This window comes from Drosophila kikkawai, chromosome X (genome assembly GCF_030179895.1).
Source record: "Drosophila kikkawai strain 14028-0561.14 chromosome X, DkikHiC1v2, whole genome shotgun sequence".
In the NCBI taxonomy this organism is placed as follows: Eukaryota; Metazoa; Arthropoda; class Insecta; order Diptera; family Drosophilidae; genus Drosophila; species Drosophila kikkawai.
In genome coordinates, this window is record NC_091733.1 from 31,011,977 (window position 1) to 31,291,084 (window position 279,108).

Genomic DNA, 279,108 nt, shown 5'->3' on the forward strand with positions numbered 1-279,108 from the left:
TATTCCATATTATGTCCTATTTTTATGTATATTTCATTACTATTATTATTCTTAATAACTATCAGCCTCCTCGACCTTCGATTTAATGTCCTTTTTGGTTCGAAAAATTACATAACCAAAATTGTGTCACTCAGATGACGCGATGAGACTCCCAAAGTAAATATCAACAAAAGTCGCAGGATGCGGCCATCTCTCCTCTTGTCCTGGTTACTCCTATATGCATACATATATTCTTGCTTGTGATGAAAAGAAATAGTGCTAAAAACTTCAAGCCCTGAACTAGTTTTAACCCAAAAAGGATAACAGTATGTGAAGGCTAGAAAACTAGGTTACTGTTTAAAATAGAAAAAAATGGGAAATACTTATTTTAATTTAATTTTAACTATAAAATTTACACATTGAAAGATGTATTCTTGTTAAATTTTTAATATATATTTTTTTTTAATTATAATTTATAAATCCTTTGACTTTTTTAAGGATCCATGAGACCTAGATATTAAGATTTTTACTTTGTTCATACACAAAAGACAATATTTCCGTTTCCTGTTCTCTTCCTGCCTGTATTCCCCTTGATTTTATGGGTACGAAAAAAAGGATATAAAACTGAAGAATCCTTGACAAACAAACACACGTACGCACTGGCACACACACACACACGCACGCAAACGAACGCAAAACATGATTATTGCAGCTGAAAAAAACTTTTTTCTTCTCTTTTTTTTTTTTTTTTTTGGTTTGGGAATATAAACTTTTATTCTGCAGTTTGTTCCTTGTTGTTGGAGGAGAGGGGGAAACGAGTCCTGCCGGGATGCATATTGATTGCTCCGCCATTCACTCGACCTGGGAGTTTGCTGCGAATCGAAATTCGGTGCATTATTCATCGGGCTTCGCACACACACCTACATATGTATGTGTATATGTATATATATTCTATATTCAGGGAACATCGGTGGGAATTGTTTGATGTTTGTCTAAGCGAATGTTTGCTCTCGACCCTGAATTGTTTGAATGGCTTTAACCAGCAGAGGGTCCTCCTCTGCACACATCCAAAAATCCTTTAATTATTCACTTCAACATTCAGTCACTGACTAAGTAATCACAGCGACTCACAACCATGATTTTGAGACAGTGAATGAGTGTGAAATCCTAGCAGAAATGAATGCAAATATTCAAGGTTTATATAGGTGATGTTTAATAGATAAATAAATAAAAGAAAAGAAATTAATGAATAAATAAATGAACAAATAAATGAATAAATAAATGAAGAAATGAATAAAGAAAATCTAGCAGAAATGACTGCTAAAATTCAAGGTTTTTTTAAGTAATGTTTAATAAGTGAATAAAATAAATAAAGAAAAAAATTAAGAAAGAATGAACGGAATGAATAAATAAATGAATAAAATGTGAAAAAGAAATGAATAATCAAATGAGTAAATAAAGCCATAAATTGAATAAGTAAAATGTATTCCTAATTATTTTTTAAAGTTCATTTTATAAAGAACAAGATCGATATATATATATATATCTCTTTTAAAATCATAACAAAAACAAATATTTATATATTATTCAGAGAAAAGGGGCTCAGATATAAGTATTCAAATTCGTTAGAGGCATTTATAAATAGTGTTTGTCATTGGATTGACAATGTGCGATTAAAGGCTGTCTATAAAAACCCCTCCTGATGTTGTTGTTGTTTTTATAATATCCTCGCTTTCCTTCCGTTAACCTTGAACCCCAGAGAGTGGCCCTACACCCACAATATACTATATACTATATATATCCCCCTCCCGACCTGTGGCAAGTGTCTACCGGTAAATATTTGACCTTCTGCGGCTTAGAGTCTAAATTTAAAACGTTTTGCAGCAATTTTTTGTATAATACGCAGACGATGAATGCCAATGAGTGCACTCATCAGTGTCAAGTTGCGAGGCAAGGCCAGGGTCCTGTGGCTTCTGAATAAACAAATGAGTTATGTGAAAGGATTTTTTTTGTTTACGGCCAAAAACTAATTTGCAATGCATTTTTTTTTTTTTTTTGTTGCGACTAAATTGGATGTGTATATAATCAGATTTATAGCCATAAGTGCTGCCATTAGCCACTAATTGATATTAATTCAATAGATTTCAGCACATGTAATCCTGCATAAATTAGGTTTATATTTTTTTTTATGCGGAAAATAAACTTTAAATATGGTTTTTAGTGTTGAGGAAAATTTACTTTATTATGTTAATTATAATAAACTGAATATTTCCTTTTTGAATAAATCAAAATTACTCTTACTTTAACCCCTAAATTAGCTCCTTAATTAGGATCAAAAATGTACATTTTCTATATTTTATTTTTGATTAAAACCTTGTTAAAACTTGCCAAAACTTTTGCCACTCCCGCTAACCCATCTTTTTAAACTACTTTATGGCCCAGCCACCAGCTCCCCTTATTTTCCCAGATGCTAGCATTGAAAATCGATATAGAGAGCGCCAGAAAATCGCGGGGGAGGGGGGGAGTACCACTAAGGGTAGTGGGCCAGGAGACGTTAAGGCGACAAGGATGTCAGTATAAGTGCCCAACTTTGCCAACAGCTTAAAGAAGCATTCCTTGGCCTCCCTTTCAGACTCCCCTTCAACTTTTATATAGTTTTATATATATAGAGAGAGCCTTATCCCTCAAAGTAAGGGAAACTATGGAGAAAGCTTTGGGAAATGCCGACTAAAAATAAATACCCAACTTTGTGCTGGTCGAAACATTAAATAAACATTTGCAAATCTATACAGGCATTGCCCGAAAATTTCGATTTCTTAGTTGTAGTTTTGTCCTCGAACTTCGTTTGGCACCTCCCCAGCAATAATACACTCATCAAAATGATTACATAAAATTCTTTAAAAAAAAAATTGGTTTTCATGTTAAGTAATAAAAAAAAAAAAATAAAAAATAAGTAATATAAAAAAAAATAAAAAATAAGTAATATAAAAAAAATAAATAAATAATAAAATAAAATAATTTAACAAATAATAAATTAATAATTAATAAAAAAACATTTTAAAAACTTGTCTTTTGTAATTAAAAAGTAAAAAGACTAAACATACTAAAAAATACTTTAAATAAATACTAAAAAATAAATTCCATCGCTTGACACTATAATTCCCAACTGGTTCTAGCATCTTCTTAGTGGTAACCCAGCTGAATGTTAAGGTCGAGTGGTAGAGTGGGTGTGTGGGGTGGTGTATGGTAGTGTTTACTCTTTCCTAAAGAGCTGCTACTTGATGAGTTTCAGTGTTCCCTCTCTCTATTGTAGCTTAGTGCTACGGGTTTACTTGCTATTTGTTTTTTCTAATTTATTGCTTTATTTCTATCGCAGGACCAGAGAAAGTAAAAAAAACGAGCAGATATCACAGGAGAGAGCTTAAGATCAGAGAGGAACCAAAGGATATTAATCAATCACAGAGGAGGGACCTAGAAAAATGTGAGTACACAAAATATATATACATTTAAGCTTTAAAATCTCTATAAACTTAACATGATGTTTTAGTTTTAAGTTCATTTTCAAGAAACTTTTATTGGGAACCAAATAACACTAATTTAAGCAATGACAATAAGTTTATTTTAAAAAACAATGCGAACAGTTTCAAGTAAAAAAGTTGTCCGTTTTAAAAGTTGACATTACATCATTGTTTAAATAAATAATTCATTTTTTTATAAATATTTCAACCTGAAATATAGCTATAATATTCGATTTTAAAATAATATTCTTAAGATTTGATCCAAAACGATTTGGCAAACTTGGAGCAAAAATAGCTCAAAGGCAGTAGGCCCACAGCCTTTAGGAGGTATTGCCCCCAATGACATTGGGCGTCTGTGGGTGGTGTGGGCACCAGAGGTGTGGGTTGGGGAAATAGGTTTTCGGAGACGTCGCCGCTGTCGGCGGCGGCAGAGTTTCGCCGCCACTGCGAAAAATGGGGGAGGAGGGGCGCAGCAGGCGGCAAAGGCATTTCATTGACCTCATAAATTGTCCAAGAAGAGGAAAAAAAAAAGAAAAATAAAATACAGTGCTGGGGGCATGAACCGCAAACCCCAAAAATGGCATCCACGAGACGCGGCCATTTAGTGCCGAAATACAGAGCAAACAATTTCGGGGGATAAAAGTAATAAAAATTCTAATAACTATTTTTTATATAAGATTTGTTTTTTTTTTCTTAAATAATACAATTTCTTTGATTATAAATATAAATAATATATCTTTTCTTTATAATAAATAAAGTATTGTTGATTTTTTTAAATTTTATTTATTATTAAAAGATTTTCTGGCTTCTTTTATTTAAACAAAATTTAAAATTTTTTTTCTTATAAATAAATATAAACAAAGAAATAAAAAATGAAATAAACAAAACAAAATTAAAAAAACAAATAAAATAAATGAATAAACAAACTAATTATTAAAATAAATAAATAAAAATATAGCAGACGAAATTATTATTCAAGAAATTGTAGTTCCCACTCGTTATTGCTAAATTAAATTTTTCTCAGTCACAAAAAAAAATAGTTTCCGTGTGGAAAAGCAAGGAAAACCTGAAAAAAGCAAGAAAAACAACAAGAAAGTTATTAATGCCTGCTCGTTGCTCATCGTTTCAAGCTAAACTGTTTGTCATTGTACTTTGGGGAAAAGGACGAAGGCAGAATAATAGGGGGCAAGAAAAATAGGGGGGAAAGCCACGGAGATTAACAGAGAAAAACTGGAGAAAAACCAGACGCCAATGGAGAATAAATTCAATGAGGTTCGTTCAATGGACGTGCATCTATGCAAAGCATACTGTGGACACTGAGGCAAAAGGACCCCAGTCAAGGCAGGGGAAAAAGAAACTTGGAAAGAAATTGTAGGAAGAAAGAGAGGGAGAGACGGAGAGAGAGAGAGAGAGAGAGAGAGAGGTCTGAAAAGCAGACAGGTCCTGACAGAAGTCACCTGGCGACAGTGGGGCAAATCAAGCAATTTCTAATTCCAATATTTATAATTATTAATTAATTTTAAAGCCAGGAAAAGATTGGTCATAGAAAAAATAATTTAAAATTAATTAATATTCATTATTTTTCTAAAATTATCACTTTGTGCCCACTGTGCCGCTTATCACCGAGGTGAGGCAGGGCAGAGAAGTGGAAATAGCAAAATGGAAACAAAACGCTGCCTTTGATCGCTGGCTTTTGATAAGCGTCAATGACACAGGCAAAAAGGACGAGCTAAAAGGACCCTTGTTGCTGCAGTGCTGCCTGGGCTGTGAATCACTGATTTTGCCACTCTCTCTTTCTCATTATGCATTACACATAGTACAAGCATATGTATAGTATATATAGGATAGTATGCTAACTACACCCTCATACATGGTAACCGAAAGCTGACTCATTCTGGTCGCTGGGAATTTGGGACAAACTGCAGCCAAGTGGTTGCAGAGGTTTATGCCTAAATAACTTTGTAATGATAACTCTTTTCTGGAAATCAGGTTAAAAAAAAGATCTGTTTAAAAATGAAATATACTAGCTAATTGAAAAATAAATATCAAATGTATGTAAAGTTTGAGTCTACAAAAATAACATTAAAAAAAAATATAAACTTATCGCTCTATGATAATATATGATATACCAAAGTATATCGGATAAATAAGATATTTATCGATGTTATCGAAAAAAACCCCGAGAATTTAATATAGTTGTCCCTTTTCACCATTTTATTGCTTCGATATATCAAACTGATTATCGATTAATAGCACATATATCGCATAGATTATTTATCGACTTTATACCTAATAATCGCAAAGGCTTCTTACTACTAGTTGAAGCCCTAGTTTTTTTTTTCGCCCAGTGTAACAAATGCGATTAGACCTCGGCCACACTGCATACTTTCAGGCAGTCGCAGGAAAATGACTTTTCGAATGGCAAAAGCCAAAGGCAATAATGTGAAAAGAAACGAGAATCGAGGAGAATCCAGGGGCGTGGAGTGTGGGGGAGGGAATTAGCATGCAATAACAACTAGAGGGGGGGCGCATGACTAATATGTGCCCCCCCCCTAGCGTTGCCTTCATCTACTTACTTGCTTACCTGACCCCCTAATTTTTCTCTCTTTCATACTTTTTTCTTGTTATTTTTCCCCCCCGTTTACTTTTCGTATTTCCTCGTTGTTGCTGTAATAGTGTTATAGCGTGCTGACTTTAGCTACTCGTAGTAGGTGTTAAGTAATGACACACATACATTTAGGGCGCCCAAGGGTTATGAGGGGGAGGGTGTGTGTGTGTGGGGGGGAGCGGCTTTCGGGGTTATTCGCTGAGGTCGCCAATTATCAGGGACTGCCACAACATCACCTGAGGCATAAGGCCACCGAAAAATCGTAATGCTAATCAGGGATTAATTGGAAATCATAGCCCAAAGACAGGGTAAACATTGCAATTATTGATAATTATTTTAGGTTTAATTTGAAATTAATTTTGATTTAATTTAAGTCGTAAAGTATTTAAAAGCTCAAATTGACATTGTTTTTGGACATCGAAATATTTACTTTTTCTACCAGGGAAATATATCTTTTATATCAATATTTAGAAAAAAAAAATCGATAAATAAATCGATTTTTTATTTTTTAAGTTATGATATGTGTGCTATAATACGATATTTTGTTTAATATATCGGACCAGCATAATCGGAAAAAACAAACATAAAATTAAACATTTGTGACATTTTTCCATAAATCGATATTTTACTATGAAAGGCGATATTTTTCATAAAGATCGATATTTTATAATGAAAAACGAAATTTTTCAATATTTAAAATTTTGATTTATTAAATTTTTATATACTTTTTATATAATATTGCCAGCTTTATTTGTGTGTATATGGTATATATCGAATATATCGAAGTTATCAATTCGATATATATTTTTTTATTGCATAGTTTGGGCCACATTTTCAATTGATTTAAATTCCAAAGTAATTTCTGTGGCAAATCCGTTAAAAAGGACATAATCAAACTGTTTACGTAAACGAAATAAATATTGTAAATATATAAACACATTGCTGTTGACTGCTAATAAAATAATAATTTATGTTTTGTTATAACTTAAAGCTTAAATGCATATTTTACTTTATTAATTAAATAAAGAGTTACCTAATATTGAGTTACATTGTTTATTTATATTTTTAAACTCTTTAGTTTAAAGTTTTAATATAAATAAACAATTTGATCTATAAGTAATCTCTAAAGACCTCAAGGATATGGCCATCAAATAACCTTAAGGTAACCATTGTTTGAATTTTCATTTACATTTAGTGGCCGCAGGACTCTCGCCTGGTCGCTTGGTAACAGTGCGGGGGGGGGGGCCTCTGCCAGCCATGAATTCCAACCTTACATAATTGAACTGGCTTTATGCCGGAACAACAAGGATAACTAGGATAACAAAACCCACGGGCACACACTACACAGACACAGACACAGGCACACACACACACAAGCAACAGCCACCGACTGCAGTGCGAAGAATTCCTTGCATACTTTCCAGGGCAGAGTCGAGTCGCGTCGAGTCGAGTCGAGATGAGAATTCCGAGCTGCGCTCACATACACACTCGAAAAAAAAAGAACATATACGAGGCAGAGGAAGCGCCATTTAGGGCAACATCTTTTCACGAATATTTCCCGCTTTTCCCACCGCCTTTCCCCCTTACGTAAGCCAATTCGATTAGACGCGTTAACCGTTCTCGGCGCCAAGCGAACGCCAACTGAACTTATCAGTCACTCAACTGAGCAGCGACTCAGGCCGACAACTACAACTACCACTACACACACACACACACACACACACACACACATGCATAAACTATTTGTGTGTGGGTGTGCTTGCCCCGGCCATAGTGAAGTAAGTGTAAGGTGGTGGCGTCGGCAAAAAGTAGTTCGTTAACTACGCCGACTTCCGGCAGGGCAGGAAAAGTGTGAGCGAAACAGGGTAGTTAGCCCTTAAAATGACTTTATCATTTTCAAATAATATATTTTATTATAGCAGGAGTACATATTTGTATTATAATAAGAGTTCAAGTGTAATTTATAATATAATTTGTAATCCAGATAATATTTATAGACTCGAAATTATATTAGAAATTAAAAGTTAATTCTTAATATGATAATACAAATATTAAATAATAAATATAAAAATAATAAATATTATTCCAAAATATATTATTTATATTTAAATATATTTATTATAATATTAAGAGCTAAAGTTTAATTTATAATATAATTTTAATTAAAAATAATTTGAAATCTAATGCTTTTATTTTTCTACTTAAGGATTTGTTTAAGAATTTAATTTATATTTATTTAATTAGTGGTTTAGCACACAAGGGTTAAAGGTTATATTAAAAAAATATTTTTTATATACAATTTTTTATATTTATTTAAAAAATATTGTACGAAACCCTAAAATCCCAAACACATTGTAAGAATTAATTAACACACTCCATTTTCGTTTCATTTACTTTTCTACCTTTAACCCTTTTGCTTACACTAATTATTTATTATTTTCAAGGGAAGAGACCACCTTAAACTTATTTTACCATGGCCACTGTGGTCCAGAAAACCATTTTTATTGATTAAAATAAATAACTTGCTCAATTTATGAGATATCAACTTAAATCTTTACCAATTTGGATTTTGTAGTCAAAGAAAGATTCTGAAAAACACCAATAAACATATAAATAATTCTTATAAATTATTATTTTTTGTTTTTTTTTCAATGAATGCTTTTCAATAAAATCTCTGTTAAAGTAAAATTATCCTTTAAAGTACACCAATAAAAGTATCCCCACAAATAGTCCCTTCAACTTTCACCAATCAATGAATATTAATAATATTTTGTATCAAGGAGATTCCTAAACTTACCCATTACTTTTAAATAAGATTTACAATTTTATTACTGTTTTATTTCAAGGACTACTGTACCACAACACACCAACAAGGCGGACTATTGTTTACTGCACAGTTGTTTCTTGTGCTTGTGCTTCTGCTCCTGCCTCCTCGGCCTGTAGCTCCACCTCCTTCACTTCCGGTAGAAACAGAAGTCCAAAGACTGAGGGCAAAAGGGAGAGACAAGGACTAAGGCGAAGCAAAAGAAGAAAGAGCAACGAAAACAGCAGAGAAATGCTAAGGAAATCCTTGGCCGAAGTGCATCGTAAGCTTTTTGGGGCTTGGGCATGTTAATGGGGTCACCACCACCACCACCACCACGCCCCCTTGCCTGGCTGCGATTGTTGTGCTAGAATGCAAAATTGATCAATTTGGACGTCAACGTCTGGCAGGACCCTCCTTTGCCCGCTGATGCTCCACCTTTTTTGAGACCACATCAGGCGCAAATATATATAATTTATGCCCACAACAATGGACATAAAAGGACATGCTAAAACACAGGCGACCGAGCAGAACCAAGGACCAGGACGAAAACCGGGATGAGGTTTCGGCCATCGGTTCTTCTCGAACGCCCTAATTGTGTTGGCAGTCATAATGCAATTCCAGGATTGACTGCTGGACATTGGAGCTACATTGACAGTGAGTGCTGCAGGTTGTTCTCAATATCTAAAGGATTCCCTAGGAATGTCAATAGCACGGCAACAGGTATGTACGATAAATATTCTTTATTGCGGGTAAAACCTAACTATAAGTTTTGGGGAACGATTGAAAATTTAGTTCTCTGAATTTTACATAAATTTTCTATAAAAAACGATTCAAATAATGAAATATTTCTGGTGTTCTTAGTCTTAGGAGCGATTGGAATATGAATAGAACTAAATTTTAACTGTAGAAAATATAAAAAAAAAAACGATTTAAAGATTATTTCATTTATATGATTTTATTTATATGATTTTCAAAAATTGTCCGGTGTTTTTTGGAACACTCGTGAAATGAAAATATCTGAACAGTTGGAAACTTGATTGCACATACTGCATACTCCCACTCACACACCCGAAAAAGGAGGGGCTACACCCCACGACCCCGTTTCCACTGTGGCCGTGCATGTTGTGTGCCCCCATCCTTGTCCCCATGACCATCGTCCCAGCACTGGCTTTCTCTTTAAAATAGCAAAGTGCCACATAATTCGATTACCATGCATGCAATCGCATGCAGCGCACTTGGGGCTTGGGTTTGGGGTTTAAAGTGTGGTGTCCTGGTCCCTCAGCACCCAGACGGGCCACTCCCACGTCCAGTGGGTGTCACCAGTGGCTGGCTGTGGGGAGTGGCACACGCACCACGCCTGATGGATGAGTCGCAGCGTTAAGTGGCGTTAAATCAGGCGGATATGAAGGGTGTTTGTGGGTGTCGTAAGACTGGCAGAAAAAAAAATGTTAAAGAGATTTATTTTTACATATTTGAAACGGAATTTTTAAATGGTTTTAGTTATTAATTTTTTTATTTATATTTTTCAATATTTATAAGGGATACACCTAGCATATCATTCACTTTTAGGATAATTATTATCCCTAAGACCTAAAAAAACGATATATTCTAAGGACTGCTTTTGAATATATTTTTTATATTATAAATTTTTAAATAATGAATGTATAAAAAATGCATAACTTGACATATAAATTAATTAATTTTATTAATAATTTTTGGCCATTAAAATCTCCAAAAGAAGAGAATTTCTTATATTATATATCTATAAAATTTTTGTGGGAAAATCAAAGTTTCAAAAATATCATAACTTTGCCAAAACAGCATCAATTTCAAATCGGAAAGCTGTTCTGTGTTAGTTTTTATGAGGTTAACAAATTTGCATACTTAGTTGGAAAAAAAAATTTAGGTCAAAAATTGAGAATTTTAATGATGTAACCCCTTATCACATTTCGCAAAAATTGCTCAACATTTGATTTCCTCCAAACATGGCTTAAACGATTCGAATTTTAATGCTGATCAAGAATATATATGGTTTATGGGGTCGGAAATGACTCCTTCACTTAAAAAAATATTATTTTGTATTATAAAATCTGATTTTTTATATTAAAAAATATCATAACTCGGCCAAAAATGCATTAATTTTAAATCGGAAAACTGTTCTGTGTTAGTTTTTATGAGGTTAACAAATCTGCATACTTAGTTGGAAAAATAAATTTTGGTCAATTTTTGCGAATTTTTAGCATGTAAAATATCCCTTAAAAGCTGTAGCAACCATTTCAAGTTGTAAAAACAGAGTAAAATGAAGTGAATTCCACAGTTCTACACGTTGAAATGGTGTAAAATCCTGTAGAGCTAGTGTAAGGTAAAACAATCAATTTTTCTACATGAATTAACCAGCTAAAAATAATAAATAATAATATTTAAATGAATATTCTTAATCTGAATAGGCTGCCAGATTCAAATTAAAAAAAATAATAATAATAATAAGAAAAGTAAACACTAGAACATTTGGATAAGGAGACGCCTAAAACAGAGATCTTATTTAAGATTAAGAAAATTGAAATATAAACCGTAATATTTACAATTTATAATTAATTAAGCCCGATCCGCAATTGAAAACTCACTGCCACTGTTTTATTAATGTTAAAAATGTTTTTTTATTCTGGTTTTGGGTTTTGGGTGTGTATATCAATAAGTAAAATCATTGTAGTATATCAACATATTGTGTGTCCCCCTGTTTGCTTAACAGCTAAAACATAAATAATTTAAAACTTAATTAACTAAGGCCAGTCTGGCGATTTACAAAAAACATCTTCTCATCAAACATCTTCTCTTATTCTTTTTGCACAACAAATATTACACAAAAAAAAGGGACATTTTGAATTTAAAAAAAAAAAAACAAACAAAATACTTTTGGATAATTTCAATCAATCGATAAAAAGGACTCGAGAACCAATCGATAATGCAACGATACACATTGCATTTATATTAATATATATATATATAGTATAATTAATGTAGTTCAGTTTAGTAAGGGGAATAATCGGGGAGGGGGGAGGGGGAGTTCGATGAACATACCATTAAATTTTTGCACCCCTTAAGTGTACGATTTTGGAGTGGTTTCAACCCACCTCCCCACTCTTCTTAGTTATTACGATTTAGAAAGCACTTGAATTTCGCTGTTCACGACAAAGGCAACATGGTGTTTGATCTCCTCCAGCAGCGTCTTTAGCTCCTCCTCCTCCTCCTCTGGCGAGAGGCTGTGTGTGTGACAAGTTGTATATCAAGTTGGTGACGCTGACAAGTTTGGCTGTTTTTTTTTTGTTTTTTAACCGCTGAAATATACAAAATGGAATGGTTTGTTGATGAGTTTGAGACTGAGAGTATGGTTTAGGCTTTAGGCGAACTACTTAGGGGGATGCTCAAGCATTTAGGGCGGGGGAGAGAGAGGGGAAACCATGGACCCACTTATCAAAAGAATCACAACAGTCAGGCGAAAGGGAAAGAGACAGAGAGAGAGAGAGAGCTAGCTAGCTAAGCGAGCGAGACAACAGAGAAATGGAATGAATAGTTGCTAGGTCATCGGTTCATCTTACTTCGTAGCAGCTTCTTTTAGTAGTTTCTTCCTTCTTTTATTTCTGCTTGTCTTCACATTAGCTTTACTTGTTGTTGTGTTGTTGTTGGTGATGTCGTAGTTGTTGTTGTTGTTGTTGGTGAATTGTTGAATTAAGTGTTTTCTTTTTATAAACATTTTCTACTTAAATGCAAATTGCAGCAGCCATGCACAGCACTTACTTTAGAAAGTCATTCATATTGATGTAATTTTTATAACTAAATAAAGAGAAATCACAAAAATTCATTCGGTTAAAAAAAACAGAGGAAAACGAAAATAACAACAAGACACGAAAAAACGAGCAGAAAAAGGCCAAACAAGTATTTATGTTAAGAAAAAAGACACACAAATGATGAGGTTTGAAGGCGAATATTTTATATTAACAAGAAGGAAACGTTTTAATAAGCATTCAAAACATAAATTTCAAGGCTTAAACTCGTTACTCATCTTGTTAATTATAAAATCTTTCGCTTGGGAGTTGTGTTTGACAGACACTGAAATTGTAGCCGGGATTGTTGGTTCCTTATTTAAAGCAGATATATATTATAGGATAATAATAATTTTGATTGAATCGACAGAATTTTGATGGATAAGGTTAATCATTTTTGGCTAACGGCTTTCAACAATCCTACCGGCGGTCAGGGTCTTGCATGCAGTTGGTTTCTTTTTGCTTTGTGGTTAGTGGGTGAGCGTGGCCCTTGGTAGCGACCAAAACGATTTGGGGCCGTACCTCTTGGCGGATGTGGTGCGCGAGTAGGGATTCTGTAGAATCTTTGGATGCGTTTCCATAACGCGCAGCAGCAAATTGTCCAGATAATCCTCCAGTTCCTTGACACGCTGCCGCTGCAGCAAAGCCTCATTCTCCATGCCATTGGCTATAAGCATTAGTTCCTGTGAAAACAACGAGGAGATTATAAATCATTGAAGAATATTATAAATGTTATGTAAACCCACCTCCCGGGACTTGCCCTCGTATTTCTTGGCCAGCTGGGCGGATATCTCCGAGCGTCGCTCGGCATGCGATCCAGACTTTTCGTGGCCAATAATAATCCGCTCCGTGGACTTGGGACTGGGCGAGTTGCTCTCGTTGTCATTGTTGTATTTATCTGAAAATTGAAACAAAATATATAGCTAATCATTATTTAAGGTCCCTGGAAAAAAAGGCTTTTGCGGATGAGTAAGGAATGCTTATACACTGGCGGATGCAAAAAACACAATGGAAACATTAGAAACAAAATCTGTTTAGGAAAAAGGAAAGCAGACGGAGACGAAGAGGAAATTTTAGGTAGATGTCTGGGCAGGTTTAATATGAGACGCAACAGATGATGGACAGCATTGATTGGAAGTTAGCTTGGTTCGGTTTCTTGTGTGCGCTTCGCGATCCGCCAGCCAGCACTCCCTGCCCGCCGCCAGGATCAGGATTATCAGTAATTTAATTTTTTTGATAGAGGTTCAAGTGGTGCCTGGAGTTGGATCGGTTTTGGATCGGGTTCATCAGCTCACCTCGCTTGTTGCCGTATTTGAACTTGCCCAGCCGCTTCTCCCCGCCGTTGCCATTCGTCTGGAACTCCTTGGGCGACTGCTCGGGCGTAAGGAAGTTGTGCTCTGGCTCAGCCAGTTCAACCTCCTCCGGCTCCTCTACCATTTCCCGTTGAGTGGCCGCCGGCGCAGCTACTGCTGCTGGTGGCTCCTCGAGGGATGCGGAGCGCGTGGCAAAGCTTAGCAGACGCTGGTCCTCCTCCCATCGCTTGGTCTCACGCCGCCGCTGCTCCTCCAGTTGTTGCCGCTCTTTGGCCTCCTCCTCTAGCTCTCGCTGCAGGGCAGCCTCCTCCTCATGCAGTCGCTGCTCATTTAGACGCAGTTCCTCCTCCAGGCGAGCATCTTCCTCGGCCCGCTGCTGCCGGGCAGCCTCTTCTCTGGCCTTCTCCTCCTCAGCCCTCAGATCGGGCATTACCCTGGGCTGGGGCTTGGGACGTGCTGTGGGTGTAGGCAACGCCATCGGTTTCTCCGGCTCAAGATCCAGCTCCTCCAGCACAGGCTCATCTGCAAAGATGGCAGTGCTGTTGCGTTGCTCGTACTTGGCGAAGCTGGCATTGAAGGTATCGAAATTGCGATGCTCCACGTCGGGTGAGAAGAGTGACGAGGAGGTTACAGCAGTTGGAGCAGGAACAGGAGCAGCAGCCGGAGCTGCAGCGGGAGTAGAAGCTTTAACAGTAGCAATAATGGAAGCTGCTACGGGTACTGGTGGAGGAGCTGCCCGCGGTGGCTGCTCCAAGTCCTCATCCTCCTCATCACTGTCCGAGCTGGAACTGGACGAAGAGCTGGAGGTGGGTGGCACTGGTGGCGGCTCTTCCACACTGGCGGGCAATGGCACTCTGGCCTCCCAGCTGCGACGTTTCAGGGAATCACTGCTACCAATTTCCAGATACTTGCCGCCGCCATACAATTTCGATGCCCACTCATCCTTGCTGCTATCCGGCTCTACTGGCGGCTTCTCCTTTGGCTTTTCTCGCTCCGCCTCCTGCTGCTCCACCTGCGACGACAAAGACGACGGCGAGGAGGGAATGCGTGGCGGCTTCGAGGGAGGCGGCAGGGTGCTGCTGCTGCTGGCGCGGGCACGTACACTGAAATCGATCTCAAGCTGTTCCATCTCTGCATCGATGGGCGCATCCTCATCGAGGGTTGCTGGTAAAACCGTTGGCTTACCTTTCCCGCTGCCGCCGCCACCGATGACCACGCCGTTGCCGTTGCTCAGCAAGGGCGATGGATGGCGCGGCGCAAAATTTGGCGTCCCGGCTACTGTTGCTGGCGGTGGCTGAAGACCAGATCGTTGGATGTTTAGCGAACTGCCGGAGCTCTTGTGCGATAGATTATCAAAGACAAACTCATCCTCGTCCTCGCTAATCACACCGGGATCGGCCTCGCCTGCCCGCTGGCCACCTCGTCGCCGGCCACTGCCTCCGCCGTTTTGGCCCCTGCCCGCTGAGCTATTGGGTGTCCCGAGGCTGGCAAAAGAGCCGCCAAAGGAGCTGCTATCATCGCCGCCAGCCTCCTGTTTCTTCTTGCTGCGAATGTGCAATTTGGAGCTGAGCGAACCGGCCAGCTTCTTGATGCTGCGTCGCTTCTCGCCATTGCCAATGGACAGGAGGCTGCCGCCCACAGAGCTGGCCAGCTGGCCAATGGAAGACTTGTGCTTGTCCTTCTTACTGAGGTCGGTCAGTGAGCCGGATTTGACCACAAAGGCAATGCGGACCTCCAGTTCACCGCGCTCCTTGTTCTTCTTCTCCTTGCCGGGCTTGCTCTCCAGCTTGAACCACTTGGCGCGCGGCCTGTCATACACGTCCATCTCGTTGAGGGGCAGCGTGGCCTGGCCAAGGAACTCATCGATGCCCAGGTTGTTTCTGTGCAGGCAGGTGAGCGTTAGCTCAGCCCTATTGCCCTGATCGGGAATTTTGCTATAAAATTTAAATAATTTTAATAGTGGCATTGGAAAATGTCTGAAATGTCCAGCTTACAGCTCACACTCCTCGTTCCAGTTGACATTGGTCTCGGCCTTGTCCTTGACGGATGTCTGATACTTCTCCTTGCCCAAAGCAATGGTGACGAAGCAGTTGTTGGTGCCATTCTTGCCCTTGGTCAGCAGACCACGCGCCCGTTGCACTGTAAAGGGAGAAGATAGGGTTTAAAAATAGCAGTTACTATCAACATAAAGTTGTGTGGAAGCAGAAATAATTTCAGAAGAGCTTAGTAATGCGTCTGGAGAGGAAAAAGTGCTCTTCATCGTGTTAAAAATATCTTCAACTTGATAAATCAATATTTATATGGGAAAATATTAAGTTTAACGTTAATTTTAAACTTTGATACATTAATATTTTTATGGGAAAATATTTAATTTGACATTAAACAAGCAAGGAAGATAACTTTGGGTTGTATATCCTTAAAAGGCCGAGTTTATGATCAATCATGAATATAAAATATTTAATAATTAATTTTAAATATTTATTTAATATTTTTTTATTTTAAATATTTTATAATTAATAAAAAAATATTAAATAAATATTTAATAATTAATTAAAAATATTTAATAATATTAAAATAAAAAAATATTTAATAAATATTTAATAATTAACTTAAAATATTTATAAAATAGTTTAAATTAATTATTAAATATTTGTTAAATATTTACAATAAATTATTAAATATTTTTAATAAATTGTAAATATTTTTATATGATAATTTTTTTGATAAAACAAAGTTTAAAAATTCCATAACTAAGTCAAAAAAGCTTTAATTTTAAATTGGAAAACAGTTTTGTGTTAGTTTTTATAAGGTTAATAAATCTGCATAATGAATTTTACATTTAAAAAAATTACATTTTTTTTCGATTTTTGAGAATTTTGACGATGTAACCCCTTATCATATTTTCAAAAAAAAAAAAAAAAAAATTCAAAATTTTATTTTCTTTCCAACATGGCTAGAAAGACTCGCCTGTTGATGCTGATCAAGAATATATATGACTTATGGGGTCGGAAATGGCTCCTTCATTGATTTATAAGCTTTTGACTAAAATTATAATACCCTGTATTAAATATGTTTTGGGAGATATATTCATAAATATTATTAAAAAATAACCAAAAATTAAATGTTATTGATCGATTTATTGCTCATTTTTACATCACAACATTATATTATCGATTTATATACCGATTGTCATGACAAATTTGTGTAAAAGTATCGATCTATCCATATTTTCTGCTATACCTAGTACTAAGATTTTAAGATAATGAGTTCATTTTATCAAAGACATAGAGACATCAAAGATATATACGAGTAGTACACATGCATAAATGTATCTGGAGGAGTCGGCCGGCTGGAAACAATGCTGGGACTGGCTTTGGAAATGGGATTTATGCTAAAGTTTGGGTTTAAACTTGACTCTTGGGAGAGAGAGAGAGCCCGGCCCGAATTGCGGCTTGTGTGTGCGGTTGCGTGGTGGCAGTTGGCGTGGCGGCTTTCATATCTGCGCCGGATGCTTTTGTCGGGCTCGAGGTCACGAGGCGCTCGAGTGAAACTACTCGAAATTTGCTTTTGGGTCCCCGCGAATTTGGCAAGTGATTCACTCGACCGAGTGGCGACAATCGCTGGCTTAGATTTGTGCTTTTTTTTCTGTGCTGCTTTTCGTTTTCTGTTTTCGGTTATTTATTTTTATTTATATTTTTTTTAGATTTAATTTTCGCAGCGACCTCGGTGCCGGGCTCTGATTCCAGCACAGCTGCCGGAAATGGATATGGAAATGGGAATGGAAGTGACACCCGAAGACGGGGCACAGAAATTAAGTCATTGCAAACGAAAACGATCTATTTTTGGGCTCACTCCCGGGGCCGGTCTCGGTCTCATTCCCTGGGCATGGAGGTAGGAGTTCATTCCACCCACCCACCACCAGATGCGGGAAAGAAGGCTTCCCTTCCCGGTTCGATTTGATTATTCAAGTGTGAGATGGTGCATGCCAGGCAGCACTTGCTCAATCCGGGGTTTCGTAATGCCAAAAAAAAAAATAAAGTGAAAAAAGCTGGCAAGGCAGAAGCAATTACCGGGCATAAACAATACCGGGCACAAAAAGTGAAAAGCGGTGTCAACGAAAGGCGGTGAAAATCGACCAAGGGGAAGGGGAGATAAGAGAAAGAAAAGCGGGAAAACACACACAGAGGCAGCTAGCTGCAGATTTCTGCATATTTTTCGGTCTCAGTTTCATTTTCCTTTGGTTTTCCTCGCGCGGGGTGGGCGTCTCATAATTATTATCGCATTAACAGTTTTTTTTTTTCGTTTTTTTTTGTATTTTTCCCGCCTGCCTTTAAGCCAATTTGGGAAGTTTGCTGCCGCTTTTTTCCCGCTGCTGCTTCTCCACGTTTCTTTCCCGTTTTTCTACCATTTTACTGTCCCCATAATTGAGGCTAAAGACGGGTTTAAAGCCCAAAGCTAATATCGATGATCCAGCTCTAGCCTGACCTCTTCCACCTGCTCATCCCAACCCATCCCCCTCCCATCTCATCTCCACTCGTCGCTTTGCCTGGGCTTTTCTTTGGCTAATGAATGCGATCGATGGGAAGATGGATGGCTCCAAGTGCCTGGCTGTCAATGACCCGCCCGGCAATTTCGTGCAGCGGTTCAGCGGACGACGACGAGAGACATGCAGATCGATGGATGGATGGACTCCTCCGTATGCCCTGCAAATTCCCTTACCTTTCCAAAAAAAAATATATATATCTATATTTGTGTGTGTGTGTGTCTGTGCCTGCATGGAGGGGCGCCCCAAAAATAGAAATGCCAAATGCTAAATGGCAAAAGGCAAGAAGAAACATGGCAAGCAGCGCCAAAAACATAACCAAAAAACTACAAAAAAATAAAAAACTAAACAATACTGGCCAAAAAGAGAGGCATACGGGAGAGGGGTGGTTGTAAAGGTAGAGGGGGCGGTGATCCACCAACGGCGAAACCGTTAAGTTGGTCCGCTTTTATGGCCGCCTCTCAAAACTAATGGCACGCACAGTGGAGCAAAATCCTGTACTCACTGAAAACTTATTGCCAAGTCTGCAGTTAAACTTAACAGGCACTTTAGCTGACTGTTAAGTTTAATTTAATTAAGTGTTTGAATGTTCAAAAGAGATTATAAAGCTCAAATCAAAATCTTGTGCCTGATAGAATTTGCGTTAAACTTAACCACCGGTTAGCAGGTACCTATAAATCCAAGGTAAAATGATAAATGAACTCTGAATAACTCGGACAAATATTTGTTTTAATCTACATAAGCTTTTCTTTCCAATTAAATTATAGTTAAGTTCCTCACGTTAAAAGTTTATCTATCCAAAATCTCTTAACTGAAGTAATTTTTCTCAAAATTGTATGTCAGATCCCACTGTACTGAATAGTTGCGCATTCGTCATTTCGTTTTTTTGGGGTAAAAGGGAAGCGATCTGAGCAGAGAGAGGCGATAAAATCACTGCCAAAACAGAAGCCCAACACACTCTCAAACACTTTTTGCACTTTTCCCATTTCAATTTCGATTCAATCACGTGCTGAATGGCCCAGGGGAGGTGGGGGATCTAATTGAGGGTTTGTCGAGAGCAAACAGAAGCTGTCAGGAGGGCGTCGCACAGACAAGGTGATTCAATGGCATAAAGGCCCTACCTACCATACCATAACAAACTTGAGCAATTATCTATAACAACATTTAGCGACGACAGTAAAAAGCCCATCCATATCTTGGGCCAGTTAAGGATCGGCGGGATTGATTACTCAGCAATGTTTTGAGCTCCAGAGCCGCCAGGTGAGTCACCTGTTATAAACGACAAGCTCTCGTGGCCCAAATAAGAAGCCGAAAATAACGGTTATTGTTTGCGATACCCAAAAAGAGAAATTTCTTTGTTAGTAGTGAGCGTACACATTCAGTGGCAATCGAACTGTTTATTGAGGCTGATCAGATTCTAAAGGGACTTGTATTATTATTTTAAGCAATTAATAGTTCTCTAAAAGCTACAAGAGACTTGCTTTAACTTTCTAGATTCACTTTTTTGACCCTTTATGCAGGTTAAGTTTAGAACCAAGACAACTCTTCTTTAGTCTTAGCCTTTTACCAGAGTTGTGTGTCATGTAGGCAGTACTTGGACGTTGAATGATTCAATCTCCACCCAGTTAACACTGCTAGTTTACTGTCAATTATAGCTAAAAGCTTCCACAAATAATAGAGAAAACGAGTGGAGACAAACGACCGGCTGACTGCACCTTTATTTTCCGTTTTATGTGACCCCAGACGGTAACAATAGAATGAGCAGCAAGCAGCAGCAGCAGCAACAACAGCCACATCAATCGACGACTGTTGTCGCATTTTGTTGACCTTTTTGGCTTGTGTGTGTGTTTTTAATATAAACTATAGCTGTGTGTGAGGTCAACTCTGGGGTTAATTAATTTCAATGAAATCATTTCCCAGTTGCCTGCCTGCCTGCCTTTCCGGCGATGCAACGCATCAAATTCAACCGCAGGTGAACCACAAAAAATCCTCATTTTCCAGGGAGTAAAAGAAGATCACCAGTCACGGGGGAAAGAGGTAAGAGCTAGGAGATATTCGTAACCCTTAACAAAAGACCCCATTGCAGCAGTATCATAAAAGAGCTAGCTAGCTTCTTATAATGCCAGAGTGGAATTCCCAGCACGCACTTTTCGAGACTCGATTTCTTCGTGTTCCACTTTTTGTTCTGCTTTTCGGGGGCGTGGCAGAGAGTGCGCCCCGAGGCCATTGCTCCTTGGGGCATCCAACCACGCATGCTAATGAGCCACTTGCTGCCCCATTTTCGACTCATTTCCCAATGGATACAAACGAGAAACTGAAGCTACTAAGAGATGTCTTAATCGAGAGAGTAAATGCTTCAAGGGGGGGGCCAGGGATCAGAGATCAGAAATCACAAATCAAAGATCAGAGTTCATAGATCAGCTATCAAAGGCAGACACAGCACGTGCTTTAAAGAGAGTTCAAACTGGGCCAGCTTTATAGCCGCAAATCCCGTTTGATGAAAAGCATTAGCCACAATTAAAGCGGCAACTGCAACATCTAGCCATGTTATGTGCGCAGAGATCGTGCGAAAATGCAATATATATATGTACGTATATAGTAAACGGTCTATCAATGCATCCCCAACAGCCACAATCCACCACCACCAACTATCCCACAGCGGATCATTTTATTGTTATGCATAAACAATTTCTTTCTTGCGCTCATTGAACCCACAACGAAGCCGTGCGATTTTGAAATGGAAAACAGCAGAAGAAGCAGCCAAAGCAGAGTTTTTCCCAAATGAAAGGCAATTAGCATTGGGAGGGGAAGGGGAAGGGTAAGGCCTTCCCTGCTGCTGCTACTGCTTCTTCTGTATATCAAGGCATGTTTTGAATATAAATGCCAAAAAGAATCCCAGGCCTCCACACACCATGAATATTCAGCAGGGTTGGCCAGTTGGAGGAGGAACACAGGCAGCACCAGCATGTGGCAAGAATGTGGCCAGCGCACAACTGGAACTGGAAAATAATCAATTGCAGAGGGGATAGAGAGAAAGAGCCACAATCCGAGTTCCAGACGAAAGATCAAATCCAATGCCAGACCTGTTTTCTCCGTTTCGTTTCGGTTCGCTTCTATTCCATTCTGATGCCCAGCTGCTTCTCTCTCGTCTCCCCATCACCCAAGTCCCAAGTCCGCACTCATCGGCTAAATGGGTCGGGCAATGGAACGTAACTGTTTCGCATAAGTGCATCGACAGCGCCGCATTAAAACGGTCCCAAACAGTCGGACGCAGCAGCGAGTTGTTGTTGGTGCTAGTAGCTGGTAGTTGGAGCAAGAGACACCTGCCTGGTAATCTCAAGACACATGACCAAAGTGCATACGGTTTTAAGGTCTTATCGCACTGATTTCCCTAGTTTTTGATACTCAAAACAATGTGCAAAATGTAGTAGGTGTACATCTGTTTAGCTTTATTTACTTTCTTTTATTTTCGTTACAAAACTTTCTTAAGAAATAAGTTGTATTAGCTATCCGATTAATGTGAAATTTGTTATATGGTTAGATTTTACATTATCTTTTCATACAATTGAGTAATATAACTCTTTAAATTCCTGCTCTCCCTATTAGTAATACTTCTCCTTTAGTCAATAAGAGTAATACGATCTTGTTATTGCTAAAGAATTCAATGAATCAACCTAGAATTTAGATTGTTTATAAATATTTCCAGGATTTCACATAACTCAAATTTCCTAAGCTTGACTTGAATAGAATATTCTAGGCATGATAGAATTATACAAGGTAGTCCACTCGGCAAAATCATAGTCCCCTGATGTAAGTGCGAGTGAAATAGCATTCAATAGTTAGTGTGAGTGAAATGGCAACATAGTGCTTCGATTAACCCGTACACGGTGCATGGGGCTAAAAGTTTCCTTAGTTATGACAAGAGTTGTATTGTTTATAATTTTATATTTATAAGTTTTGAATTTGACATAATTCTTTGTTTTTGTTGTTTAACAGCCATTCTCTTGTTTAAGCTCTTAATTCCAAAGTATATGCGTATCTTAAAATAAATAATAAATAATAATACATATAATAAAATAATAAATATAAATTCGAGTTGATTTATTTTGTTTTTAAATGTCGATGATGGTTTCATCAGACCTCCATGCGAAACCTCATCTACGTATGTAAATGTAATTTTTTTCTTGGCCACTTAAGGGTTAAAGCTCTGAAAAAAAAAAACCGTCCACACACAACCTTTCAGTTCGACAAGCAGGCCATGCACTGACATTAATGGACCAAAACCCGAACGACTTCGGCAGTCGAGTGGACTACCTTGTATAATTCTATCATGATTCTAGGTATTATATACATTGTTTATAACAATTTCTTGAGCTTCAAATTCTCAAGGAAATTTCATTCAATTACGTACTTACAGGGTGCTTATGTACAGGGTGTTTACAGTATCAATAATTCCTTTTTATGTGTGTGTGTGTGTGTGTGTGTGTGCAATGCAACCGCATTAAAATGTGTTGCAAAACCAAACAAAAACTAAAACCCCAAAGCTAAAAACCAAAAACCAAAACCGAAATGTAAATGAAAAGGAAAATTCATTTGTTTGTTTGTTTGGTTTGCTTGAATGGCCGCATTTGCAGCGCATTTTCATTGCACAATTTCCCGCCGTGGAATTTTCAGGTGTGTCTGCCTGCGTGTGAGTTAGTGAGTGGCCGCCAAGAATTTACGGCTAAAAATAAGGCACGCAATTGGAAAAACTTCGAAGCGTGGTGTTTGTGGTGGGCTGCCTGCGGAAAAGTTTTCCGAACAACAATACAAAAAGAAGGTGAAATCCAGGTGTTGGCCAGGTAGAGGGAAGGATAGGTGGGGGTGGTGGATGTGATGATCTAACTGCTGCCAATTGCGGCGAAAACAGCTGTTTCCGAAGAGCTTGCGTTCATCTCTCATCAAGTGCAAATATTGACAGCGGCGCGTGCATGAGTGTGTGAGTGTGCGTGTGCGTGTGCTGTCAAAAAGGCAAACAAGGCGAGACGAAAACACGGCGAATTTGGGAGAGTGACAGCGATTTATTTGCTCTTCGCCGTGACGTCAGCGGCTGGCTTTTTTAATCGCTGGAATAAAACAATGTTTTTATTCTGTGTGCTGTGCTGTGCAAATATGCAAAATAAAGCAAGAACAGGGCAATAACGAGCTGAGAATAGCCCAGGGGGAGAGGCACGAGCCGATAACCGGGCAAGTTCAAGGTGGAAAGGCAGAATTTAGCCTATCTATCAAGCCCGTGTTTATCTTCTCTTGGCTTATGTATACTTAAGCAACAATTTGTGACTCATTTGCACTAATACACCTAGAAATGTGCACTTGTAGTTAATTGCTCGATATTTGTTTTCATAATTGCCAACTGGGAAAGAGAGGGAGGGAGGGAGAGAGAGCAAGCTAGAATGGGCTCTTTGTGTTTTGTCACGAATTGCGAATTGTGATTTTGTGTTTTGTGTTCTTTTGATTTCTCATTGACATTCCTGAGCACCGGAGAACGACAATGGAAAACGTAGAAACGTAAACAAGAATGCTATGGGCACTTGGTGGACCTTAAATGGATAATGGAACGCATAGCAAACGCAATTTTCTACCGGTGAGTAATAACAGCCAGCAAACCAAGCTGGCTGTGCGCGAAATAATCTTATCAGACGGAGCATACCAGGCTGATAGGAAAGGCGCAATCACGGAGTACAAGTAAAAAAGAGAGACAGGGGATCTGTGATGATTGCGCGGAGGCGGGGGAGAAAGTGAAATTTCAAAAAAGACCCACGAAAACAACAACAATAGGCAGCAACAAAACAAACGACTTAACTGTTGCCTCTGTCATGACAATATTTTAAGCACACACACACACACGGAGCGCAACCTCAAATGCAACACAAACACACACCTCCACACATACGGACACGGAAAACAAGTTTAATTTTTAATGCGATTTATTTGCCATACTAATACCAATGCCCCAGCCGGAGAGGCCGCCACAAAAAGATCTCGCTAACGGGTGTCCCGTGTCGCCCCCACTCACCCGTTACACTGCAGTGCGTTGGACTCCACATGTCACCCTGTATCCCTCGGATCCTCTGTCTTGCTCTCTCGCAGGTCCTCGCTTCCTGGCTTGGCTTTGGCTGTCTCGCACTTTCCCTTTTTGGACGATGATTTTGTTAGAATATCCTCAATTCGGCTGCTGTTCAGTGAGTTTTTTAACGCCGCGCACTCTGTGTATATTCCGTTTAGATCACGCGCGCCGTGTAATGTAGTCGCTCGAAGATTGTATTAAAAAAAAAAAAAGAGAAAGGCGGAGCGACGCGAGCCGTCTTCTTGTGAATATTTCGCCAGAGTGACCGTTTGGCGGAGCTGCAGAATAGTCGACGGAATAAATGGAATCCACACAATCGATGGTGCACAAAACAATCGATGGTATCGATAGTACAATCATCAGTCTTTGTTTACTTTTTTTTAACAAAAAAAAAAAGAGTCATTTCGTGTTTTTGTTTCAAACAAATTGTATGTTTTTGACTTGCCCATCATGAGCTGCTTTGGCTGCAGCCGCAAATATGGCCTATTCTGCAAAGAAGCAAGTATCCCCCGTAGTTATTGAGTTCTTAATTAATCTCAAAACCACCCCGTAGTATGGGTGCCCAAACTGCGGCTACTCCTTCTGCGCCAAGTGCCTGAAGCGACCCATGCCCGTGCCCCGGCACGCCGGCAAGGTCCTCAATGTCTGCCTCATCTGCTACGACAAGTTGTCCAAGCTGCAGGCCAGCGCCGATGCCGAGAAGGTGGTGGACTGCGACGCCCTGCCCGGCGAGTTGGTCACCAAGTTCCATCTAGCCCCGCCGCCCAAGTCCACCTCACCCACAGATGGACTCAATGCGGCGGCCGATGCACTCCTCGAGTAAGTAAAGACCCTTAAGCTCTAGTTCTCCTGGCACTGTAAGTCCAAACTGTGTGCAGCAAGTGTCTACCGGCTGAGGATCTGGCTGAGGTGCTGGTCCCCATGAATGGAGCTAGTCCTTCTACATCCGCAGCGAAAGCCAAGAACCATGAGGAGGACATAGACGAGAATCTGGATAGTGAAATATCCAAGAGGATTCAGAATCTGAAGCGTGTGGATGCCACGGACGATGAGATACGCGCTCGCCTGGCCAATCTGAGTGGCATGCCCCACCAAAGGCAGTATGACAAGAAGGACCTGCTGCTCTCCACAGACCAAAGAAACGACCAGGAGAAGATCAGGGATCTCCTTGAGCAGTTTATGGGCGAATCGGAGCTGGATCAGCGTGTGGGCGAGCAAAGGGACGAGGCCATTTCGGATATTGAGCGGCGTCTGAGGGCACTTCGCGATGCTCCAATCGATGCTGTGGGAGGGGGCAACACCAACATAAGCACGCCCAGCGACAATGAAGAGGATGAGAACGATGAGACAATTCTGCAAAATACAGTTAAGAAGGTAGAGTTACCTTCTGTATTTATCTTTATAAATTTCTAATTATTTCCTCTTTAAAAAAAAAACCAGTACTTGGAGGAAGCTAAGTTGCCCAGCGTGGCAGAGGCGGAACTCAATAGCCAGCTTCCCAGCAACAGCGAAGGAGGAGAGGAGCTCCCCTGGTGCAATATCTGCAACGAGGATGCCATCTTCCGTTGCCAGGGCTGTGATGGCGAACTGTTTTGCGGTCAATGCTTCAGGGAGTGCCACGACGACGACGAGGAGTATCGTTCGCATGTCAAGGTAAAATACAGTGCCCCGCCCAAGTTCAAGGAGAATCACTTTTAAATTCCGTCTCCGAGCTTTGCTCAGCTTGTTAATGTTTTTATTTAAGGCAATTCTCAAGTAAAAGAAAACCTATTATAAGCCATAAAGGTAGTTGTTTATTTAAACCCAGAACTAAGGGTTGTTTTAGGCTAAAAGTTCTTGTAGAACTTGTGCCTTCTCTGTTGTATTTGTGCAGTGAGCATACAGCCTTCTCTTTTTACAACTTTTGCTTAAGGAAATGTGGGTTTATATCACCTTTTATATATCTAAAATAAGGAGAATACATCTGCCTTTACTCTCTGCACTCTCCCTTTATTTTATCCACATAAATGGGTAACAGATGCTCCGCCGAGTATGGTGCAAAGGAGAACATCTCAAAAAACTTATCACGACGCTTGCAAAATACACTTGGATTTCGGCACAAGTTGGCCAGCATTTTGATCAGGGATTTGCCTGTGTTGTATAGGTTTTCTTTGGGATAGATCTCCGGGTAAACCAGCTTGTTTGGGGCAATGGGATAGCAGCCACAGTAGGTGGCCTCCAGCATGGCCACGCCAAAGAACTCATGGTCAGCGGTAGAGATGACAATGTCGCCGGTGAGCATAGTCTTTACATAATCCTCGCGGGACAAAGCCCCAAAGCTGATGAGCTTGGCGCCCAGCTTTTCCTTGAGATGCTCAAAGGCCTGGGGTACCGTTTGGTAGCTCTCACCGCAAATGGTGACCTTAAAGTCCACTTGGCGATCGTTTAGCTCGTTGAGTACTTGGGCCAGCAGCTCGGGATTCTTGTCGTGCTCCCAGCGATGGGGCCAAACCAGATGCAGGCATTCCGACTGAAGGGGGTTCTCCAGCCTCCTGGGGAAGTCCTTGAACTTGATGGGAAAGTATAGAACCTCGCATTTAGGCTCCACTTTCTCGCGAATATTCTTTATACGAAAATCAGGCTGGATGTTCAGGAAAGTCTGAAGATTGTCCAGGAATGAGGTGCGATTGAAGTGAGAATTGAAGAGCACAGTGTCGGCCACAAGACTGAAAAGGTGAAGGTAAATTTGGGAACTCCATGAAAGCAAAACAGCAGCCCTTACCAGGTGAGTATCTCATTGAGTCCATATTGACAATCCCGGGTCTTCACCTCACGCACGGGATAAATGAGCTGATTCTCGTGAAAGTACACAATCTTCCGGCATTTGCCCAGATCAGGACGCAGGCCAACCAGCTCGGCCAGGCTGAGCACGGAGCTGGTGAAGAGCACCGTGTACTGGTGATCCAAAGGGATCAACTGGGAGAAGTAGAGGGCGGAGGTGCGGGCCCGCCAGTGCCATTTCTTGGCGGGTAGGCTGTAGAAATCATAATGGGCTGGTTGAAGACCTGTAGAGGCGAGGAATTCAAACATTAAGCCGGCTGCCGGGCAGGAGAAACCACATTCAGGCCACTTACAATCGATAATGGCGCTAATCAGCTGCTTGTGGCTGCCGCCGTAGAAAGGCTCAATGACCAGAACATGCGGCTGGGCAGACATATGTCTATAAATCTATAATTTAATTAATTAAATGTAATTTTTAATAATAATTTATCGATAAATCGATAAGAACACTCTGTTTTTAACAGCTGTTCCAGCAGCGTGTTTGGGTATTTTCCGATAAGCAAGCTGGTCACACTAAGCTTTGATTACATTATATAAAATAAGTAGAAATAGCATGATTCGTACTGCTATTTCTCAATTAATGGGCCTCAGGTTAGATTTAATAACACCCGCTTATAGTACACACAAGAATCTACAATAATTTACTATTTGTTACAGGCCCAGCGGTGGCCTGCTCACCCAGGTCCGCGACAAGGGCCACCTGAGCCGGCCCCGGCTTCGGAATCCCCAATGGTTTCTCCGCAAGGAAGTCACCGTAAGTAGCTCCATCGCCAAAAAGGTGACTTAAAATACCCACTAGTTGACATTCCCAACCTTTGCCTCAGAATCGCGGCGACCTGGTCACAGCAGAGAATAAGCATTTCATCAACGATCTGGTCCACGAGGGCTTTGGAGCTCCAGCGCTCATCAAAGGTGTCCAGACATACGAGCAGAACCTGATCAAGACGCGGGATCTGGCGACGCCTCCGCAAACATGGACCCCACAGATCAGGCGCTGCGGCGTGATAGCCCGCAAGATTGGCCAGTATCCGTTGTGGTTGAAGAACGGCGAGCGGATACGGACCACGCTGCTGCAGATTGTGGACAACCATGTGATCAAGTACATACCGCCGGAGGAGTATGTACCCAAACCGTTGCCCGGACAACGAGATTCTGCGGCAAACCACAAGCGTGGCGTCCTTATCGTTGGCTCTGAGAGCACCAATCCCGTGCAGCTGACCAAGGAGTACTCGGGAATCTTTAAGGACTCGGGTGTAGTGCCCAAGAAGAACCTGGCCCGGTTCTTTGTTTCCCCCGAGGCAGCTTTGGTGCCCGGCACGCCCCTCAATGCGAGTCACTTCCGTGTGGGCGACTTTGTGGATGTTCGCGGTAAAACGTGAGTATCGCTGCATAGATTCTATCCCGGATAGATCCTAATCTTGCCTTATTCCATCCCCCCTAAAAGCGTTGACCATGGCTTCCAGGGCGTGGTGAAGCGACACGGCTTCAAGGGCATGCCCGCCTCCCACGGCGTCACCAAGACCCATCGTCGTGCCGGTAATATTGGCGGCGGTGGTGAAAAGGGTCGCGTCTGGCCAGGCACAAAGATGCCGGGACACATGGGCAACCGGTGGCGTGTGATCAGGGGCCTGCGTATCTGGCGCATCAACTCGAAATACAATGTCATGTGGGTGCAGGGCAGCGCAGTGGCCGGTCCCACCAATGGCCTGGTCTACATCTACGACACAATCCTGCCGCTGCGCAAGAACCAGGAGGCGCCGCCCTTTCCCACGTCCTACGAGGACTCCAGCGAGGATGTGTGGTACGAGAAGGTGCACAATTTCAAGGACGAGTCCATAATATATGAAAAGGAGTAGTTGCAACACCTAAAGTATCGCTAAAACGTATGGTTTTTTTTTTTACCGAAACAAATAAATGTGGAAATGTTAATGATGGAACTGAAAATGGTTTTAAAAGTGGCAAAACTAATTAACTAAATTTTTTGAAACCACGCGCCCAGGACTTAACAGTGACGGCGATAACAGTGATATCGAAATGGAGAAATAGGTGAGTATTTATAAAATTAAAGAATAAATGCACTCGAATTTTCTTGTTTATTCCTTTTTTATTAAAGTTATTTTGATTTTTCTTTAAAATTATTAATTTTAGACCTCGTAAAAAGTTTAACAGAAGAGTGTTGTCTAATTGGGCAGTTAACATAGTGTTAACAGCGATATATCGCATATCGATAGTATCTATGAAAATCAATCAGCTTTTGAAAACATCGATAGGCCGATAGTGACGTCTCATCGGGGTTGTGGCTATCGGTAGAGCTGGGAAACTATCGATAGTGACACCATTCGATATTTTCGATGTTTTGAAAACGAAAATTCGATACTATCGATAGTATCGTTTTTTTACGATTCTTTTTGCAAATTAAAGTTATAGCAATTTCAAATAGAATTATAATACTATTCAATATGTTTTGACTAAGTAATTAACATAAATATTCTATCCAAGCAACTTTGCACAAATAAAATTGTATTACCATTGCTAAACATACGCTTAGACTCTGAAGACGTGGCGTAGACGCACCCTTTCTTTTGAGATTCAGTTAATATTTTTCACCACCAACTCCAATTTAAGTTAATTTAGAATACATTTTTATTATAAAAAAAAAAATATATATATACATATATATATATATTTGTTTGCATTTTTCTTACTAAATTTCAGCAACAAAGCAGAGATATAAAAATAGTCCCGTACTATCGATAGTGATAAAAAACTATCGATGGTGGCTCAAAAAAAGGAAAAAGTCGATACCTCGATAGTACCATCGATAGTTTCCCAGCTCTAGCTATCGGTACGGAAGAAAATTGTGTCCTTAAAATTTACAAAATTTGTTATGTTCATGGCTTTTTTGTCTTATTAATGTAAACGTAAACGAAATGTAAAGGTGTGGTTTTTTGTTTGGTGACCTGTGATCTATAGATGCAGTCCAGCATTGCCCAATCCATCATCGTTTGTGGAAAATGTATGATTCAGTTTTTATTTGTTGCCTTCTGCCGACAGAGCAGAGAGTGAGACGAAGAAGGAGACAAAGTCGGTGGGGCTGAAGACGGAGAACGGAGAACGGAGAACCAAGAAGTAGGAGGTGTGCCGTGCCTGCGCTCCAGAGGAATATACATATGTGCGGCTCTGTGTGGGTGATTCATGGCCTAAGCCCACGACGGCGACGAGCAGAGTTTTAATTTTTCGCCTGTTTATCGTATCGTCTATGTGTATGCCTTCGGCTTTGTGTGTCTGTGTGAATAGCCGAAGCGGCCCCCGGTGGCAGAGGGCTGAGAGCTGGGCTCCCAGCATCTTGTGCGTGTGCGTGTGTGACTGTGTGTGAGGGTGTGCGTATGTAACCCCCGTTTTGTGATGTACGACCAGGGTGGGTGGTGGTCTCTTCGTGGTCCGCTTACCGAAACCGGTGCATACCGCAAATAAATATAAACAAATGTTTATCAATTAGCACCCCGGCTCCCTACACGAATCGAAAGGGAGTGACTGCGAAGTGCGCTCTATTAAATTACAAATCCTCCTGCTCTTCCCACTCCCCCCTCTCTCTCTGGTTGGTGCTACTCTTTTGTTATATTTAGCGGTGCCACTTCAGAGCTGTCAACATTCAACCGACACTCCTTCACTTCATGCGGGTCTCTTCTTTGTCTAACCCGTGTGACAGCTGGAGGGGACGGAGTCGGGAGCCAAGAGTCCAGTCCCAAAAATGTTGCATTTGCACTTTTCCTTTAGCCTGAATTTTGAGGTGTGGTCCCGGGGAGATTGTAAGTTGTTCGATTTATAAACAACCTTTGAATTGGAATTAAGAAACATTTGTTTGCTTAAAGTTATAAACTAAAGCTCTAAATGTTTATATTTGTTCTTTGTTTTTCTCTTTCTGCCTTACTGACTCGCTTATCTTGAAAAGACAACAAAGTGGGTTCCCACATCAAGTTTAATGCTCCCTTGAAAGCCCTAAGATTAGGTTTGTCAATAGAATTTACACAAGAAGATATTTATTTACAACTATTAAACAATTTGTACTTTCTTCTTCATCTTAAATGTTTTGTTATTCAAATTCTGTAAACAATATTTATATTAATTTTATTTTTATATATTATTTCTCAACCCAAAACAGTCCTCCTCCGTAACCCCAAATGTAATCAAAAGAGAGCCTGCCATCATTCCCTCAAATAAACGCAAGCCCATCCTTGCTTTAAGCGAAGCTTAGACGATCCAGAGATCCCCTAGGATTCAGCATTTCAGCATTTAGCCGGCGCTTGGGAGCATATGGCGGATCTAATGCATTTGGGCAATGTAGACGTTGTCATTCAGGATCAACCAGGATCGCCAACGGATGATGCTAACCTGGCAGCCTTGGGCGGCATGAGTGGCTTGGGCGTTATGATGGCCGGCGGTGGCATTGATTTGGCTGATTTGGCACAGGAATTGGATCAGGATGAGTTTGATGGACCCCACATGCTGAATGGTAAGCAAGAAGGCTGGCTACTCCTGAGAATCCTTGAGATTATGGGTGAAACTCTTGCAGGGGAACGTCCAGCCATTATTGCGCCGCCGGAGAGCGAGTGGTACCATGGACGACTTGATCGTTACTCTGCTGAATCCCGTCTCCGGGGAAGCAGTAAATTGGGCAGCTATTTGGGTGAGTTATCCTGTTGTTGAATATTATATTTTTTACACCTATACTAAAATGGTGGCCACAGTTAGGGAGAGTGACCGCAAGCCTGGCTCCTATGTCCTAAGCTATTATGGACGCACTGGGATTAATCATTTCCGGTGAGTACTTACTCCTTATTTTATATAAACTATATACTTCTCTTCCTTAGGATCACTGCCGTTTGTGGTGACTTCTATATTGGCGGGCGACAGTTCATCTCGCTGAGCGATCTCGTCGGCTATTATACCTCATGCAGCGATTTGCTGAAGCGCGAACGTCTAGTCATACCCGTTGCACCGCCGGAGCCAGTTAATGACAAGAAGCGTGTGGTTGCCATCCTGCCTTACACCAAAATGCCCGAAACGGATGAGTTGAGCTTCCAGAAGGGCGATATATTCTTTGTGCACAATGACATGGGCGATGGCTGGCTCTGGGTAACAGCCCATCGTACTGGCGAGCAGGGAATGATATTTCGTGAGCTGGTGGATGATCTGGATGTGTCCATCGATCCGAATACCGTGTTTCCCTGGTTTCATCCGAATTGTACAAAGAATGAGGCCGTCGATATGCTGGTTAAAGGTAAGAGAAGTCGTTTTCTTCAATAAGTTTATTTATTTATTAATAATATGCGATAAAACATTTACATTTTTTAGAATCGATCTTTATTTTATACCTATATTTTCTACTTTCTTTTTCCCCCTCCTTGCAGCTGGCCCTGGCAGCTTCCTGGTTCGTCCCAGCGACAACTCACCGGGTGACTACTCGCTCTTCTTCCATATCAACAACCAGATCCAGCGCTTTCGCATCGAGAAGAAGGGCGTTCGGTACTTGATGGGCGGACGCACTTTTGAGTGTCTGGATGCCGTGATAAATCGCTATCGAAAGGAGCAAATCGTAGAGGGACACTCCCTGAATCATCCCGTTGTCAATGGCATCCAGCCGGAGTTCAACCAGCAGTATGTGGTGGAGAAGGCTGCCGAGAAGATCTATGCCACGCTGCGCGAGTGCCGCGATCAGATTGGCCTCAAGAAGATCAAGGGCATCAAGCATCATGGCCATTTGAATAAGAAGTCGGACAAGACGGCCAAGTGGAAGCAATTGTACTTTGCTCTGATCAACGATGGCTCCGAGACGCAGCTCTGCTTCTACGACAATCCCAAGAAGACCAAGCCCAAGGGACTGATTGATCTCTCCTGTGCGTATCTGTATCAGTGCCATGACTCGCTGTGGGAGCGACCCTATTGCTTCCAGATCGTTGAGCGGGCCCTGCCCTGCCTGGCCACGGTCACGTATCTGTGTGCTCCCAGCCAGGAGAGCTATGTGGAGTGGATCAATGCGTTGAAGGCCCAGTGTGACTCGCAGCTGAGCAAGGCCCAGAAGAAGGTATCCCGGCTGAGGGAATTGCGATGCCTGAACCTGCATGTTCTCGAGGCGCATCGCTTGCCATTCAAACTAGTGCCACATCCCTATTGCAGTATTTCGCTCAACCAGGTCAAGGTGGGCAAGACGCGAGTCAAAATTGCCCCAGAGCCGGTTTGGGAGGAGGAGTTTGTGTTGGAGTAAGTACTTGAGGCAATGCCCTCTCTCTCTGTCTCATTATAATCCTTAATTTCTCTCTGCTTGCAGCGACGTTCCTCCAGATGTTGTCTCCCTGACCATCACCCTTATCTCGCGTGGAAAGCGCGGCAAGGACTCGGAGGTGGCCGACTTCTCCATAGACTTAAATACCCTTAAGAATGGCCAGGAGACCGAGGGCTGGTATCAGCTCACCGGTATGACGCCCATGGGCGAGTGGGGCTCGTTGCGGCTGCGGATGCGCTATCTGGACGATCTGATTATGCCCTGCGAGGAGTACAGCCCGCTGCAGCAGCTGCTCCTCGAGTCCGAGCTGTATGCGGTGAAGGCTTTGGCCGAGCTCTGTCACAACGATCGGGTGCCCTTGGCCACGGCTCTGCTGCGTGTGTTCCGGCACGAGAAGCGTGAAACCGAACTGATACGGACACTGTGCCAGGCGGAGGTGATGCGCGAGAATGAGACAACGACGCTCTTTCGCGGCGCCTCGCTGGCGACCACGCTAATGGATTTGTATATGCGCACGGAATGCAATGGCTTCCTGCAGTCGGCTGTCAGCGAGACGGTGCAACGGATACTGGAGAGCAAGCAGTCGGCGGAGCTGAATCCCACGAAAATGGATGTCAACGATGATGCCTGCACAAATGCCGAGTTTCTTTTGCAGATTCTCGATCTGGTCACCCAGTCGATATTCACGTCGCCCGACGCCTGTCCCCGCAATGTGCGGTACATTTGCAACTGCCTGCAGAAGGCGGTGATGGCCAAGTGGCCAACGGAGCGACTGGTGCGCACCCGTGTCGTCTCTGGGTTTATATTTCTGCGTCTGCTGTGCCCGGCACTGCTCAATCCCCGCCAGTTTGGCCTGGTGAGCGAGACGCCACCCATGGCGGCCACGCGTTCCCTGGTCATGGTGGCCAAGTGTCTGCAAAATCTGGCCAATTTGATCGAGTTCGGCGGCAAGGTAGGTTTCGGCTATCAAAAATAATTAATCTATTTTGTTATAAAATATATATTTTCACTTGCAGGAACAATACATGGAGGTTGTGAATCCGTTTATTCTCAAAAACAAGGAACGCATGATTGTCTTTTTGGACCAACTGTCCCTGGTTACTGATCCGAATCCGCCGCTGGGCATGTTTGTCGACCAAAGCATTAATCATAATTCGCAAGATACTGGTAAATATTCACATATATATTTCATTATTTATACATTTATTTAATTTATTTTTTCCAATTTTTAGGACGCGAGCTGGCCACCTTGCATCACATCTGCGTGTCGCATTTACAGGAACTGCACGAACTATCCAACATAATCTCAATTAAGAAGCTCGTCACCGTCACCGACATGCTGACCAAGCACAAGCTCAAGTACCGCGAGATGATCAGCTAAAACTGTCTGCGCCCCGCGAGCCCCTCTTCATACATCTATGGATTTATACATACACATACCTTTTATAACAATATATATATATATATATATGCGACAATATATATATATATATATGTATACTATTAGAGTACATAAAGCGTAAGAGCCAAAACTCATAAACAATTGGTTAAATCGTTTTGGAATAGCGAAAACAAAGTCATTTATATAAAAAAGAACATAATTCATTTCCATCTGTGTGAAATGGAATAATATTTAACTCAGCAGCAGCATCGACATGCTATATTTATTTATTTTTTACTATTATTATTATAAAAGAAAATACAAAAAAAAAAAAAAAACGAGCTGAAGCAAACGGAAGAGAGAGAAAAAGTCAATATGTGTGTGAAGCTACAGAAATAAACTAATGTGAAGATTCTAATCAAAAAATTTCAAAATGTGTTTCATTTAACGGGGGGAAATTAAAAGGGGGTGGAGAGGGGAATAGCTAGATGAGCATCTCTGGCAGTTAGCCCGATGCCATTTTGTCCCAATAATGGAAATAGCTAGATGAGCATCACTGGCAGTTTGTGTAATGCCATTTTCTCCCAATAATGCAAAAATAGCCAGATGAGCATCACTGATGCACATGAGCATCACTGACATTAAACCCAATTTTATTGCCCGCCCAATATTGAAATATAGCCAGATGAGCATCACTGATGCAGATGAGCATCACTTATGCAAGTAAGCAACATTTTTCATTCAATTTGGCCGTTTCCCAAACTGGGGTAACAGGCGAACAGAAACCAGCAGCAAGCAACTGAAAACTGGTATAAACTGTTATAAAAACTTTTGGGCAAAAGTGATAATTGGTATAAACTGTTATATTTGATTTTATGCATTTATACCTTTTTCCCGTCGACAACAACCACTTGATTCCAACAACAACCCATTTACAACAACATCTCTACAACGGCCAATCCAAATTTCTGAAATTTTCCATACAAATTGCCCGTTTCCCAAATTGGGGTAACAGGCGAACAGAAATCAGCAGCAAGCAACTGAAAACTGGTATAAACTGTTATAAAAAGTCCAAGTTTCAAACCATTTAGGGGCCGGCGTAAATTAGCGGAGACTTAAACCTTTTGAATCCAAATTTCGATGTTATTTTACAACTGCACCTGGGCACACTGAAACTGATCGTCGTTAAATTCAAATTCAAATTTGGCAGTTAAATTTAAATTCAAATTTGGCAGTTAAAACATTTTAAAAAATTTTAAAAATTCTAAAAAAAATGCGAAAAGTCTAAAAAAAAAAGGGAAAAAATTAGAAAAAAATTTAAAAGTTCAGGAAAAATTTTAAAAATTTAGAAAAAAAATTTAAAAATTTAGAAAATTATGTTAAAAATTAAAAAAAAATTACATTTGGCTTTCAACAGATTTTTCCCCAAACAATCCCAAGGCCCCCAAATAAATGCCGCTTAAACCACACAATTCCACATTGATTTTCCTTTTTTTATTGATTCAAATTTGTTTGTTCCATCAATTACATTTACACATTTAAATACTTTACGCCTGGTGGGCTTCAGCTAGCCCGGAGCCAAGATCCGAACACTGCCATTCGCTTGAGCTCCGCCATCCCAGCTGCTTGCTCCTCCAGCTTCACCTCTGCCGATTCGATGATCATCAATCAACAATTACAATGATGACTAGGATGAACTTGTGCTTCGCGGATCGCTGTGTCGTTGGTCCTTTTCCTTGCTTCTTGTCCGGGGTGGGTGGTACTAATGAGCGATGGCGATGACGATGGAATTTGAAATGAGAAAAATAGCAAATTAAAAACTAGAATAGGTATAACTCTGTCAAAAATGCCTTAATTTGCATTCGGAAAGAGGTGTTATGTTAGTTTTTATAAGGTTAACAAATCTGCATACTTAGTTGGAAAAAAAAATTTAGGTCAAAAATTGAGAATTTTAATGATGTAACCCCTTATCACATTTCGCAAAAATGGCTCAAAATTTGATTTCCTCCAAACATGGCTTAAATGATTCGTATTTTAATGCTGATCAAGAATATATATGGTTTATGGGGTCGGAAATGACTCCTTCACCTAAAAAAATATTATTTTGTATCCGCTCTGTGTTCGAAAGTTGTTCGAAAGTTGTTCGAAACGGAGAGACGGACCACTTATGAGAGCGGGAGAGCAGCGGTTACTATAACTCTTTGACTCAATGGATTTTCAGAGCTGCACGTCAGCTACGGTCTCCGCTCTCCTGCTCTTTTCTCGCTAGTTACGGCCTTCGGGGATTTAGAGAGCCGACATGAGTGCACAGCATTGTTTTCACTCAAATTCAACATTTCTCACTCATTGCACAGATCAGGTCGCTGATTCTTTGAGAGCAACGATTAAAATAACTCAAAGACCCAATGAAAAAGAACAACTGTTGTTGTTGTTAAATGCATTTATTGTAAACATATTGTTTTTATTGTTGTAGCAACAACAAGGTTTCAATTTGGACATTTTCAGTACAAATTCATACATTTCTGGGAGTCAAGTACCAGGCGAACAGAATCAGCAGGAGGTGGATTTAGATTGGTGCAAATCAATACTTTCACTCAATGTTAATACTTCCACTCGTTGTTTTCACTCTTCTCCACAGATCAGCTCATCTCAGCTCTACCGCTCTGTGTTCGAAAGTTGTTCGAAAGTTGTTCGAAACGGAGAGACGGACCAATAATGAAAGCGGGAGAGCAGGGGTTACTATAACTCTTTGACTCAATGGATTTTCAGAGCTGCACGTCATCTACGGTCTCCGCTCTCCTGCTCTTTGCTCGCCAGTTACGGCCTTCGGGGATTTAGAGAGCCGAAATGAGTGCACAGCATTGTTTTCACTCAAATTCAACATTTCTCACTCATTGCACAGATCAGGTCGCTGATTCTTTGAGAGCAACGATTAAAATAACTCAAAGACCCAATGAAAAAGAACAACTGTTGTTGTTGTTAAATGCATTTATTGTAAAAATATTGTTTTTATTGTTGTAGCAACAACAAGGTTTCAATTTGGACATTTTCAATACAAATTCATACATTTCTGGGAGTCAAGTAACAGGCGAACAGAATCAGCAGGAGGTGGATTTACATTGGTGCAAATCAATATTTTCACTCAATGTTAATACTTCCACTCACTGTTTTCACTCTCCGCCACAGATCAGCTCATCTAAGCTCTACCGCTCTGTGTTCGAAAGTTGTTCGAAAGTTGTTCGAAACGGAGAGACGGACCACTTATGAGAGCGGGAGAGCAGGGGTTACTATAACTCTTTGACTCAATGGATTTTCAGAGCTGCACGTCATCTACGGTCTCCGCTCTCCTGCTCTTTGCTCGCCAGTTACGGCCTTCGGGGATTTAGAGAGCCGAAATGAGTGCACAGCATTGTTTTCACTCAAATTCAACATTTCTCACTCATTGCACAGATGAGCTTGCTGATTCTTTGAGACCAACGATTAAAATAACTCAAAGACCCTATGAAAAAGAACAACTGCTGTTGTTGTTAAATGCATTTATTGTAAAAATATTGTTTTTATTGTTGTAGCAACAACAAGGTTTCAATTTGGACATTTCCAATACAAATTCATACATTTCTGGGAGTCAAGTAACAGGCGAACAGAATCAGCAGGAGGTGGATTTAGATTGGTGCAAATCAATATTTTCACTCAATGTTAATACTTCCACTCACTGTTTTCACTCTCCGCCACAGATCAGCTCATCTAAGCTCTACCGCTCTGTGTTCGAAAGTTGTTCGAAAGTTGTTCGAAACGGAGAGACGGACCAATAATGAAAGCGGGAGAGCAGGGGTTACTATAACTCTTTGACTCAATGGATTTTCAGAGCTGCACGTCATCTACGGTCTCCGCTCTCCTGCTCTTTGCTCGCCAGTTACGGCCTTCGGGGATTTAGAGAGCCGAAATGAGTGCACAGCATTGTTTTCACTCAAATTCAACATTTCTCACTCATTGCACAGATCAGGTCGCTGATTCTTTGAGAGCAACGATTAAAATAACTCAAAGACCCAATGAAAAAGAACAACTGTTGTTGTTGTTAAATGCATTTATTGTAAACATATTGTTTTTATTGTTGTAGCAACAACAAGGTTTCAATTTGGACATTTTCAGTACAAATTCATACATTTCTGGGAGTCAAGTACCAGGCGAACAGAATCAGCAGGAGGTGGATTTAGATTGGTGCAAATCAATACTTTCACTCAATGTTAATACTTCCACTCGTTGTTTTCACTCTTCTCCACAGATCAGCTCATCTCAGCTCTACCGCTCTGTGTTCGAAAGTTGTTCGAAAGTTGTTCGAAAGTTGTTCGAAACGGAGAGACGGACCACTTATGAGAGCGGGAGAGCAGCGGTTACTATAACTCTTTGACTCAATGGATTTTCAGAGCTGCACGTCAGCTACGGTCTCCGCTCTCCTGCTCTTTGCTCGCCAGTTACGGCCTTCGGGGATTTAGAGAGCCGAAATGAGTGCACAGCATTGTTTTCACTCAAATTCAACATTTCTCACTCATTGCACAGATCAGGTCGCTGATTCTTTGAGAGCAACGATTAAAATAACTCAAAGACCCAATGAAAAAGAACAACTGTTGTTGTTGTTAAATGCATTTATTGTAAACATATTGTTTTTATTGTTGTAGCAACAACAAGGTTCCAATTTGGACATTTTCAGTACAAATTCATACATTTCTGGGAGTCAAGTACCAGGCGAACAGAATCAGCAGGAGGTGGATTTAGATTGGTGCAAATCAATACTTTCACTCAATGTTAATACTTCCACTCGTTGTTTTCACTCTTCGCCACAGATCAGCTCATCTCAGCTCTACCGCTCTGTGTTCGAAAGATGTTCGAAAGTTGTTCGAAAGTTGTTCGAAACGGAGAGACGGACCAATAATGAAAGCGGGAGAGCAGGGGTTACTATAACTCTTTGACTCAATGGATTTTCAGAGCTGCACGTCATCTACGGTCTCCGCTCTCCTGCTCTTTGCTCGCCAGTTACGGCCTTCGGGGATTTAGAGAGCCGAAATGAGTGCACAGCATTGTTTTCACTCAAATTCAACATTTCTCACTCATTGCACAGATCAGGTCGCTGATTCTTTGAGAGCAACGATTAAAATAACTCAAAGACCCAATGAAAAAGAACAACTGTTGTTGTTGTTAAATGCATTTATTGTAAACATATTGTTCTTATTGTTGTAGCAACAACAAGGTTTCAATTTGGACATTTTCAGTACAAATTCATACATTTCTGGGAGTCAAGTAACAGGCGAACAGAATCAGCAGGAGGTGGATTTACATTGGTGCAAATCAATATTTTCACTCAATGTTAATACTTCCACTCGTTGTTTTCACTCTTCGCCACAGATCAGCTCATCTCAGCTCTACCGCTCTGTGTTCGAAAGATGTTCGAAAGTTGTTCGAAAGTTGTTCGAAACGGAGAGACGGACCACTTATGAGAGCGGGAGAGCAGCGGTTACTATAACTCTTTGACTCAATGGATTTTCAGAGCTGCACGTCAGCTACGGTCTCCGCTCTCCTGCTCTTTTCTCGCTAGTTACGGCCTTCGGGGATTTAGAGAGCCGACATGAGTGCACAGCATTGTTTTCACTCAAATTCAACATTTCTCACTCATTGCACAGATCAGGTCGCTGATTCTTTGAGAGCAACGATTTTTATATTAAAAAATATCATAACTCGGCCAAAAATGCATTAATTTTAAATCGGAAAACTGTTCTGTGTTAGTTTTTATGAGGTTAACAAATCTGCATACTTAGTTAGAAAAAAAAATTTTGGTCAAAAATTGAGAATTTTAATGATGTAACCCCTTATCACATTTCGCAAAAATGGCTCAAAATTTGATTTCCTCCATACATGGCTTAAACGATTCGTATTTTAATGCTGATCAAGAATATATATGGTTTATGGGGTCGGAAATTACTCCTTCACCTAAAAAAATATTATTTTGTATTATAAAATCTGATTTTTTATATTAAAAAATATCATAACTCGGCCAAAAATGCATTAATTTTAAATCGGAAAACTGTTCTGTGTTAGTTTTTATGAGGTTAACAAATCTGAATACTTAGTTGGAAAAAAAAATTTAGGTCAAAAATTGAGAATTTTAATGATTAACCCCTTATCACATTTCGCAAAAATGGCTCAAAATTTGATTTCCTCCAAACATGGCTTAAACGATTCGTATTTCAATGCTGATCAAGAATATATATGGTTTATGGGGTCGGAAATGACTCCTTCTATGCGTAATGAGCTTCGGACTGGAAATAAAATACCCTGTAGGGGTATAAGGATACTAGGACTTGTGTGGTTCACATTTTTATAGGTAAGTATTAGTGCGATGCCATTTTATTGCAAAATTTGGCAGTTAAATTCAAATTTGGCAGTTAAAACATTGATTTCACGTTCTTTTATTTATTCATATTCGTATGTTCCATCAATTACATTTACACATTTAAATTGTATTTATAAATATTCTAATACTTTGCGCCTTGTTCACGATTTTAACTAGCCCCGAGCCAAGTTTCGACCTCCGTCCGCCGTTGCCATCGGCTTGAGCTCCGCCATCCCAGCTGCTCTCGCTCCTCCAGCTTCATCTCTGCCGATCCGATCCAATCATCAAGCTAGAAGGGGTTACATCATGAAAAATGCAGATCTTAAACTGGTTTAAGTCTGCGCTTACTCCAAGATCGTGTTCTAAACGGTTTAGAACTTGTTAGTTCTTAAAACATTTCATAGATGGCGTAAGTCTGGAAATTTAAAAAAATCAAATTTTAATTGTTAATTTTTTTGATCATTAAAATTTTAATTTGGCAGTTATATTTAAATTAAAATTTCTATTTTGATTATGATGTTGGTTATTTTTTATAATTTGACATATAGAAAAATACAAAAAAATAAATTATATAATATTTAAAAGTTTTAAATATTGTTCATTTAAAAGAGTTGTTTGCGGAAAAATCCCACCCACATTTCTGAAAATCCCCAATCATTTCATTAGCTTGAGGCTTCTTTTTATCATGTAAAGCATAAAAATTGTGGGGTCTTTATTGTTGTCTTTATTTTAAAAATTTGTTAAATACTTTTTATTTAAATTTAGTGGTCTTTCCTGGCTAATAATAATATTATTAAACAAAAGAAATTAACAAAAATAAAAGAAAAATCCAGGTATAACCTTGAAAATGTATTTGAGAAAATCTAAAAATATCTCCTGCCTCGGCGTCTCTTTTGTTTGCCAAAAATTAACATAAATCGCTTGCCAAAAACCGCAGGCGAGTGTGTAAACAAAAGGATATCTCGCAAGGAACACATAGTATAAGACATATGGAATATGGTATGTGTGTGAGTGTTGCGAAAACAATAAGCCAAACAATAAATCAAAATATGAAATAATAATAAGGCGGCGGCCTCAGGATGATACACGAGTCCTGCAAGGACTCGTCGTTCCTTGAGAGAACAGCTGTAAGTCACAGAGTCGCCCATTGTGCGCGATCTTGGATGTGAAACCCGATCGGCGAGGAGCGGAGGGAGCAGGCTCATATTTTTTTGGCAAATCCTACAGACTCTCTCTATCGCCATCCCGCTCTGGCATAAATCTTAATATGTCATAATTCAAAATAATTTCCCAAAAACCGCAAGGGCAAGTAGTTCACACCGCAGGGGCCTCCGCGCAGAATCGGCCCGCTGGGCCAACGGAAATATGCGCAGGAAGTAAGTGAGGGTCAAAGTCCCACCCATTTCTCATCTTTAAGGATATTTATATATGTATTATTTAAGTTTTGGCAAGGCTTTACATTGCTTGGCATTTAATTTTAGGCTTTCATATTCAAAGGATCACACCCCACACAGCCGGATCTGTATTCTTTAATTATAATTATTATTTATTTGTTGCTGTAATTATTTAGTTTAAATTGATTTTCCTAGATATATCCTCCCCAAGGATATATATATTCTTTTCTAGTGGAAAGCTGGAAAACTGCCGCAAGTTGGGGTGGCTTCACAGCTCCAGCTTGAGGTCCTTTTTTAATCCCTCAAATTATTACCCTAATAGCCTGATATTGTCGCAGCTTAGCAACATCGTTTGTCATCTTTTTTCTGTCTTCTGTTTACTCTTTTTTTTTATTTATTATTTATTCCCGGGAAGCGTGTGTGCGTGTGCAAGGCGAAATTATCGAAAAGCAAACAAAACACAAAATATGAAAAGCGCGAGCGAGCGCGTTTTCCGCTATTTGTTTAATTTATACAAAAAACGGAAAGCTGGTCAGGAGTTTTCCTAACTGGAAAGTCAGCTGCGCCTGCCTGTGTGTGTGTCCTTTGACCCCGGCACACGCGGATGCGCGCGGTCATCCTGCGGCCAGCAGGTTCTCATTTATAGCATCCACATCCTCAGCAGCAGCAGCAGCCGCATCCTGGTGGTGGCTCTCGCTGTTTGTTTAGGTGTGGCCTCGATTTTAGGACAAACAAAAGCAAACTTTCGGGGAAAAACGGACTTTAACGGTCAGCCCATCAAATCAAGGATAATAATCTCCATTTAAATATGGAATCAAACAGAGGGAAGACTATTATTTGATGGCTTTTTAAGGCGGTTTTATATCGGAAATGTACGAATTCAATATTTCATGAGGAAACTTTAATGGGAAGCCAAACTTTCTATATTTATAGATATTTTCCCCCATGATAGTTTCTACGGAAAAATAAAATATTAAAACAAAAACAAATACGAAAAATATGTTCTTGAGTTATAAAATCTAAATTTTTTTATATTAATATTAATATAATTTTATTATATAATTAACTTGGGGAAACGTATTATAGGAAGCCAAAAATTCTATATAAATACTTATATATTTATGGATATTTTTAAATGATAATTTTTACGGAAAAATAAATATTAAAAAAACAAATACGAAAAATATTTTCTTAAATTATATAATCAAAATTTTTTATATTAATTTTAGTTCTTAGAATTAGCTTAGGAAACTTATTATAGGATGCCAAAGTTTCTACTTAAAATGTGTATTTACCTATATTTTTCCATAATAGTTTTTTCGGGGAAAAAATTAAAAAAAAAAAAAAAACAAATACGTAAACTATTTTCTTAAATTATATAATCTGATTTTTTTTTATATTAATATTAATTCCTATAATTAGCTTAAATTTGTTTATAAAAAAAAGGCATAATTTTTCATTCTTCGGTTCCATTTTAAATTTAAAAAATTAAACCATTTAATGATGAAATCCTTTTTAAAATTTACAAAAATGTAGTGAAAAAATGTTTCTAAATTTTGGTAATATGTTAAGAATAATTAATTAGTTTTTTAATGGCGACTTTGAATATTTGCCAATAATTTGTCACCAAAAAGATCTTAATAAATCTTTTATATATATATCGATATTTACAAAATAATTTACATTATTAATCTATTTTCTTTATTAGATTATTTATTTAGTAAGCTTGGGTTTTAGTTTATTTTCACCTGTTTAAAAAAATGTATTTAAAGTTATTTAAAATCTTCAATAAAATCAATAATTAGCTATCCATTAGGCCCGATCTATCAAATCCCATCAGACAAGTTCGATTTGAATGATAAAAGCTGAAAGCTAATTCGCAATTCATATTCATATTCCATAATTGTAAATCCAACCCCCTCAAAGGACTGAGTTTAGGGATTATAATTTGATATTTTGTTGGGAAAATGTATTAGCATATAAATTGCCTCATTACACTTGGGAGGGGAAAATACAGAGAGTTTTCCTTCGTTTCATTGAGGAAACTTAATATTTAATCTTGTATTAAATGAAATTGGAGTAAGGGAAGAGGGCAAAAGATGAAGCCAAGTTTATAATTTCTTGGCTTGTGTATTTTTTTTAATGTATTTTTATTTTATTTTTAATTTTTAATTTAAATAAAATATTTAAAACCCTTTAGTTAATATTTATTTCTATGATTTTTTGTATCTAAAAAAAGAGCCCTATGACTTCTTTTAGTCTATTTTTGTGGGCTACTTTTTCTTAGGAATTTCCCTGCCTAATTTTTCCATTTCCCTGCACTGTTCTTTTTGCTGAAAAGCTGCTTTCCCCGTATCCTGCTGCCTCCTCCTGCCAAGCTCTCTATAATTTTATTAATCACAACAAAAACAGCAACACGCACAGGGCGGGAAACTATACATCCTGATTCCAGCTCCTGATTCCAGCTCCTGATTCCTGCTCCTGATCCCGCTCCCTTGTTACGCCCATCGCCGCGGCGTGTCGATAATTTAGAAATTAAATGTAGTTCGCCGAACAGTGAGTTTAAGTCCAAAGAAAATGGAAAGGAAAGCCGAAACGGGGATCGCCAAATGCCGCAAACACACAAATCAAATCTAATCAAGCAAAGAAAGCGGACTTTCCCAAGGACGACGACGGGCAAGGGCAAGGGGTAGGTAGGAGCAACACAACAACAACAACAAAAAAAAAAAAGGATCACCCCTCAAGGAGAAAAAAGAAAACACCAAGGTCTTGGTCTAGTTTTTTTTTTTTTTTGCTCCTTCCTTGTTGTAACTGCAATTACATTTCATTTTCGGCTTTCGTTTTTTCGAAGGACTCACGCCACACATAGCCTGGTCTGGGGTGTCCTTTTGCCATGGGTGTCAGGATCTGTCCATTATTATTATTTTTTCTTTCTTTTTTTTTTTTTGGGCTGTTGTTGCTACCGGTTCCTTGTAATTATTTAGTTTAGGTTGATTTTCCATTTTCCCACTTTGCTGCTCCTTGATTGGCATTCGGGGAAAATCCAGGACTCACTGGTTTGGAAACTTTCAATTTCATGCTTAGGAGGAGCAGTATTTGGGATACAATTTTTTTGAATTTTTTAGAGAAATTTATAAAAAATCCTGATAGATTTTTTTATAAATAACAGGCTTAGATTAAATTTTTAAAAATATTTTTAAGGCAATAATGGTGAATTTTACTGCAAACTTAATTATTTAAAATAAAAATCCAACTTTTGGCCTGGTTTTGAAAGAGTTTATATACCTAAATCCAAATTAAATTAAATTTTTTAATAATTTCTTAACTAAATACCATAAAAAACAACCACCAAAAACTAATTTCTTCTTAATTAAATAAACTTTCCCTATAAAAACCACTTTAATTATACATTTTCCCTTGAAAAAAATCCTTAATATTCATACAATTTCCATAGGAATTTTTCTGGCCAGCTGCCTGATGTTATAACCCATTTTCCCAGCTCGTAGTCCTGGCCAGGATCTCGGGCAATTAGCTAATTAAGCGCAACTTGAAGTGGGACACTTGGAACTATATATATATCACCCAAAAATCGCTGTGTCCTTGTTGACATTTCTGCAGCATCACCAGGACAATTTGCATATTTAATTGAAGAATTTCGTTGCGAGTTTCTTGAACCTTTTTCCCTTGATTTTGCTGTTCGCTTTCTTAAAATTATAAATAAAAATCTACGAAAAAATCAAATTAAGTCCTGGCAAAGGAAGAGCTGGTGACGAGCGAGTGGAAACCCCGCGGCGGCCATCAAGGAGAAAAGGGTTCGGCTAAATGCAAATGAACGCGCAGCAGTTCCTTTTCGAAAATTTAAAATAAAACAAGAAAAAAACAAAATAGAAGAAAACTGGGCGATCCGGGAACAGGACACACACACACACATGGACCAAGGAGTCTCTGGCGACAACCCCTGATTTAAGGATTCCCAATTCGAGTTGTCAACTTGCCTTTGACAGATCTTCCTGGCCAGAAACTGGATTCGCCGCTACTGGGACATATGGGGCGCCTCCTCAACTGGAACCGAGCGAAGCAAGAGGAACAGGGTTCAACAAATTAATTTCCCTTCAACTTGATTCAAGGCTACTACCTAGAGATATGCACATCCCGAGGACCTCAAGGATACAGGACATCAAGGGGAAAAGCTGTTGCCCGTTCAGTACAAGTCTTGCATTTTGTTTGTAAATATTTTCTTTGCCTTCTAGTACTCTTCAAGGTGTTTTCTTTAAAAAAGAATTGTAATTTTAAATATTTAAATATTTATAAACATGTTAAGAGAGGAGAAAGTCCAAGGAAAAGGCTCTTGTCTGGCAATTCAAGCGCTTAATGTAGCTTACAAATATTTTCCTTTCTTTCTGCAGATTTCTAATGACTTTAAGAAAGTAATTCCTCTTAAAAATCACTGGGATTTATAAATATTTAAATATTTTTATTATATTTTAAGAAGGATAAAGCTCAAGGAAAATGTTTCTTTAAGAAACATATATAAAATATTCAATATTTATAAATATTTTAGAAAAGGAAAAAGCCTTAAATGTAGTTAATATATGTATATATTATTTCATTCTAGATTTTTCTTATTATTTTAAAAAGTAATTCTTCTTAAGAATCACTGGGATTTATTAATATTTAAATATTTTTTATTATATTTTAAGAAGGATAAAGCTCAATTTTCATTCAAGAAATTTATATATTGAAGGTTTAGTCAAAAGATAAAAGTATTTAAAATATACAGGAAAATTATAATCCTTTAAAAAAATATATATATATTATAAATTATTTAAATAAAATAATATATTTTAGGTAAAACTAAAGTACAACAAAATATATTTACATTCAAGAAATTTATATATTAAATGCAAGGTTTAAGTATTTTAAATATATAAGAAAATTATCCTTTAAAAAACAAATTCTAATTTTATTAAATAAAATAATATATTTTAAGTTAAACTTTGATTTTTTAAAAGTAATTAAGTTCAAAAAAAAACCTAAAATTTTTAAAAACCATTTTAAGAGTTTTCTTAAATCTTATTTATTTTTAAATAACAAAAAATATACGTAAAATATATTTCCTATAAATTTATTCATAAATTTATATCAAATTCAAATAAAATAAAATTATTTATTGCATTTTTTATTCTTTAATATTAATTTATATATTTTCTTTTAATATTTCCCTTGTTTATATAATTTTTAAATTTATTTTCTTTAAGAAATTGATTTATTTTAAAATATAACTTTGTTTATTTGTATATATTTTATATAATTTGTTTGATAAATATATTTTTAATATATTTCCTTTATCTATTTCATTTTCTAATATCTAAAAACCCCCCCAACTTTTCCTTTTCTCCCAAACAAAAAAAAAACAAAACCCGACCGTCCGCGGCCTGTCATATCGCGGTTAGAGGCCCCTGATTGATGCTTCAATTGTTTAGGAAACTAAATCTGAATCCGAATCACATTTCCACTGACCGCTGGCCCAGTCAGCCATTGTGCTCCTGGCTGTTCTATGCCTTAGCCCTGATCCTTTATCCATTGTCCATTCGCCGCTGTCACAACACAAAAAGCAATCAAAGGGTGGAAGACAAGCCCAAGCCAACTGACCAACTGACCAGAAAAGCGCGTGCCGCCCCGGAAAATGGCTTGAGAAATAGAGGAAGGGGAAAAGGAAAACACAACCCTTGCCTTGGAAAATTGGTAAATGGAAAATGAAAAGCGAAACAGTTGTCCGCTGGTCAGCAGCGTGAAAAATTGAAAATGCCGTAAAAAGGGAAGCGCATCAAAATCGACGGACGCCCTTGATGAGGGTCGATGAGATGACGACGCGTAGGGGGGAACCTCCGCCTCCTTCATCTCCGCCACTTAGCATTGTCATGGCCAGGATCTTGGGATCCCCGATCCCCGATCCCCGATCTTTAACAGCAGGTTGCTCCTCTCCGCCAAGTAATATGTAAATGTCAGGAGGCACCTGCTGCTTCCGCGAGGAAAACGTTAAGGAAAAACAGGTGCTTAGACTTTCAAAAAAGGCACAAAAAAATATAATAAAACTGATCAATATTCTGGCAGGATGTAGGATATCCTCGGACTCCTTGGAGGGTTGGCAGAGCCCTGGGGGGGAAATGAAAAATCACCGTGCCTCATTGCCAAGTCAAACAATTTGCATAGAGCAGCAGCTTCTTGCCAGGACAGAGGCAAGGTCCTGTTTTACACAGAAAAAAAAATACAAAGAAAGCTAATTTAAATAGAGAAAACTAGAGCTTACAAATCAAGCTACTTTAAATAATTTTTAATTTATAATTAATATTATTAAAATTCCTTTAAAGTTCCTTCTAAATTTAATTTCCTTTCTTAATCAAATTCTTCTTTAGTTTTTGTTTAATTTTTTTTTTTAAATCTCCTCAGATTTTCCCCTAGTGTATCCTCGACTTGATGGAGTCCTCCTGGTTCCCGTTTTCCTGCTTTTGGGACTGGGAAAAGTGCCGCAATTTATGCGTCAGTTGCAGCGAAGCGGAAAACTGGTTCGCATTCGACACAGGACCAGCGAAGGAATCCTGCGCCAGGATTAACAGTCAAGTCAGGTAGGCGGAGAAGCCGAAAATGCCAAGTGAGAAATGAGAATCGAGAAGCAGCAGCTAGAGAATCCCAACAGAGAGATAGACGAGAGACAACCAGAGAAGGAAAAAGGGAGAGGGAAGATGGTGGTGAGTCAGAGAGATCCTTGTTAGAAGTTTATACCAAGGATAGTTTCTTAAATGTTTTTTTTTTAATTAAATACGATCAAGCCTATAATTATATACATTTTAATTTTCATCAATAGTTTATTTCATAAATAATTTAATTTTAATTATTAAAAAATTAATTATAGAAAAATTAATTTCTATTAATTTTCCCAGGGAAACTAAGCACTCTAAAAATTTTTGTAAAATTAACAAGAAATCATTTTTTTACCACAAAAAAAATGTATTGAAATTGTGCACCTGTGACTTATAGGAAAAACATTTCTGTGGCATTTTCCTCTCATTTCCCTGGCATTTCCCGGCTACTGTTCAAACCTTTCCCCATTCGATCTGCCTGGCATGTGGGCCTGCATCTCCCTCTCTCTCTCCTTCTGCTCCATCCTCCTCCTTCCTCCTCCTTCCTCCTCCTTCCTCCTCCTCCTCCTTTAAGCCTTTCATGACGACAGGTGAGATCTGACTGGCTAAGAGCAACCGTAAATTCTGTGCCTCATCAATATGCAAACGTTTGAATTGGAGATCAACTTGAATCGAGCTACAAATTGGGGCAAGCCAGCATTTGCACCTGTAAATGGGTCGCCTCTTGCCCTATCTCTTTCTCTATCTCTTTCTCTGAGTCTTTTTCTGTCTCCCTCCTCTCTCAATTGATTGCTTATCGAGAGGACTCGAGAGGAGCAACTAATGAAGACAGGTGCCACGGGCCACGATACATTGGCTGCAGGATAACATGCCCGAAAAACAGGAAAACGCACTAATTTGGCTTTGCACTGAAAGAAAATTCTAAAGGAGTCATTTCCGACCCCATAAACCATATAAATTCTTGATCAGCATCAACAGGAGAATCGATTAGGCCAAAATCCGGTAAAAAAAAATTTTTAAGCTAATTTTTCAAAAATTGCTAAGGGGTTACATCATTAAAATTATCAAAAGATTGACCAAAAATTTAGATTTTTAAAAATTTCAAATAAAGTTAGCCGATTTATTAATATTATAAAAACTAACACAGAACAGTTTTCCGAATTGAAATTAAGGCCTTTTTGGCTGACATATGAGATTTTGAAATGGGTTTTTCTTATAAAAAATTAAGCTAATTATGAGAAGTTTTGTAATGTAAAAATTTGATTTAAAAATATAAATTAATATTTTTTCTGGGTGAAGGTGCCATTTCCGACCCCATAAATCATATATATTCGTGATCAGCAACAACAGGAGAATCGATTAAGCTAAAATCCGGTAAAAAAAATTTTTTAAGCTAATTTTTTAAAAATTGGTAAGGGGTTACATCATTAAAATTATCAAAAAATTGACCAAAAATTAAATTTAAAAAACCCAAAAATGTAGTACGTAGTTTTTTTAAGTTTATAAAATTTAAGACAAAACCGCTTTCCCATTTGAATTTAATAAATTTTTGGCTTAGTTATCAATATTTTAAATTTTAATTTCTTCCCAAAAATGAAACATTTTTTTCAACTTTTTTAAATAATATTAATTGTTAAAAATATCAAACATTTATAAAAACTGTTTTTAATATTTTATTTAATTTATTAACTTTATAAAAACTAAAACAGAACTAAAATTTAAACCTTTTTGGCCGATTTAAGATTTTTTTTTAATTTTTTCAAAAAAAAAATTTTAAAAAAATGGCAAAATAAAAGAAATTTGTTTAAAAACAACCTCAAAATATATTCCAAGATTTACATAATTTTTGAGCAGTGTCCTTGGTGGGTATAGTTTGTGCACCGCCATAACTTGGACGCAGAGCAACCTGCTGCCTCGCAGGCCCTAGTCCTAGTCCCAGGACTCTGACGACCAGCATAATCAGCGAATGCCGCCAGGATCGGCTAATTTCGCCAACGAATACGCTAATTTTTGCGATTTGCGATTTACGATTCAGCCAGAGTGTGGCAAGAGTGAGCAAGGACAATGACAGGGGAAATTACAGGGGAAGGATACCAAAAACCAATAGCATGTAACATGTATGTACATATGAGAGGCCCGCATCATCAGCTGCCGAGAAGGTGCAATTTTATGATCCTGTATACCCGATCGCACAAGCTAATCACAATTGTTTGCCTTCGATTCCCGGCCACACGCCCCGAAGGAAGCCAGCCAGGATCCTTTCCATTCTAATGGCAATTTGATAGAGTCTCTCTGTGGAGAGTCCTGGGTCCGATCATAAAAGTTTCCGAAAGAGATCGTAAAATGGTGAGTAAATCCATGAAGTTGGATTTATATTCCTTTTGCTTTCTGTGGGTCTTTTTTCTTTTTCTTTTTTTTTTTTTGCTGTTTTTAGTGCACTTTTAGGTATTATTACGAATATTTTACGACCTGGGGAAACAATTCATTAGGCCCACATGTCCTGTACTTATCTTATTTTGAAACTTTACCTTTATATTTTATTTTATGTGTATTTTTTACACCTTTTGTGGACACAATATTGCGTGTTTTCACTCGAGTGAGAGGGTTCCCTAAGTGTCCTGGCCAAGGATAACACCCATTACATTAAATTGCATATTAATTTGCCTAATTTAAAAGTCGTTAAATGAGTTTAAAGGTTTTTTAAGATATAAAACAAAATTATTAAAAATTTTATTTGTGAAAAATCAAAGTTTAAGGAAAATTTAAAAATAGTCAAGGTCCTTTAAACAATTATTAATATTATTTTTATCAATTTCAAATACATTTAATGAGAATAAATACTTTTTAAGACCCAAAATAAAATATTTAAAAAATTCTCTTAGTGAAAAATTTACTTAAAATTTTCTTTGCAAAAAATCAAAGTTCAAATGCAATTTAAAAATAGTTAAGATCCTTTAAAATCTCAAAATCTAAGAGGGTAATTTAAAGGATTCCAAAATAAATCCCCTGGGCAGGACATCACATTGTCCAAGGTGAACTCTAAGCCACAAGATAAACAAAACAAAAAAAACCAAATAAAAGTTCACTTGAAATTGGCTTAAGTGCTTAAAAACCGAGAAGATCCTTGAGGCAACAGGAGCAGCAGCAGCATCTTCATCCTGAACCTGATCTCAATCTGGATTTCTAATTACCCCCGAAATGTATCTATTAGTTTGCATTTGGCATTGTGCCGGGAGAGCTAAAGTTTGTCGGGCAAACAACATTTACATAGGCAATCGGTGGTATCTGGGCATCAGGATCAAGGATCGAGGACGACAACCCCTTGAAGGCTATGCAAATCAATGAAATCCTGCGGTTGCCAAGCCTCTGACCTCGAGGGAGGATGTCCCCAAAAATATATATAAAATAAATAAACTCTAAGTAGAGCAAGGACATTTCATTTGGCGCGAAAAACCCAGTCAAGATGTCCCAGGAAAATCAGGACAAAATAAGAAGAGGAAGGAGAACGAGCAGGGGAAAATGAAAAGTAGCCGGGGGAAGTAAAAGAAAATCATAAGAGAAAAATGAGAGTGCGCCGGCGCGTCACTTTGATTAATCGTCGAGGATCAGGATCAGGACCGGGACATTCCTTGCTACTGCCGTGAAATCAGAGAGCCTTTGACAAATACAAATAGTTGTCCGTTCCGTCCCGTTCCTATGGCTTAGGTTTTTGGGTTTTGATCTGGTTTTTTGGGCCACTGCCACTACTTGCACTTATTACTTATTGCACACGTCATTCGGGATTAGAGAGCCTTGTCCTGGGCAGGACATTCTGCTCCATTTATTGACAGTTGCGATTTCCTTTACCTCTCAGAATATATCTTTTATAAAGCATTATCAATTCCCCTGACATTGATTGAGGCGTCTGCAACATTGTCGCTAATGATTATTATCAGTTTTTAGGCAAAGGATCTTTACAGGATCTTCACAGAATCTGCTGTACATCCTGCGATTTCACTTCATTTAAGATTGTGCGATTTAAGGAGGGTTTAAAGCGATAATTTCTTTGCATTATCCTATTATTATTATCGAAAATATAATATTAAATAATATTATCTAATATAAAATATTATAAAATATTTTCTAAAATATAATATTATCTTATATAAAATACTTAAAAAATCATATTCCTTGGTATTATTAAAGATAAAATTATTAATCGTATTAATTTGTTTGAAAACAAACAAAATAATATTGCTTAAACCTAAATTTACCAGCATTTAATAATTTAAGATCTTAAAACTGGACTTGTAATTATATAAAAATAATATTTAATAATATTTGAAGCCTATTTCTATAAAAATGTAAATAAAAATATATAATAAATTATATAAAATATATAAAAATATCTGAAATATATAATAAATTATATATAATATATAAAAATACCTAAAATATATAAAAATAATTAAATAATTAAATAATCTTTTTAACTAAACATACATGACCTTTTCTAATAACATTTCGCCAACTATTTATAGTGAAAATGTTTGCGCAATTTTCACATTCAGCAATTTCCGGCACTTAACCCCATTAGGCCGTCAATTGTTGCCCAATTTACCAAAGGCAACATGTGGCGGCACTTGAGCAACTCCTTCAACTTATTTTTATACATATATATATATATTTTTTGCTCCTATTTATCCTGAGCTGCTTGGCTCCTAAGAGATCCTTGAGCAAGCGCTGAACTCCCCCGCAAAACGATGTCTACACAGCAAGAAAATTATTTGAAATTTCAAATTTAATATATTTATATAAATAAATTTATATAAATATATAAAAATATATTTTAAATATATAAAAATATATTTTAAATATAAAAAAATATATTTTAAATATATAAAAATATATTTTAAATATATACAAATATATTTTAAATATATACAAATATATTTTAAATATATACAAATTCATAAAATGCTCTTTCTTTCAGTGTAGAATTGCGTGTTGGTGTTTTTGCGGAATGAGATCGACGACAGCTGTCCCGAGGGCTCTACAGCTCCTTCTCCTGCTCCTTCTCCTGCTCCTGATCCTGCTCCTTCCCCACTCCTACTTCTTCCCCCACTCCTGCTCCTGCTCCCTTATCCGCCGACGCATGCCACGATGCGATTTTGTTTCCTTTTTTTCCTCGGTCCGCTTCTTATTCTTATTCTTGGTCCTTTCGGGCTGCGAGTCTCCTTTTGTGTTTGCCAATGACTCGTGCCTAGTGCCTCGTGTGCCCGAGTCCAGAGTCCCGGAGTCCCTTTTGGCGCACTTTTCGGTAAAGAAAAAAAGGTGTTCCGAACGGCTCTTATGTGACATTTGGCAAGAGGAATGTATACACTTATTGCTGGAACGACAAAATCAGAGCGAAGGACTGGGTACTCCCACTCCTCCTGCTGCTCCTCGGGGCAGCTGGCCTGGACTCAATTGAGCAGAGAATGTGGAAAAACTGAGGCAGCAGCAACAATGGCTCAATGCCGTTTGGTATCCGATCTGCGACAGAAACAGAGAAATCGAGCTGCCAGGATCAGGATCAGAAATGGGAACAATGGGAGCAGTTGCCCAAGAGGCTTTAATGGACATGTAATATCAAACGCATATGGAGAGGGAAATCAAGAAAAGATAGTTATTTGGGGATTTGAAAGGTATTCAAATATTTTTTTTGGGTTTTGGTAATATTTTCAAGCCTCAAACTATTTTAATTTTAAAAATATATTTTTAAGGCCTTAAAGCAAGCTTAAATTAATATTTTTTCATCATGTTTTAAATATATTTTTAAGTTTTTTCAAATATATATTTTTAAGACCTTAAAAAAACCTTAAATTAATATTAATATATTTAAATATATTTTTAAGATATTTAAATTATTATTATTTCCACTTAAATCATTTAAATATATTCTTAGATTTAAAATAAGTATTTTCAAGACCTTAAAGCAACCTTAACTTATTATTTCCCCCCCCCTGAACTTGGATAGTTTCGTTTTTCAACTCGTAAACCTGGCCAGCTGGCAGCCGTATCAAACCGTACAATTTTCCATTTTCCGCCGCCCCCTCAGGATCTTGGTCCTATATAATTTTGTATATATATAACTGGCATAACTTAGTTATGGATCGCTGGCTGAAACAGTCACAGTCACAGTCTTTAAGTGCACTGCCAAAAAAAACGGGGGAATAACTGGTAAAGTTAATATGGAAAAGGCAATCCAAGGAAGGCAGGAAAATTGTTTTACTTAATGCTAATTTATTTTTTTTTTAACATATTTTAAATATATTTTATATTTTATAAATATAGTTAATTCATTTAAAATATGAAATTATTTTGAAATTATTTTCGGCACTTTAAATAACAAGACTAATTATATTTTGATATTATGAGAGAGCATTCCTACTCTCTGCGGAGAAAACATCCAGGAAAACTACTGCTAAATATTTTTTTTTAGTATTTTATAAATATTTAAAATAATTTGTTATATTTAAAATATTTCTTTTATATTTATTGACACTTAAGAAACCAAGACTAAATATATTTGAAGCTAGAAATACTCTGTGAGTGTACTATATCCAGGGAAACTAGTGCTAAATATATTTTAAAATATATTACATATATTTTTAAATATTTATAATAAATTAAAAATATTTTGTATAATTTTTTTGACACTTTAAAAAACAAGAAAGAATATTATTTAAAGCAAGAAATACTCTCTGAGGGAAAAACAACTTGTAAAAATAGAATACTTACTACTAAATATGCTTTTTAATGTAATTAATATTTAACATAAATCTATATTTAATATATATATAATATTATAAACATTTTTAAACACTCAAAATAAAAAGATTAAAAAAATTGCAAGCTAGGGAAAGGAAATACCCCATCAAAAATGTTTTCTACGAATTATCTCTGATACCCTTCACTATTTTCTGGCAGTGTGCCGTTCTGGTTGGCTGCCCCACAGTCACAGATCTGCAGTCCATGTACAGCAAGGACCTCGTCGAATCCTGGCCATATGAGAAACAACTTGAGTTTCTGTTCGATTCTATGCAAATTTATGCAAATGCCCAACGTTTTGTTCGCCTGTCCGCCTGTCCGCCTGTCCGTGGCCATTTGGCGGTGCACAGGTGCGTGATAAGTGCCGTGTCAAGGACTAGCAGGATATGCCGCAACATTTTTACTAGGGTAACACCCCCGCCAAGGATACAAGTATCCTGCTGATGATGAATTCAGGGGGGCGGAACCTCCACGATCCGTGAGAATCGCATTTTAACTGATCTATAACATATGAAATGCTGAGTAATCCTCAAGAAATGGGCCAGTTTGCCACCGAAACGACGTTTATCCTTAATTAATAGTTTTGTCCTTACAAGGATAACAAGAAGGGAAAGCAAAAACCAAGAAATTTATGCTGAAAATGTATTTCTTTTCGGTTTTTAACGGAAAGTTAAGAAAATAATACATCAAGTGAGTAAGTAATTTTTAAGGTTTTGTTATTAATTATTTTATTTAAATAAACAAACACATTTTCATTTTTTAAGTCAATATTTTATTTGTCTCTCAAAAAAAAAAAAGTAATACACTTAGTTTATAGGATTTGTTTCAACATTTGGATGCCAAGGCAAGGCTGCGCTTTTAGCCATTCGAAAAAAAATACGTTTAGTTTATAGTTTTAAATAAACATAAAAAAAAATATAAATATATATTTTTGTATTACAAAAAAACAAAACTCTACTTTTCCACAAACAAATCCTCTGGGAAGGAGAAGCTCAGCCTCCGCTTGGTGGCCGCCTCGGTAAGGCAGCTTCCCATGGCGACCACCTCCTCCTCAAAGTCGCTGGTGGAGTTGTGCCCGCTGTCCGGACTGATGTGGCGCCTCTTCTGTGCGCTCCTGTGACTGGGCAGGCCAGTTCCAGTCCCAGTCCCAGCCCTGGCCGCAGCCAGCAGCTTCTGTGCTGACTGCCTCACGCTGGAGGAGATCTTGGTGGCAATCTTCCGCTTGCGTCTTACCACTCGCTGCCTGCGCAGCTGCAGCTGCAGCGACTTGGACTTGGTCTGGGAGGTGGCACAGTTAGCGGTGGCCAGGGGGGAGCGTACCTCCCGCTCCTCGAAGCCGTCGGCGGGCAGAGAGTCCCTCCGCGAGGGAGACTTCCAGTATTCGCACAGGTCGCTGGCCGGGTCGAAGGCGGGGCGGTAGGTGGGCGAGTGGGTTCCAGAGGGGATTCTAGATCTTGAGGTGACTCTCAGGAGCTGCTGCCTGTGCCGCATCTGCTGCTGGCGGAGATGCTGCCTCTGCTGGCGCTGGCGTGGTGGCGGTGCCTTGCGGTTGCTCTCCAGAATGGCGTCGATCATGCGCTCCAGGGTCACATCGCCCATCTGGCTGGAGCTGAGCGTGGTGCTGCCTGGCTGCTGCTGCTGCTGCTGCTGCTGCTCCTTCTGGGCAGAAGGCTGCGGAGCAGGCAGTGGCTTCTGCTCCAGGTATCGCGGCTTCTCGAAGTAACTGTCTGGGACTCCCATGCCTCGCAGGGCGATCAGGGGACCAGGGATGATGGCCGCCGTGGGGGAGTACTCCGCCTCGAAGGTGGGCAGGGTGCAGGCGTACTTGGCAGGAGCTAGTGCCCCCGCTTGTGCTCCTACTCCTGCTTCTGTTCCTCTTCCCTTTCCTGAGGGTGGAGTGGCCAGGATGTTGCTCAGATCCTTGAGCAGCGGCGTGCGTGGTGCCAGAGAGGCGGCGCTGGTTGGCAGCGGTGTGGAGGTCAGCTGGTTCTCCTTGCCCTGGCCCACGCATAGCGACTTACGCTTCAGCTTGCCCCGCAAGGCATGGAACTCGCTGTAGCTGGTGGTGGTCACAGCCTTGGACTCCAGCGAGGAGCCTGTTTCCAGGGCGGAGACCGTTCCCATTCCCAGGCCTAGCTCCTGGGCCAAATACGAGTTTCGCGGCTGGTTGACAGCCCACTTGAGCATCTTGCCAGCTGCTGTCTGTCGCTGATCCTTCAAGTAGTGATCCTGATTCTAAAAAGTAGCAAAGGGATAGGGCCAGTTAGTAATTGTTGTCTCCTGGAGGGAATCTCGAAGGAACCGCACCAAACAGGGAAAAAAAAATGATGCAAAAAACCCGACCAACTTGTAGGGGCTGGGAAACGAGTTTCGCAGGGATTTTGGCAAGGATTCGGCAAGGATTTTTGCAAGCAGCTTTTGGTTCTGCTGGCTGGCTGCCTGGCTACTGGTTCCTGGCTCCCGGCTTCGTCCTTGCGAACAATTGAGCAGGCACAAAGGAGCAGCGAACAAAGGAAAAGCGCGCTAAAGCTCGGCCAGTTTTCTGGATCTCCGCCTGCCCTCCAGCTGCGACTCTCTCCTTCTCGGCATCGCAAGGCTTTGCTACGCGGCTTCTCAGCTTTTTTTTTTTTTTGAGTGCACTGTGCCAAAATACTAGTGAATTTAGTTTAAGAATTTGATATTTACAAGGGAAAAGGTAGCCATTTATGAGTTTTACTTTTACTAAAAAAAAAAAATAATTCCTAAATAATAATTTTAATAAAATAAAAATCATAGCTTTATGATTTCTTTATTTTAAAATATTAAGATTTTAAATTTTACTATTCAAAATAAGTTGATCTCTAATGAGTTTTACTTTAAAAAAATATTTAACAACTAAAGAAGTTACCTAAATAATAATTTTAATAAAATAATAATAATAAATTAATGATTTCTTTAAATATTTCATAGATTTTCAGATTTTAATGTTTCTAATTTTATCATTCAAAGCAAATTTTTATCATTGATTCATAATTTTAATGTTTATTTAATTTCAATCAGTTTGTAACTTGTATTTCTTAAATTTGTCTTAATTAATTTGTCTTCTCTAATCAATTATGAATTTTTAATATGGTTATTTGGTTTAACTAAAACCCTTTTCTTAGAGTGGATCTCCATTAAAATGGTGGTGGTGCTGGCACACTCTCCTTCTGCCGCGCTTCCGCATCCGCATCCTCATACTCCTCCGGTGTCGATCTCCGGCCACTTGAGTGGAGGAGGAAGAGGAGGAGGCGATGGAGGAGGAGGAGGAGGACTTGGGCAAAAGCAGGCAGAGGAGTAGAAGAAGGAGGGCAAAGGGAGCAAAGAGGCCACCTTTTGGGATGCGTGCTAGCATTTTTGCGCATTTTGCAGCCGCCGCTCTCGTTTTGGTCTGAAGAGCACTCGAGCACTTGGCCTCCGAGGAGTCCAAACTCAAACTCAAAGCCGAAGCCCTAACCCAAAGCCAAAACCCCTTCATTGCCCAAAAATCGCACGCGCACAATTTATGCATTTTTTCAGGCGATTTTTTATGGGGTGTTTTTTTTTTTTCGTTTTTTGTTGTTTTTTTTTCCTCCTCTTTTAATTTAATTTAAGGTCCAGACACTTCTGTTTTAATGCATTTTTAATGTACATTTTTGCACACATGCCTTTTTTTATGTTCCATTTGCTGCACTTCACTTTACCTTTTTTTAAATTGTATTTTTGTTGAATTTTCCACTTTTCACAGGCAAAAAATAGCACACGATATACTTTGTTGAATTGCACGGTAAAAAAAATGGTTGGTTAAGTACTAAATCAAGACTTTGAACTTGTCCAAAGATTTTCGGTTGCTCGCGATCGCAGGAACTAAGCAAGTCCTGTCGTGTCCACAGACGAAAAGTGACTGATTCTTCCGTCGCACGCCAAGTTGCGTGCTCGCCTTTCCAGGCTACGGTTTCTCCTCTCACTGTTTTCTCTGCTCTCTTTCCGGGTTTACACTCAGAGAAAACATTTTTGATTTGATCAAAGGGGAATTGAAAAAATTACCATAGTACTTAGAACATTATTAAGTAGGAGTTTCTTGCTCCTAAAACTTTTTTACAGTCTAAAGATTACTTAAAATATAATTTTAAATTTATATAAACATATAAAAACAAATATTTAATACAAATTATTAAAACTAATAAATAATAACCTACTTATCCTTATCCTGAGAATTTTAAATTCAAAATCGTTATAATTTCTTTATCTGTACTGCCATTGAACCCACCACCTTTCAATATTGAAGGTGAGATGGCGCCTCTCCCATGATCTCTCTCTCTCTCTCTCAGTATCCTTCTCTCTTTGACGCTCTGCTCACTTCCTCAATATCTTTCCCTCTCTCTCCACCTACCTCAAAGGAAGGAAGTGCTTTGGAATTTCGTGTGGGAATTTCAGGAGAGGAAAGATTAACATTCCCTCGGAGAGAGCGAAACCCATACACCCGCCCCCCGAAGCGATGGGTTGATATTGAAATTGAAATTGAATGCCTTGCGTGTCAGTTCACTTGGCATTTGTCAAGTTCGAATTTCCCTTGGATCATAATGCTTGACAAATGCACCATTTACGATCAGCATACATTATATTAATGAGACGAATTTTGTTACTTTAGGGATAGGATATCATTTTGGGCAAAAGGGATATGTGCATAAATAAATATTCAAGAATTGAATGATTTTAAAGTTATAATAAATAGATTTGGATTCGAGGGTTAACTGAGTTTAGGGAAGGAAGGAATTAAATAAGAGATCATTTTAGCTTATTATAATATTTTCTCGTAACATTAAGTTTAATAATACGAAAAGCTATACAATTAAAATTAATATTTTTAAAAATTATTATAATTATTTATATATATTTATTTTGGGTTAATAAAATAGTATTCTTCATATATAGATATTTTAAATATATTTTAAATATTCTTGAAAACTCTGGAGGGTTTTTTTTACCACGACCTAAAAAACAAAATTTAATTAAATTGTATATGTTTAAAAACTAACTTTTTGATTAATAAAATATTATATTTTCTATATAAAATATATATTTGCTTATTTAGTAAATTAATATATATATAATATATATATTTTTAAAAACTCTAGAAAAAAGTATTTCCCACTTTTTACCTCTAAAAAAAACCACAGAATAGACAATCTTAAAGAGATTACAATATGGTTTATGGCAGAGGTTTTTCTTCGGGTTATTTTTAGGCTTTTTTCCCAGCCAGTACAATACAAAATCTCCCTCTGTCGTTCCCCCCCTTTCAATTAATTTTCCCCGAGCCAGATCCAATTATTCGCTGTGTTCGCTGGCATCACCTATTGATCGTCCTTGGGAATCCTGGGCAAATAACTCGGGTGCCCGGTGAAGTGCCTGCCTGTCAGAGATCCCAAATCAATCAAGGTAGCCCATGCATCTGGGCTCAGGCAGCCTTAACCAAATATAAGGACTCGCAGGACTCGCAGAGGGAAGCCCTGAGCAAATACAAATATGCAAGGAAAGGGAGCTCCTTCTCGCTCTCTCTCTCTCTCTCTTGAAATTCTAAATTATGGCCCATAATTTAGGGCCAGGTTTTAATAATAATTTTGAGAAGGAGAAAGGTGAAGGAAGAAAGAAAGTAAGAAAGCAAGAGGGAGCCTTCGAGATTCCCGGCCCTGCGCTAATCCCCGAACAGCTGTCCAGGGCCAAGGATTGTGGGTCCTGGCCGGGCTTCCTGGCGCTATCAGTGCGTGCGGCGTGTGATTCAAGATTACCTTAACCCCGGCTCCTGGCTCTCCTCTGCCTCTCTCTTTACCTAGTTGCCACTTTATCTAGATGTCCTTGCCGCCGCACGTTTTTCCCTTTTTTGCCAGGCGGGGGAAAATAACACAGAGAAAAAATGGGTGTACTACTACTGGAAAATCTTTTTAGTAGCAGAAAAGTTATGAATATATATAGAAGATCAATCTAAGAAATAAAAATGGGGGGTTTTTCGGAAGAAAACTATATACAAAATTAAAAATTTTGACAATTTTTGATACTTTTCATAATAAAACCCCCAAATAAAATTTTTAGAAATTATGGAAACATTTATTAGGAATTGTGTAAAAAAAGTTTAGTAATTGTGTAAAAAATTTGTTAAATTTTGTATAAAAGAAATTTTTATAAAATTATCATAACTTGGCCAAAAAGAAATTAATTTCCATTCGGACAACTGTTTTGTGTTAGTTTTTTTAAGATTAATAAATCTGCATGTTTAAGTTAATATTTAAAAAATACAATTTTTTTGCTAATTTTCAAGAATTTTAAAAATTTGAAAAAATCTAAAATTTTATTTTTCTTGCAAATATGGCCAAATCGATTCTGCTGTTGATGCTGATCAAGAATATACATGATTTATTGGGTCGGAAATGACTCCTTCACTGCGTTACTAGCTTTTAAATGAAAATATCCTGCAAGGTTGTAAAAATAGTTCCCTTAACATTGTAATATTTTATAAAATAAATTTAATTATTAAGGAAATGTATTCCCTCTTTCTTTCTGTGTAGACCAAGAAAACATTGATTGGAAAAATCAAAGAAACGATGAACGACAAAAAAGAAAAAGAAAAACGGTAGCAAATCCGAGCGTGAAGTCTTTGCCTCAAGGTCGCCTTGCAATTCTCCGTCTATGAAAAATTGCACAATTGTTGGGCAATTTATTAGCGGCAGGGCTGGAGGACGAGAAGGAGGAGGAGGAGGAGGAGGAACTGAGAAAAATAAAAGGAGATCCTAGCCGAGAAGGAGCCCTTGCCCTAATTTATCTTGCCGTGTCTCTCCCTCTTCCTCTCCCTCTGACTAAGGCGGAAAATTGCCATTGACTGGCACGGATTATTGGAAGGATCTCCCAAGGATCTCGCATCTCGGGCAGCTGCTACCGACTGGCCGTCTCTCCTCCAGCCAGCTTTGCTGCCCAATTTTATTGATTTATTTCAATTTTCTTCGTTTTTCCCGTTTTTTTTCTTTTTCAACCGAGATTTATCGTTGGTCAGCAGCTGATCGGTGTCGGGAATTTCCACAGTTTTCCTTTATCTTTTCAGTTTTTCTGAATGGAATAGCAAATTAGGAAAAGCCTCTCGAATGTCAATTTTGCGTAACGAAGGTTTGAGATTTATTTGCATAGAAAAGGTTGTGGGAATTAGGCTTCGAGAGGTAGTGTGTCCTTTCTCAAATTGGTTCTGGATATTTGTATTTTAAGATCTTTTTTGGAGTTTATCCTTACTTTTTTATTAGATTTACTTGCTTATTATATTTATTTAATTATTCTATTTATTTTATAATATTTAATATGCTCAAAAATAAAGATTTTTGTATTTTAAATTAATTTATGGAGATTTTCCTTGACTTTTTCTTAATTTTTTAAAGTTTTTTTTTTAAGGCAAACTAAGGTCTTGGTTTAATAAAAGAAGTTTTTAGTACTTAATATTAAATTTAAAATTTAAGTCAAAATTTTTTTAAATTATGTTATGTAAATAAACATATTTACAATAATTACTTTAATAACTTACTATTTAATTTAATAAAATATTTTAGTTTGACATAATTCTAATAATATTTTTATAACAAAAATTACACTGCGAATCGATGAAAGAAAATATATAAAATTAAGTCCTAATTAAAAGGAATTTAAAAAATAAATTAATTAATTAATTTTTTTGATTTTTAATATAAAAAATAAACAAATACATAACAAAGGTAAAATAAAAAAAAATATATATATGAAATTTAGAAAATATATAAAATTTAGAAAATATATAAAATAAAGAAAATATATAAAAAATATAAAATATAGTCCTAATTAATGGGAATTTTTACAAAAAATAAATACATAAATTCTTATTTCTCTAAAATAAAATCTAAATAATTAAATACAAATACAAACAGGTAAATTCTTTCACTATTCTCTTCCCATGATAACATCTCCTCTTTAAAGGAACTCCCCTGAAAGAACTTCCTCTTCTCTAATGAACTCATCGCACTTGAGCTTCCTCAAGGATCCATACAATCCATCTGTTTTGATAGCTCCATCAGGTGTAGCTTCATAAATTAAATCCTATTCGGTGGTCCGGAAGGAACACATCACCACAGGACCTGCTGCAATCCACTTCCCAGCCATAAATTTTAATTTTATAAATAAAAACAAATAGAGTAGCCAGAAAAAGGACACATAAATTAGGCCAGCAAATGGCCAATGGCAAAACAAATAGTAACAATAAAAATAATAATAAATATAAAGAATGCCCAGGACTGGCAAAAATTGGCAGATGTCCTGGATTTTAATCTCCTTTCCCCCCCTCCAAATGGACACTTTCGACGGCTGCGAAAATATCGTAAATTTTTTGCGCTGATCGGTGAAAGCAAGAAGGAGACAGGAGAGGGAGAAAGGAAGAGAAAGAAAGCAGGAAGAAGGACTCCTTCTTTAACCAATAAATTGCAAAACAATTGCACAATTTTCCACAACATTTTTCTCTGCCGGCTCCTCTGCTTGTCCCATAAACAATGGGCCGAAATTCCTACAATGGGCACTTCCTACCCGTTGTCCTTTTCTTGGCGAAAATGGTACAAGGAAAAAGGACGACGAAGGAAGGTGGGTCACGACTATGGGAATACCTTATATTTATACCCTTTGCAGGGTATTATAAATTCAGTTGAAAGATAAATTAGATATATTTTTGATCAGCATCAACAGCCGAATCGATTTAGCCATGAACGAAGGAAAAAAAAGTTTAGTTTGTTTTTTGAAAATTTTATAAGGGGTTAAAATGATAAACAAATTTACAAAATTATCAAAAAAAAAAATATAATTTAAAAAATTATTAAAGTTTTATTTACCTTGTAAAAATTTACAATATCTAAAATAAATTACTTGATGGCCTTGTTATGATAGTTTAAAAATGTGTTCTTATAAAAAAAGCTCATTTTAAAAAGACTTTTTATATAAAAAATCGGCTTATATAATTTTAAATATTTATAATAATTTAAATAAAAAAAATATATAATATGCAATATTTTCTTACTCCCTTTCAAAAAGTCTAGCATACCCCCTAATGCCACTGATTGCAGGATATCGTAGAAGAGAGAGAGAGAGAGAGGAAACCAAGGTGAAAGGAGCCACACGCTGCGAGAAAGGTAATTGAAAATTATGTTTTGTGGCGTAAGCGGCGTTGGGAACAGCTGTCCAGCTACGCTCTGTCCTGCTCACTACTCCTGCCGTCTCTCTTTCTCACTTCTCCTGCTCGTTCTCCTGGCCAAGTTAAAAAAAAATCTCACGATCGAAGGAAGATTCGCACAGCTGTTGCCAGATCGTAAATCGATAGCCTAAGGATAACCGATCATATAAAGATCACATATAAAGATAAGTTAATGTAGATCAAAGAAGCCTACATGTAGACCACTTTTTTCTCAAAGTATTTTGCAATAATTTAAAAGGAATTTATAGCTTCTCGGGGGATTTGATTTGGTTTTTTTATATTATATTGGATTATTTTCTTTGTATTTATATTTTATATTTATATTAAATATTTATATTGAATATAAATATGGAATTTAAGACATTTTAAGAGGACTCTTTCATATAAAAAATCCCAAAATTTAGTTGGGTCATGTAGATCAAAGAAACCTCCCTCTAAGTATTTTGCAATCATTTTAAAGAATTTTTTAGAGATTCTAGGACGATTTGATTTGGGTTATAAAATCAGGAACATTTTGTTTCCTATATTATATTTTATATTTAATATTTCTTTCATAGGATTTGAGGCATTTTATTTAATTTATGGCAGCTTATTTAGGTTTTAAGATGCATTTAAATGATCGGAAAATTGTCTAGTTTCTTTTATTTTTTTTTTTTTTTTATATGAAAAGGTGTTTTTTGTCTAGTTTCTATGAAAGTTTATGCAGGAAATATTTAATTATATTTAAATTATGTATAAATAATATTTTCCATCTAAATTATGGGTTCTATTAATTTATAATTTTATAATAGTAAATATGACATGATATATGATAAATGGTTTAAACAGATTTTCAAATAAATTTGTATTAAGATTATATGCTTGTAGGTTTCTTAACCCTCTAATGCCAGTTTATATCAGTGATAAATAAAAATATTTAAAATAATATAAATATATAAAATAATATAAATATATAAAATAATATAAATATATAAAATATTATATATTATAAATTAATAATATTATTATTTTAAATAGGTATTCAATTTAAAAAAATACATATAAATATAAAATCAAAATATATTAAATAATTATTTTAATCATGTAAATATTCAAGTCAAGTATTCCCTTAATATTTTCCCTGATCTTGTCACATTACTCAAATAATTAGCATAACAAGGATCGTGTCCTGTCCCCTGTGCCCTGCCCCTGTCCTGTTGCCACCCACTTTCAATGCCTAAAATTGCCTCAAAATGGTTGAAGTGGTTGAAACTGTTGCCGGTCCTCTCAACCTTTCTGCGCATGCGCAACATGTCAGCTCTCTCACCCAGCCAGTTTTATCTCTCTCAGTCAGTCTCTCTCTCCCTCTCTCTGTTTCCCTAGGTGTCCTAGCTCTCAGTTGTCACATTTTCTCACCTTGGGCAGCTAAGGGTTCTCCGCAAGGCAGGGACAGTCATTCAACCATTGAACGTCGACGGAAACGCACACGAAACTAAACGCGACGCCAAAATTATTTATATTTTGTTAAAAATATAATATTAACAAAAAATATAATATAAAAAAAAGTATTATTTAAAAAAAACTATACATTTTTTTTGCTGTTTAATATTAAAGTTGTGCTGCAAACAAAAAACCTACAGAAATAAAGGTAAAAATCAAGTGAAGGAAATAATTTTAAAAGAAATTCACAAAAAAGTGGAAAAACTCTTTGAAGGATCAGAAAACCCTAAAAAAATATAACCAAAATCTATCTAAAAATATATAAAAAAGATATATATGCCCAATTTAATAATCATAATGATCCTTCAATAATCGCACCCAATTATGTGAGCCCAAAGTCCAGTTTTAAGGACTGCCCGCGGTCCAGTTTAATTGCTTGAAAGAGAAGTGGTTGCTGATTTCATTTTTGCCGCTTGGCTGATTCGCCAAATCAATACCCACATTCACACACATTCCATACATATATATATATATAAATATATATATATATTTGTATAGGTACCTTTAGGTTTGGCGGAAAAAGCGCGCCAAAATTGCCGAAAACTCACCCGGCAACTTTGCTGCCGCTGCCCTTTTCTTGGCCTTTTTTTTGTATTTCAAAAATTCCGACTCAGAACCAGAAATAACCACCTCCTCCTCCTTCTCCTCTTGCAGCACCCACTACAAGAACCAGAATCAGAGCTCTAGACTCCAGCCAAGATGCTCAAGTGGGCCGTCAACCAGCCGCGACCCTCGTACTTGGCCCGGGAGGAGACCCCCAGTGTTGTCCCAGTGACCACCACCACCAGCTACAGCGAGTTCCATGCCTTGCGGGGCAAGCTGAAGCGTAAGTCGCTATGCGTGGGCCAGGGCAAGGAGAACCAACTGACCTCCACACCGCTGCCAGCCAGCGCCGCCTCTCTGGCACCACGCACGCCGCTGCTCAAGGATCTGAGCAACATCCTGGCCACGCCACCCTCAGGAAAGGGTAGAGGAACAGAAGCAGGAAAAGGAGCTGAAGGAGGAGCAGTGGCTCCTGCCAAGTACGCCTGCACCCTGCCCACCTTCGAGGCGGAGTACTCTCCCACGGCGGCCATCATCCCTGGTCCCCTGATCGCCCTGCGAGGCATGGGAGTCCCGGACAGCTACTTCGAGAAGCCGCGCTACCTGGAGCAGAAGCCACTGCCTGCTCCGCAGCCTTCTGCCCAGAAGGAGCAGCAGCAGCAGCAGCAGCCAGGCAGCACCACGCTCAGCTCCAGCCAGATGGGCGATGTGACTCTGGAGCGCATGATCGACGCCATTCTGGAGAGCAACCGCAAGGCACCGCCACCACGCCAGCGCCAGCCGAGGCAGCATCTCCGCCAGCAGCAGATGCGGCACAGGCAGCAGCTCCTGAGAGTCACCTCAAGCTCTAGAATCCCCTCGGGGACCCACTCGCCCACCTACCGCCCCGCCTTCGACCCGGCCAGCGACCTGTGCGAGTACTGGAAGTCGCCCTCGCGGAGGGACTCCCTGCCCGCCGACGGCTTCGAGGAGCGGGAGGTACGCTCCCCCCTGGCCACCGCTAACTGTGCCACCTCCCAGACCAAGTCCAAGTCGCTGCAGCTGCAGCTGCGCAGGCAGCGAGTGGTAAGGCGCAAGCGGAAGATTGCCACCAAGATCTCCTCCAGCGTGAGGCAGTCGGCACAGAAGCTGCTGGCCGCGGCCAGAACTGGGGCACCGCCGGCTAAGATGCAGCGCCACATCAGCCCGGACAGCGGACACAACTCCACCAGCGACTGTGAGCTGGAGGAGGATCGGCCGCTGGGTGGCCTGGATGTGGGTAATGAGGACTTGGAGGCTTCCTGCCAAATGGATGCCAAGTGGCTGCAGTCGCAGGTGCGAGAGGCCACCAAGCGACGCCTCAGCTTCTCCCTGGCGGACCGCAGTTGAGACGAGGAGGTGTTACCCTAATCCTACATTTTTTTTTTTGCAAATTTTTTTTATATAGATTTAAGAACTGTTTTTTTTTAAACTAGAAAATAAATCATGTTTTTTGAATGCAAAAAAGAAAAAATGAATTTTAAGTGGAGAGAAGAAAGAGTTGGCTTGGTGAGAAACCACAAGACCAGGAGAGAATGGAAGCCTGAAAGCCAGCGGTTTATGCAAAACACCTCGTGAAGATCAACGGTGCGTGGAGAGCACACCCTGCTCACTGGCAGAGGTAGTCACGAATGGAGGAACCACTTTCCCCAGAGAATGCCCGGGTTAACGAGCGTTTTAATGCTCCGATAGCGAGGAAGGTATGAGTCCAGCCAGAGACATGGCCATGGCCCCTAATGAGGGAAGGGTTTGTGTCGCCAAAAAAAAAGAAAACCATTATCTTTACATGTAACCAGTGGGTAAGCACAGCATTATGTGGGTTCTAACACCGGCAAGGTTGTTTACCTGAAAGTACTCGCTACTTGTGACAGGTTGGAGGTGTTCTTAAGGCGAAAAGATGACTCTAAATGGGGATCTAAACGTGGATTTGCTTCCTGGTTATTCCAAAGAAAGTGCTTCATATCATTTGGGAATTATGTTCATAAAATATATCTTTTGGGGAAGGAATAACACCTCTTAAATGGGGAATATTGTGTATAAACCAAGACTGATGGACAAGAAACAGCTCCTTAAAATTGTAAAACCTAATTAAAGACATTTTCCCTAAGCCAAAAACTAGTTTAAAGATATTTTCCAAAGCCTTGACCGCCTGCAGAGCCTTAAGATGAGTTACAAACTTGTAATTTCTAGAGAGAAAAAAGGATAACGAGCAATCAGCTATGCAAAACTAAGGGATACCGATTCCCACACAGCTCCCCCGAGGAGCACAGGCCTCATTAGCCAAGATATGTAAGTATATATATCGGACCGATGCACAGTGGTTGATTCCATAGGCCAAAAATAAAAAAACGAAATTCTGAATATGGTTACTTTTTCTGTTAAATTTAGTACTTAACAGAGCAATAAAACGAACTGTTAAATTATTATTGCTCTATCTCTTTCGTACGCGCTACGAATAGAGAGAGAAGACAGACAAAGAAAGCAAGTGGTCGTAGCAGTGAACGAAGCTTAAAAATTAGCCTGTACAAACAAATTAATTGAATATATAAAATCGCGTCCAATCTTAATCAAATAAAATGCATTTTGAAAGTGAAGGTATTTAGCATAAAACTGAGTAATTTTTATGTCATAATATGTTGTGTTTTTGTTTTAAATTAAGTGTTTCATCAGTGCACTCCCGAGTGGTGTACTTTTTTGTATACATAGATTTAACATAGAGAAATAGTTGTATTGCCCGTCTCACCCCTTAATGAAACCTTTTTATTAATAATTGTGTATGTTTTCTTAGTATATGTTTTAAATTTCAGCTGCAACTTTTTGCAACTTTCCGACTTATGCGCGTTTATGTACTAACGCATACTTTGCGTTTTGTTGTGTTCGTCATATTCGTTGATGCTTTGAAGTCTCAATTGCTCAATTGTGAATTTTTAAATTTCATTTTTTAATTTTAAAACTTATTTCTTAATATATAGGTAATTCATATCGGTGCAAGTTGCAACGTCTATATATTTTTGAGATGTGGTGCTCAGTTACAGGTTCAAATCCTGATAAGGCTAAAAAAACCTATGATGACCTACAACATAGAGTTGAATCTCATGGTTATAAAATCATTGAAAACGATTCTAAGAAACTATTGGATTATTTATTCAAAAAGTTTGCTGCACTATGGAATAAATGCTATCGAATTAAGAAAAAAGTTATTGAACAAAATTTCGACTGGTTGTCACAATTTGAATATGTGTCTGTTAGTCAATTCGGTGCTTCATCTGATCGAGGACGTCCAAAAATAAGTCTAGCAGAGTGCTCTGAAAGAACCAAGCGGCGACGGATTGCAGAGCTAGCAGAGCTCGATAAGTCAGCTTTGGATGACATTCGTTGGGCTTACAAGCAACCGAATCCTTCAAGTTTTCCAGCAAAGGAATGTGAAGTTGTAGCTCTTATGACTGAGGCAAACTTAACGAAGAATCAATATGAACTCATCAGAAACTTCGTTAACGGAAAAATTGATGCTAACTTTTTTCCCTGCTATAATAACATTTTAAAGGAAAAGCAGAATAGCTATCCAGAGCTACTAACCGTTACAGAAGGTGATATTGAGGTTTCGCTACAAAGCTTGTTGGACCACACCGCATCGAGCATTTTAAAATTACAAGGCGATGAAACAGACAAGCTCGATAAGTCCTATAATAACCTAACACTAATAGGGAAATGGGGCTTCGATGGCAGTTCCGGACACATCCAATATAAACAGAAATTTGAAAACAATAACTTGGAAGACAGTTGCTTGTTTGTCACATCGTATGTTCCTCTTCAACTTATTACAAAAACTGATAGTGATAAAAAACAGAAAATTATTTGGAAAAATCCTCGTCCATCCGCAATTTACCAAATAAATGTAAGACGATTCTTTCGAAAGCTGTTTTTGAGTTGTTAGGATAATTTGTAATAATTTGTAATAATTTATAAAAATATGTAATAATATGTAATAATTTGAAATAATGTTATGTTAAATCTACTATGTATAATAGATCATATAATTGAAATAACTTATATTTTATTAATATTGGATATCGTTACCCTAAAAGTATGCAATTGAATTTTTGTTAAAAATTATTATTTTTTGATGTTTTTGGGCTTTTACGAATGGTTTTTGCCTTAGATTTTTAATATTCTACATGTTATTGGGTCTATTTAGCAGTACAGAAAATTTTAGCTTTCTACTCCTACTGGAAGTATTTTTGGCCGCCTTTCCCATACTAGATCAACCACTGTGCGATGTCAGCCCATCATCGATGGGTCATCAGGTCAGCTCACTCTCTCTCTTGAGACGCGGCGTTAAATGAGCTGTCATAACATTCCATCTCCAGTGTCCAACCACCACCACTGTCTGGGAAACACAGGCAGGCAGGAGGAGTGGGTTAAGCCCAAAGGCGTTAACACTTTTTCCTGTCAAAAGAACTTGCCAAGAGGGAATTCTAGAAGGAACTTCCCAGGGGCAATGCTCACTAGAGCGGAAATTCATATGCAAAACTCAAAAAAACCGAACCGGGTTCAGTCCTAGTCCTAGTCCGAGTCCTGGATCCTGGTCATTGTCCGCCTGTGACAGGCAAAACAATGTAAAATACTTTATTACGTGATGAACTCCTTCTCTGTTTGGAAGGAAGCTTCTTTGGCAAAGGTCGAGCGGTCGAGCGGTCAAGCAGCCGGGGACATAACCCGCCGAAATCGGGGCGCTGAGAGAGACACAGGTTCCCCTGTCAAACCCTTGTCCGCTTCCTCAAACTTTCCGGCTTTCCCCGAAAACAAGGTTAACACCGCTGTCGTGTTCGCTGCCCTCTTTTCTTTATTTTTTTACGACTCTCGCTTTTCTTGAGTTTTCCCCGACGCGCTATTATTATTTTTATTATTATTATTACCATTATCTGGTTCTTGTCTGTTCGCCGGCTAATGATTCAAAGTTCTGGTTCCTGACCATCTCTGGCCTTGCCGTCTCATTTAACATGCATTCCTTTAATTTCGTTTTGATTGAAAGTGAAACGGATACGCACTTACCTTGGAAAGAGCTGCCATCCGGATGTACTTTGCTTGTACTTTCAAACGCCTGGGAATGTTCTCTGTACTGTTGGTCTTCGTCTCCTGGTCATGGCCGAGCGCCGCGTAATGAGTCCCAGAGTTAGTGGAGGCAAGGTTCCATAACGATCAAGTAGAAGATATCATGGAAAATCTGACAGGAGTGGCGAGAAAATAATATATAGGTAAAGGTTTTGGGTTTAATCAAGTTTTGGGTTTTAAATTAAATTTAGTTACTATTTTTTAAACTAATATTTTATAGATTATATATATCTATAGATTTTTTACTTGTATAAATTTAGTTATAAGGCTTAAGTTTGGTTTTTTTTTTTAGCATTAAACTAATATATTTGTATTAATTTGCTAGATTTTCAATAATTTAGTTATAATAGTTATTTATTTAAACTACATAAATCGTAATCAAAAATTTATTTACAATTTTTGTTTAAATATTAAAATTTTACTTTAATTTTCTTGGGATTAAATTAATATATAAGTTATTAAATCCTCATAAATATTGATCAGAAATTTTTTTTTAAACAAATTGTTAAATATTAATTTTTTTAAATTAAAAAAGGTAAGAACTTTAGTATAAACTTTTGACTTTCCAGAATTCAGATGAAATTTTTAATTAAAAAAATTTTTTTAATTAAACTAATGACTCCAGGCCACTTTTTTCATGTTTTCTAGCTCAGTAATCTCAAATATATTTTCCCAGTTTACTATAAAATCTTAAAAAATAATAACCTTAAATACCTCCTTCTCCTGCCAAAAAGAAAATCTTTCAATAAATTTAATTGAAATGTTATTTTTAAACTAAAATGTTTTTCAGCCTTTGTGTGAAAATATGGGTGTGAGAAGACAATTAAATCGTGGTGATCTGCACTCAATCTAAAACCCATTTCGAGGGCACACTTTTGTTCGAAAGAAAATTGGGAAAATTGTGAAAAATCGTTCCATTAAAAGCGGGCGAAACTCTAATTGCGATTTAAACGTTTCTCGAGTGGCGAAAATTGAAACCAGAGACACAGGAGACACAGCGCCTGCACCCGCTTAATTTTGGACAGTGACAAAAGTCGTCCTTCGGGACAGACAGAGAGAGAGAGAGGGATAACATTTGACGCACCTTTCGACCCGCACATATCCTTGTACACACTCTCCTGGGGTTTTTCCCGCTGCCCGCTTGCTGCACGCGTGCCTCGTCCTCCATTATCGGACCTGATCGATCGCAGAAACAGTTGCAAAAACACGGCGTAGGGGTTGTCCTGCATGTCCTGCCAGGAAGTCAACGTCACTGGCCGACGACGTGTGCGAATGTGTCAACATGTGCAAAAACACACCAACACACACACACTTACGGTAGACAAAAGGACATTTAACGTTTAACAGTTAGGTTTTGGCCGCCACTCCTGCTTTCTGCGGGCGACCCTTTCACCGCGATTCTAGGGAGAGAGAGAGTTTGAATATATATAAATAAATATATAAATAAATTTATAAATAAATATATAAATAAATATATAAATAAATATATAAATAAATATAGAAATAAATATATAAATAAATATATGCTTTAAAATGCAGTTTTAATTATATTAATTTCAAAGAAATCCTAAAATGTGGTTTATTTCACTATTTTTTGGCTAATTTATTGAACTTGTAATGCTAAATAATTTTTTCCTGATAGAAAAAATTGTAAAAATAATGCAAAATATTTAAAAATGAATTAAAGGAAATATATAAAGTAAAATATAAATTCGACAAATCAAAAAAAACCCTCTGAAAAACAATTATAAGCCAATTTTTAGTTTTCTAGAGACTTTTACAAATATTTACTAAAATATTTAGCTTAAAAAATACAAAAAATTGAATATCTTCTTATTTTAAACCATTTTTAAAACTTCAAACTGCTTTACAAAATTGTACTTTTCAAAAATATAGAAAATGAACCAATTAGCAAGATGCATTTCTTACCTGGCATTACCTGGGAAGGTGCTAAATGTTCTTTCCAGCAAAAACGAGAACTTCTAGCGCGTTTCTAACAAGCCGTATCCCTCGGAATGTCGAATTTCACCTGTTTTGCCCAGGGGCAATGTCCCTCAGAGTTTCGACTTGACTTTTTCCTTTTGTTGGTCCAATTATATTTGAACACAACATATTATTTGGGCTGCCAAACCGCTCATCAAGGCGGGCAAAGCAGGTGTAAAGGTCATCACGAAGGAGCCGCTGCAGGTCCTTGGCCCTGTGGTCACAGCTGAAAAATCTAGAAAAAGGAAAGTAAAATATTAATAAAATTTATAAAAATAAATAAAAAATATATTATAATAAATAAAAAATTAATAAAAAATATATTATAATAAATAAAAAATAAATAAAAAAAATATTATAATAAATAAAAAATTAATAAAAAATATATTATAATAAATAAAAAACAAATATAAAAATAAATAAATAAATCAAATATAAAAATAAATAAAAAAATCAAATATAAAAATAAATAAAAAAAAAAAACAAATATAAAAATAAATTAAAAAAAAAAACAAAATAATAAATATTTTCTTATATAAAAATAAATACAAATATTTTGTTTATATAAAACTATATAAAAATAAATACAAAATACAAGAGAACAACGTAAATTATTTTAAATAAGCTAAAACAATTAAATTAAAATATTATCTATTTTCAGCCTTGCAAAATTATAAGAAAACTATTAACATTAATGGAAAATAGCAACATTTTTAATATTATGCCATGCCAAGCCCCCAACAAAATCAAAGATAATAATTAATCTTAATTTCTTCCTTCAGAAACCCCGAAGCCTTCACAAAAAAAAGAAGAACATATGTATGCTTGAAGAAACTCTAAAGGAAATCTCGAAAATAATCAATCAGTTTTCTTTTTTCTTCCAGGAAACCCAAAGAGATAGGAGGGCATCCTCTGATATATCCTTCATCCTCCACAGATATTTCCATAAATATTCAACGCGGAAGCACCTAAAACCAAAGATCTTATAACCCAAAACCTAAAATCTAGACCCTAACCTAGTCCTGCGACATAATCAATCTTATGGGCTGCGGCTGTCCTAGATCTGGATTAAGACTCCCCCCGGTCACAGGATCACAGAGTGATCTGCATATGCTCTGCATAATATCGCCATGCATCATCATAATTGCCAATATACCAGGACTACCCAAGGACTCTGCCATCTTGGTCGTCAAAGGGTAAGGACACCCAGCCCAGGATTCAGTCAGGAACAAGAAGGCACTAGAGCAACCGATCATCAACCCTTTTCCGAAAGCGAACAAATGTTGCACATCATCATCGGTGCCGCATATCATTAATGCAAATCTATGGGACTGTCATGTCATTGAAAATATTATTATAACAATTCCCCCGAGTCCCTTTGGGTTCGTGCGAAAAACCCAGCGAGAGTTCAAAACGTTGCAATCCTTGTTGCGATCTTTGTTCCTTTTGCTACTTCATTAAGTGCGGCTCACTTGACAGCAGCCGGGATGTGTGACAAAATCATCTCAGGATCTAAGGAACCGAGGATAACCCTTGCCTTGGAATACAAGAAGCAAAAAGGAAACTCACTTGAAGTGTGCAAAAAAAAAAAATATAAGGAAATTTAAATGCGGATTAGAATTGAATCATTTGCAATTTTCCGCATTTGCAACTAATGAAAGGTAGGGAAATGCCGAAAGGAAAACTTCGTACGAAAAGGGTGACAAATGCCAACTGATGTGTGATCGTTTCCTTTCCCCCTTTCTTCCTGCCGCACTCTCCAGCTTGAATTGATTTTTTGGCAAACAATATATGCACTCCACACTCCAAAAGTCGGGGTGAGTCCCCGTTCCCCTCCCCGTTTATGTCCTGGCCTGTCCTGTCCTGGCCTGGTACAGGTAGGTAGGCAGGCAGGCAGGCTTAGGCTTGGTAGCGTGTGTTCCGCTCCAGCGCTCTCACCTAGCGCTGCACTGCACCAGGCCCAGTGACCATATGGACACTGACCGGCCAAGGCAACTACTACACCTATTTTGCATAGAATTCTGGAGAGCCAGAAGCCCTAGGCAGCTGTGACTTGGCGAAAAATAAGGAATATATTTAAATAAATATGTAAAAAACTATAGAGAAGTTGGGAATACTCTGGGTTTTCCGATTTGAGATTAATGCCTTTTTGACTTTGCATACTTTTAAGACTGTTTTACAAGAAAAATAGTAATTACATAGCATTTAAATAATAAATAAATAATATAATAAGAATTTAAATAATAAATTTAAAAAAAACAACCATTGCTTGACACTATAATTCCCAACTAGTTCTAGCATCTTCAGAGGTAGGAGGTAGTGTGGTAGATGTTTTTTTATATTTTTATTTTTTATAAATTTTATAGAATTCTCAATTCTCAGATTCAATTCTCAATATTAAATTCAGTATCTAGATTTGTTAACTTAATAAAAATTAGCATATAACTATTTTCCAATTTAAGTTTAATGCCTTTTTTACATAGTTATGATCAATTTCAAGGGTAAACAAATTTCGGCTACCTAAAATTAAGTTTTTTTTTGCATATTAAAAAACGTCTTAATAATAAGCTTAATTTTTTAATAAGAGGAGACCATTTAAAAATATCATAGCTCCTCCAAAAATACACTAATTTCAATTTGGGCAACTGATCTGTGTTAGTTTTTATAAAATGAAAAAAAACTGCAAACGTCATATAAAATTTAAAAAGATTACAATTTTTAATAATTTTTTGATAATTTTAACCCCTTATAAAATTTTGAAAAAAATATCACCATTTTTCTTTCTTTCCAACATGTCTGTAAAGACTCTCCTGTAGATGCTGATCAAGAATATATATGATTTATAGGGTCGGAAATGCCTGCTTCACTGCATTTTAAGCTTTCGACTAAAAATTGATTTCTGAAAATACAAGAAACCCAAAAATGGTAATGGCAAACCCCAAACCATAATAAAAAGCAGATGGAGAGACGAGGGAAACCCATAACTACGCCTTAACTAGCTCTGTGCTTGCCATTTGCCATAATTGAAGTTGAGACCCCGGCGACACCCAAAAGTCTCGACTCCCGACTCCCGCCTCTTCTCTCCTCTCGTCTCTCTACCAAAAAAAAAAAAAAAAAAAAATCAAATATCATATATCAACTTACATATCAAAACAACGGAGAACAAACAACAACAGTAGGGCCAAGGAATACGAATTTGAATCCGAAATCCAGAGTCCCAGGTAGAGTCACAACAGCCACTTTCATTACATGGGCTCACACCTTTTGCCTCCTTCGGGTGGATGATGGAGTCGGAAGAAGGCAGCTAGGCAGCTGCCTTATGCAAATTTCCCAGGACACACGATAGCTTCTTGCATTTATGAATTATTGAACTATTGGCAGTCTAAGCAAATATAAATTGAGCAATAAATTGCTCAAGGATTCGAGCTTCTTCGACATCGATACGCGTGAGTCCTTTTCCCAAAAACATGTGACATGACGCAGTCAAAAAAATACAAAAAACAAAAAACACCAAGAGAGAGCCCAGATCCAATTACGATAGGGAGATATGTTATGTATGTAGTATGTGCCTCGCTGGGCCAATTAGAAGAGTTAGTGGCCCGTTTGATGGGCCCAAAATTGAGGTGACCACGTGGCCAAGTGCAGCAGCTGACAGGCAGCCAATGAAGATATTATAGAGAGAGAGAGAGAGTAGAGCACATTTTTAAAGATATATATATATACATATATATATAATATATAGATCAGGGACCGTAAATGCTTAAAGGAAAAATGTTTGCATAAAAAAATCAACTACTTAGAATAAAAAGTATAATATCCTGGGAATCCTAGTTGAATAATCTATCCATGATCATCATGCCGGATTTTTAGATTTCGAAATTGAATAATATTTTAAAAATCTATTAATACTATTATTTTTGATCAAAATCTAAATAAATATATAATTATTTTTAAACAAAAAAAAATATATATATAAAAAATTAAATAATAAATTAAAAAATAAAAGTGAAAAATTAAATAATATATTAAAACGAAAATAAATTAAAAAATAAAAATGAAAAATAATCATTATTTTTTATTAAAAACAAATAAAAATAAAAAATAATGATAATTTTAATAACAAATTTATTTAAAATATTCTTTATTTTTGATTAAAAATTTTATTTTATTAATCAACATTTTTGATTAAAAAAAATATATATTTAAAAATCAAAAATAATGATTATTTTTTAGTTTTATTTTATTTGTTTAATCAAAAATGCTTAAATATTATGATTATGTGCTGATTTTAAATTATTTTAATCAGAAATAATAATTTTCAATAATTTTTATAAAATTAATCAATTTTAATCAATGTGAAATCATCAAGTAATTTTCTAAATAAAATATTTTATAATAATTACAGTCCCTGGTATATACACCTCCTATATGTCCCCCAACTGGGTGACATTTTCCTCTTTGTCAAATGTCAATCACTGACAGCTGCTTGGACAACAACAAAAAACGGGAAGAACAAAAAAGAATCAGCAAACAATGAGCCCAGAGAGAGAGAGTCTTAAGGTTCCTCATCTTAAGCCAGATGCAAATGTTGGCACCCACGCCACCCGGCAGCTGCACAGGATTCCCATTCCAAACCCAAAACTATTGTGCAACCTAGGAAAGGATTTCTGGAGACATTGCAGGATTCGCCTGCAATACGAAAGCAATTTCTGTCAGGGATAAGCCAGGTCCAGGGGAGAGGAGAATGCAGCAGATTTGGAAATTAGAATGGCAAGAGATCAGTGGAGATCAGCAGAGTTTGAAAGAGATCGGCACAGATCGAAAGAGATCGCAGGAGATATATATAAACTCACATGTCTGAATGGGTTTAGAAGATGAATGACGGCGGTCCAGGACTCTCAATGAATGGCACACGCGCTCAGCCGGACTCAGGCGGATTAGATGCCACCTTTCTCCCTCCTCCGGTGACCGGTGGTTGTCGTCGGCTCATGCTAATGAGGATCAGCCAACAGGTAGCTGTACACCCTCTGCCGAGATCGTAAATCATCCCACCAGCACACCATGGGTAGGCGTTGGTAATCCTTTCGACACTTAATTAGTCCAAACTCTTGAAGCGAAACCGGAGAGCATAGAAATCGCCATTCGATTTGCATCAAGTCCAGCAGAGGATCAGATCGGATCTGGAAGAGATGAGCCAGAAAACGGAATGAGATCATAAAACAGTTGACAGAATGTCCCATAATCTGAGTTGTGGAAATTCACAGGTTCTTTTGGAAAGTTCTAATCTCAAACAGGGAACAGCAGGAAATGCTTAAAAACACGGAGATGTTGGAAAGGATTAGGGAAGTGAGTTTCTGTTTAAGATTTATATTATATATAATTTTAAATGGAAAGAAATCATATTTAATAATAAATCGGAGTACTATTCATTTGTTAATTTTCTGGCAAGCAGGTGGATTAATCAAATGCATTTCCCAGCACAAAAAAACATTCTAGAAAGGAGAAGCTTCTAGGATATTTATTAAAAAAATTAATAAAAAAATAGAATAAATACAAATAAAATAAAATTCATAAAAATAAAATAAATAAAAAATAAAATCAAATAAATTTAATTAAAATATATAAAAAATAAAATCAAATAAATTTAATTAAAATATATAAAAAATAAAATCAAATAAATTTAATTAAAATATATAAAAAATAAAATCAAATAAATTTAATTAAAATATATAAAAAATAAAATCAAATAAATTTAATTAAAATATATAAAAAATAAAATCAAATAAATTTAATTAAAATATATAAAAAATAAAATCAAATAAATTTAATTCAAATAAGTAAAATTACAAATAAAATTACAAAATAAAAGAAAACCCGCTCAAATGATGCCCAACAAACGCCTTACAAAACAATCGTTTAGCGCTCGCCTGCATATTTGCATATTTAATTGTTAAGAAAATTACCCAAATAAAATCCAGGATTCCCGCAATTAATTTCACGAAGAAAGCCACCCAAAAGGAGCCTATGCCTCGCCCAGGGCGAGCGGTATACAAAGGGATATAACACTGTGTATATGTACAAACGACAACAAGGATCGCGACGGTGTGACCGCAAGGCGGCGAAGAAGCGCCGCGACTTGGGTGTGCGTGTGTGTGTGTGTGCATCATTAGATAAAGAAAAGGGTTAAAATGCAAATTATTCTCAAATGGGAACGAAATCCATGGGATCCGTCGAACCTCCTCATCACACACATGTCAACCCCGGGGAAGTGAGTTTGTCAAGCGTTTGACAGCGCGGCGATCAGGTTCCTCTTCCTTTCTGGCCGAAAATTAATGCATGGCTGCAATTAAATTTGAATAAAATGTTAAAGTTATCGGGGCCCGTCGCGTCTTCCCTTAAAATTGCGTTTTGGGTAATTGATTAGCCCGCGGCGACCTTGGTCTGGATTTTCTTCCTCCACCTTTTCCATTTTCCCTTAAATGTTTTCTTTCCTTTTTTATTTTGGGTGTCTTCTCTATATATTTTTGTCCTGGCAAAGCTAATGTCCAGTTGCAGGCATTGCTAATGGTGGCCAGAAGGAGGCCTAATTACGGTTTAAGGACCACACCGCCTTCCCTGTGACATGTGCCTGTTTGCTTAGCTAAAAACTGCATCATTTACCAGGAAGGAGGAGGGGAGTCTTATGTATAGATAATATTTTTAAACAATAATTGTTTTGGGTAAACTAGAAATAGGAAATTAAATTTAAATTAAATTTGATATATTTGAAGAAAGAATTTTATGTTATACATCCTTTTTATAGAATTTAAAATGGCTATAATTAAAAATTTAAATTGACTTTGAAATATTTAAGTAAAGAATTTTATGTAATACATTATTTTTACAGGCTTTAAAGCGGAGCCTGGACTTCTCTGACATTTGGAATAATTATTTTCTGAATTTTGTGCAAAAATTAAATATTAAAATTAACTTTGAAATATTTAAAAAAACAGATTTTTACATAAATTGCTAAATTTTGTGAAATAGTTAAAAAATGTTAATTAACTTTAAGATATTTTAAGAACGAATTTTATGTAATAATTAATAATTTCTTAATTGTGTGCAGTAATCAAAATTGTAATTTAAATAAAAACATTTAAAGAAATAATTTCATGTAATAATTATTAATAGCTAAATTTTGCGCAAATATTTAAAATTAAAATGAACTTAAAAATATTTAAAGAAAACATTTTTCACAGCCTTTAAAATGGCGCCTATCTTGGAACTCAAAAAATGCTCTTTTTTATTAATTGCTGCATTTTGTGCAATAATTTGCAGGCAGGCAGGGGTACAGAGAGTCGAAAAGAGATCACTGGATTCTTTTATTTTACTTTTTTCGCACGTTTAAAATATATAGCGCCAGCAGAGGCAACCCTTAACCCCTTGCGCTTAACCCTTTCGGTGGTGGTGGTGGTGACCCCGGTTGTCTGATGATGCTAAACGTATTAACCCATGACCGCTTTAGCCATTGTTTATTGCCTAATTTGCGGTTAAATTTTGATTTTGGCACAATGATTTCGTTTTCGTTTTCATTTTCGAATTCACATTTCGCTTTACTTTTTTGTTACCCCTCGACATATTGAGATTTATGTGTGTGTGTTTGCCAAATAATAAATCTCAGCGGCGCAGAGAGTGTGCGAATTATTTCGCAAATTTTAAGATTTCTTTTTGGCGCGCCGTGTGCAGCGATAAGGAAACACAAAGGACCTCCACCAAAGGAGGACGTGAGAATGAGCCCAGGGTAAAGGAGAGCAAACCTTCTTTTATGCGAGATTATAAATGGTGAGTCTAAGCTAATATTGAGAATATAACAAGGGATACATAGGGGAATTAGGAATAATAATAGAAATTCTTAAATATTTGTTTTAATTTGTTTGTGTAGGTTTTTTAAGATTTTATGAGCTTATATTTAGGATTTTTAATATTTTAAAATAAACAAAAATCTTTTTTTGAATATTTAAAAGTTTATACAAATATTTGAAGATTTTTTTTTTTAATATTTAAAAGTTTTAAAAATATTTGAAAAATTATATTTATGATTCTAAATATTTAAAAATTTATACAAATATTTGAAGATTTTTTTTTTTAATATTTAAAAAATTATACAAATATTTAAAAATATTACAATATTTAGAAAAATATTTTTTAATTATATTTATTATTTTAGATATTTAAAAATTAATGCAAATATTTGGAGATATTTTGTCAAGTACTTAAAAATTTATATAAATACTAAAAAATCTTTTATTGAATTATATTAAAGATTTTAAATATTTAAAAATTCATAAAAATATTTGGAGACCTTTTTTTTTAATATTTAAAAATTTATACAAATATTTAGAAATCTTTTCTTAAATTATCCAAAAGCAAAAGTTAGGCCCAAGCTCCAACAAGAAACTCTAAAAAATAATACATATTATATAAATTACCATTAACTCTTTTTCTCTCTCGAAATATCCCTCAACTTAAACTTAACTCTTAAGTTAAGTATTTAATATTTTCTACTAATAATTAAAAAAATATATATATATAATTTCTTAAATATTCTCTATAAGAAATCATTAATCATTGGCTTTGCTATCGCAAGAACATTATCAAGGACTTTTGACTCTCCAAAACTAATGACTAAAAAGTGCAGAAAATCAATTAAAAACACGAACAAAAAAAATAAGGCAAAATGCTTACTATGTAATGACCCACCACCACAAGAGGCAGGACCCAGGGTCAAGGATCGCGCCACCATAATGATAAACTGTCAAAATTACAACGCTAGATTCATATCGGCAAATTGCAAGCCACTGGCCAAGCCACCCCATAACCCACGCGCCTAACACATTAACACGGCCCAAAGACTCGGCTTTGACCTCGTCCTCGTCCTGGAAGGACCTGCCAGCCTGCCCACTGTCGATCAGTGACTTTATGACTTTGTGGCTTGGGGTTTGTTTAGTTTTTTTGGTTAATTTAGGGTTAGCCGCGCGCGTATTTTTACGACGGGAAATTTGTCAGACGTTGACAGTTTTCAATTATATGTTTGCATATCGAGCGGGTTCTAATGCCTCGGTGGCATGTTTCCGCTTACAGGAAGCCAGGAAGCCGCCCAGGTCAGGTCCTTGCATAATTATAAAAGTCCATAAAGTCGATGGGTGGGTTGTCAAGGTTACCAGATTGGTTAATAGTTTGAAAGTGTTTTAGTTTTTAGAGAGGGTTTATTGGGTTTTTCAAATTGAAATATTTGATATTTGGATGAAAATATAAACTTAATATTATAGAAACTAATTAAGAGAGTTTAGTTATTATAAAATATATATATTTGATAGTTTTTAGACGATTTTTGGGGTTTTTAAATTGGTTTTCTTTAACTGAAATATTTTATATTTCGTTGATATTATGAAAATATGAACTTATTATTATAGAAACTAATTTAAAACAGAGTGTAGTTAATATATATATAATATATATAATAATAATATTTGTAAAAGATTGAAATTGAATAGTTTTTTAAAGGTTTTTACGCTTTTAATTTGGTATCCTTAATTGAAATGCTTAATATATCATAAATGTTAGGATTTATTTCTATAAAAACTATTTAAATTATAAAAAAAAGCATAGAAATTGTAAAATTAATTAAACTTTCCTTTAAATTATTTATCTCAAAATAGTTTAATTTTCAAGGGTTTCTTTATCAACCATCTTTAATATTTTCTAACTTTTAAGTTCAAAGAGAGTCTAGTTTTTATAAAAATATTTTTTATTTATTTTATAAGCCCTTAAAAACCCGTTTTTAAATAGAGAAAATATTTTAAATTATACAATTAACGTTGAAACTTCTAAAAGAAATAAAAACAAAAGAAGGTTTCCTATTAAAATACATGTAAATAAATATATATTACATTTATCTTAGAATATTATTATTTTGTAGGGTTTTTTATCCTAAAATATATTTCATATTAAATATATATATTTTATATTAAATATGAATATAAAATTATAAATAATTCCTAAATTTAAATTTCGAAAAAATATGTCGACTTTCAGAAACCATTTTGTATTAAAAAATTCTTTAAATATTGAAAATATTTTCAAATACCAATTTACATTTTAATTTTAAAATTTAAATCTCTGAAAAATTAAATACAAAGGAATATATAATATATAACTTATCCATGTCAAGAATAAACCATTCATTTAATTACTAAGACTCACTCCCATTTTTCGTCTGTGTAGTTACACTTTAAATCCAAACAAGAGACTTTAGATTTCAAATCAAAAATAAAAATGGAAATCCTAATGCCTTAAGCTTTTGTTTGCAAAACGCTCTTCTGCTTCTTCTGTAAACACAAGGCTGATGGATGTAATTGCTATAGATATAGCCTACCATTATCTATGGACCATATATCACTGAGACTGACCTGATTTATGTGCCGCTCTCGGCAATTGACAACTCCATCTCTAAACGCGTCGCGGGGTTGGAAACCGAATCCCCGAAGCTGTTTACACCGAAATTTATGTCACAAAATCAATTGTCCGACACAAAGCAATAAAAACAAGAGTCCAGGGTCAGTTGTGCAGAAGTCGAAGGAGTCCACGAGTAGTTTCTTTCACTGCGCTTAATCCAATGTCGCTGTTGCATAATTTTCCAAGCCGCTGAACCGGGGTGACGACCCGCCAAGATTGTCGCCGCCGCTGTGTAAATGAAGAGGTCACTCTCGGTCGTGGCGGCTCGGTCACTCGGTGCCGGTGTTTGTTTTGGTTTTTGTGACAGTTAAAGGATTACAGCGGCCGCGACATGGGCGCGAACTTTGCGGTGTTACACCGCAGTGTCATCCTGTCCGTGTGACTTCCCGCCGGACAGCTGCGCATCCTGTTCTATTCTATCCTTTAGATTCGATAAGGTTTTTTTTTGTGGCAATGTGTCAGGATGTGTAACAGTTTATGCCATGTCATATCCTGCAGCATAGGCACATCCTGCCGCTGAATGGTGTGATAAATGGACCAAACTAAAGCAGGGAGTGACTCCAAATGTCAAGACTCCCACGAAGACTGAAGGTGAGGAAATGATGTCCTTTTGATGTCATTTTATGCCAGCAAATTAAAATCGTTTTGAAATAATCCTTGATCTTTTCAAGAATTTATATATATATACCATATCTAGGGAAAAGGTTAAAGCATTTCTTGCTTTCTCAAATTTTCCTGCAAGTTTGCTGTCACGCAGAGTATGTCCTGCCAGAGGATGTGCTCACTGATGTGTGCATAAATAACTTACATGTAATAAAAATCCGTTATGGGATACGGTCCCACAGAGCGAAAGAGTTTTCTGTTTTCTTAATTAATTTCCCCGTGTTTTTCTTTGCAGCATCAGCAGGCAGGCAAAGCAGCCAAAGGGCCATTCCTTGATTGGCCACTGGTTTCCACAAAAAGGTCGTTGAGGGTCACAGAAGGGTCAACAGTTGTTGGCTGGGATGCTGGGATGGGGACCAGGAAAAGGGTTGCACGAGGAGTAGCCTAATCCAATTACAGATTGACCGCGCCTAGTCGCGCGTAATGAAAAAAGGTTACTTTCAGCTTACAGAGGGAAACCCCGTTATTTTCCAAAATTTTAAATGTTTACAATTAGGAAAATGGAAAATAGAAAGGGGAGAGGATAAAGATAGAAAAAATAGAAACAAAATTTTAGATATAATTGGTTTTAAGGGGAGGATTAGGTTTTTTTTATTAGTTTTTACAATTAATATTTAAGGAAATGAGTCAGAAAAGTCATATCTAAAATAGTATCTTCAATAGTATCTTCAATAGTATCTTCAATAGTATCTTCAATAGTATCTTCAAAAGTATCTTTTCCTCTAATAGAATTTAAAGAATTAAATTTGTACTCCTTAAATAAATAAATATATTTAATAATTCCATCATTTCAATCATCTTTTTCCTCAAAAAAAAATGTAAATAAGCTAATTGAGTTCTTCAGTAAATAAATACAATTATCAATTCCATCATTTCACTCATCAGACATTCTATTCCCATTCAATATAATCAAGTGTTTGTGTCAAGATCAACTCATATTTTGTTGGTTATATTGTTAAGTATGCAAAAGATCGTTTCTTGAGGGAATCGAGTGGAGGGTTTGCAGGGAAAAACAGATGGAGACACGCCGACAGCTGTCCTTGGGGTGTTGCTGGAGATTTTTCACTTCTCCATTGTCTTGGCAACGCTTCCTTTTTGTCAATGTGCAGTTATGTCCTTCGGAGTCCTATTTTTTTCTGTCTTCCTCCTCCTGTTCTTTATTTTCTATTTTTTTTTTTTTTTTTTGGCAGTGTGGCATGTGCCGCCGCTTTATTGTGTGCCAATTGGCATTGCAGCTGCCCGTCGCAAGGAGACGAGGTCCTTTTGTCACAGCATCTCAAACTCAAGTCATTGTCAAAAAAAAAAATCCAGCAAAAATGCGCCAATTACGTTGCTCATTATCTTTGAGAGGGGGGAATTTTGAATTTTGAATTGGAACTGGATCAAGGATCAGCTGCCGGAGCTTGGCGCTGACTTTTTTTTTAAGATCCTTTGTGGCAAAAAAAAAAAAGTCAAAATAATCCTAATTTAATAGTTGTTTAAAGGGGAATTCTTTGCTTATTTAATATAATCTATTTTATTAATATAGTAACAGTAAGCTAATAAAAATTAATGAAATTAATATTTGAAAAATATTTAAAATATTTATAAAATATTGAAAATATTTAAAAAAATATTTGAAATATTTATAAAATATTGAAAGTATTTATAAAAATATTTTTAAAATATAAATAACATTTATAAAATATTAAAAATATTTATAAAATATAAAAAATATTTATAAAATATTAAAAATATTTTTAAAATATTAAAAACGTTAATAAAATATTTATAATATATTAAAAACATTTCTAAAATATTAAAAACATTTATAAAATATTAAAAACATTTCTAAAATATTAAAAAAAAATTATAAAATATAAAAAATATTTATAATATATTAAAAATATTTATAAAATAAAAATATGAATATAAATATTATTGACTTCTTAAAAAGACGTAGAAAACTGGAATTATTATTTATAATAAATATTAAATATTTTAGCTTTAAGCCACTTAACTATAGGGTTTAAGGTTTCCTGTTGAAAAAAATCAAATTTTCTGTTGACAAAGGCCCCGGAAAAAGGGATGTATGCAAATGGCTAAATAATAAAGCCTCATTTTCCAGCTTTTCCCTGCTCGGCATTGAGGAAATAAATCAAATGAAAAGCCTAGGCATTGCTCATTATTGCCCGGCTTTCCAGCTGGCTTCCAGCCCAACCACCCACCAGCTTTAATAAAAAAAAAAACGGGGAAAAATTGACATTAATTTATTTAAATTTTCCTTCCATTGTGTGCTGGGCACACATAAACAGTTCATTAGAAGAAAGAACCCGTTTGTGAGGGACGGGACACTTGAAATTACGCTTAATTGGCGAAGAAACAATGCCAAGGCGAGGAGGGTTCCTCCTCGGGGGAAGAGAAAAATGAAAATGATAAGGAAAACTCCCTAATTACAAACAAGATTTTCCTAGGGGAGGTTCAAGTTGTCCCGCCTGGGAACCTGGGAAACTCTTTGCTTTTTTCCGGGGCTTTCCAAGGTTTTTGGATATTTAAAACACGGTTGTCCCCCCAATATTATTATTATTATTAGTTTTTTTTTTAATAAATATTTGAGGAGGCATTTTCACTTAAGCCAGCAGGGAAATCGTAATCGAAATCCATTGTGTGCAAACAGAAGGTCGATCTGCAACCCTAAGCGGAAAATTTGTTTAAACAACTGAGCAAATATATATAGAAACAGAGACAGCAGAAAATTTCCCTCCGGTAGGGGTAAGTTTTTTCATTTTTTTACACATATTTTGGAAACTTTTTTCTCCCTCAAAAAATTGGTGGAAATGAATTAAGTACACACACGACGAGCATGTTAAGCTGGCAATCAAAATACAAACAGAACGGGGACGGGAGGGATCAATGGGAGCTATTGTTGTCCGAGAAACTGAAGCACCTGAGTGAGGCATGCTGACTCCTCTACATATATCTATATATATATATGTATTTGCAACTATGTATGTCCACATAATCCCTTGATAATCCCTTCACTCAGCGCTGTAAACTCCCAACTACTGCCTCCAAATGGCATTTTCCAAATCAACGCACACAGCGGCAGCACAAAGGATTTTCGCCCTCAATTGCACAGCAATTTTTATTTGAAAAAAAAAAAATTATAGCAAAATGAAAATAAATAAAATAAAGAGCCAAATGGGCATAGCCAAAAATATTATCAAGTGCTGCTTAATTGTTGAAAAAGAAAGAAAATGGAAAAGGGGTCGAAATTGACCCACATAAATAATATAATGTTTTTTCTTAACTGAAACATTCCCATAACTGTCGGAATTAATATTAAATTTAAAATAAAATTTAAGGAAATATATTTTAAAATATAAATAAAAATGTTCAACAATAAATAATAAATAATAAAATAACAAATAATAAAAAAAACAGAACAGAAGTCATTTTTAAGGATTTAAATAAATGTTTAGAAATAAATATAAATAATAGTTTTAAGGTTGTAAGAAGCTTAATTTAAAAATAACATAGCTCGGCCAAAAAGGCATTAATTTCCATTTGGACAACTGTACTGTGTTAGTTTTTATAAATTTAATAAGCCTGCATACTTTTTTTTTTTAATTAAAAAAAATAAAATTTTTGTAAATTTGTTGATAATTTTAACGATGTAACCCCTTATCAAATTTTGAAAAAAATTGCTAAAAAAATATTTGGCCCCGGATATGGCTAAATCGATTCGGCTGTTGATGCTGATCAAGAATATATACGATTTATAGGGTCGGAAATGACTCTTTCACTATTTTGCAAGCTTCTCACTGAAATTCTAATACCCTGAAAGGGTATAAAAATCAAGTGTTTTTCGAGTTTATTTTAAAAATTAAAAATATACTTAAGCATATCTTAGGGAGGACTTAGGAAGGACTTTCGATGGGATCACAAAAGTATGCTATCAAATTTTAAGGAATAACGAAAAGTGTTCATGAAAAGGATAACATACTCCAGCATACCCAAGACACCCTAAAATAATGCTATAAAATATTAATAACAAAGGTTTCCGTGCTATTTCAGCTTCGAACTTAGTTTTGAGATTATTTTTAGGCAGAAATTCAACATATCAGCAGGCTTACCCTCAAGTGTTGCGGAACGTTTCGGTTTTTTTTGAAACAAAAATCATTTAGTATCAATCTTGGGAACGAACAAGTACAAAAGAAAAAAAATTCTGCAGAAAAAGCAATTCTCATAGAATATATGTATATATTTTGCAGTATAAAAACGACAAAACTTCGGCAAAATCGTTAACGGTAAGTTATATTTAAGCATATGTAATTTAAAAAAAATGAATATACATATATATTTTTTAATATATATTAAAAGATTTTTTAAAATTTAATTTTAATTATTTATATATATAATATATTATTAATGTGCTGTATACCGTATACTTAACTAAACTTTACTTAAATGCATATTTATTGTTATTGAACAATATTAAATATAATGGCTAGATCAAATCGGCTGATTACTATTTTTATTAACAGCATTCCATAGGTGATTCTTTGTATAATATATATATTAACTATATTTTAAGAAAATGTACTTTAATTAAAATATTTTTCCTTTCCAATAAATTCTTTTTATGGAAAATTATTTTTATGAAATTCTTTTTATGAAATTCTTTTTATGAAATTCTTTTTATAAAATTCTTTTTATGAAATACATTTTAATACATTATATACATTTGCAATCTAAAATCTAGTAGTCCTTGCCCCCCATTGTCAGACTCAAACCCACCGACAAACATTTAATTTAGTCGATTTTTGGTCACCCCTGTTCCCTTCACTAGGAACTCTCTCTCTCTCTCTCTCTTAGTTTTAAATTCGATATCGAAAGATATATATCCCCAATCTTCAACCATTAGGGATGACGGACAACAGTGACAATAACGCAGACGAAGAGTTCTTTAGCTTCACCTCGGGGTCTTCCAACGAGAACTTGAGCGTGAAACCGGCCCAAATCCACTTGCCAGTAGAAGCAGAAGAACGTGAGGAACATTCAGAGTCAAGTGCTAGGGTCTTGGTGCTGCGGTCCGAGAACGATATCGAAGGAGAAGAGGGGGAGGAGTGTTCAGAATCGGATACAGATCCAAAAGAACCACCGATACAGCATGAGAATTCCGAGGAAGCCGAGGCAGACTCGCCGCCGGGTTCCACTTTGACCTATGCTGAGGAAGAGGAGGAGGATAATGGTAATGATAACGATAACGATGATGATGATGGCGACGGCGATGTCGAGGACGTGGTTGAAGAGGAGGACGACAACAATGACGCTGGTTATGTTGAGGATGGGGAGGAAACCGAAGATGGCGAGGACGTCGAGGACGATGAGGCTAATCAGTTTTGTGTGGATTATGACTCGGATTCCATGCAGAAGGAGAGCCCAGGACAGTACAAATTTGGTGGCTATCATCCGGTATCGGTGGGCGATGTCTTCAAAGATCGTTACTATGCCATCCACAAGCTCGGCTGGGGACACTTCTCCGTCGTCTGGATGTGCTTTGATATTAAAATGGAACGCTATTGCGCCATCAAATTGGTCAAATCCGCTGATCATTTCACCGAGACGGCCCGCGATGAGATCGAGCTTCTCAATTTCATCACCGTCAGCCACTGGCATCCATTGCGCGATCGCATTGTCCAGTTCACAGATCACTTCCAAGTGAGCGGCACCCACGGCACGCACCTGTGTTTGGTCTTTGAGATCCTGGGCGATACCCTGCTCAAGCTGATCCAGCGGTCTCGCTACCAAGGTCTACCGATCCGTAATGTCAAGCAGATAGCTCTTCAGGTGCTGGAGGGTCTCTACTATATCCACAAACATTGCAACATCATTCATACCGATTTGAAGCCCGAGAATGTCCTGGTGGTGGGCAATAATCTGGCTATACGCGCCCAGGCCACACGCGTGGTGACTGCCTTCTTCAAGGACAATGCCCATCTCATCAGGCCGAGGTAAGTGAGCGGAGAAGGTATATCTTATATCGCATGTCAAATTATTTCCCAGAAATGCCACTGGTGGCATGGCCGCTGCTCATCGTTCCGTCAGCTTCCTGGTTTCGGATGACTGTGCCTGTGGCATCGCCGAGAACAAGAGCACTGGCAAGGGTTCCCGCTCGACTAAGAGAAATGCCAATTGTTTGCCTAAAAACACAACAAAGACTTTCACTTCTGCCACCAAGCTGACCAAGACCGCAAAGCGAAAGTTACGGGCTCGTGCCAAGCGCAGCATTAGCTTCTTTCTGGAGCACCGTCAGTGGTTGCGCCAGCAGGCCATAGACGATCTCATGATCCTGGCCCAAAGCAATTATCTAACGCCAACTCTGGCTGCTCGGGCTGTCACCGGCAGGCTCTCCTTTATGCCACCCCTTGACGGCGTGGTGATCCTGAACGAACAGGACTTTGAGCAAGTGGAGCAATTGGAGCAGATGGAGCGTTCAGGCGGTAAGAAAACTGGAAAGCGAAGCTCACAATTAAGGCTAGAGCCAACTCACTATATCGGAAGGACATTGCCAAAGGGACCCTACTCGGAAGCTGTGCGTATGCTATTCAATAGCCCGTTAGAGTTCATTTGGAATGTCCAAAAGAGGACGAGAGAGTTGGACAGGGTGGAGCGAGAGCGCCATAAGCTGGGCAAGGTGGTGACCATGCGGGCGGGAAAGATTAGGTCGCAGGGGAACAGCAGCAGTAGCAGCGGTATAGTCAAGATTATGAAGATGGTATTCGAGCATGGATCGCCAATGGGGGTAATTATTTACCATTTATTATTATTAATTATAATTAAATTGGCACTTACCCCATCTTTGCTTCAGAACGAGCGTCGCAGCCACCTGCCAAACTTGGAGATCATTTCCCGCAAGGATCCTGCTTTGGAGTACTGCCCGCTGAAGGTGAAGATCGCTGATATGGGCAATGCCTGCTGGTTCAATCATCATTTCACCGACGACATTCAGACGAGGGAATACCGCGCTCCAGAGGTCATTCTGGGTGCCGGCTACAACGAAAAGGCAGACATCTGGAGTGCCGCCTGTCTCTTTTGGGAGCTGGCCACCGGCGATTATCTGTTCAATCCCCAGGAGCGTCGCGGAAAGGCCACCTTGGATGAAACGCACATAGCCAGCATCATTGAGACCTGCGGTCCCATACCCAAGGAGCTGATCGCCACGGGCTGCATGTCGCACAATTTCCTCCGTTCGAATGGAACGCTGCGTCACATCAGGAATCTCCAGCAGCGTTCTTTGAGCGCCGTTCTAGTGACCAAGTACGGTTGGTGCACCAGCGAGGCCCGGGAGTTTGAGTCGTTCCTGCAGCCCATGCTGCATCCGAGTCCGCGCAGGCGATCCTCGGCCTTGAACGCTACGATGCATGCTTGGTTGCTGGAGGACGCGGAAGCGGACGCGGTGGACGTGGAGCACCAGGGTCACTGGCCGATGTATCAACGCAAGGAAACAAAGCGCGAGAGCACACCGGAACCGCGGGGGTCAAAATAGGTTGCCTGGTTTACACACACACGTTTTTCTTGCCAGTTTTCATTGAAAAATTCAAGTTTAGTGTACACCTGCCGGCAGACTAGCGTGTGTTTTGCAACACTGTATTGTGTGTGTGTGTGCAGCCACATGCCATAAAATTCACGTTTGCCACTGGCTCGCACTGCTGTCTTTTGGCTAATTTTTTGTATTCTTTTCAAAAAATTTTCAATGAATTTATACATATGAAAAGTTTCAAAACCGCAAAACACTCAGGCGACCAAGGAGCGAAGGGGCAGACCGGCTTATTCGAGGCACACAGACGCAACACGAAGATTCCACACCGATTCCCGATTCCGGATTCCTGCCTTGCCTTCGTCGTCCTTCGCCTCGTTGTCCACACTCTAACAACGATTTAGGAGAGTTTTATTAACACAAATAGCAATACAACTATGAATATGTATTAAAATTATTGCCATTTCGTTTCTTATTGGCCAGCACTTCACTCGATCAGTCTGTTTAACACTGCTTTTCGTTTTCGTTCGTTTTCCAACACTGGCCTTAAATACAAAGTAAATGAAATTGCAAACAAAAAAAAAAAAACAGCTGTGAACTAATTGGCTGCAAGTTATAGGTGATCTGATAATTTCTTAGTTACTAGAGAGAATGTTTAAATGTAGCAAAAACAATAAATTCAAAGCTAAACACAGCTTTTAGCTGTTTGCAAAAATAGCCAAGTTATCGGCACCTGTGCCAAACAGCTGATGAGCGGCAGTGTCCATCCCTAGAACTTGGAAAGCGGTGTGTAAGGAATTGAAATCGCGCGCTGTTTTTGCTGTGTGTTTGTTTTTGTGCCAAAGTCCAGTTAAACAATTAAACAATTGTCTAGCTAGCCAGGTAATACAGTGCAATTCATACAGCTTCGCTTATTGGTGATCTATTTGTGAGTGGAATTGGTGAAGCTTTGCTGCTGCAAGTGACAAGATTGTTGTTTTGTTATGTAAAAAGCTAAACTCGCGCGCATAAATTGTCTGGCGCGTTGATAACAGCAGCACTCGAACGCAACGCAGCTTGATAAACACAATTCTCTCGTTCCTACACAAACAACAACGAGAGAGAGAGCCCTTGCGGAAACCAATTCAAACGCACACACTGGCACCCGCCGCCCACACACACATACACGCGCACCTTGGGCTGTCATTCAAGGTTGCTAGCTAGAGATGAGCAAACGGCGGCAGCGATATCGTGTCACGAGGCTAGCTTTTGCATTCAAATTTAAAAAATATTAAATATTTAAAAAAAAATATTTTTTATTGGATTCAAATTTGTAATATATTCTTTTTTTTTTTAAATAAATTAATTTTTTTTTGTAAAGTTCATAAAAAATAAAATTATAAAAATTAGAAATTAAATTAATAATGGTTAAGAAAGGTTTTCATATTTTCCTTTAAATTATTTCGTATATTTTTATTGGAAATAATAATATTTTTTTAGTAAAATGAGTTTATTTTACTAAAGTTTATAAACAAAAAATTAAAAAATATATAAATTTAATTAATTAAATAAAAATTAATTTCTATTTCAATAAAACAATATTTTAAAAATCTAAAAATAATATTTTTAAACAATCGTCGCTCATCTCTGGCAGGTGACACTGATACTGACATGAGCGCCAAATTTGAACTGTCAAGAACAGAAAACCCGAAACGTAACAGCGCCTTTATCGCTTATCTTGCGCTAGCAAATAGATAGTGGGGCTATATACTCCTCCTTCTTATCCACCTGCCCAACGGATTTGCATTGATGTTTGGAGCCGTACGGCTTTTTCAACCCGTCTATTTTTCTGCTTCGTTTCACGCACACACATACAGCAGGCCCAGGGATTGGCTTCGCCACGAACACTGGAAATACCTCCTCCGATCTCCAGTTGCGACGCCAACGTGGTCGCGGGCCTCTGCCATCGTCGTCGTCGTCGTCATCGTCATCGTCGTTGCCTTTGAGTTGCGCAATTATTTAATGTTGGCCGCAGGTCTTGTGGGTCGCAGAAACGTTCTAACCCTGCCGGCGTTCAATTCATGGAGAACGCTCCATCGGACCACTAGACACCGCTCATCATCAACGGCAGCACTGCGACCCGAGCTAAGGGGGATTGGGAACCGAGATCAGTTACAGTCACAGCCACAGTCACACCCACAGCGGCTGTTAACAAGGGGGTAAGTTTCAGAAATTTCCAGTTAAAAACCCAATTGCATCCCTTCTGTTGAAGCTTTAAGGTCATGGAAACTCCAGCGGATGTCTTTCGCGGCATCACGGATCGCTTTGCCGGCGTCACAGTGGATGGACGCGAAGAGAATGTGGACAAAAACATCTCTTTCAGGGATAAACTAAAGAGTGGGTATGAAAAGGAGTTTTATAAGAGTTCTTTACATGATTAGCCCCCCCTTCCCACACCCAGAATCTCTGGACTTTTGGACGGCTAACAAGAACCGAGCGATTTGGTTTCGTGTGTACAAGGAGCAAGCCGACTGGGTGCCCGTTCTGGCGGAGAATGGTTTCGATTTCCATCATGCCCGGACCGGAGAGGTAGTCCTCTACCGCTGGCTGCCGCTGGACGAGTCCAGCAATCTGCCCACCTATGCCCATACCCTAATGGGCGTCGGCGGTTTGGTGATCAACGAGAAGGACGAGGTTCTGGTGGTGTCCGATCGGTATGCAATGATACCCAATAGCTGGAAGCTGCCGGGCGGCTATGTAGAGCCGCAGGAGAATCTCATCGATGCGGCAATTCGCGAGGTGGCCGAGGAGACGGGCATTCGCACCGAGTTCCGTTCGGTGGTCAGCCTCCGGCATGCGCACGGCGGCAGCTTTGGCTGCTCCGATATGTATATAGTGGTGGGTTTGAAGCCCCTCAATTTGGACTTTAAGCGCTGCGAGCGTGAAATCGCCAAACTCCAGTGGATGCCGGTGGCCGAATTTCTGGAGCATCCGCAGGTGCATCAGACCAACAGGCAGTTTGTTCGCACATATCTGGACTATCAGCGGCGGGGGCTGACCATCACCTGTCGCGACGATGTCCACCAGGTGCTCAAGAAGAAGTACAACCTGTATTATGTGGAGGAGGAGCAAAGGGATCCCAGCCAGGCTTAAGATGCTTGATTTCAGTGGCCAAGTCCTTAGTGCAATTTCTATTAGGTCAACAGCACAGCTAATTTGTTTATAATTTAGTTAAATAAATGCTATTTTTTTTATAAATGTTTTTTTGTTTAGTTTTTCTCTTGGTTTTTGGTTGTAAATTTTCTGATGTTTTGTTGTGGTTTTTTTTTAATAGTTACATTAAAAAAAAACGTAAGTAAATTGAATTAAATTTAATTTAATATTTTTTAAATTTAAATTTAATTAATTTACATTTTTAGATTTAAAATCAATTAAATTAAATTTTATAATTTAAATTTAATTAAATTAAATTTATAAATTTGAATTAAATTTTTAAATGTTAATTTAAGTAAATAACATTTTTGAATTTAAATTTATTTAAAATAAATTTTTTAATCTAAATTGAATTAAGTTATTTTTTAAATTTAAATTGAATTAAATTACGTTTTTAAATGTAAATAAAATTTTAAATTTAAATTAAATTTTTTAAAATATGTTTTTATGTCGGTGTTTAATATACATAAACCCTAGAAAATTTGGTAATTTAAATTTAAAAAAATTTAAAATTTTAAATTTAAACTCCTAAATGTGTCTATTATTTAAAAATTTAAGAAGTTAACTAATTACTAATTAATCAAAATTTATGTTTATTATTCAAATCTGTGTCTGAGTTTTAAAAGACATTTAATTTGAGAATTGCTTAAAAAGGGACAATAAATAAATTATGTGTGAGCTTTTTAAAAAAATTTTAAAATGATTACTTATTAGGTTTCCTTAAGAAATAAGTTTTGCTTAAAAACTATTACTCTTTAAGGTATTTCGACTTATCGAAGGTATCCAAAACCGAATTAGGTTTGATATTTTCCTCAACATTTACAAGAAGAATTAATATTTGTAAAAGCAAGTCTTAAAAAATTAAAAAAAAAATTTCTTAAGAAGTTAAAAGTCTAAAATAATGTTAGAAAAAATGGGGAAAAATTAAGGAAACATAATTTTTCAGTCTGAAGTAGTTTATATATTTTAAAAACTACAAAAAAATTAATTTTTGTAAATACAATTTTTACAAAATTTATTAACAAATTTTTTATTAAGCTTAAAGTATTAAATAATGTTCAATAAATTGAAAAAAAAGAATCATATTTTTTTATTCTAAAAATTATTTAATTAATTAATTAAGATAATGCCTCTGCCAAAATATTAATTTTAGGAAATTGTAAATAAGAAAGTCATAAATAAAAAAATATATATATTAAATATAAATAAACCTAATTTAAGTAAATTACGTAAGTCTTACTTTAAATTAATGATTAAAAACAAGAAAGTTAAATAAAAACTATCAGAGAATACAAAAAAATATTTAAGAAAATATTTAAATATTTAAAAACAAATACAAAGAAAAATATTTAATGATATATTTAAATATATTGTTAAATATTTTTTGTATACTCTGAATTAACTATAAATATTTTTAAAAAACGTAAAATATTTTTTGTGTATATTTTCGTTAAATATTTTTCTCTGAATTTACTTAATAGTTTTTACTCAACTTCCTTGTTAAGAAAAACATAAATATACAAAATAAAATAATTAAACTAATGAACCAGAAAGACCCTTCTATATATTTTATACTCTCAACTTTTGCACTCTGCATATTTATTAAATTCATCAACATGCCTAAAATACATTTATCTGTTGATAACAAAAATTGTATATAAAACTAAAGACTAACTGCTTGTTTTCTGCAAGTGTTTTTTTTTTTATTTAAGAAAAAAGACAAAGGAAATGTTTAAATAAATGTATTACATATATGTATGGGCAGTTCCTTGAGACGCTTCTCCTGCTTTATTCCTCCAAAAACATCCAACATCGCACAGAATCTACATGGTTTACGATAATCTACAGCAGTTCCCCCCAACCAAGGGACCTCAACGCCGGGGAAAACCAAGTTAAAGTTTGAGAAAAGTAAAACAAACCAATTCTAGAGACCGGTGAGCTCGGAGAGCGGCCAGATGCGGCAGAGCACGCGGCTGCGGATGAGGCCGATGGGTATGGGTCCATAGTAGCGCGAGTCGGAGCTATTGGCCTTGTTGTCGCCCTCGATCCAAACGTAGCCACGGGGCACATAGTCCCTCACCATTAGGGGCTTCGTCTTGCCACCACCAGCCTTGTCGCCGGTCTCCGGACTAAACTCGTTCTCAATGGGATGCGGCTTCTGGGTTAGCACCGGGTCACCGGACACGGCCACAATCCGCTTGCAAATGTACTGGCCGGCGTTGATCGGGGAAATGGCAATGATGATGTCGCCGGGACGATAGGTGCGCCAGTGCTTCGACAGGCGTTCGGTGAGCAGGACGTTGTCCGAGTACAGGGTGGGCTCCATGGAGGGTCCCTTGCACTGGCCACCCAAAAATAAATCATTTAAGTTGAGATGGAAAGCTCTGAATTGCAGAGATGCCAGCCTTACCAGGACAAAGTCACCGATGTACTCGAAGGTGCAGTGGGTCATGGCGGCATAGACCACCGCGTAGCGCGCTAGGCGGCCCAGACGAGCAAGGACCTTCATGGCCGTCTCAGGGCATTGCCCGTGTCCTGGCAGTGGGCAAAAACGGGTCCGGGAAAGACCCTGAGAGAATGTTTATGTTGTGTAAAATCCGGCCCCAGGGCTGCACTGCTCCTCAACCTGTGCGTCAGCTGGCGGGCTCCAAGAGCTCAAAGAAGAAGCAAACCGAATTTGGGCGCTCAATTCAAACGGCTGGAGGGAATGGACCGCGGAATTGAGAGCTTATTTCCACCATTCATTTGTAAATTTTGACAATTATTGCAGGGTCTAGTCGGTTTCGAAAAATATATACAATTATAACTTTAAAAACTTGCGCTAAAAATTAAAAAAAATGGTGTTAAAGCCCAGCAAGTTGTTTTAAAATAATAAAATTAAATTAAATTGTGATTAGGGATGGCACAAAATATCGAAATATATATAAAAGTTCGATATATTAAAATATAATTTTAATTGCAATATATTTGTGATAAAAATTCTCTTGAAAATGTAATTAAAATATTTAAATATATACATATAAATTTAAAAATTAAAATATAAATTTAAAAATTAATTAAAATATATAAATATACATATGTGTTTAGTTTTATATAATGATTTATAAATATACATTTTTAAACGTCTAAATAAATATTTATTTAAAAATTTAATAAATATTAAAAATAAGTTTGTTAAATATTAATTAAAAATTTAAATTAAAATATATAAAAAATGAATATGTGCTTTAAATATCAATTTAAAAATTTAATTTAAAAAAAACCTTTAGAAAGAAAGAAGAAATTATGATCCCAACAACATGTGCATTTCCAGGCCACAAAAAAACTTTAGAAGCCAAGGCTCCTAATTTAAAATAATTAATAAAATATTTGAAATAATCCATTAACACATCCATTTATCGTTTATTTCCTGCAGGTCTCCAATTACATTTGTTTTTGTTTTTGTTTATGCTTACGATTAGAAATACACATTAGTTACATTGAGAGAGTTGCGTCTGACAATTGCTGTTGGGAAGGAGGTCTTGAATCGAACAAAATGAGATATATATCTTGGAAATATACAGCCTGTATATATATATATATGTATATATATGTAAAATATATAATGTGTAACACAGAAATGTATTTAAACTAAAGGCAAAATAAATATACTAAGACTATTCAAATTCATTTCTGTGTTTCCTGGAACGAATCGCTTTAATTTCTTGCATTTTTCAATTCAAAATAATTGCTGCTTTCCGTAAATAATTAAAACAAAATACAAAATAAAGTCAACAATCCTTGCAATAGCGCATAAAAATAGTTTTTAAATTCTACTAACACACACACGTCCTATTTGGTTGCCTAAAGCCCTTCATCTCATCTCACATCATCCCATCTCTGATCTCTGCGTCCTCTCTTAAGGTTTCTTTTTCTGTTTTTTTTGGAATCAAAAGATTTTCTTTCGCTGGAAGTTCAAAGATTTTTACTCCAGCTTTTTGCCCGGCTCCGCCTTCTGTCGCTTCTCCTGCCGCTCGCGTACATCCACGGCGGCCAGATCGATGCCCGCCACATAGGCATGCATCACCGAGATCAGAGCCTTGAGCACGGCAAAGGGGCCCGTGAGGAAGGCGAGTATCTTGAAGAGCGAGGCTCCAAATACTGCAAAAGTTATCAAAAATTGAAGTTACTTCCCGGGGAATACGATCAAGTGACTCACTCAGCGGTCCGTAGGTGAAATGCAAAAGATACAGGCACACGTAGAACAACTCATTGACGCAGCACATAAAGGTGAGTATGTCCTTCTGATAGTACAGCCGCATTATAAAGTTCTCGTTGACCTTGTGCGAGCTGCGACCCACCACAACGCTCCTGTTTCGGTAGAAGAAGAAACATGTTGCATTAATTATCCAGGAAGTAGGATATGGAGGATACCTACGTCTGCATGAACAGCCAATGGCAGGCCACATCGATGGCAATGGACAGCTGGAACCAGAACATGTAACGGGGATAGAAGTAGGCCAGGGTGACCAGCAGGCCAGTGGTGCCGCATCTATCGGTCAACTGATCCAGCATGGCACCAAAGCGAGTGCCTAGAGAGGGAGAGAAAGGTGAGTATGTATTAGAAGTTTAAAATCGGAAACTATATGGAAAAACTTCCGAGGCACTACGTCATCGGACCGTGACCATATCGGTGCTCGCCAATAGCTGAATATATGTATATATCGGCAGATAACAAGCGATAGAGCAGGGCGGGGGCTCACGTAGGCGGCCAAAGTGCAAACAGATAGACACTTAGGGTAGGGAATCATGATTGTTCTTACTCTGATTGAAGGCCCGGGCGGCATGTCCATCGACGGCGTCCAGCAAGGCGGAGGTTACATAACACCAGCCGGAGATCACATAGTTGGTGGACATGAACCAGAAGGCGATCAAGGCCAAAACGATGCGGGCATAGCCTGTGGGAAAAAAATCAATTATAAACATCGATAACCAAGAGGAGGAGGAGGAGGAGGAACAGAAGAAGGGGCAGGGGGGGTTTCTTGCCGGGGTGTCGCTTGCCCCTTGACTTTGACTGGGGCTTCCAGGTTGTCAGGAACGCCGCACACCCAACTAATCCAATTATACAAATGGCAAAGTGTGTATGTTTGTGTGGGTTTGTGGCCCATAAATCAACATATTCGATTTGTTTACCCCTCCGAAATCTATTCGACAAAAACATACAACAAAAACAACTCACCGATCAAATTTGGCACAAAAATGAAAACGTTGTCATGCTCGGCTATGGCCATATTGTGTCCTGTGCCGCTGCTGCTTGGTGCGGGGATGGGATGTGTGTTGGTATTCTTAAATTCCGCCTTAAAATTGCTGAATTTCCGGAATGTGAGCGCTGCTCCAAAAAAAAATTGCGACCTTTTCTGCGATGTATCTGTGCCGGTGTGACCAGCACAAAAGACAGCATATATATAGTGGGACCAGACTATGGCAAGTAAGCCATGGATACAATTAGACATGGATCATGGTGTAAGCTTTGGCTGAAAACATTAAGGGAATTCTTTTACTTGTATTTCTATAAAGCCAACTAAATGTTTTTATATATGCCCTGCAATTAAATTATAAATTATTAGGCGATTTAAAATCAGGCTAAATATGATTTTTTTTAATAACAAACAAATAATACTGCATCTTTTTTCCAATTGGACTTTATGGGCCACCGCTGTTAGTGTGTCTTTTTGGCTTTATTAAAATCTGGTCACACCCCGACTGGCCCCCAATAAACAAAACATTACAAACTTTTACATTTAACACAATTTCCTCTCAAAAAAAACACAAAGAAACCCCTGGGCATATAGAAATATTGAGAATATTGAGGTATTTGCCATATAACCGGCTTCGGCAAGAGCGGCAGGAGCCACCAAGATGGAGCAAGGGGCCGGGGCTGTGAGTGCCAGTTTGGAGCAATACTTGAGAGCTTCCAGCAAGATCAAAAAGTTCGAGCGAGCCGGCTTCTTCAAGTGAGTTTCCCTGAGAAAACTCAAGAAGAAGTATCCAACCATGATTCATTACCCATAATTCATTTTCAGACGCTTTGCCCCCAGCGTCGGTGACGTTCAGGCGGATTTCCAGCGGCTGGCCTACAGCTTCGAGGAGGCTGGCATCCTGCAGTACGCGGCCATGTGCCACATTGGCTATGCCAAATGCGAGTCATATGGTGGGGCGCCACAGCGCGAGTCGGAGGCCTATTTGCGGGCAGCCCGATCATTTCTGCGGGCCCACAACGAGACCGGGCGTCTGCATCTGCGCACCCGGCACTCGGGCTTCCGGGAGGGAGCACTACACTGCTACCATCGGGCTGCCGAGCGGGCCGTCGATGGCTGTGTCTTCAAGGCGGCCATTTTACGTGAACTGAAGCAGCTCCAGCGGCAGTTGGACAGCACCAGCAGCTTTGCCTCGCCCACCCACCAAATTCACGATCTGGAAACCAGTGCCGAGGCATCCGGACAGCGGGGCGACTACCGGAGCGCCCTGCAGCACTATGATGACATTGTGGACAATGTGTATGAGCGGCGCGGTGCTCGCATGTATGGCGAGCTGCTGCGACGCGTGGAAGTGCTGCGTCTGCTGCTTCTGGTTCACCTGAATCTGCCGCCCGCCCGCCAATCGCCTGCGCACATTAAGCTAATCGAGCACTACTATAGCCTGGCACAGTTCGAATCGTGTAGCGACGACGATGGTGGAGCGTCGTCGGTGGAGCGACCGGGCGCCTTTGTGCCATCGCAGCAGCAATATGCGCTGGCAGAGATTGCCTGCGCCTGGGTGGAGCGCAAAATGTGCGACCTGAAGCATCTGCTACGTGATTTTGCCACCGAATTTGGGGCCCTCAGCGGGGCGGAACGGCAGCTGCTCCGAGTGATGCACGCGGATCTGGCCAGGAGCTACTAGACCACACGAGAAATCCGTGTAACTATCGCTAAGTGTAACCAAGTCTACCAACTAACTAACCTTTGAACGTGCCTACGCGCAGCAGAAAACAAAAAACAGAAGAAAAAGACGACGACGAGGAGAATGAGAAGAGTGAAAGCGCAATAAACGAAACGAAGAGGGAACCATGTACGCAATAAATTATGTTTAACCATTTGAGCACACACGATTTGATGGGAATTGTACAATAAATAAAGGGAATCCGGATTGGGAGTGAGTGGTGTATATAGTGGATATTACTTCTGGGTTGGATTAGGTAAAGGTAAGCAATTTCAATCGAATCCTCACTAGAAACTTGAGGTATTAAAGGGGGGTAAGCATTTACCTTTCAAATTTTGTTGTGGCACAACTGTGGCTAAAGTAAGTAAACAATTTTGTGTTAATTCGGTTTGGTCATTTAATTTGTTTATTATTTTTGTATTACCTTTGTCAAGCAATTCTTTCGTGTTTCTCAATTAAGTTATCTAATTAATACGATATTTTGGCTCTGCACTTTTGTTACAATTCCAATTTGTTCAAATATAACCTATCATAATATCATCCGTGTGTGTTCCGTCATACATACATTGTATATTCCATGAAATATCCAGCTTTTTATCGTTTTCGAAATATTAAATCTCTCGCACACACACGACAAGCGTCTCTCCTGGGAGGGCAGTTGTTATAGCGAACATTTTCAGAACATTTTCAATTATCATATTATTGTATTGTAGCTTTAATTGTTTAATATATGTGTATATATATTATAAGGCGTAAATAAATTACAAAAAAATAAAATATACCTTTTATATAATATGTTTTTTATATGAAACCTAGCGAAGAATTAAACGAAATTACATAAGCGCAAGATCACAAGCTGTTTGTAGTTGTTTGTTGGTTGGTAGTTCCTCCTGTTTTTTTGTTGATAACTATTATATTATTATTATATATGTACCTTTTAATTTTATTTTTTTTAATTCGACACATAAAAAGAAAAAAATTCAGCTAAAATTTGTGTGTGTTTCTCCCCGTTTGTTGTTGTGGTTTTGCTTTGTTTATTGTTTGCGGATGCTGTGTTACTGCGTAATTTGGTGAAAACTCAAGACTAATTTCAACGGGTGGGCAGGGGGGAGAGGTCAATGATAGTTGCCTGAATGTCTCTCTGTGTGTATGTGTTTGTTGTGTTTGTTGTGTGTGTGGTGTAAGCCTGGTTACTAACTCTAGGATAGCATCTACTTTCCCGCCTTGGCCTTCTTCTCGTTCTCGGAGGTGATCTTATTCTTCAAATGATCCTTGTAGTCCAGAATGCCGCCCTTCCACTTGGTCACCGTCTCCTTCTCGCACACCCAGATCTCCTCGGCCACCTGAAAGAGTTTTTTAAGAGTTATTCAAAGAACATAAATAGGCTATAGATCAGCTTACCTGATTGATCAGACGGAAATCGTGACTAACTAACACCATGCCGCCATCGAAATCGTTAATCGCATCGGCTAGGGCATCGATCGTCTCCATGTCCAAGTGATTGGTCGGCTCGTCCAGCAGCAGCAGATGCGGCACCTGCCAGGCCAGCCAGGCAAAGACAACGCGACACCTTTGGCCATCGGACAGCTGACGGATGGGACAGACCTGTTGGCGACCGGTGAGGCCATAGCGACCGATTATCTTGCGCATCTCCTCCTTCTCCTTGACATCGGGAAAGGCGCGCATCATGTACTCCAGCGGACTGGCATCCAGATCGAGCAGTTCGTGCAGATGCTGGTGATAGCGGGCGATGCGCAGATGAGAGTTCTTGCGTATCATACCGGAGGTGGGCACCAGATCACCATACAAAAGCTTAAGCAGGGTGGACTTGCCGGCACCATTGGGTCCCACCAGGGCGAGACGTGTGTCCAGATCGATACCAAACTCTAGATTCTTGTAGATCCAAGGCGTTTCATCGTTGTAACGGAAGTTTACGTTCTGCAATTGACATTTTTGGAAAGGATTCTCTTTTGATTTTCAAAAGAAAAAAAGGAATTTCTTACCTGCACCATGATCACAGGCGGCGGCACCTTGCCGCACGATGGGAAGTAAAAGTTAAGCACCTTGTCGTCCGATACCTTCTCCGTCAGTCCCTGGGCAACCATTTTAGCCAGTGTCTTTTCCTTGGACTGAGCCTGTCGCGCCAGCTTGGCAGAACCGTGACCAAACCGGGCGATATAGTTCTTCATGTGCGATATCTGATCCTGCTCCCAGTTGTACTGCTTCATCTGGTTCTCCAGCAGCTCCATGCGAGTGCGCACAAAGGCCTCGTAGTTGCCCGTATAGTATTTGAGGCGCTTGCTCGTCAGGTGAATGATGTTCGTGCAGACGCCGTTAAGGAAATCCTGCGAATGCGAAATGAGCACCAGGATGCGCTTATATGTCTTAAGCTCCTCCTCCAGCCACACGCAAGCATCCAGATCCAAGTGATTCGTCGGCTCATCCAGCAACAGCAGATGGGGTTTTACGAAGAGGGCGCGGGCCAGGGCGATGCGCATGCGCCAACCGCCAGAGAAGTCCTTGGCCTGTTTCTGTTGCATGGCCTTGTCGAAACCCAGACCGTGCAGGATGCGGGCAGCCTTGACCTCGGCAAGATCGGCGGACATATCATCGAGCCGTTCATAGATATCGATCAGCTGCTCCTGCGCATCGTCCTCCTCGCTCATGGCCAGCTCCTCGGCTAGCTTTTCCAGCTTAATACGCTCCTCATCTACCTCCATGACGCACTGAAGGGCACTCTTCGAACTGGCCGGTATCTCGCGCGTTAAATGGAAGATATCAATGTGCGGTGGTATGGGCACTTCGCGTCCACCGAGCACAGCCAGCAGCGAGGATTTACCGCATCCGTTTAGGCCAATTAGACCGTATCGCCGACCGCAATTCAACTCGAGCATGGTGTCCTGCAGCAGCTCAGAGCCAAAGAACGTGATCGAGAAGTTGGCGATCTTGACATCACGCGAACGTGGATGCACCGCCAGCGATCCGGTACAGGAGCGAGCCTCAGCACTGATCCGTGCCTCCTCCTCCAGCTTGGCGCATAGCTTCTCCTCCTCGGTCAGTTCGCGTTCCGGCTGCCCGTTGGCCTTCTTCGTGGATGGTATCTGTTGGATCTTCTTGTTCCGAGCATCCTTCTTGCGCTGCGCGTCGCGTTTCTTGGCGTCGGATGGCATTCTTCTTAAATTTTTTATTAAGGGCTGCAAATGAGAGACAGTTATTACTTTAGAGAGGTTTTTTTTGGCATTAGTGTGGAAAATTCTACCAATCCTAGCGCGCAAGGTAGGCTCTGGATTCTATTAATCCTAATTCAAGGCGAATTTCCATAAGAAAACCCAACAGTTGGCATTATATTACTGCATTATAGTTTGCAATCAATTATTTTGGGAATAAAAACAAATGTAAGCGAAGTCTAACTTAAAATAACCATGCAAGATAAATAATTAAGTAGAAATCCATGGTTTGTGCTATTCAAAGGGAATAGGGTTAAAAGCACCTCGATAAGGTGGCACCGGAAGACGTTTCAAGTCTGTTGTGGTTTTCTCCTTATCTACAAAAGCTACAACATAGTTCCCCGGCTAGACATTATTTATTATTATTTTATTTTACCTCTTGGAGATAAAAACAAAAAAATATATATATATTTTTACAGGTTTTTTCTAGAAAACCTTCAAAATTCTTGGAATTTGGAGAGAGAGAAAAAAAAATTGCGATAATCTCTCAGTTGCTATGGGCAAGAGAGGAGGCGAGAGCGAGAGAGCAGCAGGATCACATGTGAGAACACCTGAATGAGCGCGTGCTGTCTGCTTTTAGGCGCATCTCCTGCCACAAACAGATGTTCGCACACACGCTGCCTCGTACACACACACACATATATAAAAAAAACTAACAGAGCAGAGCGCAGCACAACTGTTTCAACAAAAAATTTGGTGAACTAAATTTTAAAATTAGACAGCGTCAGCAAAAATTCAAAAATTTCCACTGTGCGCCGCTCTCTCCTCGCTCGTGTTCTTCCTCTTGCCCTCTCCCTCGCTTTGCCGCACACTTTTTCACACACTTTTTGTTGCCGAGGGAATACTTGGCGGCCTCCTCGCGTCTGGCGGGGATGTCTGAATGGACACTGACTCATCTTGGGATACCCTGTACAAAGGAATCACCTTGAGACGCGGGGAAATGGCGGGGAAAATGAAAAGAAAAAAGAAAACTGCAACACACGATCTGCCACCTCGCTCTCGTTCTTTTGTTCAGGCGCTCTTTTCACTCTCTCAGCCGCCTGCCAACCCCCTCCTTCTCGCTCACTCCAACGCACACTTGATGTTACAACACGCACACACACGCGATTTGGGACTCGACACGACTCGCAGAAACGGAAAATTGCATGTGTATTGGCGCTGCGCACATTATTGAATTTTCCACGGCGAGAGAAGAGATGACATGACTGCCGCCTGTGCAATTACTCACCTTCGAGGGGACCTGGTTAATAAATAAGAAAGTGTCGCGCACAGGAGTCTGGTGAGCTGGTTGGGTGACGTCTAACGCTAGTTACGATATGTAACTGCTCGGATCGGAGGGGAACTGATCGGATCGGATCGCACACACGCACGCACGGAGCAGCTGCTGTGCTGCCGTTTCGGTAGAAAAAGAGAGAGACGACTGAGCTGAACGGGATGGGACTGTCTCCACGTGTTCGCGGCAGTGGTGTCATTTCCTCTCTTTTCCCGTCAGATTTGGCTTTTTTGCGTGCGTTTGCGGAAAAGTTTGAAAAGAGCTATCTTTTTTTAGCAGTTTTTTTTTTTATTTATAATAATCTGTGATTCCTTAAAGTTATTTTCAAGTACAAATCCTGTGTTTCTTTATCTTCTCTTCTTTCCAGTCAGATTTGGCATTTTTGCGTGCGTTTGGGGAAAAAATTTGAAAACAGCTCTCTTTTTTAGCAGTTTTTTTTTAAATTTATAATAATCTGTGATTCCTTAAAGTTATTTTCAAGTACAAAGCCTGTGTTTTTTAATTTGAAATGTTAACTTTACAAGCTATATACGAACGATATATTCCACAAAAAATAAAAAAAATAATAAAAAAAATACGAACCGATATATATCACGGCCTTTAAAGAAAAACGCGTTAGACCTTCCAACAAAAAAAAAAGCAGCTGGGCACACTAGGTTGATTAAATTAAACAAAATTTTGTTGTCTGTTATTGGTGATTAATTTTGAGTAGCAAGTGGAGAGCGGTGGCCCAAAACAGGCCACAAGTTGGCCATGGCGAAGCTTAGCGATACCAAGATACCGATCACGGACTTCCTGGAGGCGTACCGCCGCCAGCCGTGCCTGTACAACTCGGTTCTGGACACTTACAAGAATCGCATATCCCGTGAGAAGGCCTACGATGCAATAATTAAGGCCCTCAAAATCCCCCAACTGACCGTGGTGGACATCAAGCTGAAGATCAAAAGCGTGCGTACTGTCTACTCCAAGGAGCTGCGCATCTGGATGCGTGAGAAGGAGCTGGGCAGAAGCTATGAGCCCAAGTTGTTCTGGTTCAAGCTGGCGGACTCGTTCCTGCGCTCCGTGTCGCTCTCCCACTGCAAACGGGTGAGTTGCAGTCGTGACCAGTGCCTAAGCAAGTAACTATCTATCCCCCATTCTCAGACCAAGAACATCAAGCCACCTCAAACGCCGGCCAAAACGGAGTCCCTGACGTCGCCGAGCAAATTGCTCTTCACTGCCACGGCGGATATCAGCATGAACGAGGATGCCTTGGAGGAGGAGGATGATGAGGTGCAGGGCGAGGTGGAACCCGAACCAGAGACGGAGGAGCACCCTGGCCCGGAAGAACAGCCGGAGAACACTTGCATTATTTCCCTGGCTTCGGAGAGCGGGCGCTGTGGCAAGACCGAGCTTATTATGGATGATTCCACGCTTTGCTTGGTCGAGTCACAACAACAGCAGCAGCAGCAGCCACAAGCACATCCTCATCTTCATACGAATCCCCATCAACAGCAGCAAACACAACAGCTTCCAGCAACGCATCCAAACGCACGAAAAGTAAAGTACAACAGCGCTGGGCCAGGACTTGACGCTGCCGGAGAGGACGAACTGGTGATCTTTGGCCAGAGCATCGCCTCTCAGCTGCGCACCATCATGGACTCGTATTCCCGGTCTGTGGCCAAGCTGCGCATCCAGCAGGTGCTGTTTGAGGCGGAAACTGGCCAGTTCCAGTCCAGTTCTGATGCCACCACTCCACACATACACATCCAGCAGCCGCACAACTTTTAATCCTTAAAGATCCTAGACTTTAGCTTCCTTGCATGATCAAATTGACCACTAACCTTAGAGAAACTGTAAATATGACATCAAAACTCTAAAAAAAAGTTATTCAATTTTTTTTATCTCTTATATTTTTATGGATTTTACGCATAACATTGTTTTAATTTATAAATAATACATTTAAATTATTGTAATTAAAAAACGGACTTTTTAGCCTGAAAATCGGCCAATGCATTGGCGTTGCCAGACTCCAGCTCTGCATTTTCGATCACTCGCGTTTTTCGAGTGTGACCCGCTGCGGAGGAGTTGAAAATCCGGTCGACGATTTTTAGCACCATAAACGGAAAACCTGCCAGCACACTGCACTTTTCGCGTAGCCTTTGCTTGGTGAAGATTTATTAAATTAAACAAATTGCATTGGCTGCATTTAATCTTATCGTGAGTATCGCAACGCCAGCGCCTTTCATCTTTTTGACCGAAACCTATCACGTACACAGCCCTAGGCGCTGCTGCTGCCACACTCTCACACACAGTCGTCGTCTGCATTGTTTCTGTTCTGACTGTGGCAATTTCTTTTCGTGGATCTATTTTTTTTTATACATTAAAGCTACGGTACTTGATCCGTTTTCTCTTTCGTTTATTTTTTTCATCTAGTTTATATTTTCGTGAACACGTGTGCGGAATCCCTTGGAAAGGGCGAAAAAAATGCATTGTTGAAAGGAGTGGAGAGAGTTTTTGTTGTTGTTGGCCTGGCTGCAATAATGAAAAATTCGGTGAAGCAGACACACATACATACAAATGCTAGCATTTGCCCGTGTGCGCTGGTGTGCGTTTTGTGTGGTGGTGTGCGAAGAAGCAGTTCAATTTCACTTGTTCTAGTGAATTGCAAATATTCCGGGAATCAAGCCAACTACGGGAAAAGTGTAAGAAAAAGTGTGTTTCTGCAACCTGCAAAGCTCGCAGGCTCAAAACACGCACACATACATACCATTCCTACATACAAGGAAACCTACATGCAATCCGTCGGCCGTATGTATGTAAGTACATGCATATATGTCTGGCGAAAAAGGAGTTTGCTGCAGTCTCCCTGTTCTGTTTCGGTGTTGTTGTTGCGGCTGCCAACCTTGACTTACGCATCGTATCTTTTCGCGCTCTCTCTCTCTCTTTCTTCTGCCTTGCACCTTTCATTGCTGTTTTCTGCGCTTGGCGCTCATTTGACATTTTGCTCAAACATGTTGCGTTGTGTCTTGAGGTCCGTATATATATATATATATATATATATATATATATATATATATATATATATATATATATATATATATATTGTATATATGTATGTGTATACGTGTGTGTGAGGTAGTGCCCCCTCGCTCTCTCGCACTCTCACTCTGTGCATGCATGTGGGTGTGTAAAAAATAAAATTAAAAAAATAGTGCAAAACAATTGATTCGGAAATCGCAAGTCGCTCGTACACCTCATTTCTATATATCCGCAGCGAAAAGTCCGTTAATGCGCGCGCGCTCTGTTGCCCAGTTAGGGAAGTCCAATTGGCTCAGCTGACAAGTGCAGTTACTTTTTCGAATCTGAACCGAACGCCCCCCACCCGGCCACCGACCTACGCTTTTGTTTTGGACTGTCAAACGGGAAAGGGAGACGGAAAAAGTCAGAGAGAATCGGAGGCAGCAACGGAATAGTCACAGGAAACTCGAAATCAGTTCTGTTTCTCAATAAAATTCTCCCAAAATTGGCTTTGTGCTTTTGTTGTTCTATAAATTTTTTTTAAATTTCTATTTGGTCTTATATTTTCTTACTCCCGTTTCCGTGCTGGCCTTTGTATTTTGATAATAACACATATAAACATACATTCGTATTTTCGCGTACACCTTTGCAGCTCATTGAACGCGCTGACGTATATATGTACATATGAGCCGCAATTCGATGCCCAACCAATAAACAAACGACGACGCCGAACGATCGCCGCCAACCCATTACTACTCCCCCCCGCCCCGTGCCACCACCAATATCCCTGATTCCTCATCCAAACAACCGACGTCTAACGCCCCCACGAAGCAGAAGACGACGACGAAGAACAGAGGAGCCGGGAGGAGGAGGAGGAGGAGGAGCACCCTGCCTGCCCTCAGGTAGTGGCCACCTGCTGCTCCGCCGTCTCCACCGCTGCTAGCTGCGCATAAACCGAAACAGTCGCAATGAAGGTGGACACGGTGAAGCTGAAGAAGGGCTCCTCGGAGCTCACAGCCGAGTGTCGCGAGCTCATTGATGAGCTGACGAAGCGTCGGACCCGGGCAGAGCTGCTCGAGTTCCTCGACACGGTCCATGTATGGATCTATGGCAAGTGCGAGCTCTATCACTGGATCGAGATACTCGACCGATTCGACAAGATACTCGAGGAGGCGGCGCGACATGTCAATGCCAATGAATTTGTGCTGCAGTGTGACACCAATTTCCAGGATATGGTAAGCTTTTAGAAACATAATCCTGGAAAGGAAAGAAATTGATTCTATCACTATGATTTCTAGGATGTCACTTTGCTGCTGCATGTCCTCAATTTCACCACACTGCTGATCGAGCACTCGTTCTCGCGTCACTTGTACAACTCCATTGAGCACCTCACACAGCTGCTCTCCTCACAGAACATGGACATAGTCCTGGCCGTCCTGAACCTGCTCTACATGTTCTCCAAGCGCAGCAACTTTATACCCCGCCTTCCATTCGAGAAGAAGGAGCTGCTGATTGTCAAGCTCTTCAACATAGCCGAGGTGGGTCTTTTTTTCCCCTTGCGATTTTCCCCTGATTGTAATTCTTTTAATTTAAATGCAGCGCTGGGGCGATCCCAACTACGGCCTGTCGCTCAAGGACTGCTGCATCGGCGAGCCCAAGCTGGAGTTTCTCTACCAGCTGTGCATCGACTATGTGGACGAGCACGGTCACGCCGCCCAGCTAGAAATCCCGGACATGATGGACCTCTGCCACACGGCAGCAGCTCCCGAGGTGATCAAGACGATTGCCGGACAGATCTCAAAGCCCAGTGAGGCCATCAAGGTGAGTTCTTAAAGAACCTCTCACGTAGGGTTTCCCCCTGCTTCCTTACTAAATTCGATTCCTTTTACAGATGCGCATTGCTCATCGTGTGCGCTTGATCTCCGGGTTCAACAACTACAAGCTGCGCCTGCAGTTCGTCCAAGCCCGCCTGCAGGCCGTCTCCATTTTGATCTACTCCAATGCCCTGCAGGACAACACGGATAAGGTGCTGTATGCCGGCTTTGGCGAGGAGCTATGCGAGCTCATAGACAAGGAGGATGTGCATCTGGTGGAGATACGAGCAGCAGTGCTGCGTACTCTCACCTCAATGCTGCACTTTGACCGCAATCCCAATGTGCCCAGGTAAGCGATCGGGTTGTCTTCGTCCGTGTGTTAGGGATCCCCTTGATAATTGCCTCCCAACTTTTGTTTGTTTCTTGTGCAGCAGGGCCGGTTCGCGTCTGATGAAGATCGTCCATTATACGGGAGCCGAGCGGCAGGGCGGTACATTGCCGTTGCTGGTGCGTGACTGCATCGATAACCTGACTACACATGGACTCACCGAGCGTTATCCGCTCATTTTGGCCACCTCGCTCTTCTCGCTGCTGTACCATCTGGCTAGCTACGAGATGGGTGGATCCGCTTTGGTCAAAAGCGGCATGATGCAGTCACTGCTGTGCGTCATCAGTTGGCCGGGCGTTGATCTCGAGCATATAACATTTGTGACGCGGGCTGTGCGCGTTATAGACTTGATCACCAACATAGACATTGCCCGGTTCCATCAAAACAATGGTCTCAATGTGTTTATTGACCGTTTGGAGAAGGAGATTAAGAGCTGCTGCAAGGCGCTGGCCGACATTGGCATTACCCTGAAGGAGTCAACGCTGCGCGATGATAACAAGCTGGACACATCGCTGGATCAAGTCGATGAGGATGTGGAAGGTGAGTTTAGGGGTTTAGGGTTGGGGGTTTTGGTTTGGTTTGGTTTGGTTTTGGGTTTCCTTTTGAACTCTTCCTGGGCATAAACAGGTTTTATTTTAGTTCTGTTTAAACGCTTAACGGTAAACATCCACTGGTGGTCTCAGGTTGACTTCCAAGATTGCCTTATGGCTGGGAAATTAATCCAATAAGCAAGCTCTCATCTTGAGGAATCAAAAAACAGGGGACAGCTTTCCCTATCTTATGTCATTGTAATCCGAATCCTAAATAATACGTGGAACTGAGACTCCTTTCCTTGGTTATTGTTTCTAATCAACATAATCCCTTCTAGAATTTCTAATATTCCTAAGAGGAATCGAGCTTTTCGGATATAATGTCTTTGTAATCCTGCCTCTCCCTCATATCTTGGATTTTCCTGGTTTAAACATGTCTAAATCGATATCCAATGCCATTATAATCATAATCTCACCTCTCTTATGTCTTTTCCTAATAAACAACGAATCTTTTCAAAACTCTTCCCCCAGATGGCACCGGCGAGAATGCTTCCATAGCCAGTGGCAGTGGTTCCCCCCGTCCTGAGAATTCGAGTGATGGCAGCGGAGCCGTTTCAGGAGCCGGTCTCCTGAACGTAGCACGTAGTCTCGCTGGGGGCGAAGTTGGACCACCTGGCCCCATTAACCGAGACGGCAGCACCTCCAGACCGCCCATGTATCCCACAAACAGTTACTATGCCCGGCCGCTGGCCGAGCGCAAGGCGGAGCTCTCGTCGCAGCTGCCGAGCAGCCTGCAGCCGAAGAAACCCTCCTGCGTTACCCAGCGAGCGGCTCTGCTCAAGTCGATGCTGAATTTCCTGAAGAAGAGCATCCAGGATCATGCTCACTTCAGCAACATGCGGAATATAATGGAGACCAGCCTCACACAGTCGCTGCGTCACATCATCGCCAATGCCGAGTACTATGGACCATCGCTCTTTCTGCTGGCCACCGATGTGGTCACCGTGTACGTATTTAACGAGCCCTCGCTGCTTTCTTCGCTGCAGGATCTGGGCATTACCAGTGTGATGCTGAAGGCGTTGCTCCAGAAGGATGTGCCGGCCACCCGTGAGGTTCTGGGCTCCCTGCCCAATGTCTTCTCCGCCCTGTGCCTCAACGAGCGTGGACTGTTTGAGTTTCTATCGTACGATCCGTTCGACAAGGTGCTGAAGGTGCTGCTCTCGCCGGACTATCTGGTGGCCATGCGGCGACGCCGTTCCTCGGACCCATTGGGCGACACAGCCACCAATCTGGGCAATGCCATGGATGATCTGCTCAAGCATCATCCTTACTTACGAGCGGATGCCACCGACGCAATTGTGCGGCTCCTGAACGAGCTGGTACGCCTGGGCTCGGATCCCAGTTTCATTTGCTGGCGTGCCAACAAGGAGAGCGGCGGCGGCGGCTCTGGCTCAGGATCGGGCAGCCATGGTGCAGCTCATCATGTGGCCTCGGCACCCTCGCCTATGGTTATGGTGGCCGGTGCTGGAGGCGGTGTCTCTGTGCTCCAAGGTGCTGCCGATACGAACGATAGCAGCGGCGAGGATGATGACGATGATGATGAGATGAGCTCCGCCTCGCAGCAGCAACAACAGCCAACGACGACGACGACCGGTCAGGTGAGTGCCGCCACCACGCCTAGGACACAGCAGCAGCAGCAACAGCAGCAGGTGCTAGGAGCAGCTGGAGCTGGAGGAGGAGCAGCAGCTGGAGCAGGAGGTGTAGCTGTAACCTCGCAGGCTGTCAAGGTGGCCACGCCACCGGAACGGGAGGCCATTCCCCTGATTGATTACATCCTGAACGTGATGAAGTTCATCGAGGCCATCTTTAGCAACAGTGCCAATGGCGATCACTGCCGTGACTTTGTGCTCCATGGTGGTCTAAAGCCCATTCTGCAGCTGCTTTCCCTGCCCAATCTGCCAGTGGATTCGCCTGTGTCCACCACCTCGCAGGCGGTGGCCAATGTCTGCAAGGCTATACTCACCGAGGCGCAGGAGACCAAGGTCCTGGATGTGGCACTCAATCAGCTGGCGGACATTGTGGCCCAGCTGAAGCCGCTGATCAAGCACTTTACCTTTCCCGGCGGCAGTGTCCTGCTTGCAGAGCTCGTCTGCTGCCAGCGCTTGGAGGATGGCTTCGCCAATGCCGAGTACACGCCCATTCTGCACAACATGAGCTTCGTGCATGGCTATGTGGTGATGCTGGTGCATCTCTGCCGCAATGCCTCCAACGGGATGCGCACCATTCTCCTCAAGCGCTGGGGCGTTAATCGGGAGACGGGCGTCCAGCTGCTGCAGCAGCTCGTCCAGCTCTACATTTCGCTGGTATGGGAGAGCACCATACTGCTGAATCTGTGCTCCGATGAGCCCACACAGCATCCGGATTTGATTTGGGATGAGATTGCCGCCCAAATGTCGGCGGCAGCGGGCACCTCAGATCCGTTGACCGAGGCGGAGCTCTCTCGCAAGCTGGAGCGAGCGGCTGAATTTCGTACCAAGTATACGCCCGAGGAGCAGTTCCGGTACATCAAATCCCTGCTGGCGGCCAGCTCCCGTCTGGGCAGAGCCCTAGCCGAGCTCCTAGGTACCCTGGTGAAGCTATCGGTGGGCTCACCACAGACCCGGCAGCGAAGAATCAACGATCTTATCAGCAATATCAACAAAGTTCCTACGCCGGAGGCTCGTGAAATAGCCCGAATCCTCAGCTCCATCCTGGTCAATGGGTTCAGTCACGAGAGCATCCTGCCCAAGCCAGTGCCCAAGCTGAAGCTAACCTTCCTCATCTGCTCGGTGGGCTTCACGGGGCCCATGCTGTTCGATGACAAGCGCAGCGCCTTCCACCTGATGATCTCGCAGTTTTGTGCCGAGAATGGCCTCAAAGCCTTCTTCGAGATGTTCTACTGGGCGCTGTCCCTGGACAATGTCTCCCAGAAGTTTGAGTTTGATCAGTGGGCCTCCATGGAGGATTTGATGGTGGCGCATGAGGATGATAAGCGTGACTGTCCGGAGGGCACTGGGGAGTTCCTCGATGCCTGGCTGCAGCTTCTCGAGAAGATGGTGAATCCCCGGGCCATGTTGGACTCCCCCTACACGATGAGTCCGCGCTTGAATTATCTGCCGGATTCGGTGCCCTTTGAGCCGGTCTTTTACCTGATTCACATCCACCAGCTGGCCATGCAGGCGTTGCGCCGGATCTGGGCACGTCGCCCCATACCCAACTATGGACCCAGCATGTTTGAGACCATGATCCTCATCCTGAAGCATCTGATCAAGTCGCATCAGACTCTGCTGGATCGGTATCACACCCGGATGAAGGAGATCAAGTTTGAGAATCTGTACATACGCAGCTCGGACGATGGCCTGAATGCGGAGCACATCAAGATGCTCACGGACATGGGCTTTATGCACTACCATGTCATCGAGGCGCTGCGCAGCAATGCATCCTTGGAGGAGGCCACCGACTACCTGCTAAACAATCCCGAGGCAAGTGCTTTGTGGCAGCCTGGAAGCAGCAGCAGCAGCAATAATCCAGCAGGAGGAGCAGGAGGATCTGCTGCTCCCCCGCCGCCGCCGCCGCCCTTGCCACCGACCAGCAGCAGCAGCGCCACAATGGACATAGACATGGAGATGGATGGTGCTACTGCTGGTGCTGCTCCTCCCAGTGCTTCTGGTGAGGCCTCCCAACAACCCTCCTCATCGTCCTCATCATCTTCCTCCACGTACGACTACAAGCACCTGAAGCTGATGCCCTCGCTGATCTTTGATCGCTTCTGCGACGAGGCCATCTCCCGGGCCTTTGAGTTCATGGAGGCCATACCCGACACCGTTAACAGTGCCGCCGATCTGATAGCCGTCCTCTACAGGCGCCACAATCACCTCAACAAGCAGGTGTTTGTCACCAATTTTGTGCGCAACATAATCCAGTGGGTGGACTTTACCCTGCAGCTTTTTGAGCCAGAAAAGGGCACTAGTAACTCCTCCGCCTCCGCCTCCTCCACCTCCTCCCGCCTGGAAGAGTGCCTCTCGGGCATGACGGCCACCCGTTTGTTTGTGCGCCTCAAGACCTCAACTTTGCTGCTAGAGGAGAACTACAGTGATCTGCATCGTCCACTGGTGGAGGCCATTACAGCCCAAGATGCCATGGTGTCCCTGGTCAAGCTCCTCGACTGCATGAGTCAATGGATGCTGGAGCAGGCGAGTGAAACCTCCCGACCCATGGTGCCGCGTTGGGTACAGAATTTGGTGGATCTAATAGATGCCATCGATAGCATTAGCCACATCCTCCAGCGCAAGGCCAACATGCGGGCGGTGAGCAGTGATGTATGGCGCTGGTATGATGCCTCCACGGGCAAATGGAATGCCTACTCGGAGGCCAACAATGAGTTAATACGGAATGCCTATGCCGCCGGCGAACGCTGGCTGCACATCAACATTGGCAGGCAGCGGTGCACCGTGAGCTTGAACTGCATGACCCAGGTGAGCGAGGCCTCCGGAACCCATCGTCCTGTGTTTCCCGCTTTGAAGCTAAGCGAGGCCATTGGGTTTATGAACAATCCGGTGGTGTTGCCCAGGGCGGATAACTTTCTGAATAGGATCATACGCACCTCGCCCGATGGCACGGGGACCGTGCAAACGGATGAGTTGATACCACTGCGTCAGTTGGTTAACTTTAATGATGGTCAGCCGGCGGAGAATGCAGCCAACAAGGAGGGGGAGAGTGGAGGAGGAGGAGGAGGAGGAGGAGAAGGAGGAACAGGAGGTACAGGTGGTACAGGAGGAGCAGTCGCTGCACCACCTAGTGAGGACAATAGTGGTGGCTCCCCGCCACCGGCCATGACCACACGCAGCAAATCCCGGCAAAAGAACGCCTTGGCCGCTGCTGCTGCCGCTAAGGCCAAGTCCTCCTCCTCCAACTCCACCTCCACCACCACAACCACCTCTTCCTCGCAAGCAACGGGCAGCTCTCCGCCCATACCCAAGCGCACACAAAAGATCATCCTGAATGAGGAGCAGGTGGGCCTCAGCAAGTTCGACTGCGGCCGCATCATTGGCAGCATTGTGGATCTCCTCAAGCCGGCGAATCTGCTCCACAACGAGACGAAGCTATCGCTACTCCGTCTGTGTGCCCGGCTCACGCGCAACTACGACAACGCCCAGGTCTTTATCCGGCGGGGTGGAGTGAGGATGCTGCTCCACCTGCAGCAGGCCTGCAGCTTTATGGGCTTCCCCACCTATGCCATCATCATCCTACGACATGTCCTGGAAGCCCCGCCCGTGCTGCAGGAGGCCATGGAACGTGTGCTGGGCATGCGGGCAGCTGGAATCGTTCCAGTGGGCCATCGTGACCTCATCTATGTCCTCACCCAGGTCTCAACGGCGGTGTCCCGTAATCCCCAGATCTTTGTGGCCGCCGCCAAGGAGATGCTCAAGGGGGAGTATCTCTTGAACTCTAGCAGTTCCACGCTGACCGATGATGCCCGGGTGATGGTCAAGTCCAAGTTTGGCCAGCAGCCCACGGCGGCGGCAGGCGGAGCCACACCGCAGAACCAAACATCGCCGCAGTCGGCTAAAAACCAAGACGACCAAGATCTGATGAAGGATGATCCGCAAGTGCAGTCCTCGGTGGCCGTGCTCAAGGATCTGCTGCATGGACTGGTGCAGCCTTGCTGGCATTATGGCGGCACAGCCTCCACGGACCGGGGTCAGGGAGCTGCCGAGCTAGTGCAGCCGGATCAGCCGCCGGGCACAGCGCAAGCCCAAGGAGGAGGAGGATTATGTCACGAGGATGACGTGAGGCAGCAGGACACTGGCACTACTCAAGCCACAACAAGCAAGAAGCAAGGAACACAGCAGCAGCCAGCCTCGGACAAATTTGAGCCCTGCTGCTGCACCTGGCACATCCCCACCAGCGCCCATAGCCATGCCAAGCCAACGATTTCGCGAGCCACTTTGCTGAAGCTTCTGGCGGACGCCACGCGTGCCTATCAATCTCTGGTGCCGCGTGTCCTGCTCTCACATATCTACACGCCGGCCGACAGCCCCTTGATCTCGGCACCCCAGCAGACCTTCCTGGGCGTTCTACTGGATCGGTTCCTCCCTCTAACCCAGCGTCATCATGTCCCCGAGGTGAGCACCATGACCCGGGTGCTGGTGTGCTCCCTCTCGGACTGCTACCAGCAGCCGGGTGTCCAGGTGCAGGTAGCCGAGGAGCTGCATGCCGCAGTGGCGCGAGCTCTGGCCCAGCCGGACTCATCCGAGAAGCACACACGCCTGCAGGTCCTGATGAGCCTGTTCCCCAACCTAATCGAGTCCCCGATGCTGTACGACAAGGTGCACATGCACAGGAACAACATGTACCGGGTGCTCCTTCGGCAGGGTGTGATGACCTACCTGACCAAGGTGGCCCAGTACAAGGATCTGTCGAATCACAATACTTTGAGCACTCTGGCCGCCATCCTGCGGCCCATGGAGATCTTGTTACGATTCAGTGTCTCCACCACAACGCTGGGCTCCAAACGGATACTCTTTGGCGGCGGCGGAGCAGGAGGAGGAGGAGCTGGTGGCGGAGCCAATGGCACTGGCAGCGGTACTAATAACGGCAGCAATGTAACCGGCGGTGGCTCTGGGCCGGGATCGCTCAATACCTATGGAGCCATCATCAATCGAAGGTTGTATCCTCGCCTGGCGGCACGAGCAGCCTTGAATGCCGAACGCTCCAATGCCGGCGAGCATGTGCTTCGTGACATAATCCGTAATGTGCTCTCGGATCGCCGGCATGCCTTTGAGTTTATTTTCAATTCGGATGAAATGGCCGTGGATGCAGACGATGCAGGAGCGGGAGGAGCAGGAGCAGGAGGTGGTGCAGCCGGCGGTGGTGCCTCGGGAACCGGTTCAGGTGGCGGTGTCACCGCCGCTGTTATCGATGTGGTCGAAGAGCGCAGCAATGGCGGAGATACCAACGATCATCCTCCAGCCTCTAGCTCGGCTCCTGGCGGCGGCAATCAGTCCGGCTCTGGACCCGTCCGTCCAGTACTCAACTTTGATCAACTGTGGGATGACTTCCTCCAGAGCGAGGGACTGCGTCTGGCCTCGCGGGCCATTGGCAGTAATGGTTCCAGCAGCAGTGGAGCCAACGGCGGCGGCGGAAGCTCATCTGCCCAGCAGAATGGCAGCAATGCCATAGGCAGCGGCGGCGGAGTAGCCGGAACTGGAGGCAATGCCACAAATTCGGGAAACAACTCGGTTCCCGATGTGGATGTGGATAACAGCAGTGGTGGTGGCATAGCCGGCGCCAATAATCCCAACTCTGTAAACGACAATGGAATCGGTGGAATCGGTGGCGGTGGCAGTGATGGCGCCTCCACATCCTCGGACCAGGGACTACGTAATCTCCGCGAGATAAATGCCTCGCTCTTGGGTGATGTCAGCACCACTGATTCGGATTCGGATGCCTCCACGGAGAATGATGAGCGCAATGAGGAGGAGGAGGACGAGGATGAGGATGCGCCCGATGAGGATGTGGATGAGCATAGCGAAACGGATGTGGATGAAGAGCGTCCATTTATCGAAGTCTTTGATCATATCTATGAACCGGAATCCTCGGAAACGGCCTCCAATGATGCCGATGTGGATGCCGATGATGATGACGAGGATGACGAGGATGAGGAGGATGTTGACGATGATGAGGATGATGATGGCGACGATGAGGATCGTGAGGAGCGCCAGAGCATCATCGATGCCGAGCTGGAGAACCAAATAGACATGGCCATTGGCCTGACCACATCCAGCCAGCGTCCGCGACGCAGTGCAGCGGTCAATGCCTCGGGCGATGGCTGTGCCAATCGCACAACGAATCCGGGCAACGATGAGGTCGACGACGATGAAGACGATGATGATGAGGACGATGATGATGCGGACCATGATCGCGATCCGGATGGAGATCCCACACGTGTCGCCGCCGAGGCCGAGGAGGAGGCTTATCTGTATGAGCACCTGGTGGGCGATAGTCCTCATTTGATGCCCACGCCGCCGGATAGTTTCCGGGTGAGGATGAACCGCACCATTGCCCAGATTGCCCAGCCCCTGGACATTGATGTCATCGGTGGGAGTGGTGGAAGTGGTAATGGAGGTACTGGAGGCAATGGCGGTAACGGTGGCAGCGGTTCAGGTGTCACTGGTTCGTCCAGCAACTCTGCCAGTGGCGGTGGCTTCTCCCTGCGCGGCTTCTCCATGCGTGGCCAAGGCGGCGGCAGCAGCAGCAGCTCTACATCCAACGCCTTGCGTCCCTCATCCAGTTCTTGGATGGCTCCAGATTTGAACTTTCTGGGCGAAGCGCTTCCCAGTATTTCCGGTGACGCCTCTGGCAGCGGCACGGGAGCAACCACCAGTGGTGGTGGCACTGCCAATGGTGGCGAGGTGAATGCCTTCTTAACGCCCTCGCTGGTCCAGGGCGTGGCCTCTGGCAGTGGCCAGAACATGAGCAATCTATTGGAGGAACAACCGCGTGGAGGTGATGGATCAGCAGGAGGAGCAGGATCGGGTGGAGGAGGAGGAGGAGGAGCAGCAGCAGCAGGCGGAGCAGGAGCCTCGGGTTCAGGCACCACCAGCAATGGCGGTGGCGGTGGTGGTGGAAGTGGGGGCACTGCCCCTGCCCAGCATCCCAATGCCACTCTCTGCACCAATGGAGTGCGAAGGCGTCTGCTCTACCTGGACCAGCAGTACTGCGTGTGCATGCCCACGCATCAGAATCCAACCGAGGAGACCCAGATGGAGACCTTTACCCAGGATGGTGAGTGTTTTGTTTTGTAATCCTTTCGGGAGGAGAAAGAGCAGAAAATGACCTTTTTCTTTGTCTCATTTTTTTTTTTTAGCTCTCCACTGGTGGCTGGAAGAGGCCAAGGCTTTGGATATGGAAAGCCAAACGGATGCCTGTCTATATGCTGCCCACTTCCTGTTGCCGCATCTCATCAAGGAGCTTAAGGTGGCTCACCAGCAGCGCAAGCAAGAGGAAACTGCTCGCCAGGTGGCAGCGGCGGCTAACAATGCGGCTACTCCGCCAGGAGCAGGAGCAGGAACAGTAGCTCCAGCAACTGGACCAGCTCCAGCCTCAGCCGTGACCACGCCAGCGGGTGGAGGAGGAGGAGGATCTACAACCACATCGTTTATGGGAACAAGCACAAACAGTGGTGCAGTGGTGGTGCCACCAGTGGCTGCCTCGGCCACAGGTGGAACCCGTCGTAGCTCCATTCCTGTGCTGATTCCCTCCAACTTTGGAGGAGCGGCACCACCAGCAGGAGGAGGAGCAGCAGCCCCATCAGGAGGAGCAGCGGGCTCTGGCGATGGAGCAGGTGCCGGTGCCTCCACCCACAGCCCATTCCTACAACTACCCACAACGAGTGAGTACAGAAGCTAAAGGATTAGCTTTGATCCATTAACTAATCCCCAATCCCTTGGCAGTTTCCAATAACAGCAGCAGCGCGGCCGAATCCCAAACTACCACGACGGCCACACGGGGACACCGACGCGGACGTCCAGGTGCCCCATCTATCTTCAACATTTACGCTGAAATTGATTTGACCAACGAAACGGATAGCCAAGGGGCCAGCAGCGCCGCCAATCCAACGCCGGAGGCAGGAGTAGGAGTAGGAGGAGCTGAGGGTCAGGTGAACCAGAACTTTTTCACCAACTCTTCGTCGTCCGCCTCCTCCTCACCAAATCAGCGGCTACCTTTGGTGTTGCCTTCGCCCACCACCACCACCAGCAACACCAACACCAGCGGCAGGCCTTTGCGTCCTTACTCCCGTCTGGATGATGCCGAGCTGCTCCTAATGCAGGTAACGAAACACACACATACTCTCTACTCTATGGCTTATATACTAACTCTTGTCCAAGCTGGCCGATCGCCAGACCTCTCGCAGTCGCCCCGTGAACCACAGCCTGTATCCGTCATCCCGACACTCGGGCAGCAGCAGCAGCAGCTCTCGTCCCAATCGGGATTTGCCCGCCCGCTTGCAGCGTCTTGTGCAGGCTCATAGCGCCGCTGTGGGACAAAGAAGCAACAATGCGTCATCAGGATCTGCAGGATCTGGGCAAGGACTTGCCATACTCTCCACGCTGGAGCAGCAGCTGGGCCAGACACCTTCCGAGAATCGAAATAACTTTGGCTTGCCCTCGTCTCTGGAGGTGGATGTGATGCCGCCGGTTGGTGGTGGTATACTGGGCATGCCCCTGCAGGAGGCCCATCCGGAGGATGAGGTGGTGGTGCAAATTGAACCGCAAATATTGCCACCACCGCCACCACCACCACCGCCGCCGGCGCCAGCAGTGGTCAGTGATGATGCCGCAGCGGCGGCGGCGGTGCTCATTGACAATGAGGAGGATGAGGAGGAGGATGAGGATGAAGATGGTGACGATGGTCTGGAAGCTCTGGCACGCTGGATGCCGCGTAGTGAGTCGGAAGGAGTAGTAGCTGCCAACCTAAGGGATGCTTGGTTCACACTTAATCCCAGGGAAAACCCGGAGACATCGAGTCAGGAACCTTGGTTCACGGCTTATCCCAGGGAAAGGGCCACGGAGACATCCAGTCAGACGGCGGAGGGTGGAGCTGAAAGCAGTCCAGCAGCAGCAACGGCGCCAGAGGCAGAGCCCAGGTCAGGAGGGGAAGCGGGAGGAGCCACAGCGGTTAGTACGGAGACGGGAGAGGGCAGAGATGCGGGAGCAGGAGGAGGAGGAGGAGGAACAACAACAGGAGCTGGAGCCACCATTACAGACATGAGCCCAGAAGTGCGTGCCGCTCTTGGTGATCTGGAGGTGCCCGAGGGCGTTGATCCCTCCTTCCTGGCCGCCCTGCCCAGCGAGATGCGCGAGGAGGTGATCCAGGAGCATCTGCGCATGCAACGCATCCGCCAGCGTGCCCAGCAGAATGCCATCCAAATAGCCCATGACTCGCTGGTCGAGGTCAATCCCGAATTCCTGGCCGCCCTGCCATTGAACATTCAGTCGGAGGTGCTGATGCAGCAGCGCATAGAGCAGCAGAGGCAGGCGGCACAGAGTGCCAATCCGGAGGATCCCGTGGACACGGCTGCCTTCTTTCAGAATCTGCCCGAGAATCTGCGACAAGCGGTGAGTTTTTTCAAGATTTTTTCTACTGAATCCTTTCCTGAATCTTGGCTTAACCCGGCTGCAGATCCTAACGGACATGGAGGAGTCACAGATAGCCAGCTTGCCACCGGAGTTGGCAGCCGAGGCACAGTTCCTGCGTCGCGACTGGGAGTCGCGTAATGGCGCCCGCCTGGATGCCCATCCGCCCAGCAATGCCTTGAGTGAGTTTCCTTTCTTGCCTAATCCCTGAGAGAAACCATAGGTTAAATGATCTCTCCACCCCCCTTAGCCCGCTTCCAGACCACTCTCCAGAGCCTGGAGGAGGCCCGCTGGCACAGCTCCATTTGGTATGATGCCAGCGGCAATGCCCAGCCCCAGCATCATCAGCACACCACGATTGTCCACCATCATCCGCATCCGCACCAGCTGGCGCCCATGGGCAAGCCCTTGGCCTTGCTTATGATGGAGGATGAGAATATCCTGCTTGATCCCGACTCGCTGGCCACCTTGCTGCTGTTCCTGTTCGTGGAGGACCAGAAGGTCTACAGCATGCGACTGCATCGGGTCATCAGGAATCTGTGTCACCATGAGCCCACCAGGGATTGGATTATCAATGCCCTGATCAGCATTGTCCAGAAGACCAACGAGGATAATGCCAATTTTGGTGCTGCCGGCGGCCAGGCGGGTAGCAAGCCGGAGTGGCTGAAGCTGCGCGTGGATGCCGCCTTTGGCTACAAGAGCAACATCTTCCTGATCAACAGAATGTACGAGGGCAGTGCCAGGAGTATCAGCATAAATCCCCAGGCGGCTCAGATGATTGTAAGGAATTGCCTGGACCTGTTGTTTGTCCTGGCCAAGCACTATCCCAGCAGCTTTGTGCCCTACAATAGGGAGGTGAAGACAAGACGCATTCTAAGTGCGGTGTTGGGCTTACCAGGCGGAGGAGGAGGAGCAGGAGGAGGAGGAGGAGGAGGAGGAACGGGAGCCGGAGGAGGAACCTGGCCCACAGCTGGAGGAGAAACCGCTAGAGCAGGAGGCATGCCCTGGCCCACAGCTGGAGGAGAAACCGCTAGAGCTGGCGTTGCACCTCCTCCTCGATTGGATGACGCTGTGCCACCGGGTGGAACTCTAGACTTTCGTTCACGTTTCTGTCGCTACCAAGTGGCCAATCGCCTACGCGGTATCCTGGATAATCAGCAGCCAGCCAGCAGCAGTCAGTCGTCCTCATCATCAAAGCCTCCTTTAGATGAGGCCCCCTCCACCTCCAAAGCGGCAGCAGCCAAGGCAGCGGCCAGTGCCAAGGTGTCGTCGTCCAGTGGTAGCCCCCAATCCGTGCCCTACCAAACCAATGCCAAGAACTTCTGGGATGTGGTCCTCAACATTGACAGGCAGACCCAAGTGCGTATGTCGCATGTCAACCAGTTTCCGCTCACCTCGCAGCCACCGTGGGAGTGGCAGACCAACACCTCCGACTTTTTGTCCTTCAGCGACTCACCCTTTGGCCAGCTGCTGGAGATGCTGCCCTACAAGGTGATCTGCCGGTCGCCACATCTCACTGATATGCTGGTCAAGCTTCTGGCCTCGCTGAGCACGGAGCTGCCCAAGGAGGAGGAGTGGCTGCCGGAACAGATGCCGCCGCTGATACCCATAGGTCAGGCCACAGGATCAGCAGGAGCAGCGGCGTCTGAAGGAGGCACAACAACGGCGGTGAGCAGTGCCAGCGAGATTGGTGATGGTCTGGCCACCAATAGCACTGAGGAGGTGACCCCGGCCAGTGGAAATCCAGCCTCTGGGGATGGTAATGATGGGGTAAAGCCGGCGGCTTTGCCCACCTTGAGCGTGGCTCTGCCAGTGCAACCCACGAAGCCCAGGCGCAAGATCTATGCCAAGAACTTCTCCCAGCTGCAGCTGGTGATCGAGGTGCTGACCCACCAGTGCGGCACCACCGAGGGCTTGGACAATGTGGCCAAGCTGATAGTCAATCTCACGCAATGCTCGCAGGCCTCCAATGCCATATTTATACAATACTTGACGGCGGCCATTCTGGGCCTGGCCGAGGAAGTGCGTCAGGCCATACAGACGCTGCTGAATGAGATTCGAGCGTACAATAGTCACCAGGGTGTGGCCAGTACATCATCATCTACAGCTGCTGCTCCTTCAGGTGCCTCGGGTTCCTCCACTGGTGCCAGTTTCCTGCCCAATCTGGCCGTTAACGAGGGCATCATGCAAGATCGCTTTACCGCCGAACATGTCATCATTTCGGCCCCCAAGAATGCCAAGCCCACCTGCGAGCTGCAGCTACCGTCGATGAAGAAGCTCATGTCCAACTCCTCCGCCCAGCCCTACTTCCTGCGCACCCTGAAGATCTTTATGCAGGTGCGGGATATGTACGATTCGCCGGATATCCTGCCCACGGTGGGGGCAGGCAGCAGTGCGGCATCAGGCGGCAGAAGAACCCTTGGCTCTGGCGGTCACGAGGATGATGACTTTATAGACATTTTGGGTGATCCTCCGACGGGTAGCAATATGTGGGCCACCGAATCGGTGAGCACAGGTCCCTCGCCGCCGCCTCTGTCTATCTTTAGTATGGACACCAATCCTCAGCAGCAGCAGCAGCAACAGCAGCAGCAGCAGCAGCAACAGCAACAGCAGCCTTTGCCACAGGTTAGCCTGCAAGATGGCGACGAGGATGAGGTGGACGATGAAGACTATTTGGATGTGGATGAGCCCCTGAGATCCTTCAATAACATGGCCACCAAAACCACAACGAACAGCAGCAGCAGCAACAGTAGCAGCGGCAGCAACAACAAGCCCACGCTAAGCCAGATTCTCTGCCTGGATGTGCTCTGGCACACGCTCAGCGAGTGCCTGGTGGCCTTGGAGGAGTCCAAGGATGAGTTTGCTGTCCTGGTACTGCAGCCAACAGTGGAGGCCTTCTTCCTGATCCATGCCTCGCATAGGAATGCTGTAAAGAAGCCCAGAATTGGCGGTGCCATTGTCCTGGGTCTGCGCTCTTTGGCCGGTCCGAATGGCAGAGCCTTGGCTGCAGAGATGGCAGCAGCGGCGGCGGCGGCGGCAGCTAACCAGAGGCAGCAGCAGCAGCAGCGACAGCAGAACAGTCCACCGCCCATGGAGGATGGTAGTAGCAGTGTCAACACCAGCTATGAAGGTGAGTTTCTCTAGGGGATTTTCTTCAAAACTAAAACTAAACTCTACAAATGATAATTTAGATGAGCCAAGGATGCAGGATGCCTCTACCAATACACCCAACCAGCAGCAGGCTAGCTCTGCCGGCAGCACCAGCACCGCTTTGAGTGCTCACGAAGCCCAGCTGCGTCAGGATCGCCAGAAGTTCCTTCAGTTTGCCGAGAAGCATCGCACTGTGCTCAATCAGATCCTGCGCCAGTCGCCCACTCATCTCTCCGATGGCCCCTTTGCCGTCCTGGTGGATCATACTCGCATCCTGGACTTTGATGTAAAGCGCAAATTCTTCCAAACGGAGCTGGAGCGCCTGGACGAGGGTATACGGCGCGAGGAGCATACGGTTAGTGTGCGACGTGTCACCGTTTTTGAGGACTCTTTCCGTGTGTTGTACCGCCTGGGACCAGAGGAGTGGAAGAATCGATTTTACATTGTCTTCGAGGGTGAGTTTGGGGTTTGGTTTTCATCTACAAGCAGGGTCATGATCATGATCATAATCTTCTTCCTGACAGATGAGGAGGGCCAGGATGCTGGCGGTTTGCTGCGCGAATGGTATGTGATTATATCACGCGAGATCTTCAATCCCATGTATGCCTTGTTCTGCGTATCGCCGGGCGATCGCGTCACCTACATGATCAATCCCTCGAGCCATGCCAATCCCAATCACCTGAGCTACTTCAAGTTCGTGGGCCGCGTAATTGGTAAGGATATAGCCCTTCCCCCTACCCTATATAGCTCTTTTCAAATCCTCCTCCTCCTCCTCCCACAGCCAAGGCCGTTCACGATAACAAGCTGCTCGAGTGCTATTTCACACGCTCCTTCTACAAGCACATCCTGGGCAAGCAGGTGAAGCACACGGACATGGAGTCGCAGGACTATGAGTTCTACAAGGGCCTCGACTATCTCATGAAGAACGACATCTCCACGCTGGGCTATGAACTGACCTTCTCCACGGAGGTCCAAGAGTTTGGCGTCACCCAGATACGGGATCTCAAGCCCAATGGCCGGGACATAGCGGTGACCGAGGAGAACAAGTTCGAGTATGTCCAGCTGGTGTGCCAGCTCAAGATGAGCGGCTCCATACGACAGCAGTGAGTATTTTTTAATTTTATAATTTATTATATTTTTTATACTCATACTCTCTCTATCTTTCTTCCCCTAGACTGGACGCATTCCTGGAGGGCTTCTACGACATTATTCCAAAGCATTTAATATCGATTTTCAACGAACAGGAACTGGAACTTCTCATATCCGGCCTGCCGGATATTGATATTGAAGATCTAAAGGCCAACACCGAGTACCACAAGTACACATCCAAGTCGGCACAGGTGAGAGAGAGCGAGAGAGTCTTTGCCTGCATCCCTCTCTAAATCGTGATTTCCCCCTTTCCAGATACAATGGTTCTGGCGCGCCTTGCGCAGCTTCGACCAGGCGGACCGGGCCAAGTTCCTGCAATTCGTGACGGGCACCTCCAAGGTGCCACTGCAGGGCTTTGGCTCGCTGGAGGGCATGAATGGCATACAAAAGTTTCAGATTCATCGCGACGATCGATCCACGGATCGTTTGCCCTGTGCCCACACCTGGTAAGTGATCTTTGTTATATCATTTCTGATATTCCTGTTTTATTTATTTGATTTTCTAACACTTTTCAAAAGCTTCAACCAATTGGATTTGCCCATGTACAAGTCATACGACAAGCTGCGCAGCTGCCTGCTCAAGGCCATACACGAGTGCTCCGAGGGCTTTGGGTTTGCCTAAGCTGAGAAAACTATTCCTAAATGCCACGCGATTCGGGGGAGAGAATAAGGATTACGAGGATACAGAACAGCCACGATAGATAAATGAGAGAGAAATGGGTCAGAGAAACAGAAACAGAAACTGCATACACACACACATAACGTACACCACGGTACATATAGTTATATAGTATATATAAAAATGTTGAATTAATTATTAATTTTCGCGCCTATATATATACAATATATATTTTCTTAAATTTTCAAAAGAAAAACCGATAAAAGTCGAAGAAAGCATGCAAAAAAAGAAAAAAAAACTAAAACAAAAACCAAGAAAAACCAAGAAAAAGGAAATCCAAAAAAAAAATGTATACATCCTTAAATTTTTGTAAGTCTAAAAGTCTACACACACACATACACTCTTTATTTGCAAAGTAAACATTTAATTGTAAACAAAACACAAACACACCTTTATTTTCAACACGAAACCCAAGTCGAGAATAGCTAAAACGATGATACAGATACGCGTAGTATATAGTAAAAAATGCACATAAACAAGGAGAACAACAACAAAACACACACATACACACACCACAGGTTATACGCTTTGGTTTCGTATTTACTTAAGTGAACTTACCGAAGAAAAGGTCGGATGAATGGCAGGTGGAAATAATTAAACGGATTAAAGTATTTTGATGTAAGAGAATTAAGTCCCTATGTTATGCATTTTATGTTTATCTTCATTTGAAACAATGAGTCGCGGATATAACTTAAGGAGAATGGAATAAAATAAGAGAGTAAGCGCTCATTTATCATAATACATTTTTCGGAGAATTCTTTTTTTGGGGGTATGTTGTATGTGGGATTTGATCAAATTTGATTTTAATAATAATATATTAATAATTTAAGTAAGAAGCTAGTAAACCCTGTGAAGAAGTCATTTCCCACCCCAAAAAAGCATATATTTTCTTGATCTTAATGCTGGCCGTATCTGGCCAACTTAAAAAAAAAACTATTTTTTTTTTTCATTTTTTATCAAAATTTTATAATATTTTATAAATTAAAATGATTAAAAATGTACAAATAAAACTGAAATTAAAAAACCTTAAATTTAGTATGCAGATTTATTAGCCCTTTAAAAACTAAGACAAAACCACTTTCCATATTGAATTTAATGGATTTTTAATTGAGTTACATATTTATTAAGTTTGGATTTTAATAAAAAAAAAAAAAATCACCATATTTTTAACTAATAAAAATTAAAAAAAAAATAATTTCCCAAAATTTTAAATAAATAATGCTGATTTTTTAACCTTTTAAAAGCTGTAAGAACAGTTTTCTCAAGTGAATTTAATGTATTTTTGGCTTAGTAATAGATTTGTTTTTTGTTTATTATTTCGGAAAATTCAGATAATTTCCCAATCTTCCCAATCCCAGGATCTTCCCTACTCCCAAATGGCTTCGGTAACTTGGTCCCAACAGGCAACGGTCACACTGAACCGATAAGAGAGCTCGGCGGCGGCGGCGCCGCGTCATGGATTTGTTTATACGCAAGGAACTGCTCCTAGCCAGCGGCACCCAGCTGGAGGACGTGGTGCCGCACTGTCTCAAGCTGCTGGCCTGGTTGCGCGCATGCCAAGAGGAGATGCTGTCGCAGCACCGGCGCCTGCGTCTTAGCCAGTCGCTGGTCGAGTCTATGGTGAAGGCCACCCTGTACCTGTTCGAGTGCCACGATCGTTTCGGGGAGGCGCTGGCGGAACGCTGCGACTCGCATGGGTTCCTTGGTGACAAGCGGCAAGAGTGCATCCGGGAACTGTGCGCCGGTATAGTGAACACTCGACGTGGAGAGGAGCATGCGCCGCTGCTACATCTGATGCACAAGGCCCTGGCGGAGATTCAGCCGGCCTGGAGTGTAATTCGGGACCTGGACTGGACGCAGATGCGGCATTCGGAGGCGCTGACCAGCGAGGATATGATCAGTGTCGATCTGCAGCAGATGCGACGCTTGGTGAAGCGTATCGGCCGATTGGCCAGCTTGCAGGACATGGAGACAGCGCTACAGCGCTCCCTCCAGCTGGTGGGCTTCCAGGTGTGGCTGCATCTCTTCCGGGAGCCCCGAGAGAGTGGCATACACCTCGACTGCCACCTGCTGCGCCACATGATCTGCGATACGCTTACGGAGGGCACCTCCTCCGCCTGTGCCAGCTTCCTGCACAATATCTTCACATTTGTCGCCCTGCCCGCCAACGAGATGAGATTCTGGGCCTGCCTGGAGCATGGCCGCTTGGCCAGCAGCCTGATCGCCTACTTGATCGGCTATTGGAGCCGACAGCTGCCCTACTTGGATCTGGAGGAGATGCAGCTAACACCCGAGGCGCCCGTTCTTCAGACTGCCCAATTGCCAGTCAACGAGGCCACCTATGTCACCCATCTGATGCTGGCTCCGTGCTCCCCCTGCCGCCAGCAGTTTCGCCAGCAGCTGCGCCCACTTCTGCCCACCGCTGCCGGTGGTCAGCTGCTGCAGCTGCTCAATAAAGTCGCCTATGTGTATAGTTAAAACGACAGCCCGGCGAACCGGGGTCTCTTTAATCGGTTTTGGGCAGGAACTCGCAGTTGCCGTCGACCAGACGGATCACCTTCTCGCCCTTCTCCGCCAGAATCTCTTCGATGTTGCGCTTGCCCTCGAGGTCCGTGAACCAGTTGAGGTTGTCGGCGATGAGGTGGTGATTGGAGCAGCCCTCGCAGGTGACAATGACGACGCCGCGATTGTAAGCCACCTTTGAAATGGTCTTCATGTTGCGAGTCTGGCACACTTTGCAGGTGTAGATCAGCTGCATCTTCGTCTGCAGCTCGGCCAGGGGAATGCTGTTGGTGGCCACCGTCTGGTCCGCATCATGCTGCTTGCAAGTTTAAATAATTTTTCTTATAATTCCATAAAGTATTTCATTGTTTTGTGAATTAGATTAATTAGAAAATTAATTTTTCCAAACTTACAACCGAATTACTGTTGTGAAAGGACCTGCACGTGCACGTCCTGCAGATGCACGTGTAGTAGTGGCTATTGTGGTTGCTTCTCCCAAAAACAGCTGATTGTGTTTTGCTGGTTGCTGCAGTCAGTAGTTGCGTCCCAAAGGCTGCGTTTTGTACTTTTCTCGCCTTGCCGCACAGGGAACGTCTTCCCAGACCTGCGCTGATTGTGTACAATTGTCTCAGGACACTCATTTTGTTGTGTTTAACTATTATTTCTGTGATAATGATTAAATCCGATCGAACCGTGTGAAATACAGTTATTAGGGATGGCACTTTGACATGTTACCAGCCAATATCAAAGCAAGCTGAGAGTTTCAGTTAAAAACCCAATTTCACGTCTTATGTACATTGTAAAATTTTTAATTTAATTTTTAATTTACACAAAATTCTATAAATTATCCGTTTGTTTTCCAGATTTCTCAAAATTTGTCAAGCTCTTCATGCACCTATCGATAAAACCCATCGATAGCCATAATTCACGTGACATCTATAGGCAGTAGGTGTCATCACTACCAGCTAGTAGAACTCATAATTTCGAATCGCAAAATCGTGGGAAAACAAATTATATAAAGCCCCAGGAGCGAGATGGCTACACGTGTGGTGGCAACAGCGACCGTGCGCGCGGTCAAGGGACGCAAGCTGATCCCGACGCGGGCCGCTTTGACCCTGGTAAGAGCCGGAGTCCCGTGGTGAAATCGGCGCGGACGAACTGATGAAGTAACAGTGCCGCCCCCGGTTCCCGTCCTCGGTCCACTGTTTCCTCTGTTGTTTACGTTCTGTTGTTGTTGTTGTTCCTTTTCCAGACACCCGCGGCAGTGCAACGGATCAAGACCTTGCTGCAGGATAAGCCAGATATGGTGAGTGGGCAGGGCAAAGGCAGCATCTCTTCATTCTTCAACTTGAGCTATAATTTATCTTTAAGCGTTAAGCCTTAGCTTTTCATGCCATGATAAATTTTTGGGTGGTTGAACCAGATTATGAGGTACTCTGAGGTTCAAGGTCTTTCTGATTAGGATGATGGCTTTCAAGAGTGTTAGGTGGGGTATTATAAATTCATAATCTTTTTGCTGTCTCTCCTCTTGCCAGGTCGGCCTGAAGGTAGGCGTGCGGCAGCGCGGTTGCAATGGACTTTCCTACACGCTGGACTATGCCAGCCAGAAAGGTAAGTCGGGGAGATCTTCCAATTGAAAAGGCTTACTAACCTTACCTGTGTGTCCTGCATTCGCATCTGCCAGCAGATAAGCTGGACGAGGAGGTGATCCAGGATGGGGTCAAGGTGTTTATCGACAAGAAGGCGCAACTCTCGCTGCTGGGTAAGTGGCTCACTCAGTCAGACATTCTAATTGAATGATTATAAACTCCCAAATCCGTAGGCACCGAGATGGACTTTGTGGAATCGAAGCTGTCCAGTGAGTTTGTGTTTAACAATCCCAACATCAAGGGCACCTGCGGCTGCGGAGAGTCGTTCAGTATGTAAGCCAGAGATGGAGATCCAGAGAGGAGATCCGCTGGCAACACACCCGCCTCGCAGACACCGTAAATTAACCAAGTCAAAATGGAGATCCCTCGAGACCCCCCTTGTAAATTCTACTTCGCAAGCGAATGCTAAATGTTAAGTTGTGTTTTTTTAGTTAAATTTTAGTTGTACAATGCTTAGCGCTAGGTAAGTGACCCGTGGCAGTTGTCCTCTTAGCCCTAGTTCAATATATAGACACGGAATGTTCTACAAATGATCTCGCTCCTGGTTTAATGTTACAATTACAAGCTTAAAAGTTATCCTTAGGACTACCGCTGGCTTAGGCCATGCGCACCGTACTCCTCGTAGTCCTCGCGCGTGTACACAAACTCATCAAAGTTGGGACTGGTGGCCACCTCCTTGCCGCCGTACCAGGCATAGCGCACCGGATCCTCGGGGCAAATGAGGGAGACCTCCAGGTCGCAGGGCACTAGAGCGCGCAGATCGCGCTTAAGGCGCGGCAGGAAGCCAGGAAACTGGGCGCTGCCGCCCACAATGAGTATGTTGAGCAGGAGTTCGCGATGCGCCTCCCAGGGGCAGGCCTTGAGGCAATCGGCCACCGCCTCGGGTATGCCCACCTGCTGGACACCAATGTCCGAGGGATTGAAGAGCAGCTCGGGCACGGTAAATCGTTCGTTGCACAGCGGCACCGACTGCTGTTGGTCCTCATCCTCGCGCGGCTGACCCGGCACCCGGACATAGCCGCGCTTCACCGTGGTGAAGTCGGGCAGTACGTAGTCCAGTGCCACCTCGCGACGCTTCTCCTCGCTTTGGTGCACACGCATGGCCTCCTTAAAGTCCTCGGCCACGAAGCAGACATCCTCCTTGATCTGATTAACCACATGGCTCTCGTCCATCACGTTCAGCTGGCGGTAGGAGATGAGCTCCTTGAGGTGATTGGTCAGCGCCTTGCCGCCCATATCGATGCGCCGTATGCCCTCGAGCACACGGCGCCCCAGGACGAAGGGTACAATGTGCGTGAAGCTATAGCCAACATCGATAATGATGCAGTTGAGCGTTTGCATTGTGGTGCGCTCCTCGCTGTCCGCCACATAGTTGAAGGCGGCCAGATCGGCGGCCGTCGTCTTGTACATGCCGCCCACGCGATACTCCTCGAACAGCATCTCCAGCATCGCCTCCTGTACGCTCTGGAAGTTCATTTGCGGCTCCGTAATCACAATGTTGCGGTCATCGAGGGTGCAACCGATGCCCTCCTTGCTGAAGATGTAGTCCCACACGGTCTTTTGGGTATCCCAGTTGAGCAGGTAGCCACGCTGGAAGGCCAGGATGTAGAACAGAGACGAGGTGTCGCGACACTCGTCGATCTGGTTGCCCACGAAGGCGCGTCGCCGCTCGCTCTTGGCCTTCATGATACAGTTGGGCACAACCTGCGGCTCGTCCTGGTTGGCCAGTCCCACCTTGGCCGTGTGCGCCCCGTTGTCCAGCACCACCACTGCGTTGGCCATCGTTCAATGTGTCGTCTACTCCCGATGGGGTTTCTATAGCATTTTCTTTAAAACGTTTAAAGTTTAAACTTTAAACAATCAAGCAAAACTCGGCTTTAGTGACGGACCGCGGCCATCGATAGGTATATGTTATCGATATGTAGTTTTTCTTGTTGAAATATCGATGTATTTGGTGTATTTGCACATCTCCATCGCGAATTTTATTGATTCAGCAGAAGAATTCTCCGCGTAAATACCTGATCCAAGTGCTGCTCGCTGCTCCACACATGTGAACCGGCACCTGGCAGCCACCCCGCAGCACCGGATCCATTGATCCCAGCAATCTGCCGGCAGCGCCTACTAAGCAAAGCCAAAAAATAAACCATCAACCGTCCACACCCCCCACCCCCTCCACCTTCACCCTTCTCGTTCTGCGGCGGCTGCAGCAAAGAAGGAAGAATTAAGAAAGAAGGGAGGAGGAGCAGAAGAGGCGAGGAAAATGGTGGACGCCGCCAGACAAATGCTCGATGAGCTGATGGGTCGCAACCGAAATCTGCATCCCTCGGAGGCCGGCGCCAAGGTCAACTGGGAGGACCCCGAGGTGAGTTACTTAATGTCAAGGCTACTACACATGCAAAATCCTTATCACTCCATTCCCGTGCACACAGTTCTGCCAGTTCTACAATGTCAAGTTCTGCCCGCACGACCTGTTCATCAATACCCGCGCCGATCTGGGTCCCTGCACCCGCATCCACGACGAGGAGGCCAGGCATCTGTATGAGGAGGCCAGACCATCGCAAAGGAAACGGCAGTACGAGGACGAATTCTTGCGCTTTTGCAATGTAATGCTGCACGATGTGGACCGAAAGATCCAGAAGGGCAAGCAGCGCCTGCAGCTGATGCAGCGCGACCAGCCCGTTGTACCCGCCCCGCTGAGCAGGCACCAGGAGCAGCTGGCCAACCTGACGGCGCGCATCAATAAGCTGCTATCGGAGGCCGAGGAGGCGGGCATACGGGGCGATGTTGATCAGGCCCAGGACCTGATGACCCTCTGCGATGAGCTAAAGGACGAGAGGGAGCAGCTAGTGCGGCAGTTTGAGGCCACGAGTCACAAGGCCAACAGTAGTAGCACCAGCAGCCTCCAGCAGTTGAGCGGTGATGAACAACCACAGCCACAGCCGTTGCCCAGGAGTCCTGGAGCCAACTCCAATGAAGGTGGTCTCGTCAGGGAGGAACCCCTAAGCCCCGGCCAGCCTGCTGCTGCTGCTGAGGCCACAGAGGCTGTAAACACATCTGCTACGGAAGAAGGTAGCGAAGGAGCTGCTCCTGCTCCTGCTCCTGCCACTCCCACCAGCAGCGAGGAGAAACCAGAGTCTAAGCCCGCTGGCTGGTCGCACGAAGCCTTGCCGGAGAAACAGATGAAGGTGTGCGAAATATGCGGCGCCTTTCTGATTGTCGGCGATGCCCAGCAACGTATCGAGGACCATCTGATGGGCAAGCAGCATCTGGGCTATTCCAAGCTGCGCAATGCCGTTGCCGAGATCAACGAGGCGCGCCAAAAGGAGCGCGAGCAGGAGGATCGACGCCGGCGAGAGGGTCGCGTCCAGCGCTTCCACACCTACGATAACAGAAGGTAAAAAGCTAATAGTTCAGCTTTATTTGGAGTGGATGGCCATTTAGGCAGAAGCTTATAAGGAGGCACACAATTACCTTTACCTTTTTGGTCTCGAAATAAATTTGGTTGGCAACTTGCCCTTGAATGTGTGCCAGAAATTCCCCCTAACTCTGAAATGGATTGAAGGTTAAAACCTGGCCAACTCAGTTCTCTCTCACAGAGGTTTTCTCTTCATTGTTTAAAAATCCTTTTCATCTTGATCCTTTTTATTCTCTAGGGACTCACGCAACAACGACTACAGGGAGCGAAGTCGCGACTATGGCCAGAATCGCCAGCCCTCAGATCGGCGACACCGTAAGTCACACTTTCCCACCCACTTGGAGTTGCACACGGCCCTCTAATCTCTAAATTCTACTCTCTTCACAGATCACCACAAATCGCATCACAGCTCGCATCATTCGTATTCGCGCAGTGGTGGAGGTGGAGGTGGCTCTGCTGGCGGCGGAGGAGGCGGTGGCAACCGTAACAACCGTCACCATAATCATAGTCACAGCCACTACAGGCACGATAGCCGCGAAAGGCATTGTCGCAGCCGAAGTCGCAGCCGCTACTAGAGACCAAAAACCATTTAAAAACAAGAAAAAAAAGATAAAAGGATGAGAGAATAATATTAATAAAAAAGTCAAGTTAATTAAACAAACGCTGAGACGGGAAGTCCGAAATTTTTGGAAACGAAGCCTTTCCTAAAAACATGAACAAGACCAACCCAATCGACACTCAATCTCCGTAAGCAGCAGCTGCCCCCGGCAGAGGCAGCATCGAGGTACCCAAAAAAAAAAAAAAAAAAAAAAAAAAAAAAAAAAATACCATTAACACAATTTCCAAAATAATATGTAAAAAAAAAAAAAAAAAAAAAAGAAACAGTATATCTGAGAGCTGGCTAGAACGAGTGCGCAGAGGTGAGTCCAACACTTGATCATCTCCGTAAACGTAACACTCTCTCTGGCGCCATCGTGCGCCCCTCCACACTCCGTAGACATACTCGTACTCGTACTCGTACCATAACTATATCTATTGATCAAGGCGACTGACTCCGACCTCCTCCTAAATGTTGTAGTCTTTTCGGGGGTCCTTTGTTAATTCGATTTCAAAAATGAACCAGAAAACCAAACACAACAGGTATTTTATTTCTTGTTAAGCTTTATAAATATATTGATGGATTTATGCTTAAATGAGTGACTTTCTTTACTTTTTTTTTTAAATTAAATTGTGCATTTTACAAAAATTGTATAATTTAAAAAAAAATGGCTGAACCAAGAACCGGAATATACATACTTTTCCAAAGGTTTGGAAAATGTTCTATATGTCAGGGTTTTGAGTTAAAAGTGAAAAAAAACACTATTTTTAGGATTTTAGATTAATTTAAATTATTATTTTTTTTATATTTTTATTTTATTTTATTTATTTATTTTATTTTATTATTATTTTTTTTTTTAACTATTGTTATATCAAAAAATACTTTTCGTGACCTCAAAATAATTTTTTATATTTAAATTGATCTTTGAGATTTCGTCTTTTAAATTTATATATTTTCCACAATTGGTTTTTCATCAAATTCGATACTCTCAGAAATATTCGACAAATATCGATAAAAATTCAAGAGATATCGGAGAACTTTAATATTTTTTTTTTATTTTAAAAACTGATTTTTAAAAGCAAAAACAGTTCTTTAAATGAAATATATTGGAGTTTCAGAACCTTAAAAGTACCAAAAAAAACCGTATTCTCTGCGCTTTTAAGTTCAAATATTTCAAAACTGAATAGAAAATTTGTATTAAAAATTATAGGAAAACTAAATATTGCGGTTCTTGGATTTAAAAAGCTGTTGACCTGTTTTTTTTTTTACCATAGATATAGTAAAATATACTAAAACATCTGTAGAGTGTCTATAGTAGAAGCTATCTGTTTTTGTAGTGTTACTCTCAGGCTACAGGATCCAAGATATGTAGGCGGATAATTAGTTACTTAGGTCCCGTGAGGATTTGGGTTGAGACGGAGCGACGACGACGACGGGACAGTGACTGTACCAGGTATTTACCAAGCCTTACTCCTTATCTCTTTGCGCTTAACTAACCAAAAACAAAAATAAAACCCATTCACCACGCATCTCATGCAATTCCCTGCACACTCCAAACCCAACACCACACACCAAAGACACACACACGCCTCCTCCACATGAATTCAAAACGATAAACAAGGAATGTAAATATATGTATATACTATATAGCGACTTGGAGAGAGAGACTCGAACTGCATGTGCTTTGGCTTGGCTTGGCGAATGGGTTGCTGGGTCCGTTGCCTTGGGTGTTTGTGAGTGTGTGTGTGTGTTTGGGAGATCCTAGTTCCGAATTCCGTAAACCGTAATCCAGAGGTACGTAGTTGTAGTACGAGTACCTAGTACCTTAAGGAAGATGAGAAAAAGAGTGATAATGGGAGTAGCTTCTTTCCTTTTCTCCGATATAAAAAATCAGATTTTATAATACAAAATAATATTTTTTTAAGTGAAGGAGTCATTTCCGACCCCATAAACCCCATATATTCTTGATCAGCATTAAAATACGAATCGTTTAAGCCATGTTTGGAGGAAATCAAATTTTGAGCCATTTTTGCGAAATGTGATAAGGGGTTACATCATTAAAATTCTCAATTTTTGACCAAAATTTTTTTTTCCAACTAAGTATGCAGATTTGTTAACCTCATAAAAACTAACACAGAACAGTTTTCCGATTTAAAATTAATGAATTTTTGGCCGAGTTATGATATTTTTTAATATAAAAAATCAGATTTTATAATACAAAATAATATTTTTTATAGTGAAGGAGTCATTTCCGACCCCATAAACCATATATATTCTTGATCAGCATTAAAATACGAATCGTTTAAGCCATGTTTGGAGGAAATCAAATTTTGAGCCATTTTTGCGAAATGTGATAAGGGGTTACATCATTAAAATTCTCAATTTTTGACCTAAATTTTTTTTTCCAACTAAGTATGCAGATTTGTTAACCTCATAAAAACTAACACAGAACAGTTTTCCGATTTAATTAATGCATTTTTGGCCGAATTATGATATTTTTTAATATAAAAAATCAGATTTTATAATACGAAATAATATTTTTTTAAGTGAAGGAGTCATTTCCGACCCTATAAATCATATATATTATTGATCAGCATCAACAGCCGAGTCGATCTAGCCATATTGGAAGGAAAAATAAAATTTTCAATTTTTTCAAAATTTTATAAGGGGTTACATCGTAAAATTCTCAAAAAAAAATTTTTTTTAAATTAAATTTATAAAGACTTTAACTTTACTATGCAGATTTATTAGGCATTTAAAAACTAAGACAAAATCGTTTTCCGAATTGAATTTAATAAATTTTTGACTGAGTTATAGATTTTTAAAATTTTGATTTTTTCCCAAAAATAAAAAAAATAATTTTTATAAAATCTTAAAATCAAAATTAAACATACATACATACATATATCCTCCTTGTCATTTTTGTGGTGTGAAATCCGCCCCCATCCCACTCCCACCCTACAGCACTACCCTATACCGTATTATAGTTAAGAGACAAGAAACTACTACTAACACCCAGCGAAATCTTCAAGTCAAGTTTCCCAGACAACCAACAAGGCCACGAGGTAATTGCAACGATCGTTAATTCGCATTAAAATAATAATCAATAAATATAGGCAGAGGCAGAGACAGAGGGAGGCAGAGCACATAGCACAGGCAGAGAAAAAGGGAAAAAGAAAGAAAGAGAGTGTGAAAGAGAGAGAGAGAGTTCGAGTTCCCAAATCCAAAACTACACCTGTGTGTCCGTCCATATGTTACCCCCAACCGTCCTCTTCGCCAAACAGGTAAATTTCGAACGAACTAAATAGGCCCAAAAGCAAAAACCTACATATATGACTGGTATTTGTACCCCCAACACGCTGTATGTAGAGCTGGAAATCAAATCTATTAATCGATATACAATTTCTGAATCGATTTAATCGAAAAAAGTTCTATGCATTGAAAATTTTTAATTATAATTTGAAAAACATATATTATATATATATATATCTATCGAGATAAAATCCAAAGAATCATAAAATTATAAATCCAATTTATTTAATTTAAATATTTCCCTTTTCGATCTTAATCGATTTAAATCGACTTGGAATTTTGTTAGAAAAAAACCGATTTCCAGCTCTATCTGTAACTGTGATGTTCATGCCACACCATCACAACACACCCCAGAGGATCTCCGCATATAACAACCATATATGTATATATAAATATATATCGTCTATATGTGCATCTGTGTGTACCCGACTTAGTTTAAGCCACAGAGTGTACTAACTATACTGCCTAGCTCCCTCAACTCATACATTTCACTCTGGCACACATTTCAGGAGCAACGCAGGAGACGACTGCAGGATGTATGATGATGATGATGACCAACGGAATAGGAAATGAGGTGTTGAAAGAAGATTTGTTTTAGAAGAAGAGCCACCCCAGGTAACTTCTATGCCACTCCTCTCCCCACACATAAATGTTTCTTCAAGACAGACACAAGGCGGCTCCAAACTATCAACGATCAACGAACGAACACGAATGATCACGAATGAACTGATCCTGGATCAGTGATCGCAGTACAGAGAGTGAAAGAGAGAAGGGAATGAGAAGAAGAAGAAGAAGAGACAGAAGAAAAAACCGTGTAGAAGCGTATTAGGCATGAATGATACCTACCAAAACGAGGTGAATTTCTCAATTTCTCTCATCTATACTTATAAATTATCTATAAATCCCTGATACCACAATCCCACCTTTGCCCCAATATCCCACATTCTGCGATCAATTCATTTAAAGAGAACATGTTCCAGCGAGTACATCCCATATCCCACATCCCCCCATTCACCTATCCCCCATCCAAAGTTCCTTTTCGGTTATTATTAATTCACCTAGCGCAAATTAATCAATTGAATTGAATCGAGCTCCCCATTGGGGGGCGCAAAAAGCAAGCAAATAAGCAGAAAAGTAAAGTATATTTAGTCTAACCCAATCAAGAAATTCGATGATCGATCGCCTGTAGTCATGTAACGATGTTTTTAATTATGAATTACGATGATATATGAGTAAGGTTACCCACATTCTACATATATGTATATATAGATATATATATCTTAATATATGTATATATACATATATATTGAGAAAGACTCGCAATAATTTTCTAATAAAGATCAAAGCAAAAACCCGAAAACAAAGACATGTAGTTTTCTTTGCCCCTCTCCCATTTTCAAAGTCCTTGTTTTTGTTATAACAATAATCCGCTTGTGTATATTTATTAATGTATACGTATACATAGATTTAATATTAATAATAATATTTATAAATTTGTTTGCCTTTTTTACTGTATGTATTTGCCTTTGTTTGCTAAGTTTAATATCTACAACGATGCTTATCGATTTCAGCATACAACAAAAAAATCGGAAAATATCGAAAAAATCGAAAACATCGATTCTTTTCTAGCTTGTTTCGGTTCAAACTAGGTATTATTATCGCTTATCAATGCTTATCGATTTCAGCATACAACAAAAAAATCGGAAAATATCGAAAACATCGATTCTTTTCTAGCTGGTTTTGTTTTAAACTAGGTATTATTATTATTACATTTAAGCAAATAGGAAATGGTAAAGAAAACAGGGGACTTGAGCAAATATCATATAAATTTCAAAACAGACACCAATTAGAAAAGCCAGTCAAGGGTATAATGCGTGAGGCATACACATGGTTCATGGTAATTAAACCATGACTACAGTTGTTTCGCAAATATAACAATTTCATCGAGCCTAAACTAATTAAATGCAATGCACACCGTCTGAACTGGATATTTACTTCCAAAGTATTTTTTTAAATTAAAGAAAGTTTACTGAATCATTTCACAAAAGAGATGTATAAAAATGGGTTTTTTATTACCAAATAATAATAATAAACGTAGTTGTATAATATAAGGGGGATACATAATGGTATAATAATAGTGATAAAAATATAGATATATTTGCTTTTCGGAAAGAAAATTGAGTACAAAAAAAAATAAAGATTGCTTTTTTGATTTCCGATTCTTAACAGTAAGCTAATATGTAAGTGTCTGTTTAGCTTTTTAGGCACACTGTACACTGCATCCGACTTGAGGACAAGTCCTCCTTGGGGGGGGGGGGTAAGTTACAGGCTAAATACCTAGAGAGTAGCAAGTAGCAGGGTGTGTTTGTGTGTGTGTGGTGGAGAGCTTCCGGAAAGCACCAACGGTCTAGGCCTCCGTCTCAGAATCCAGGCTGCCGCTGCTGCTGCTCTTCCTCCTCCTCATCATCATCAGCCATCGTGAGACATCTGCGACTGAGGCTGCCGTCTGTGCTCCTCTGCTAGTGACAATGCTCCGTAACATCCACAATGACCGATTTCTTCCAGCAGAAAAGGAAGTAGCCAACGGCGGCTCCCAGAACCACCATCAGGCAGAGCCAGACATTGTAGGTCATGAAGATCAGCATGAGCAGGAAGGAGAGCGTGACCTGGAGGACGTGCAGCAATGTCTGCAGCAGGTGGTTTACCGACAGCATTGAGGGTCTGAGCAGCGTTTGAAAAAAATCTTAATTAGAATTTTAATTACAAAAAAAACAAACCCAGAAAAAATAAGGACAAGAACAAAGACTGTACAAGATTTGAAATATTTCAAAAAATAATCAACAAGGACAAGGGTGGGGGGAAAGATGAACAATTGAAAGTAAACTAAACAACATAAGCGTTGGGGTTTTTTTTGGGGTTCCAAAACGGAGCGATACTTACGGTTGCTTGTGCACAACTTCGCCCACGTATCTAAAAGGATCGATCGAAGGACACACAGGATTGCAGATTGCAGATACAGGAATTAGTTTTTTTCGTTATAATCACAGATTCGCGTGAATCATTTACAAATAACAATTACGAGGCAGCAGCGCATGAGATTGGATATTGGATAGCATATTGGTTTTTGTGGATGGTTTGGATTTACAAATGGAACAACGGCGCGAGATATATATACATATATATATAGCATTTGGATGGAGCAGGATGAGGCGGTGGCAGAGCGAGCGAAAGAGAGAGAGAGTAGAAGTAAAACATCAAGTTTCAAAAATATATACAACAAAAATAAGGGAAAACATTAAATAAAGCGTAAGGCAACCAAGATGCTCGGTGGTTTACTCACTGCACGGGCGAGGGAGCCGCCGCCGCCGGCGAGGGCAGACGCGGCGCTTCTGGATTTCGTTGTGGCCCCGTCACCGGACGATACTCCATCAGGTTGTATGTCTTCCAAAACAAATACTCCCGGTAGTACTTCAGGCCCTCGTACATCAGGGCCAGCAGGAAGATGGCTATCATGGAGCCCACCAGTCCGGCCACCGTTTCAATGTGCCACCAGGAGAACAGGATGGTCTCGTTGTAGCCAAAGTGGAACTGTAAAGGGGGAGCATCATCTCTCAGCTTAGAGAGCCAGCCAGCAAAAGATTACTAAGATCAAACCCACCGCCATGGGCATCATGTGCTCCATTCCGGTTCCCGAGCCGCCACCTCCATGATTGTGATGGACATGGCCAGCATGGACGTCTGTGTCCGGTATCAGATCGAACAGAGAACCAGGATCCGAGGGTGCGGCCGTGGCTGCCAAGGCTGCTCCACTGGGATCGTGATGCATGCCCGCATGATCGTGATGCATCATGGAATGATCTGTGGAGGGGGGTTAGGGTTAGGGAGGTAACTCTAACTCCCAGGGGAATGTTAGAGGACTCACCAACTCCTGCACTGTGGTGGGCGTGGTCCATGACTTTTGTTGCTAGCTAGAGACGTTTCAGAGGATCAGCTGCTGCTGCTGCTGCTGCTGCTGTTAATGGCTGTGTGGAGTAAAGCAGAGTGAAAGTCGAATTAAATCTTGGCCAACACAGCTGCGGTCAAGGGAATAGCTCCCATAAGGAGTTGGTTACATTGTGTTTCACAGTTTCTACTGTTTCTACCTCAATTGTATGTGTGTAACCTACATAAGTCCATTAAAACCCATTCAACCCTATATTTCAATTAGAAAGTCGAATCTCTCAAGACAAAAGGCCAAAAGTGTGAGAGTGTGTGCCCCTGCCCTTCCCTTTCACATCCAAGTCCAGGGGAATGCGAATTGCAAAAGCGAAAACGTGGGCATTTGTAATGAAAATTCCAGGCATAACTCCACCCAGCCAGCGTTTTCCGTCTTCCGTAGCTTCCCTCCCATCATCGTTCCCCCTCCTCCTAACATCTCTCGCCTCACGTCTGACCTTGCTTTATAGCCTGGATTCACCGACTGCTCCAACTGCTGTTCCACTTCTGCAATGGGAACAACTCGTCGCTCGAAAAACACACTTGCTCGGTAGCTCTCGCCGCCAGTGTCTGTTTAAGCTTTGTTTGTGGTTCACCGCACTATATCGTAAACAGATTATATACTATATAGATGGGGTACATATCGAGGCGGGTAGTGATAAGGGGCAAGAGACCGCAGCAGCCACAAAAAAAAAAAAAAATTAATCAGGAAAATATGTTCGCGGCACTTGTGGCAAGGCAACGCAGAGCTGGCTGATAGCGCACTCGCAGGAAGTGGGGTTTTGTGGCAGAGACTATCCTGATATTATCATCCTAACTGCCTGTAGCTTCCACAATTATAAAGTTAGAAACAAATTAAGGTGGATAATTATTCAAAAAGGTCAAAATACATGCGAGTGTTAAAATTCAGATCGATTCAATTGAAAATATAGAAAATACAATTTATAAAAGTTACGGAAATACATTATACCTGATCCTAAAAAGTGTTTGCCTTGGATAAAATTTTAAAACGTAAAGTATACATAGAAATGTTAATATCTAGTATATATTTGTTGCTCTCCCTCGCAAAGATAATAAACAAAATGCAAAAAACGGGGGGAAATAACGCACACAAACACACGCAAACCCGCAGATTTCAGCGAAACGATAAAAACACGTATACGCCACCGACATCGTCGTCATGTTTGTAATTAATCTCCACAAAAAAACCATTGTAGAATCACAAAGAGCATTAGAAAGAATCGTGTCTATAAAATCTCTCCATCTCTGTAACCCCTTTGGTTACCCCGAAACCCTTCTAAGCCTGGAAATCTAAATCTAAAGTGCAGCAACGACTAGTTAATATGCTCTCTGCCGAGATCTGGCGCGGAATGGAATGCTATAACCTTGGAGCGAATCGAACTGGACCGGACTGGCACGACTGGTTAACTGGTTAACTGACTGCTTGGCTGCCTCTTTTGCGTTTCTGGGCCCCAAACGAAAGGAAAATCAACTCCGCTGCTGCCGCGCCTCTATATGTAACTCTTAACACCAGGTAGACCCCACAGTACAAAAAGAGATCTACGCGGAAGCCGGAGACTTTCAAAATATCTCATTATTGGGAACATAATTGCCACTTTTGGCTGCAGCAGCGAATCGGGCTTTGGATTTTGTAATACCTTATTGGGTCAGTGGCGGAGGCACATAACGGCGCTAGAGGGGGTGCTGTTACAAGACAGTAAAGTCATAAAATAATACAGATTTTAATCACTTGTAAATAAAATATTATATTAAAAAAAATAGTGCAAGTACAACAAGATTTTTATAATTGTATAACTAAATAAACAAGTAAATAAATAAATATTTGTTTAATTTTTAAAATAAATATATGGGACATTAAAAAAAAAAAACACTAATATAAGTAAGGAAAAATATGAACACCTCAACCCAAGGCGTTCAGTTTCAAGTAAAGAATAATTTCGGATGCTGTGAAGGAGTCATTTCCGACCCCATAAATAATATATATTTTTGATCAGCATCAACAGCCGAATCGTTTGAGCCACGTCCGGAGGTAAAGAATTTTTTACCAATTTTTTCAAAATTTTATAAGGGGTTACATCGTTAAAATTCCCGAAAATTTTAAAAAAAATTTAATTTTTTAAAGATATAAAATTTAGTATGCAGATTTATTGAATTCATAAAAACTAACATAGAACAGTTGTCCGAATGAAAATTAATGCTTTTTTGGACGAGTTATGGAGTTTAAATCCTATAAAAATCCCCCAAAAGACAACGAAGTGATCCTTGAGGAATACCTAAATCTTTTAATGTCATCATCCCCCTTTCACCACGGCCCTGTGCTAAACACCAACCTAACCAGTTGATACTCTCCCTCTCCGTCTAACACTCTCGCTTTCAATGGGGGGCATTAACTGCATTAGCAACTTTACCCCGATCTCTTCGTCTGCCCCACTATCTCCTATTTGCATGGACGTGGAGTGCAAGAGCTCTCGCACACACAACCCTCTCTCCCTCCCTCCCTCCCAATTTGCGAAATGTCAAATCGTGACTGGCATGGACTACAAAAACCAAGCATAAAGATAAAATAAGCAAGAGAAGAGCAACGGAGAACGGGAGTGAGAGAGTGTATTTGCTTGGTGCGTGAGGGGCGGGGGGCTGTTATATCACAGAGTGAGAGTGATCTAAATTCGAATATCAATCAAAAGGGGAACCCGCAGCACACACACAGGCACATACACATACACACTAATTGTGCGTGTAACGGTATTAATTGTCAACCGACTGATAAGCGATCGGCAGCACTGATAATCGCAATCGGCATGCAAACGCTGATTATCGATAAGAGAGCTGTTAAGCTCTTCTTGTTCTTGTTTTGTTTTTGGTTCGAACTTGGAATATTTGTTGTTGGTGTGCGCTGCATACCGTTCCCCTTCCCCTACTTACTGCAGTTGTTGTCTTTGATGCTGTTGCAATGTTGCCGGCAAATAGAGCGAGTATCGCGCGAATAGTGGTTTCAACGGAATGTGTATGTAGCTAAAACAGAATCAACAAATAAATGCCAATAAACCACAATTGCCAGCAGCAGCAGCAGAGAGTATAGAACGGAGTACAATGGCAAAACTGAACGAATGGTAGGCGGTAGCAGCTGTCGCCGCGCTTCCAACACCGCCGCCCCCCGCCGTTGTCCACACAATCACAGTCTCTGTTTATTACTTTGTTGCTGGGCTTTTTGCACTAAATCGCCTGCACATGCACACACACATACAAACACACGCACAACAAATCACTTTATCGCTTAGCATATGCTTAGCTTTGCATGGGTGGGGGGAGGGGCAGAAAGATAGAAAAGCAGCAGCCTCATCTGCGATGGGGACTGGGAGAGTAAACGGAATTTATTTCACGGATTTACTGTGTTATCCAATCGCACATGTGTATGGGTGTGCAGCTGTGTTCGTCACGATTAAAGCAGAGAGAGAGCCTTTCGTGTCAGTCGTTTGCCTTTACTTGTCCTTAATCCTTTCAAGCTTACTTCCTGCGGCTAGATTGGCGTCAAATCAAAAAACAAAACAAAATCCGCACGTCCGCCCGCAGACAACTTGTTCCGACGAATTTGTTGATGAATTAACATATGTTTTTTTTTAATCATTATTCACCGCACAAGAAAAGCACTAAAAAACGCCAAAAATCGAGCCAAACCAAACTGGGCTTGATCAAAGTTCGATAGTCTTGTCGCACACTTTTACCAAGCCCCGCGGCCTTTCACTCTTTGAATTCACATGTGTTTATTTAAAATTGATTAGTTTATTAGCAAATAAGTGAAAAGCACAACAGCTGCGGCCTCAGTGTGTGCACACCTCCGAACGGAAAATCGGTCCAAGCTATCGATAAACTCCAGTTATCGAGCCTTTACCACCGCCACCAACCAGCAGGCGAGTGTTTGTGCGTAGTAAATTTTAAAAACATTGTTTATCGGCGTTTAAAGGCAAGGTTAGTCTGCAGTTCAGCCACGTTTAAGGCGATATTAATAGCCCAACTACTTGTAGGTGGTTTGCAACCTCTAAACGATAAGCAGCAGCCGACGGACCAACTTGGACCAAAACACGTGCAGCGACGCAGCAAAACAAATCTTAAATTCACGTTGCAACAGGTGAACTATACACACACGGCCGCAAGATGGGAATGGTACAGAAGCGCAAGAAGATGCACTATGGCGACACTCACCTGCAGCGCCGGTGGCGCGTGCGCAACCGCCGTCGCGACCTCGACCAGATCGACGACGACATGCGCACCAGAAGCGCCGAGCTGATCAACCAGAACGTGGACCTGGAGAAGCCCGGCTTTGCCCAATTCTACTGCGTTCATTGTGCCAAGTACTTTATCGATGACACCGCCATGCAGGCGCATTTCCGCACCAAGGTGCACAAGCGACGTCTCAAGGCTCTGGAAACGGAGCCGTACACCATCGAGGAGTCGGAACGGGCCGCCGGCCGGGGAAGCTTCGTCAAGGCCAAGAAGCGAACAATGGAGACACAGCCAACCAAGGAGGAAGTAATTGCCGGCAAGCGCATCAAGGTAGAGGAAATTCCATCAACAGTCGATGCCGACGACAAGCCATCCACATCCAAGGCGAAGCGCAAGAGGGAAGAGAAGATGGAAACATAGTCGGGAGGGGGATTAACCAGGTATCTACCTAGATTAATGTGCAACCTACTTGGGTAACCGCGTACTCCAGCCTTCCCTTTCAACTCTGTTCTATAGAATGTCAAACGTATGAATATATTTTCGCTACTTCCCAGGAAGTAAATAAAGAAGCTCCACTGACTTTCCTCGGTATAAATATATTTGTTGATTCTTTATATATATATATATCTCCGTTCACAATTTCGCTTGATACATACAAATAGATGATATACTTAGGTGTTAGCTATAGCTATTCGAACTATACAACATGAGGATGCCCTTGCACTTGGGTTGCCTCTACGATTCTTCATTATATATATAAATATTTCACAATTCATTATCTTTCACTTCTTTTTTTATTTTTGGTATTCCTTTCCTATTGTTCATGATATATCAAAAAAAAAAAAAAAAGAAAACATTCCTACAAATCTAATTTTGTGTTGTTGCGGGACCCTAAGCAGCTTGAGGTAAGTCGGATGCGCACTGGGCACGGTACACTGGACTGAATTTCGGGCGCTACATGCATGAGATGATATATGGGTGTGCGTGCGTGTGTATGTACAGTGGTAGACATATACGCCGCCGCGCCACGCCGCCGCCGCCGCCGATTTTTGCCTTATTTGACGCGCCGCCGCCAAATTATGAAAATAACGGCGCGCCGCGGCGCGCCGCTGGTGCGGCATCGGCGCAGCTTCAGCGCGGCCTTCAGTGTCATTGTTCTTTATAAAACTTAAAAAAAAATAAATAACTCATTAAAATGGCCTTTTTGCCTTATTTGACGCGCCGCCGCCGCCGGTTCTTTCTGACTACTACGCCGCCGCCGCCGAGTCATTTTGACCTCTACGCCGCCGCCGATGCCTTTAACCATCGGCGTAAACCTCTATACAGTGGTGATATGTGCCTTATCTATATACAAATGACGAGACTGGGGTGTATGAGGACTAGTTCAATAATTTGTTGTTGATCGCGGTCTGCTGCTGGAGCTCCAGATCTGCCTGCTGCTGCTCCGATGTGACCATCTGCTTGTGATGACGCTGGCGTCGCACCTTTCGCGGCTGCTCGGCCACCTCCTCGGCGGCCTCTGTGAAAAACGGATGCTGCAGTGCCTCGGCGGCAGTGATACGCTTGTGGGGATTAACCTCCAGCAGGCGGTGCAACAGATCGTAGGCGCTGGCCGGAAAGCATTCGTAGGCGTCCAGTGGCTCCGTCACATACTCGCTGTCGTCGCACAGGCAGTTGAAGAAGTACTGGTCACAGTTGCGGCACACCTCGCACCGTCCGTCGGCGGACTCGTGGCTCTTGAGCAGCTTGGCGTCACTGAAAACGGTTCGGTGGCGGAAGCGCAGGCACAGCTTGCGCAGATTTAGAGGCCTCGACCGCTGGCTGAGCGTGATCATACGGTCGAGGGCCAAGGCCGTCTTTCGGATGGCCTGGTCACCGAATATGGTTACGATTTCGGCCAGGGCAATGAAATCGTTGGGCGCCTTGAAGAACGGATACACCGAGGACATGATGGACAAAAAGATCACGCCAGCTGCCCACACATCCACGGCTGTGGTCTGGTCCGGATACTTGAGTAGCACCTCTGGCGGCCGATAGCCCGGTGTCCCAGCCCGAGAGGCGTGCACCTCCTTCTTCATCAGACAGTTGAGGCACACGGACGGATTGGCAAAGCAGAAGCACTTGGAACTATTGGCAGATGCTCCCGATGCGCTCCTGTTCGTGTTGTACTTGCTGCCGGAGGCCGGAGTTGAAGCTGTGGATTGATCCTGCTGCGGCACCTGCTGCGGCTGTTGCGGCTGCTGCTGCAGCATCGTGGTCGGCTGCTGGCTGGGATTCGATCCATCGGCGGGCTGCGCCTCTCCTTGAGCAATCTCGTTGACCGGCTTCAATGGCATCTTGGTGCCCTCCTCGTGTAGTCGCATCCGTTTCACAGCGCCACCCAAACCGGCGTCCGCTTGGACATTTGCCTGCACTGCCTCCGTTTCCCGTTCCCGTGGCCGCTTGCTGTTGTTGTTGTTGTTGTAGTTAACTCCTGGATTAGCTATGGCGCCCATAACCGGCGGATTCGCATGCTGGGCCAGGCCAAAATCGACAAGAAGGAATTCGCGCCGTCGCCGGTTGTACAGGAAGTTGCTGGGTTTCACGTCGCGGTGGATGACATCGAACTTGTGGACATGCCGCAGGGCCACCAGCAGATTGCGCATGTACAGCCGGATCTCTGGCACGTCCATCCGCGTGTAAAAGTCATGGAAACGGTCGTGCGGCATGTAGGGCATCACGAAGGCGGCGGAGGCGTCGCAGCGCAGACAGCAGTGGATGCCCACGACGTTCTCCGTGCCCCTGCAACAAGAAAGAGCGAGATGGCGATTAGCGAAATTCCTGTTAGTTCCTGTTAATTTCTGTACTAGGCCCCCTCCTCTCCCACTCTCTTGCTCATTATTTACCACAATTGTTTGGGAGAGTGCTATTTTTAAAGACAATCAAATTAAATTTTATAAAATACGATTTAGTTAATCCTCGTTAGGATTGATTAAAGTCTTATCAGACATCTCAGGGCCTTTGATTTGTGCCCTGTAGATAAACAACACAGATACACCCACCCACACGCACACACCTGTGCTCTCCTGCCCACTCTGCGTGCGAAGGAGACAGAATAGCTTCGACGACGTCACACGCAGAACAGTGTTGGCAATTTAGAAAGTTAATAGCCAAATCAGGGTATTTACAATAACAATTCGCAAGGATTTTCAGGCTTGCCTAGCCCCTCTAGCCGGCTGCGTATCACTGGAACAAACCGAGAGCGATGGAGAAGATGCGAGATGGCGATGGAGAGTCATAATTATTGTCGCTGTGACGCAATTGGCTGAGGAATTTGCGCAAATCGCTTGAATAGACACAAACGGGAGAGGCGGGGGCGAATGGGTGGTGGGTGGTCAGTGGGCTCAGGAGCCACCCGGCTAATGTCAAACATAAACGCAACGCCCACATGCGACTGCTTTTGCTCTCCCTCTCTGTAATACGTATTATTTAGCCAGCTTAGCTGTGTGTCCAGCTCACCGGGCAGTTTGAGGCGGTATTGAACGGATACGGATTCGGGTTTGGGTTCGGGTTCAGCCTATGCGTAATCTAATCTCTAGCTGCTGGCAACTGCCGGCGGGCAATCGATATCAGACGGCTGGCTGGGATTGCAGGATTACACATACGCATATGTATGTATGTACGTACAGATGTGCGCGCTGTAAACAAACATTACAGCCGTCAAGGGCCAGAGCGGGACGGACTGAGAGAGCTGTGCGCGGCATTGTAACTGTAAATGGGCACGTGAATGGCGTGTGAAAGTGCAATAAACGAACGTCTGTGTATGTATGTTCGTTCGTTTGTTCATATGTATGTATGGATGTGTGGCTCCCCCTCTCGCCACCCTGCCTTGTTCGTGCGGCCGGCAAACTGAAATAAATTGCTATGACGTATGACCGGCTGACGTCGGTTAACGGCGTTTGACGCAGGCGAGGACGAAAGCCGCCGCCCGTCCATGTGTGGGTGGCCGGCCTCTGTGTCTGTGTGTGTGTATGGGAGTCAGGACGGTGGGCCCCAAGGGTTTATGGGCTAAGATAGAGGATAAAGAACCTACCCCATTTTGGTCATGCACTGCAGCTCCTTCATTATCCGATCCGGATGGCTAGTGGGTATGTGATGTTTGATGGCAAACTTTCGCCGCAGGCTCTCCGGTAGATTCGCCTCCCGTCGCATTGTGGCCAAGAGCACAGTGCTGAAGGTACCATTCCCGATGCGACTGTGCACATCGAATAGCTGGCCCACATCCGGAATGCGCACAAGAAGATCGGCAATGGCCTCTGCGAATTGATTTAGGATTAGCACTCAGACGCACACACTTCCGGCTCATGCTTACCTTCGCTCTTGTTGCGCGGTGGCTTTATCTGACCCGATCTGGGCGTGGTGGGCAGTGTGTCCGTCGCCCCTACACTTACTTCGCTAGCCACCGGCGGCTGCTGCTGTTGCTGTTCCGAGTTAGCCAACTGCTTGGCTTGCAGCTGCTTCATTGCAGCGGCGCCAGTGGGGCCAGGCCCGTGTCCCGTACTAATGGTATTAGGGTAGTACTGCTGCTGACGCGCTCCCCTCCAGGCCGCCGCGCCATTCGCATTGGCATAGACATGGCTCGGACTGGCCAACGCCGGCATGGCCGCCATTCCCTGCTTTGGCCGACGCTGCTGTGGCTGGGGATGATGGAAAAGCGCCTGCGAGTGCGGCGATTGCTGCTGATGGTGTTGGTGTGGGTGGGGATGATGGTGATGGTGCACGGCGGCCAGCTCGTGGTAGATGACGCGCTCGCCCATTCCCTGGCGCTCGGCCGCTTGTTCTCAGTGTCCAACGTCGTCAGATGGCAACTGTTCCTGGGCATCGGCGCTGCAGTTCGTTGAGAGTCTCTTCTAGCAATCTGTGGAGTTTGTCTGCCGTGCTCCTCGCGGTGTTTTCTGAAAGCAGTCAAATTTAGACATAAAATTTGGAAATTTAGAAATTTTGTTTGCAACTTTGCTATTAGATCTGTCAAACTGTAGCAGCCTACTTACTATCAGTTTCCGTCTCGTCTCGTGGTGATTCCAGAGCCAATTGCGACTCCGCGCTCTTGCTGCGCCGCCCTTCAATCCCGGAACTATGGCAGTGGCGCAGCTTCCGCTGGGTTCTGTTGCGAATCCCCGCTGTTACCGGCTGTATTATCTAATTCGCGGACAGATGCTGATGCTGATGCAGCTGCTGCTGCTGCTGCTGCTTGCTGAATTTCACGGCGGCACAAAACAAAGTGAAATGAAGAGGTTATTTTGTTGTTGAGGCAGCAGTGTGGCCAGTTTGGCGTAATTCGGGACAGATTTGCGGCTTTTGGGCTCACTAAAATAATATATCGTACAAAAAATATCGCAATATCGATAGCTATCACGACATAAATATATATATCGATATATTGATATTTTGATGTATTTTCACATCCCTAGAAAAAAAACAGACAGAAACAGAAATAGCGCAGCAACCAAAATAATAACAATTAATAATACTAAGTGTCCGCTGAACGATTACACAAAAATAACCGAAACGCCCGCTAGCCAGCCACCCAGTCTAGCTAGTACCAGTTTTTTTTTGTTACGTTTTATTGGCAACAAACAGTCGTCTTCGTCTCTCTGGGATAATTTTTTTTTTGTTTGTTGCGACGCATAAATCCGTTATTCTTAATCGATATAAGTTTTAACGGGCGTATTAAGAAAGCAAATCAAAATACAACAAATAAACAAGATCATTTGGCCACTTTAATGTCGCAGTTAATTTTTGTGAAGCAACAATAACAATAACAACAGCAGTAGCAACAAAAATCGTAAACGAAAAACGAAAAGAAACGAAACGAAACGAAAAATAGAAAAATAAAACGTACGACGCAGTCTGTCTGTATTGGTGGTGTGTGCGTGAGTGTGTGTGTCCGTTGTGCTGGCGTTCGAGTGTACGAGCGAGCGAGCCAGCAATAGGGCGGCAGTGGCAGCGAAAAGAGATTTTCGACATCATTTTTCTCTCGACAATTTTCAAACAAAAACTCAAGTTTTTTAACTTGAAGAAGGGGAGTTCGAAAAGGCGTAGAAAAGCTGAGAATTAAGTCCAGAACACTCCAATCGGAGGGCGTGGCAAAGACGGAAAGAAAGAAGGCGTAGAAAACAGAAGAGGCAAGAGGAGAATAAGAGGGAAAAGCAAAACGCAGTTTTGAGATTGTTGCTGCTGCTGCCGCCTGCAACGAAACAGAACAGAAATAATATAAATAATACAAATAATAATACAAGAGAGGCTCCAACAAAAGCAACACCAAAAAGGAAATCAACAAAGGCAAAAGCAGAAAACAAAAACAAAAGCCACAGAGAACGAGAGTGTAATCGAGAGAGCAGCAGCTGAAAACATATGATTTTTGTTTGTGTTGTTGTTTTTGCGCGCGCTCTGCGGAACGAGTGAGAAGTGGAACGCGAGGAATAACAGGAACGAGTGGCATTTGTTGCTGTTGTTGTGCTTCAGCTGCTGGCTGATTCAACCAACGGAACAGAAACAGAAACAACAACGCAAGTGGTAAGTTCTTCCTCTTCTAGCAGTTGTTTTTGTTTGACGCGCAAAAAAATTGAAAATCGTGTATTTAAGGAATCGAAATCATATGATGGAACTTAGGTAAAAAAAAAAAAATGCAAAAAACAACCTCCATTTATGCAACTATTTGTTTATTGTTTCTCTGTCGAAATCACAGACGTGTAAATTGTGCAAACAAAGAGCCAAAGAATAGAGCAAGAGAACGGAAAAGAAGCTTTGGACAGAGGGAGAGTGAGAGACAGAGGGCAAGAGAGCAGGAACATTTGCTGTTATTTAAATGTCAAAAGTAGTGGAAATTTTGTTTTGGCCTGTGACGCGAAAAAATATTATTTCAAAACACAAACAATGAAGGGGGAAAAAAATCACACAGCTACATTCGCTCACTCTCCCTCACTCGCCCCCTCTTCTCACGCACACAGGCCAACACAATCTATATGTACGTGTATGTGCGCATTAGATGGGCAACAACAAAACGGTGGAAACGGACTGAAACTAAATGGAACGAACTGATAGTGAACACATTAAGCACAGTGGAGTGGGCAGAGAAAAAGTGACTAAAAATTCGTTTTATTATAGTGAAAATGCTCTTGTTGAGTTTACAATTTACATCAAAGCGGTCAAAAAATGGACGTAAATTTAATTTAATGGTTTTAATGCATGATATTTGAGTTACGTTTATTAAAGCTCTTACCACTGTACGATGCTGTAAGTGTGCGAGAGAGGACAACAACAAAATTTCGTTGCAGCTGAGTTGCTCCCCATGCATTTGTGTGCATTCTATTGTATCTGTGTTAGATTTTTGTTTTCATTTTGGCCTCTCTTTCACTGGCTCTCTCGCTCTCCGACTTCTGTACATATTTTGATAATTGCTGCGAGTTTTGGCTCTTTGTTTTCCAAATGTATGCAAAAGCAACAACAACGACGTCCGTCGAATAATCAAAAAATAACACAAAAATATTTGGATGACACAAATTGTGTTGGATTCATTTACAAATTAAAATGTACATCAAAAGTGGCATTGCCCCCTCCCCCCAATCACTCCCATTTTCTGATTTTACCTAATAGAAATGTTTGCCAAAAAATTTGCCAACTTGCGGTTCGATTGTAAGAGGGGCGGGGGAATGTTTGGGCGAGTGGGAGGCGGCGGTGGGTGCATTGACAATAAGCAGAAACAAGAACCGAATGAAAACATTAAGAAAAAAAAATGTGAAAAATTCATTCCCCCTTGTCAGCACTACAGTCGAAATATTTTACATCGAACCAACCATTGTCTGAAAAGTCAGTAAACAAAATAAATATTGTTTTTAACGATATTTACGTTCTATTTTGATCTATAACGTAAAAAACCTGAGAACCGAGGGGTTCCTTTGTTTGCTCCCAAGGACTGCCAGAGGTTGGGGGATGGGTCGCGACTGTCTTATCACTTGCGGCTGTGTTTGTTTCGGGGGGTGTGATTGATACTATGTGGAAAGTGTTTCTCAATCTGGAAACCTCAATAGAAAATTATTATTCGGCCGTAATCAAGCCAGAGAATAATCAGCTGTGTGTGGGTTGATGAACCTGTGCTTTATAGAATCCGCTTCGTCGATACGCTATATCACGACCTAAAACACTTTTATTTATTTAATTTTATTTTCTTTATGAAATTGCATGTCTGACACTCAAGCTCTGTGTGTCTGTGTATTTTGAGTAACACCTGTTCGCAGCGTGAACTCGTGTGTGAGCTATTGTTGTGCCGAAAAAGATGGGAAACAAATAAAAAAAAAAAATAATTTTTTTTGGTCAAGTGTCTTTTGGCAATGGCCAGCATAAACAATGGGAGCCCCAACAACAAAAAGCAGCTCAGCACTGAACAGACAAAACACACACACACATGTGCACTCTATTTTGGGGTCTCTCTTTTATCTACGTATGTGTGATTCTTCTGCCCCCCTGGTTCCTCTCATCGTTGCATAAAGAAATTGCAGCGAACTTGAGCTTCGTCTTGTTCATGCGTTGGCCGAGTTCTCATTTGAACTTGTTCTGGAATTGATCGAGTGTCAAGGATACGTGTAAACCAGTGAGAGGCCAGCTGGTAACTGCCACAGTGGCTACTTGATAAAGCGAATATAGCGCAAAGTATAGGGGACGACAAGTTCATATTATTTATTAATTTAGCTAAATATTTTCATTATAGTTTACTCTTAGCATATACCTTTTGTATTTATTTTTCGTAAAGGCATCTGTATGACCTATAATTTTGATGTTTAGTTAATATAACATACACAAAGCTTGACTGTAACATTGGGGTGGTGCTCTTTCTCTCAACCTTTCTGTCTTTGTTGCACTCCCACCAGTGAATGGTGAATTTATGCCATTTGGGTTGCCTATTGCTAAACAAAGACAAATGCGTTACTGATGTCGCATAAGGTGAGAGCGAAATAGAGGCACTGGCACTGGGGGCAAGTGGGGTTCTGAGGGGGCGGAAGATGGAACTCTCTTGCTCGCGCACCAGCAGTCGTTGTGGGTGTGTGTGTGACATTGCTTGTTGATATAGGTTTTGTTTTTGTTTTTGTTGCGCGTGTGTCAAGCCAATTGAGGAATGCAGCGTATGCATATGCACTCCTCCCACCTTCGCCTTCTCCCCCTTCCGCCTTCTGCTTTGTGATACCGTTTTTAGGCTTAACCTTTAAGCCCTCCCTGATTATTAACCCCCCCTCACAATATTGTCTTAGGAATTTTAAGTTCTCTTAAGTGGTTTCCACTTGCAAAAATTTTTAACTAGTATTTGGCATTTTTTACTAGCGTTTAATTGAATCATTACGCCTTTACTGCACGACTTCGTGTCTTATCATCTGCCAATTGCAATTCCATGTGCTTATACTATGTGTGCATAGATACGTACATATATATATAATCGTGCTTGTTAATTACCTCATTTCTATCTATATAAAAATGGGACTTGTGTGGTGAAATATAATCAATTGCCATCGCACGTGGAAAAGTTTCGCAAAATGCATTTGCAACAAATCGAAACTTTAGTAATCATTGATAGGTTGTCCTTTAAATTTTAATGTAAAAGAAACAAATAATAAATGTTTCTAAAGGGCATACCATAAAGTCTGTCCATTCAGTCTGATTTTGGGCAGCTTTTTAAATTTAAAGATATTAACTAGTTCTTAAATTGTAAATCCAAACGTTAAAAGGGATCACTCCGTTTTATTATTCGCTACAATTATTTAATAGTTTATTTTCAGTTAATGCATTATAAGTCATCTATTGTTTAAGATACATTTGTATCTTTTATCATTTGTAGTATCTTTGATGGGTTAAAATATAAGCAAGTTCATTTGTGTGTGTGTCTTTATTTTTCTGTATTTTCTATAATTATTTAATAGTTTATTTTCAGTTAATGCATTATAAGTCATCAATTGACTGAGATACATTTGTATCTTTTGTAATTAATTCTATCATATGTAGTATCTCCGATGGGTTTTAAAATAACCAATACATTTGTGGGAATGTATTTCTTTTTCTTTAGCCGGACAACTGTTGCTTTGGTATTATCTTGCCTTTTAAGAGGACTTGGAAGAAGGAGAAGAAAATGGCCTAAACGGCCGCATAAAAAAAACAACTGATTGCTAGCCTCTGTACTTGCATATTGCATTCTGCTGTGCCCTCCGTTTGCTGCTGGCGAATAGCAACCACAAAAAGAAGGCAAAAACAAAAAGCTAATGCTAAAACAAATGGCCTGATGATTTCTGCGTGACTTTGAGGTTTTTATTGTTGTTGTTTGAAGTTTGTTTTTCGTTTTCTTTTGGCTTTGCAATACAAAAAGTGAAAAAAAAGGAAAACAATAACAAATATTGTTTTATTTTTGCGTTGATTGTTACGTTCAATTTGTAAGCATTATTTGGTGCTACTGTTGTTTTATTGCACTTAATTTACGTCCCATGAAACTGAAATTGACAAAAGAAACAGGGGCACAACCGAGAAAGTAATGCAAAAAAAATCAAATAAAAATAAATGCAAAGCTGAAAATACACGTAATTCGCTAATAAATTGGTAAGAGAAGTAAGGAGGTCGAGGCGGAAGGGGTGGCGTTGGGGCAGAGGCAGGCAGTGGGGGGTGGCTCCGTGCAAAGATTAAAGCAGTTTGATTGAGACAAAGGGAAAACAAAACGGAACGAAATGGAATGACCAAAGGAAACTATGAAATGTGCGCATTAGGGTGGACCTTTGTGGAATCTTAAATAACAGCTGGCATGATTGGACTTGTGTTTGGATTTGTTGTATTGGTTACTTTCTCAAATGTAGGAACTTGGGCTTATTTTCATCATGTGATGTTAATCGCAGGTTCATGTTATGACCTCACAGTTCAAATTTCACCATGCTCGGCAAGATATTTTTTTTGTTTTTGTCAAGATATTAAAAATGACTCGACACACTGCGTAGTATTATGTTCGTTCCGTGAAAGCTTGTTAAAGGGGTACTGTAATAATTTATATACACATTTTTTGTAATCAGGGTCCACCCCAATTGCTTACAAGGAGAGCCAACAGAGAGAACACGAGAGAACGTATTGCGTGTGTGTGTGTGATAGATCAATTTGTTTATTTACTCTCTCTCTTTGCTTTCTATTTGCAGTTGACAACAAAGCGAAAGAGCGGCGAAAGCGGAGAAAAAGAGGCGACAGATTCGATCCCAGACGCAGTGTCTCCGGGAGAGCTAGAACAGCTAGAACAGCAAGACTGCCAACCAACCTACTCCCGCCCCCCCCATATACACAAACACACACACCCACTGCCAGCCCTCCCTGCCCTCCAGTGTGGAGGCACTGCATCATTGGCAGCAGCTGTGGTAGCAGCTAGAGAGGAGCGATTCAGGAGCTAACCGCCCAGCAACCGCCGCCGCATCATGTCCGCGGACTCGCCTCGCCGCCATCCCACCGGCGTGGTCGGTTCCGGCCTTGGACCGGGGTCCTCCGTCTCCGGATCGGGTTCCGGTTCCAGTCACGGTCATGTTTCCGGTTCCGGCTCGCGAACGGGCACGCTGCCCGCCATTGTGCCGCCGCAGACAGTGTCGGACCGCTCCATTCTGGACTCGGCCATCGGATTCATCAACGATGTGACCTTGGCCAATCAGCCGGTTCAGGATCCCAAGGACACCATCACCTGGGCCCGATTCGAGACATGTGCGGATGTCAGCGATCCACGTTTCGGCGACGATTGGGAGCTGGAGGGAAATGCGGCGCCACCGCTGCTTCTGATTCTCGGCTACGGACTGGGCGTCCAGGTGTGGGCCATTCCCGCCAACGGTGAGGCAGTTGAGGTGCTATCGTGGCGCCATGGCGTCGTCACTGCCCTCCGAGTGCTGCCCACACCGGCGACGGCAGCAGCTCTGGACGAGAACGGCCGGGCAGATGAGCCCGTCGATGCCTTCGCGGAGAAGCGTCCCCTGGTGGCTCTTGTCGATGGTGGCAGTGCAGCGTCCAGTGGCCTCCTTGCGGGTAATTCGGGCATGGGCGGAGGCGGCGGCATCAGCACAGTCGGTGGCTCCGGTGGTGGGATTGGAGGCGGCGGCAGTGGCGCCGTTTCGGCAGCTGCCCAATTCAGTGCCGTTAACTTTCTGTCACTGAAAACGGGCGTCCAGGTCAAGACGATCAAGTTCAAGAACGCCGTGCTGGACATTCAGGCGAATAGATCGGCGGTGGTCATTACGTTCCACGAACGGATAGCCGTCTTCGATGCCAGGACACTGGAGGACCGTCTAACCATCACCACCTGCTATCCCAGTCCGGGGTGAGTACTTACCTTGTCCTTGTCCTTGGGTTGATTCCCAAAGCAAAAAACTACTGATTTATGCTTGCAGGATTAATCCCAATCCCATTGCCCTTGGCCCACGCTGGCTGGCATACGCGGAGCACAAGCTGTTGCACTCCAAGCGCAGCGGCGGCGGATGCGACGGCGAGGGTGTACCCAGCTATACGGCAACAGTGCTCAATGCGGCCAAGTCCCTGGGCAAGGGGCTGCGCGAGCTGGGCGAGCAGGTGGCCGCCGGATTGACTGGTGGCACCACCGCCGGCAGCGGTGCCAGCTCCAAGAGCAGCAGCTTCGATTCGGCCAGCGGCGGCCCGGATGCCAAGCAGTCGGGCGTGGTAACCATCATCGATGTGAAGGTGAGTTTCCAGTTCCCGGGATTTTGTCACCCAACTGACAAATATCCTTTGCCCACAGCATCCGGTAAAGGACTATAGCCCCACGTCGGGCACACCGCTGAGTGCAACGGGCGGCTCACAGGCAGCCGGTGATCCGATTGTTGCCCACTTTGTGGCCCACAGCGAGGCACTGGTGGCCATGGAGTTTGACAGCTCCGGTATGCTGCTGCTCACCGCCGATCGGCGTGGCCATGATTTCCATGTGTTCCGCGTCCAACCGCATCCCGTGGGCCCCAGCCTGGCCGCCGTGCATCATCTGTATGTGCTGCATCGAGGCGATACCAGCGCCAAAGTGCAGCACATTGCCTTCTCGCTGGACTCACGCTGGGTGGCCGTCTCCACGCTGCGTGGCACTACCCACGTCTTCCCCATAACGCCCTATGGCGGGGCCATGGGCGTGCGCACGCACACCTCGCTGCATGTGGTCAACAAGCTGTCCAGGTTCCATAGGAGCGCCGGCTTAGGAGCGGATGGTCGCTCCAGCTCACCGATTTCGCACTCGGAGAGCACGACGTTTGTGCAGTCGCTGCAGCCGTACCATAATCCCACATTGCCGCCATATCCCAGGCCGGCGGTGGTGCAGCCGCTGGCTCAGCTGCGGCAGCCTTTCACATTGGGATCACCGCCAGGATCAGCGGGTTTGGGCTCGGGCGTTGGAGGAGGAGGAGGCGGCAGTGGCGGTGGCGGTGGTGGCGTTGGCAGCATGGGAGTTGGAATAAATTCCGGCATTCATGGAGGCCCAAGTGGCAGCCATAGCCATCGGCAGCGACAGCGTCTGTCCTCGCTGTCGGATGACAGTGGGAAGCCGCTGAGCGTTTGCTCCATCTTTGCCAAGTCAAGATCTTGGCTACTGGAGCCACCGATGGCAACACGAGAGCAGCCGCATCGCGTCCAGCGCAAGGCGGTCGACTCGCTCTTCGTAATGGCCGGCCACGGGGCGTTGATCCAGTATGATTTGGACACGAAGCTGGCCTCAAGTGAGTGATGGCCATGTCCTGGTCTACTGCATCTCCAGCTAACACATTCCGTTTTCCCCTCGATTACAGATGTTGCCAAAGAGAAGATATGTGATGACACGCCCATCGAGCTGGAGGTGGAGGCACGCGCCCAGTGGAATCTGGGGCGGCGCAAGGATGGATCTCAAGAAATCATACCACCGCTGGGGCTGGACAATTGGCTGATCAAGGATCGCCATGCCAGCCTGCTGCTGGACAGTGCCCATCAATTTGACGAGCCGGACGAGCGGGCCGAGAGCTGGCTGGCCCAGGTGGAGATCATAACGCATGCGGGTCCTCATCGTCGCTTGTGGATGGGGCCGCAGTTTGTCTTCAAGAACTATAATACGCCCAGCGGGTAAGTAAATGGCTTCAGGATCGAGTCTGATTGGAATATATACAAGTTTATGTTTCCGTTTCCTCAGTTCCAATCTGAACCATGTGGATGCCGAGGCAGTGGAGATTGGCGTCACCAAGACTTCGACCACCACTCTGCCCTCGACGGCAGCTAATGCATCAGCTTTGGGACCGGCCATCAAGGATCGCTCCAGTCCTTTGAATATGCCCCTGAATGCAGCCACCTCGGTGGGAGGAGCTGGCATCGGCGGGGGCTCGTCGGGAATCACCACCGGTCGCAGTGGCACCGGAGTACCAGTGCTCATCGAATCGGGATCGTACAGTAAGTGAAGCCTAAAGGGGGACTAGGAGCTAGGGAGACTCAACCATTTTCTACCCCGATAATAGGCAGCATAGAGCAGAGTCCCAAGTTGATGGATCGCTTCCGGCATGGCCACTTGGACTCGGACTATGGGCATGGGGACACTCGTCTCAAGGAGGATCTGGCGGATGCCATGCGTGAATCGCCTTCGACGGCGGCGGCAAGGCGTGAGACAACGGGTAAGTGGAGATCCATAGTCAAATTTAGTCGAGAGTCCTTCGATATCGCATGTTGTGCAAGATCACTTGAATGCTAGCTAGCAGCGAGTGTTGATGTCCTCCTGGTTGGGGTCATGTGGAGGACATCAATGTCTCTGGCTAACTAGATTTCTTCGATGTCTTTACAATTCTCTTTTATTTAATGAATTGTTTACTCTCCTTAAAACATTTGTTTATTGTTTTTCTTTTGATTTGATTTAATGTTTATTTTTTGTTTTTGTTTTGGAAACACACATACATGCAATAGAAATACAAATACAAATACGAATACATATAAATTTCTTATGTTTTTTAAGTTCAAATGCTTTTAAAACGAAAATGTTTAATTCCAAATATTTTTTGGTGAAAAGTATAGAAAAAAAAGGCTATATATTTTAATGTTGATTATGAAACACCACGAAATTGGCATTGGTTGTTGGTTGTTGAGATAATGATGATCAAAATCAAATATGATATTGATACTGCTGATGATTATGATGTAATATCCCTCCTCTCACTTTCACTTTTGCATGATTCTTTCATAAAACTCCATTTCTCTACCATTTCACTTTCCCCACTCTCTCTGTGTGTGTGTGTGTGTGTGTTATTGTGGTGTGTTGGTGTTTTTTTTGAACCTTCAGTTGTTGTTGAACTTTTCTTCCTTGTTTTTTTTCATCGCTTAAGCAAAACCTAACAACAAAATTTTCTTTGGTGTTTTTTGTGAATCTATTTCTATTTTAATGCAACTAAATTTAAGCTAACAACATTTTTGACACAGCAGATATAACCCCTAGGAAGCCCCCCACCCCAAATTAAATTCTTCTCCAACACCACAGCTAGCTTTTTCACCATTATCTAAGGAATTTCATCGGGTTAATCTGATTGATCTTGATATCTAGCCTGGTTTTTCCTGGTAGAAGGCTTTTCACCACGATTTACCTCTGGCTTACACTGCTTACCATACCCTAAACCCTTTTCACCACAAATCCTTGGAGTAAGGAATCTTAATTATTGATGCTACCCTCTTCCCATTCTTCTGCAAGACTTTCTTCTACGGGTTCCTTCTTTGTTTGTCCCCCGTCTCTTGTGATTTGTTTCATACACTTTTAGTTTATAAAAATAACAAAAAAAAAAACAAAGCAATTCTTCTGCGTAAAAGTATCATTGCACGTGCGAGTGAGATAGCCTTTGTTGAGTGACTGAGGGCGAGTGAGATGGTGAGATGGGAGAGAGAACGAGAGCGAGAGAGAAAGAGAACGATTGAGAGGAAAGAGCACATGAATCTACATGAATCTTCTAATAAAAAGCCAAAGCCATTTAAGTTTCAAGAACGTTATTCAAAAATATATAATCACAAGTATACCAAATTCTCCAGTTTCTTACGTTTATTTCCCAAACAAAAAAGCATAATTCAAATGTAATGAAAATTAAAATTAAAAAAAAAAAACATCGTGTCTTGTCACGCTATTTTCTTAACTTTAATTTCTTTTCGTTAATCTTTTTCACACTAAAAAAAAAATAAGAGTTTCAAAGTATCGTTTTCGTTTTTTAAAAAGTTTATTTATTTATTTTCTGTTTCACGTTCGATTTTTCTTTTATTTGTTTTTTAAGTGTTTTCCGCTTTCTTTTCGATCGATCAACTGCTTCAAAATATAGTTTTTTTTTATAATTATAATATAAAAAAAAAAACAAGTTTACAGAGAGAAAAAAAAAACAATAAAAACAATAAAAACAAAAGACAACAAAAATCAAATATGAAAATGTATTGCCAAAAATTAAACAATTTCGAATTTCGAATCAAGATCCCAAAAAAATTCGCTTTTGGCTTTTTGTTTTTTGACGAAAAACAAAGAAAACATCAAATGCGCTTTTCTCATAATTTGTTTTCTCTTCTTCTTCTATTTCTCGTTTATTCTCCGCTCTGTGTTCCGCCCACCGTTTGTTGACCCGTCCGCCTTCGCCTCTATCTTCGAAGCAGATCACCAGGCTCCTGCTTCCTGCGGAGATCCTGCTGCTGCGCCGCTAGCTTCCTTGGAGGCAGCGGCGACAACAACAACGGCGACCTGTGATAATGCCTGCTATTACGATGCCCTCGCCGAGCACGAGAGCCTCAACGAGCTGGACGAATCGGAGGATGCGGAGGAGACCACCACCCAGCACTTGGACTCTGGCTCATCAACGATTTCCGCTCTGGCCTCTGTTTTGCCCAACATTTGCAGCTACTCGCGAGTGGAGAAAATGGTGAATCCCCTGGGAACGGTCACCGATCTCAATGCGGGCATCTCGGGCGAACTGCAAACGGATATGCTGGACGAGGTGGTGGGCCAGCTGGCCGCCGAGGATACCGTGATCCATGAGAACTGTGACGAGGCCCTCTTCCGTCCGGTGGTGGCCATATTTTGTAATGATCCCACTGAACGTCAAAAGTTGCTACAACGCAATCGGGATCGGGATGATAATCCAGAGCAGGCGGCCAATTGCCAGCCACCGGTGGTGTTGGCCAATAAGCTGATTGTTCCAGTGATTGCCAAGGAAGTGGATGAGGTGTTGGTTCAGAAGGAGAAGCAAAAGTCGCAGAAGCAAACGCACAAGGCGCAGCAGCAGCAGCAGCAACAAAAGCAGCAGCAGCAACAACAGCAGCAACAAAAGTCTCTCCGCTCTTTGGCCGCTGCCGAGGATGCAGCTCAAGCCCAGAGATTCGCCGAGTTGTCGCATCTCAACAAGCCAAAGGGCAACAACAATAACAATAAAACTGCCAGCCAGAAGAGTGGGAGTTGCACCTCGGAGGACGAGGCCGTTCCCGCTTCCAGCAAATCATCTGCCAAGAAGACCAAGGGTGGTGGCAGCAACAAGCAGCCAAAGGCCAGCGGGAGAGCCACGATTCTAGCGGAGAAGCCAAGGAGTTCAGAGCCAGAGATGGAGCCGGAGATGGAGCCTGAGCCTGAGCCTGAGCCAGAACCCGAACTTGAGACAGAGCAGCCGCTGGATTCCGATCTGGAATCAGATCATGCCGATAGCTTGCTGGCCAACAAGCGCAGCATTGCCGCTGTTATGGTGAGCAGTGCCAGTGCCCAGGGCTTGAGCCTGCATGTGGAGATGAGCACCACAAATGCGGACGATGAGGAGGAGCAGGATGAGGAGGATGAGGAGGAGTTGCAGGAAAAGCTGCCTATAGAAAAACTTACGAAAGAAAAGCCCGAAAAGGTTCTCAAGCAAGTGAAGCTGGTCGAGGATCCTGTGGTCACGGTAAAGATGCTTCCCAAAGCAGAAGAGGCCTTCTCCGATGACACAAAGAAAAAGGTCAGCGAGAGCTCAAAGAAGGCAAAACCAGAGACGACGATTGGCAAGAAAAGTGGCGAGACCAAGAGTCAGGAGGTTAAGGAGGCCAAGGAGGTGCCCAGAAAGAAGAGTGAAACTCCTGCCAAGGAAGAAATTAAAATTCTAGCTCCAGTGGACAACGTTAAAAAAGAGAAAAAGGAGTTGAAGGAGAAGTCCCTTCAGGAGAAGGAGAAACCAGAGCCGGAAAAGGAAAAGTCCCAGGAGAAGGAGAAGCCTCTGGAGAAGGACAAACCTTTGGAGAAGGAGAAGAAGTCTTTGGAGAAGGAGAAGAAGTCATTGGAGAAGGAGAAGCCTTTGGAGAAGGAGAAACCTTTGGAGAAGGAGAAGAAATCCCAGGAGAAGGAGAATCCTTTGGAGAAGGAGAAACCTCTAGAGAAATTGAAATCCATTGAGAGGGTAAAATCCACAGAAAAAGAGAAACCAAGCGAGAAATCCCTCGAAAAGGAGAAGCCGCTGGCAAAGGAGAAACCCCTGGAGAAGTCAGCCTCATCGGTGGTCACTCCTCTTCCCATTAGCTATGTGGTGAAAGTGGTGGAGGAATCACAACCAGCAGCAGCAACACCTCCGATTCCCAGTCCCTGGAAGATTGTCACCGAGGCCACAGCAACTCCCAAGCTCTCTGCTACTGTCCAGGACTATCCTAGCCTGGGCAAGTCGAGTCCGGAGAAGAAGCGGGATGAGAAACTGCTGCCCGGCTTGATTACGCCCCCGAAAGAGGAGCCAAAGTCGACACCACGCTCCTCCTCCTCCTCCTCCTCGGTCAAGGACAACTTTGAGGACTTTCTCAGCGGCCTGAAGCCGCTGGAGGAGTTGCCACCGCTGCCAGCCCTGGAGCCACTCGAAGTCCAGGAGGTGGCCAAGTCGCAGAGGGATGTGGAGCCCAACCAGCTGAGTCTCATCAATTTCGAGAGCCCACTGCAGGAGAGTGCGGCGATACCGAGGCGGATATCGCCACCACCGCGTGGCTTTACCGAACAGAACCTGATCCTGGCGCTCTGCGGTTCCCTGCACTATGAGAACGAGCAGGATCGGCTGAGGGCAGAGGCCGAGGCCGAGGCCGAGGCAGAGGCACAACCAGAACTAGAGGAACCAGAGACGGAGGAGCAGAGTTACCTACCCCTGGAAGCGATTTCAACGTCATCCCTGCAAAAGTCCACCTCGACATCGAACAACTCGTCCGGTTCCGAGGAGATTGTCATCATGGAGGGGCCCGCCAAGAAGCTCAGCAAGAAGCACAAGCGACTGAAGCAGCTCCAGCTGCAGCAGCAGCAGCGGGACCGCGAACGGGAGCCAGATGACGAGGAGCTGCGTCCGCTGATCAGCATCAGCATGTGCGATTCCCAAGTGGAGATGCAGAAGCTGGCCAAGACCCTCTCGGGCGGCGATGACGACGATGAGGATGATGAGCGGGAAAAGGAACTCGGACTGGAACTGGAGCTGGGTTTGGGGAAGCTTGAGGAGCCGGAGCAATCACTGCCCGAGGATCTGCTGCATTTTGGCAGCAGCGGTGCTGCGGCCCTAACTGTTACCACCGACAGCGAGGGACCCGTGCCGGCCACCACATCCGATGACAATCTGACCTACGGCCAGCAATCCTCATCCGGCAGCAGTGCCGCGCCGCACAAGCTCAAGACCAAGAAGCTGGAGCACAAGATCAATCTTATAGCGGCCATTGAGGCGGCCACCTCGTCGTCCACATCCTCGGCGGAGGAGAGCAGCGTGGAGACGACGCTACATACGGATAGCACGGGTCTGGGCCTGGGCTTGGGCTTGTCTTCGAGCAGCGCTTCCGGCGGAGTTATGGGTTCTAGTGGTGCTGGCAATGCTGCCGCCTCCTCCAGCCTGACCAATGCCGAGGGAGGCGGTGCCGTTGGTGTCGGAGGCGGTGGCGGCGTCACCTCGGTGGGCGTGACAAGCCCGCCGAGTGCCACAAAGAAGAAGACAAAGCGACGCAAGAGATAAGAATTAGCGATTTGTTTGCTGTGCGTCTTTAGCCTTGTGGTGCTGTGGCACCTGTACGCCGCCAATCGGGTGGTCCAATCCACCGGCGGCAGTGCACCCACTGCCCATGCCCTACAGCAGTCATCCGGGTCGGACCGGGTTCCGGGAGAGTTAAGAGAGCCAGGAGAGTCTGGTGAGCCAGTGGAGCGGGCAGGACGAAGCCCAGGGTTCGATTCCTCCCAAACCAAGCCCATACTGAAGCAGGAGCAGGATCAGGAGCAGGTTCAGCAGCGGCAGCAGGCAAAGTAGAAGAGCAGCAAACACAGAGAGAAAACATAGAGAAGGAGGAGAAGGAGGAGGCGGAGGAGGAGGAGCAGGAAGATCCATATTCATATATATTTCGGTGTGAGGGACATCCCCGCCAGGAACAGACAACCACGACAGATTCTAGCTTAATTCATATTTCAGCAAAAACCAGAAAACAAAAGCAAAAAACCATAAAACGCAAAAACACACAAAACACTGCAAAAAAAAAGAATTAAAATAATAATAATTGTGATTTATCGAAGAGATCGGAAAGTAAAAAGGAAATTCTAGTTTTAGTGCATAATTTAAATTGAAACAAAAACGAAAACTTAAACGATAAAAAAAAAAAACAAAACAAAAACGCGTGAAAAACCAAAAGAAAAAACATTAAAATGAGGAAAAAACACACAAAAAACAAATTTAAATTACTAACCAAACTTTTAAGTGCAAAGTTATATATTGTTAGCTATACGTTTCTATAAATTATACACTCTATATATACACACATTATATATAGATAAAAGGATATATATTTATATTACACAGACACGAGATTAACTTAATGCTCTCCAAAATTGTACATACAAAAATTGTAAAAGGCGCTAGAAATGGTAAAAACACACAAACACCCAGGACACTCGGTTGGAAAAAACACTCAATTGCGTTTAATATATATACAACAAGAAGATAATGTAGTATGCAGCTCCATATGGGCGTTCAATTCAATTTAAAATCATAATTAACAAACAAGGAAATAACCTCTTTGGGAGAAGCTAGATATCAGAGTTTTTCCTGCCTGATTACCCAACTGCGTGTGATTTTTGCAAGCAATTCAAAACAAATAAATAAACTACAACTAAAAAACTAATAGGAATCGATTCAATATCGATTAATTATCGATCACTAAACTGTCCAAATGTCACAACTTGTTTCAACTTGTTTCTAGGCTTTGCTTTCGTTAAGTTTTCTCTGTAAATCGTTCAAGTTTTTTTTTTTTTTTCCTTTCTACTCACATTTATCTATTTCGTTTTTATGTTTGTTTATTTATTGATTTTTTTTTTTTTTAATATTAAAAACGGTCTCCTGTAGGAACTTACAAACACTTTTATTCCGTTTTCTATGTTTATTTAAAGATTGTAAAAAGTAAAATAAAAAGAGAGAGAGAGAGAGAGGAATCCTATTTGTTTTCTGTATATAAAAAGATATCGTATAAAAAAAAGTTTAATGTAACTCGCAGTATTTATGATTTAATTAACGTTTGAGAGATGAAAAAAGGCAAGGAGACAAATGAGGGAAATCGCTAAACACTAAAATTTAATTAAATTAAATGATGTATCATTAAATAAATGCAATTTTAGTTAAAAACAACAACCAACAATGTGATCTTTCGTGGGGGAGGGGGGGGGGGGGGTTAAAAATATCGTATCATCTTCAAGACCACCTACAATGGTTTGCATTTCACTTATTTTAATTGGAATAAAAAATATATTACATTATTTACAAGAACTATATATTTATTATTTTATTTTAAGTGTGAAGGAGACGTTTCCGACCCTATAAACCATATATATTCTTGATCAGCATTAACATAAGGGGTTACATCATTAAAATTTTTGATTTTGATAAAAACTTTAATTTTCAAAATTTAAATGAAGTATGCAGATTTATTAACTGTAGAAAATCTTGCACAGAACAGTTTTCCGATTTAAAATTAATGCTCTTTTGGCCGAGTTATGATATTTTTAATTGAAAAAAAAAATCAAGAAGTTTTTAATATAAAAAATCAGATTTTATAATACAAAATAATATTTTTCTAGGTGAAGGAATCATTTCCGACCCCATAAACCATATATATTCTTGATCAGCATTAAAATACGAATCGTTTAAGCCATGTTTGGAGGAAATCAAATTTTGAGCCATTTTTGCGAAATGTGATAAGGGGTTACATCATTAAAATTCTCAATTTTTGACCTAAATTTTTTTTTCCAACTAAGTATGCAGATTTGTTAACCTCATAAAAACTAACACAGAACAGTTTTCCGATTTAAAATTAATGCATTTTTGGCCGAGTTATGATATTTTTTAATATAAAAAATCAGATTTTATAATACAAAATAATATTTTTTTAAGTGAAGGAGTCATTTCCGACCCCATAAACCATATATATTCTTGATCAGCATTAAAATACGAATCGTTTAAGCCATGTTTGGAGGAAATCAAATTTTGAGCCATTTTTGCGAAATGTGATAAGGGGTTACATCATTAAAATTCTCAATTTTTGACCTAAATTTTTTTTCCAACTAAGTATGCAGATTTGTTAACCTCATAAAAACTAACACAGAACAGTTTTCCGATTTAAAATTAATGCATTTTTGGCCGAGTTATGATATTTTTTAATATAAAAAATCAGATTTTATAATACAAAATAATATTTTTTTAAGTGAAGGAGTCATTTCCGACCCCATAAACCATATATATTCTTGATCAGCATTAAAATACGAATCGTTTAAGCCATGTTTGGAGGAAATCAAATTTTGAGCCATTTTTGCGAAATGTGATAAGGGGTTACATCATTAAAATTCTCAATTTTTGACCTAAATTTTTTTTTCCAACTAAGTATGCAGATTTGTTAACCTCATAAAAACTAACATAACACCGCTTTCCGAATCGAAATTAATGCATTTTTGGCTTAGTTATGATATATTTTAATTGTTACACCTGCAAGGGTATACAAACTTTGGCTGGCCAAAGTTAGCTTTCTTTCTTGTTTTCATTTAAATTTAAGCAGATTGTGAACTTGTTTCTAATTCATTCCCCCCGCCCTCTCAAATTCTAGGCAACTATTTCACCAAGGATCAATTGGACGGCCTCACTGCGCACAACAACAACAACAACATCAACAACAATATAATTCCAACCAAAGGCAACACACCGAATTCGAATCCGAATGCCACGACCTCGATGCCGATGATGAACCACAAGTCACAGAAATTGGAGGCCACGGAGGCAGCCACCGACTATCCGATACGGCAGTCATTTGGCGAACTCTCGACGGTGGTCAACATCGATGTGTTCGATGACCAACTGAGTATGAGCAGCATTAGCACCAACAGCCGGCTGTCGCTGGAGGGACCGCCGTCGCAGTCATCGCCGCCATTGAGCCTCACGAATGGAAGCAGCGGCGGTGGCCTGATGGACACCAATTTGATGCACTTTAGCGAGAGTGCTGGCATAGCTGGAACTGCAGGACGTCAGCCATTCGAGGTGGATGTGCCACTGGATGGCGAGGATGATGAGGATCAGGATGAGGACGAGGACGAGGATGAGGAGGAGAGCAGGCGGCAGCGGCAGCGGGATAGAGCAGAGATTCGTCTGGGCAGGCGGAATTTGTGAGAGTTAATGCAACGGGCGGGCCTAATTGGTGGCCAGCTCCAGCTGCGACGCATCTGCAGCCAGCTCTTTAGTCCGCGGTCCGCCGAGGAGACCTAGATTCCTTGATACCACCCCTGGTGCTAGCCTTTCCACTCTTCATCTTCTTTGTTTCTGTTTCGCCGCCGAGCTATCCTAGCTTAATTTAGCTTCTTTTCCAAAGTAGTCCAAATAGTCGGCCATTTTTTATAATTATAATTATTTTTTTTAATGTTTTACCACACACACACACACCCCACAACAACAAAAAAAAACTAGAATGTGAAATGCCAATGCAATAAAAAATCGAGAGATATATAAGCATAAGAAATAGATCAGATCAGAGAGACCTCAGCTGAATGCCGTGATATTTAAAATAAAATTTAACAAACAAAAGAATATATAAAAAGAAAACAGAGACAGGAGAGCAAAGTGTGTGTAAGAGAGAGAGAGAGAGGCGAAAAACAATACAATATTTTAAATATAAACCACAATTGAACCACAAAATACAAACTACAAAAATATGAAATAGTTGTAATAGTTATTACTTCAACTACTTAATCCCTAGCCTTAAAAAAAGCTTCTTAAGCCCCAAAAAAATGATAAAAAAAATACAAAAATCGGTGAAGATATTCCGTATTCTTTTCTACATTATATTCTATTTCTTTTTGTTGTTTCCAATTTTGTACCTTAGTTAAGTAGGAACTTAGTTTTTTTTATACTTTTCTATATAAGAACATTCAAAGTCCAGTTGAGAATATCCCACTCGGTACACGGTGCGTTTAGCTGCCCTAAGCTATTATTATTATAAACTAACACCTGTTTTCTATACAATGTAAACAAGTTTTGAGTCTGCCTATATATTCTTTCATTTCTTTAAACTCTTCTCTGATTTTAATTCATTCCAGAACAAAACAAAAACAGAAGAAACCCTCACCACATGCAACAATAAAAAACGTTAAAGTAAAGTCAGTGAAAAAGTGAAAAAAAACATATCCATTTACAAGAAATATGTATACAATATTAAAATATATATACAAATATTGCCTCAACCTTTTTTTTCAATACATACCAAAAAGTAAGAGAAAAATCCACAAGTCTTGAGAGAAAACCATTGTTCAAACTTCAGAAAACATTACATCTACTATATAAATATATTTTTGTAAACATAAATAGATATATTTAGAGACGAGCATACCAAAATAATGAGAGTTAAATCGCAGTTAAAGCAATGAGAACTTTGGCTCTTGTTGCCGCTTCCTGTTTCCACCTAAAAAAAAAATTAAGAAAACTGAGAAAAAACAGAGTAATACACACACACACACACACACGCATACTGCTGGCCAGGTTGAGGTTGTGGATTTAGGATCAAGTTTTTTATACACATCTGAGAGATAAAAAGGAAGCGGATAAGCAGAATGAGCATATTTTTTATACTTGCAAGCAACTCTCTTGTTTTCAGTTTGTGTTTCGATATGACTTCCCTTATATACACATACAAATATATATAAATATATATACATATGCAGATTGGCAGACAATTTACTTAAACTTTAAGTCTTAAAGAACCCTATATCTACATATATATATTCCTACGTATACATATGGTCATTCTATATACAATGTCCATTTCATGTCGTCGCCTGTCTTTTCCCTTAGTTAATCCAAAATTATAATAAAAATTATTACAAACAACAAAAAAACAAAAACTAAACAAAAATTATTATATACAAAAACAAAATACAACTTAAAAAGAAATCCATTTGTATAACCGAATGTGTCATAGAATTCATTTTTAGGGTTCGATCCTAGAGTCGAGCCCACCATATATTATAATAATAAATATATATAAACTTAAAAACCAAATTAACAAGTTTTATTTAAAAAAAAGGTGTAAGGTAAGTGTAATAATTATTGCGGGATGCAAAATCTTACAAGTAATCGCTGAAGATTTGATTTTACTTTCACATTTTCTACTATATTCCATATTCTTTAGACTCTTTACTTTCAGTCATCCTTCAAAGTCATTATAATATTATAAAATTTAGAGCGAAAACGAAAATGATTCCATCGTGGCGGAGTTTCCTCTCGTCACAGTCCACCGGGAATGTGAACCGACGCCGCCTAGCCGATAATATTGTACCAGAAGCCATAATAGACTTGACTGGGGATGACGACGAGGAGGAGGCAGCAGTCCCCCCCGAAAGTCCTTTCTGCTACAAATGCCCCATATGCATTGATGACCTGCTGTGCCCAATTGCAACCAATTGTGGCCACGTCTTTTGCTCTGATTGCCTCAGTTCTTGCTTGAACATCAGATACTCGTGCCCCTTGTGCAACACGGATATAACCAACTTGCAACGCTTATACATGTGAGCTCCAGTTTATATATTTTTACCACAAACCAGCCATGTTCTACATCATATTACACTTAATAAAGACGACTGTTATTGTTATTGTTAATGTACAGGCACTGTTTTATTTTTTAAAATTATTTTTTGGGAAAAATTTAAATAAAAAGTATCCACCAAAAGTATCAACCACTTGATTGCAACAACAACCCCTTTACAACAACATCCCTGCAGCAGCCCATCAAAATTTCCAAAAATTTCTATGCAATTCGCCCGTTTCCCAAATTGGGGTAACAGGCGAACAGAAACCAGCAGCAAGCAACTGAAAACTGGTATAAACTGTTATAAAAATCCCAAGTTTCAAACCATTTAGTTGTCCTAAAGTAACGGTTCTCAAAAGAGGAGAACGCACACTAGGCATGCCTCTCGCTTACTCCTATAGCGAAAACTATTTGTGTCTCGTTCGCACGTTCAGCGAACGATACACAAATACATATAGAGAAAATAAATGAAGAGCGCACCAATACAAGCATAGCTCACAAAAATTTACTTGCTGCTGGGCGCCTTGCTGCTGATTCTGACCGCCTGGTATGCGCCTGGTAGACAACAACAACAATGACAGCAAAATGTATGCCCGATTCCCCCCCTAAATTCCCCCGTCCCCAGATCTGAGTACCAGGCGCGCAGAAACTGCAGCAAGCAGCTGCCCGGCAGAATTAATTGTCCTAAAGTAACGGTTCCCAAAAGAGGGGAACGCGCACTAGGCATGCCTCTCGCTTACTCCTATAGCGAAAACTATTTGTATCTCGTTCGCACGATCTGCGAAACAAAGAGCGAGAGGGGCCTATATTACACATTATGTTTGTCTCGTTCGCACGATCATACATGATTAATGAAGCTGCAACGACCAGCGAGTACCCTTTCTGCTGCTGACATCTCCCACCGACTACGTATAAATGGGTTATATTGAATGTATTTATATTTTTTCCCAATTAAATATATATTTTTTTGTATAGTTGTTTTATTATAATATTTAACAATACAGAATTTTATATAAATATAGCGGCGCTTAATAGTAATTTTACATTCAGCTGCCCTGCTGAACTAATATGCCCTAAAAAACATAGGGAACTCACACTATGTTCGCCTCTCACTTACTCCTATTGCGAAAACTATTTGTATCTCGTTCGCACGAATTCAAAAGGTTTGAGTCTCCGCTAGCTTACGCTTGCTCCCAGAAGGTTCGAAACTTGGAGTTTTTATAACAGTTTATAACAGTTTTCAGTTGCTTGCTGCTGATTTCTGTTCGCCTGTTACCCCAATTTGGGAAACGGGCAATTTGCATAGAAATTTTCGGAAATTTGGATGGGTTGCTGTAGAGATGTTGTTGTAAAGGGGTTGTTGTTGCACTCAAGTGGTTGTTGTCGACAGGAAATTGGTATATATGTATAACATAAAGTATAACAGTTTATTCAAGTTTCGTTAAATTTAAATTCAAATTTGGCCGTTAAGGGCCCTATCATTAATTTTAATTTAAATTTAAATTTGGCGGTTAATTGTGTTGTAGGCAATATCCAAACTGCCACCAGTGATGCTCATCTCAATAACCGACAGTGATGCGCCTCTACTTATTTTGCATTATTGGGAAAAAAGGCATCTCACTAACTGCCAGTGATGCCAACCTAGCTATATTGCAATATTGGGAGTAAATAGCATCTCACTTAGCGTCAGTGATGCCCACCTAGCTATATTGCAATAATGTTACCCCGCCAGATACTTACCTTACATTTTATTTGCCCGCTAGATACTCACCTTATATTTTCCAATGAAAATTAATGCCATACTCAACGTTTTATATGCTCAACGCTATTAAATTTTATTTGCTATGCTAAAACAGGTTTGTGTCCAACATACTGTTTACCGTGTACTCGAACCGCGATAACGATTTTATAATCGATAAAGCCGCTTATTGACTGGCGAAATTTGCCATTCTAAACGAAACAGCGTGCGGTCACTCTACCCTGCAATTTCTTAGCTTTTTAAAGTAAACAAACAATTTTTGACCATTTTAGGGCTCTAGGGACTTGGCAGAGTGCAGAGGAAGAGCAGCCAGACGATGTCGGAGGTTCGCATTCGTCCGCGCCAGGTGCTGGTGCTGATCATAGTCTTCCTGGTGATCCTAATGATGGTGCACCGGAATGGAAAGCGCACCTGCCAGGGTCCGGACTACCTGCAGACCATGTACGCACAGGCGGACACGTTGCCGACCATCTACGCGGTGACGCCGACATATACGCGACCGGCACAGAAGGCGGAGCTGACCAGGTAGGGTAGCGTGTGCTCCCAGAGCTCTTTTAAGAACCAATTTCGATCCTCCTCCTCGCTTTTAGGTTATCGCACCTGTTTATGCTGCTGCCGCACCTGCACTGGATCATTGTGGAGGATGCGAATGCCACGAGTCCCCTGGTCACCGGTCTGCTAGAGCGCGCCGGCCTGGAGAAGCGTTCCACGCAGCTAAACATCAAAACGCCGCCCGAGTTCAAGCTGCAGGGCAAGGATCCCAACTGGATTAAGCCCCGGGGCGTGGAGCAGCGCAACCTGGCGCTCACCTGGCTGCGCAACAACGTCGACACTGACCGCCATTCGATAGTGTTCTTTATGGATGACGACAACTCCTATTCCACGGAGCTATTTGCCGAAATGTCGAAAATAGAAAGGGGACGGGTTGGTGTCTGGCCGGTGGGTCTCGTTGGCGGTTTGATGGTGGAGCGGCCGTACCTCAGTGAGGATCAGAAGCAGGTGATTGGCTTTAATGCCGCCTGGCGGCCAGAGCGACCCTTCCCCATCGATATGGCCGCCTTTGCCATTAGCATGGATCTGTTTATACGCAATCCGCAGGCCTTGTTCTCATACGAAGTGCAGCGCGGGTATCAGGAGAGCGAGATATTGCGGCATTTGACCACCCGGGAGAAGCTGCAGCCGCTGGCCAATGCCTGCCGGGATGTGCTCGTTTGGCATACGCGCACCGAGAAGACCAAGCTCACCGCCGAGGAGGCGCTGCTCAAGCAGGGCAAGCGTTCCGATGGCGGCATGGAGGTGTAAGCACATTGGAAAAGAGATCGCTGTACATACTTAGCCAGTGTTGCCTGTCCTCCTCCTAGAGAATTTATATAGAGATCTTTGATTTCCTCGCAGACTCAAACGAAAGAGCTGTATACTTCCGCCTAGTCTAAGTGCAATTTACCTTACTTAAAGCATCACCTTAGTGTGTAAGCTAAAATCTATAACTTTATTTAATTCTTTTGCTTACTTTTTTTGTAAAATTTAAAACAAAAGCAATCAGTTTCTCCTTTATTTTAAGCACAATGAGGCACAAAGAGCAATTTGTTTGTAAATAAAGTTGATTTTATTAGCAGATTTAAACGTTTAATCAGCCCAAAGCACAATAGTTTATAGTTTATAAAAAAGAAGAGAGATTACTGTGCAAGAAATATAAATAATAATATTAGCAAAAGAGTTTACCAGGCTCAAAAATCAAATCATAGATGTAAACTCGTCCCTTGTAAGTGCCTCCCCCCAAATAGTAATTCCTGAAAAGCTAGCTCCAACTGTGCCTCCTGCTCAATGCCAGTAAAAGAATGCTTATTATAACAAATAAACTATGAAATAAACAATTAAATAAACTATCAAATATTTTACCAAATAAAATAATTATAAAAATATTTACAGTTTGTTTTCTTTTTAGTTTTTAAGAGGGGCAAGGGTATGGTTAATTTGGCGAAAAACTGGTCACTTTTCAAAAATTTATTCTGGCTAAATGACTAAAGTTAGCTTATTCAATTAAATACCATAAAATAACACAACATTTAAACAATTTTGTGTTAAATATTGCATTTTTTTTAAGTTTTTTTTACGTTCATAAATCTGCATTTTTAGTTAAGACATTTTGAAGAATTAAGTTTTTAACAATGTAACCCCTTATCAAATATTTTGTAGAATTTCTTGAAAAAAAAAATAAAATTAATAAAATTTAAAAAATCTATAACTAAGTCAAAAATGCCTTAAATTCAATTCGGAAAGCGGGGTTTTCTTAGTTTCTTTAAGCTTAAAAAATCTGCATACTAAATTTAAAATTTAATTTTTTTTCAAATTTTTTCAAATTTTAATGATGTAACCCCTTATCAAATGTTGAAAAAATTACTAAAATTTTTTTTTCCTCCCTAGATGGCTAAATCGATTCGGCTGTTGATGCTGATCAAGAATATATATGATTTATAGGGTGGGAAATGACTCCTTCACTGACTTGTAGGCTTCTGAGTGAAATATTGACAACTTGCAAGGGTTTAGTAATACCCATTAAACCCAGTTTTGAAATCTTAATCTAAGTTGGCGGCCTGCAGTTCTAGCTAATGAAGCTAATGAGGTTTATAAATAGGTTATTTATAATAAAAAATCTAAAAAATGTAAATACCATACCTTAGCTCTCCATGGAAAATAAAACAATTGTTGTTTTTTTGGAATTAGTACTAAGTTTTAAATTTCGTGCATTTTTGGCCGAGTTGTAAAGTTCACATTTTTATAGGTAAGTATGCGTTTTTGGCCGAGTTATGAGCTATTTAGCAAAATAGCTAGATGAGCATCACTGGCAGTTAGTGAGATGCCTATAATTTATGAAAAACCCTCATAACTCGGCCAAAAATGCATGAAATTCAATTTGGAAAGCTGTTCTGAGTTGCCTTTTCTAAGCTTAACAAAACTGCATACTAAGTTTTAAATTTCGTGCATTTTTGGCCGAGTTGTAAAGTTCACATTTTTATAGGTAAGTATTTTAGCAAAACTGAGTATGCAGTTTTGTTAAGCTTAGAAAAAGCAACTCAAAACAGCTTTCCAAATTGAATTTCATGCATTTTTGGCCGAGTTATGAGGGTTTTTCATAAATTATAGGCAATCAGTTTCTCCTTTATTTTAAGCACAATGAGGCACAAAGAGCAATTTGTTTGTAAATAAAGTTGATTTTATTAGCAGATTTAAACGTTTAATCAGCCCAAAGCACAATAGTTTATAGTTTATAAAAAAGAAGAGAGATTACTGTGCAAGAAATATAAATAATAATATTAGCAAAAGAGTTTACCAGGCTCAAAAATCAAATCATAGATGTAAACTCGTCCCTTGTAAGTGCCTCCCCCCAAATAGTAATTCCTGAAAAGCTAGCTCCAACTGTGCCTCCTGCTCAATGCCAGTAAAAGAATGCTTATTATAACAAATAAACTATGAAATAAACAATTAAATAAACTATCAAATATTTTACCAAATAAAATAATTATAAAAATATTTACAGTTTGTTTTCTTTTTAGTTTTTAAGAGGGGCAAGGGTATGGTTAATTTGGCGAAAAACTGGTCACTTTTCAAAAATTTATTCTGGCTAAATGACTAAAGTTAGCTTATTCAATTAAATACCATAAAATAACACAACATTTAAACAATTTTGTGTTAAATATTGCATTTTTTTTAAGTTTTTTTTACGTTCATAAATCTGCATTTTTAGTTAAGACATTTTGAAGAATTAAGTTTTTAACAATGTAACCCCTTATCAAATATTTTGTACAATTTCTTGAAAAAAAAAATAAAATTAATAAAATTTAAAAAATCTATAACTAAGTCAAAAATGCCTTAAATTCAATTCGGAAAGCGGGGTTTTCTTAGTTTCTTTAAGCTTAAAAAATCTGCATACTAAATTTAAAATTTAATTTTTTTTCAAATTTTTTCAAATTTTAATGATGTAACCCCTTATCAAATGTTGAAAAAATTACTAAAATTTTTTTTTCCTCCCTAGATGGCTAAATCGATTCGGCTGTTGATGCTGATCAAGAATATATATGATTTATAGGGTGGGAAATGACTCCTTCACTGACTTGTAGGCTTCTGAGTGAAATATTGACAACTTGCAAGGGTTTAGTAATACCCATTAAACCCAGTTTTGAAATCTTAATCTAAGTTGGCGGCCTGCAGTTCTAGCTAATGAAGCTAATGAGGTTTATAAATAGGTTATTTATAATAAAAAATCTAAAAAATGTAAATACCATACCTTAGCTCTCCATGGAAAATAAAACAATTGTTGTTTTTTTGGAATTAGTACTAAGTTTTAAATTTCGTGCATTTTTGGCCGAGTTGTAAAGTTCACATTTTTATAGGTAAGTATGCGTTTTTGGCCGAGTTATGAGCTATTTAGCAAAATAGCTAGATGAGCATCACTGGCAGTTAGTGAGATGCCTATAATTTATGAAAAACCCTCATAACTCGGCCAAAAATGCATGAAATTCAATTTGGAAAGCTGTTCTGAGTTGCCTTTTCTAAGCTTAACAAAACTGCATACTAAGTTTTAAATTTCGTGCATTTTTGGCCGAGTTGTAAAGTTCACATTTTTATAGGTAAGTATTTTAGCAAAACTGAGTATGCAGTTTTGTTAAGCTTAGAAAAAGCAACTCAAAACAGCTTTCCGAATTGAATTTCGAGCATTTTTGGATGAATTATCCATAAATGCATGGCCCCAGTAATGCTCTCTCTCCCTAAGTCTACCTCTCCCTTCCACTCGATCTACCTCTCCCTCACAGGTGAGCACAAGGGAGAGAGGTTGAGCTGAGGCAAAGCTACGAGCAGAGCTGATAAGCGAGCTCAGAAAAACGAACACACACCCACACACACCTGCTTGGCTAAGAGCAGAGCTGAGAGCAAAGCTGAGGCAGAGCTGAGAGCAGAGCTGAGAGCAGAGCTGAGAGCAGAGCCAAGAGCAGAGCTGATAAGCGAGCTCAGCTCGCGAACATACACCCACACACCTGCTTGTATGAGCGCACACACTGAGAGCTGAGCTAAGCTTATCAGCTTCGCTCTCGCCGCTAGTGTGTATTAGTCGATCAAGTTCTCTCTCGTTCAAGCTCCCTCTGGATACCTGATATACAGCTGCCTCTGCCGCCGCAGCTTCAGTCAGTGCGCGCTCTCCCTCGTGTTCGGTTTAACTATCGCGCGCATATGTCACCATCAACTGAGCCCGCGCCTCTCCTCGTGTCAAGCTATCTGGAAGACCCCTGGAAAAATGCCGTTTTGCTGGAAATGCGCAAATTCTTATCCGATGATGACAGTGAAAAAACACCAAGAATATCAGCAATTAAAGGAATAAAACACCGAAAAATGTCAACCAAGCCTGCGGAGGGAAGAGGAAGAATAACTGCGGGTAAAAAGTTTCTCTAGGTCTTGCTTCTCCCCTAATGTCCGAGCTGTTCCTGACAAGATATTTTTATTATTGTTGGCTAGGCATTGATTTGTACATAAAGTCTCTTTAAGCTCCTGCAAATTCACATCACACAAATTCGCTGTACTTGAAATATTTTACCAGAATTAACTTTATTCACAGCTAACCCTTAGAATTTCCTACTAAATTGCCTTTGGTTTGTTTTTTTCAAAAATTTCTTTTTTTTTGTTGCTTCTTTAAAATGCAACCAAAGCCGACAGCTGACAAAGCCATAGGCGATACCAAGGCTTCCTAAGCTGAAGGGGATGCATCTTTGATGGGCTGATTTTAATTTTTCTCCACCTTTTTTTCAAAATTTAATTGCAGCAAGCCAGCCAGCAGTGGCTTCTCCGAGGGATCCTCGCCAGCTGCCGGCTCCAGCCTGCTGCCAGCAGTGGCTTCTCCGAGGGATCCTCGCCAGCCGCCGGCTCCAGGCTGCTGCCAGCAGCCGCTTCTCCGAGGGATCCTCGCCAGCCGCCGGCTCCAGGCTGCTGCCAGCAGTGGCTCCTCAGAGGGATCCTCGCCAGCCGTCGGCTCCAGCCTGCTGGCAGCAGTGGCTCCTCCGAGGGATCCTCGCCAGCTGCCGGCTCCAGCCTGCTGCCAGCAGTGGCTCCTCCGAGGGATCCTCGCCAGCCGCCGGCTCCAGCCTGCTGCCAGCAGTGGCTCCTCCGCGGAATCCTCGCCAGCCGCCGGCTCCAGGCTGCTGCCAGCAGCCGCTTCTCCGAGGGATCCTTGCCAGCCGCCGGCTCCAGCCTGCTGCCAGCAGTGGCTCCTCCGAGGGATCCTCGCCAGCCGCCGGCTCCAGCTTGCTGCCAGCAGCGGCTCCTCCGAGGGATCCTCGCCAGCCGCCGGCTCCAGCTTGCTGCCAGCAGTGGCTCCTCCGAGGGATCCTCGCCAGCCGCCGGCTCCAGCCTGCTGCCAGCAGCGGCTCCTCCGAGGGATCCTCGCCAGCCGCCGGCTCCAGCTTGCTGCCAGCAGCGGCTCCTCCGAGGGATCCTCGCCAGCCGCCGGCTCCAGCTTGCTGCCAGCAGCGGCTCCTCCGAGGGATCCTCGCCAGCCGCCGGCTCCAGCTTGCTGCCAGCAGTGGCTCCTCCGAGGGATCCTCGCCAGCCGTCGGCTCCAGCTTGCTGCCAGCAGCGGCTCCTCCGAGGGATCCTCGCCAGCCGCCGGCTCCAGCCTGCTGCCAGCAGTGGCTCCTCCGAGGGATCCTCGCCAGCCGCCGGCTCCAGCCTGCTGCCAGCAGTGGCTCCTCAGAGGGATCCTCGCCAGCCGTCGGCTCCAGGCTGCTGCCAGCAGTGGCTCCTCAGAGGGATCCTCGCCAGCCGTCGGCTCCAGCCTGCTGGCAGCAGGCGCTTCTCCGAGGGATTCAGGAGCAGGAGCAGGGCAGCGGCGGCGGCGGCGAAGCAGGGCTGCTGCAGGAGCAGGAGCAGGGCAGCGGCGGCGGCGGCGGAGCTGCAGCAGGAGCAGGGCAGCGGCGGCGGCGGCGGCGGAGCTGCAGCAGGAGCAGGGCAGCGGCGGTGGAGCAGGGCTGCTGCAGGAGCAGGGCAGCGGCGGCGGAGCAGGGCTGCTGCAGGAGCAGGAGCAGGAGCAGGGCAGCGGCGGCGGCGGAGCTGGGCTGCTGCAGGAGCAGGAGCAGGGCAGCGGCGGCGGAGCAGGGCTGCTGCAGGAGCAGGAGCAGGGCAGCGGCGGAGCAGAGCTGCTGCTGAAGCAGGAGCTGGGCAGCGGCGGCGGCGGCGGAGCAGGGCTGCTGCAGGAGCAGGAGCAGGGCAGCGGCGGCGGAGCAGGGCTGCTGCAGGAGCAGGAGCAGGGCAGCGGCGGCAGGGCAGCAGGAGCAGGAGCAGGGCGGCGGCGGCGGAACAGGGCTGCTGCAGGAGCAGGAGCACGGCAGCGGCGGAGCAGGGCTGCTGCAGGAGCAGGAGCAGGGCAACGGCGGCGGAGCAGGGCTGCTGCAGGAGCAGGAGCAGGGCAGCGGCGGCAGGGCAGCAGGAGCAGGAGCGGGGCTGCTGCAGGAGCAGGGCAGCGGCGGCGGAGCAGGGCTGCTGCAGGAGCAGGAGCAGGGCAGCGGCGGCGGAGCAGGGCTGCTGCTGGAGAAGGAGCAGGGCAGCGGCGGCGGAGCAGGGCTGCTGCAGGAGCAGGGCAGCGGCGGCGGCGGCGGAGCAGGGCTGCTGCAGGAGCAGGAGCAGGGCAGCGGCGGCGGCGGCGGAGCAGGGCTGCTGCAGGAGCAGGAGCAGGGCAGCGGCGGCGGCGGCGGAGCAGGGCTGCTGCATGAGCAGGAGCAGAGCAGCGGCGGCGGAGCAGGGCTGCAGGGCTGCGGCGGAGTAGGAGCAGGGCGCCGGCGGCTGCGGCGGCTGCTGCGGCGGAACAGGGCTCCAGTATCAAGCTGCCAGCAGTGGCTGCTTCAAGGGATCCTTGCCAGCCCTACTGTAAATTATAAATTATACATATGCAATAATATTACTATTTTTTAACGATTTTTGTACAATTTTATTTATGAAAATTGAATAAATATGGTGGAAAGTATACCCATTATACTGTATTTATTTATTTATTTATTGTATAGCTGGGTGGGCATCACGGATGGAACGTAAGATGAATTTTTCTCCCAATATTGCAATATATATGTATATATAACTGCAGTGAAAATAGGAAAATTAAAAAATTAAAGCATACTTTTGGGGATTTCTTTTAAAAATGTGGCATCTTTTAGGCGGAAGTTCAGATTACAGTTTGACAAGCACTGGACCAAGTGAGATTCGATTTTTACAGTTTTAGAGCCACTGGACAGTTTCTGATCAGTGCTTGTCAAACTGTAAAAATTGAATCTCACTTGCACCAGTGCTTGTCAAACTGTAAAAGTTTGGAACTTCCATTCCGTTTCCCAAACTGGGGTAACAGGCGAACAGAAGCCAGCAGCAAGCAACTGAAAACTGGTATAAACTGTTATAAAAACTTTTGGTCAGAAATAATAATTGGTATAAACTGTTATATTTGATTTTATGCATTTATACCTTTTTTCTGCCGGCAACAACCACTTGATTGCAACAACAACCCCTTTACAACAACATCCCTACAGCAGCCCATCCAAATTTCTGAAATTTTCCATACAAATTTGGCCGTTTCCCAAACTGGGATACCAGGCGAACAGAAACCACCAGCAAGCAACTGAAAACTGGTATAAACTGTTATAAAAAGTCCAAGTTTCGAACCATTGATCTTGGAGTAAGCACAGACTCAAACCAGATGTGACCATATTGTTAATTTCATTTTATGCATTTATACCTATTTGTTGTCGACAACAACAACTTGATGGCAACAACAACCTTTTTACAACAACATCCCTACAGCAACCCATCCAAATTTCCGAAAATTTCCATACAAATTGTCCGTTTCGCAAATTGGGGTAACAGGCGAACAGAAACCAGCAGCAAGCAACTGAAAACTGGTATAAACTGTTATAAAAAGGCCAAGTTTCAAACCATTTAGGAGCCGGCGCAAGTAAGCGGAGACTTAAACCTTTTGAATCCAAATTTAGTTGATATTTTACAACTGCACCTGGGCACACTGCAACTGATCGTCGTTAAATTCAAATTCAAATTTGGCAGTTAAATTCAAATTCAAATTTGGCAGTTAAAATATTTAAAAAAATTTTAAAAATTCTAAAAAAATGTAAAAAACTCTAAAAAATCTGAAAAAAATTTTAAAAATTCAGAAAAAACTTTAAAAATTCAGAAAAATCTTAAAAAATTAGAAAAAAATTTAAAATTTTAAAAAAATTATAAAAAATTCGAAAAAAAAATGTAAAAAAATCAGAAACAAATTAAAAAAATTTTGATTTTGCGTTTAAAACAGTTAGATTTTTACCCAAAACTATCCCAAGGCCCCCAAATAAATGCCGACTTCAACAAACCTTTCGGCCAAAAATGCATGAAATTCAATTTGGAAAGCTGTTCTGAGTTGCCTTTTCTAAGCTTAACAAAACTGCATACTAAGTTTTAAATTTCGTGCATTTTTGGCCGAGTTGTAAAGTTCACATTTTTATAGGTAAGTATTTTAGCAAAACTGAGTATGCAGTTTTGTTAAGCATAGAAAAAGCAACTCAAAACAGTTTTCCGAATTGAATTTCATGCGTTTTTGGCCGAGTTATGAGGGTTTTTCTAATTTTTTGTTGATATTTTTTATAAATTATAGGTAAGTATTTTAGCAAAACTGAGTATGCAGTTTTGTTAAGCTTAGAAAGGGCAACTCAGAACAGCTTTCCGAATTGAATTTCATGCGTTTTTGGCCGAGTTATGAGGGTTTTTCTAATTTTTTGTTGATATTTTTTATAAATTATAGGTAAGTATTTTAGCAAAACTGAGTATGCAGTTTTGTTAAGCTTAGAAAGGGCAACTCAGAACAGCTTTCCGAATTGAATTTCATGCGTTTTTGGCCGAGTTATGAGCTATTTAGCAAAATAGCTAGATGAGCATCACTGGCAGTTAGTGAGATGCCTATAATTTATGAAAAACCCTCATAACTCGGCCAAAAATGCATGAAATTCAATTTGGAAAGCTGTTCTGAGTTGCCTTTTCTAAGCTTAACAAAACTGCATACTAAGTTTTAAATTTCGTGCATTTTTGGCCGAGTTGTAAAGTTCACATTTTTATAGGTAAGTATTTTAGCAAAACTTAGTATGCAGTTTTGTTAAGCTTAGAAAGGGCAACTCAGAACAGCTTTCCGAATTGAATTTCATGCGTTTTTGGCCGAGTTATGAGGGTTTTTCTAATTTTTTGTTGATATTTTTTATAAATTATAGGTAAGTATTTTAGCAAAACTGAGTATGCAGTTTTGTTAAGCTTAGAAAGGGCAACTCAGAACAGCTTTCCGAATTGAATTTCATGCGTTTTTGGCCGAGTTATGAGCTATTTAGCAAAATAGCTAGATGAGCATCACTGGCAGTTAGTGAGATGCCTATAATTTATGAAAAACCCTCATAACTCGGCCAAAAATGCATGAAATTCAATTTGGAAAGCTGTTCTGAGTTGCCTTTTCTAAGCTTAACAAAACTGCATACTAAGTTTTAAATTTCGTGCATTTTTGGCCGAGTTGTAAAGTTCACATTTTTATAGGTAAGTATTTTAGCAAAACTGAGTATGCAGTTTTGTTAAGCATAGAAAAAGCAACTCAAAACAGTTTTCCGAATTGAATTTCATGCGTTTTTGGCCGAGTTATGAGGGTTTTTCTAATTTTTTGTTGATATTTTTTATAAATTATAGGTAAGTATTTTAGCAAAACTGAGTATGCAGTTTTGTTAAGCTTAGAAAGGGCAACTCAGAACAGCTTTCCGAATTGAATTTCATGCGTTTTTGGCCGAGTTATGAGGGTTTTTCATAAATTATAGGCATCTCACTAACTGCCAGTGATGCTCATCTAGCTATTTTGCTAAATAGCTCATAACTCGGCCAAAAACGCATGAAATTCAATTTGGAAAGCTGTTCTGAGTTGCCTTTTCTAAGCTTAACAAAACTGCATACTAAGTTTTAAATTTCGTGCATTTTTGGCCGAGTTGTAAAGTTCACATTTTTATAGGTAAGTATTTTAGCAAAACTGAGTATGCAGTTTTGTTAAGCATAGAAAAAGCAACTCAAAACAGTTTTCCGAATTGAATTTCATGCGTTTTTGGCCGAGTTATGAGGGTTTTTCTAATTTTTTGTTGATATTTTTTATAAATTATAGGTAAGTATTTTAGCAAAACTGAGTATGCAGTTTTGTTAAGCTTAGAAAGGGCAACTCAGAACAGCTTTCCGAATTGAATTTCATGCGTTTTTGGCCGAGTTATGAGCTATTTAGCAAAATAGCTAGATGAGCATCACTGGCAGTTAGTGAGATGCCTATAATTTATGAAAAACCCTCATAACTCGGCCAAAAATGCATGAAATTCAATTTGGAAAGCTGTTCTGAGTTGCCTTTTCTAAGCTTAACAAAACTGCATACTAAGTTTTAAATTTCGTGCATTTTTGGCCGAGTTGTAAAGTTCACATTTTTATAGGTAAGTATTTTAGCAAAACTTAGTATGCAGTTTTGTTAAGCTTAGAAAGGGCAACTCAGAACAGCTTTCCGAATTGAATTTCATGCGTTTTTGGCCGAGTTATGAGGGTTTTTCTAATTTTTTGTTGATATTTTTTATAAATTATAGGTAAGTATTTTAGCAAAACTGAGTATGCAGTTTTGTTAAGCTTAGAAAGGGCAACTCAGAACAGCTTTCCGAATTGAATTTCATGCGTTTTTGGCCGAGTTATGAGGGTTTTTCTAATTTTTTGTTGATATTTTTTATAAATTATAGGTAAGTATTTTAGCAAAACTGAGTATGCAGTTTTGTTAAGCTTAGAAAGGGCAACTCAGAACAGCTTTCCGAATTGAATTTCATGCGTTTTTGGCCGAGTTATGAGCTATTTAGCAAAATAGCTAGATGAGCATCACTGGCAGTTAGTGAGATGCCTATAATTTATGAAAACCCTCATAACTCGGCCAAAAATGCATGAAATTCAATTTGGAAAGCTGTTCTGAGTTGCCTTTTCTAAGCTTAACAAAACTGCATACTAAGTTTTAAATTTCGTGCATTTTTGGCCGAGTTGTAAAGTTCACATTTTTATAGGTAAGTATTTTAGCAAAACTGAGTATGCAGTTTTGTTAAGCATAGAAAAAGCAACTCAAAACAGTTTTCCGAATTGAATTTCATGCGTTTTTGGCCGAGTTATGAGGGTTTTTCTAATTTTTTGTTGATATTTTTTATAAATTATAGGTAAGTATTTTAGCAAAACTGAGTATGCAGTTTTGTTAAGCTTAGAAAGGGCAACTCAGAACAGCTTTCCGAATTGAATTTCATGCGTTTTTGGCCGAGTTATGAGCTATTTAGCAAAATAGCTAGATGAGCATCACTGGCAGTTAGTGAGATGCCTATAATCTATGAAAAACCCTCATAACTCGGCCAAAAATGCATGAAATTCAATTTGGAAAGCTGTTCTGAGTTGCCTTTTCTAAGCTTAACAAAACTGCATACTAAGTTTTAAATTTCGTGCATTTTTGGCCGAGTTGTAAAGTTCACATTTTTATAGGTAAGTATTTTAGCAAAACTGAGTATGCAGTTTTGTTAAGCATAGAAAAAGCAACTCAAAACAGTTTTCCGAATTGAATTTCATGCGTTTTTGGCCGAGTTATGAGGGTTTTTCTAATTTTTTGTTGATATTTTTTATAAATTATAGGTAAGTATTTTAGCAAAACTGAGTATGCAGTTTTGTTAAGCTTAGAAAGGGCAACTCAGAACAGCTTTCCGAATTGAATTTCATGCGTTTTTGGCCGAGTTATGAGGGTTTTTCATAAATTATAGGCATCTCACTAACTGCCAGTGATGCTCATCTAGCTATTTTGCTAAATAGCTCATAACTCGGCCAAAAACGCATGAAATTCAATTTGGAAAGCTGTTCTGAGTTGCCTTTTCTAAGCTTAACAAAACTGCATACTAAGTTTTAAATTTCGTGCATTTTTGGCCGAGTTGTAAAGTTCACATTTTTATAGGTAAGTATTTTAGCAAAACTGAGTATGCAGTTTTGTTAAGCATAGAAAAAGCAACTCAAAACAGTTTTCCGAATTGAATTTCATGCGTTTTTGGCCGAGTTATGAGGGTTTTTCTAATTTTTTGTTGATATTTTTTATAAATTATAGGTAAGTATTTTAGCAAAACTGAGTATGCAGTTTTGTTAAGCTTAGAAAGGGCAACTCAGAACAGCTTTCCGAATTGAATTTCATGCGTTTTTGGCCGAGTTATGAGCTATTTAGCAAAATAGCTAGATGAGCATCACTGGCAGTTAGTGAGATGCCTATAATTTATGAAAAACCCTCATAACTCGGCCAAAAATGCATGAAATTCAATTTGGAAAGCTGTTCTGAGTTGCCTTTTCTAAGCTTAACAAAACTGCATACTAAGTTTTAAATTTCGTGCATTTTTGGCCGAGTTGTAAAGTTCACATTTTTATAGGTAAGTATTTTAGCAAAACTGAGTATGCAGTTTTGTTAAGCATAGAAAAAGCAACTCAAAACAGTTTTCCGAATTGAATTTCATGCGTTTTTGGCCGAGTTATGAGGGTTTTTCTAATTTTTTGTTGATATTTTTTATAAATTATAGGTAAGTATTTTAGCAAAACTGAGTATGCAGTTTTGTTAAGCTTAGAAAGGGCAACTCAGAACAGCTTTCCGAATTGAATTTCATGCGTTTTTGGCCGAGTTATGAGGGTTTTTCTAATTTTTTGTTGATATTTTTTATAAATTATAGGTAAGTATTTTAGCAAAACTGAGTATGCAGTTTTGTTAAGCTTAGAAAGGGCAACTCAGAACAGCTTTCCGAATTGAATTTCATGCGTTTTTGGCCGAGTTATGAGCTATTTAGCAAAATAGCTAGATGAGCATCACTGGCAGTTAGTGAGATGCCTATAATTTATGAAAAACCCTCATAACTCGGCCAAAAATGCATGAAATTCAATTTGGAAAGCTGTTCTGAGTTGCCTTTTCTAAGCTTAACAAAACTGCATACTAAGTTTTAAATTTCGTGCATTTTTGGCCGAGTTGTAAAGTTCACATTTTTATAGGTAAGTATTTTAGCAAAACTGAGTATGCAGTTTTGTTAAGCATAGAAAAAGCAACTCAAAACAGTTTTCCGAATTGAATTTCATGCGTTTTTGGCCGAGTTATGAGGGTTTTTCTAATTTTTTGTTGATATTTTTTATAAATTATAGGTAAGTATTTTAGCAAAACTGAGTATGCAGTTTTGTTAAGCTTAGAAAGGGCAACTCAGAACAGCTTTCCGAATTGAATTTCATGCGTTTTTGGCCGAGTTATGAGGGTTTTTCTAATTTTTTGTTGATATTTTTTATAAATTATAGGTAAGTATTTTAGCAAAACTGAGTATGCAGTTTTGTTAAGCTTAGAAAGGGCAACTCAGAACAGCTTTCCGAATTGAATTTCATGCGTTTTTGGCCGAGTTATGAGCTATTTAGCAAAATAGCTAGATGAGCATCACTGGCAGTTAGTGAGATGCCTATAATTTATGAAAAACCCTCATAACTCGGCCAAAAATGCATGAAATTCAATTTGGAAAGCTGTTCTGAGTTGCCTTTTCTAAGCTTAACAAAACTGCATACTAAGTTTTAAATTTCGTGCATTTTTGGCCGAGTTGTAAAGTTCACATTTTTATAGGTAAGTATTTTAGCAAAACTGAGTATGCAGTTTTGTTAAGCATAGAAAAAGCAACTCAAAACAGTTTTCCGAATTGAATTTCATGCGTTTTTGGCCGAGTTATGAGGGTTTTTCTAATTTTTTGTTGATATTTTTTATAAATTATAGGTAAGTATTTTAGCAAAACTGAGTATGCAGTTTTGTTAAGCTTAGAAAGGGCAACTCAGAACAGCTTTCCGAATTGACTTTCATGCGTTTTTGGCCGAGTTATGAGGGTTTTTCTAATTTTTTGTTGATATTTTTTATAAATTATAGGTAAGTATTTTAGCAAAACTGAGTATGCAGTTTTGTTAAGCTTAGAAAGGGCAACTCAGAACAGCTTTCCGAATTGAATTTCATGCGTTTTTGGCCGAGTTATGAGCTATTTAGCAAAATAGCTAGATGAGCATCACTGGCAGTTAGTGAGATGCCTATAATTTATGAAAAACCCTCATAACTCGGCCAAAAATGCATGAATTTCAATTTGGAAAGCTGTTCTGAGTTGCCTTTTCTAAGCTTAACAAAACTGCATACTAAGTTTTAAATTTCGTGCATTTTTGGCCGAGTTGTAAAGTTCACATTTTTATAGGTAAGTATTTTAGCAAAACTGAGTATGCAGTTTTGTTAAGCATAGAAAAAGCAACTCAAAACAGTTTTTCTAATTTTTTGTTGATATTTTTTATAAATTAAAGCATACTTTTGGGGATTTCTATTAAAACGTGGCATCTTTTAGGCGGAAGTTCAGATTACAGTTTGACAAGTGCTTGGTCCAGTGCTTGTCAAACTGTAAAAGTGGAGTTGCATTCATCCCCGCCCAAAAGTATGCCTTACTTTATATTTTAATCAAAGACTTAAAAATTCAGCGCAAAAGATGCCACAAAAATGAACAACTTATATTTTAAAATGCCTAAAAGTATGCAATTTTTTTTTACTTTTTGATTTAAACCAGAAAAATAAAAGAAAAATTAGGAAAACGCCTTTTAAAGCGGCAATAAAACTAAGAAAATAATTAAAATACACTTATGAGGGGTTTTTATAAATTATAGGCATCTTACTAACTGCCAGTGATGCTCATATCATTGTTCTTATATAGGTAAAATAAACTAAAACAAAATAATATAAAATAATGTATTTCATTGTTTTAATTTAAGTTCATTAACATGGAATAAAATAAAGTATTTTAAAATTAAAATGTTGCTTGTTGTGTTCGTTGCTGTTGTTGTAAAAGTAGCCGGCAGACCTGACTAGCGGTGCTCTCTCCTTATTCCTGATTCCTGATCCCTGTTCTAGGGTGCTAGGAGCACACAACAGAGAGGCAAAGGATGCAGATTGCATTGAAAAATATTAAGAGGTCTAGGAGTTATAGACTTCGAAAAGAGACTTTACTTTACTTTACTTTAGCGCTCTTAACACCAAACGACCTCCATTCAACTCCTCATAACTTATTCAATTTTCTCATGATCGTTGTGAAACTTTCACAAAATATTCTCAAGATATTGTAAATGTATAATAAAAAATCTAAAAAATGTAAATACCATACCTTAGCTCTCCATGGAAAATAAAACAATTGTTGTTTTTTTGGAATTATTATGGTACAGTAAATACGATTTATTTTCGTCCCCCATTTGTATGTATAATTTTTCCTTCAATTTTATAGTTTAGTTTTGTCATTATAAAAAGCTACACTCTGCCGCTGTTTGCCGAAACGGAAACTATATATAGTCTAGCATATAGCATATAGGTTCCTGTTCCTGCAGCAGCAAATGCATATTTCATATGCAGCAAAAACATTGTGGGATGTGTAGCCTCCATTTTCCTTTATCCCCCGATCCGTATAATCCGACTGGCTTGTATATAGTTTATCGTATTGTTCATATATTGTAATGTATATATAAGGTAAAAAGCTCTGGCAAGGCAACAGAAGCTACAAAAGCTCGGAAGGAAAACAGGGATCTCAACGAAGAATGTTGGGGGGGAATGCGCTTTCTTTAAGGGATTATACATACATATACATACATTCAGATCGGCTTGTATACACACAGATATATATTAGGTATTTTCCTTTTTTATTTTTTTGAATTATTCCGTTTTTTGTGTGTAGTAAAAAAAAAAACTTACAATTAACTTTTAAATACATGTACATACCATATATTTATAGATTTATATATCCGTTAGATAGCTTAACATACAATTTGTTTAATTTTTACATACATAAGAGAAATACTTGTAACACAAAACTGAGCATCGATGAAGGGGATGAATTTGAAATGATAAAGCGAATTGTTTTTGGCAATCTCCTGTTATTTCTTAATTTTAGTTTAGTTTTTAATTTTTTAAAGGATTTTTTGCAAGTGTAATTTTATAAGCTTGTCAACATTTTCGTTTTAGATAATTTTAAACATCAATTTAATATACATTGAGCATTTTTTCCATTAAGTTTTGTGTGTTTTCTGGCGGAGGAAACCAAGGATTTTTTTTTAAATATTTTTTTTATAAAAACTAAAAAATATTCAAGTAAATTATTTAACTTCGTTTCTCTTCTACACAGAGAGAAAGAAATGCTCGCAAGTCTTTTGTTCAGCGTTTGTTTTTTTTTAAGTACATACTACGAATTGGTGGGTGGGTGGGGGTGTGTTGGGTTGACAATCAATGCAAACTTAATGTTTAAACTTATTTATGGCATGTTTAAGTTAGTTATACTAAAGAAATCTTCATTATTCCTTGCGGCTTACATGCATAAATCCCCACCCCTCTCCTTTCCTTTCTCTTCCTACTTTTTTGTCGCGTTTAACTGCTAAATAAATGTAATAATTTGTTTGTTTCTTTTTTTGTAAGGCATTAATTTAAGATTTCCTTCTTGCATATATATATATATATTACTTAGGCTAGGTTCTCCTCTCTTTATCTTCTTTTTTTATATTTAATTTGTTAATTTACCGTGTTTGTGTGTGTGGCAAAAGCAAATGCAAAGAATACACTGTAATGATTTCTGGTAAACTAGTTAAATGAAGCGACATGGAGTTACTTGATCTGTTTGTTCGAGCTTAGTGTGCTAGGTGTGTGTGTGTGTTAGATATCGTATGTATTTATAGTTGAGACATTTAGTTCGGTTTTCTTGCCGTGTACAAAAGGTAAATGAAAAACCAACTCAGAGTGCCAATAGATGCATTATTCAAGTGTTCTTTGGCTTTCTGTATCTCCATCACTCTTCGGTCCGTCTTTGTGCACGTTCTCCTGTTATCCTGGGTATCCTGGGTAACCTGGTATCCTGGGATTCCTACTCTGTATCCCTGGCATTTACACTGCTGAATTCTTGCCAATAATCTCGCCACTGCGCGAGTGCACAAAGCGGCCATCAAACTCAATGGTCGAGTTCTGTTTGATGCTGCCGGTGGGCGTGCGCAGCGGTTCCTTTTCATCTCTGTGAATAAATATATAAAATAAATTAATTTTTATTTAGTTTAAAATATTCTCTTATAAAATTTCAAAGCTCAACGGTCATTCCCAGCCAAGAACTGCTTGCAGCCGGGCGAAAGCTGCCTGCTCTACACATGCCAAGCGGTGCACACTGCCTGCCAGCAGTAGACTCACCTGTTGCTATTGTTTAACTATTTATTTTTTGTTTTTAAGAGTGGAAATAGCATATAGAAATAGCATATTTAAAAAATCTAATTTATTTTGCAGGCTAGCAAAAAATTAAAAAACTAAGAAATTATTAAATTAAGTTATTTAAANTTAATGAAAAATAAACTAGTTTATAATTATAATATTTTATTATTATTTTTTTAAGTTTAAAAATATCATAACTAAGCTAAAAATTTATTTATTTCCTTTCTGAAAGCACAGTTATTATTTTTTAGTTTTTATTATGTTAATAAATCTGCATTTTTAGTTAAGAAATTTTGAAGAATTAAGTTTTTAACAATTTTAACAATGTAACCCCTTATCAAATATTTTTTAGAATTTCTTGAAAAAAAATAAAATTAATAAAATTTAAAAAATCTATAACTAAGTCAAAAATGCTTTAAATTCAATTCGGAAAGCGGGGTTTTCTTAGTTTTTTTAAGCTTAAAAAATCTGCATACTAAATTTAAAATTTAATTTTTTTCAATTTTTTTCAAATTTTAATGATGTAACCCCTTATCAAATGTTGAAAAAATTACTAAAATTTTTTTTTCCTCCCTAGATGGCTAAATCGATTCGGCTGTTGATGCTGATCAAGAATATATATGATTTATAGGGTGGGAAATGACTCCTTCACTGACTTTTAGGCTTCTGAGTGAAATATTGACAACCTTTAAGGGTTTAGTAATACCCATTAAATCCAGTTTTGACTTCTTAATCTAAGTTGGCGGCATGCAGTGCTAGCTAATGAAGCTAATGAATGACTCATGAGGTTTATAAATAGGTTATTGGGGGTGAAAGGAGCACACAACAGAGAGGCAAAGGATGCAGAGAGAGGCAAGAGAGAGGCAAGAGAGATAGCAAAGGTAGTCAGAGAGTAACGGAAACGGAAATGGAAATTGAAACGGAAACTTAAAAACGGATAAGGAAATGACAACTGTTGACTGAGGAGGGGGGTACGTACAATGGCGATGTCATGGGCGAACCGCCCAACTTGACCGGCGGCGGCAGTGGCAACGGCGACGGTGGCGGCTCCTTTACCAGCTGGCCACTGCAATAAGGTAGCGGAAAACGCCAACCATAAAGACTGCTAGGTTAGATGGTTGAGGTTTTTTTGGTTTTGGTTGGTTTTGGGTTGATTTTGATTTTGATATATGTTTTTGATGGGTGTGTGTGTGTGGTGGGAATAATACATGATGAGGTTTGATTTAGTATTTAGCAGAGAGAGAGAGTATAGCACATAGATTATAGCTTGGTATTTAATGTGTACGATGGAACAATGCGTGTGTGTGGCAGGTGTGTTTGAAATGTAAATTTTAAATATTTTTAATATTTTGAAGGAGCTTCAATTGAGTAAATAAAATAATAATTTTACTTTTAAAACCTTTTAATAAATAATATATAATCAAATCTCTTATTTTCTCAATTAAAACTCTTAAGTTAAACATTTTTATATATTTTTAAAAATTCTTTTTAATTTCTTAATTTACACACACTAATTTTTATAACAACAATCTGGTAACAATTTAAGGCAACAAACTAAGGAAATTATTTACTAAGCCAAACTCTGTGTATTGTGTTGGAAAAATGTAATTGAAAATAATTTGTGTGTTGTTCTTATTTCATATATTTTTTTTAAATATTGCACTAAAAATTGGAAGACAAACGAAAAGTTTAAAGTTTATCTTAGTTAATTTTAAAATTTTTAACACTGATTCTGGGCCGAATCTCTCAGACGGATATCAGGGAATTGCGATTGAACAACAAGGACTTGGGCCGTGCATAGACCCAATTGTACTCAAAGTCCGGGCGCCTGTTTTATATCGATTTTCGATTTCGATTTTTAATCGCAACAAGGAGCGTGTGGTGGTGGTGGTGGGAAAAAAACACAAACAGAACGTAAGGCGATAAGCAAAATGTTAAATTCGGTTTCTAATTCGGATTTTTAGTGCAATATTTCGTAACACTTTTTCAATTAAATCAATACACAGAAAAAGCTACGATAAGTCTAGTCGATAGTCGATATGTTTAAGAGAGGCTAATTCGATTGTTATCAGTTAGAGATGGAAGAAACTCGATGTTAACATAGTTTGTTTCGTTTTTTTGTGTTTTTCTTTTTATTTAATTTAAATTTTAGAGTTTTTAGTGATTTTTAATTTTTGATTTAAGTTAAACAATTAAGCTTACTAATTAGTTTATTTAATTTTTTTATTTAATTTTAATTAATTCATTAATTTAATTTTTTTAATTCTTCCATTAAATTAAATAACATTTAATGGAAAAATTTAAGAATAACTTTTGAAAAATATATTTTAAAAATATTTAAATAATAAATAAATTAATATAAATTCCAATCGAATTAACCCCCCTTTATCCTGGCCTCTAATTAATTCTTTATATATTTTTATAATAATATTTAAAAATTAAATAATTAAAATTTGTGTGCATCTTACCTGCCCAACTTGGCCTCGTCGTCAATCTCCGATGGCGATCGCTTGGCCTTGCGGCACATGGTGGCCATGACGCCCATGTGTACGGTGACGCAGCAGAGGAGATCCACCACAAAGAGGAGCAGCAGGACGCCGCCCAGAGCAATTCCCACGATGGCTGCCGAGGAGAAGACCTGTCGCTCTGCCACCTGGATGATATCGATGCCTGTTTTTGTTTTTGTTTTTCCAAGGGAATTACAAAAGGATTCGGGGGAAAAGGGGGGGAGGGAACAAAGTGTACTTGATTAGTAAGATTCTCAGATAAAGATATGGGGGGGGGGGGTTCAGGGGGGTTGCTTATATCTAGGTGGTACAAGCCACTAGCCTAGGAGACACCTCTCCTCTCGCCTTAACTCCATGTTTAAAAGCTAATCTTACACAGTTAAAAGCACTTGCTTTTCCTTCTTTTTTTTTGTTTTTTGTTCTTAAATGCTGGTTAATATTTTACATTTTTGTGTGTGTATTATTTTGGTGGTTTTTGAAATAATTAGGAACTTAACCGTTAACAGTAACAATAGCCAAGATCAAACGAAATCAAAGTGGTAAGAGGTAAATAGCCATAAGTTAAAAGCAATCATAAATCAAACAAAATAATAATTATAATAATAATAATAAACAAATAAATTAAAATGGCACCAATTTGACATAACACGAAAAGCTGTTTCAAACAAAGCAAACGGAATTGATATACAGGTTGCTTTCAGGATAACAGGTTAACAGGATACAAATAAAGCATGCAGCCAAAGGGGGAAGAGTGGAGTGTGGAAAGTTTTTCTTTTGGTGGGGAAAATGGTGTGGAAAAGGCCTTTCTTTTAAGAGAGAGAGAGAGAGAGTGAAAGAAGCAGAAATAATAAGAAAAGTTTTCATTTTGTGGTTTTTACAATTGCAAAAATACAGAAAAATTACAGAATTTAGGCCAATATGCAAAGTATACAAGCAGTGTTAGGCAATTCAACTTAGGTTTAATTTTTATTTTTTTACATTTTAGGTGTAAAGATTATGTATATTTGCGATATAGGATATAGGAATTATATGGGGACATATGCGGGTTGGTTTGGCTAGAGTGCTGCAAGGTGATTGGTTTTGGTTGGTTTTATTTTTTATATTTTAAACTATAAACATAAACAACAATGAACAATCAACAATAAGGCTGGTTTTATTAACAGTTTTCTCTCTTTGTTTTGTTTTGTTTTGTTTTGTGGGGAAATTACATTTTTGGATCTGTTAGTGTTTTGTGTGCAGTGCAGAGTAAAAAAAAAACGAGTTAACTATAGAGTAACATAGTTTAACGGGGAGTTCCTGTTTTGTTACCTGGCGGCATCCGTGTTAAGCTGGTTGATATGGTGGCAACCCTGGCAAACCCCAAGTCACACACACGCACGCACTGCTTTCTTTTTTTTTAAAGTTGTGTTCTTTATTACCCAAAAAATGAACTGCTTAAGTGGTAGGCTTTCATTTTGCTTACAACATTCATCATGACACCTTAATTTTCGTTTTTGCGTTTTATATGTATGTATGTATGTTTGTTTTTTCCAAGTGTGATTTTATCCTCGAAAGGATCGAGGAAATATATATAAAAAAAAAGACAAAACACTATCCCCATGTCAGCAACGTTAGGCGGGCTGAAGAATTATTCACTAACTATATGGTGTATACGTATGTATAACTAGATATTGTAAAGGTATAAATTGCTTTCTTTCTTTTTTTTTTTTTTGAATTTACGATAATATATATATAATATATATATATTATATATATTTGGCTAGAAAAATCGATTTCGCTTGCTATAAAAAAAATCGCGTGTATACAGGAAGTCGAGTTTGCATTCGCTAAACGCTATCAACGGAAGCTAAAATCGCTTTGAAACACCTTGAGTGCAAGTGTGTGGGTGAGTGTGTGTTGTGTTGTGTGAGCAAAAATTCGTTATAAGACATAGTCGCACTTTAACTTAGTTTGAGTTACTTATTGTCCCCTCTCTTAATGTGTTTTACTTCAAAACAAAAAAAAAAAACAACAGAGACTCGAGTGAACTGCTTTCGGAAAACAGTGTTGGAAGAAGCTTTTTTGGCTAATCGTAGGTGTTGGTTAACGTTTGTATATCTAATGGTTTTTGGTAACTTGTACTCGTATGCACTTGATATTACTTTTTCATTTCTTCTTTCTTTTACTTTTGGTTGTAGAATTTCGCTAAAATTTCTCATATATATTGTATTTATAAATTTGGTTTAAGTTATTCGCTTGGCAGTGTTGTAAAATTCACATTGAACTAAGCGGAATGGGGCTGCTTCGGTGTTGAATAATTGTTGTAATAATAATAATAATAAATGCTCTCACTATACACATACATACACGTTACATATACAACTAAATAACAACTTAACATCGGCTTAGTGGTAGTTAAACAAGGTCTCTAGCGGTTAGACATTAGGATATGGGGTTACGTAAGTACAATTCATTATCATCAATTGTGTAAGCATTGGCAATCCGTTTCATTTTTCCCATCAATTCATCAATATTTTCATGGTTTATTATTGGTTTCTTTCGTTTTGTACAGTTAATGGAATCGTTATACCCGCCCCAAAGTGTGATATTCCTATGGATTCATATTCTCTACTTGAGCACAGTTAAGATAACTCTAAATTTTTTTTCGCTTCATCTCATGCTATTTAAATGTATCATTTATTTTCGCTCTTTCTTATTTATTTATTATATTTTTTTGTTGTATTTTTTGTTTATTTTTTTGTATTTCTTCTGGTTGTCCTTATTATTTACACATTGACACACACCATAAAAAAACGCAGGAAAGAAACTAAAGAAAGGAAAACCCTTGATAGACACGACCAGCGAATGGATCCTCCAAGCTTACAAGCTTTCGTGTGTGTGTCTGTGGTTCTTCTGGTTTGGCAGCAGGGGGATTCTCTAAAGGGAAGGTGTCCTTTAAGCAGTGTGCGGCGTCGTTGGCGTCAGCAGGAGCAGCATTATCGGCAAGGCAGCGCAGAGAGCAAGCAGTCGGTCCAGGGATGGAGCACCGCTCGATTTTTGGGGATGCGGGTTATCTGTTATCGATTTCGATTTTCAAATTGGGGTTTTTTTCGATTTTTGTATCGCATTTTGGTTTGAGGTTTTTTGTACAGTTTGTTATTTTTTTCATTCATTTGGATTTTGTTGTTGTTGTGGTTTTAGGCACACACACACACATCATAAAAGAGAGAAAAAACAAGGAAGAAAAAGTGGTAGAAGAAAAAGGAAGAAAAGGAAACACACAAAAGAACAATTTTTGTTTGTTGTTGTTGGCTGGTCTTCATTGCACATTTTTGGGTTTTTAGTTATATATATATTAGATTTTTTTTAGTTTAATTTTGGTTACTCAGACGACGACGACGACGGCGACGAATCGAAACACAATGTGCATGTAGTGTGTGTGTTTGAGGGAGTGTGTGTTGTGTGGGTTAGTTTGTTTGTTAGTTTGTTTATTTCTTTGTTTCTTTTGTTTGTCTCGGTTGTGAGGGATACTTGTTGCTCGACCAAAATGTGTTAGTTGAGTTTCTGCTTGTTTTTTTTGGTTACGTATAATAACTATGACTAAATGCCTAATTAGATGCACACACTAAGTCCACTGGTTAGCCAAAAGATCAAGAGTTTACTTATTAAAGTTGGGGTTATGTCTAGGCGAAAGCAGGGGGGGGAAATGGAAACGGTAAGGGTAACAGGATCTGTCAGGATAAAGGTTGTTGGACAATGGAGAGTTGAGAGATTGGAACAAGAGAGAGAGAGAGAGAAAGAGACAAATATATGGCACACACAAAACAAACACAAACAGACTACGCACAACATTTACTTAAAGTTAGCAACCAAAAAAGGACAACAAATCGACGGCGAGAGCGAAAAAGAAGACAGTGTCAGTGAAAGAGACAGAGACAGCAACTGAGACAGACACAGAGGTAGATAGAGACAGAGAGATAGATAGAGAGAGACGACGCAGGCAGATAACTGATAATAAAAAAGAGAGATGAGTAAATTACAGTCTGTTTCGTTTGGTTTTCTTTTTTTTTTTTTATATATAAATGTTTTATTTGAGAAACTTTTCATTTTGCTTATAATTGAAGAATTTAACTAAAGAAGTAGTAGTAGTCGCAGTATACACACAAAATCAAATTAATTCAAAATCATAATCGATGTGTTAAAAATAATAATAATAGTCATAATAATAATGAAGAACTCTAGTGGTAGTAGTCCAATTTTCAAAACAGAAAAGAAAATAATTTTTGTTTTTGTTTGTTCTATTTTTTTTCATCGCTTTTCGTTTACGTACTAGGTTTTACATTTAACAGTGTTTTTTTGTTTTATATTTCGTACTTTTTCATTAATAATATTACAATAAAAAAAACTGTGATGAATATATGCACACACACACACAAAAATATAAAATTAAATATGTAATATGTAAATTTCGCGTCACAAAGATATATATATATGTAATGTTATGTTTAGTGTTGGTAATTATAATTAAGTAAATGCTTAAGAATGGTAATAAAAAAAAAATGGAGCGTAATTAAAGTAAGCTAAAGTTGAATTCGTGATGCGCATCTCTCACTTTTCTTCTATACAACAGCTGACTGGTGTGAACTTTGCATTTGACTGCAAAGTGTGAATATGACGTTTTGGGCTCAAATGAAATTTAATGCTCAAATTCAAATGCGTTGCAACACTTAGGCAATTTGGCTGCTATTTATTTTGGCTCAGTGTGGATGTGTGTCGGTCATGTCGGTTGGAATGTATGCATTATCATAAGTTATCGATAAAAATTGTGGGGCTTACGGGCGCTTACTGATTAATTGGCATTAAGGGTAAGATGCTCTAGACAGATCAGAACGCACAAAAAAAAAACAAACAAACATGCAAAACCAAATATAATGTTCCAGAACATAGGACAAACGAAATTAAGTTTAAAACGTTGAGCAAATTAAAGTTACAAAAATGTATCGATAACGATACACATGGGACAGGAGACGCATTACGGGATGGTGGGATTGTGAACAACAAAAAACTAAAGGGTTGAAACGCAATTGAAATGAACACTACAAAAATGTATGCAAAATTGATCGATTATATCTGGGATATATATCATATTCATACTATATATTCGTATATATATATATATAGAGCAGTAAAAATTATGTCTTTATCTATATATATATATTTTCAATGTAGATGTGTCTCAGAGTGTGTGAGAGTGAGTGTATATAGAGATTTCTTTCAGTTAAATATATATATATGTTTCATGTTCTTGCTGGGAAAAGATTCGTTTCGATCATTTTTTTGATTTTCCAAGTCGAAAGATCGATTGGCCAAACAACAGTAGTGCCCGGGTAGACTTCTGCGTCCGTTGCTATGGACAGGAAATGCCACATACACACCAGACGCAGACATAACACGTTCACACTGTTGCCGAACCCATCGATTCCTCGAATTGCTTTCCTTTCTTTCGACTTTTTTAGACTAACATTGAGGCTAGGACACTAAATAATGTTATGCTTATTGTGGTGGCCAGCGTAATGATTGCTGTTGTTGCTGTTGTTATCGATGTGGCTGTGGTTGCTGTTGTCGATGTGAATGTGGTTGGTGTAAACAGTCGTTTGTGTAGCGCACCGACGCCGGAGTTGAACCCGGCCGAATAGAGCAACGTGCCGAGATTGTTATTAGCAGAATCGGACTCACCTCGTGTCGTCTTCATGATAATGGATGCTGGCGATGAGTAGCCGATGGCATTATGTGCCTTCAGCTCGATGCGATAGTATGTGTTTCCATTCAGCTGTGTCATCTCAAAGGATGTGGTCTCCACGACCTCAACGGTGTTGCAGGAGTTCTCCAGTTCCGTCCAGGTGCCGGACATCTTGAGACCCTTTAAAAGAAGAGGTAAAAAATGTATTTTAATCGATTTACTTTTCGAATTTTAAGGACATAAATCGATTCACTGAAAATCGATTTATTTTCAGCTCGAATTGTTAACGTTTCTTCTGCTTACTCACCGGGCAATACTTGATCTGATACTTGTCGATCGGCTCTCCATTGTCAGCCGGCACTCCCCAGCGCAGCTCAAAGTGATCGGAGTACGGGGACACAACCACTGGCTCCTCCTGGTCATGCTGTTCGGGATGATGCAACGGCTTGGGCTCTTCCGGAGCCGAGCGACGCGGCGTCGACTGCTGCTGATTGACGCCCCAATTACCCAATCCCACCTGATTGCGAGCGGCAAACCGGAAGCTGTACTCTGTCTGCGGCCTCAGACCCTCCACAATGTACGGCGAATCCGGTGACCAGCTGCGATTGTAGGCCGACGACCAATCCGGATTCAAGGCCTCCTTGTACTGCACACTAAACGCCAAAATGGGCAGGCCCAGTTCTGTGGGCGGGCCACGGATATCAAAGGTCATTGTGGTGGCTGTCAGCTGGCTGGGTTTGGCCTCGGAAACAAAGTCCGGAACACGGGCCTCCTTCAGCTGCATGTCATGCTCTGCGGTGCCATGAATATTGGTGGCAATGCACTTGTAGGCGGAATAATATTGCCTCGTTACGGGATGCACGATGAGGTCACTGCGGGGTCCGGTGCCGACGATCTTCAGGTTGGTATCATACAGATCCTTGATCTTGCGTCCATTCCAGTGCCATTCGATGGTCGCATTGGGAATGCCCATGGCCAGGCAGCTGAGATTCGCCTTGCGTTGCTCCCACGAGAATACCGGCGGCAGATCCTTCATGTGGCTAAAGTCTGGGGCAAACTCGACCGTAATGTGTCCCGTTTTGTAGGCATCGGATCCCTTGTTCCTGGCAATGCACTGGTACAGTCCGTCGTCGCTGCGCTGGGCATTGTTGATGCGCAGGGTGCCGGTACTCTCGCCGCGTTCCTCATCGAAATAACGCTCTAGGGTGATCCTGTTATCGTCCACCTGGTTGCCGTTCGAGTACTCCTCCTGGGTGCCCCATCGTCGGAAGGTAATGGCCGGAGCCGGACGACCCTTGGCCCGACAGGTGATGGCAATCTCCTTGGTCCTGGCACCGGTCACATTGTACAGCTCGTAGATTTGCGGACGCACCAGGACATTCAGTTTGGTCTTTTGATCCACCACGCCGGCCTTGTTCTTGGCCAGGCACGTGTAGGTGCCGTGATCCTCCTGGATCACCGAACTGATGGTCACCAGTCCTGTCTGGGGATTAACCTGGAAGCGATCGGCCGTGGCCACATTCAGTTGGGTGGCATCACGGATCCAGCTTATCTCCGGCACTGGTTTACCGGTGGCCGTGCAATTGGCAGCGTAGGGCTGGCCCTCGGTGGCCTCCAGTTCGCTGGGCAGGGACACAATCACCGGCTGTATGAAGACCTCCACGCGAATGGTGCGTTCTAGGAGTTCGCCAGTTTCGATCACAGCCGCCCGGCAGGTGTAGATGCCCTCGTCGTCCTCCTGAACGTCACGAATGAGCAGGCCATGGGTCTGCACCACATACTTGTCGCCAGTGCGGATCTGGGGAGGATATAGAAACCGATTTGTTGGTTACTTGTGGCTTTCTGGGGAACTTGACGGGGTTGACACTCACCGGATCTCCGTTGCGCAGCCAGTCGATGGTGGGATTGGGATCGGCCTTCACCTCACACATAACCACGTAGTCCTTGCCCAGGGTGGGATATTGGTTCTCGGGGGCATTCGTCCAGGTAATGGCCACTGCAAGCAGAAGGTAAAGAGAAAATAACATTAGAATTTGGTTTTATAATAATTTTTCAAATTAAATTCGGAAATTTGATCATAACTAAGCTAAAAATTCATTAAATTTTATTGGGGAAGCTTTGTTGTTTAAGTTTTTATTAGCTTAACAAATCTGCATTCTTAATTTTAAATATAAAAAATTTTAATTTTGGGTCAATTTTTAACTATTTTCAACGATGTAACCCCCTATAAAATTTTCCAAAAATTTATAAAAAAATTTGTTCTTTAAGAAATGGCTAGATTGACTCGGCTGTTGATGCTGTTCAAGAATATATATGATTTATGGGGTCAAAAATGACGTCTTAACTGCTTTTTAAGCTTCTGTCTAAAACATAACACTTTTTTAGGCATTTTAAATATTCAAGTTAAACGAAAATTCCTTGATTTTCCAAATTAAGCTCAATAAATATATTTACAGCAATTTAAAAAATTTAAAATATATATTTTTCAAGTGCTTGTTTGGACAGCACAATTGCTGGGCTAGAGGTGTCCGCAAATTGTTTGATTTTGCTTTTTCGCATTCATTTGCACAGCAGAAACTGGAGGAAAAACTCCGGGAAAAATGCAAGCCAAGCGTCGTCCTTTCCTCTATTCCCCTCGCTCTTTCTCTCTCTCCTAGTTTCATGTTGACAATCCAAGCTGAGCTGGTGCTACGTGGCGTATACGTAATATAATTTTAAACAAACTGTCGGGCATATAAAAGCAATTCAAGCATCAGGCGCAAAGTCCAAGACATGTGCGCTACAATACCCCAGCCCTACCATCTCCACCCCCCCCCTTAAGGGTCACTAACGAGCGCAGGACGAAGGACGAAGGACGCAGGACCGCCGTCGCACTGCCTGCCAATAAATCTCTACTGCAGAGATGACTTGGAAATTGAAAATGGGCAAGAGCCCAGAGAGACCAAGAATAGTGCATTGCGAAAGTGAAATTCCTAAATCAAATACTTGCACACAGATAAACAGGGGGCGTCGTCCCTTAAGGACTCTGTTCGAAATACAAAAAAATACAAATAAAAGAAATAGAAAGAATACAAAGTTGAAAGGCTGAGAGTCAGTCAAGGCGTGAAGCGGAAGGTCCTTGTCTAGTAGGAAAATAATCAAAAAGAGGCCTCAAAAGCGAGAGAAGTTGTATCCGTTGTCAGGTAAATATTACAGGTACAGTTGTGCTCACTCAGAGAAAACGGCCTTAAACCAGTCTTGGACATGACTGAAGTTTTGTTTTTTATTAATTTAAATTCTGAATTTCCATAATTTGTGGTGATTTTATTACTTTAAAAGTTACTTAAGAGCTCTCTACCTTCAAGTCAACGTTTTTGCTTATATATTATCTGTATATTTGTTGCCTTTTTCCCCCCTTTCTTCTTGTATTTATTTCCAGAAAATATACACATAATTCTGTACTAATGCAGAGCTTAGTGTATGTTTGAATAGCATGTAAAACTTGATGTAATATTTTATTTCCAAAGTCCAGAAAGTAAATCCGGCTTGGAATGCTCACACATGGACAGGACACAAAGGCTACCTACGCTGGCAGGTGTTAATGGCTACCAACTGGCTGAATGACTGCCCAACTGACTGACTCACTGACTGATTGACTGATTGACTGACTGCTTGACTGACTGACTGGACTTGAATAACATACGGCATCATATTTTTGCATTTGAAAAGGCAATCTCAACAAATCCCTCTCGGCTGTTACCCATCATTGGCAGACTTTCAATTCCAGCAAATATTTACACTTTATTTATAAATCAGTGTAATAACAATCCATCTGTCTGTATATATACATCAATATATATATACATATATACTATATATACTCGTAACCGAAAGCTGCCATGTCCGGCGATATATTCGGTTTTTGGCAAGAGCCAAAAAATCCAAAGCCAATGCCAAAATAACGGAAAGTTGTGTTCAAAACATTTTCTATTTGCAGTTTTTTATTGGCAGTGTCTGGGCTAGGGATGTCCCTGCATCCTGGCCAGATTTCCCCTCTTCCTTCATTTTTTTCCCCCATTTTTCTTTTACTGTGGGTGAAGCAGAAGCAGCAGCAGCAGCAGCAGCAGCACAACATATAAAATAAATAAAAACTTGCCTGGCTGCTGCTCCTGTCATTTCCCTTCCTTTTACCCAGGACTTTTTCCTTACTTTTCCCTCACTTTCCCCTTAGATTTTTCTCTACTCCTCTCCCCTGTCTTGCTCTTTTCAGTTCCCAGTTTGCTCTGCTGCATTGTCGTAGCGTGTGAGATTTTGTTGTTCAAACACTTTTCGCTGGCTGCGTTCGTTTCTGACGTCTGATGGGCAGCAAACCCACACACACACCCAGAGACTCCTTCTGGCTCTCAGGAAAAAAGATGAACTAGTTTACGATTTCATTATTAGTTTGAACAGGGACAAGAAGGCAGCGAGTCCGTAGCCCAGGAGAGACCAGGATCCGGGATCTGCCACCAAGAACATGATTCACCCAACTTATTGAAAAAGTTGCAGCGGCAACTTATTAAAAATAAATAAAAAAAAAATATATTAAAAATAGAGCAAAAATAAAGAAAAAAATAAAAAGACTTGGAAAAAGGTTTAAAAAAAGGATGAATGATAGAAGCAACAGGAAAAAGGAAGATTTGAGGGGTAAAGGGGCACCGGCAATGGCTTCAAATTACCGGCTGACCAGGTTGAAACTGGATTCCAGAAACTGGGAATCTAGAAAGTGTTATAAAAGTGATAATAAAATTGAACAGATTGTTGCAATTTCTGGTCCATTAAATACCTTTTTTAAACAGATTTTAAGTTTATTTAGCTAAAATTCTTTGCAAAAATCAAGGAAAAGAAATATTTACCAACAAAAATAAACAACTTCCTTGGCAAATTAAATCTTTAACTATTTAAGGTCACTTGTTTATCTTAATCAATAATTATTGGCAATTAATCATTTTGCAATTAGTTTAGCTGCGGAGCTATAATAAATCACTGCTTAAACCAAACAAACACAAAACAAGCCAGAGTTTTGGCAAATTCAAGCCGGAAGTATGGCTAATTGTTAAGTGGAAGTTGTGAGAGTTGGCCAAGTTAGTTAAATCACTGAAAGTGCTAACAGTAAAACTAACTCCCTAATGACACCAATCAACATTATTAGTGGCAATTACAAGGCAGCAGCAGTAACAAAGCCAAAAGGATGTTTGGCAATTATCAGGCAGAAGGATTGAGTGTCTATAATAGCAGCTATATATATTTTAATATATATATATACTTAAATATATTTAAATGTGTAAATTAAAGCAGAAATATGCTTTAAAGGCGCTTGCCTGCAATGTGTGTAGTAACTTAAAGCGGAAGCATCTTTTATACTATATATATATTTAAAAATATATATCAGGATATATGTACATGTTCTGCAATGACTCCTGGATTCGGATTCTGTTGCTCTTGCTTTTCTGGCGGAAGTTTGTTTCGAGCATATGCATTTATTAAAAGCATAAATATTGAAATATTAAGCTGTGACTGGCACAAACAACGGTATGTAAATATGCAGCAACCGCCAGCCAACTTGCCACCCACTTATGTGTACACTGAGAAAAACAGTAATACAAAAAAAAGTAATATATAAAAAGTAATATATAAAAAAAAAAATAATAATAAAAAATTAAAAAAAAACAAAACCAATCAAAACTAACTCTTATCTTAGCTTACTAAAATTGTATTATTTCATTTGATCTTTTCTAACATTTTGTTTTTAAATTTCTCTCAGTGCACCCAAAGTAAATCCTGCAATTTGCCTTCATATCTCTGTCTGTCTCTGTCGCAATGTGTCTGCTGCTTATTTGCTTAACTAAATGCAACTTGTGAGTTGTCAACACAATGCCAGTTACTTCTCCTGCTGCCTGCTGCCTGCTGCTACTCCTGCCCACCACATCCTTGGGCGCCTAACTAACTGCTGTTAGGCTTTGTATTTGAATGTTGGTCAGCTTGGTTTTGGCTCGAGGAAAAGCCGCTTGAGTTACAAGCAGACCAGCACAGACCTCAGCGATGAAAGGGTTCTTAAAACTATGCTTCTTGTCTAGGCATTTGCCAACACTGGCATTAAACAACACTGGACAAGAGGCATGTTAAGAGGCCAAGAATTTAATGAGATTTTGGAATGACAGGCAGCATATATTTATTTGTATATTTTTTATATATTATTAAAGTTTCGATATTCTATCATTGACCAACACTGTTGAGAAATTGAATTTTCTCCCATTTATAAACACTGCTGACCAACACAGATTAAGTCCTACAGGCAGCCTAAATAAACTTGACCCACTCTTTAAGTTGTTGCCATTGCAGGCATTGGCTTTTGCTAGCACTGACCCACACTAGTGAGAAGTAGAATTGTTCTGGCATTTGTCAACACTGAGAGTGTACATTCTATAGCCCTGCAATACGAGCGTTACCCCTATTTCCTACTCCGATGCAACGCAATGGAGAAGACCATAGAGCACTAGGCAGTCAACTCCAAGTCAAACAGTTTGCCTGACATCGATCCAAAGTGGAGTGCAGCCACTATGCCGGCTTCTCCGTTTCCAGGTGCCCATATCAACTCGCACAAATTGTTGCCCGGCAAAATATTTGATTTCATTTCAAACGCATCCAACCTGGGCCTGGGCCTCCACTCAATACTGGTTTGCTCACGTCCTCCATGGATCTCCTCCCACTGCACCGAAGAAAACGTAGATTTCCTTCTGTATAACCAATCAAAATCCAGTTTTAAGGAAATGTAAAAAGGAATTAATGTCCAAAAACCGATAGATAGCATCTTAGACTTTAGGATTTCATTAAATTGTCAAAACTAGTAACTTATTTTGGAGTGTTTTCTGCTTCTGTTTCTGTTTCTTTCTCTGCAATTGTCTGAAACAGTCCAGGATTTCTCACATTTCACGAAAACGAGCACTGAGCACTGTGTGTTGGCTCACTATTTCTTTACATTCGGCCGTCGACTCCCTCTCCTTCTTGCACTGAAAGGACACCAGGTAGTAGATAGGGACAGTAGTACAGTAGTTGGGTGAGTAGATAGGAACAGTGGTGTAGGTAGGTGGTGGGCAGTGGTTTTTGCTCTGTGCAGTGTGTGCAATGAGTACCAACTTTAAATTGCTTAGAAAAATCAATCTCGTAAAAGTTTTGAGCTCCAGCGTCACTTATGTGCACTCGAGGAGGCGGCGGAGAAGGGGTGCTGCTCGTGGAGAGTCAACGAGCCAACGAGCCAACGAAAATGTGTGCAGGTTCGGTGAGGTGTGTGTGTGTGTGGGAGTGTGTGCTCTCTGCTTATTGAGGAACGTGTTCTGCTTTGTATTGTTGCTGGTTGTATGTAGTTTATTTTTTTGTTCACCCCCCTTTTGTAAGGGTCGTGTCCTTTGGCACTGGACGCATCCATTTTGTTTTAGATTCGCTCACAATGCTGCGCATGTAATGAAATCCCGGCAACTGTAATTCCGGACTGCCTCGCCGCCAGTTTTTCCCACTTGAGCGGAGAGCAATGTGTAGGGGACACAAATTGCTAACAAGATAAATGAATCATGCAGCAGCAGCAGAGGAATCACGTTGAGCTCCGCTCCGCTTTTCCGCTTTCAAATTGCGATTACTCACAGGATCCACCCACCCTTTTATGCCCCGATCACGGACGCTGGGGGAGTTGAGCGGTCCCTAATCGATGGCGACAACGACAAGTCAAGCATGCACGGACATGTAATGACAAATTTTGGCCACCCAATGCACACAGTGCGCAACTGTACTTTGCGAAATTAATGTGGCCAGGCCGCAGAGAAATTGAGTTTAGGGAAGTTTAGGGAAGGCAATGAAATGAGATGTGGCTTGAGAAAATATTGAATATTGAACTAATGACAATTTAATTTATAAATATTAATTTCAAAGTACTTGGTATTTTTCTAGGGAAGATATTTAATTTGCTTTTTTGTAAGCTTATTATATTGTATTCCCTTTAAATCGTATTCATTTTCTTTCCTATACTTTCTAGTTTTTATAAAGAAATCATTCCTATATTTTTTAGTTTATTATTACAACTTTTTAATTTCCTTTTAATAAGTTTATTATTTTATATTAAATTCCCTTTAAGTAATATTTACTTTTCCAAGTCCTACAACTATCCTTTTCACCCAGATTCCACTACTGTATTTCATTAAGAACAAAATAAAAACATCAAAAGTAATAATAATGATAATAAACATTTTCTGTGGTGCTTTTGCATTTGCATTTTCAGTAGGGGAAATTATGTTAAGGTATACACATATTTTTCGGTGGTTTTCAACCGCTACTCACCGTAAGTTTTAATTGTGACTCCCTTTTCGAGGATCTCGGTGTTGGCATAGGACGCGGTGCAGTAGTATCTGCCGCCCATCTCCACCGACAGCGAGGTAATCATCAGGGCCAAGCTCTCGCCGGGCAGCGTTTCCGTGTACATTGGCGGCTGGTTGCGTCCCGTCCTGTGTGTGGGTGGGGAAAATTCCGGGGAAAAGCGTGGAGAGAAAAACGAAGGGAAGGCAATGAAGGTTGGGTGTGTATTAGTAACGGAATAATATGCATTTCAATTGTACGGGTGTCAGTACATATACATATATATATATATAGAGATGTATATAGAGATGTATATAGAGTGGAGAGAGTGTTCTCCGTATAATTATTATTATTATTATTATGTTTATGTTTATGTTTATGCTGATGATTATAACAATTGCCGTTGCTGTTAGTAAAGTTTCCCTGCACTTAGCTCTGCTCATTTGCATGCCATTTTTCCTCCCAAAATCTCTGTGTGTGTGTGTGTGTGTTTGTGTATTGCTACGCATTTTTCCGCTTTTCCCCAGCTCGTTTACAAATATTTTTCGCATTTCCAGCAAATTTGACACAGCAACTTTGAATGGGAAAATTCTTTGGGTCTCGTTTTGGCTTCTCTTCACTTTTTTTTTCTTTTTTTTTGGTTTTCCCCGAGTGCCTTTTCACCAAATGCTAAGAAAAAAAAATTGTGAAACTAAAATTCTCTTTGAAAATATTTCGCATTTTATGCGTAATTGATTTCCATTTATTGTACGGTGGCCTTTGAGCTCAATTAAACCGGCAAAACTAACAACAATTTGTGAATACAGGTGGTTTAGTTTTGTATAGAGTTCAAAGGGAATATAGAAGAGTATTTAGGAACCACAAGATGGGTTTTTTTTTTATATTTAAAAAAGGAGAAAATGACGGGAAACAAGAATATTGATTGTAAAAATTAATTTTTAAAAATATTTACTTGATCCAGGGGTTTTAGAAATTAGTTAAGGTTTTTAAACTTTAAAAAATGTGTACACATTTAAGCTAAACAATGTATAATGACTCAAAGAACCAAATAAAAAAAATAAAAAAATATTGTTACATACTTTTACATATTTTAAAAAGGTTTTAAAACTCTAGTGGTTTTTGAAGCATCAAATAAAATGTGTTTTTATTATATATTTATTTTTAATTATTATTATTATTATTATTATTATTATTAATTTCCTTACAACATTTTATTAAAAAAAAAAAAAATTATTTATTATTATTTATTATTTTTTTTTTTATTAATTTTTTTTATTTTTTCTACTTGAAGAATTTAAACCTCCCTAATCCGTGGTACTTTACTTCAAAGCCCAGTAGTTCCTTCAATATTAATTTCCCTAAGTATTAGTCTAAACACTTTCCTTGTTCTATATTCCCAAATGTAGCCTCGAAATTCCTTAACCATAATTATTTCTTATTATTTATATAATTCCTTATCGAATTTCTAGCCAAACAACTTCTAAAGTGCCACAAATAATTACTAATTAATTCGGCAAAGGAGACCTTGTGCGTGCTTACCCCTTATACCAAAACTAAGCCCACATCTTCCTCCCTTTTCACAGCTACTTCTACTATATGTTTATGTTTCCATAAATAAACAAGTCTTAAGTTGCTCTGTTTAGTGTGCGAATTAACAGAATTACACTGCCAAAGTCCGCCGAATTAATGTACTTTCAACACAGAAAAATAGAAAAAATAAAAATATAAAGTGATAGTTGGTAAAACAAACTCCTTTTCGAATCCTGCCGGCGGCTATTTCACAGTTTTCCAACCACCAACCACGTGCTAATTAATTAAAAAAGTTTTCTTTTGGCGCACAAAACTAAATATGCATAGAGGCGGTTTGGTTATTATTATTACGAAGCGAAAAAAACAACAAACAAATAAAAAGACCAATATTATACACAGAGAAAAAAGGAATACTCGAAAAAGAACAGAAGCAGAAGATGAACTTTTTGTTTTTTGCTATTTTTTGTTTGGTTTAAACCCCCTCCCCCCTCCCCAGCAGTAGTGAAAATTGCAATATTTGGAAAAGCTGCAAAGTCAATGAAAAGCCTCTTCGTTTTTTGCGGCTGTGGATTTCAATTTTTGACAGTCGTCAACAGGCTCCGCGTCTTTTTTATTATTTTTCTACTTTTGTTTTTACGACTGTAATTGGTTTTATATATTGCACACGTAGGTGTGTGTGTGTGGGTGTGCGGGTGTTTGTTTTCGTTTCCTTGTATTTGTTAAAGGACAGGCACAACCTGCGTTCGATTTGCGATTCGCAATTCGCAATTCGCAATTGTTCGCAAAAATGCAAAAACTGAAAAAATAACCATATCCCGGAAACCGAAGAATGTCGGTGTGGCTTAACAGCAGCGGCTAGAATAATAGTGACTCTAAAGAGGATGTCTTTTAAATTTTAGATTTAATTATTAGATTATATATATATTTTTTAAAGAAAACCATTTAATTTAACGGGAAATACAAATTAAAGAGAGATTTAAATGTGAGAATATTATTTCCATTTTTATTTTTCGAAATTTAAATATTAAATATAATTTAGAAAATTAGTTTTTATTTAAATCTAAACTTAGTGCGCTACGAAAATGTTCAGAGTTTTTAAAAACCTTAAAAAAGGTTGTCTACACCGTAACAAATACTATGTATTATTTTTGTTTAACAATTTAAATTTGTTTAGCTTAGTTTTTTACCCTAAATAAGGGTTTTAAAAAAAATCCCAGGGATTTTTTTTATCGCTTGGCTGTTATATTTTAGAATTATTTTAATGAATTATTTCCTTAGATTTTTTTTCAAAATGTCCACGATTTTTTGTATTTTAAAATAAATATTTTTATATTAAATATTAATATTAAATTAAAATTAATATTTTAATATTAAAATATAATCTAAGAATATTTTTATTTTAAAATATTCACTATTAATATTAAATTAAAATTAATATTTTAAATTTTAAAGCCTTTTTAACTCATATTTTTTGCACCGCAATTGTGCTTAGAAAACCCTCATTTCTGTGCGCCCAAAATTATGCTAACAAAAGTTGTCGACGCAGAAAAAAACAAAAGAAAAAACAAAAAAAAAAACAAAGAAAATACAACGACTTGGCAAGGGGAAAACCGCAGCGGGCGGGCAGAAAATGGAAAATCGTAGGGGGATCCCCTGACGGGCTGCTGAAGACATTGTGCAAAAATTTCGCTGCATATTTGCGTTGGATTTTTAATATTGCGCCAAAGAACTGCACAAACACACACACACACAAACACACCCATACACAGACAGAAGGAAAACGAATAGAAAAGTGAAAAAAAAGAAAAGCCAGCATTGGATCAGGAAAAATAGAGGAAAAACCGAGGCGGGTTGGTAAACGGGATGAGCAAACTGTTACGCATACGTAAAAATCAAAATTTTCCCTATTTTCCCCGTCTCATTTTTCTTAGCTTTTTTGGGTGGTTTTTCCTTGTTTTTGTTGATTGTCTCTTTTTGGGAGGAAACATGGCCTGGCACCGCCTTGGTTTTCCCGCGGGTTCATAGCAATTTCTACGTTTTTATTGCATTTTCTTTTTGGCCCTTTAGATGCGAATAAAGATGTCGTCGTTGCCATTTTCGCTGTTATTGAAAACGCAATGAAAAGTCTCGGGAAAGCTGCAAGCAGAGTTTTCTCAGATTGTGCACTTTCATTATTATTATTTTTTATTTTTATTTTATTTTTGTTGTATTGATCACAGAGGCAGGCATCTTTTACAACTCAATTTCATTTTGTTTGTTGACAAAAGATGACAACAAAAATATTTTATTAAGGCTTTAAGCAATTATTTCTTTATAATTTAATTGGATATTTAATAGTAAGTTTTTTGACTATATAAATAAGTGAGAATTTAGATGTTTTTTTCTTATAAAATGTAAGCATTTCTATGACTTTATTTGAAGGAATTTTTAAAGATAAAATTTGTAATGATTTCCTTAAGGTTTTATTGTAAATAAATAATTTTTTATATTTTATAATTTATATATAATTTTTATTTATATTTTTAATATTATATTTTTAAATTGCAATATAAATATTGTATTTATGTATTTATTATTTATTATTATATTATTATTTATTGTATATATTTCGAAATATTTATATTATTAAAATATTAAATTGTTATTTTATTTAATTTAATAATAAAATTATTTTTCATATAATTTCCTTTTCGATTTAATTTTTTTTTCATTTTCTTCCGAGTAACTTCTGTTGCCCCATTTTACCCCTCTTTTCCTGACATTTTCCTCAAAGTCTTGACCCCATCAAAGCATCGACTGGCATTGAAGTTTTCCCCCAGGCTAATGGCCATGAAAAGATGTTGCCAGAAATCAACAAAATATGGAAAAAAAGTCAAGTAAAAATTCTACAAAAAAAAAAAGAAAACCAAAATCCGTCGAGGCCAAAAGCCGTGGCCAAAAATGCGAGCAATGCCCGGCCGCAGAACTATGCCGAACTTAATCGTTTTAATTAACTTGGGCAACGAGTATAAACGGAACCAGGGAGGCTGCTGCACACTCCCACTGGAAAATGGTGGGAAAATGGAGGGGAAAATGCAGGGAGATGCTGATTCTGCTGCTGCTGCTGTCGGTTGGTTTTTGGCAGCTTAATTACATTTCGCGCCTGCAAGTATGCAATGCAGTGCGTTACTGGGACAGGACAAAGGGGTGGGCGGTGGGCGTGGGGCGGTTGGGTAACAATGCCGCAGGGCGGTGTAAATGCAGTGGGAAAAGGGTGATTTTTCGCCAGAAAAACCAAAAACCGAACCAACACAAAACAATCAAGAGTAGGCAGAAAAGCAGGGAAATTTCCGCAGCCAGGCGTTTTCTGGCAATGAGAAATTGCATTTGCTTTGGCAAATCCCCTTGGACAGGGTTGCCTAAACGCAGCAAATCATAATGAAAAGTGAGGGAAAATGATAAATGAAATACAGGGTTGCCCCGCCAGAAACTATAGAAGATAAAGTCTGGTTAAGTCACCTACAAAAATAAAATAAAAATATATATATAATATTTTTATAATTACAAAAAGTAAGATAAAATTTCCTAAATTCAAGCTTGAACACAAATTTCCACTCGCTTAAGTTTGAAGAGGAAACGAGGTTAATTGGCACGCAATGGTTTGGGCGTAAAGTGTCGTCCCTTCCCTTTCAGGAAAAACCCTTTTCATTCCAATGGCAAGGCGGCGGTCATTGTAGGGTTAAATGGGGAGGTGGAATCCCCCTCACCCCGCCCCCTTTTCCCTCGCCAGGTTCAGGTGTGAAGCCCTCTCTAGGGGGGTTTAAGCTTGCCCGCAATTTCTTGAATTTTCCCCACGTTCGGTCAGTCTGCAGAGGCAAATTAATTAACACGATTTCGCTTTTCACACGCAAATGCACACACACACACACGCATATACTGAAAAGTCAAGGGGGAGAGGTACAGATTTCAATGTGAATATTTAACCTAAGAATTCGCATTGCAATTTTCCCTTTTCCCTTAGCACGTTTTTTTTTTGCAGAATTTTCTTTGCTATTTCATTTTATTCCTGTTGTTGAGGTTTGTGTTTGTTTAGTTGTTTGAGAAAGATTAATTAATTCTTTAAATTAGAAAAGACATATGACAGCCTTAAAAAATTTGTAAAGGTTAATTTGTAATGTTTCGGATTCAGTTTTTAATAAAAAAACAAAATATGAGCAGAAAACGGAAAGATGCTATTACCATAAACCTATCCTAATAAAAAGATATAAATTTCTTGAGCACTCTTTATGAGATTGTTAGTACAACAACTAATAGAGGTATTTATGTGTGTGAGGAAGATGTGTGTGTATGCGTGTGTGTGTGTGCATTTGTGTCGGATGTCGAATGGTAAATGGAGAATGTCAAATGCCTATAATAATGCTACTACTGGTGGTAAGTTTTTTTGGGCCTGGCAAAATGCAGTCTTCTTCAATACAGCCGAGAGATGAGTTAACAACAAAACAAGAACAAAAAGTCAAACAATTAATCATGCCAAAAATAACAACGACAAAAAATAGGGACATGGAACGGAACGAGGGGCGGTGGCGGAGGCAAAGCTACAAAAGTCTTGCGTTGAATTTTCTCAAAAAGAAAATATTTAGATATAATTTTTTTGAAGTAGTCGTCAAAGTCAGTGTTAAGTTTTGGCAAAGCGCTGAATAAAGCTTTGAAAATTTCTTAGGAACTGTCAAAGTCAAGTTGTTAGTTCCTGAGAGAAGACAAATAAGTGGCCGTTAAATTTAACAGGCACTTTTGTGGAGAAAGTCAGTAGCCTATAAAAAAGTAGGCTTAAGATACATTACCAAGATATAGGTAAAGAGATTATTTTAAAGTCACTTTAACATGTTTGAAAATTCAAAACTTGCTTTTAAGTTTAACAGGAACTAGTTGAAAAAGCGAGAAGCCTTGTTCAATCGATAAAGAATTTACAAATAAAAAATACGAATTTAAATGTTTGAAAACTTAAAACTTGCTGTTAAAGTTTCAGCTTAGTTTGGGAAACCTTTTTAAAATCATTTTTAAGGTTACTATTAAAATATAAGGTAACACCTGCTGTTAAAGTATCCGTCAAGTCTTCGTCATTGTTCGTTCTATCGTATTGCTATTTAATTAATATTTTTGTTTTTTTTTTTAAGCTATTTTGCTGTTGCAGTTGCAGTTACAGTTGCATTTACTGATTACTGTTGCAGTTGCAGTTAAGTTACTGGTTGCTGTTACTGATGGTTTACTGATTTACTGGAGTTCGTAGAAAGCTGATCATTGGCACACTTACTCTTTCTTTCTATTGCCATTGGCATCAAACAGTGGATCGTAATTCCTACAATACGATATTCGATATAATTGTGTGTGTTTTTGCGAGTGTGTTTTGGTGTTTGGTTGTTGGTTGGTGTGTTCATTTGTGGTGTATTCATTTATGGTGTTTTTTTGTGTGGTATTTTTTACATTTAAAATTTTTACAAAGGTAGCAAAGAAATTCACCAATCACCGAATGAAGGTTAGACTTTAAAACTTACGGTTTCGGCAGGATGGTATTGTTGAGATTATCCTTCCATTGCAAATCAGCGACCAGGGCCGTATCGGGTACTGTGGGGCGGCAGGTGAGGATCAGGGGCTTGCCCACAGGCTTGCGTTGTACCTCCTGTTTGGGGTATATCTCCAGGATGGGTTTCAGCTCCGCTTGGCTCAGTTCTGCAAATAAAATATAAAGAACACAAGTGGCAATTAGCAGGGATACACAGTGAGAAACAGGGAAACGGGGAAAGGCATCCCCCAGATAAAAAAGATTATTATATACAAATTTGAATAGAAAAACTGAATCTAGAGATCTCCCCAACTCGATTGAGCCCTTGTCATCAACATTGGTCTTTGTTTTCTTTCGCTTTATCGCAGCTCGCCTTTTTCCGAGTGACTCATTTGCACAGGCGAGTAAATTTAAATTAATTTTAATTGCCTTTGCCAGTAGTGCCAGTGCCAGTGCCTTTGTGAGCAAAGGACGGGCTGGACAGAGGGACGACCTTTGTAATTTTCGCCTCCGCTCATTATGCACAAAAATCCGCAAGTGTGTCTGTGTCTGTGTCTGTGTGTGTCTCAATTAAATGAAATTATTCCAGCGAAATTCCAAGTGAAATTCAATCGAATATCGTAGATATTTTATATTGTCATTGGAATGCATTTAATTGAAAATTAGTTGAGTTTGGAATTTAATATAAATATTTCATGGTAATGCTCATTAGAGGAGTTTATTTAGAAATGGGCAATTTTTTAAACAGGAAAAGTCAATAAAGGGAATTAAATATATATTTCACCGAGTTTCAAGTGCTGTAAAACTTGTCACAAAACTGATGTAAATGCGCCCAATTAAAAATTTCTACTGGCCTTAATTGAAATTTATAGTGAGTGGCCATTTACATAAAACTACATTTTATTTGCCATTAAGGCCTATGTAAATTATAATGGTTGGCTCTTAACAAGTAGGGTTTTATGTTTACTTGGTTATTTTTTAATGATTGCGGTTAATGGAGATGCTTTAAATTGGTTGAACAAACAAATAAAAATTGCAATTTGCACCCACTCCTTAATTCCTTACTCACTATAAGTATATATATATATACTATAAAAAGCCGGGTTGCCATCTGCTCTTTTTCCTCTCTGCCTTTGAAACTTACTCCTCCATGGCGACTAAAAGTTGGCCATTGTTCATCTAGCTAATTACCGACAATTAAACGCTCATGAAACCCTTTGTTAGGAGGTCCTACAAAAGCTTAGTCTAGGAAGAAGTTTCAACATTTTCCCCCATTCCAATTCCCATTCCCATTCCCATTACAATTAAAAGCCTTTCTGGCCATTTTCTTTGACATTTTATTGGACGACAGTCAGTTGCCGTTGAGTTGGCAGGATTGGGTCTAAAGTCAAGGATGCCGCCTGCTTAGTCCTTGGTCCTTTGGCCAAGTTCAAGTTGAGCGCTCGCAGCTTAATGGCCAATGTCCGCACATTTGTTCTGCAATTTTATGTGGTCAACATTTGGCTGCAGATTAAAGTGGCGCCCAAGGATGGCTTTTTCAAGGGGCTTGGCAGAAGGGGCTTCACGGAGATCCTTACTACAGTGGCAGCTGTGATCAGCCTCGGTTTTTTTTTATACCCTGTGTTGGGTTTTTTTTGGGATAGTTTTGTTTTATAAAAACTAGAGTTTCATATATTTTTTAAAGAAGAAGAATATATTTTATCAAGAGTTGCCAAAGAATCTTGCTAGGGCATTAAAATCTTTTTAAAATATATCATTGCATACTTTTAGACTCCTTAAAAACCTTTGTATTATTTTCTACTCTTTTCCCTAGTAAATTATTCCCTTTTACTTAGCAAATATATTTATATAACATTTTCTATGAAATATAAATAATTTACAGGGTATCTTCCAACTATAAAATTTACCTTTACCCCAATAAAATATATTTTTATAAAATTTTCTATTAATTAGAATTAATTTACAGGGTATCCCTTAACTATATAGACCTTTTTTGGTGGCTTTATCTTTCTGTCAAGCCGCAGCAAGTGCCGCACACACACACAGTTGAGTGCATAAATAATTTAATGTAAACGAATCCTCTCACACCCTCACACACACTAGAGATGGGTGTGTGTGTGGGTGCCGCATGCAACAGAGTGCATTAAACTGGCCCCCGGCCAGAGCTGGCTGGGAGGGGGTGGGTGGTGAGGGAGTGAGGACTCGAGAAGGCCGCGGCCCGCGGTTCCATCTGCAGCTCAGGCGAAATTAAATATGAGAAATTTATGCGACGTTGCCTTTTTGCATTGCAATTAATGCAAGCCAACAAAATGGCGCCGCCAACTATCCCCAGCAATAAAGAAAAGCGCCGCACAAAAAAATGAAAATAAAAAATAAAACTGTGAATAATAATGAAAAGCTTTGCGGTGGGGAAAACTCCAGGCCAAAGATAGTTATGGTTTAACTAGCAAATGCCCTCTTTTTTTGTTTCTCTCATAAAAAGCATTAGTTTTTCATTAAGCTAATAAATATTATTGATCTAAAAAAAAAAAAAAAAACAGGAAATGCCACAGTTAATTATACAAATGTGTAGTTTTAATTTTAATAATGTTAATGTTAATACAGAGAGAAATTAAGGGGGAATATAAATCCTATATCTTATTTATATAATTTTCAAATAATATTTATATTTTACAGTGCATTGTATATCAACTTTTTCATTCATTTTGTTAATTGTTTTGTCATTGCTTAATGGCTTAAATTGCTAACGTTTATTTAGCCACCAATAATGGATTACCCATTCATTACATATATTTATACATTATTTTTTCTGATGTGTTTATAAAATTCTAGATTAATTGTTTGCAATGAATAGAAAACCTGGTAAATTGAGCGATATGAAATATTTATTTTCCAATTGAGCAAAGAGAGAGAGAGGGAGAGTCCTTCGGCTGCCAGAGGTGATCCATTGCAGACCCTTCTTTCCTTTGGGACTCTGGGCTATGCTTAATTTATATTTATTTTATTTTAAATGCATGCTGCACACACACACACACATGTGTGAGCACATTATCTTTCTACCTCTTTGAACCTCCCCCGCCTGCACTCATTTTCCCATTTTCCCAGGCTGTGTGTGTTGCTTTTCCGGCGCCGCATAAATAAACAAGCGGTTAAGAATTATCGCTAGGCTCTCGGGGAAAGTGGCAGGAAAGAGACGGCCAGATATGATGATGGGCCTGGGAAAACTCATGGGCTTGGCCATGGGCATGGGTGTGTGTGTGTGGGTGGTATGGGTTCTCTAGCACCACTGGACATTCGCATTTTCCTTGCGGAGTCGCGCGCAATTAATTCACATTGCGCCTGGCCAGAAAATATTGTTGAAAAACAATTAAAAACTGCACATTCAAATGGGCAAACGGGGCAAATTAACAAAAGGCAACAGCACGCACAGAAAAGGGGGTCCTTTAAGGTCCCTAATATATTAGTTTCTTTTGTTTTTAAATTTTTTTTGAAGTTTAAATATAAATAAAAGAATATTTAATAATTATAAAATTTTTAAAATAATATTTATATATAAAAATAAATAAAATAATTTAAAAAAGGGTTGTTTAAATATTTTAATTTAAAATTGGGTGCCTTTAAAAAGCTTTAAAAAAAAATATTATAATAATATTATAAAACAGTAATAAATATATAAATTTATATAAAAGTTTTAGTAGACATTTTTCTGTCTTTGTTTTCAGTGTAACATTTAAATATATATATAAATTCTGCATTGTCGCTTAAAGCTTTAAGTCTTGAATGCTTTTTTATTGGTCTCTCTCTCAGCTCTCTTTGTATTTTATTTAATTCTTTTGTTTATTTTTTTTGTTATATTTTATTTCTTCGTTTCGCTGGACTTCCTTTTGTTGTTGTTTTTGTTGTTGTTATTGCTTTTTGGCCGCGCAAAAAGTTAAAATTAATATTTGTTTGCTCGAAAGTTTTTCGGCGCTTTTTCGGCCAGCAGCAAAATGTTGATTTATGTAATCCTCCCTTACCAGGAAAGTTAGTTTTGTGAATTATAGCTGCAAAATAGTGGGGCAAATATTGTCCAGAGCCCTCTCTCTCTCTCTCTCTCTCTTTCTTTCTGTGTGCCACGCCCCCTTTTGGTCCTCCTCTTCAGCGAGACTGAGGCGTGCTCAAGCACCTGTGTCCAAAAATAGCATCTATCGCTTATCGAGAGAGCAGCCTAAATTTACATAAAGCCACTCGAAAAAAAAGGAAGCAAGCGAGTGAGAGAGAGATCAAAGGAAATGTCGCTGGAAAATCTTTAAGGGGGGGAAAATTTTTTTGGACTAGATGGCATCGAAGAATGTCTGTTAATGGCATTGCGGAAAAATCAGTAAAAACGTTTTTCTTTTGCTTTTTTTTTGGTGCAAAATATAAAAGACAATATGATGGCATTTATTTAAAATTAAAAAGGTGAGAGAGATGCCAGGGAAAAACTTAAAAACACAATTAAATTTACATAAAACTTATGAATTCATTTGCAAATTTTGTAATAAAAGGTGAGAAAGCAGGGTTTCTATTTCTTTAATTCAATTTTAAGGCTTACCAAAAAATATTGCATACTTTTAGGTGGCTTTGGCAACGTTTTCAAATCACCAAACGTAAAAGTAATGATTTCAATAAAAAAAAATGTAATTCCGAGTAATGCAGTTTTTTTTAATGCAAATTGAAGAAAAAAATGTTTATTTGAATTTTGCAAAGTGACCCTAAATGATTATTTGATATTTTCCTTTATGGCTCTTTGTTTTTATTATGGTTTTCTCCTTTGATTGTAAATACTAATTAGCGTGAGAGTACTGTACATGTGTGCTGAAGCCGTTTTTTGGGCAATTCAAGGACAAATTTATTTGCACAATAAACATTAAAGGGCGCCGGGGCTTCGCGTAACCGAAACACACACTCCCTTTTTGGCTGCAAACATGTTTGGCATATTTGATGGCATTTCCTTTAGGCATGCATGCGTGCCACCAAACGATTGCAGACATCCTGGAAAAGCGAGGGGGGTGGCACCCTACCCACCATCCACCACCCACCCCCTTTGCCCGCATTTTTCCGCCGCCGCCAGTGTGTTTTATTTGCACTCGTTATAATATTTCCACGTTATGTTTGCCTTCTGTTCTTGCTATTTTCTTTTCTTGTAGCACTCTTTTTTTTGTCTGTATTTTTTTTGCGTTCAGACATGTTGCATACTTTTGTGCGCGCTGGCGACAGGAAACTGGAGCAGCCGCCTCAAGTGGATGTCGATGAGGCTATGGCTATGGCTACCCCTTAAACAAGGATCCCATGCCCCCTCATTTTTTTTTTATTTTTCGGCGTGTATGCCTTTTGAATTTTTAAATAGGCCACGGGGGAGACAGAGCGCGACAGAGATAGATGGAACGCGAGACAGCGGCATTGACAATTGAGCTTCGTTTTTGATACCCCTTCAAGGACAAGAACTAAGCAAGGGGTATATAAGGCAGATGGTGGGGCTTGGAAATTGTATTTTTTAATTTCAATATTATTATTATTTTACTTAAATGAAATTAAATTTTTTTTTTTTTTTATTTAAATGAAAATTTAAATATTATTTTATTTAAATGAAATTTTATTTTGTTTATTAAATATGAAATTTTAAATTTTTAACAATTTATTTTATTATTATTTTATTTACATTATAAATGTTATTTAATTTAAATGAAATTTTATATTTCGTTTAATTTAAATTTAAATTTAAATTTTATTTTATTTCATTTAAATGAAATGTATGTATTAAAAAATAATTTTAGAGAGATTTCATATAGATCCATATAGTTTTCTTAATTAAAAACCTTTTTTAGATTTAAACTTTATAAAAAAGTTGGCAAAGTTATTATATCAGATCTATCCTTAACGTTTTTGTGAAATTTAACATTTTTCCAGGGTATATTTATTTTATATTTATCTTTTCAAGTTTAGTTTGCTGCCTTCTTGTCTTGCCGCCGCCTGGGTTTTGTGTGATTTGACTTGAAATCTTTTTTTGCGAGCACTTCAAGGCAATGCGCTTCAAAGCTCTCAAAGTGGGGCTTTGACAAGAAGGACGAGGCGAAATTCCTACATTTATATATATATTTTTTATGATTGTCGCCGTCTGTGTCTGCTCGGTAATTGCTGCCATTTGCACGCTTCAGATATCCCTTTAAAAATATAAAACATATATATATGCCCAGAGAACACATCTATTAGTTGTAAGACCCTTCCTTTCCCTTTGAATATTTAATTAAATTCTAAAGTTATTTAAAAATATTTCTTTAGAAATTCAAAGGCTGTTTGTGCATTTTGCAAATATAAATGCCAGACTAATGAGTGATTCATCAAGAAAACTGACCTTCAAGTGGTTTGGGAGAGGGAATGAGCTGTAAAGATCATGATCCCCAGCAGCAGCATCATTTCATTTCCAATTGGAATTGAAATGAGAATGTGTGTGAGGGAGGAGCACAATTTATTGCCTTCTAATTGGAACAAAAAAAATGGTTTGTTCAATTTCATTTTCGTTCGGTTTTTGCACTTGAAAACAGTCAGCGACCCAGAAACCCACAAAACAAGTGATGTCTCGTCTCGGCCAGATTTTCCAGCCTCTGTTCCAACCCCCCCCTCCTGACCACATCTTGTGCCGTCAATTGGCAATGCTTAAACAAATGAGGTCATTATGAGAGCAACAGAGATGGAGACAGAGAGAGAGAGAGAGATCCAGCGAATAATGGCAGCAGCATCTCAGCCAAGTGGCGACAAAGTAGTTAAAGTTTTCATCTCTTTTTTCTTTTGCCATGAAAAATAAAAAACTATATAAAATATATATATAAAATGGCAAATGAAAAGTTGATGAGCATTGAACAAGGCGGCAAACGGAGGGAGAGAGCTATTCTCTGAGTGCAAGTGCAAGTGCAACTGCAACAAGCAACATTGCAGCAACTGCCGCAAACTGTTGAGCAACTCGAGCGGCAAACTGCAAAGTGAGTACTTGGCACTTGGATGCACACGCTTGCCAAAGGATAAAGGACAATGAGCACGAGAAGCAGTTACTAAAAGATTTCCACGATTTTAGGGTAGATAAAATAAAGTTTTTTTCGCCATAAAAAAGGTATTAATTGAGAGCAAGGTTTTATAAAAGCAAAATTCTGTACAGGAAAGTAAGTCAAAATATTCCTGTCTTTCCTTGCCTTTCCTTTTCTTTTCCCCCCGAAAAATCCCTTATAAGTGGCAGGATCAAAAACTCATGACTGCACCACGAAAGTTTTTCAATCACAGCAAAGAATGAATCAGGTATCAAGCGGAAAAGGACGAGAAAACTAAAAATAAGTGACGGCGAATTCTCTGCGGTGGACAAACGCATTTTATATTAAACAAGAAAGAAAGTACCCAACTTTGGGTAGCCGAAAGTTGTATACCCTAGCATTTGATCATAAAGGATTCATTTCAAATCGGAAAACGGTTTAATATTTTAAAAAATTAACTTTTTTGGCATAAAATAAAATTTAGAAAAATAAGTACAACATTTTTTTGGACAAACTAAAGTTTAAAAAACCACAACTCAGTCAAAAAAGCATTAATTTCCATTTGGAAAACTGTGTTAAAATAGTTTTTTTTTACATTAAAAAATCTGCATACTGAATTTAATATTTAAAAATTGTTTAATTTTTACCAATTTTTCACAATTTCAACAATGTAACCCCTTATAAAATATTTTTAAAATTTTTGGAAATTTTTGAAAATTTTTTTTCTTTCCGACATGCCTAGATCAACTCGCCTGTTGTTGCTGATCAAGAATATATATGATTTATAGTGTCGGAAATGACTCCTTCACTGCTTCTAACTGAAAGCATAATACCCTTCCAGGGTATGAAAAAGGGAACTTTCCACCGAAAAACTGGAAAAACGTCAACAACAAAATGCATAGCCGCAAAATGCTTGGGATATTAAGCGCTTGAAACCGAAAGTTCCCCTAAGGAACGAGATGGAGGGAGTCAGAAAGGGAAAGAGAAGAAAAAATACACCAAGAAAAAACATCAAAAATTGCATATAGAAGTTGAGCTTATTATGCGCGTAAAACTTTTGGCCGTCTCCGTCATCGCCGCTTGCTTTTAACTTACTTTGCGTATTAAGTAAACTTGGCTGATAAAGTTCCGACCAGGATGGGGACTAAAAAAAAGAGGAGGAGGAGAAATCCCCAGCTAAAAAAGAACAGAGCGCAATGTGTGTGACCTCTGAGGAACTGCGAAGACAGACTCTATGCAGGCTTTCTTCAAGTCACCTTAATAACAGTGCAGAGGAAAAAATCAGTTATTAAAAATAATTTGCATAAGCTAAAAATCGAAAAATAATACGTTCAAGATGTATTTTTTATAATTAAACTTTGATCACCTATTTAAAGAACAACACAGTGTGAACCTGCTAGCAAAACTTCCTTAAAAAACTCATGGTGTGGCCCTGCCAAAAGTATTTGTGCATTTTTTAGTAACAACAGAGGTTCTTGCCACCAGTACTTATGTGATTTGCACTTAATTAAATCAGATTATAATTAAATTTCATTACAAAAACCCAATTTTGTGGTAATAATGCCACTTCTTAGTCATATTAAAATGGAATTATGCTTCAACATTTTGTGTCTTCTTCCATTGCTATGGAAAAACTCTTCTCCTTGTCTTTTCCCCCGTTTGTATTTCACAATTTTTTCTGTTGTTGCGCTTTTTCTTGGCTCCTCTGGCGTTTTATTTTGCTTTTAAGTGCTTGAATATGTCTTGTTAAGTAAGCAGTTAGTTTTTTGGGCGCGCATGTTGTCCCTGCCCTTGTGCCATCGGCCCCCTCCTGTAGCCCCTACAGTCCACAGAATGTTTCGCAAAGTGTTTCCATGCCCGGCTTTCCCTCTGGCCCCAAGGCCTACGAATTTTCCTGGCTTGCAAGTTTCAGATCCAGCACCGCCTGCAAGCCAAAAGTTACAACGTTCACTCTCCATTTTTTTCGCTCATCGCTTTCTTTTCAATTTTTTTTTTACTATTTCTTTTTTTTTTTTTGAAGTCAAAAGTTTTGTTGCCTTTTATTTATTTTTATTTTCTTGGTTGGCCCCTTTCGGGTTGTGCTGTTCTTTCTCCTTTTTTTTCATTTGCGGCGCTAGAAACTTTAAACAAACCCGAAAAGTCAGCTTGGTTAAGGAAAACCTGAGGCCAGAGGAGGGGATGGTATGTATGTAGTTAAGAAAAGGCAAGAGGGCAACGTAACGAGAGATGAGGCCGCATTCCCTGACATAAGTAAGCCTAAGAGTTTTCCCCAGAATCTCCGGGATTAGTTCAAGAAAAGAAAAAAAAAAGAGAGCAGAAAAAAGAAAAACAGGCAAGAAGACTTTCGATAAGTTCGAAATGGTAAGAGCAAGTGGTTAACTGGTTCCATGTTGGCAGGGATTTAGAAAAGGCTTTAAATCAAAAAGTAATCCGGGACAGGTAAGGAATATCTGTAGTCACGCTAAGGGATTATAATAAGAGTGTAAGCGATTAAAAATCGAGAAGTTTTCATTGCGGAGGAAACCTTTAAGGCAAGTAAGTATTTTATGATATTAAAATTCTACTTTTTTTTACTACTATTTGAAATTATTAAAATCGCTGGAATATAGAAAAACTTTAAATAGTCAAACATCGATAAATAATAGTTGATAAAATTTAAGAATTATTGTTTGTATTTTCTACCTATTTTAGTATGTTTATGAACTTTACAACTAATTAAACGATATATTAGAAATTAAAATCAGTTTCCACTTTCCCACACACCGATTAATAATCGCTGAAAACAATCGAAATTAAGCTCTGCTGGCATTTGCCTTGCTTATCTCATTTTGTTAATGAAATCAATACCCACGTTAAGTGAATAATTAAAGTCCAATATGAAGAAAATCAGACATTCATTACTGATGGCCCTTGACCAAGAAGAACTCTTCTCGGTTTTGCATCCTCTTCCTGTCTCTTTTACCCTATCTCTCTCTCTCTCTCTCTTTTTCTCTTTATAAACCCCTTTGATTTTTGCGCTATTGCTCTTCCTCTTTGGCGCCCAACAAAAGTTCAATTGCATAAATTAACCAAAAGCAGACATACCCTATACTATATATATATATGTATATAGTTGCACATTCCACATTCTGCCATGGCCGCAGCATTTGCTTCTTCTCAATTATTGATGCATTCAATGACAATTCGCGGGGCAGTGTGCAGGGGCTCCAGAAAAGGGGGATATATAGTTGGGGCAGCCAGTGCTGCTCTCGCCAGTGCTGCTCTCGCCAGTGAACTCATTAAAATGCCATTTAATTAATCATCGCAGCAACGACGACCAGCCAACCAAATGCTATAATTCAACGCTCTCCTCTAATTGTTATTGGGGGTGCCATGGAGGGGGCGGCTATCTAGGGAATTTTAGGGGTGGCCAGTGGTCGATTGATTCATTCCCTGGGCTCCCAAGTCGGTCCACTCATTAAACAATGCCAGCAACAGCAACTGCATCAGCAACTTCAACTGCAGCTGCAGCATTATTATCTTCATCATCATTATAGTTTTCATCAACGCTGCATATCATTTCCATCATCGGAGGGGCTATCATCACCATGTATACCCATCATCTGAGTGGCGGCGTGGTTATTCAATCAAGTTCATATAACATATATCTGTGCCTCGTGTGCGATGCTCCTTTTTTTTTGGATTGTGATTTGTGTGAATCAGTTGTATGTAGTATATTGGTAACCCCATTACGGTTCCTCTATCAACAGTAGGCACACGGCACCCTTAACACTTATCTTGAGTTAAGCCCAATCCTCCTCTAACTTCTATATACATATATTTCCCGGACATAAGGGGCGCCGACGTGGACAATTCCAATTAGCCGAGCAACTTTCCGCTCAATTGAGTCTCGTCAAAGTGCACTGCTATAAAAATATTGGGGCTTGCTTAGGAATTGTGTATGTTTTAGCTTTCTTTCTCTTCAAGGTAGGTATTTTGGGGAGAAAATACATATTCTAGAGCTTGTATTGGCACAAAATATTGATATATTGATTCGAAATCGATAGTTTAACGTTTCGATTAATGTGCAATTACTCCATATTTCATTTTAATTTATTGATTTAGCACTTATCGAAAATGTAGTTACTATTATTTTAGTTTTAAAATATTTTAAAAAATTCAAATACCATTTTTCAGAACATTATTATTTTAATAATATGGAAATTTCAACGTGGCCATATTTTTCGATATTTAAAATTTCGATATATCAAAATTTACGATAATTAAGAAAGCGATATATTTGTCGATAAAATGTAGCTGACCTTTCCTATCGATTTATAATTCTTCCTAGCTTGTATTCTCTTTCTTAGTATAAAATTTCTGTTTATATTTTATTTAAATGGTAAATTTATTTATATTTTAATAATTATATTATAATAAATATAAAATATATAAAATAAATATTATAATAATTAGTTTTTTTTTAAATCTTTATATTTTTTTAATTTTTATATTTTTAAAATTTTTATATATCTATTTTTTTAATTTTTATATATTTTAAAATTTTTATATATATTTTTTTAATTTTTATATTTTTTTAAATTTGTATTATCGTTTCTTTCTTTAAATTTTTATTATAGTTTTTTTTTTTTTTAATTAATTTTCATTATAATTAATTTAAAATTTTTATTTTTTTACTTTATAATTATCCCTTTCAGTGCATTTTGTAGTAGGTAAGCCGTCCAAAAGGCAGTCAACACTTTGCACTGGCGAGCGCGTCCAAGAGATGAAGCTAGCCATCAATCAGGTTATCAATCAAATTTTCCCTCAACCGCCACGCCCCCGCCTAGCCCGATGATGTCAATGATCGATTTGTGCTAGACGATTTCTAGGCTACCTTTTCCCATTCGCACACACCCTCTCCTCCCCTCCCCTCCAGGCAGTTTTCCCAAAGGGGGGGAAATGGCGGCTGGCCGTCTCTCTGGCTTCTGGCTGGAAATTATGCAGCCCGACGGGGCCATCGATCAAAAATCCTTATGCAGGAGCAGCAGCAATAGCAGCAGCTGTGCCGGATTCCTATCTGTGGCTCATATTTTTTGCAGTCATCAATTTGGTCTTTGATTTGCCTCGCTTTTCGCTTGCGTTTTGTTTCTTTCCCCTCTTGATTTTTCCTTTTTCCCAATAGCTCTCCTCTTCCACTTTTTTTTGTATTATTTTTGGCCGATTTTAATTCTTGGCTGCAACGTTTGCAGTTGGGATTTAGGCCTCGGCAGCGGCTCAATTGAGTCCATTTGATGGATGGGCGATGGCTAAAGGGGCGGATTTAGATATGGCCAGATGGATATACATATATATATGTATATATTTTGTGTATATATAAAAAGGAAGAAGGAAGAGTGCAGGCCATAAGTCGGCTAAATATGACAGATGAGGCTGGGTCGTGCCTGGTGGGCCACCTGATTTCGGTGTCAATTTGCATTCAATTGGAAATTCAAATTGACTTAAAGAAGAGTGGCCAGGGGAAAAATGTAATATTCAGTAAACAAGGATAAGGAGTGGCACAAAAATAAGGATTATGAAGGGATAATAAGGAGCAGTTGATAATAATAAAAGTTGGGAAATGAGAAGTTCTAGCTGGAAATATTATAAAATATAATTCTAAAAATGTAGTAATGCATTTTAAATACATTTTCAGTGCTTTCAAATTATAGTTTTCTTATTTATTTATTTTATTATTATTATTATTTTATATTTATACGACCATTTATTTTATTATTTATTATATTATATATTTTACAATTTATTTTACTATGTATTTTACTATTTATTTTATTGTTTATTTTATTATATATTTTCTTATATATTTTGTTTATTTTATTATTTATTTTACTATTTATTTTATTCATTTAAATATTTTATAATATATTTAAAACATTTACCAGGCATCCTGAACACTTAAAACCAAATCGTAACTCACAATAAAGCCATTTCTGCTATAGAATAGAACCGTAAAGTCCATAAAAAAAAGGCAATTGCTGAAGTTAAATTCAGATTAATGTAGGCGATTCGTTTGATTGATTCAACCGAGGAGCTATTCCCCTGGCACCCATTTTATTTGCTTATCAACTCCGCTGGATGATGGCCAATAAAAATGAAATCAACGACAACAACGACGACTATCAGTGGGCCAAATGGCCAAAACAATGAGCAGAGGAGTTGAGTTGGTGTGGTATGACGAGGAGACATTGTGAGCATTAACATTAATGTCTTTTCATTTGCATTGACACAAAGTTGCAGTTGGAAAAATGGAGTGAATGCTGAATGGGGTTAAGTGCTGAAAAAAAAAAAAAACAACGAGAAATGCAATAAAAAACGAATTTCTTACTGCCGCTTGCCTTTCTCTCTCACTCTCTTACTCTATTCTCAATTGCTTGAAATATATTGTGTACATATTCCATAGATATATATAGTATAGTATATATGGTCTCTGTACCATGAAGCTAAATTAACACCATCACACAAACTAATTGACTTCAATTAAAACAAATAATGCCACTGCAGACTGCAATAGTTGAATGCTCAACGTTCAATGCTAGATGTTCAATGGAATCGGAGCCGAGCCAAGTAAATATTTCTGTTCTATTTATGCATACCCAGGAATCGTTTGAGAGAAGAGATATATCAGGGAAAATATCATTTGAAAATGTTTAAAAATTTATATATTTAAATTGGGGTTGTATTTATTTAAATTGTGTTTAACTCTGGCAATGCTATTAGGTATGAATAAATTTCCATCTGGCAATGCCTTCATTTTAAAACAAATCTGCCAGGTTTTTTATTTTATAAACCATGCAAATTGCTTCTAGTTAGCTTAGAGACCAAAAAAGTTAAATATTCTAAAGGTATTATTTATTATTTTTATTTAAATATATTTATTATAACTCATAATCAATGCTGGCAATGCCATAGAAGTATCTTCACGCCTGGCAATGCCCTTAGTTTAAAGCGAATTTAACTCTGGCAATGCCTTAATTTTAGAAATTATTTATATAATTACAAATAATTTTATAAAAATGCCTGAATTTTATAAAATATTTATATTTACAAATAATTTTATAAAAATGACTTAATTTAAATTTAAATTGAAATTTTACAGACACTTCCAGACCCAAATAATTTACACGGTACCTCAAAGTCTATCCCTAACAAACCCATTTGTTCAGCTTACTTTTTGTTTCGAGCTCATAAAAATTCAAACATGTAAACAAAAACTTTTCCTGCCATTTACCCCCTTTTATCGTTTATTGAACAATAGAACGCAGAAATATAGATTGTCGGAGATATGGAAACTGTGCAAGGGAGACGGGCAGACAATTGCTGGCTACATTCATTCATTCATTCATTTGGAATTCATTTAATTTGGTGGCGTAAATTAAAGTATATATATATATAGGTTATATGCAAATGCAAAATGCACACAAATCATGTAAAATGTGAACAATATGTGCTTACTATCTTGTACCTAAGGGAGATAAATGCCGAGACTGTGTGGGAAATCAAACTCGATTTCAATTGTCCATTATAATTAACAATTTTCATGTGGTTTTCTTTCTCTTTTATGGGCAGGGAAATTGGAAAGTTAATGAAAATTGAACATTGGAAATGGAAATGTCAGGGAAAATCGTTGGAATTAGTACAAGTTGCTAATTCCATTTGTTAATTTTCAGTTTCAGTTTCGATTTCCATTTCCATTTCGATTTCAATTCCTATTTCGATTTGGATTTATTGAAACGAGCAATGACAAGCAACAAATAAATTCTATTTGTAGGGAAATAGTTCATTTAATTGAATGGCAAATTGAAATTGATTGAGTAATGGCATGAATATTGTGGCTAAAGTAAAATTTGTAAAGAATTATTTGATTGGGGAAAGAATGCTCGAAGGCAACACACACACACACACACAAGTGAATTTATATCAAAGGTTTTGGTTTAGTAAATTGTCTCCAGAGCTCTTGCATATTTTTGCTAAATTATGTATGTGATTTTATTAAATTCAAAGTTTATTTTTAAATTTACTTAGCAACAAAAATGACCAGAACATGTGTCAGACAGGCGGAAATTCCAAAGATTTTTCGAAATGAAAATTTTAAATAAATTACTTAAAGGATTTTTAGGGCAGAAAAGGACTTGCTAGTGTTGCTTGTGGCTTGCTCTGCTTTTTCTGTGTGGGCGCATTAAATATTTAATTAAATTCGGCCAAAAGCCGCAGCAACCGTCTAAGAAAGTAACCAAATGAAATGCCTTTTGCGGCTGCCATTGAAATGAAATGAGCGGTTCACACTCTTGGCAGCCAGACCTCCGAGAGATGCAGAGATGCAGAGATGCTAAATGGAAATGGAGACGGAGACGGAGATGGGGATGGGGAGCTGCAGATGGAGACCCCGACATTCGACCCCGACCTCTGGCAGAGCACTTGAAAATGCCACTGACAACCAAAGGAAATTTATAGCAAAAATTTATGTACTCATTGTTGCTGTGTTGCTGCTGCTGCTGGGCACTACTGTTGCGTCTGAATGTTGCTGCTGCTGCTGCTGCGGGTTGTGTGGGAACGACAGCCGCCGGACAAAAAAAATAAAGGGGGAACAGCAGAAGCAGCAGCGTCTACGCAAAATATTTTCATGCTGTTTATACTTTTATTGCAAATATCTCATTCGCTTTCGCTCTCTCTTGGTCTCGCCCTGACAGGAGCCCCCAGCAGACATGTGTCAAAGTTTGGGGCACTGCCTGCTGTCCAAGGAGCATAAATGGCACTGAGAACAAAAAAGAAGGAGCTTATATGAAAATCTAAAGAAAAGAAATCTAAGGAAAAGATTTCTAAAGAAAAGAAATCTAAGGAAAAGAAATCCAAAGAAAAGTAAATACAGTAAATAAGGCAACTAAAATATTTTGAAGCCAATTAAAATATTTTTAAGGCAATGAAATTATTTTTAAGTTAATTAAAATATTTTCAAGTCAATCAAAATATTTTTAAGGCATTTAAAATATTTTTAAGACATATTAAAATATTTGCAAGTCAATTAAAAATTCATCTTTTAATTACAGTGCATGTTAAATGTATATATTTTGCCCGTTTTTAAACGTTGCCCCGCTTCGAGGCTCATAAATCACTTTGGGGGAAAATGTGCAGTGTCTGGGTCTCCCGGCTACACACGGATTCGGTCTGGCTTCTGGTTCTCGCTCTCGCAGTTCCATCTGCCGAGCAGCTTCACCGCTCCACCGCCATCCGGGGAGGGGATCCTTCCTTGGCAGCTAATTCCGCTGGAGTGTGGCGTTGGTGCCAACAAGGAGGCCGAGTGGCTGGCTCCTCCCCCTGGTCATGGCTCATTTAAATGCGGCAACTCCTGACACTCCTGCTTCTCCTCCAACGAAAAACTTTAATTGTAATAAATTTGCCACATACTCGGTGGTGTCGGAAGGGACCTCGACACTGGTGTTTTTTGTTGTTTAAAAGAACAAAAAACAAAAAATAAATAAAGTAATGAAATGCTAAACAGACAACAGACACTTGTTGCCGCCCCCTTTTTAGCATTTTGACAGGCGAGAAGGGTTCCCCGAAAAACCAGGACTCCTACTTCCCGTATAAAACAAAAAAGCAAGCAAGAAAATGCTAAAGAGCTAAAAAACCAGACAAGACAAGACAGTTTTATGGCACATTTCGGCTGTCGGAATGCATTTGTCGAGTGCTGGATGGAATGATGAGCAATTGAGGCTTCAACTTGATGGCAAGCCACTCATAATTGAAGCAGCCAGCAACTTGTGCTGTGATGAGTTTTTCATGGGAAATGGATTATGGGAATGAAGTAACCGAATATATCTCGAAATTTACAATGACTTTAATTGCCCTCAATTGAGGACAAACTGAAGGCAGATCATTGATTGGGGAATTTAATTTTTAACAGAAAATAGAAAATAGAATATAAATATGCAAAATTAATACCTGAATTTAATATTTAATTATATTGTTTTGGGAAATTAATTAAAGTTCATTGAGACACAACTAAAACTGATTAAACGTTGGTTAATTTTGCTAATCGGATTAGGCCTGATGCCTGAAATAATTAGGAGTTGCCTTTCACAGGCCCCCCCTATAACCATCATCATCATCATCATCATCATTACCCTCATCATCGATTGTCTTGCATTGATTCAAACTCGGCTCTCCAGTGTTCTCCTCCAGTTTTCGAGTGAATGAATCCCTTTCAAATGGCCGATTGAATGGCAGAGATAGTAGCGAAGCCATTGAAGGCTTACAGAGACAGAGACACGGGCATGGGTTCGCTACCGGCAGCACATGCTGTCATTATAGCAGCTACTTGCCTCACCTCTTATCGTAGCAGGAAAATCTCGCACTTGGAGTCCATTAATTGGGCCACACACACACACACACACAGAGAGAGACACCAGGGAGCGGGAGCTGGAGCGAAGGAAAAGCTGGGGAAAATGTCTCATACAAAAGCTTCCATCTGAATGCAGAAGCTGCATGCCTTAATGGCATAAGCGCAGCCACCAAAGTGCTACTTAAGACGCCCCGGATCCCGGATCCCCGATACCCAATCCCCTATCCCCTATACCCAATCCTCAATCCTCAATCCTCAATCCCCTCTAGATGCATAGATAACGCTCCTGCTTTGGCTTTAGCTTCTGTTCCAGCTCCTAGCTCAATCCGGGCATTGAGTGAAAAGGATTTGGCGACAACTCCTGCGACTCTGACTTCGACGTACCGTCAATTGAGGAAACAAAGTGAGAGAGACCCGAGGAAGTCGCCTTTCTTGAACCAAACGAACCCGAGCCACGTGTGTGTTCCCTGCATCCTGGCTAAGGCACTGGGAGAAAATTGTAGCTTATAATAAAAAAATATTTAAGAAATTAATTATATAAATATATTTATAAATTTTTTAAAATTAAGAATTCATGAAATTGCTAGCTGTATTTCTTGTAAATATTATATTTTAGGCCAAATTTAAGCTTAAAAACTTTACCAAGCTCTTTACCAAAAAAAGAACTTGGAAATTCTAAGCCTTCAACGATTTTTGTTTGATTTTCCCATACACCTTTTCTCCAAGTGCATGGCCAGTGCTTATCCAGCTCATGCATCGCTACTCTTACGTTTCTTCCTTTTCTTTTCTGCACTCTTTTTTTTTTTTTTCTTCTTTTTTTTTTTTTTTGTCACACACTCGCTTCTTTTCAATCTTTTCTTTCAGCTCCCTGCTTGTATTTCATCAACAGTGCCTGCATAATTTCGCACTGCATTCATTCCGCTTTCGCCCCACTCCCCCGGCACTCGTTTTCCCCCCCCGCTTTTCTCCACACAGATTTTCCCCCTCGGATAAGGATGTGCGATGCCAGAGTGCCCCATGCAGCGTGTGGCGCTATTAACACTTTTGTCATTATCGGGCAATGGGCTGCAGCAGCTCCAGCTCCAGAATCTGCACTCTGGAGGGAGTTCGTTCCTCATTTAACGTTACGTTTAATGTTACGCAGGTGAGAGGAGAGAAAGCAGGAGAGATGGAGAGCTTCCCTTACGGAAAACGGAAGTCTCAGCTTCCGTTTGTCGTCGCCGGCCCTCCGGTTGATGATGAAGCCATTCGATATAAATGCTGGCGGTGCCCAGAAATCTCCCACCCCAACCCCAGGAAGGGGGTCCGCCCTCAACCCATTTTGGCATTCATGTGCTCCTCTCTGGACGTGGCATGCGTATTCAAGTGTAAGCGAGTTGAAGTGTCACTCGGAATTTGGAGCACAGTGCTCCGGTAGAGGAGGAGGAGGAGGAGGAGGAGCAGTTCCTGGGAGGTCCTCTGTCCTCTGTCCGCTGATTAGGGTTGCTGCACTGCCTCACAATGGCCATGGAATGTGACATGACGTGTACAAGTGCTGCCATCCCAACGGAAGTAGCGCACAGAGATACTTTTCAAAGGGACCATGGCTACATGGGAGTGGAAAGAAGGGGGGGATACGGGCCGTGTCCAATGGAGAATTTGGGTTACTTTGCAGGATTCAAAGAGGAAAACGCTGAAGCTGACAGGGATTTTGAGGATTCGATCATTTCCGGTTGTAATAGTAGTTTCCTGGCGAATTTCATTAGGCTCAAGTCTATCGCTAATTTAATAATAAATTTATCGGAAAAATCGAGGTATCCCTTTGACCGGACAAATAATGGAATATATTTTTTAATCTTTAGAAATAAATAAACTAAATTGAAAATTTAATTTTACTAAATCAGAAACCCCAAATAAAACTATTAATAATTTATCGAAATAATCGAAGCACAACTTATTAGCTTAATGAGTAAAGTTAATCAAGTTCGATTTCATTTAAAGAAAACATTCTAAATTCTGGTCTAAAATATGTACAAAAAAACAATCAAAATCTTTAGCAAATACAAATTTCAATTGTTATCGATAACATATTCAAATTATTGCCTCAAGCAAAGCAAGAAAATGCATACGAATTTGCATGTGTTTGGCAACACAGACCAACGCGCTCTGCTGCTTCGATATGCAATATGCAGATGCATATCGATATCCGATATACATACAAATGACCGCTTCCGCAAAATGCAGAACCGACAAAATGAGTGAGAGTGAGCCAAATGAATTATTTATCGATTGTGGCGAGCACGCCGCAGCATTCTTCCGGCACCCGGCACCCGGCACCCGGAGCACCCTGGAGCTCTCCCCAATAATGGTGCCTGCCCACTTAATTTCATATGTAATCGGATTCTGGGCACGGCCATCGGACTTAAGACCCCCAACGGCAGAAAGAGAACCGTTAACGCACAATCGATAATTCATATGCATGGCGTCTCTCTCTCTCTCTCTCTTTCTATCTATCTCCCCCTCTCTCTCTTATCTCTTTACTCCTTTGGGGTCTGACTCTGGTTTTACCTATGATTCTTCTACACAGAAAGAAATATTTGAAAAAACAAGAGTCATAGTTCCAAATTAAGAAATATATTATATTTTAAAATACTAAATTATAATTTCTCTCAGTGATTCTTTGGGGTTCCCCTGAACATTGCCAACATATTGTAATTCATTTTTGACTTTTTTACGTGCGGAATTATCTGCGCTTAAGATTTATGCAGCGAAATTGTGTGTCAATTTACTCCATCGATTCCACATGGACCACCGGCTCCTCTCCTTTGAGTCCTGCACACACACACACAGGCACACACACATGCAAAGTGGGCAGGAGATTGTCGCAGAGGCCCAATGATGTGGAAAATGTGAATTTATATGTGAACAGCAGGAACGGCGGCATAAGTAATAAAAGCAGCAGGGGAAAAGCGTTGAAAAAGCGAAGCGGAGGCAATCGACAGGAGCCTGCCAGGCTATCCTTGCCATTGATGCCCGTAAAGATAATTTTAACGATGTCGATAAACTTCAATTTCCATTGCCAGCCAAAAGGGAGGAGGAGTCGTCCGCCATCGCCGTCGTCCTCCTCCTCATCTGACTGGCCATTTATGACAAACTTTTCCTTGGTTTTTCGTTTTTTTTTTTTTACCACGTTTTTCTGCCCCATTTTTCACATTTTTCTTTTTATTTTTTTTTTTTTGAGCTGGCATTTAACTGTGTTACATTGGGGTAATGCGAGGACAGGCAGGCGAGGACAGCTCTGCATCCTGATTGAGTCCCGAAGGCACACTCCCCCTCCGTCCGATCCGTCCGCTTTTGATAATTCCTTATTGCATTGCCACCGAAAATGGCAAATGGATTATTACGGGTATGACTGCGGCAAGGAGTAATTCTCTGATTGAAAGCCCAGCGATCCTTGATCTCGCTTGTCCTGTGTAAGTGGTTTTGCGGCAGCTTAAAGTGTAAAATGTCAAGGATGTACAGAGAGAAAAGGGGGAGAAGAACAACTCAATGGGATCTCTCTGGTAATGCTTATAATTCTCAAGTTCTTGGTTTGACTATTCTTATGTTCTTTTTGTAAATTTTTTAGATAATTTTCAAATCTCAATATAAAGTCTCTTATAATTCTCAAGTTGTTGGTTTGACTATCCTTTGAATAATTGCCAGAACTCAATATAAAATCTCTTATAATTCTCAAGTTTTAGCTTTGAGTGTCATAGCCCCGTGAATCCTTATAATTCCCAACTAGATGTTTAGTGATTTTAGAATTGCCAGAGTTTTCTATTCTTATGCACTTCGAAATTCTCTTATATTTCTCAAGTTGTTGGCTTGACTCTTCCTGTTTTGTTTCATAATTTCCCTGCTCATTTCTGTGGTATCATAATCCTGGGTATCCTTTTTATTCCCAACCAAATTGTTCAATGAGTTTCTGTAGAAAATTGCTGTATAGCCGTCCTAGCTCTCTATTTTTCCGCTACTGACCCCAATTTAAGCGTTTTGTACCCACAATTTTGCATAACGCGCTGCGAGTCTGTTTGCACAAAGGATTTGCTCAATTATTTTTCCTTTTTTTTTTTTTTTTTTGGTTTCGCCGCGCACATCCATTTTCGGCTTATCAATTGCATGAAAATTCAAAACGACAGTGGCAATTAAAAGTAAACCTAGAGCCGGAGAGCCATGAAAAATCACGGGCGGCCGATTCCACGACCCCCCACCAACAATTCGATGCAATCAAATCAGATTTCACTTTGAGTCGAGCACAAAAAGTAGGAACAAAAAAAAAAAAAGAGAAAAATATTGGGGAAAAAATGGGAAAAACCACCTCAACATTCCGCAGTTATTTAATGGTTTGCGTTTGTCGTTTTCAATTCATAACCACGTTTCCAATTGGGGAATATATACTAAAGAATGAATGTGTATGGGCACTGAGAGAAACCATGTCAAAGTACTTATCCCACCAAAAAGAAGAGGGATATGTAAGAGGAGAGCTTGTACTTTCAGTGTAAAGCCAACGGCTATTTGAAATTTTTATTATTATATGCATCACCACCACCACCACTATTTTCCATTTTTATTTTTTTGCGGTCAAATGATTTTTATTTCGATTTCGAATCAAAAGGAGCAAGCGGCAGGGCAGCAGATATGTCTGATGATGGCAACAATATTTTCAATACGTCTTCTTCCCCAACGATTCATTTCATTTTTGATTTTATTATTTAGACTGACGCTACTCTCCTGCCTGCACTTTTTTTGTACCCCCCATATCTCCAATGCTCTCTTGCCGGACTGTCGACTGGCTGCTGCTCCTTTTATTTCTCAGTATTGCACATTTTTCATGTCACTAAAAAGGTTTCCCCCGCCTGCCACCACCGTTTGCCTTCCTTGGCAATGCCAAAATGCCAGTGCCTGGCTCGTGTCTGTTGCTGGATAACAATTTACCCTATTTTACAGATTTATTTTCCATTCTGCCGCATAACTTTCGACCTTTTGCTTTGGTGTTTGTTCCCTGTAATGGGTTTTTCCGTAGGAAAGTAATTTTCCTGTAAGTTTTTAATGAGCTTAATTTATTGTTTTATTTAGATTTTGTATGGAGATTATAATAAATTTTATCAAGAGCCATCAAGTTAGTTTAAAGCCGAATTACAGGGTTGCTTTTATTTATAAAAATTTGATAAGTAATCGAAAATATTCAGAAATTATCGATTTGTTGCCCTAGTTAACTATTTTTTTAATATAGATTATTCTTCAGGAATGTAACCCTTTTGGGAATTCTCATTATTTAAATTTGACACTCTTTTTGTCGACTATTTATCGATTATTATTTTTGTAATCAGTATATAACACAGGTACACAGCCAAAAATTTCCACGAACCATTTCAAGTTTTCCATGATATTTGGGTGCTCCTGAGTAAAAGTCCGATACAAAATTATTTTCCATCACCTACAGGTTCCGCGGTATACCTAAGAATACAAAAAACCGATGTTTGCCGACATTTTGAATTACGTGGCCTATATAATTGGACTTACCTTTATTATTTTCGGTAGGACCTACTCTCAATACATCACGGCACTACTAAAAAATAGTCCCAATCGTGGACCCGTGCCCATGTCTTTGGAATTCGACGCCAAAGTTGAAACTCCCAAAATTTTCAACATTTCTGTGATGAAAAAACAATTCTGAGATTTAAATCTTATATGGAACTGATTTTAAATATTCATTGAATCTATTGTTCATTGTATTCTTTAATTTCGGTTTAAAGCGTTTTCATGAGGACATTTTATTGGATTTATCAAACGAATAAAACCGCTTTTTTGGTTTGATTATCTACTACTATTTTCTGTCAAAATTCAAATAAGTCAAGGCAACCTATAAAATAGTAGTAGATTTGTTTCTTTTTATATATAATATAAATTTTAGATTTTTTACTCGCATTCTATAGGTTGCCTTGACTTATTTGAATTTTGACAGAAAATAGTAGTAGATAATCAAACCAAAAAAGCGGTTTTATTCGTTTGATAAATCCAATAAAATGTCCTCATGAAAACGCTTTAAACCGAAATTAAAGAATACAATGAACAATAGATTCAATGAATATTTAAAATCAGTTCCATATAAGATTTAAATCTCAGAATTGTTTTTTCATCACAGAAATGTTGAAAATTTTGGGAGTTTCAACTTTGGCGTCGAATTCCAAAGACATGGGCACGGGTCCACGATTGGGACTATTTTTTAGTAGTGCCGTGATGTATTGAGAGTAGGTCCTACCGAAAATAATAAAGGTAAGTCCAATTATATAGGCCACGTAATTCAAAATGTCGGCAAACATCGGTTTTTTGTATTCTTAGGTATACCGCGGAACCTGTAGGTGATGGAAAATAATTTTGTATCGGACTTTTACTCAGGAGCACCCAAATATCATGGAAAACTTGAAATGGTTCGTGGAAATTTCACAAAGTTTAATTTTGTGTTCCTGTGTAATCGATATTTCTTGTTGATATCGAATGAAAGTTAATCTTTTCTTTTTTTAATATCAGCTAATTTTGTTTAAAAAATTAATATATATTTTTAAAATTTTAACATCATTTTTAAGGGTTAGTTATTGATACCTTTTGTTATCGATTAAAAGTTTTTTTTAAATTTTAATGACTTATTGAAAAGTTAATATTTCAAATGGATTTTTCAACGTTTCTAATAGTTTTCTGACATTTCAGATTGAGACACCTCTTTTTTCATACATTTTCAAGCAACAATTGTAGAATATCGATAACACACTAAGCTTTTTCCTGTTTATAGCTCAAGTATTGAACTCTTTCAAGTAGAAGAGACAGAATATTTCCAAGGGAATTTTGCACTTTACGCGTAAATCTGCAAACCTTATGCATTGATGCAAAAGTGTGAAAGAAATACTATATATCAGAGGTATCTGTAAAAGGGAGCTCCAGTGTTTTCCTACACTACTTCTTCTTTCCAGTTGAATCTAACAGCATATAAATATTGGATATATTGAAAAAGCAAAGGGGCAGAGATACAGCGAGTAGGGAAAAAATAAAAGGAAAAAACAATGTGTGTATGAAAAACATATTCCCCTATATCTGTCTGGGGGGGATGTGGGGTGGGTTGTTGGGGGAGTTTTCCCATTGCCACCGGCTGCCATTTAATAGCATGTGTCAAGTGCATTGAAAAAGTCTATTTACGTTGCAATTGCAACTGTGGCAGTGCCACTGTCAGTGGCAGGCACCAACCGCCCCCAGCAACACTTTGCACCACAGACCCATCCCTTTTTTTTGTATTTTTCTTCTCTTTTTTTTTTTTTTTGTTATTTTTTCTGCAGTGCTATTCCCGATTTCTGTTGATGATTTTGTATATTTTTAGGATTTGTTGTGGTGCCAGCCAAAAAAATAGTTGCAGCAAAAAAATATAAATCAAATATCTTTATATATATATAGAGATATAACCAAAAACAAAGGGGAGTGAAAAAATGATGGCAAAAGAAAATTAAATTTGATGGGAAAAATATTGTTTTTGCGGTTTTTGGGCATAAAAATCATTTCATTTTGCGGTTAACATTGGGGGGAGGGTGGGTAAAATGTATATTTCATAAGCAAAATATACATAGTTTGAAGCGATTTGCCTCGATGCATGGCTGCATGGTTGCATGCCGGGATTTATCGGTAATCGAACAGGGTTGCCAGGCGCACACGCACATGAATAATGGCGCCCTCTCAGGAAAAGACATTAACCATTCTCCACCCGCAAACATTTCGCAGTCCATTTAGATGGCAGAGCCTGAAGTGGAAACTCATTCGGGAGATCACACGGGTTGGAAAATCTTTAGGGGGGGGGGGGGGGGGGGGGGAGGGAGGTAGGAGGTGCCTGCCTGCCTGCTTGGAAACTTCTGCAGCTGGCAACAATTTTGCACTCAAGTGAGCGCCAAGTGTGTGTGTGTGTGTTTACGAAACATAAAATTGAAAATCAATTAATTATACCAACTATACGAGAGAACATTTTCCTCAATTTCTCATTTTCTCAAGGGGATTTTCCAACAAGTACATACCTGCAAAGAAAAAAAAGAGAGAAAATTATTGGTTAGTTATGATTAATCGGAGGGCAAATGCCAGCGAAAATACGCGTACACACACAGAAAAAGCAATGCGAACGCTGATGTCATCGCCAGTGGCAAGGACAAACTTTCGCTTTTCATTTTCCATTTTCATGACCCCCCTGGGGGGCCCCCTAATGTATGCTATGATTTCATTCAGCTCTCGCTTTCGTTTTGGTTTTTCGGGTTTGGGTTTGAGCATTTTCCTCCCTTTTTCCACACACACACAGTAATTGACAGTCGTGATTCAGATGCATCCACGAGATAAAAACTTTGCACGCATCCCAACGAAAACAATCAAGACATAAAAAAAAAATTACCCAAGAACATCATCCCCAAAAAAGCACCCTGTATGTGTATGTGTGTGTTTGTGACTTTTCCCCCTAGTTTTCGTTATGAAAATTGAAAATTTATAGCCAAAAAAACAAGCAGAGGAGCGAGGCAAACTGCTGTCATTTTCCTTAAAATGTAACTGAAATGAAATTGTTTTAAAGTCAAGTTTTGCAAGCTTTTCTCACTTAAAAAAAAGGTTCATTTAATTTAAATTTATTTTTAAACCCAAATAAAATAATGACTAATTTTCTGAGGGAACTTGTGACATGTACTTATGAATTTCAGGCAGTTCCAAAGCATTGTCAACGCCATTTGCTCATTGATTTGAAATTCCGTTGCGGAACTTGCCACTTGCCACTTTCCACGCCTCTTCGTTTGCTCCTCCTTCCATTGCCACTAAATGGGTCAACTTGTCTACAAAACGGCCAATTGTCACTGCATTTCTGGTAGCAGCCAAAGATATACACTTTTCGATACGAGTTGCTCCTCCAAATGCTTGGGGAGGGGAGTCCGGAGCCAGAAGCTACTTGGGAGCCCACTTTGCTAGCCTGTCTTTTCTCAGTTCTCTTTTCTGAATGCTCATACACTGAGGGAAATTATATTTTTAGCTTAAAAAAGTATATATATTTAAGCAGAAAAAAAATTACTAGCTTCTTTTTATTTTCGATTTCTTAAACTTTTACTTCAGGTTTTTAAATATTTTATATATTCAATTTTCCTGATTTTTCTCAGTGCTCAAGTCTTCATGTACAAATGCATATAGAAAGCTCGTTTAGATAGTTCCTTTCTTTCTGCTGACTTTGCATGTCAACTGACTGCAGCAGCAGCAGCTGAGGCTTGATTTTCACTTGATTTTCCCCAGCTGCATTTGGGGGGAAAATTCTGCAGCGCGTTTTTAAGCGGAGCAATCAAGTTGTAGCCCGGGAAAACGGATACGGAAAAGCAGACATGGGACAGGGGACAGGGACAGTGCCAGAAACAGAGACAGGATAGGGCTAGGGACAAGGCCTTGACATTCAGGGGGAAAAAAAAGAGAGACTCAATTATTTTTCGGGGATTCCCTCTATACCAATTCCATTCCCAGATTAAACTTAAATAATCAGCGGAAAAAGTTTTCAGTTTTCCGAGTTGTGTGTTTTCCATTTTTCACTCTTCTTTCTCTACTTTTTTTTCTTATTTTGTGTTTGCCCTTTTTGCAGCAAAGAAGCCAAATGAGCTTTTAATTAGCCGAAGAAGCCTTCGATGTGCTAATCAACTTTGACTATGCAAAAATAAAAGAACTCTGCAAGTGGAACTCCAACTCAAACTAGAGCCGAGGGGAGAGATTAAAATTTAATGAGGCAGACCACAAAAGAAATCCATCAAAAGGGGGGAAAACTCAAGCCATTGTGCAGGTAAGTCGGTATAAATTGAATTGGTAGCAATACTACTATATAAAATAGATATGTACATATATGTAGAAGCAGGAAGTTATTCTAGAGGCAGCTGCTCGTCATCATCACAGAATTGAAGTCAATTGATGAGGTTGCACAAGCTGCAGAGGCTGAACAAATGAACAAATGAACATATGAACACACTCCTCTATCGAAAAAAAGAAGAAAAAATACTCCTCAGATGTCACTTTGTCGGCGACTTTGAAGCTCTCTTTTTCCCTTCACATTTTCCAACTGCCTCAAGTGGGTGAAAGAAGTTTAATTAGGAGGGAAAACTGAACTGGGAAGGGGAAAGTTCAAGTAAGCAGCAGGGCTGCAATTAAAAATCAAATTGCTTTTATTTAAAAATAAAGAAAAAGTCACAGAAATAAGGTAGAAACGAAGAGAAACTAATTTAGAATATTTAAATTAAAAATATGTTTTTTTAGAGTTTTTTGAAATTTTTTGAGATGCCTTTCTTTAAGTTTTTGGAAACTAAATAAATTGTTTTAATTCTCAAAAAATAAATAAAATTAATTTTGGAACCTAAAAAAATTTTAAAAAAATTTAAGAAATTGTTAAATAAAAAATACTATTTTCAAAACTGACTAGAATTTATTTAAATACAAAAAATTAATTTTAGAAATTAAAACACTTTAAATAAATACCATAAAAATTGTATTTAATATCTAAAATTTGCATTTAGTGGATTTTAGAAATCAAAAGTGATAAATTTATAAATATTCAACATTATCTCAGCTTTCAGGCTAAACCAATAAAATGCTTTCAACCAAAATGTATATTAAATTCAGCTAATTAGTGTTTCCCAAAACAAAAAACAACAATGAGTGATTACTGGATTTTTGGAAAATGGACCGAGGATCGGGTTCTCTCGATTCGTGACCAAAAAACAAAAAGCTAAACGAGATATTTTGTGAATTAATTATGCAAAAAGTTGGGTCGCAAATTAGTCATGTCCACACACAGCGACAACATGAGCGCAGATCTAATTGAGTTTAGAATTACCCGAAAGGGGATTTCGGTCGGCATTCAGTTTTGCAACTCGCTCGCTCGCTTTTGTGCCAGCCTCTAATCGCCATTGGATCCGCTTTTCCTCATTTTCCGCCCCCATCCCCTAGTTTTTGCATTTTTGCTACGTGCCCCGCATCCATCACGCCTCACATTTCACCATTTTCTGGGCAAAAGTTTTGTCCAACTCTCGAATGGGAATCATATTATTTTAAATAATGGCCACACGACGATGACGACGACAGTTCGAAAACTGTCAGCGGAAGCCGGAAGCCGGCAACTGACAGCGACAGAGTTGCCACACCTAACTATGAAGCATATGGCCGAGTTAGTTCTCTTACAAAGGCAACGATTAAACTATTTATGGTTCATGTCATAAAAGCACTACCCCCTGGCAACCCTGGCAACAATATCAGCGATGAGAGCAATAAACATTTCGGCGCCAGGCAAGGAAATTAACAAAATGAGCTCCAAAATTGGGCAACCAAGAACTTAAAAGAAAAATAAAGTGAGCAAAAACATAACAGGATTTTCACAATGCGGTTGGCAACACTGTTGCAGCCATGTCCTAGACACAATGTTGCCGCTTTTCGCGGCCCTTTCACTTTAGCTGCTTTTGATTTTGATTTTTTCAAGGCCCCCCCACTCCCCCCTCTTCGCTGTTACCCGCCTTTGTTGTCAAGTACAGTTGTGCACGCCCTTTTATTACAAGGAATTATGGTTCAGAATTTCATTAACAGGACATTTAAAAAAAGATTTATAGGAAAGCTCAAGTGGGGTTGCCACTTGGAGGCTAGTATTAAGTTTTCAAGTTGAGTTGTTGCCATACATAAATACAAAATATTTACATTTCAAGTCTTTTAAAGGGTAACCCTTTTGGTAGTTTCTCTTAAGTTTCTTTTTTATATAAAATGTAACTTTCAACTACGTTTCCTTCTCAGTGTAGTGTACTGAAAACACTCGCGTGCTGTTTTTGTTAGCTTGTGTGTGGCATTTTGCTGATGTCAGTTGCGTGACTCGCCGACGACAACGACTACCGACGGTGAGCAATCGATGTTGTATGTTGCAGGTTGCAAGCAAGCGCGGCAACATGCAACAATGACTGGCAATTGCTCTGCTGTGCCCATTTCTTTTGTTCGAATTTGTAACCGTTTTCATTATTTTACCCGTCCACAGAGGCAGAGAATTATTATCACAAATTGACCTCGTGCCGGATAAGAGGAGAAAACTGTAACGGGGGAAAAGCCCCAAAAACCGAAACTGAATCACCCCAGAGATCGTCTGGGGAGAAGAGAGAACTGCATCAATTTGTGGCACATTGTGACATTTTGCCAGCGGTTAAAAGCCAAACCGAAATGTGTCACCAATATCCAATGAGGAATATAGAGAGAGAGAGAGAGAGAGAGAGATGTCAAGCCTTTGCCTTTGAATGCCATCTGCATACATTTTGGCATTTTCGGCAAACCAAGATAGCCTGGCCTCTGACCTTTGATCGTTTTAAATGCAATGAAGACGACTACGACGACATGGATGAGGACGACTGTATCGTTGAAAACCTAATGACAAAATCGATGGAAATCCATAGGAAAATAACTAAAACGACAAGATGATAATGATGCCCTCCTTGCTGATGGGACATCTCCTCCTTCCTAGCAATTAAAAGGCAATTAGTCTGGAATTGTACTCTGAACTCGGTACTTCTGTACTCTGGAGCTCATAGAAAAGTCAACCTGAGGAATGCTAATCAAATCGTAGTGAGACGAGACTAGCCACTTGATGATCCTTTAATTAACACGACTGAAAAATAAGTTTCACGGAGCGGAGAAACTTGAAATTCGGGAAATTGTTTAGTATTTTTAGTATTAGGTTCAGCTTTTGCTTTGGACTTTACAGGATTTTTCTGTAAAATAAACTATGGGCACACTATTTTAGAAAAAGAAAGCAGAAATGGAGACACTAAATGGAAAATTTATTTTACAAATTATATAAAAAAAATATTATTTTATTTTATATTTTATTCTATCTTTCATATTTTCTACATTTTATTATATATTTTATATAATTATTTTTCACCATTTCAGTGGGTTAAACGTGGGAAACATCCCTTTTAAAATTGAGTTATCAAAAGAGCAACGAATTTCGATTCGATTTATGCGGATGATTTGCAAACGAAACGAATGATGCGTAGGAAATCTCAAATGAGTTATGTGTGTCGTTCTTGAGAGACATTATACGTTGGTACGCATCCCATATATCTGTTGGCACTCGGCACTCTTGCAGCTCGTATTTCGGACAAATTGATTTCACACACAATTCCAGCACACAGGCAGCCTTCTCCAGACTCCCTCCAGAATCCAGAGATGTACAATTTGTACCACTCTCTGCCTTTCACTCCACAAAACTTTCAGCTTCATCAGCAAAATACAAATAAAAGGGAGCATCAGCATCAAAAGCAGAACAATTATAATGCTGATATAGCTGCTGGCGTTTGCGTCTTTTATACCATTTAATATGCATATAAACAAAACGCCAAACCGAAATGAAAACAAAACACATACACAGACAAACTGAAAATGGGGTAGTCATTATGAGTTATATCCAAGTCATGGCCATGTCCATCTCATGTCTGCTGTGAGAATCGAATTTAATGGAGGGAAGGAGGGGTCTTTACTGGATGAAGGAATATGTAGTATTAGGGGGAAAATAACCAAGACAACTGATCGATGTGGCAAATGTGCGGCCCCAACTGTTTTCCACTGAAGCGCAGAGCAGCTGAGAAAGATGCAACCAGAACCTCGGCCAAGATCAGCTTACCAAGTAAAGCTTTTTTTTACTTAGGAGCAGATGTGCCAGCCAAATGGGAAATAAAAAAAAAGGCAAGATTAATTGTGGGATTATTAACCCTAAAAACAATCAATATTATCCCTAAAAATAATTTTAAAAACTTAAGAAAACCAAAAGAAAGAAGAAAGGTCTGAAAAAGGCTTGGAAAATATTCTAAGAAAAGTTTACTTTAAAAAGAAAATTCTTTAAAAATTCCTTAAGTTTCTTATTAACAAAAAAAAAAAAGAATATTTGTTTTAAAAAGACTTGAAAAATATTTTAAAAAGAGTTTAACTGGTAAAAATATTATTTAAATAATTTATTGATTGTTTTTCTACACAAACTCTAGTCACTTTATTTTCCCTTTATTTTTTTTACGTTTACTTTTCCTCCCCAAAATGGTATACAACCTAAATTTCTACCCAAAAAAAAGGCAAAACAAAGTGTAAATACAATTGAACCAAGTCTCGTCTTAGCCAAAAATTCAATTAAGAAGTGCAAACGAAATTCAATAACTTTCGACTGAAAGAGAAAATTGCAATTTCAATTTTGTGAGTTGTTGCAACTTTGGCCATAATTTTGTTTATAAGAATCTTCTCTGCTTTTCTCCTTCTCTCAGGGTCTAAAAATCCAGTCCCAAAATCCCCAAAAAATCCACAGAAAACTCAAATCCCAATCGCAAAACCCAAATCGCCATCATAAACAAAGGCGAAAAGTGGATGCCAAAAACAAAAAAAAAAAAAAAAAAAAAAACAATAGGGACAAACTAACAAACACAGAGAGTTTTCTACTCTTGGCGCAAATAAATTTCATCGTCTCTAAACAATGCTGTTGATGTGTCAATTGTAGACGGGAAAAACTTTTCAGCCGAGCAAAACAAAAACAACAATAATAATACTATTGCCGGGAAGACATATCCTCCTCCATATCCATTCATCTATCCATCCTTCCGTTTATTTGGCTGCCCCCAATTGGGCATCTCAATCCGCAATTTGCCAGAGCATCCTCATCCACACACATCTTCTCTCTTCAGCCCCATTCCAGCCGCATCATTTCGATGCGACGTCGTCGGGACTCTGGAGGAGATCCATTCCAGTCCATCCATCGACAGTTTTAATAACCTTTTTCTTTTGCCTTTTTTTGCTTATTTCTTTTCTGTTTTTGCCAATGTTTTGAGTTGTTTTGTTTGGACAGAGCATTTCAATTGGATCGTTCCCTGGATGATGATGATGATGATGATGAACCAAAATATTTGATGAGTTTTCCATTTCTTCATCGTTTTGTGCGCTTAATGAAATTCTCTTGCGGTTTGTTTACAAATCAAATTTGACTAATGTGGTCTGATTGATTTGGAATCGCCTTCGTCTTGGTTTGTTATAGTTTTTTGTTTTGAAAAACTGGACAATACGGAAGGTTTCTTTATTTGCTAATTTTTTTAAGAGAAAATGTAACTCTACACTCGTAAATTTGTTTACCTAATTGAGTTACTTTAAGGGTATTTAATTAGGGTATTTCATTTAATAAGACATATAAAAGCACAGTTCATCTAAGGCATGTTAGAACCAGTTGGGAATTCTATAAGCACATGCGCTATTTTCCTTAAATGTAGAAAAATACTTTTATGAGCGTTTTTATATAATTTTAAATTTTAAGTATCTAATCTAATCTACCTTGACTTTTCTTAATTTCTTTAAAAAAAACCGTCCTAGTTTTTTTTTTAGTTTTTAAAGAAAACATTGTAAAGAAAATGGATTCAGTTTCCACAAACTTGGCTTAAATGTGTTGTGTATATTTTTTTTTTGCGTTGTAAAAGCATATCGGGTATTGCAAAGTCGGTTCACTCGATTACTTCTATTGCTCGTGTGCATTTTTTTTTTTGTTGTGTTTTCTTTTTTTTTTTTTGCTTGGCAATTATACAAACACACGGCTGCAGATACACAGATACTCCTCCACCCGCACATACACTTCGCATTCTGGGCAAACTTTTCAAGCGTTCACTTTTTCCGAAACCAAAAAAAAAAACTTCAAAATTCCCCTCGCTGCCTTTCGCATAGTTTGGCAATCCGTTGGATGCGCCGACATTGCGTCGATAGCATTTAGATATTTTCAACAGTTTTGTTGGGTTATTTTTTTTTGTATTTTTTGTACTTTTTTTTGTGGCCAGTAAAAATTGCAGTACCCTGGCCGGTAGCACTTTACGCTTGAATTGGCGATCCATTTATTGTTTTACACAGAAAGTTGAGTACTTTGGCTGGTTTGAAGTTAAGCCAAAGGTAAAGAAAGGTTCTAGGAACTCTAAAAAAATATAATTTAAAGGGGTTTAATTACCCAAAAAATGTATATATAAATTCAAGATATATCTCAAACATAAAAGTACAAAATTACAATAATTAGAAAGATTTTAAGAGCTTACAGATAACCTAATACCTATCTGAGGGCCTTTTATATCTTTGATAAGATTTACAAATCGATTTACTAATTAAAGTTTAGGGGGATTTCCTAAAACTCAAAAGAAAATGTCTATAAATTTATTAACAAGCCTATCAAAGATCGGAGGCATTAATTAGCCAAAGAATCTCTCCCTTTCTAAGAAAATCTAACATTTCAAATCAATCTTTTTGCCTAAGGCTTATCTGAAAGATACAAATGTATCTAATGCTGCAAATGGGCATACATCATGCTCAGTTGGCAGTTAAACAGTTAATGAAGCAGCTTCCCAACCTTGATTAGAGATGGATTCCGCCAGAAAGAACAAAGAAATGGAAAAAAAAATAGAAGAAAAGGTAGAGGGGAGCAGAAAAACTGGCGCCTAGCCTTTCCCCCTGAAAGAAAATTCAATCAATAAGACAAACACAAGGAAACCGAATCGCGCCAAGCCAAGTTAAGAGAGAAAAGCCAACAACTTCTCGCTGGGGCTTGACCCACAAAATTCCCGCAGCCAAAAATCTATACATTATAGAGATATATATGTATATATAGTATAAAAATATGGCCAGCGATGCGTAGATACTTTGGCCAGAATCGAACTCAAGTGGCTATAGATACGCACCATTTATATTTGGCGACACAGCGCCACAACCACGCACACAAAAGTGGAGAATATTTTTAGATTTTAAAAAAGAAAAATCAATTCAAAAAAAAAAAACCCGAGCCTGAGCACTTTGAAGTCCAACGGATTGTAAAGTGTCGCCTTAATTCATATATCCCAAAATCGGACTCCTCCTGAAGCCGATTTAAATGCTACCCAAACTCCCTCCTGTTTTTGGGGCATAAACAAAACTATAAAAGTTCTGTTTTGGTTTTGCCAAGGCGCCACAAAAATGCCCCCATTTTATTTCTAGGGGGAAACGCAGGCAACTGACCCGATTTATTTATAAAAGAATGCAAAGCGACGGCAAAGGGAGCCTGCTCTGGGGCCTGAGCTCATGCCCAGATTGCCTTAAATGCTGTCGGCGCCTAATTGCATTTGTTGCGTGTCACTGAGCAGCAAAATGAAATATATAGAAAATATCTATGCCCCAGGGGGATAGGATACCGTGTTGGAAAGGGTTTCGTTTCAATTAAAGAAAGCTATCAAATAAAATCAATTAGAGACCCCCAAAAAAACAAGGGCCCCGAGGGGTCTATAAGGCTATCTTGGATTTTATATTGTTGTAAAAGGTTTTTTTTTTACTTTAGGGATCTGTGTTTTAAAAATTGATAAATAAATTAAATATTTAATATAAAATAGGTAAAAGAGTAAGTAATAAGCTTCCTTTTTTTTAATTGAAAAACTAAGGTATTTGTTTAAAAGAAAAATCTTTGCTTATAATTTTTATGGTTTTTTAGGTAGAAATATAATTAATAAATATTTTTTTAGATTTATTAAAAAGTTTTAAAAATACAAATTTAGAGGTAAGGCTGTCTTGGATTTTATATTGTTTTATATACATATTTCCTAGACTTTAAGGTTTTATATCTTTAAAATAGCTAAATAAATATAAATAATTTAATATATACTTTAATATATATAAACAATTTACTAAATAATTTGTAGAAAATTAACATACAAGTTTAGATATTTTAAAAGGTAGTTTAAGGGTTTTCATTCAGTTTAAGAAGAGATTTTAATAGAAAAAAATCTATTCTTATAAGTTTTTAGTTTTTAAGAGTTTTAGTTAGCTATAAAATCCATAAATATATATTTCCTTTCCTTTTTTAATGTTTGTTTCTATTTGTGTTTAGCCAGAAGTGACCTTTAACATCAATAACACCGAGACAGCAAGAGCGACAGCTAAATGTATCCGACAGATACTTTACACACACATATGCGCTGGAGTTTCCCTTATTTTCTTTCCCCCACCCAAAAATCACTTTCAATGTCAATGCAGCTGTTTGCCATTGACTCAAAAACAAGCCCAGGAACAGCACAAGTAATATATACATATATAAATATATATGTATCTATATCTCTACACATATAACGTGTCAAATTAATTGCCTCTCTTAGTTGTTCACACCTCTGAATGTATTTCGTATTTATTCCTGTGAGCCTTCAACAATTTCCTTCACATGTTTTCCATATAAAAGTGTTCAGATATATATATGTATATTTCCATTCATGTATGACAAGCAATTAGGGGGCGTGGCAGCTGCTAAGATGTCGCCACATTGCATTGTCACCTTTAATGAGTTGCCGCCAAGCATAAACAGGCCATAAAAACGCGACATATAACAACTTTTCCCCACAAAAAAAAAAAAGAAAAAAAGGAAAAACTTGAAGGTGTGAAATCATCAATCATGACTTACAAGCCCGCTTTTCCTGTGTGTGTGTGTTTCCTTTTGTTGTGCGTGTTGTTGTTGTTTTTGTCATTGACATTGACACTTACCTGAAAAGAGTGGGGAAAATGGTGGAAAAGAACATAATTAGTAAGTTGTTTTTTGTAAATCACAAAGGTAATGCTTGATTGATTGCTTAAAATATTAAATTCTAATTCAAGTTACTACTCTTCTTACCACAAACTTTAATCTCTTATAATCGTATTTTAATTGTTGATTTTCCACAAGTCTTTAATTCATTCTTAAATCATTTTTAGTCCTAATCCTTGGTTTTAAATACTTAAAATTCAATTGTTTATTATCAACAGCCCTTGTTTTTTGAGGAGATCCCAGGCAAACCGATTTGAAAATCCCTCAGAATAATCATTGGACACGTGACAACGACCACTTGATGCCATTTGTAATCTCCTTCACCTAATCCACTTCATTTCCGCACTCTTCAGAGGGGGGATGAGGATTGGAAAATGGGAAATGTAAAATAGAAAATGGAATTGTAAACAACAATTATGGGAACTTCTACCGAGACAAAAGGAAGCTCTCTGCATCTTTTGTTGTAATGCCTTCATCCCTTCAAAAAAAAAAAGAAAAAACTAATTGAAATACTTAAGCTGTCGTTTTCCTCACTGTGTATTGCTCCCTTTTATCTGTGAGATATTTCAGCTTAAATGAAGTGTTAACAGGCTGCCAAGAAATGCCTCTTTGGCGGCATAAATCACATTTAGCAATTTGGCAAAGTGCAATTTCGGAAAAAAAAAAATAGAAAGACAAGACAAAAACTTGAGTTTTGATTTTGGCGGCCAACCCTCGCAAATATCCACCCACCCACATTTCAGCGCTCTGATTTATGTGTGCAACACAAGAATAATAATAATAATAAAAGAAAGGCTAGGAAAATCAAATTAATATGTTGGCTAACCCCTCTTAGAGATAAAGACGTTTTGCCAGAAATTCGCAGCGGGCCATAAATAAATTTCTGGGTATAAAAGCTTTTCTCTTCACTCCCCCCTTTTTTTTTTTTTTTTTTTTGGAAAAACCCCCCTGTGCTGTGCAGCGCCTTTAATTGACATATTATGTAAACAGGATAGTTAACATCGCTGCTCATTTCGGCAGCTGTGACAAAAAGGGGAGGAAAACTCCATTTAGCTGCCATTGTATTAGAATTAGAAGAGAACTTTTACTGAGATTTGTGCTTGCAGGGAAGCATCCCTCTTCCTAGGGTGAGACATGGAAATAAGGTCTTAATTCACTTGATTTTTGGGGGGTTTCAAGAAAGATCTCTTAATTTTCTGAAAGGAAAAAAATAGCAAAAATAAAGGTTTACATTTTGTATAATGTCTTTATCGAAATGATTTCTTTGTCTACATATTTAACAATTAAAATTTAATTTTTGGTAAAAAAAATACCCAAAAATTAATACTTTAAAAATTTGTGGAATTTTTTTTTTTTGGAAAATAATTTTATTGTAAATGTATAATAAATATTTAAAATTTTAAATTTAATTTTCTTAAAGAAAAAAATACACAAAATAAATATTTAAATATTTAAAAATGTTCTTGACCAAATATAATTTTTTTTTTTTAATTTATAATAAATATTTAACAATTTAAATTTCATTTTCTTGACAAAAACAATACCCAAAATAATGCTGCAAATATTTTTATAAAATTAAAATTAAATATTATATAAAATTGGCTTCACCAAAAATGATTTCTTGGTATATTTACAATAAATATCTAAAGATTTAAATTTCATTCAAAATGTTTCTGGGCAATTCCTTAACAAATTGGCCACGTTAAGAGTTTCGTTTTTTTTTTTTGGTCTGGAAAATGACGACAGTCTGTTCTAATTGGATAAATATGTTTTCTGTGCTTTTTCGCCTGAGCTCTGGCTGAGGCAATTCAATTTTGTTGATTGAGGTTGGAGGTCTTTTCTGCTGTTGCTGCTGCTCTTTTTTTTTTTTTTTTGGAGTCAAAGAAAAACGCAAGAAGGAAACTGTGCTGGCTTTTCCTCTCTCTCTCTTTTCCTTCTTTTTTTCACTCGTGTGTAATTAAGTTTTTGGAGAATGTTTTGTCAGTTGGCTGTCGTCTCTACGTAGCCGATTGAAGCGTTTGATAAACTGCAGCTGCAAATGGAGATGGAGTTGGAGTCGGAGTTGGAGTTGGAGTTGGAGCACAAGAGCTGGTTCTGGTGCTGCTTCTAGAGCTGCATCCTATAGCTGTATCTGAAGTTGGCATTCATTTAGATGCGCTTCGCTATCTGCTCGAATAATTAAACCAAACAAACCAAACTGCCAACTGAGGGAAACTTACACGATAAAATTTTCAAATAGGCAAACAAACACAACACAAACTCCCCAGCATATATAGGAATATATTTTGTATATGCTTAAGAGGGGAGTGAGGAGGGGAGGGGATCGATGTCTACTGCCACTGTTCTGGGCTATTTTTGAACACTAATTGTCGTGGCGCATAACCATGAGATACATTTGTATCTAGCGACAGTCGCTTTAAATGCCGTCTGGGGAGCAGCAGCCGTCAGAGTCGGAAAAGCAGGAAAAACGGGGAAAGCCTTATGCACAGCATAATTGGCAACCCCCAGAACAAAAGCCACTTGCGGTCCATATATCATGGCTTGGCTAGGGAGAGATGAAACTCAAAACTGAGCCTCCCGAGTGTGTGCGTGTGTGTGTGTTTGTGGGAAACTCCACAGACTCCAGATGGAATCCCAACATAATATCTATTTGTTTTCGTTGGCACTTTTTAAAGCAGTCTTAATGATGTGATCCTTGGCCGATTCTCTGTTTGTTTGGATTCCCTAAATGCTCGCTGGGGCAGGGCTATATTCAATTAGATATAGAAGAAGCAGCAATTCGGACGGAGGAAGGCCTTAATAAGAACCTTATGGCTTTGTTTATTGATTTATTACTTGGTTTTTGAATTATAAACATATATAAATCAATTAGAAGCTAAAGATTGATAAATGTTGTGGGAAATCTATTTTGTTTGCATTTTTAAGAGCCTAAAACTTGATTAATATATTTTGTACCTTTTTTAAATAAATTTTGTATTTATTTTTAAAAGCCAAAACTTGACAAATATATTTTATATTTTTTTTTTAAAAGCCAAATAATTAAATAAATATTCTTTGTAGGTATTTTTTAGAGCCTAAGCTTGATAAATATTTTTTGTATACATTTTTAAGAGCCTAAAAATATTTAAATATATTTATACCCTTGCAGGGTATTATAATTTCAGTCAGAAGTTTGCAACGCAGTGAAGGAGACGTTTCCGACCCTGTAAAGTATATATATTCTTGATCAGCATCAACAGCCGAGTCGATATAGCCATGTCCGTCTGTCCGTCTGTCCATCTGTCCGTCTGTCCGTCTGTCCGTCTGTCTGTTTCTACGCAAACTAGTCCCTCAGTTTTAAAGCTATCTGAATGAAACTTTGCATATAGTCTTCTATATACTCTCACTGCTATATATGTCGGAACGGGCCGGATCGGACGACTATATCATATAGCTGCCATACAAATGTTCGATAAATTTTTCGAAAAAAAATTATAACTTTGCTGTTTTTTAACATTTTTGCACCATTTTTTAGATATGGCCATTCTATATTATTTCTGAATTTTGGTAAAAATTTTATGAAAATCGGACGACTATATCTTATAGCTGCCATAGAAACGATCGGGAAATTAATAGGAAACAAATTATAACTTCGTTGTTTTTCAACGTATTTTCATCTACTCTGAGATATAAGCTTATTTTATTATTGTAGAATTTTGGTATAAATTTCATGAAAATCGGACAACTATATCATATAGCGGCCATAGGAGCGATCGGTAGATGTAGAGAAAATGTAAAGGTGTGAATGTAAAACTGTAACTGTCAAACTGTAAACATTATAAGTATAGTTGAAATGTAATGAAATAATATCTGCAAGGGTATACAAACTTCGGCGTGCCGAAGTTAGCTTCCTTTCTTGTTTTTATTTATTTTTAAAAACCGAAAACTTAATAAGAATCAACTTGTGCACATTGTGAATGGTTGTTAATAGTCTTATTAAGCAATTTATATATATATTTAAACTTGGCTTATATTTCATACAACATTTTTTCCACAAGTATATAGTTTTTGCTACCCTTACTGGCGCTTCCCCTTGGTCAGGCTTAACTTCCTGTGTAACCTTATACCTGATCAACTGTTTACTCTGGTCCCTACCTATATCCATACCCAATATCGAATGCCTATCGAGTGTTTTTACGCTTCGATTGACACCGAAAAAGTCAAACACCTGTTGGTTCCTACCAGCGGGAACCGACTTTAAACATTGCACGCATCGCTGGCTGCACTAAGAGCGACAGAATTGAATTAAACACAAGAACAACAATAAAAAACTGAAATTAAAAAACATTAAAAAAAAGAGAAAGGAAAAGCCAAACAAACAAGAAAATAAGAGAGAGAAAAAAGCCAGCATTTATGATTCATTGAGTGCAAAATGTCGTGCGCAGTTGTACGACTTCCGTTGGGGCTTCAAAAAAAAAAAAAACACACAACTAGATAAAATAAATATATATATTTATATATATATATAGAAAATGACCATCGATGGGTTGTGTCTTCCACTTGGCTCTGTGTTGTGTTGACAAATTGACAAAAACAGGCAAAAGGAAGTTATTCCAACATCATTAGGAGAGGCAAAACCCCTCGAACAGCAGCCACCAGCGAGAGTTTATTTCCAGTGAAAGGTCTCTGATCGTTCAGACAAATATAGGAGCATATAAAAATTGATGTCTAAATGGCTCACAAATAAAAACGTCATATTACACGATGTCAGATGAGGCGAAAACCCATAGAAATGTCAGCGCATACATCTATTTTTGGGCAACATTCTAAATTGACTTTTATGATATTTTGAAATATTTTTAGCAAAAAGAACAAAACCCAATGGGGTGGAAAAGGAGACAGGGATGGTAATATATTTACTAGAAGCCATTAAGTAGGAATGTTAAAAGGGATGATCTAAAAAATCAACAAGACCTTTTTTTTTTTGGGGTAAAAGATCCTAACTTGGGATAAGAAACGAACCTTTTGGCTAGCTTAAATATTCATATTTTATTTCAATATAATTATTTCATTTTTTGTTTATTATTATTTTAATATTTACAATATAAAACTCGTATTATTCTTATATTTATGATAGTAAAATGATATATATTTTCTACATATTTTCCTAACCAAAAAAGTAACCGCTCTGGGACCGAGTCCAAGGACCCTCCAGACGGTCCTAATTGGACACACACTTCCCAGAAACGATCGACCGGGGATAGGCACTCAACAGTAAACACTCGACACGCGTGACTCGCATACCGGAATCCCGGAATGGTTCGTTCACGTCTTGTTCCCTAGTTTTTCGATGGCGGAAAAACTGAATAATTAATAAATCTAGCAACAAATTAATGAGGCCGCAACACGCGCAACGCATCTAATATAATTTTTTTTTTCTGCTACAGGGGGGTGTGTGCCAAATGTTGCATGCACACTGCGTTAAAATTTTCCGCCTATTTGTTTGCAACAAACAGAAATTAAAACAATCATAAAAACAAAAATAAACCAGCGGCATGTGGCATGTGGCAGACACACACACACACCACTCCCCTCATCTATTCTATGCTTTTAACCCTCCATATTTCGCTGTCGTTAAAACGGCACGCGTCAGAAATCAAATGTCAAGTTAGAGAGGACACAAGCAAGGGGGACGCAGGACCTTTAGAGAGACAACAACATGGACATAGGAATACATCCCCCTAGGCACCTTTTAACAAGCGCCTCTCGGAGGCCGGCGCAAATTTATTCGATTCGATTCGATTGGATTGGGCTCGATTGAAGCCACGTTATATTTCCATTGCTTTGGCATTGTGCAGCGGCAATTACGTTTATTAGCAATTGAGCAAAGACAACTGGCAACCAACAGCCGTCAAGAAAGTCACGCGAATGCAGGGGAAAAACTAATAAGCCAAAGACTAAGGAGCTTCACTGGGTAGGTACAAAAAGATACTTTGAATAAAGGAAAATGTGGGTTACTATAGGGTTTTGACAGAGAAATAACATTGTGAAAATGAACTGAGATACAGGAGACTTTGTTAAGGGTACTTACTAAGATTAAAGGTGACTTTTTCTGGTATTTAGATAGATTTTCTTTCGTAGTTATAGGGCTATTTAACCATTTTCTAAATTTAAGATAAGATTTAGTTACTTTTAGGGAAAGTAACTAAGTGCTCATCTGAGGCCAGCCAGCGTCACTTCATTCTGGAGATGTTAAAGCCAGTTGGGAATTATATGACATTTTATGGCAAATTCGCCATGTTTTTGTGAGTAAATGCTAGTATCTATTGTTATTTCCTGTTTTTTTGCCTAGACACAGAGCTTAAGTTAGATCGCTTCACTTGCCCGGCATTGAATTTGGAATCCCAGAAAAAGGCAAAGAAAAATCAAGGAAAAACTCCATAACGAAGGCTGCTACCTTTTTTTTCTGGTTTTTTGTTTTTGGGGATTAATCAAACCAATCGGAAACAAACTCAACTCGATTTGGTTCAGGTTCAGGGAGGAGGAGGCTTTTCTCCAGCTCATACTCAAACTCGTACTCAAACTCGTACTCAAACTCCCATATTCCCATAGGTTTTAATAGCCCCGGTAACAGGGAACAAAATACATAAAAGCCTGGCCTGGGTCTTGGCTTGAATCACTGGAATTTAATCATCAGTCAGAGTCTGTGTGTGTGTGCTTGTGTAAGAAATGTAAGAGTGCTTTATGCGCTTTACTCGGAATTTTTGCTGCAGAAACGACAGAGCTTAAAACATAAAGTCCCGAAAAAGTGGCAAATCCGTTGCTGCTGCGCCTCTGCAGAACCAGAGATAAAGCTCACTAAGTTATGTGATGTGAGTGTCCATTTCCGAGGTTAAGATACTCGAGACAAGGAGGCAGCGAATACCCTGGTATTTATTCTTTTTTTTTTTAAGAAGAATTTCTTGGAAAAAAATATCAACACCTCATCAGATTTTTAAATTACAATTTCAAGAATTCAAAAAAATATATAAATTTATAGGAATTATTGTAAAAAATAAACTAGTTTTTAGAGGAAAATATTTATCATTTAAAGAATTAATAAAAGCAAGGAAAAAGTGATAAAAGAGCAAAGAAAAGGCAAGGAAAAATCTAGTAAAAAAGCAAGAAGTTATATTTTCCAAAAAAGACAAAGACCAAATAAGCAGTCCTTCTTTACGTTTTTTGTCTTGTCCTTTTTTGTGTGATAATACCTCGAGTTAAAGGGTATTTCAGGGAGAAGTAATCGCGGTTCCAGCTCCTACTCCTCTCGGGGATGCAGCAACAAAGCAGTGTGAATGAACTTTTACTTTTCGCAGACATCAAAAAATCTCGCGCAAGCTTTCTCCCAACACAGACCCCTCCTCTCTCTTTCCCCCTATTTCTCTGTTGGGATAAAGGTAAAGGCCATCATTAATCTTGGCTGTCCACTGGTTCCACGGATCTCCCCACTTTTCCAGACATAATCCGTTAGCCGTATCGCATCTCGGTTTGCTGACTCAGTTTCCCAGTGCTGCCTGCCTGCCTGACTGCCACATTCTGGGGTTATTAATGGGTTAAGCTAATTATTGACAAAGCGGTTTGCCCCTCCAGGCGGGGCTGCTATATGCTCTCCTCTCGATTTGGTTTCCTCTGACTAATGTCCAGAGAGTGTCCAAGTCCAAGTCCAAGACCAAGTCCAAGTGCATTATCCTCCGACATAACAATCAATTTAAAATTCTTTCCAATACATTTGCTGCTCAAATTATGCATGACAAATGCTTAAAAGTTCATGACTAAAATGCCAAACACAAAAGAAGACAAAGGGCGCCGAAAAAAAAGAGGGGACTTGATTCTTGTTGTTATTTATTTGTTGTATTTTTTGTTGTATTTCGTTTTGGCCGCCTCGTTGCAATGCGAATGCGCATGTGAAAAATTGCCATAAAATTATGAAAATTTACGCTAAACTATGCCCAGGAAGCAGGCAAGCAAGCGGAGGGACTGGGGACAGAATTCTCAGGCCTCTCTGGCTCATTCCTTGGCCCAGCCAACGTGGCGTCGGCTAAAAAGTTTCCCCTCAACTTTGGGAATGGGATAATGATGAGAATGAAGCCATGAAGACCCGGCTCAGTCAAGGGTTTTTGCTGGCGGCCGGGGGTCCCTCCATTAAGTTACCCGAACTAGTTATTTTCAAGTCGCGGAACTAGTTTATCAACAAAACTCTTTGAGAACTTTTACCCCCATGGAATATACACATATATATATATATATTCACTGTGCTTGGGTCTCTGTGCATTTTTTAGAATTTTTAGAAGAAAAAGAAAGTTTGTTTTGTACAACTATGAGCGGTGGAATTTCAATATTTTTTGAGCGCAAGCCTTAGAGGTTCTTTGAAAACGTCACAACATGAGGTTTTAATAATTTCAAAAATTTTAGAAAATTATTTTTATAACAAAAAACCTTTTTTTAGATTATTTTCCTTCTAAACCCATTTTTCTCAGTGAACTAGTTCCGCGAATTTCATTTAATACCAGCCAAGTGCAATATGAGAAAGACCAGAAATATGCAATGTGGCAAAAAAAAAAAAAAAAAACAATTTGTGTGTCCAGATGAGTGTCTGAGTACCATTGCCAATCCCAATCCCATTTCTGTTTCATTGCCCACCATTTCCACACATCTCCTCGCTTCTTCCTCGAAAAAGGAACTGGCGAAAACAGACAGCGGAACATGGGAAAATGCGGAAGGGGTAAACGTTGATAATGATCATCACATGAACCGAGAGGGGGGAAGGAGGGAAAATGGAAGAAGAGCTTTCAAGGGTGCACAGAGAAAAAATATATTAACTTTACCTCTTATATTTATAAATATTTTCTAAAGATTTCATATGAAAATATATTCAAGGAAATTTTAAGTTTTAATTTTCGTAGAATTTTAATTTCTAAATTTTATATTAAAAAAAAACAATTTTAATATATTAAAAATTATATAAATAAAACACTCTCCCAATTTAAATATTTCTCTCTGTTTCCTTGGGTTAAACTCCGGCTACTTTTCTTACAGTGTAAGCCAGGGCTAAGGTTTATTTGGTTAAATGCTGAAAATTGCCAAAAGCAGCGGAAAGTGGCAGGGGAATTGCCAGGCGGAGGGGAAACTGCCTTATGCTTGCACTTTTTACCGCCTCTCCTTGTTTTTGCCGCACACATCTTGATGAGCTGCCGCTGATAGTTGAGGCTTAATGGTGGGAAAAACACAAAAAAAAAAAAAAAATACTACAAAAAATACAAAAACACAATGTGGGAGCAAAAGCAAGAGGCTGCTAAAACCAAAGGTCTCGGCAGGTGGAGTGCCAAGGGGGAGTCACTCAATTTGCAGTGTGGGAAATTTAATGAGTGGCGGCAAGAGGGGGATTTTGTCCAGGATTAAGGGGTATGCAAAGTGGAGCACGACCTCCTCCAGATAACAATTTGACCCAGGACCATAGCCCACCCTACCCTCCTCACCTCCCCAACCACAACGAAATCAAGTGATCGCTGTGCAAATTACCAAGAGAGGCTTTTCAGAAATCATTAAAGGAAATTATTTGTTACTTTAGGAAATACACTTGTAGTTAATTTTATTATAAAAATTATTTTGTTATTAAAATTATTATATTTGAAAAATATATAAATTCATGGCATTTCTATTTTTCTAGTTTAAAACCATTTTTAACCCTGGCTCTCTCTTGAGCGGACAGTGTTCTATTATGTATACAGTAGTACTTCAAAAAATGCGAAATAGAAACGAATTGATTAAACGGAAAGGCGACAGAACAAAAGCCAAAAGGGAGACAAAGAAAGGTGCGGCTTTTGAGGTTGAGGAAATAAGGGAAAGGACGAGCCAAATGACTGACGGACAGCCAGCGGACAGGAGACCCAAGTTGGGTCTGGTATCTGGCCATGCACTTTGCATTACCAATTAGAAAGACCCAAGAAGAGACCGACAGAAGGTAACAAAAATTGACAATTGACGCCGCAATCAGGCAGGCAGGCGGACGGCAGGCGGACCGGCAGGCAAACAAACACATGGACACATATGGACACATTGGGTTGCAGACAGGAAAGGGATGGGATATGGGTGTCGCCTCTCATTGTTATGCAATTGCAATGGGGCAAGTCAATTAAAAACATTCCAACAACAACAAAAACAATACCGAGGCAGCAGCAACCCTCGAAGCGTCTGGGGCTGCAGTGACCATTTGGATTACGGCCAAAGGCGGATATCAATGACCTAACCACCTCTCCCTCTGGGTCTCTGGAATTCTTTCCTACTCTCCATTCAGCCATTCAGCCATTCAGTCCATCCTTGTCCATCTCCCACTCGACCAAGACATAATCCAATTAGCAATTAGTTGTGTGTATATGCCGGGGCGTCATCGGGTTACCTGGGCCGGCCATCTCTAGCCCTTTATAGCCGTGGTATAGCCCAACTTCACAGATGGTATCAGAGGCTGGCTGGCTGGCAGGTAGGCTGAGGTGTAGTATGTGCCGGGAATGAGTCCCAAATCGAATGCCTACCAATTGGTTATAACTCAATTTCGGCTGGTTGTTAGGCCCGGCACGTTCACGGGCCACAGGTGGGGAGTTTCCTGTGTGTCTCGAGATCTTAGGAGATCCTATATAAGAACTACAGGGGCGTTTTTGCCAATTGCCCTAAGAACATATTAATATTTGGAGGGTTCTTTTTTAAATTTAAGAATTTTCTTGCAGTATTATTTTATTTATTTATTAATTTTACTTTCAAGACTAAAGTAGTCAGTAATATATTGCTTGAAAACTATCTTAGTTCAGCTTCCAAATTGGGCCCAAATGCGGGCTGTCGGACCTGGGCATCGTTTTGGGACACATGTGTGTGTGTGTGGAGTGTCTTGGGTCTGCCTGGGCTTAATCAGTATTTTTTGTGCCTGAATTTCGTCTGAATTTTAATTTAAAATTCATTCATCATACTTGAAGGAAGGAAAACGAAAAACCCAAGCGGGAAAAGCGAGGGTCGTCGCTGGGCTTAACAATCCTTCATTTGTATTTTCTGTGCATTCCTTAGGTTTTTTTTTTGTTTTGTGTTTTGTTTTGTTTCATTTATGTGTATCTTGTCTTGCTCCGCGACTCATTGTTTAAGCTTCATTGGGATTATGCGGGCTTAACCCCTCTTCTGCGGCTCTCGCTGCATTCCTCGACATGGAAAAAATACAGCAAAATAAACAGAAAGCAACTTGAGGTCTTGCCATATCTTTCACACTAATTCAATTCAAATCTTTCTTCTTCTTTTCTTTTACCAACTCTTTCATTTTTATTTTTGAATTTTTTCCCAGCATTTTTACTTGATAATTAGGTTTGTAATAACAACTATTTTTGTGTATTTATAAGCTAGATTGGGGGTAATAAAATTAACGCTTTCTTTGGTCGCATTTTCACTTGCCTGAAGAAATTTAAATTATAAAAGAAACCTTGGTAATGGGATTTATTATAAAATTATCGATAGAATATTGAAATAAAATCGATCATTTTTGGTACTATGCAAAAATGTTATTTTATTTTCGCAATTTAAAAAAAAAATAATTATAAAAATATATTATCGATTACTTATCGAAATAAAATCGATATCTTTCGATGTAAAGCAAATAAATTATATATATATATAAAAATATTTCCTATGCGATTTATGAAGTTTATATCGATAGCATATCAAAATAAAATCGATAACCTTCAATGCAAAGCAAATAAATGAAAGAGAGATATTATTTAAGTAAAATTTTTCCGTTCCCTTAATTTAATCAGAATTTTTTTCTGCCTCACTTGCAGTTAATTTAAATTGTTGCAGCTCGCTACAATGTTCGCTAATTATGCAGAAGTTTTTCGGCATCGAAAATTGAAGCAGCATACAAAACAAAAAGATGGGATTAAAGATGGGCGCCTATATATAGATTGTATATATACTATATATAGTGGACAACAGTATCTCCTATCTACCGACACGGCTCATTATCATTTCTGCAATCCACTTGAATCCGCCTTTTGTTTTGCTGTCCCATCCGAAAATGTTTTGTTTTATTAATTAAAGCGAAATGCGCGGGGGCCTTTGGGCGGGACGGGGGGCAGCAATACGGGGACCGGATTAAAATTAAAAACAAGGGAAAATCGCGCATTAAGGGAGAGTGAGAGATGGATAGCAGAACGGCAGTAGCAGCAACAGCGGCAGCGGCAACAATTCTTTTCTACGCACGGCCAGACCTCTACTCTTTGCAACATAATTGGAATTTCCTTTTTCCTGCCCCGATTCCTGCACACCTCCCCCCTCTTGCCACGCCTTTGTGTTGTCAAGTGGCACAAAAGACAAGAAAATAAAGAAAAGAAAAGAGGAACTCCAGAGAGCTGCCCGCTTGACCATAAGCTGTCCCATTCAGGCAACAACTTGAGCGGCGGCAGCAACAGCAACCTGATGTTCGTACCCCTCCATCGGAGAGAAGTCAAGAAGATATGTATGAGTCAGAGGAGTATTCTGAGAATGTCCTCGGCCGCGGGGAGTCGTGGAAGAATTTGAGTTCATGGGCCTGAGACTTGGCCGTCGTCCGGCCTGGGTTATAAACTCCAGCTTCCCAGCCATACTGCGTTAAGGCAGTAAATGAACAGTTGAAAACTTGTATCTTAATATCCAAACATTTAAAATTTCTTGTATTTATTTCATCACTTGTTAAAAATCCATCTGATGACTGTAATTTTTATAATCTCGCTAATAAAAAATCTTGTATTTTGACATACCAAAGGCGTATGAGTAGCTTGTTCTCTTAGATTTTTAAGCAGGTTAAACTTGAAAGCTAAGAGCACGGACTTGTTACCGCCAAGTACGGACACACTCATGTTCTTTCGCTTTAAATAAGGTAGTAATAAATTCTGCAATAAAATCCTGTTGCAACTTTGCCTATTTTGTTACCATCTCTCTCGCTGAAAAGCGCTCAAGTGCTGGACCACAAAAAAATAAACTAAAAAAATATATATAATAAGAAGAAAACCTCTCAAGATTGTGCTGAAATTTCCCTGCTTCTAGCTTCCTTGGACTTTGCTTTCATTCATCTCGCGGGGGCCCCCCTTCATCTCGTCCATTAATGGTATGACTAACTGTCGTAACTGACAGTTTTTCCCAGGCACGATGATGGCCAAGAGTGAAAGCGGCACCCAATTAAGCCAGTTTCGGACTTAGCTAATTAGGACTGTCCACCACCAGCAACAACAACAACACCCTTTTCTCTACCAGCTTTTCTTTAGTGCTGTTTCTCACAAGAATATGGAACACGGGGCTCCCGTTTAGAGTGAACAAAAAGGCGGCAACAAAACTTTTAAGTTTACTACACAACAAAAAATTAGAGCAACAACTGACCACCACAAAAGCTAGACACCTGAGTGCTTCTTCACTTTCTACACACACACACACACACACACACACAGAAACCTGTAGTTTTCCCAAAGAATTTTCAGATTTTCTGTAAGCATCTTAAGAGCGATCATCTCAGAGGATGACTCAGCTCCTGCAGTGACTTTACCAATTTTTATTTCCCTCGTAAATGTCTTCTCTGGGAAATTGAAAGAAGTAGAAACACATAGAGGGGGTTTTTTGAGCGTTAATTAAATTTGACTTTGTGCTGTATTAGAACGTTTTTTAAAGGCCTCCAGCTTTTGTGGTCCAAACCGGATGCAGTAATTGCTGGGAAGTCAGACGAGAGTTGTCTTCTTCTCCAGCATCTCTTCTCCCTTTTTCTCGACTTTACGAGTACAGTTCTTCCGAGAAGTTTGCTACGCCATAAAATCGCTTGAAATATGAAAGATGTCGATATATCTCTTGTCTCTTTGATTCAAATCCGGTTTGGCTTTTCGTCTATAAACTAATTTTAGTGCTTTGGCACCGCTAGGTTTCTGTTTTAATAATTTGTCGGCCTATTATTTAGCCATCAAGTAATCGGTTTCTATATGTTTTTTGCCAACCTTTTTGTCTTTCTACTTTATTTGCATGTTGGCGGTTTCTTATAAGGTCTTAATGAGCTGATTATATCTTTAAAGAACCTACCAAGAAGATGCTGCTAAAAGATAATTTTATATATATTTTTTGGGAAATTTTAACGAATTAGAATTCCATTTTCTTAGGGTTAAAATTCCTCAACCAAAGTAGTTTTTTTTTAATTTAAAATTATTTAGCCTGATAATGCCTAGATGTTAAAACCCATATAGAACCTTCTCCTGGCAACCGTATCGCTTTGCGTAATATTTTTGTTGTTTGCTTAATTTTTACGGTCCCAAAGTCAGGTGCCGGTCTCTTGGGTCAGGCAAAAACAAAAAAAATCTGTATTTGGTGTATTTAATTCTCCAGACTCTCTCAATGTCATGTTCACACAACAAATTTACGATATTTGCCCAGCAACGATTCGGATACCACCTCGTATATAGACTGCGTTATGAGGTAAGGCAAATATTGAGTCTAGAATTTTGGGTAATTGCGATAAGGAACATGATTATTTTAGTTTTCCACTCGTCGGGATGTTGATAATTTTTTTCTGTTCTGTTTTTCTTTCTCTATTTGCTTAGCGATTCAGGGTCGAAATCAGGTAAGTACTACCAAGTGCTCAGGTAGATCTCGTAGATTTCTCCAGAAGGAAGATGTCGAGACTGATAAGCGGAATTTTTTTAGCCTTAGTTAAGGTGCTAATAGCAGCCATAAGAATGGGCTTGCTTAATTATCTTTAGTTACAATGCTATATGGGGGTATTAGCTAATGATTTGTCAATTTTCAGAGCTATTCCTAAGTAGGAACAATAAAAATAAGTGGATGTAGCAAGAATTTCTTTGAAATTAGGAAAATCTAGGCCTACAGAGGTGTGATTTAGATAACCTAGTTTATATGTCAAAGGGCTGAGGAGGATATAAAACAGTCTTTAGTATATTGGTATACTTAAAATTTATGAATAATTTTACTGGGTCGTATAATTATTATATTTAAATTATGTTTTCTTTTTTTTAATATTTTTTTTTAATATTTTTTTTTATTATTTTTGTACTGAAATCTTGAGCTGTTCCTAACGTAATCTTTATTTCTTATAAAGCTAAATATATTATATATTTTTTTAACATATTAATAAAGCTTTTTTCAACTTCTTATTATCACTCTTTCGTTTTCAATTTGCCGCCCCATTTGTGCCTGTCATGTGACCGGCTCCTATTTCTATATTTCTAATTATAAAAGGGCCTAAAATACAATGTTTTTTATATGTATATTTATTACTCACCTATTAATGAACTGCAGCAGATCAGAAGCGCCAGAACGAGATGCTGCTGCGGCAGCACCGATTTTCGCAGTTCTCCCATTTCGTTTTTTATCGCTTTCCTTTGTGTTACTTTTTTAGCTATTTTGTCTTTTGTGTTTTTTTTATTAAACTTCTTTGGTTTGTTTACGTTTGCACTCGAAAAAAATGTTTGAAAAAATTGGAGTTGTTTTTGGTGACTTCCTCCTTAGTTGCTGTTCTTAAAATCTTAGTGAGAATCTGCAAAAGATCAAGAAATTAAGGAATATTGAATTAGTTTTGGTATTAATAGTAAGTTTTGTATGTTTTGGTAATATTTCTTTGAATAGAATGAAATTTTAAGGAGAATCTCATTACTTTTAGGCTCTTTTTTATGTTATTTTTCTTTGAGATCTTACTGAGTTCACCGGAAGTTCATCTGCATTTGATATTTTGATTATTTCTCATAACTTTAACATTTTCCGCCGAATCAAATGGCAAATGTTGGCATTTATTAGCAAGAAGCAGGAGCAAACGCGTAGCAAGAGAGTGAGTAAGAAGCACAAGTCGTCACACACGAACAATTTTGGCGGCAGGGAGAAGATGGAGATGGCAAACAGAGTGCTAAATGTAAATGTGTGCGTTTTGTAGCTTCCCTGCAGTTCCAGAATTCCTGGCCCGTCCGATTCCTCGCGGCATGTTCGAAAAACAAAAACAAATTACATGGGCCTGGTTCAGCGAAGTTCGAAACAAAATAGCCGAAACAAATTCTACCTACGCTCGGCTACTGCCGAGGGCTTCACGAAGTTCGTTCTTCATATTTGTTATTGTTTTCGATCTACGTTCGGAGTAGCGGTCGCGAGAATTCGTAAATTAGAGAGAGATGGAGATGGAAGGAAGGGAGGAAAGAAAATTGGTGTCAAAAACAAAGAGTATTGCACCGACGTGAGAATGACCTTTTTAAAATAAGTAGAGTTATATAAAAATATTTAAGATTATATTTAATTAATTTTTACGTATAAAATCGTGTGGGATACAAGCACGTAAGAAATTGTGCTTTAGACATGGCCGAAATGTTCATGTTTGATTATTGGCCCTTTGTGAATCTAATTGCAAGGCATTGCCTTGTCGGCTATACCCTGACACGCGCGAGAATTTTCGGTCTTCGGTTTTGTCTTCTAATTCTCTTTGCATTTTGAGTTGACTGCTGTTGCATTCAGATGTGTTTTGCGTATAGTTGCGTAAAAATGAAATATTATAAGGTAAGTGGAACTTATTTGCATTCAATTATTAATTTTAATTGCAGAATTGACGATTAAAATGGATGCGACTTCAACCTAGACGGTGTGAATGGGATTCAGTACGGATTTACAACGTTTTTTTATCCAGTTTAAGTTGGTATGTACTGCAATTTACAATTTGATTAAAAAATATGTATGTACTTATGTATTTAATTTACAGATAAAACAAGTTTCTTAAAGGACCCAGCAGCCGGCAAAGGAGACTCGTGACACGCACTTATGTACATACATATGTACATACATATACATGTTTAATTTTGCAGAAAAATGTAATGCTACCAAACAAGTGAAGATAAATAAAAAAATGCAATCCATAAACAAATAAGGAATATATTACATCGGATTTTTACTAGGAAGGGTGGGGGGGGGGGGGAATTTTTCAGGAATTTTCTATAGATTTTCATCTGGGATTCCTGGCGGATTCCGCTAGCGAATCCCGCGGGATTCCGCAATGATTTTCTCGGGATTCCTCGACGATTGCCGCCAGCGATTCCCGCAAGATTCGTCCACGATTCCCCCAGTGATTCACGCGCGATTCGTCGACGATTCGCCCCAGCGATTCCTTGACGATTCGTGCAAGATTATCTTTCGAAATTCCCGTGGACCTTCCCGTGCGATTCGTGATGGATTCTTGGGCGATTTCGAATTACAGGCTGGGAGCACTCGTTGTATGGAAATTCCTAGCCGAGTTGTATGAACGTTCCATGGCGAATCCTCATGGAATTATTTCGGTTCCATGGCGAATCGTAGGGGAATCGTTGACGAATGGAACTGAAGGGTTGCATTCTAAAGTTGGCGGCGGCCAAAAGAAAAAGATAACCTGCTAATTCTGCCGCTGCGCTGCTTCAGCTGACTGCGCTGCCAGCGTGGCGCACATGTGTCGGCAGAGGCGGCCAGTTTTGTAACGGAAATTGCGGCGCGCTCTCTCGCACAAACGAAGCACGTAGCAGTGGGCAAGAAGGGTGCAATAAGGTAAAAAGAGGGGTGGGAGAGAAGGACCTGCATACTTATTAATATTTCCAATACATGTGCTCACTCTCTCTCTCTCGACGATCGTTATCTTGGCCGAAAGAGAGAGAGAGAGAGAGAGGGCCCAATATCTTACACATCTAGCATAGAGAGAGAGAGAGAGAGACACCTTGGATTAGCGATTTGTTTTAGTCATTCCAGCGATAAGTCGTGACTCAAGACCCCCTCCTATCTTGTATCTCTTTCACACACGGGAGTTGCACTTAGAACGAATGTCCTTGGAATGCAGCAAGCTGAAGCGCGGTACAGTGTTCACTCGTCAAATGAGAAGACTCCAAAGAAAAAGGCTATTAATAAAAGGAGGATCCCAAGAATTTCCATAAAAAATTTTAAAAATATTTTCAAAATAAAAAATATATTCCGATGAAACTATTTTGTAATTTAAAAATAACGTATACGTAAGAGTGTCCCTTGCCTTTTTGAAGTTCCTATTAATCACCTACAAAACGTGCCTTTCAGAAAAAAACAAAGCCAATTAGAATGACTCAGAAAAAACTGTATATAATTTTAATTTAATTTCTAAAATCAAATCAAGCAAGAAGCCCTATTAGTTACCTTAATTTTATATTTAAAACGAATAAATAAAAACCACATCAAGTAGCCCCACTGTACTTTTGTAGACGCCTGCCTTGGGGGCCACCTCTCGAGCCTGTCTTTTGCCGCTAATCCCGGGCCCCCTTAGCGGGATTTCCCTTGGCTTACGGCTATTACAGTTACGTTTACCGTATAATCGATATTTGGGGCAGGCCTTGACTTTTCCTAGAACCCAATGTGCCGCCGTAAGTGTGTGGGAACTTGTTTTAGCACAAGCATGTGTTGGCCACTATTTTGCTCAAGACAAAATACTTTGCAAGCGAGACGAAAGACCAAGAAGTCCCAAAATATTCATAAAGTTTCAAAAACGCTAATTATAATGGCAAACTTTCAAACAAGGCCTAGAGGGGAGCAACGGTAGCGGCGGCGCAGGAAATTTGGAAATCTGTTCAAGTTGCATAAAAGTTTAGAAGTTTTCCACTTGATATTCACTGAATTATTAATGCTGATGTCAAATGATTTGATTTTGACTTGACTTCCGGGACTTGGACGGACGCTCGAACAAATTTTAATTACATTTTCTCGCGGGGGCTTTCCCGTTTTTCGTTTGATTGGTTAATAAGCTTAAATATGAGGCATTAACTGGGAATTTTTAAGTACTTTACAAAACTTTTCCAACTGTTTAATGAGTCTGAAAATGGTAACATTTACCACTAAAACAAATATTTAAAATTCACTTTTAATAAATTAAATCCTTAAAAAACTTTAGGAAATAAAGGAAGATTTCAATGCCTTTTAATATATTTTAAATTTAAATACGAATTAAAAATATTTAAACCATTAAATATATTTATTTAATTAAATTTCTCAATTTATTCATCGGAAAAAAACCATAATTGCATTTCTGAATCAATTAACGTGAGAAATAAATTTTTTCGAAACCATTCATTTAATAAAACAATTAATTACTTAACTCAGTAAATTGTTACATAAAACAACAAATTTTAAAGCCTGCAAATATTCTCTAGAAATATAAATTTTGCATTTGCAAAAGTTGACTTTATGCCAACAGTTTGAGCCGGGGCCTTTGATGATATTAAAAATAAAGTTTTTTGTGGGCCAAAGCCACAGCAAATGAAAATAACTTTTGTTTGGGGAGACACAAAGTCGCCAGTTGAGTGAAGTAATAATTACAAAATGGAATTTAAAAAGCCCGTCGTCGGTGAAATTTGAGGATCCCAGGGAGTTCCGGATTTCCCGAGGTCTCCTGATATTTTTGCCTGTCATTTTTCTGTATTTATACTTGGCCTTTTTTTCTGTTAACATTTTGGATTAGTTTGCGGTGCAACTTTTCCGCATGCCCAGCCAAGCTTTTGTTTATATTTATGTTTATATCTGAGTTGTTCTCTTTTTTTTCTCAGCTTTTTTGTGTTTGTTGTGCAGCTGCAGCCGTGAGTCAATTTCCAGCGCTCACTGTGGCCAAAAGCAGCAGCAGCAACAACAACAACAACAACAGCAATAATATCAACGAGCGGAGCGGGCCCAGAAACCTGTTTCCATTTTTATTTTTCTTGCTCTCTGTTAACGCTTTTTGTAGTTTTTCTATTATTATTTTTATACGTATGCACTTGGCGGCTGACTGGGAGTTTTTCTCCGAGTTTCCTTGGAGTTTTTTTTTCTGGGAGTTTTCCCTCAAGTTTTTTAGCGGCCAAAAAATTGTTTAACTTTTGCTGCACGTGACTCATTCATATCGGAATGGAAAGGGCCAACAACAACAAGAACACATTAACAAAAATTAGCGAGAGGGAGCGACAGATAGCGAGGCACACACAATATTTCATATTCGTTTTGTTGTTTTTCTTCATAGTTTTTTTGTCACACGCTAAAAAAAAAGCAAGAATGCCGCCAGTTTATTTTTGGTTTTTTGGTGTTTTTTAGGGAACTTGTTCAGTTGTCTCCGGGTTTTGGTGTTAAGTAAAGAATATGATTATTATTATTATTATTATTACCAATTTCTCATTGTTTAACTGGCACACAAACACACGCGAACGCACGGACGCACACTCACGTTACGACCGTTAACACAGAAGAAGAGAGCGTGTAGGTGAGCCGTTGCCTTGTCTCTTGTTTAGTTTAGTTATTTTCTTGCTTGCTGAGAGAGCAACGCGCCAGTTTAACCGTTGGAACGCAACTGAAAGATACGATGGCGGCGAGGCGTTCGCAAACCGAAATGCCGCCACCGACGTCAACGTCGACGCCGACGCCGGCGCTGGCCGGCCTGTGTTGGTGTTGCTAGCGTCGACGCAGGCGCCGCCGCCGTTGCCGTTGCTGTTGCCACACTCACCGCCACGTTTATAGCTCTTGCGTCTCTGTCTCACTCGATTTGGTCTGTATGAACAATGGACAGCTGTGTGTCCTATTCATATGGCGAGGAGCGTGTTCGAATAATGTTGCTGGCAGAACGAGTGTTGCTGAGAATGTTGCAGAGCTCAGAATGTTCAGAGTGTTGGAAAATTATTTTATTTAAATTATTATATTTGAATTAACCAACGTTAAAGTAATAATTTCTTGGAAATTGTTTAAATTAAATGTTTGAATTTTAAATAAATATATAATTATTAAATTAAGAATTAAATAAGTTTGAGTTTCAATTTGAAATAATTAATATTAGGAGATTTAAAAAATGTACTTGTTAATTTTTACGCAATTTGTTTGCTTTTTTGGTCACATCAAAATGCTAGTTAACCGTTAGGCGACGGCCGACAACTCAACTCAATTTTCTTGTTTTTCATATCGTATTTTTTAAGGTTTTTTTTTTTTGGGATGTCAGCAAGGTCAACTGACGATGGGCGGAGAAACTGGGCGACCGGCGGCACTTAAGCCGCATTTCGTCACTTTTTATGGGGTTTTTTCATTGGTGTCGAGTTTTTGACACGTTTTTTTTTCCTCATTGCCCAATATTTTCCGTTTGTCAACAGACTTTTAGAACGACTCATTAAAAAAAGGTAACTACACTCCAGATTATGGTTTTTAAAAAGTTCTTCATAGATTACGCAATTGGAACATGACTTACAAATCCTTCTAACTCGGCAACATGTGGCCTGGTCGTCCTGCAACATCTCTTTCCCCTGCTGTCTCGGCAGTAATTTTTATGTCTTCTTTTTTTTCGGAATTCGTGATTTTACGATCAGAATCCGAGGCTAGTTGGGATGGGCGGGGGGAAAAACATTTCGAGTTTTCACCCTGCTGGCAACATTTCGGAAAAGCAACTGCCACTTGTTGCCCGTGCAACATTCTCGACCTCGTTCGGATTGCAGCTTCGTTTTCCTTGGGTTTTTCACGTTTAATTGCCGCTGTCAATTAACCCACCACCGCCCACTTTTCCACCAAAGTCACTCCCCCACCCCTCAAACAACAGCGAAAAAATCGCAGTTACGTTTGAATGCGTTCCGTGCAATTTAGTAAATGAAATTGCGTATCTGACAGATGCATAGATGCCGATGGCAATGTATCTGCAGATATCATTGTTGTTTTGTCTCGCCGCTGCTGCCTGTGTGACGGAGCAATTTATCACCCTATACAGGAGATATATAGATATATGTACGTATATATATAAATATCCCACCCTCTGGCGACGATAAGTGATTTATGGGATTGTTATTTTGTCGTTGATGTCGCACTTTCGCTGCGCTTTATTTATTGCACCAACGCCTGGCTTCAAGTGTGTTAATTTTATTTCCCGAATTTTCCACAGATGGATATTGAATTGATCGGGATGCTGTGGGAAATGTCCTTGTTTATCCCACAATCGTTCCTCATGCCTAATTTCCCTAATGCATTTGAACTTTGAACCCACTAAAACATGCGTGTGAAAATAATATTAAACAAAGGAAACTTGATATACGAACTTATTTATTATTTATTTTTAAATATAAATAAAGATGTGTAGAAGCTGTTTGACCTTTCAAAAATAATTTAAAAAAGTTCACAAATTCTAATCTTTTTAAGAACTCTTAAAGTTAATTAACTTTTATATATCAACTTAAAAACATGAAGTAGAAATGCAATTTGAAGCGACGACTTCCTTTCAGGCCAAAGACAATTATTTAACAATTACGAGTATAAACGAACAATGGGTATTAAACTTGAGTGAATCCAGTGGTTTAACCTGACCTTTTAACCACGATTTCGATCCCTATCCAAACTGCTACCTGATTCCATGGTTAGTCAGACAAATGAAGACATCTATTCAGAACTCAAATGGGTGGTCTTCGAATCGAATCAATCTCTCTCTAGCGATCTCGGGCAATTTTGTACCAAATTTGTAGCCCAGATCGAGTTCCAAAATTGAAGGAGGGAGTTTAAGGAACGAACACCTGCATCAAGTTGAAAAAGAAGATGTTCTCAAATGACGGTAACCGCAGCATTCCCGCAGTTGCTGGAATCATTAGAGAAATGCTTAATAACTATATACAGATATATATGTATAAGCAATTAGAGCCAGAGCATAGTGGGTTTTCCCTGCATCTTCTCAGCCCAAAACTCAATCACAATTCTGTGGACTTTGAACTGAGACTAATGATGCTTCCACGGACGGGCAAGATGATGAATTATTGTTTTCAAATCGAGGCAAACCAACACAAACAGATACAGATACAGATACAGATAAAGATACTGATGCAGTGCCAGATACTATATTGCGCTTATGAGCACACAAAAGCCGTAGGTGCCAACGTCGGATGCACCAATAATTAATTGATATTTAAGCATTCCACCTTACGAGTTACGATTTACGAGAGTCCAGGACAATGACGGCTAAAATGAAAGGAAATGTTGAAAAGGGCCTGGTTGTAGGCACTTCCTTTTGGTTTATTGTTCAGTTTCCATTGAACATTAATTCATTTAAAGGTTGAAATCATTGAAGTCTTGGTTTAACACTATTTTAATAATATTTTTAATTGCCTTAAAATTTATTTACAAATAAATAAGTATCTTTAATATCCATATCTCAGATATCTATAAGAGATCTTGTATATTTATAATTATTTTCATTTAGATTCTTCAAGATTCATTTAGGAGTTTCCCTGTAACTAAGCTAATGACACCCATGGAAACCCCTTCTTCCTTAGGAACCCCTCTGTTGTTATTGTAATGCCACTAAAAGGTTCCATTGTCCATTAGTTTCCCCCCTTTGTAACCCTTGACCCCAGTGCTAACCAGACAAGAAAAACAAGTTGATGAGCCTTTCTTTTCTTCTTTTCGGAAAATGATACCATTTTCAACTATCAGGACTTGTATTATTTTCATAGTTTGACCCTTAAATGAGCTCAAAACCACCCACTATTTTCTACTTCCGCTCTGGGAACCACAAAATTCGCATTCGGATTCATTTGGACGACCCTTATATGTCGTTGTCCCTT

General features: G+C 39.9%; 27 protein-coding genes and 1 long non-coding RNA gene across 57 annotated transcripts in view; 15 read left to right on the forward strand and 13 right to left on the reverse strand.

Annotated features, from left to right (window-relative positions):
• Positions 1 to 7,623, reverse strand: part of LOC108080547 (pneumococcal serine-rich repeat protein) — a 24,489-nt gene extending 16,866 nt beyond the window's left edge. For both annotated transcript variants that reach the window (XM_041775017.2, XM_017175349.3), the window contains exon 1: positions 7,523 to 7,623. The gene's annotated coding sequence lies outside the window, so the exon portion shown is untranslated. The remainder of the gene's footprint in view (positions 1 to 7,522) is intronic.
• A 4,529-nt stretch (positions 7,624 to 12,152) lies between these two features.
• Positions 12,153 to 24,940, reverse strand: Rip11 (Rab11 interacting protein). 6 transcript variants are annotated; one of them, XR_005990828.2, is made up of 7 exons: positions 24,644 to 24,940; positions 16,040 to 16,184; positions 14,028 to 15,979; positions 13,479 to 13,630; positions 13,255 to 13,415; positions 12,508 to 12,742; positions 12,153 to 12,246 (listed from the first exon to the last, which is right to left on the reverse strand). XR_005990828.2 is itself a non-coding variant. In XM_017175325.3 (6 exons), the coding sequence occupies exons 1-6, from the start codon at positions 24,672 to 24,674 to the stop codon at positions 12,240 to 12,242; spliced, it is 2,448 nt and encodes an 815-aa protein (XP_017030814.1). In that variant the 5' UTR covers positions 24,675 to 24,940; the 3' UTR covers positions 12,153 to 12,239. The 6 variants fall into 6 exon arrangements, 2 of the variants coding, with proteins under 2 accessions (XP_017030814.1, XP_070144512.1); XR_011445618.1 differs by having other exon boundaries at positions 13,157 to 13,415; XR_005990829.2 differs by having other exon boundaries at positions 15,231 to 15,979; positions 24,644 to 24,928.
• A 48-nt stretch (positions 24,941 to 24,988) lies between these two features.
• On the forward strand, positions 24,989 to 26,478 carry LOC108080527 (abscission/NoCut checkpoint regulator). The gene is made up of 4 exons (XM_017175327.3): positions 24,989 to 25,192; positions 25,248 to 25,513; positions 25,573 to 26,068; positions 26,135 to 26,478. Exons 1-4 carry the CDS (start codon positions 25,145 to 25,147, stop codon positions 26,390 to 26,392), a joined length of 1,068 nt encoding a protein of 355 aa, XP_017030816.2. The 5' UTR covers positions 24,989 to 25,144; the 3' UTR covers positions 26,393 to 26,478.
• Positions 26,479 to 26,515: 37 nt separating this feature from the next.
• LOC108080528 (tRNA-queuosine alpha-mannosyltransferase) lies at positions 26,516 to 27,962 on the reverse strand. Its single transcript, XM_017175328.3, has 3 exons — positions 27,808 to 27,962; positions 27,456 to 27,738; positions 26,516 to 27,399 (listed from the first exon to the last, which is right to left on the reverse strand). The coding sequence occupies exons 1-3, from the start codon at positions 27,887 to 27,889 to the stop codon at positions 26,664 to 26,666; spliced, it is 1,101 nt and encodes a 366-aa protein (XP_017030817.1). The 5' UTR covers positions 27,890 to 27,962; the 3' UTR covers positions 26,516 to 26,663.
• A 25-nt stretch (positions 27,963 to 27,987) lies between these two features.
• Positions 27,988 to 29,451, forward strand: mRpL3 (mitochondrial ribosomal protein L3). The gene is made up of 4 exons (XM_017175329.3): positions 27,988 to 28,105; positions 28,172 to 28,268; positions 28,339 to 28,889; positions 28,959 to 29,451. The coding sequence occupies exons 1-4, from the start codon at positions 28,068 to 28,070 to the stop codon at positions 29,368 to 29,370; spliced, it is 1,098 nt and encodes a 365-aa protein (XP_017030818.1). The 5' UTR covers positions 27,988 to 28,067; the 3' UTR covers positions 29,371 to 29,451.
• A 333-nt stretch (positions 29,452 to 29,784) lies between these two features.
• On the forward strand, positions 29,785 to 35,547 carry vap (RAS p21 protein activator vap). Of its 4 annotated transcripts, none has more exons than XM_070288410.1 (9): positions 29,785 to 29,820; positions 31,677 to 32,027; positions 32,088 to 32,201; positions 32,263 to 32,335; positions 32,386 to 32,795; positions 32,926 to 33,775; positions 33,843 to 34,749; positions 34,814 to 34,964; positions 35,030 to 35,547. In XM_070288410.1, exons 2-9 carry the CDS (start codon positions 31,829 to 31,831, stop codon positions 35,176 to 35,178), a joined length of 2,853 nt encoding a protein of 950 aa, XP_070144511.1. In that variant the 5' UTR covers positions 29,785 to 29,820; positions 31,677 to 31,828; the 3' UTR covers positions 35,179 to 35,547. The 4 variants fall into 4 exon arrangements, with proteins under 4 accessions (XP_070144511.1, XP_017030810.1, XP_017030809.1 ...); XM_017175321.3 differs by lacking the exon at positions 29,785 to 29,820 and adding an exon at positions 30,267 to 30,359; XM_017175320.3 differs by lacking the exon at positions 29,785 to 29,820 and adding an exon at positions 30,345 to 30,452.
• A 6,140-nt stretch (positions 35,548 to 41,687) lies between these two features.
• On the reverse strand, positions 41,688 to 79,964 carry LOC138929159 (uncharacterized). Its single transcript, XR_011445600.1, has 5 exons — positions 79,620 to 79,964; positions 74,713 to 75,001; positions 73,868 to 74,183; positions 72,724 to 72,895; positions 41,688 to 41,978 (listed from the first exon to the last, which is right to left on the reverse strand). It is a non-coding gene; the product is annotated as an uncharacterized lncRNA (long non-coding RNA).
• Positions 57,235 to 60,142, reverse strand: LOC108080501 (uncharacterized). Its single transcript, XM_017175263.2, has 2 exons — positions 60,092 to 60,142; positions 57,235 to 58,625 (listed from the first exon to the last, which is right to left on the reverse strand). Exon 2 carries the CDS (start codon positions 58,575 to 58,577, stop codon positions 57,345 to 57,347), a length of 1,233 nt encoding a protein of 410 aa, XP_017030752.1. The 5' UTR covers positions 58,578 to 58,625; positions 60,092 to 60,142; the 3' UTR covers positions 57,235 to 57,344.
• On the forward strand, positions 67,771 to 69,021 carry LOC108080502 (uncharacterized). Its single transcript, XM_017175265.3, has one exon. The coding sequence runs from the start codon at positions 67,810 to 67,812 to the stop codon at positions 69,019 to 69,021; it is 1,212 nt and encodes a 403-aa protein (XP_017030754.1). The 5' UTR covers positions 67,771 to 67,809.
• Positions 79,965 to 90,034: 10,070 nt separating the features above from the next.
• Positions 90,035 to 93,935, forward strand: LOC108080554 (SRSF protein kinase 3). Of its 2 annotated transcripts, none has more exons than XM_017175359.3 (4): positions 90,035 to 90,212; positions 90,755 to 91,919; positions 91,972 to 92,710; positions 92,777 to 93,935. In XM_017175359.3, exons 2-4 carry the CDS (start codon positions 90,832 to 90,834, stop codon positions 93,452 to 93,454), a joined length of 2,505 nt encoding a protein of 834 aa, XP_017030848.1. In that variant the 5' UTR covers positions 90,035 to 90,212; positions 90,755 to 90,831; the 3' UTR covers positions 93,455 to 93,935. The 2 variants fall into 2 exon arrangements, with proteins under 2 accessions (XP_017030848.1, XP_017030850.1); XM_017175361.3 differs by having other exon boundaries at positions 90,830 to 91,919.
• Positions 93,936 to 94,187: 252 nt separating this feature from the next.
• Positions 94,188 to 96,682, forward strand: LOC108080513 (uncharacterized). The gene is made up of 4 exons (XM_017175290.3): positions 94,188 to 94,327; positions 95,302 to 95,643; positions 95,697 to 95,821; positions 95,886 to 96,682. The coding sequence occupies exons 2-4, from the start codon at positions 95,447 to 95,449 to the stop codon at positions 96,575 to 96,577; spliced, it is 1,014 nt and encodes a 337-aa protein (XP_017030779.1). The 5' UTR covers positions 94,188 to 94,327; positions 95,302 to 95,446; the 3' UTR covers positions 96,578 to 96,682.
• Positions 96,683 to 98,315: 1,633 nt separating this feature from the next.
• On the reverse strand, positions 98,316 to 99,429 carry LOC108080514 (mitochondrial inner membrane protease subunit 1). Its single transcript, XM_017175293.3, has 2 exons — positions 99,048 to 99,429; positions 98,316 to 98,978 (listed from the first exon to the last, which is right to left on the reverse strand). The coding sequence occupies exons 1-2, from the start codon at positions 99,144 to 99,146 to the stop codon at positions 98,562 to 98,564; spliced, it is 516 nt and encodes a 171-aa protein (XP_017030782.1). The 5' UTR covers positions 99,147 to 99,429; the 3' UTR covers positions 98,316 to 98,561.
• A 586-nt stretch (positions 99,430 to 100,015) lies between these two features.
• Positions 100,016 to 102,067, reverse strand: Pis (phosphatidylinositol synthase). The gene is made up of 5 exons (XM_017175262.3): positions 101,856 to 102,067; positions 101,440 to 101,574; positions 101,055 to 101,208; positions 100,836 to 100,987; positions 100,016 to 100,777 (listed from the first exon to the last, which is right to left on the reverse strand). Exons 1-5 carry the CDS (start codon positions 101,905 to 101,907, stop codon positions 100,602 to 100,604), a joined length of 669 nt encoding a protein of 222 aa, XP_017030751.1. The 5' UTR covers positions 101,908 to 102,067; the 3' UTR covers positions 100,016 to 100,601.
• Positions 102,068 to 102,370: 303 nt separating this feature from the next.
• On the forward strand, positions 102,371 to 103,822 carry Hap40 (Huntingtin-associated protein 40 kDa). Its single transcript, XM_017175343.3, has 2 exons — positions 102,371 to 102,630; positions 102,700 to 103,822. Exons 1-2 carry the CDS (start codon positions 102,536 to 102,538, stop codon positions 103,556 to 103,558), a joined length of 954 nt encoding a protein of 317 aa, XP_017030832.1. The 5' UTR covers positions 102,371 to 102,535; the 3' UTR covers positions 103,559 to 103,822.
• A 158-nt stretch (positions 103,823 to 103,980) lies between these two features.
• LOC108080538 (ATP-binding cassette sub-family F member 2) lies at positions 103,981 to 108,257 on the reverse strand. The gene is made up of 4 exons (XM_017175341.3): positions 108,053 to 108,257; positions 105,601 to 106,791; positions 104,999 to 105,535; positions 103,981 to 104,940 (listed from the first exon to the last, which is right to left on the reverse strand). The coding sequence occupies exons 2-4, from the start codon at positions 106,765 to 106,767 to the stop codon at positions 104,809 to 104,811; spliced, it is 1,836 nt and encodes a 611-aa protein (XP_017030830.1). The 5' UTR covers positions 106,768 to 106,791; positions 108,053 to 108,257; the 3' UTR covers positions 103,981 to 104,808.
• Positions 108,258 to 108,726: 469 nt separating this feature from the next.
• On the forward strand, positions 108,727 to 109,987 carry LOC108080539 (uncharacterized). Its single transcript, XM_017175342.3, has 2 exons — positions 108,727 to 109,183; positions 109,241 to 109,987. Exons 1-2 carry the CDS (start codon positions 108,851 to 108,853, stop codon positions 109,865 to 109,867), a joined length of 960 nt encoding a protein of 319 aa, XP_017030831.1. The 5' UTR covers positions 108,727 to 108,850; the 3' UTR covers positions 109,868 to 109,987.
• A 207-nt stretch (positions 109,988 to 110,194) lies between these two features.
• On the forward strand, positions 110,195 to 130,724 carry HUWE1 (HECT, UBA and WWE domain containing E3 ubiquitin protein ligase 1). Of its 5 annotated transcripts, none has more exons than XM_017175266.3 (18): positions 110,195 to 110,296; positions 111,750 to 112,332; positions 112,396 to 112,635; positions 112,697 to 112,918; positions 112,989 to 113,260; positions 113,343 to 113,839; positions 114,361 to 122,655; positions 122,738 to 123,262; positions 123,324 to 123,700; positions 123,759 to 124,988; positions 125,053 to 125,188; positions 125,257 to 128,136; positions 128,198 to 128,611; positions 128,681 to 128,869; positions 128,938 to 129,259; positions 129,331 to 129,496; positions 129,561 to 129,751; positions 129,824 to 130,724. In XM_017175266.3, exons 2-18 carry the CDS (start codon positions 112,066 to 112,068, stop codon positions 129,924 to 129,926), a joined length of 16,326 nt encoding a protein of 5,441 aa, XP_017030755.3. In that variant the 5' UTR covers positions 110,195 to 110,296; positions 111,750 to 112,065; the 3' UTR covers positions 129,927 to 130,724. The 5 variants fall into 5 exon arrangements, with proteins under 5 accessions (XP_017030755.3, XP_070143889.1, XP_070143888.1 ...); XM_070287788.1 differs by lacking the exon at positions 110,195 to 110,296 and adding an exon at positions 110,544 to 110,781; XM_070287787.1 differs by lacking the exon at positions 110,195 to 110,296 and having other exon boundaries at positions 111,532 to 112,332.
• On the forward strand, positions 130,563 to 132,463 carry LOC108080507 (uncharacterized). The gene is made up of 2 exons (XM_017175276.3): positions 130,563 to 130,701; positions 131,342 to 132,463. The coding sequence occupies exon 2, from the start codon at positions 131,439 to 131,441 to the stop codon at positions 132,459 to 132,461; it is 1,023 nt and encodes a 340-aa protein (XP_017030765.1). The 5' UTR covers positions 130,563 to 130,701; positions 131,342 to 131,438; the 3' UTR covers positions 132,462 to 132,463.
• Positions 132,453 to 133,244, reverse strand: LOC108080509 (DNL-type zinc finger protein). 3 transcript variants are annotated; one of them, XM_017175284.3, is made up of 2 exons: positions 132,899 to 133,244; positions 132,453 to 132,804 (listed from the first exon to the last, which is right to left on the reverse strand). In XM_017175284.3, the coding sequence occupies exons 1-2, from the start codon at positions 133,124 to 133,126 to the stop codon at positions 132,490 to 132,492; spliced, it is 543 nt and encodes a 180-aa protein (XP_017030773.1). In that variant the 5' UTR covers positions 133,127 to 133,244; the 3' UTR covers positions 132,453 to 132,489. The 3 variants fall into 3 exon arrangements, with proteins under 3 accessions (XP_017030773.1, XP_017030774.1, XP_070143892.1); XM_017175285.3 differs by having other exon boundaries at positions 132,453 to 132,801; positions 132,899 to 133,228; XM_070287791.1 differs by having other exon boundaries at positions 132,453 to 132,826; positions 132,899 to 133,029.
• Positions 133,245 to 133,349: 105 nt separating this feature from the next.
• Positions 133,350 to 134,667, forward strand: MagR (Iron-sulfur cluster assembly 1 homolog MagR). 2 transcript variants are annotated; one of them, XM_017175288.2, is made up of 5 exons: positions 133,350 to 133,603; positions 133,738 to 133,791; positions 134,021 to 134,096; positions 134,173 to 134,247; positions 134,308 to 134,667. In XM_017175288.2, the coding sequence occupies exons 1-5, from the start codon at positions 133,520 to 133,522 to the stop codon at positions 134,409 to 134,411; spliced, it is 393 nt and encodes a 130-aa protein (XP_017030777.1). In that variant the 5' UTR covers positions 133,350 to 133,519; the 3' UTR covers positions 134,412 to 134,667. The 2 variants fall into 2 exon arrangements, with proteins under 2 accessions (XP_017030777.1, XP_017030776.1); XM_017175287.2 differs by having other exon boundaries at positions 133,362 to 133,603; positions 134,170 to 134,247.
• Positions 134,654 to 136,032, reverse strand: Arp6 (Actin-related protein 6). Its single transcript, XM_017175275.3, has one exon. It carries the CDS (start codon positions 135,914 to 135,916, stop codon positions 134,720 to 134,722), a length of 1,197 nt encoding a protein of 398 aa, XP_017030764.1. The 5' UTR covers positions 135,917 to 136,032; the 3' UTR covers positions 134,654 to 134,719.
• A 60-nt stretch (positions 136,033 to 136,092) lies between these two features.
• Positions 136,093 to 142,822, forward strand: LOC108080505 (luc7-like protein 3). 2 transcript variants are annotated; one of them, XR_005990815.2, is made up of 5 exons: positions 136,093 to 136,496; positions 136,564 to 137,528; positions 137,788 to 137,864; positions 137,937 to 138,469; positions 141,969 to 142,822. XR_005990815.2 is itself a non-coding variant. In XM_017175274.3 (4 exons), exons 1-4 carry the CDS (start codon positions 136,395 to 136,397, stop codon positions 138,122 to 138,124), a joined length of 1,332 nt encoding a protein of 443 aa, XP_017030763.1. In that variant the 5' UTR covers positions 136,093 to 136,394; the 3' UTR covers positions 138,125 to 138,805. The 2 variants fall into 2 exon arrangements, 1 of the variants encoding a protein (XP_017030763.1); XM_017175274.3 differs by lacking the exon at positions 141,969 to 142,822 and having other exon boundaries at positions 137,937 to 138,805.
• A 690-nt stretch (positions 142,823 to 143,512) lies between these two features.
• Ctr1A (Copper transporter 1A) lies at positions 143,513 to 149,207 on the reverse strand. Of its 6 annotated transcripts, XM_017175278.3 has the most exons (7): positions 148,964 to 149,100; positions 148,378 to 148,467; positions 145,382 to 145,481; positions 145,118 to 145,317; positions 144,800 to 145,047; positions 144,400 to 144,429; positions 143,513 to 144,180 (listed from the first exon to the last, which is right to left on the reverse strand). In XM_017175278.3, exons 3-7 carry the CDS (start codon positions 145,410 to 145,412, stop codon positions 143,979 to 143,981), a joined length of 711 nt encoding a protein of 236 aa, XP_017030767.1. In that variant the 5' UTR covers positions 145,413 to 145,481; positions 148,378 to 148,467; positions 148,964 to 149,100; the 3' UTR covers positions 143,513 to 143,978. The 6 variants fall into 6 exon arrangements, with proteins under 6 accessions (XP_017030767.1, XP_070143891.1, XP_017030766.1 ...); XM_070287790.1 differs by lacking the exon at positions 148,378 to 148,467 and having other exon boundaries at positions 149,088 to 149,207; XM_017175277.3 differs by lacking the exon at positions 148,378 to 148,467 and having other exon boundaries at positions 148,964 to 149,103.
• Positions 149,208 to 149,274: 67 nt separating this feature from the next.
• Positions 149,275 to 150,271, forward strand: LOC108080510 (zinc finger protein 593 homolog). Of its 2 annotated transcripts, none has more exons than XM_017175286.3 (2): positions 149,275 to 149,421; positions 149,478 to 150,271. In XM_017175286.3, exon 2 carries the CDS (start codon positions 149,608 to 149,610, stop codon positions 150,094 to 150,096), a length of 489 nt encoding a protein of 162 aa, XP_017030775.1. In that variant the 5' UTR covers positions 149,275 to 149,421; positions 149,478 to 149,607; the 3' UTR covers positions 150,097 to 150,271. The 2 variants fall into 2 exon arrangements, with proteins under 2 accessions (XP_017030775.1, XP_070143893.1); XM_070287792.1 differs by having other exon boundaries at positions 149,285 to 149,416.
• On the reverse strand, positions 150,257 to 154,935 carry Cdc7 (Cdc7 kinase). Its single transcript, XM_017175272.3, has 4 exons — positions 154,707 to 154,935; positions 154,028 to 154,610; positions 153,749 to 153,971; positions 150,257 to 152,457 (listed from the first exon to the last, which is right to left on the reverse strand). Exons 2-4 carry the CDS (start codon positions 154,470 to 154,472, stop codon positions 151,056 to 151,058), a joined length of 2,070 nt encoding a protein of 689 aa, XP_017030761.1. The 5' UTR covers positions 154,473 to 154,610; positions 154,707 to 154,935; the 3' UTR covers positions 150,257 to 151,055.
• Positions 154,936 to 155,132: 197 nt separating this feature from the next.
• On the forward strand, positions 155,133 to 175,188 carry rudhira. Of its 2 annotated transcripts, none has more exons than XM_017175317.3 (8): positions 155,133 to 156,231; positions 160,872 to 162,025; positions 162,096 to 162,402; positions 162,461 to 163,418; positions 163,488 to 163,794; positions 163,862 to 164,115; positions 164,181 to 164,333; positions 172,774 to 175,188. In XM_017175317.3, exons 2-8 carry the CDS (start codon positions 161,142 to 161,144, stop codon positions 173,328 to 173,330), a joined length of 3,420 nt encoding a protein of 1,139 aa, XP_017030806.1. In that variant the 5' UTR covers positions 155,133 to 156,231; positions 160,872 to 161,141; the 3' UTR covers positions 173,331 to 175,188. The 2 variants fall into 2 exon arrangements, with proteins under 2 accessions (XP_017030806.1, XP_017030804.1); XM_017175315.3 differs by lacking the exon at positions 172,774 to 175,188 and adding an exon at positions 166,327 to 171,315.
• Positions 175,189 to 177,698: 2,510 nt separating this feature from the next.
• Positions 177,699 to 179,418, forward strand: GlcAT-I (Glucuronyltransferase I). Its single transcript, XM_017175357.2, has 2 exons — positions 177,699 to 178,021; positions 178,087 to 179,418. Exons 1-2 carry the CDS (start codon positions 177,813 to 177,815, stop codon positions 178,796 to 178,798), a joined length of 921 nt encoding a protein of 306 aa, XP_017030846.1. The 5' UTR covers positions 177,699 to 177,812; the 3' UTR covers positions 178,799 to 179,418.
• A 14,858-nt stretch (positions 179,419 to 194,276) lies between these two features.
• Positions 194,277 to 279,108, reverse strand: part of Fas2 (fasciclin 2) — a 122,534-nt gene continuing 37,702 nt past the window's right edge. Inside the window, exons 1-10 of one of the 5 annotated variants that reach the window (XM_017174968.3) lie at positions 275,698 to 275,865; positions 270,831 to 271,085; positions 219,485 to 219,659; positions 212,409 to 212,572; positions 205,934 to 206,058; positions 204,370 to 205,860; positions 204,059 to 204,242; positions 198,305 to 198,506; positions 196,816 to 196,902; positions 194,277 to 195,648 (exon numbers count right to left, since the gene is read on the reverse strand). In XM_017174968.3, the coding sequence (XP_017030457.1) occupies positions 195,525 to 195,648; positions 196,816 to 196,902; positions 198,305 to 198,506; positions 204,059 to 204,242; positions 204,370 to 205,860; positions 205,934 to 206,058; positions 212,409 to 212,572; positions 219,485 to 219,659; positions 270,831 to 270,909 (2,631 nt within the window). In that variant the 5' untranslated portion in view covers positions 270,910 to 271,085; positions 275,698 to 275,865 and the 3' untranslated portion in view covers positions 194,277 to 195,524. Of the gene's footprint in view, positions 195,649 to 196,815; positions 196,939 to 198,304; positions 198,507 to 199,728; positions 201,397 to 204,058; positions 204,243 to 204,369; positions 205,861 to 205,933; positions 206,059 to 212,408; positions 212,573 to 219,484; positions 219,660 to 270,830; positions 271,086 to 275,697; positions 275,866 to 279,108 lie in introns of those variants that run through there. The other 4 variants (XM_017174967.3, XM_070287950.1, XM_017174969.3 and 1 more) reach the window with 4 other exon arrangements.

What these genes read in the sequence shown, in the direction of transcription:
- MagR (XM_017175287.2), top strand. Translation starts at nt 133,520, where the DNA reads ATGGCTACACGTGTGGTGGCAACAGCGACCGTGCGCGCGGTCAAGGGA. An exon ending in GGACTATGCCAGCCAGAAAG is followed by an intron (nt 134,097 to 134,169) that starts GTAAGTCGGGGA and finishes CGCATCTGCCAG; the next exon opens with CAGATAAGCTGGACGAGGAG. An exon ending in GGCGCAACTCTCGCTGCTGG is followed by an intron (nt 134,248 to 134,307) that starts GTAAGTGGCTCA and finishes CCAAATCCGTAG; the next exon opens with GCACCGAGATGGACTTTGTG.
- LOC108080539 (XM_017175342.3), top strand. Translation starts at nt 108,851, where the DNA reads ATGGCGAAGCTTAGCGATACCAAGATACCGATCACGGACTTCCTGGAG. An exon ending in CGCTCTCCCACTGCAAACGG is followed by an intron (nt 109,184 to 109,240) that starts GTGAGTTGCAGT and finishes CCCCATTCTCAG; the next exon opens with ACCAAGAACATCAAGCCACC.
- mRpL3 (XM_017175329.3), top strand. Translation starts at nt 28,068, where the DNA reads ATGATTCGTACTGCTATTTCTCAATTAATGGGCCTCAG. An exon ending in TCTCAATTAATGGGCCTCAG is followed by an intron (nt 28,106 to 28,171) that starts GTTAGATTTAAT and finishes TATTTGTTACAG; the next exon opens with GCCCAGCGGTGGCCTGCTCA. An exon ending in GTGGATGTTCGCGGTAAAAC is followed by an intron (nt 28,890 to 28,958) that starts GTGAGTATCGCT and finishes CCCCCCTAAAAG; the next exon opens with CGTTGACCATGGCTTCCAGG.
- Pis (XM_017175262.3), bottom strand. Translation starts at nt 101,907, where the DNA reads ATGGCCATAGCCGAGCATGACAACGTTTTCATTTTTGTGCCAAATTTG. An exon ending in CGCCCGGGCCTTCAATCAGA is followed by an intron (nt 101,209 to 101,439) that starts GTAAGAACAATC and finishes CTCCCTCTCTAG; the next exon opens with GCACTCGCTTTGGTGCCATG. An exon ending in TTTCACCTACGGACCGCTGA is followed by an intron (nt 100,778 to 100,835) that starts GTGAGTCACTTG and finishes TAACTTTTGCAG; the next exon opens with TATTTGGAGCCTCGCTCTTC.
- LOC108080509 (XM_017175284.3), bottom strand. Translation starts at nt 133,126, where the DNA reads ATGAGTGTCCTGAGACAATTGTACACAATCAGCGCAGGTCTGGGAAGA. An exon ending in TTCACAACAGTAATTCGGTT is followed by an intron (nt 132,805 to 132,898) that starts GTAAGTTTGGAA and finishes TAAACTTGCAAG; the next exon opens with CAGCATGATGCGGACCAGAC.
- Arp6 (XM_017175275.3), bottom strand. Translation starts at nt 135,916, where the DNA reads ATGGCCAACGCAGTGGTGGTGCTGGACAACGGGGCGCACACGGCCAAG.
- vap (XM_070288410.1), top strand. Translation starts at nt 31,829, where the DNA reads ATGGCGGATCTAATGCATTTGGGCAATGTAGACGTTGTCATTCAGGAT. An exon ending in ACTGGGATTAATCATTTCCG is followed by an intron (nt 32,336 to 32,385) that starts GTGAGTACTTAC and finishes TCTCTTCCTTAG; the next exon opens with GATCACTGCCGTTTGTGGTG. An exon ending in GAGGAGGAGTTTGTGTTGGA is followed by an intron (nt 33,776 to 33,842) that starts GTAAGTACTTGA and finishes CTCTGCTTGCAG; the next exon opens with CGACGTTCCTCCAGATGTTG.
- LOC108080502 (XM_017175265.3), top strand. Translation starts at nt 67,810, where the DNA reads ATGCTCAAGTGGGCCGTCAACCAGCCGCGACCCTCGTACTTGGCCCGG.
- LOC108080554 (XM_017175359.3), top strand. Translation starts at nt 90,832, where the DNA reads ATGACGGACAACAGTGACAATAACGCAGACGAAGAGTTCTTTAGCTTC. An exon ending in GCCCATCTCATCAGGCCGAG is followed by an intron (nt 91,920 to 91,971) that starts GTAAGTGAGCGG and finishes ATTATTTCCCAG; the next exon opens with AAATGCCACTGGTGGCATGG. An exon ending in AGCATGGATCGCCAATGGGG is followed by an intron (nt 92,711 to 92,776) that starts GTAATTATTTAC and finishes TCTTTGCTTCAG; the next exon opens with AACGAGCGTCGCAGCCACCT.
- LOC108080513 (XM_017175290.3), top strand. Translation starts at nt 95,447, where the DNA reads ATGTTGGCCGCAGGTCTTGTGGGTCGCAGAAACGTTCTAACCCTGCCG. An exon ending in CAGCGGCTGTTAACAAGGGG is followed by an intron (nt 95,644 to 95,696) that starts GTAAGTTTCAGA and finishes CTTCTGTTGAAG; the next exon opens with CTTTAAGGTCATGGAAACTC. An exon ending in TTTCAGGGATAAACTAAAGA is followed by an intron (nt 95,822 to 95,885) that starts GTGGGTATGAAA and finishes TCCCACACCCAG; the next exon opens with AATCTCTGGACTTTTGGACG.
- LOC108080527 (XM_017175327.3), top strand. Translation starts at nt 25,145, where the DNA reads ATGAGCTGCTTTGGCTGCAGCCGCAAATATGGCCTATTCTGCAAAGAA. An exon ending in GCGGCCGATGCACTCCTCGA is followed by an intron (nt 25,514 to 25,572) that starts GTAAGTAAAGAC and finishes AACTGTGTGCAG; the next exon opens with CAAGTGTCTACCGGCTGAGG. An exon ending in TGCAAAATACAGTTAAGAAG is followed by an intron (nt 26,069 to 26,134) that starts GTAGAGTTACCT and finishes AAAAAAAACCAG; the next exon opens with TACTTGGAGGAAGCTAAGTT.
- LOC108080507 (XM_017175276.3), top strand. Translation starts at nt 131,439, where the DNA reads ATGGATTTGTTTATACGCAAGGAACTGCTCCTAGCCAGCGGCACCCAG.
- GlcAT-I (XM_017175357.2), top strand. Translation starts at nt 177,813, where the DNA reads ATGTCGGAGGTTCGCATTCGTCCGCGCCAGGTGCTGGTGCTGATCATA. An exon ending in CAGAAGGCGGAGCTGACCAG is followed by an intron (nt 178,022 to 178,086) that starts GTAGGGTAGCGT and finishes CCTCGCTTTTAG; the next exon opens with GTTATCGCACCTGTTTATGC.
- Ctr1A (XM_070287790.1), bottom strand. Translation starts at nt 145,412, where the DNA reads ATGGACCACGCCCACCACAGTGCAGGAGTTG. An exon ending in CCACCACAGTGCAGGAGTTG is followed by an intron (nt 145,318 to 145,381) that starts GTGAGTCCTCTA and finishes CCCCCTCCACAG; the next exon opens with ATCATTCCATGATGCATCAC. An exon ending in AGCACATGATGCCCATGGCG is followed by an intron (nt 145,048 to 145,117) that starts GTGGGTTTGATC and finishes CCCCCTTTACAG; the next exon opens with TTCCACTTTGGCTACAACGA.
- Rip11 (XM_070288411.1), bottom strand. Translation starts at nt 24,674, where the DNA reads ATGTGGAGTCCAACGCACTGCAGTGTAACGG. An exon ending in TGGAACGAGGAGTGTGAGCT is followed by an intron (nt 15,980 to 16,039) that starts GTAAGCTGGACA and finishes TAAATTTTATAG; the next exon opens with CAAAATTCCCGATCAGGGCA. An exon ending in CAAATACGGCAACAAGCGAG is followed by an intron (nt 13,631 to 14,027) that starts GTGAGCTGATGA and finishes TTCAATTTTCAG; the next exon opens with ATAAATACAACAATGACAAC.
- LOC108080510 (XM_017175286.3), top strand. Translation starts at nt 149,608, where the DNA reads ATGGGAATGGTACAGAAGCGCAAGAAGATGCACTATGGCGACACTCAC.
- LOC108080528 (XM_017175328.3), bottom strand. Translation starts at nt 27,889, where the DNA reads ATGTCTGCCCAGCCGCATGTTCTGGTCATTGAGCCTTTCTACGGCGGC. An exon ending in GATTAGCGCCATTATCGATT is followed by an intron (nt 27,739 to 27,807) that starts GTAAGTGGCCTG and finishes TCGCCTCTACAG; the next exon opens with GTCTTCAACCAGCCCATTAT. An exon ending in CTCAATGAGATACTCACCTG is followed by an intron (nt 27,400 to 27,455) that starts GTAAGGGCTGCT and finishes TCACCTTTTCAG; the next exon opens with TCTTGTGGCCGACACTGTGC.
- Cdc7 (XM_017175272.3), bottom strand. Translation starts at nt 154,472, where the DNA reads ATGGGCGAGCGCGTCATCTACCACGAGCTGGCCGCCGTGCACCATCAC. An exon ending in ACCGCGCAACAAGAGCGAAG is followed by an intron (nt 153,972 to 154,027) that starts GTAAGCATGAGC and finishes ATCAATTCGCAG; the next exon opens with AGGCCATTGCCGATCTTCTT. An exon ending in CAGTGCATGACCAAAATGGG is followed by an intron (nt 152,458 to 153,748) that starts GTAGGTTCTTTA and finishes TTCTTGTTGCAG; the next exon opens with GGGCACGGAGAACGTCGTGG.
- LOC108080538 (XM_017175341.3), bottom strand. Translation starts at nt 106,767, where the DNA reads ATGCCATCCGACGCCAAGAAACGCGACGCGCAGCGCAAGAAGGATGCT. An exon ending in CGCCTGTGATCATGGTGCAG is followed by an intron (nt 105,536 to 105,600) that starts GTAAGAAATTCC and finishes TGTCAATTGCAG; the next exon opens with AACGTAAACTTCCGTTACAA. An exon ending in ATTTCCGTCTGATCAATCAG is followed by an intron (nt 104,941 to 104,998) that starts GTAAGCTGATCT and finishes AAACTCTTTCAG; the next exon opens with GTGGCCGAGGAGATCTGGGT.
- HUWE1 (XM_017175266.3), top strand. Translation starts at nt 112,066, where the DNA reads ATGAAGGTGGACACGGTGAAGCTGAAGAAGGGCTCCTCGGAGCTCACA. An exon ending in ACACCAATTTCCAGGATATG is followed by an intron (nt 112,333 to 112,395) that starts GTAAGCTTTTAG and finishes TATGATTTCTAG; the next exon opens with GATGTCACTTTGCTGCTGCA. An exon ending in CGCAATCCCAATGTGCCCAG is followed by an intron (nt 113,261 to 113,342) that starts GTAAGCGATCGG and finishes TTTCTTGTGCAG; the next exon opens with CAGGGCCGGTTCGCGTCTGA.
- rudhira (XM_017175315.3), top strand. Translation starts at nt 161,142, where the DNA reads ATGTCCGCGGACTCGCCTCGCCGCCATCCCACCGGCGTGGTCGGTTCC. An exon ending in ACCTGCTATCCCAGTCCGGG is followed by an intron (nt 162,026 to 162,095) that starts GTGAGTACTTAC and finishes TTATGCTTGCAG; the next exon opens with GATTAATCCCAATCCCATTG. An exon ending in GGACACGAAGCTGGCCTCAA is followed by an intron (nt 163,419 to 163,487) that starts GTGAGTGATGGC and finishes CCTCGATTACAG; the next exon opens with ATGTTGCCAAAGAGAAGATA.
- LOC108080514 (XM_017175293.3), bottom strand. Translation starts at nt 99,146, where the DNA reads ATGAAGGTCCTTGCTCGTCTGGGCCGCCTAGCGCGCTACGCGGTGGTC. An exon ending in ACATCGGTGACTTTGTCCTG is followed by an intron (nt 98,979 to 99,047) that starts GTAAGGCTGGCA and finishes TTGGGTGGCCAG; the next exon opens with TGCAAGGGACCCTCCATGGA.
- Hap40 (XM_017175343.3), top strand. Translation starts at nt 102,536, where the DNA reads ATGGAGCAAGGGGCCGGGGCTGTGAGTGCCAGTTTGGAGCAATACTTG. An exon ending in GAGCGAGCCGGCTTCTTCAA is followed by an intron (nt 102,631 to 102,699) that starts GTGAGTTTCCCT and finishes ATTCATTTTCAG; the next exon opens with ACGCTTTGCCCCCAGCGTCG.
- LOC108080505 (XM_017175274.3), top strand. Translation starts at nt 136,395, where the DNA reads ATGGTGGACGCCGCCAGACAAATGCTCGATGAGCTGATGGGTCGCAAC. An exon ending in TCAACTGGGAGGACCCCGAG is followed by an intron (nt 136,497 to 136,563) that starts GTGAGTTACTTA and finishes CCGTGCACACAG; the next exon opens with TTCTGCCAGTTCTACAATGT. An exon ending in CACACCTACGATAACAGAAG is followed by an intron (nt 137,529 to 137,787) that starts GTAAAAAGCTAA and finishes TTTATTCTCTAG; the next exon opens with GGACTCACGCAACAACGACT.
- LOC108080501 (XM_017175263.2), bottom strand. Translation starts at nt 58,577, where the DNA reads ATGCTCAAGTGGGCTGTCAACCAGCCGCGAAACTCGTATTTGGCCCAG.